At 45.1% G+C, this 227,132-nt stretch overlaps 7 protein-coding genes across 28 annotated transcripts; 3 read left to right on the top strand and 4 right to left on the bottom strand.

Annotated features, from left to right (window-relative positions):
* Positions 1-1,009: 1,009 nt before the first annotated feature.
* LOC147127064 (cadherin-7-like) lies at positions 1,010-139,894 on the bottom strand. 5 transcript variants are annotated; one of them, XM_086020668.1, is made up of 14 exons: positions 139,838-139,894; positions 122,529-122,642; positions 117,912-118,122; positions 91,285-91,874; positions 62,742-63,036; positions 57,618-57,737; positions 46,288-46,455; positions 42,694-42,881; positions 41,698-41,951; positions 40,179-40,315; positions 37,930-38,051; positions 26,203-26,320; positions 17,546-17,794; positions 10,745-12,485 (listed from the first exon to the last, which is right to left on the bottom strand). In XM_086020668.1, the coding sequence occupies exons 4-14, from the start codon at positions 91,531-91,533 to the stop codon at positions 11,902-11,904; spliced, it is 2,484 nt and encodes an 827-aa protein (XP_085876794.1). In that variant the 5' UTR covers positions 91,534-91,874; positions 117,912-118,122; positions 122,529-122,642; positions 139,838-139,894; the 3' UTR covers positions 10,745-11,901. The 5 variants fall into 5 exon arrangements, with proteins under 5 accessions (XP_085876798.1, XP_085876794.1, XP_085876795.1 ...); XM_086020669.1 differs by having other exon boundaries at positions 117,912-118,119; XM_086020672.1 differs by lacking the exons at positions 10,745-12,485; positions 117,912-118,122; positions 122,529-122,642; positions 139,838-139,894 and adding exons at positions 1,010-1,359; positions 97,478-97,720.
* Positions 139,895-145,260: 5,366 nt separating this feature from the next.
* LOC147127063 (inositol monophosphatase 1-like) lies at positions 145,261-159,389 on the bottom strand. 2 transcript variants are annotated; one of them, XM_086020687.1, is made up of 11 exons: positions 158,945-159,389; positions 158,689-158,823; positions 158,491-158,591; positions 148,314-148,391; positions 148,052-148,191; positions 147,680-147,784; positions 146,282-146,327; positions 146,088-146,196; positions 145,894-146,002; positions 145,619-145,770; positions 145,261-145,486 (listed from the first exon to the last, which is right to left on the bottom strand). In XM_086020687.1, exons 2-11 carry the CDS (start codon positions 158,708-158,710, stop codon positions 145,359-145,361), a joined length of 990 nt encoding a protein of 329 aa, XP_085876813.1. In that variant the 5' UTR covers positions 158,711-158,823; positions 158,945-159,389; the 3' UTR covers positions 145,261-145,358. The 2 variants fall into 2 exon arrangements, with proteins under 2 accessions (XP_085876813.1, XP_085876815.1); XM_086020689.1 differs by lacking the exons at positions 158,491-158,591; positions 158,689-158,823; positions 158,945-159,389 and adding an exon at positions 148,707-148,873.
* Positions 153,370-164,351, top strand: LOC147127062 (ADP-ribosyl cyclase/cyclic ADP-ribose hydrolase 1). Of its 12 annotated transcripts, none has more exons than XM_086020695.1 (13): positions 153,370-153,661; positions 154,830-156,192; positions 156,317-156,595; positions 158,231-158,619; positions 160,375-160,752; positions 161,157-161,283; positions 161,460-161,663; positions 162,275-162,387; positions 162,478-162,560; positions 163,184-163,269; positions 163,356-163,448; positions 163,731-163,817; positions 163,884-164,351. In XM_086020695.1, exons 5-13 carry the CDS (start codon positions 160,719-160,721, stop codon positions 163,963-163,965), a joined length of 909 nt encoding a protein of 302 aa, XP_085876821.1. In that variant the 5' UTR covers positions 153,370-153,661; positions 154,830-156,192; positions 156,317-156,595; positions 158,231-158,619; positions 160,375-160,718; the 3' UTR covers positions 163,966-164,351. The 12 variants fall into 12 exon arrangements, 11 of the variants coding, with proteins under 11 accessions (XP_085876821.1, XP_085876818.1, XP_085876822.1 ...); XM_086020692.1 differs by having other exon boundaries at positions 154,830-156,247; XM_086020696.1 differs by lacking the exon at positions 154,830-156,192.
* Positions 164,352-165,123: 772 nt separating this feature from the next.
* LOC147127061 (collectin-12-like) lies at positions 165,124-190,145 on the bottom strand. The gene is made up of 10 exons (XM_086021572.1): positions 190,103-190,145; positions 186,255-186,305; positions 172,930-173,052; positions 170,251-170,337; positions 168,434-169,477; positions 167,554-168,036; positions 167,118-167,254; positions 166,669-166,778; positions 165,592-165,740; positions 165,124-165,507 (listed from the first exon to the last, which is right to left on the bottom strand). The coding sequence occupies exons 1-10, from the start codon at positions 190,143-190,145 to the stop codon at positions 165,494-165,496; spliced, it is 2,241 nt and encodes a 746-aa protein (XP_085877698.1). The 3' UTR covers positions 165,124-165,493.
* A 149-nt stretch (positions 190,146-190,294) lies between these two features.
* Positions 190,295-195,679, top strand: tyms (thymidylate synthetase). Of its 3 annotated transcripts, none has more exons than XM_086020685.1 (8): positions 190,295-190,617; positions 191,242-191,423; positions 192,135-192,208; positions 192,757-192,931; positions 193,374-193,475; positions 194,110-194,357; positions 194,471-194,604; positions 194,680-195,402. In XM_086020685.1, the coding sequence occupies exons 1-8, from the start codon at positions 190,565-190,567 to the stop codon at positions 194,810-194,812; spliced, it is 1,101 nt and encodes a 366-aa protein (XP_085876811.1). In that variant the 5' UTR covers positions 190,295-190,564; the 3' UTR covers positions 194,813-195,402. The 3 variants fall into 3 exon arrangements, 2 of the variants coding, with proteins under 2 accessions (XP_085876811.1, XP_085876812.1); XR_015084239.1 differs by adding an exon at positions 195,641-195,679 and having other exon boundaries at positions 190,299-190,617; positions 194,471-194,785; XM_086020686.1 differs by lacking the exon at positions 190,295-190,617 and having other exon boundaries at positions 190,706-191,423; positions 194,471-194,831.
* On the bottom strand, positions 195,660-208,814 carry LOC147127059 (tyrosine-protein kinase Yes). Of its 2 annotated transcripts, none has more exons than XM_086020680.1 (12): positions 208,360-208,814; positions 203,412-203,718; positions 202,692-202,791; positions 202,502-202,600; positions 201,340-201,443; positions 201,110-201,259; positions 200,818-200,973; positions 199,980-200,159; positions 199,110-199,186; positions 198,297-198,450; positions 197,918-198,049; positions 195,660-196,944 (listed from the first exon to the last, which is right to left on the bottom strand). In XM_086020680.1, the coding sequence occupies exons 2-12, from the start codon at positions 203,704-203,706 to the stop codon at positions 196,736-196,738; spliced, it is 1,656 nt and encodes a 551-aa protein (XP_085876806.1). In that variant the 5' UTR covers positions 203,707-203,718; positions 208,360-208,814; the 3' UTR covers positions 195,660-196,735. The 2 variants fall into 2 exon arrangements, with proteins under 2 accessions (XP_085876806.1, XP_085876807.1); XM_086020681.1 differs by having other exon boundaries at positions 203,412-203,715.
* adcyap1a (adenylate cyclase activating polypeptide 1a) lies at positions 196,920-215,776 on the top strand. 3 transcript variants are annotated; one of them, XM_086020705.1, is made up of 9 exons: positions 196,920-196,979; positions 197,155-197,244; positions 211,023-211,402; positions 211,550-211,654; positions 212,207-212,350; positions 213,159-213,263; positions 213,653-213,787; positions 214,129-214,237; positions 215,353-215,776. In XM_086020705.1, the coding sequence occupies exons 3-9, from the start codon at positions 211,257-211,259 to the stop codon at positions 215,359-215,361; spliced, it is 753 nt and encodes a 250-aa protein (XP_085876831.1). In that variant the 5' UTR covers positions 196,920-196,979; positions 197,155-197,244; positions 211,023-211,256; the 3' UTR covers positions 215,362-215,776. The 3 variants fall into 3 exon arrangements, with proteins under 3 accessions (XP_085876831.1, XP_085876830.1, XP_085876832.1); XM_086020704.1 differs by having other exon boundaries at positions 214,577-215,776; XM_086020706.1 differs by lacking the exon at positions 215,353-215,776 and having other exon boundaries at positions 213,653-214,237.
* The last annotated feature ends 11,356 nt before the right edge of the window (positions 215,777-227,132 follow it).

The raw sequence follows: 227,132 nt of genomic DNA, 5'->3' as shown, positions 1-227,132 counted from the left end.
TGGCCTTTTAGATTCAACGATTCCTCAAAGTGGCCCCCGAAGACGCAGGGGTTCACCTGTAGAGGCGGCCGGCGACTGACACAAAGGCTATTGATTCGGGCCGTGCCGCTTCTCTTCAAGTCCTCCTTCAATCATGCCATCGCCTTCCAAAGTCTTTCGGCTCCCGTTGTCCTCTGAAAGCCTCGGCCCGCGTGAATGCCGCGGCTAATTTCAACCTGCGGACTCTTTTCTTTGTGTAATTATACCCATTACGGCAGCCTTCATCTTGGCACAAAGATCCAAGCGATTCATTTTGAGATCGAAAAAAAAAAATCCTCTTTTAAGCTTGACGCGGCCGACACTTGGACCGGCTTTGACATGTAACAGCAAGAAAATGTCATTCTTTCACCTTGAAATATGATGACTTTACCGTGACCCAAATGAGACAAAAGTGGAGATATTTTTTAAAAATGCCATTCTTATCTGTACAGTATGCGCTAACAGCCGACCTAAAGGCCCATCAGCTTTCAAACATGCCAAAAATGCATTTGTCATTCGTTCGCTCAACATAGATTGTGTTTGTACAACAGTACTTCAGTGGACGCCGAGCTTCTATCACATATCGATCCTTTCACTTCTGCTGGCGAGCCGCGATCGCGTGACCGGAGGCGGGGCGGCCACTTCAGCCCGCGCATGGCAACGGGCGGTCTTCGAGCGCTGGTCCCGATCGCCGACATGGCTCCATAGCGGCCGTGATGACGTCCTCCGGGATCCACGGCGCAACTCCGTGGCTCATTTGGGCAAAGGGCCTTCTCCCGAAGATGAGAAGCGTTTACTTTTGGTCATGCTAATAGCATGCTATTAGCTAGTGAGAACAAGCCAGGGAAGCTGCGATTGACGGCGCCACGGGGCGAGTTGCGTTCAGCTGGTTCGAAGAAGTTAGGCTTGCGGTTGGGGTCTCGGGTTTGTCGGCTAGGCTTGGTCAAAAAGTGTTTTCAGTCGGAGGATCATGGTAGGATTTGGTATTGGATTAGTGAAGAAATTCGCCTTAGTGGCTTAAGTTTGATGGCCGGCCAAGAAGGTGTTTGGGTTCCGTTCGGAGCGCGTGCTCTCCGTGTGACGTCTTATTCGTCTTTGCTTGCTTTGTCGTTGTATGAATGCGCCATTACGTGGCGGCAGAGGCCTCAGGGGCCAGTGTGAAAAATGTCATTGATAAAGAGGACCTTACTCTCGCTGCGCGTCAGCTGCCTGCCGCCACTGAAGGATTGATGCTGCTGCGTGACATCAGTCAAAAAAGGTCATTGAAAAGCTCCGGCGGGACGTCGCGCTCCCGTCTGCTCGCTCGCCGTTTGTCGCTCACTCTTTGTTGTGGGCCTCATCCTTCAAAAAAGAAAATAAAAACGATGACAACTTCCTCCTTCCGCTACTGAAATGAGAAATTACTCGCACGCACTTTAGCTCCTCTTCATTTTCTCTTGCCTTATTACAAGCGCGCGCGCGCGCACACACACACACACTCATGGATGATTAGTGGAGTCTCCTTACTCTAATCTGCAGACTGGAATTTTTTTTTTTTTTTTTGGTTCCGTGTCCACAGCGGGTGACACGGGCTTGATTTAGTCGACTTTGACACTGCAGAGAGCGATGGCCGCCGCGCACCGCTAATTAGCTGTCATTCATAATTGATTCAAGTCCGAATGGAAGTAATGAATGGAAATGGAATTTTATTTGGACGGGCTTGGGTGTAGGGGCGGCGGGCGGGGGTGGTGTCTTGTCAAATACATTTACATGGCGCAGAGAGCGGCTGTAAACACGGCGGCGTCAATGCAAGATAACTTCATTAAATCAAGTTGAGTTAATCAGGAAAAAAGGCCTCAGAGAGATTGTGTGTTTTCGCTGCTTAAGTACTTCCGACCGAGACAAAAATGAGGCGCACTCGCGGAGCAAAAGTACCCCTGCGCGCACCCCCCCCCCCCCCATCTTGACTGGAGCTTTCTGGAATCATGCTTACTTCTGCTGTTAATTGTATCGATATATACTTTTTTTCCGATATATTGCAGCCCTCCCTTCAACCCGATTTTTCAGAGTGAAGTCTTGAAATTGAGTATCAAACTTTGACGACATGTTCCACCTACGTTAGACAGCACACACCAAAAAGAAGTTTGGAATCACCCGTCTGTCTAGAACACCTGCATCCAATTTTGGGCTCATTTGGCTAAATTCCCTAGTTGGAGTTTGTCAAACTCCAAGCGCTGGATTCGCTCAAAATGGCTGCTTCAAAGCAAAATGGCCGACTTCCTGTTGGGATCTTAATAATAAAAATATTCATTCAATTAGGGGTTAGGTTCAGCTACTGGTGGAATTTTTTTCTGAAACATCATAGCTGTAAATTAGAAGACATGGCAAACTCCGTATTTATCGATCAAACTTCAAAACAGAAAATGCAAATGTCTGAAAAAAAAAAAACAGTTGTGGTAGAAAAAACTCAACCTCTTTTTTAAATCAGTGTCAAAAACATGTTGAGGGACACAAAGCCATCTCTGCTTCAAATGTGCCGTCGGACAGTGTTAGTTGCAGCCAATGAAGCGGTTTCCATTGCACAGTGACTATTACCTGTGTGCGCGCATGTGTGTGTGTGCGCGCGCGCGCGCGCGTGTGGCGCGAAGGCGTTTCGCAATGGCGGCCACCCCGGCATTTGTTCATTGGCATCCTGTGAGGCGTGTCGGCGTCATGGATACGGCCAAGTAGCACATCATTAATAACGAAAAGACCTTTGAAGATCGCGCATAAATGTCTAATTAGGTTTGCTAACCTTTAGGAAACACCCGCGCCGGAATGCTAAGCAGGGCCCGGGGACGTGCCGCGCCGACCAGTCAACATGTGGGGGCCGGCGCGTTGACATTGAGCAGCTTTGTTGCCCCCCCCCCCCCCCCACCCGAAATAAACGCTGCACTTTTAAAAGCAGCCCTTGGGAGACAATTTAATCGGCAATTTTGTTACTCGGGCTTATCTGGAATGGAAATTTCGCAGAACAGGATGGCATGGCATCCCAATATGTCATTGTCTGCTGGAGGTGCGCTGAAGCAGCATGTGGCTCATTTTCTAAGCTTATTGTAACTGTCGATAATTGTATGTTTGGGATCACTGGGCGACTTGTGTTGAGTTCATCTTTATTCCCATACAATGATCATATTTTTCCCGTAAACTGCTTTTTTGTCCTTATCATCGAAATCCAACCTTTTTTTTTCTTCTCAGAGAATTACGATTTTCCTTTCTTAAAGGGGGAAGTCAAGCCAAACATATTTTTTTCAAGGATATGTTCTGCGCAGGCCCACTAGTTGAAACACGGCATTCTGAATGAATATGGCGTTCGACCTGCAACCGTGAGTTTAGACTCGTATCTTGAGAAACTCGTAAGTTGGCTCGCTCGTATCTCGAGGCGCGGCTGTGTATGCGCTGCGTCACATGAAGAGAGTGCCGGCATCCTACCACGTGCCCACGGTCGTTTCCTCCGCCGCAGCCAAGCGGTCTGCCTCCATTAACGACCCCTCTGATGTTTGCGACAACTCGTGTGTGTGTGCGTGCGTGCGTGCGTGCGTGCGCATATCATAAATAGGTTGCGGCGCATCTGCCTGCGACGCTCATCTCGGGACGTCGTACGTATTTATTGCTTTGGCGAGGTGAAGCCTTCCTTCTCTGCACAAAAGTCTGTTTAATGCCAGGCAACATTTGTGCTGACGCCTCTTTTTTTTTGTTTTTTTTTTGTTTGTTTCCTCCGTGAGGTCACATTTAGATCTTTTACAACCCCACAGACATTGAAAAAAAAAAAAAAGAAGCATTTCTACATTTAGATGCCGTTGCGGTTGCTGTCGTGAATCATTAGCGTGACAACGCAGGAAACGTCCCGCTTGTCAGCATCTGCCGAGTCGTTCTGAAAGATGACGCACTTGATGCAATTTCCTTTTGCCACTGCGACGACGCACGCGACAATGCTTTCATCTTCGCGGCGATGAAATCATATACAGCCAGTAAATTGGAATTCTACCTGCGATCAGTCGATAACGTCTCGGTGAAGCAGCATGTGGCCGCGTGTGTCATCCAAGGTTGTTCTTGTCAACAATTGACTTTGTTACCACAAGGCAGCGGATAAGAAAAAAAAAAGAAAGTCCGACGCGAGGAGAATTTTAGAGGGGGAAAGTGGCGACAAAGAAAATGTGCAATTGTACAGGAAAATAATTATGCAGTGCGAAAAAAAATGTGAAACATATATTACGAGAAAAAAGGTTCAGTTTTGCAGGAAGAAATGCTGAAATTTAACAAGAAAATTGGTCAATTTTAAAATTAAAATTCAAGACAAAAATGTTTCTACTACAAGAAAAAGGTCTTCTAATTCTAATCTTATGTTTGGAGATAAAACATTTTTAAAAAAGCTGACCAAAAAAATGCAATTTTGCTGAGAAAATTGTTATTTGAGACAAAACTTGTAAAGTATATTTTTGATTTTTGAAGAAAAACTGAATACAAAATTCATTTTAGCAAGTGTATTTAATCTTCCAAGAAAAAAAAGAAATTATTCAGGAAAATAGTATACTTGATCAATATTTGACAATATTTAGTTTTGTTTTAAAAGAAACACGCGCACTTTAAAACATGCAATTCTAAAGGACAAAGAAATGTGAATTTTAGAAGAGCTCAATTGCCTTTTGACTTTGTGTTGTTGTTGCATTTGAAGAGCTGCGTCACTCGTGCCAGTCGATCTGTTTTGTGGTGAAAGTGACGGCTGCCTTTCCTTCCCTCTGAAGTTAAATTTGCCGTCATTGCGGCTATCAGGCACGTCGCGCCATTTAGGCGGGATAAATGCGGCGCTCGTTCGCAATCTGCCAGATGTTTGCTCGCTCGCTCGCTCGCTCATTGGCGAGGACGTGGCAGATGATCGCCGGCCGCGGCGTCTGCTGACCTTCAAAGCGTTTGGTCGGCCTGCAAAGTGTGAAAAATGCAAAGGGGAACGTGAAGACTTGCCGAAGTGCCTGAGATGTTATCTCGACGCGTTTTTGTGTGCGTGTGCGTGTTGCGGCCGATGAGCCAAAAGGAAAAAAAGCGCCCGATGCGCTGTTGTGTCGTAAAAAGCTGCTGATGGATTGACAGCGGCGCGTTAAAGCTCGCAGAAGGACTGAGAGACGATATAGTTGGGCTCATTTGACTACTTCATGCCGACAAGCGAACCTGACCAAAACCGACCGCATTTCAGGCGAGTCTTTGGGGGCAAAAATGGCAAATGCTAAAAGCTATTTTAGATTGATAAACTCATAAGGGGTCAAATCATACAATACATGGGGGAAAAAAAATGAACATTTTGCACCAAAAAAAGTGGGTTTTTTCCCCTCAAATTCCCCTTCAAAATGTATGTACCACAAGGAAAAAGTTGTTTTCTATTTTGCAAGGCAAAAGCAAAGGCGAAGTTTGACAAGTGAAAACATTGCAAATAGGGAGGGCGAAGGAGTCGCGTAAATGATCGGAGAAGCACCGAAGATGCGTTTGTGATGCCGTTGAGCGTCTGCAGGGTCTTCGGGGACCTCCAATTTTCCGTGCGAGCGCGCCGATGATATGTTAATGGCAAACGGCGGCCGACGGGGAGATGTTGTGACGCCTTATGTCGTGATTGCCCCCCAGAGGGCGCTCTTCGCGCAAACGCAAACAACACGTCGCCATGTCCTTTGAGGACAATTAGCCTACGCTCGCATGCAACATAAACTTCACAAAACCTGAAGTCAGAATGATGAGAAGTCCAAAAGTGGAAGCATTTGGAGTCGGCATTTACGAGTCAATGTTTCATGAAAAAAAAGTTCTGATGATATAAAATAAGTCAGCGTGTTATGATGAGGTACAAATAATTCATGTTACAAAAGAAATGCTGTGGACAACATTCTACAAGAATTTTTCATTTAAAAAAAAAAAAAAAAAAAAAAGTGAATTTTTACTTTTTAAAATGTTTTTATTTCATGGGGAAAATCCACTCACCTTAAAAATTGCAATAACTTTTACTCAGCTATTCTTTAATTTACTAATTTAAGAAAAAGTCTAATCGGGTCACTTTTAAGGATTTTTTTTGTTTTTTTAATGAATCCTACAAGAGCTTTTTGGTGATTTTTACCAGAATATTTTTTTGATGTACATGTACAACTATGACTCTTTTATCCCTTAACATGCCAACTTTATTCTCATTGTCTATTCCCTTTGTATCGTGTCCAGCGCATTGCGACTTTTAGCGTTGCGTAGCGGAATGTTTCCCAACATCCACCCCCGCCCGGGGCATGTGCAGCATACGCGGCCGTATGGCCATTGTGATGGAAGGTGAAAGGAAATGACAGGCCATTTGAAGATGTTCTAGTCGCGGCGGCGTCATGAATAATGCAGCGGGTGCGGGCGGGCGGCTTCAAAGTTGAACGTCTGGCCGGGATGGGAGCAAGCCAGAGAGTGGCAGTGGCAGCGCCGCAAGATTAGGCCGACGCAGAGGCGAGACCTGGTCAAATTCAATTAAATGCAAGACGGATCATTTGCTCTTCTCATTGTACTTTTTCTCTTTTTTTGAAAAACAAAAGCCAAGGCCGCGCTCGCAGCGGAATGATTAGGTGGCCGGCGGCGCAGCCGACGACTGGATGTAGAAATATGCAACGGAGATGAGAGGAAGCGTGTGTGTGTGTGTGTGTGTGTGTGTGTGTGTGCGTGTTGTGGCTAATAAGCTCAAACAAATAGCGTGGCGCCGAATGCCAATGCGCTGTGGTGTCGTAAAAGGTCCCCATCAGCTGCTGATGGATTTGCAGCGGCGCGTTAAAGCCCGCTGATGGATTGAATAGGCCCTTTGATAGATGATTTACTCATAGCTTGCATTTCAATGCTTAATCCCTCACAACAGTCCTGACGAATTTCTAGCAATTCCAGCGTTGAAACGTTAACCTGAATCGTTTTGCGACAAAAAAGTTGCCGACTTTACAGGAAAAAAAACCTTACATTTTACGAAGACAGTATGGAATATTCAAGTTTTCTTTCATTTCAGAGTATGAGGTTTGAAAAAAATGGTCATTCTTCACCGAAAAAACAACAACTAAAAGTTGGTGTATCAGGTTGTACTACAAAACAAAAGTAGAATCCCCCAAAAAAAAACAGAATGGGAAGAAAACCAAAATTGGAGTAGAAACATTTCATTGTATATAGAAAAATGTGGTGCCAACAGGATAATTTAAAGCAACTGTAATCGTTTACGAGAAAATGTTTTTTTGTTTTTTTAAAGTTTTTATATTAATACAAATTGACTAACAACACTTTTGAAATGGAAAAAAAAAGAATCTTGGAATTTTGTAAGAAAAGTTTGAAGTTGTATTGCAAGAAAAAAAGTGTGGGGGTGGTTTCACCAAATACCTGATAATAATGATAAGAAAACACGTTAGAAATTGTGTACGATTATGTCGGAAAAGTTGCGTGAATATGATTAAACAAAAAACAATGGTTACAGTTTACAAGAAAATGTCCAAAAAGGAATCTGAACATAACAGAAAACTTTTGAAATGTTCCTTTTTTCTTCATTACTGGAGAAAACGTATTATTACAAAAGTATTCATGTAAAAAAAAAAAAACAGATAACGAGATTAATTAACCAGAGTTTATATTACGAGAAAAACACTGACATTTCAATGAGAACATGTGAAAAGTGTGATTGTAGGAGAACAAATGTGACTGGATATGTTATCATTTGAATGGAACCAAGTTGCAATGAAGCGTTCCTATTTTGCCTAGGCCAACTAGCGTGCGCTGGTGAGTCGAGACTCGGCCCGCCGCTGGCTTTGCTGCTGCCTTTAAACGCCACTTTGCAAGCTGTGCCAATTGGAACCGCGAATGGCGACCAGCCTCCAAACGCAAGCTTCTTGATCCCAGCGAATCTTCAGAGCGTCGATTAGCCCCGCGGGCCCGCCCAGTCTGTTGTGGCGTGTAAGCGTTTAGCATGTCGACATGCGAAACAAACACTTGGTGTCGAGCGCACCATCAATCCCGACTCAGCTAATGATGATGAAAACCTGTTGGGGTACAAAGCGTCGCTAATTAGGCCGCCGTCGATTACGCCTCGTTAGCGCCCGTGTCGTCCTGAGAGGTCGTAGCCCGGCCGCCGCGTGGCCTTCAGTTTCTAAAAAGACTTTGTGACTGCGAGCAGAGAAATTTACAAGGACAAATAACCCCTATTTTGAGAGTAAAGTCAGGTTTTGTTTCGAAAGAATATCATTGTAACATTCTGTATGTGTGTACGTAATGAGAAAACTGTTTTTTTGGGGCTAATGCTGTAAAAAACAAATGTTTAAATTTTATGAGCAAAAAAGCTGGTAAACGTAAATGAGACCAAAAATGTAATAAAAGTCTGAACTTTACAAGGAAAATTGTGCAAAAAGCATGACAATTTTACCCCAAAACTTGCAATATGACAAGATAATGTCGCATGATGGAAAACAGTTCAAATGTTACAAGACTAGTCGTCTCCACACCCGTTGAGGCAGCAAGATGACGATTGCATCCATGTCCCAATATTTACGAAGCTAAAGTGGGGGGGGTCGCGTAGCTGCCATAAATATTGGATGGCGAGAATATATACAGCGTGTACGTGCAAATACGTCGGCGAAGTGTTGCTGGCGTTGCTGCAGGCCGACTGTGAAGAAAATAAAAGCGCAGCCTGACGCCGCGATACTTCTTGGACTTGCGCTTCATCTGCCGCCTTTTCTCTTTCGCTCAGGACCGCCACAGCCCCCGTGACCCCCCTTTTTTCTCTGATGTGTTTTCTGTTTCTCTGATGCCAAAAGAAAAGAACGAGTTTGCTTTGGACTCGTTTGCTGCTGGCTGACCACACAAATGAATATTCAAGTTGACTTGATTCGGGTCACATTGCATTTTGTGCGTGCGCGCGTGTTGTTGTGTGCAAAAATGAACTTTGCCCACTTTGGTTTTCTGGACGAGCTGCAAGTATCGTGGCAGGGCTGTCTCCTTTGAATCCTTGTGCCGTCAACAAAAAGTAGAGGGTTCGAGACTTATATATATATTATATCACCAGAGGAAAAGTTTGAATAGAGGAAAAAGGAAAAATACATTTCTTGAATGTTATGAGAGAAGAATAGATGTTGTACAATAGATGAAACAAACACGTTTTATGAGAGAAAGTTATATGAAGGGAAAACAATTATATAAACACAATTCAAACGCTCTGTAAAAAGAAATGTAGACGACGATGACTAAAAAAAGTTGACATTTTACGAGAACAATCGGTCATATTTTCAGGGAAAATGTGTTTTGAAAGAACAGTAGCAGCGGCAACAAAATCAAAGGCATGCGCTAAAACACAATTCTTCTTCACACTGCGGCTATCAAAAGTCGACAGACCCTCATTCGATAGCCAGGTTTTTGTGATACCCTTTTTTGGGTTTTCAGTTTTGGGCAAAAACCGGAGACCAAGATAATAAGGAGGATCTTATTCCAAAGAGCAGTCGGTGTTTCAAGAGGAAAGAAAAGAAAGCAGAAAATGCTCGGTCTTATTTTTTCACATTAGTGTTGGGAAAGGTTGTGAAAGGATTCCTCTGGATTCCTCTGTCTCATTTTTCACATCACAAAGACCAGGCATTTGACCCGGGGTGTGTAGACTTTTGAAAGCCGCTGCAGATGTCCGTCGCGGCACGGCCGAGCAGACGAGCGCGTCGCACACATCCATCCGGAACTCGTCTCGTCATTTCTCCGTCGGGGCAATTTCGTGCGGCTGATGCTGGCCTACGATAAGAACGGCAGCCGGCTGCGGCGTTCACGCGTGCGGGTAATCAGCGGAGGTCCCGATGTCGGCACCGATCGCAAGTAGCATCGGCTGATTGCCGTTAAGTATCCCCCGCGGCACGCATCTTGTCGGACGGGTCCTCCTGATTTTGATTGACTGCTGTCGATGTCGGCGCCCGCCGCTGTTTATGCTGCTCCACGTTTTGCCGGCGCCTCTCCTACGGAGAGCTGCCACAAGTGTTTGTCTTGCCCTACGTGAACGGCAAAGAGCACAAAGCTGCGGGCTAATTAGCACGTACGCTAAGATTGGTTTATCGTACACTTGCGCTTGTTTGTGTCAGAGACCGAGAGTCATAAATTAGAACTCGGGCCTGAACCGTACGGGATTTTTATGGTAGATGATGATTACGATATTTGGCAGACAGAATTTTTTTTAAAACAACAAGGATACGAATCGCAGGCCAGGATTATAGTAGTTTGGGATTTTTTGATATTGTTAGTTTGGATTTGGATTAAGATTTCGTTTTTTAATTTCCAGGTGCTCTTCACGTGGTGGTCTCTGAATTCACTTTCCAGGGTCTCTTAATTGCCACAGATTTTTCCAGCCATTTGAACTCACTCATGATTCCGTGTCGGTAGTATGGGGAAAAAAGTTGCCAAAATTAAGATGCCATGAAGCAGCCTTAGATTTCATTTTCTCTGTGCTTTGGAGTAGGCTCGGCACAGACAGTGCGATAGTTTGGACAAGTCCCGTAAAGGCCAGATGTAGATGAGCAATTTTTGGGCGGGAGATTATGTGCACACAGCCCAATAACACTCACACTAAATTTGGTTTGTCGCAGTTTGTAGCAGACGTATGTGACAAAGCAATCATTTCGAGAGTGGTTTATCACACACATCGCTTTTGGTTCTCAACGTGCGCCAAGACTTTGAGTCAATACCTGGAAAAAGACACCTAACAACTCTGCAATTTAACTGAATAGCAATTTTATTTCATGGAAAAAAGACAATAAAAAGTCACAATCCTGCCTGCTGAAAATAAATAGCAACACCCATCAGTGGTACGTCAAAGTGTGGGGAAAAAAAGGAAACGACATGATTATCATACAGTGTGTGTGTTCCATGAATAAAGGTGAGCACAGATGCTGGACTACAGAAGCAAAAACCTCAAAGTTGTACCTCGGCGGCGTACGACTGGCACTCTTCTTCTAGCGTCTAAGTGGTGTCAGTGTCACAATCAAGCGTAATAAGAATGGTGTCCGCCAAATACAAACCCACCCCTCCCCCCGACAAAAAAAAAAAAAAAAAAGGAAAAGTCTGTCTCGACCCCGCAAAGCCAAGTAGGATTGCTTTTATCTCGGACCGGAGGCTAGTTAAAAATAATACAAATTTCAACATCGCGAGGTGTGAGACATCAAACTGTCACTCTTTTGATTGGTTCACTTCCTTAGCATGACCCACTATACTTGTTTGAGCTCAGCCCTCGGCCCCCACCCTCGATGTAAAACTAACTTACATTAATCACAAAAAGTTTGGGGATGAACCTCCAGTGCAGGATTATTTCATTTGACCTTCTCTAAACTTTTGAATGCAGGTCCAAATGCACAATTTGTTGCTTGACGAGTCCGAGGTTCGCGAGGTTCATCTGGAAAGGTTGTCAGGCATTCAAGTTTCATCCTAAAATTGCACCTGAAACTGGAAAATTCCAAACTTTTTGGGAGTACAGCGGATGTCCGTGTAAAGTCTCGGTCATCCGGGTCACGGTAACCCACAAAAGTCCAATCGGGGCAACTGGACTCAACCATCGAGGGTCCAGTTGAGTCAACTTTGCGCAAGACAAACTCGGTCAGTTTTTGCCTTGTGATCATCCTTCATCTTTTTAGGTCCCAAAATGATGGCAGCTAGGACCGTTAGCGCCATCGCGCACCCTGTGGAAACACTCCTCCTGCTTGCCATTACGCAGTCAGCATCTGTACCGCAGAGGAGAGAAACCTTTAACGTCGACACGTTTGAAGTCATATCCATCCGAGGAGGTAAACAAACCCCGAAGCTTTTTGAAGAGTCTTTCGCTCGACTTGCTGCGTCCTGCTCCCAGACTAAATGGTCTCACAATAAATCTCTCCTCCGTCAGTGTCCTCCTCCGATGTTCAAAGGCTTCGCGAAGGCAACCCCGCCTCCGCTCGCGCCGCCGCCCACTCCGGCACCGTCTGCGTTGCCATACAGGTCGGCCAGCTTCTTGAAGCGCGGCCCCCAGTTGCTGAGGTAATCGTAGTTCTGGTCCGAGTCGGTGCTGAGCGACTCCAGCGAGCTGAGCGAGTCGGCCACCGAGCCGCTGCCCTCGAAGGCGTACGTCTGCAGGGAGTCGTAAGGCGGCGCCGACGGGTCCACGTCGGCGTCCTTGAGCCGCTCCCAGATGAACTCGCGGAACACCACGTTGTCCGGGAGCGACTTGTAGGCCGGACGGGTCGCCCCGGCCACCGTCGAGCTGTAGTGGAAGAAAGTAGGTGTGTCTGGCGTGACATCGCGCCGCACGCCGGGGTCTCGAATGACGTTGAGGTTGCGCAAGGCGACCATGTCGAAGGCCTCGGTGTCCTCCTCGCCGCCGCCCTCATCGTCGTAGCGGACTATGTTCTCCCGGATGTCCCGCTCCTCCTCCAGGATGAGCGGAACCTTCCGCCGTCGACGCGCGGTCACGATGAGAAGGACCATGACTGCGGAAGACGGCAGGGAGATGATGTCAATATTGAGGGACAAATGGCGCTCTCCAGAAGCCATCCTGCGCCATCAAATTGTGACAGTGCCATTAGGAAAACACTTTAGACCCGTCGGAAATGCAACATTTCTTCTTGACGCTTCGAACAATTAGCGCATGGAGTGAAGTGCGGTAAGAGAAGGCGTAATGGCCGACCTGATGGCTAATTTGTCCAAAGTGATAGCGGTGCAGCTGAAAGACATACTGAAAGAAAATAAGGCACAGTTTGGATGAGTCTCAGGGAACAAAAGCACTTACAAACTCCAGTACTGCCTCGCGTAACCAAGTACAAAATGTACCATTGAAATTCTTCTAAACACAAATGCCGATTCATCGTTCTTTGGAACCGCCACCGAAACGTGAACCCCGTTTTTACGCCATGTGTGAATGTGGCACTTAACACTTAATTGTGGGGACGAAGGGGATCCAAGAATTTCTCTTCCGGTGATGCGTCAGAGGCAAAACTTAGGAGGAAGAGTGGGAGGCAGGGTGCGAAAAAGGATTTGTGCGAAAGGGGCCAGCACCTCTCTGTCTGTAGGGTACAAGCCACCGTGTCTGTTACGTGCTAATATTTCAGAGGCCATTCATTACAAAGGACTATTCGCATCCAAAGAATAATATCACAAACCTGTAATTTGGACGAGCGAATGCCAAAAATCAGCGCAAATGTAACAGTCTTAGTGTCATTACGTTCAAACTGCAACGTCTGTTATAAATACAACTTTATTAAGAGTCCGACCTACTGGGCTAGTCTTGTCTCAAATCATTTTTCTAGTTTGTCAGGCGCATATCCAGAATGATCAAAATGAGCCAAATATCGTCGCATCTAATTATATTCCTTCGAACATTCTGTAAGACGAGCCAAGCGCCCCCTGGCAGAACTCCACGTTATACCTACTGCCATCTCCATTCTGCCTGGTAACCAGGAAGTGTCTGAGATCCAAGCAGCCTGGCTTCTTGCTTGCCATACATCAGCGGCTGAAAATAACTCGACGCTCAAGCAAACTGGCAATTGTCTAATGATCCTCCATCCATCAATGTCAAGCTGCTGCCAGTGAAATATCATTCCATGGGCCCGGGTTTCTTTTTCGGCGGTGGGCGCCAGGAAGAAGATTCCAGCCCACTTCTGAGTCGCTAATCAGGTAGGTAGCAAAAGGGAAGAAATGCGAGGGAGGGATGCGGGAGATGAATGGCCATCGCCCCGTTGTGGACTCGTGGCGCTCCACAACACTCAAAACACTCGCAGTGGCATCTGCGCCAAACATTTTGCACCAGCTCCTTTCTAATTTCTGATTGATTCAGAGCGAGTGACTAGAAGACGTTCTGCGCTTTCCAGGGATCTTCTTGAAGCTTTTATTGCCTGCCGGGCAGCCTGGAAAGCAGCCAATGATCAATCAAAGAAGCGGCGAGAATAAGACAGCTAGAAAATGTCAGGCACCGACGGTCCAGTTCCATAAAAGCTTATATTTTTCCCGTTTCAGTGATCCTCAATTAATAGCGAACAAGGTGACCTCCCAGCATGCATCGCTGCATGTACCTCGAGGTGCCAATGAGCAGATGGTCCACAGGATGTCCAATTACAAGACTTGGTCTTTGCAAGAGACTTGACAGCCAAGACGAGAAAGACCTCACCGTGTGGACCAAAAACCTGGGTACACACACACCGATAATCAGGCTGACTTGCAGCCCAAATTGACCAAAGCCGGCAAAGACACAATTCTTGGATGTCTCTGAACGATTAGGCGGAGGTTCGGGCTGTTTGAAGAGTGATTCTTCCTGCCCGATCCGCTCCAAAAACGGCATGGAAAATCCTACTAGTATTTCCGATGGTCAATCCTTATGATTGTGGTCGGAGGAGCACCCGGTTGTGTTGAGTCTCCCAAGTCATTCGCCACAAAGAAATGACGAGGAGACAAGTTTGCAACCGCCATGTGCGCCACTTCAAGTCCCTTTGCGCTTTTACCAACAGGAAAAGCGTGTCTTGTTCCTTTTCCATGATTTCCTTTCCATATCCTCAAATAACCTCAAAAGCTCTTTTGTAAACTTGTGCCAAACTGTCACTTCAGTCCTCAAACAGGACTTGTTCTTTTTCTTCTACCTTTCGCAAACAATTACGCTCTTTCAACGCCAAAACGCTGTCCGATGAACGCCGTCAAGTCAAAGAGATCACAAGTGGTTGACAGGCAGCGAGGCTTTAGACGAGAACAATTTTAAGTGCTCCATCACGTCCTAATTGGCCCTCCTGGGGATTGAGCACCTACGCGGCTAAATGAAGGTGCCAGATAGTTGTCAGGATGCTTCATTAAAAACCAACGGAAATATTTCAATGAGAACAAAAACAGAAAATAGCCCTCAAGGAGATTTGTGAGGGTGCAGCACTTTTATTTTCCCCCCATCTCACTTCCAATGTGGTGTATTTATTGTATCGTCTGAGTGATTACGTTGAACGTAACGTCCATGAAGAAAATGTCAGTGAGAGAGGAAAGACCTTTTTTAAAAAAAAATAGTCAACATTCAGTATTTGAACTTTTAGCCCCTTATTGATCAATATTTGCTCATTTTACCCGACTGCGCACATTTGACCGCCCCCACGGATCGTAACCTCCCGAACCACATGCTGCTTCACCCACCGAAGACGGACCTTACTGTGTCCTGTACCAGATGGTGGTTTCATCCTCGTACTTGTCCGTCGGACTGGAATAAGAGTTAATCCACCCGTTTTTATCCATCTCTGGGGGTGGCCATTTTGTCACTTCTGTCGACTGAAAATGACATCATAGTTGCTCAGGGTAACCACCAATCAAGACTCACCTGTTTTCTGAAGCTGAGCCACGATTGGTCGTTAACTGAGCCCTGAGCATCTGTGATGTCATATTCAGTTGACAGAAGTGACAAAATGGCTGCTCCTAGAGATGACTAAAAACAGACGGGTTTTGCTGCCTAAGTCATATTCCACAAACGCAATATTTATCAGAATGCCGTCTTTCAACTCGTGGGCCTGCTGGGAACGTATTCTTGAAAAAAATGTGTTTGGGTTGACTTCTCTCTTAATGCTACCTCGCCTCTGATGTCAGTTTGTGCCATTAAACGATATGATAGGAGCACAAGTGCTAAGCATTCGTCTGCGTGCGTCTCTTTGGGCTCGCCGGATGTTAGGTCACGTAGCGACCGTATGGCCAGGCTCATTTCAGCGTTGCTTTAAGCTCGTTTGCGTCCTCCTGAGTTGAATGGCGACTCTTTGCACCTTTGTCGCGTACGAGCACGAGCAAGGTGGCGCTTGGTGGGTTAAGCACTTCGCATTTAAGTGGCTGCGTTTCGCTAACCTGACAAGAAAATGCAGCTGGAAAAAAAATAAATAAAAAGCTGCGGATTTTGCAAGGAAAAATACACTTTTTGCTGGTTGGGCGTTTACATCCGATTTCAATAAATGAACACCCGACAGAGTTGGACAAATGGGGTTAAATGTTGGCTGTGCAGTCAAGGTGAGCGTACAAAAAAAAAAAAAAAACGGTGAAGTGTTGCCAGCAGCAGAAAACGCTCCACAAGCCAGAAAAGCCGAGAAGCAACGTGGACTAATTGATTCGGCTGGCCGGGTTCCAGCGCCGTCGAGCTTGTCAACATGCACACGGTTATTCGGAATGGGCTGACCCGGGTCGCCCGTGTTTACCAGAGTGGAAACTTGGCTTTGGTCTCCGTGTGACCCCTGCGCAAAAACTCATAAAACACGAGGGCTTGCCTTGCGCTGCAATGCTGACCTCCTCCAGCAGCTACAATAAAGTGTGACATTTGCGCTTCGTCAACAACATTTATGTGGATCTTGACTGCAATAAATTCACTCCGCCAGCACTTGTGTTACACTTCCTGACGCTGGTTTGCGTTTCTTCTTCTCCTTCCAATATTCTACACTATTGGGAACGCTGAAATATTCTAGCGCATGTGGCTAAAGGTCCAAACCATAGGTCTTTTTTTTTTTTCTAAATTCTCAGCCTCTTAATAAGTAAATTCATACAGAAACAAAGACTATCTGCATGTCAAGATAAACTGTACATGCATGAACTCTTGAAATGACCATTACAATCAAAAACATTCAATGCCAAGTTTGATAGGTTTTTCATTGGGAGGGATTGATACGGGTCGGATGCTCCGGCCCTTTAAACGTCAGGCACTTGAGGAGTGTTAATGAGCCAGACTGCCAGCAGCAGGTAGCGCTGCAGCATTTTGGATAGAAAATGCCCTCTGTTTGCCAACTGTTTACAGCGGGGCCAAGGCAAGACTTCACTGTGTCAAGGGGCCAGCGCAGTCAACAAACTTTTCGTCGGACAATCTGAAGCATCCATTCCAACATGGGACATACTGTGTACGTATTGCACCAAGTATATGTTATGATGTTTAGCAGAAGTGTGTGTGTGTGTCATGAATGGAAAAAGTGCAACCACGATCTTGCAGATACGACGAGGTGGTCACGTGAACAGCCGCCCTGGTGAGTTGCCGTCACTCGCAGTGCTAGTATGTCACTAACCAGAACAGACCATAGTTTTGCAACCAAAGGCCACTCCTAAATGTTGAAGTAGCGCAGTTGTTAGACTGAAACCACTGTTCATATGTTAGAGGTATCGCGGAAGAAAATATATTAGCATGAAGTCAAACCACAGAATTGATTACACTGAAATGTGTCCATCATGGGGAAATTCCATTTGTAGTCCGCAAGTGAACTTGCTCTTGTGACACATATATGACATTCCTGTTTGAGTGCCAGTGATGTTTTTTTTTGTCTTGCTGCCATTTTTATGACCTTTAAATTACACATTTGAGGCTCATTTTAGGGAGAGGCCATTTTAAGCATGTGCAGTGGGAGGTTGTTGTTGTTGTCTCTCAAGCAGCAAGGAGCAAACGAGGGTTGCGGCCGTAAAGAAGCTGGAAGGCAGACGTATCACCTCAGCGCGCCGACGGCCGTCCTCGGCGTATTCCACCTGCACTCGTCGCGGAAAGAAATGAGCGGCAGTGGCGCAGGATTCTTACCCAGCAGCGTGAGGACGCATCCCAAAATAGCCAAGAGGGCGCCGGTGCTCAGGCCGGTGGCCGTGTAGGCCACGACGCCGCACGACAGGGGCGCACCGCCGCCGTCGCACTCGCACACGCGCACCGACAGCGTGTTGGTGCTGCTCAGGGCCGGGCTGCCGCTGTCCACGATCAGCACAGGCAGCCGGTACGCCGGCTGCTCCCGCCTCCGGAAGCCGCCTCGCTTGGTCAGTATGGAGGCCGTGTTATCTGGTATGACCACACACACGAAAAAACGACGCCAAATGCACTCAGTCCCTGTTGAATCGAAACAGTTTATTGCCACGACCAGTTGAAGTTTACTCCAAAGCCAAAAATAAGATAAGGCACCAGCTGAAAGTCGCAACAACAATCGACTATAGCTTAGGCTTTGGTCCACTAGCTTAATGCTAATGCTAACACATAATGCATATACAGGGTAACCTTTAAAGTAATTACAATTTGGAAGCAAACAATGCTGTGACACCGTCTGACGTTCCGTTTTGTCTGTCTGTCTGTCTTATATTGCCCCCCGGAGGCCAAGGTGGGTTCGTTCTTTAAAATTTCCACTTAAATTTGATCTTAAAACAAAATGCAATTCCTTGACACTAATGACTACTTTGCTATGAGCCAGGCCGTTGGCGCCATCTTTTGACATGTTAGGCGGGCGTTATACATCAAATCAACTTGAGTTGACCGTGAGACTTGATGACACTCAGCAGATGGCGTCATTAGCACGATTCATTAAGTTTTGCCGCTGCCTTGCAGTGACCACCTGTTTCCTCACGACTGTCTGATGGCACAGAGAACCACGGCGGGTGGCTCTGTCCCACAGCCAGAAAGAATGTCAGAATCAATAACGACACAAAAAAGAGAAAAAAAAAAGTGCTAAGAGGAGATGAAAATAGATGTAAAAATCTAAAAATGTGCTTGTGTCAATCATTTGTCTTTAAAAGAAGACGCATGAAACTTTTTTTTTCCACAGTTTAAAACAGCTCAGGTGTCTTGATGACACCAGAGAAAAGTTACAGTAGGCTACTTTTGTTGGCCTCGATGAGATTAGCCTGGTTTGAGGAGGCAGTCCTGTCTTCTTGGGGGCCAATGCCAAGTCGGACTAGTTACTATGACAACCTGGGAGCAGTGCTTGGCGAGCACCAATAGAGTAGGAGCATACATCGTATTTTCCACCCAAGGACGCAGCACTTCATACATATCTAGTTTGTTGTGATACCGTAGTCAGAAAACTTGGTAAGGGTATAGTAAGGCGTTTTTTTTTTTCCGAAAAAGTGGTAAGGGTATAGTAAGGCGTTTTGTTCCAAAAACGCGGTAAGGGTATAGTAAGGCGTGTTTTTCAAGAAAATTGGTAAGGGTATATTAAGGCGTTTTTATTTTTTTTTTTTTTTTTAAAGTGGTAAAGGTAAGGCGTTCCTTTCCCCAAAAATGGTAAGGGTATAGTAAGGCATTTTTTTTTTCAAAAAAAGTGGTAAGGGTATAGTAAAGCGTTTTTTTTTTTTTTTCGAAAAACTTGGTAAGGGTATAGTGAGGCGTTTTTTTTGTTTTTTTAAACATGGTAAGGGTATAGTAAGGCGTTTTTTTTCGAAAAACATGGTAAGGGTATAGTAAGGCGTTTTTTTTGTTTTTTTAAACATGGTAAGGGTATAGTAAGGCGGTTTTTTTTCGAAAAACATGGTAAGGGTATAGTAAGGCGTTTTTTTTCAAAAAACATGGTAAGGGTATAGTAAGGCGTTTTTTTTCCTGAAAAAGTGGTAAGGGTATAGAAAGGCGTTTTTTTTTCGAAAAACATGGTAAGGGTATAGTAAGGCGTTTTTTTTTTTTTTTTTTAAAGTGGTAAGGGTATAGTAAGGCGTTTTTTTAAAAAAAACATGGTAATGGTAGAGTAAGGCGTTTTTTTTTTTTTAAAGTGGTAAGGGTATAGTAAGGCGTTTTTTTCAAAAAACATGGTAAGGGTATAGTAAGGCGTTTTTTTTCCTGAAAAAGTGGTATGGGTATATAGTAAGGCGTTTTTTTTCGAAAAACATGGTAAGGGTATAGTAAGGCGTCCCCCCCCCCCAAAAAAAGTGGTAAGGGTATAGTAAGGCGTTTTTTTCAAAAAACATGGTAATGGTAGAGTAAGGCTTTTTTTTTGTTTTTTTTTTTAAAGTGGTAAGGGTATAGTAAGGCGTTTTTTTTCGAAAAAAACGTGATAAGGATAAGGGTATAGTAAGGCGTTTTTTTTTCGAAAAACGTGATAAGGATAAGGGTATAGTAAGGCGTTTTTTTTCAAAAAACATGGTAAGGGTATAGTAAGGCGTTTTTTTTTGGAAAACATGGTAAGGGTATAGTAAGGTGGTTTTTTTTCCGAAAAAGTGGTAAGGGTATAGTAAGGCGTTTTTTTTTTTTTTTTTAAACATGGTAAGGGTATAGTAAGGTTTTTTTTTTCCCCGCCCCAAAAAAGTGGTAAGGGTATAGTAAGGCGTTTTTTTCAAAAAACATGGTAATGGTAGAGTAAGGCGTTTTTTTTCTAAAAAAGTGGTAAGGGTATAGTAAGGCGTTTTTTTTTCCGAAAAAGTGGTAAGGGTATAGTAAGGTGTTTTTTTCAAAAAACATGGTAAGGGTATAGTAAGGCGTTTTTTTCGTAAAACGTGATAGGGGTATAGTAAGGCATTTTTAAAAAAAAAATTGTAAGGGTATATTAAGGCTTTTTTCAAAAAAAAAAAAATTTCTAACCATCTAGGCATTTTTTTTCATTAAATATGTATGGACAACGAGCAGTCATACTTTCCAGCTCCCTCCTGGCTGAGAGGATACCATCGTGGGATTGAAAATCTGAGGAACTGGGTTCGAATCTCGGCCTTGCCATTATTATATATATGTCAGAATTTTTGGAAAAAAATGGGAAGGGTATATAGTAAGGCGTTTTTTTCAAAAAACATGGTAAGGGTATATATAGTAAGGCGTTTTGTTCCAAAAATGTGGTAAGGGTATAGTAAGGCATTTTTTTTTAAATTGTAAGGGTATATTAAGGCTTTTTTCAAAAAAAAAAAAAATTTCTAACCATCTAGGCATTTTTTTTCATTAAATATGTATGGACAACGAGCAGTCATACTTTCCAGCTCCCTCCTGGCTGAGAGGATACCATCGTGGGATTGAAAATCTGAGGAACTGGGTTCGAATCTCGGCCTTGCCATTATTATATATATGTCAGAATTTTTGGAAAAAAATGGGAAGGGTATATAGTAAGGCGTTTTTTTCAAAAAACATGGTAAGGGTATATATAGTAAGGCGTTTTGTTCCAAAAATGTGGTAAGGGTATAGTAAGGCATTTTTTTTTAAATTGTAAGGGTATATTAAAGCTTTTTTAAAAAAAAAAAAAAAAAATACATTTCTAACCATCCAGGCATTTTTTCTGATTAAATATGTATGGACAACGAGCAGTCATGCTTTCCAGCTCCCTCCTGGCTGAGAGGATACCGTCGTGGGATTGAAAACCTGAGGAACTGGGTTCGAATCTCGGGCATGCCATTTTTATATATATGTCAGAATTTTTGGAAAAAAATGGTAAGAGTATATATAATAAGACGTTTTCTTTAAAAAACATAGTAAGGGTATAGTAAGGCGTTTTTTTTCGAAAACATGGTAAGCGTATAGTAAGGCGTTTTATTTGGAAAACATGGTAAGGGTATAGTAAGGTATTTTTTTTTCCCCCCCCCCAAAAAGTGGTAAGGGTATAGTAAGGCGTTTTTTTCGAAAAGTGGTAAGGGTATATAGTAAGGCGTTTTTTTCAAAAAACATGGTAAGGGTATAGTAAGGCGTTTTTTTGGGAAAACATGGTAAGGGTATAGTAAGGTGTTTTTTTTTTCCGAAAAAGTGGTAAGGGTATAGTAAGGCGTTTTTTTCAAAAAACATGGTAAGGGTATAGTAAGGCGTTTTTTGGGGAAAAAAATGGTAAGGGTATAGTAAGGCGTTTTTGTCGAAAAACGTGATAAGGGTATAGTAAGGCATTTTTTTCAAAAAACATGGTATAGTAAGGCGTTTTTTTCCAAAAACGTGATAAGGGTATAGTGAGGCGTTTTTTTTCGAAAAGTGGAAAGGGTATAGTAAGGTGTTTTTTTCAAAAATCATGGTAAGGGTATAGTAAGGCGTTTTTTTTCCGAAAAAAGTGGTAAGGGTATAGTAAGGCGTTTTTTTCGAAAAACGTGATCAGGGTATAGTAAGGCGTTTTTTTCAAAAAACATGGTAAGGATATAATGAGGCGTTTTTTTTTCGAAAAACGTGATAAGGGTATAGTAAGGCGTGTTTTTCAAGAAAATTGGTAAGGGTATATTAAGGCGTTTTTATTTATTTTTTTTTTTTTAAAGTGGTAAAGGTAAGGCGTTCCTTTCCCCAAAAATGGTAAGGGTATAGTAAGGCATTTTTTTTTTCAAAAAAAGTGGTAAGGGTATAGTAAAGCGTTTTTTTTTTTTTTCGAAAAACTTGGTAAGGGTATAGTGAGGCGTTTTTTTTGTTTTTTTAAACATGGTAAGGGTATAGTAAGGCGTTTTTTTTCGAAAAACATGGTAAGGGTATAGTAAGGCGTTTTTTTTGTTTTTTTAAACATGGTAAGGGTATAGTAAGGCGGTTTTTTTTCGAAAAACATGGTAAGGGTATAGTAAGGCGTTTTTTTCAAAAAACATGGTAAGGGTATAGTAAGGCGTTTTTTTTCCTGAAAAAGTGGTAAGGGTATAGAAAGGCGTTTTTTTTTCGAAAAACATGGTAAGGGTATAGTAAGGCGTTTTTTTTTTTTTTTTTTAAAGTGGTAAGGGTATAGCAAGGCGTTTTTTTCAAAAAACATGGTAAGGGTATAGTAAGGCGTTTTTTTTCCTGAAAAAGTGGCAAGGGTATAGTAAGGCGTTTTTTTTTCGAAAAACATGGTAAGGGTAGAGTAAGGCGTTTTTTTTTTTTTAAAGTGGTAAGGGTATAGTAAGGCGTTTTTTTCAAAAAACATGGTAAGGGTATAGTAAGGCGTTTTTTTTCCTGAAAAAGTGGTATGGGTATATAGTAAGGCGTTTTTTTTCGAAAAACATGGTAAGGGTATAGTAAGGCGTCCCCCCCCCCCAAAAAAAGTGGTAAGGGTATAGTAAGGCGTTTTTTTCAAAAAACATGGTAATGGTAGAGTAAGGCTTTTTTTTGGTTTTTTTTTTTAAAGTGGTAAGGGTATAGTAAGGCGTTTTTTTTCGAAAAAAACGTGATAAGGATAAGGGTATAGTAAGGCGTTTTTTTTTCGAAAAACGTGATAAGGATAAGGGTATAGTAAGGCGTTTTTTTTCAAAAAACATGGTAAGGGTATAGTAAGGCGTTTTTTTTTGGAAAACATGGTAAGGGTATAGTAAGGTGGTTTTTTTTCCGAAAAAGTGGTAAGGGTATAGTAAGGCGTTTTTTTTTTTTTTTTTAAACATGGTAAGGGTATAGTAAGGTTTTTTTTTTCCCCGCCCCAAAAAAGTGGTAAGGGTATAGTAAGGCGTTTTTTTCAAAAAACATGGTAATGGTAGAGTAAGGCGTTTTTTTTCTAAAAAAGTGGTAAGGGTATAGTAAGGCGTTTTTTTTTCCGAAAAAGTGGTAAGGGTATAGTAAGGTGTTTTTTTCAAAAAACATGGTAAGGGTATAGTAAGGCGTTTTTTTCGTAAAACGTGATAGGGGTATAGTAAGGCATTTTTAAAAAAAAAATTGTAAGGGTATATTAAGGCTTTTTTCAAAAAAAAAAAAATTTCTAACCATCTAGGCATTTTTTTTCATTAAATATGTATGGACAACGAGCAGTCATACTTTCCAGCTCCCTCCTGGCTGAGAGGATACCATCGTGGGATTGAAAATCTGAGGAACTGGGTTCGAATCTCGGCCTTGCCATTATTATATATATGTCAGAATTTTTGGAAAAAAATGGGAAGGGTATATAGTAAGGCGTTTTTTTCAAAAAACATGGTAAGGGTATATATAGTAAGGCGTTTTGTTCCAAAAATGTGGTAAGGGTATAGTAAGGCATTTTTTTTTAAATTGTAAGGGTATATTAAGGCTTTTTTCAAAAAAAAAAAAAATTTCTAACCATCTAGGCATTTTTTTTCATTAAATATGTATGGACAACGAGCAGTCATACTTTCCAGCTCCCTCCTGGCTGAGAGGATACCATCGTGGGATTGAAAATCTGAGGAACTGGGTTCGAATCTCGGCCTTGCCATTATTATATATATGTCAGAATTTTTGGAAAAAAATGGGAAGGGTATATAGTAAGGCGTTTTTTTCTAAAAACATGGTAAGGGTATATATAGTAAGGCGTTTTGTTCCAAAAATGTGGTAAGGGTATAGTAAGGCATTTTTTTTTAAATTGTAAGGGTATATTAAAGCTTTTTTAAAAAAAAAAAAAAAAAATACATTTCTAACCATCCAGGCATTTTTTCTGATTAAATATGTATGGACAACGAGCAGTCATGCTTTCCAGCTCCCTCCTGGCTGAGAGGATACCGTCGTGGGATTGAAAACCTGAGGAACTGGGTTCGAATCTCGGCCATGCCGTTTTTATATATATGTCAGAATTTTTGGAAAAAAATGGTAAGAGTATATATAATAAGACGTTTTCTTTAAAAAACATAGTAAGGGTATAGTAAGGCGTTTTTTTTCGAAAACATGGTAAGCGTATAGTAAGGCGTTTTATTTGGAAAACATGGTAAGGGTATAGTAAGGTATTTTTTTTTTCCCCCCCCAAAAAGTGGTAAGGGTATAGTAAGGCGTTTTTTTCGAAAAGTGGTAAGGGTATATAGTAAGGCGTTTTTTTCAAAAAACATGGTAAGGGTATAGTAAGGCATTTTTTTCAAAAAACATGGTATAGTAAGGCGTTTTTTTCCAAAAACGTGATAAGGGTATAGTGAGGCGTTTTTTTTCGAAAAGTGGAAAGGGTATAGTAAGGTGTTTTTTTCAAAAATCATGGTAAGGGTATAGTAAGGCGTTTTTTTTTCCGAAAAAAGTGGTAAGGGTATAGTAAGGCGTTTTTTTCGAAAAACGTGATCAGGGTATAGTAAGGCGTTTTTTTCAAAAAACATGGTAAGGATATAATGAGGCGTTTTTTTTTCGAAAAACGTGATAAGGGTATAGTAAGGTGTTTTTTTTTTCCGAAAAAGTGGTAAGGGTATAGTAAGGCGTTTTTTTCAAAAAACATGGTAAGGGTATAGTAAGGCGTTTTTTGGGGAAAAAAATGGTAAGGGTATAGTAAGGCGTTTTTGTCGAAAAACGTGATAAGGGTATAGTAAGGCATTTTTTTCAAAAAACATGGTATAGTAAGGCGTTTTTTTCCAAAAACGTGATAAGGGTATAGTGAGGCGTTTTTTTTCGAAAAGTGGAAAGGGTATAGTAAGGTGTTTTTTTCAAAAATCATGGTAAGGGTATAGTAAGGCGTTTTTTTTCCGAAAAAAGTGGTAAGGGTATAGTAAGGCGTTTTTTTCGAAAAACGTGATCAGGGTATAGTAAGGCGTTTTTTTCAAAAAACATGGTAAGGATATAATGAGGCGTTTTTTTTTCGAAAAACGTGATAAGGGTATAGTGAGGCGTTTTTTTTCGAAAAGTGGTAAGGGTATAGTGAGGCGTTTTTTTTCGAAAAGTGGAAAGGGTGTAGTAAGGTGTTTTTTTCAAAAAACACGGTAAGGGTATAATAAAGCGTTTTTTTTTTAAAAACGTGATAAGGGTATAGTGAGGCGTTTTTTTTCGAAAAACATGGTAAGGGTATAGTAAGGCGTTTTTTTTCCCTCAAAAAAAGTGGTAAGGGTATATGGTAAGGCGTTTTTTTCAAAAAACATGGTAAGGGTATAATAAGGCTTTTTTTTTTTCGAAAAACGTGATAAGGGTATAGTGAGGCGTTTTTTTTTTTCGAAAAGTGGTAAGGGTATAGCCCTGCGATTGGCTGGCAACCAGTTCAGGGTGTCCCCCGCCTACTGCCCAAAGACAGCTGGGATAGGCTCCAGCACGCCCCGCGACCCTTGTGAGGAGAAGCGGTACAGATAATGGATGGATGGATGGATGGTAAGGGTATAGTAAGGCGTTTTTTACGAAAAACGTGATAGGGGTATAGTAAGGCGTTTTTTTTGGAAAAACATGGTAAGGGTATAGTAAGGCGTTCTTTTCCCCAAAAAGTGGTAAGGGTATAGTAAGGCATTTTTTTTTTTTTCAAAAAAAGTGGTAAGGTTATAGTAAAGAGGTTTTTTTTGAAAAGCTTGGTAAGGGTATAGTAAGGCGTTTTTATTTATTTATTTTTTTTTTCAAAAAAAAGTGGTAAGGGTATAGTAAGGTTTTTTGGGGGAAAACATCGTAAGGGTATAGTAAGGCGTTTTCTTTTTAAAATTTTTTTTTTTTTTAAACTGCTCAGGGTATAGTAAGGCGTTCTTTTCAAAAAAAGTGGTAAGGCTATAGTAAAGCGTGTTTTTCGAAAAACTTGGTAAGCCAGTAAGGCGTTTTTGGGGAAAAACGTGGTAAGGTTATAGTAAGGCGTTTTCTTTTCTCGAAAAATCTTGTAAGGGTATAATAAGACGTGCCACAAGGTGCCACAGACAAATAGGCTGTTCCACCCCCAAGCGGGCGGGCAGGGGGTTGTTTGAGCGCCTTGTTGGCCGCTCGCTCACCTTTGTTGTCCCGCAGGGTGAAGTTGAGATTTGCGGCTACAGCGGCATCCAAGGAGAAGAAGAAGCGGTGGCCGCTCGGAGGCTCGTCCTTGTCCACGCCGCTCACTGTCTGGATCACCTGCCACGGACAACGACGCCAACAATACAGAAAATCTCATCTTTGAAAAACGAGATTCTGACACACAACCTTGCAACTACAGCCAGCCACACATGCCAACCGCAAGATTTAACTTCACAACAATCATTTGGGGAAATGTGGGGGATTTGTTTTTGAAGTTCGAATATCTTTGCAAGAATCGTTTTTTGACATTCATGCAAAGAAATGTGTGATTTTTACAATCGTTAAGGGTTATCATGACCTTAATCAAAAATCACTGAAATATTGCTCAATTTAACAGTACAAACAAACACTTTCACACAGAGCTGGAAAATGGCTGTAATTACAGCAGTCAGTAAGTGCTAGCCTATTGCCCTCCTTCCTGCAGTCGCAAAAGTGCTGGAAAAATGGTGGCACAACATTTGATGGAACATCTTGAGACTAACCAACTGCTGCATCCTCAGGGCTTGCTTTAGCTTCAGACAGAAGAACAACACACAAGCGGCCAACATCTAGCTACTGGAACAGATCAAACGGTCATTGGATGAAGGGAATGTCGTGGCTGCTGTGTTTTTCGACCTCAAGAATGGACTACTGCATTTGTATGAAAAAAAAAATTGCTGGAATTTACATTGCACCCTCTGCAGCTCTAATGTGGTTGAAGTGCTACCTGCAAGGTAGAGAACAATGTGTGTTAACGTGAGACGTCAGGTCTATTCTGCGTTCCAAAAAATCTAGGAATGCCTCAAGGTTCCGTTTTGGGTCCCTTATTGTTCACAATGTACCCTGAAGTCTTGAGGAAAAAAAAAAAATAATAATAAAATAAAATAAAAAAACACCATGGCACAGCAATGACCTTGTGGCAAATAAATTCTCACATTTCCGTTTGCTCTTCATTATTGCACCGATGAAACGGAGTGGCGATAAGAAGCAGCCTTGCGGCTGCGACACCGCCGTTCGGGCAAGCTTCTGCTTGCGCACCGCGCCATCAATAATGCATGGAATTAAGGCTCCAAATACAGCGATTTGTTTGTGCCTGCTGGTATTTGCTTGCGCCCTGATCGTGTTTGCCCATACAAATATTTGCGACGTTCATATCAACTTTTTGCCCCTCCAATAAAAATGACTTCAATCCAAGTAGTCAGACTAAAAGGGTTTTCATTTACACTTTCAAAGACAAACCCTAACAATCAAGCCAGGCCTGAAAGCCTAAAGCCTGAACCTAGATGGAAACCCTATGTTGAAACCCTACCGGTAGTTTGAAACCGTACCCAAACCCCACTTTTAAACCCTATCACTAATTAGAAACCGTACATTGAAACCCTAGATTGAAACCCTTCTTTGAAACCCGGGTGTGAAACACTATGTTGAAAACGCTAGTTTGAAACCCTAATCCTACTTGAAACCATCATTTTGAAACCCTAACCCGGGATCGAAACTCTACGTTGAAAACCTAACCCTAGTTTGAAGCCTTAACCCTTCTTTAAACCCTACTTTGAAACCCTAACCAAAGTTTGAAAACAGACATTGAAACACTAACCCTAGTTTGAAACCCTACTTTTTAACCCTAACGCGAGTTTGAAACCCTAATTTTAGGGCTAATTTTGAAACCCTAAACTTGTTTGAAACCCTAATCATGTCTTTAAACCCTAATTTTAAAACCTTGTCATTGTTTTAAATGTTGATTTGAAACGTTATCCTTGGCTTATAACACGTTCTTGATACTCCAGCCTGGAATAGAAACATTACTTTGAAAACCTGACCTTGGTTTTAAACACTCATTTGAGGAAAAAGCTAATTCAAAATCCTACCTTTGACTTTAAATCCTAATCCAAAACTCGAAACCTTGTTTGAAACGGCGTCGCAGGCTTCAAACCCTCATTTCAATCCCTAACGCAGGCAGCCTTCAACCCCAAATGCGAAACCCTAATTTGGTCTTTAAACACCGATTGAAGATTCAATCTTTAGTTTGAAATTTGTAATCTGAAACTCAAAACCCAAAGGCAGGCTTTAAAACCCTCATCCTTAAATATTAAAACCTGCATTTGAAATGCCACTTTAGCCTTCAAACCCGACTTTAAAACGCTACCGCCGATGATCTCGCAGAGCAAAGTGGTTGGAAAAACATCTGCCTTTGCTCTTCCCAAACGTATTTTCTGTGTTCATTGAAACCACATCGAATGCGAGGATCAGAAAGTCCACCTTGTTCCTCACCCTCGCTGAGATCGCATGATCCCTTTTTTGCGAACCCCCCCGTCTGAATGCCTCGGAATCGTGTTCCCAAAGCCTCGCAAGGCGCTCTCTCAATCGTCACGTATGAAAGCATTTGCGACGGCGTCGTTCACGTTTGTTTATCGGCGACGGCGTCGATGCGGCTCAAGGATTAGCCGAGACCTAAACGGGGCCGGGTGTACCTAATGTTGTGACAGCTCGCCCTAAAGCAGCCATTGAGCGGGCGGATCATGCCGGCTATGTTATGGAAATCGCGATAGCGCGGAACACTGACAACAAGAGCGCGAGGAGGAGGCCCGTACACAATTTGAACCTTTTGATGTCCTTTGAGTGGCGAGGACGGCTCGGCCGGCTTATCTGCGGCGGCGGCGGCGGCGGCGTGGAAAAGCCCCCTGCCTGTAAAGCAAGACTTAAATCAAACACTTTGTAATGTATAATGCCTTTCATTAGCGCGCGCGCCTCTGATGCCAGGCGGGGGCAGGCGGGCCAGGCGAGGCACTTTTTGCCGAGGAATCCTCTAATGGGCCGAGCGGGGAAAGAGGAAAGCCGGTGGATGGTGACGCAAATTTGCCTGAGTGATGAGGCCTGCCAGTCACTGGAATGAAATACTTCGCAAGCGGCAAAAGGAGCGAAGGCCGCCGTGTTTGTGATGCCGTCAAAGACGGACAAACGCTTGTTGGCTTGTTTTTTTTTTTTTTTTAGAAAAGACGACGTCACTGTTGAGCAATCGCAATGATGACCTGGCATTGCGGGAAAACCCGATCCGGCTTGCGCTTGAGCAGCGCTCGCGTTGTTGGTCCGATGAGGCAGCAAGAAACAATCACTAATCCGGGCAGAAGATAGAGCAAGCCATCCAGTCTATTTAAACAACTTTCTATTTGTGGAGGATTGGGACCGGACCGGCCCACAAATAGCCAGAATTTGCGTATCATTGACGCCCATTCAAATACAAACAAAAAACAAAAAAAACAATTCTACCCCCAAAATTCTCCCCAAAAGGCTGCAAAACATCCAATACACTAATTTCAGGCCTTTGAGTTGTTTCAAAGCCTAATCCAGTCTTGCTACCTGAACTTGAAATGATTGAAAGCAAAAGCGTTGTTTGAAGCCCCATTGTGGCTCAGAACTCTAATTTGAAACTCTCTCCCATGCCTGAAACCCTCATTGGAAACATGATGCTGGCTTCAAACTCCACTTGGAAATCATAACCAATACTACCAACCCAAACCTGGCTAGAAACCTGAATTTTAAAGCCTAACCTTTACTTCAAACCAGAATTTGAAACCCCAACCACGGCTTAAAACTGCCAATGGAAAGCCTAACCTTGGCTTCACGCCCTAATTTTAGACTGATCACTCACACCTGAAAGCCTCACCCTTTCTCGGGACTCTAATTTGAAACCCTAACTTTGGTTTGAAACACATGTTTGAAAATCTCACTGGCTGTAAATCATAGCCGATATTACAAACCCTAACGGTGGCTTGAAACCAAATTTGAAACCCTAAACTTGACTCCAAATCATGATAAGAGACCCTCACCCTGACTTAAAACACAAACTTCGGCATGAAACCTTAATTTGAAACCATAACCTTGGCTTCAAACCCTACTTTGAAACCCTAACCGGAATTGAAATCCGAATCCACGATGAATCTGCTTGCCCTCATCTAACATCAGCTTTGCACCAGTACAAAAAAACAGAACCCGCTGGTACCCGCTTTAAGCAGTGGAAAAGCAGCAATAGGGTCAGACAAGCGCCATCAGCTGCAAAAATCAAGTCTTAACATTTTGTTCCCCAACCACCACGGCGTTTACATCATCACGTAGGTGACATTTACAGCAAGGCGGCAAACCAAGTAAACACGATTAATGAACATTTCTGCTTAATTAATCGGCGCGGCTCCATGTCGCCGAGAGAGCGCCTACCAGACAAAAGTGACACTTTGCGTTAATGAGGCGATAAAGTTAAACGCCGCCGCCATTATGGACTTGATGTACGACACCGCAAAAAAGTGCCCGTGCACCCTTCGCGCCCAATTAGGACAAACACTTGCGCTTGCACACCAGAACGCCGCCGCACTTCATTATCGAGTTGCGCCCAACGCACACGTCGAGAATTTCTCAGGTACAGATGTGAGGGCTGTCATCATCAACAACCTCAACATGTCCACTTGAGCGCATACAAACAGAAAGTTGGTGCGCGTCAGCCACTACAGCGGACGGGTGTCATGCCAGCGACGGGCCGGATGTCGTTAGTAGGTGGGGGGGGGGGGGGGGGCGCTCAAAACCAAGCGGGCAGAAAAGGAAAAAAAAATCTCTTTCCACTGGAGTGACCAACGTTGTCGCAGAAGAAGAAGAAAGCAGCTTTTGAAAAACTGTCGAACGCCAAACGTTGCAGCCAGGTTGAAATGTGCAGCAATCGACAACATTGAGCCTTTCAAGTTGTTTTTCACGCCAGCCCAAAGAGTCGTGGAAACACTCGAGGGGGACGTCTGCAGGGTGCTTGTCATCATTCATGCATGAAGGAATTTAAAAAAAAAAAAAAAAAAACGGACCCCTTTAATTAATGAATATTATGCACAGAATATGTCTCAACATTCATAATTCTCCTCCCTACACAGCTTGGAAATGATTTTTGCGGCGAAAGGTGGAGGTTTTCCACAAGGTTGCTTTTGTGGCGGAGCCACGACTCGACTGCGTTTTTTGCCTCACAATTTCCATCTGCGTTCCTTTTCCTCGTGTGATGCGCCCGACTTCCCTTCAAAGAAGGAGCAGCAGCAAAAAACAGTTGAATGCATCAATTCTATATCAAGGGCCCTTTGAAGTAGATTTGATATCTATGATAGAATCTTTGATATGCCTTTTTTGTTTGCTTTTCAGATCATTTGGATTTTTTCCAGCCACTGGCGTTCGTTGGTCAGAAATGTAGTCGGTTTTCTTGATTATACTCAAAACGATGCTACGATGCTTGACGCCGATTGGGTCTCTACGTTAGTCTACGACGGCTTTCCTCCGACAGACTCATTTTGACACAAAATGTGGCTTACGACGCAAATAATTAGGACATTACTGTCTGTTTTTGCAAAGTACAATTTTATACAGATTGAGTTTTCCTCATTAAAATACACATTCAAAAGGTTTGGTGCCTTTATTGGGAAGGCTGGGATGGAATTATTGTCCTGTCCCGTCCTGTCCCGTCCCGTCCCGTCCCGTCATACAGCAGCTCACAATGTGTACGAGCCGCATGGTTGTTGACCTGCTCAGTGTGCAAAGTGCCTTGAGGTAACGTCTGTCGAGATTTGCCGCGTTCCAAATAAAACGGCCTTGACTTGACATTGAGAAGACATGCAAGCCCTTCCGTGGAAATCCCGCCCCCCAAAAAGCCAATTATCTTGCAGCTCGGCTAGTTTAATCAAGCCTAATAAATTGTTTCCCAAAAAGCAGCAAGATTCTTAGCGGGAGCCGACGCACGTTTTGAAGGGTAGCACGAGCATCTAATGTGACAGATAACACGCCCGAGTGCCTCCTTTGACATTAGCAAAGAAAGGAAACACCTCCAGTCTCGTTAGAATATTCCAACGCGTATTATCAGACGCAGCCGAGCGTCTTTGAAGCGAACACAAACTTCACTCGGGCCCGCCTGGCAGTCGAGAAGATCAAGGCGGAGCGTCAAAGTGGAGCAAAGAGTATAAATAAGCGCAGCATCAAAAAGGTGGCACTTATCGCCGCCGCGATGTGACAGCTGTCACCGGGGTTTGCCGACGGAGGACGCGTCGAGGCCCGCGGGGTTTGGCAGCCCTCGCCGCGTCATCCACGCCCTCAACATCAGCCAGATGTGACGCCGCGCGCTGACAGCGCGCCGGCTCCACCGACGGCCTCCTTCCGTGTCTCGTTTGATGCGGATCGCGCCCTCCCGCCCGCCGAGCGCGAACCGGCGAGATGATGTTTGTCTCTTTATAGCGCCTCAACGTGTTTGTGTTCACCTCTCACCTTGTGGACTGAAGTGATAATTTGGACGGTTGCGCAACGGCGTCATCACCTGCGACTGATGAGGAAGTGACGCGGCTTAAATGGAGCGCAAGTGCAAAGTTAAGATGTTATGCTGAGATGTGGAGCAGAGGTGGCAAAATGACTTACACTTTGCACATCGGTCGAAAATAAAAACTAAAAAAAAAAAAATAAAGATTTACATTTAATGCCTTGGCTTGAGTCATAGCAAATGAGTACAGATGTTTTTAAATGCAAAAGTCAACTTGAATTTTTCCTATGGATTGTGCACAAGAACCATTTTGGTAACTTGGCACAACGGGAAAAACACACTTGTGTTAGTTATTGGAAATAGTTGCCTGCCGTTATTAACTTGCCTAGCGCTGCCTTGTAATGAAAAGGGAACAGCTCTCAAAACGTCTTTCCACAGCTTTGCTAGTGTTGTGAAGTGACTAACAAAATAATGTAATCAGATCATGATAACTACAAAAATATTTTCATGAAGCTACATTCTGATCAGACGTGGAATTTTGGAATGCCGGAAGCTGCTGTTATTCGCCACATGCGATACGACATTCTTGGAGCAGACAACATCAAAGCATTCTCTTCATGTTTTGAATATCCTGCTTGTCCTCAACTGTTACATCATCCTCATTAATGCTCTTTGGTTCAAGTTTCTCAATGTCACAAAAAAAGCTCAAGTTCTCAATCCATCAATCAAAACCTCAACTGTGGTTGACTTCACCTCCATCCATTCCGTCATTTTTTTTTACGTCGTGCATGATGATGCACGTAAAAAAAACCTCCGCGGAGGTTGAAAAGGTAACGTGTTGATTTTAACCAAGAAGTTGAAAGTGCAGATTTCTGTTCCTAAACAGGGAGTAAAAATAAACCGCCGTGCAAACAAATACTCATGCAAAGAACAGACACCTGAAGTATTTCATTAAAGAGGAACTCATTACTTATATCTACAAAGTATTCAAAAAAAATATGCTAAATACGCATCTACTCGCTTATGTAGGCCGCTCATAATTAGGTCTTTGCACTCGTGATTTTTCTTGCAAAATTCCCAACAATGAGTCCTATCGGCAGTCGGCAGTTCTCTCACCACGCAACTTCATTTGCCATATCCTGCAACGACAAGCCACACATCGTCTCTGTCGGACGGAATCGTGGCCGACTAGCTGCGCGTGGCCGTTCTCGCATTGATTTGATTCCCAACCTTATGTTGTCGTCAAAGACTGTCGCCGCCAACATTAACACGACACCGTCCCAAAATCACGTTCAAGCTCTAATTCAATAAAATGCTGAAAGAAATCACTCACCATAACACTGTCATTGATGAAAATTGTCAAAGTTTGTTGCTTTTTTGAATTTAGTAAGTGGAGTCAAGAAGTCAGTGACGGTGAGGGATCAAGAGTGCAAGACCACACCAAGGGCGCTCACGGATTCAACGTTCACGGCAAAGCGGTAGTCGCCGCCGTCGTCCCCTCGGTAGCCCCCGTCGGGCCCTGCCCTCATGGCCCCATCACCATAGCAATTAATAAAGTTGGCAGACGGCAGACGCCGCCCATGATCCGTAACAAGTAGCGAGTGTGTCCTGCAGGGAGCCGGTGCCACGAGGTGGCCTTAATTAGGCCTGAACGATGGCAGGTTATTCTCGCGCCAGCCGCACCCTCGCGCCGCGATCCCCACCGGCAAGCCGTATTATTTCATCTTTGGAGCAGCCAGCGGGCGTGACAGCCAGTGGGCGGCCTAAGCGAGGGGACATGGCCATTACCGGCCCGGCGCACACACAAAAGGAGCAGTTCAATTAATTAGAAATCAGGAGTCTGACACGGTGCCAGTCCGCCGGCGGAGGCGGCGGCGGAGGCAGCAGCATTTGGTCCTGGAGCAGGTAGCGGCTCGTTGTAATTCAAACGCTGCTCTCCTATTTAAATGTCAGCTACTCCCACTTCCCCAGCGCCCTGGATGTGTCTCCGCGCTAGCATTTCATCATGAAATCTCTTTTATTGCATGCATCCCCCCAGCACCGCCTTGCCCAAAGCCGAGTGCAACTACCAGGCACAAACGCCTCGTCTCTGTCCGATTCAAATCGTACCGACAAAGAACCTTCCGCCGCGAGTTTCCCTTCATCTTAGCGTGTAGCTGAAAACGCCATAGCTCACATACGTAAGTAAATGAGATGTACGTCTAGGTCATCGTCTCCATGCCATAAAAGCTTCAATAGCAAACGCCTTTCAGGACCCGAATTCACCGATTTTGCCTAACAGCCCCGAGAGAGGACCGAGTTCACTCTGAGACTTTAGAGAAAAGAGCTTTAGGGTGCAAAGAAAGAGGGAAAGGGTATTCTGAATCCCAAGAATAAAGAGCAAATGAAAGGTTTCTGTTCATTTTCACCTCAATAATTTCATACATATTCATCATTCCATTGGTCACATTTTGACTCGCGGTGTTTAATGATGCAAATAAAGTGAAGAACCTGTCTGAAAAGGTCTTGCCTGTTCCACATCCCACACTGGCACATGTCATTTTTTCATCAGTACATGCTAATTCAAAGGCTAACGGCTAGCTTGGCCGGCCGGAGATAATGGAGACCAATTGCCAATGTGGTGATTATTCTTTGACCAATGCTAACATACATTGAATGTCCCAAGTTGGCTGCTGAGTTGTTGGACCTTGGACTCCCTCCAACCTGTTTGGAGTGGAAGTAAATGATGAAAGGACAATTTTCATTTTTAGATAAGCCGATATGACCCAACACAAAGTATCAATCGGGATTCCAGTGGTCATTTACAAATAACGCATTCAGAGATCATTTCAAAATGTCAGCTCAAGACGTGACATTCAGTGTCATGTATTTCAAATATTAGTCCCACCGTGGGGAAACGGGCATCGCTTCAGCAGCAATTGGGGATAGCGGAAATAGAAAAATAGCATGCGTGGAGGACAACAGACGTTGTACTCGTATATGCTCGCACACATTAACATAATGCACATTCACATGTACACGAGGCAGTGATTCTGTATGCATTGGAGTTGAATTTTTATCAGAGAAGGCTTTCGTACAAGAAATCCATTGCACAGAACAAAAACATCAACTATGCCATCCATCCAATCCAATCTATCCAATTTTCCAGTCGTATGCTCTTCCGGACATCAAACTTTCTACGGCCAATAGGGGCGAGCTCGCAGTGGTCTCGAGCGGGCTGCTTTGGCTTCCTCTGACGTGTCTCTAGTGGAAGTAATGTGCCTGATAGACACTTTTCATTGGCTGTTTTGATAGGCAGATTTGACAGTACATGACAGAACTGGCAGAACTCACATTGAGATTTGACATTGTCCTCAATAAACCAAACGACTAACGACTCGTTTTGGGCCCTTTGCATTCGCGTCCAGAAATATTGGAGCCTCGTTGCCGATGGAAACGTGACGCTCATCATCCGAGGTTGTCAGGAGAAAAGTAGCAAGGGGCTTCTGTGTTCTGTGTGAGCGGACTGCTTTGTACGCTCGCTTCACTGTAGCGCAAGTAAGGTGTTGAAAGGACAATTGTCATTGATCAGATAAATCAGTAGCGTCAATACAGTCGACTACCGGGTAAGTGATGATAATTGCTTTTCGAGAGAATACTTTTCCTTGGGGATTTGGTCATCGGCACGCAGATCTCCAGAGACGATGGAGCCGAACAAACTGGGACATTGAGCCAGAACTGAGCCAGACAACAAAAAAACAAAACTATGGCTTCTTAAATGGACATCCATGTTTTTAGCAACAAGGTGAATATTTGCCAGTGGGGATTTGGATGGTCATTTACCCATTAAAGAGCTCAATTGGGACGCGGTTTCCGCTAAGCAAGCAATAAGTCTGCTTGAGCAGGGTAATTACAGTTGGGCCGATGACGCTGTCGCGGCTTTTAGGGTCCTCATTGTGGCCCGGGGCCCGCTCGGATTGTCGGGGAATGACTTTGCTTCGGCGCAGTCACACTCGTGTCAGCCATAAATCACGGCGCCACCGCTGGGGGAGAAATACACAAAGCACGTATCGAACCGGAGCACCGGCGTGAGATTGATGGCTGATAGAAAGCTGCTGCTGCTGCCGCTGCTGTTGTTGTTCAACAATAATCATCGGCGGACAAGTGGAAAGGATGATAATCATCCAGCAGCGGCAGCGGGATGCTTTGTCGATAACGGCGGTGGCTAATGAAGACGCAATGTTTACTCTAATAAATACTCTTCATCCTGAGGGTGACGTGTGGATAAAACAATTTAATTTGAGCTTCAACCGCACTTATCTGCTTTGTTTTTAATGATTTTTAACAGTGGAAGAATTAAACCAAACAACTCGTGGTGCGGCAGGAAAAGATCTCCAAGCCAGAACAGACTGTCTCCTGCATACGAATGAAATCACTGTTTTTTTTCGGGGTTTTTTTTTGTGCCACCCACATCTCGGCGTCAGACAAAGAAGTGCGCGACGCGACGGGTGCGAATAACATATTCAAAAAGGCACTAATGTCCATCTCCGATGCAGCCCGCCACTCTGATCAATTGCACGCCCCCGTCTGATTGCCTTCTCCAAAAGCCGCCAATGGATAAATCAGCACGGCGGACGCATGGGTCATTTAGCAGCAACGAGGACAAATGCTAACACACGGCGGACGATGGCCGACCCCCACAGACGTGGAGTTTGTGTCCCACAGAAAGTATCGAGATACGTTTCACGTACAGGAAGTTAAGGTGGAAGCAAAGCCTAGAAAAGTTTGACCCATCCATCCAAGCATTCATCCATCGAGAAACCTTTCCATCAGTCAAAAAATCCATCCAAAGATGTGTCGAAAGATCTATTTATACTATTCAGCCATCTAAACATCATCCATCCAAATATCCATCTAAATGTCTGTCCTACCACACATCCATCCTTCCAAAGATCTACTATATTCATCCACGAATCCAGCCAAACATCAATTTATCCAAACGTCCAGCCAATGATCCACCTAAGCATCCATCCAGACAAACATTGAAACATCCATTAATCCCAACGTCCATCCATAAAAGTATTTACACATCCATCAAACATCTATTTATCCAAAGATTCAGTCCACTCATTCATCCATCCAAACAGAAATCCATCCGTCCATATCAACATTGAAAACAACAATCCTGACATTAAACTAGACCTCCACCCAATCAATCACCCATCCATCTACCCATCTAGATGAAGTATACGTATGAATATATTTCCATATTTGTATATTCTACTGTGTAGCACTTGCCCCAGAAAAGTAAAGCCTGGCACGAAACCCTGCAGATAATATTCTGTCAAAAACAAAAAAAAAGTCGCTGCCGGCGTTATGGCAAGGACGGGTGCCGCCTGACCCGCAATGATCGCTTGGAGAGGCTTATCGAGGAGGGACGTACCGTGCCCGGCAGCGCGTTTTCACACACGAGGCTGTCGTAGTCGATGGCGAAGACGGGCGCGTTGTCGTTGACGTCCAGCACGTTGATGATGGCCACGCCTTTGCCAATTTGGTTTGGGTCCTCTGAAAGACAAACCAAAGGACCGTCGCTCACATGAGAGCAAAAAAAAGCCACCAATTTGCACAATAGAAATCATGAGAATGACTCAGACCAATACACAAAGTGAAAAGAAAAACAAGTTTGATATAGCGTTAATGAAATTGCTCCTGCCACCAGTCATCCCCAATAAATCATTACTTTGCAGAATAATGATTCAAAGTAAACAAAACTAATTTGATCTCTCATCTCTCCGATAATTGACAACTGCCACCTTGTGCTATTGAAATAAGTCAAAGTAAGTCCCAAAAAAAGAGACCACATGACTGACCCGATGATTAATGAGATAACTCCTCCCTCCAGAAAGAGACACAGCCACTCAAAATAACCCACAAAGTCCAAAAAGTAGCAGCACACGAGCGAGCGCGGCATGGGTCGAACGCCATCGTGGCCCGCATCAAATGCTTCAAAGGGAGGTGACAAACACGCGGCGCGCTTCCAACAAGCCGCAAGTTTGACGGCAGCCCACTCGGGCTGGTTTGCGATTTGGAGCGCCGACGCCTAACCGTCTCCGGCCGGGCGCGCCGGACGATAATCGGGCTTGACGGGGCCGCCCGGCTGGCCTGAGATGACGCGCTGACATTCAGACGGCTGATGCGGCGGCGACGGAAAAAGGACACGCGGCGCCCTAGGGCCGCAGACCGGCTGTGGACGCAAGCGTCTGTGCTCGCATGGAGGCTGGCGGATGGCGGCTCCTCAGAAGCAAGTGTGTCCGAGTGGCACCACGTCGCACTGGGTCATGATAAGAAGCGACACGCTCGCATGGAAAAGTAACATTGTTGCGTACAAACCCGCGCCACCCGTCATGTGTGAAATGACATCTTTTGCGAGCTGAAGACGTGAGCGAGACCTTTCCAATTGATCAGACTGCGTGAGACCTGATCATGTTCATCAAAGGCCATCAAAGCAAAACAAGTCCAGGGCAGGCAACGGATGCGTCATGCCATAGCGCCTCCAGTCGGCTAGTCGTGATGACCGCTCACTTGCGCAATCAACGAGAAAAAAATCCACAAAATAATGACCATCACAAATATCCACAGCATGCCCCAACAGTCAATGTGATTGACATTTTACCATTTTTGTGCAGTGATGGGCCATGGCTCCCTTTTGTAAAAAAATAACTGAACATTATTTTGTAATTCTGGCACAGAAAATAATCATACAATAATTTCCCTCTTGCAGCAGTTGTGTTCCAAAAGAATTCAAACATTTCGTAATCACACAAAGGTGACGCTCTGTCATAGAAAAGTCACGGCTCAGTTGTTGTAATGCAGAATCCCGGCATGGGGGGTGCGGCAGAAGCTACGCAGTGCAGATTCAATCAAGTATCAAACTAGCTGTTGATTAGTCTGATCATAATACATTGGCAATTAATCAATCAATTGGTGCACCTCAACTTTAAGCGTGCAACATGGATGCGGAGTAGTCGAGTCTAATCGTCGGCTAATCGCTTCAACTGGTACTCCAGACAGGAAGTCCAGACCGAGATAGAAATCCCGAACCTGACAACTGTGAGGCAGACGTGCCCATCACAAAGTTGTCGCGCTGCCACAGGCACGTTCACGTAATACAAAGAAAGAAAGAAAAAATGCTGGAATCCCTGATCCTTGCGGCCAAAACAATTTCACAGGCAAGTTAATAAGACACCTGGGAAAGGTTTGATATTGTAGCAAAACAAGTTTCCTTTCAAGCAAGGAGTGACATCAAGGCAAAATGTCTGACATTTGCGTCCTTGGGGCCAGTGGTGACTTGGACGCATTCAAATCATTGAAAGAAAACAACACGCAAGCAAGCAAGCAATCAGCTCTTGGCCACATGAGCGCCGCCAGCCTGAGTCAGCGCGTCGCGTCACTCCCGGACCGAGGTCGCAGTGAGCGTCCTCACGCACAAATTCATATTCACTGACATCCCCAACAAAGCGCGGCGCTACAAAATCTTGATGGAGTGCCGCCGTGGCACATTTGCATGGCCCCGATGCGCTCAATTAGGACTCCGACTCTTTGTAATCGTGACACAAGGAAAGGGATCATCTGAAAGAGGTGTGTGCATGGAAGGCCGCAAGGTGTTTTGCTTTCTTGGCCGCGTCAACTCACGACTTTCGATGGCGAGGATGGTGAGGTTGTGCACCAGGTTGGCCTCGCGGTCCAGCGGCTTGGCCGTGCTGATGACGCCGCTCAGCGCGTCCACGTTGAAGAAGCGCTCCATGTCCGTGTTGCGGTCGATGGAGTACCTGCGCGCACGGAAAGCGCCCAGTTGACGCAGCAAAGGACAAACAAACACAATCAGAGCAACGTCGTGCCTTTTGAGTCCACGTTTTCGATGAGTACACGACAACTTCAATTAGCCTACAGCCATTGGCTATTATGGCAAAAGAATTTGATTGTGGTGGCGCCATTAGTTCAGAAATAATTTACATTTTGACTGAGGTGGGGGAGAAATCTGATCGCAGACGCCGATAATAACCAAGAAAAAAAGGCTCTTTGCAGCTACAATGTGGCAGTAATTTGATTTTCTGATTAGGGTGACTAACAATCATGACAGAGCGTCTACTAAATTCATTCAATTAATGCAGAGCGAGGGGCGGGGGGGGGGGGTATGATGAAGGGGGGGTGCGACACCCGACAGATTGGCAACACGACGTCGCGTTTGGAAGCGAAAAGGCCACCGTGTTAAGCCTCGACCCGACTCAAGGAATGCCTTTTTTTCTGGCGTCAAGATGGCATTTGACTTTTGCAGATGCTGCATCCCCTCATACGCACACGCACGCACGCGCACAGACAGGCGCACTGTGCCATCTGGCAGCGCTCGTGACAGCCACACGGGAACTTTGCAGGGCATTAAGACTGTCGCCTGTGTTTGTTTAAGAACGGCGGAGGCACGCCACTGAGCCCACCGCACTACAAGCTTTGAAATGCACAAGAATTTAGCATCGAAATTGTAACTAACAAAAAATAGATAAAGTGACATTGTGTGAGGAGGGGAAATTTCCCACTGTCTACCTCGGTGGTCCCCGCCCAGCCAGCATTGCGCAGCTCTGCTTCACACAACCTGTTGGGACTTTGGACGCTTGAATGCAGCCCACGTTGACCTTTTCATCTTGAGCTGTCCCAAACGCAACATCGGGACTTTATTTCCGGCTTGGAAGCGCCAACGACTCGACTTCCTTCCTTGGCATGTCCGTGTGAGACGTTAACGTGCTAAAAGATCACCCTTCAAAATGGAAATGCTTGACTTTTATCTTCCAGAATGTCCAGTTGCTTGACGCGTGACTGTTGGTTAACGGGCGAGTTTGACCGCCTTTATCGGTTTTATTACTATGTGTTCACGATTTGTTTTGTCGCATGACCGTGGCTACATTTGGTGTTTGTGATCAACGACTTGCGCCGAGTGGCACTTGTCTGCTATTGTCTTCAGCAGTTGCATTTTTTGCCAACTTTGTTTTGGTAAGTTTTGGTAAGTAACGCATTCAATCTTTGAGTAGTAACTTGAATGAGATCTGGTCAGGCGTTCGATTACTAGGTACTCGCAACGGCCGCCATTATTGAGCAACGTGTTACCGGCATCACTGATAATGTGCAAAGAACGCCACGCCACGCCAGCCTACGTCAGTACCTGATGCCGCTGTTGGAGGTGTCCGGGTCGTGCGCCGACACCCTCCCAATGGACGTGCCCACCCGGGCGTCCTCGGAGACGGACATCCTGCTGAGCGGCGAGGCGAAGACGGGCACCTCGTCCACGTCCGCCACGGTCACCTTGAGCGAAGTGGTGTCGCTGAACGGGCCCAAGTTCAGGAAGTTGGAGTCGATGTTCCTGTTGGTGGCCTCCACCCGCAGAGAGAAGCTGCTCTTGCTTTCAAAGTCCAGAGGCTGACAAGGGGGGTTGAAAAGGGGGGGGGGGGGGTTATCGTAACGGAGAATGTAGTACTGTACTAAGGAGGCATTACAACAAAGTTAGCGCAAAGACTTTGCTGATGGATTCCAGTCATGGTCTGCTGCGAGGGCAAAATTATCGAGCAGCATGCAGGCAAATGGGGCTGGCGGTCACTTAAAAATGAGCGCTGTTGAAAAGATTTTGTCATTTCACTTTGGCGTTATTGAGCCGCTCATTGCGCTGTTTAATAAAGCGCGCCAGAGCATCGATTTGACACTTTCATCGGCCCGTCTGTAAACGTAATTGCCTTTCAACAACAAATCAAAGTAAAAGATCAAATTGGCCGGCGTGACACCACTCGTCGCTGTCCGACCGTCACGTCGGCCTGGAGACAGTTTGGCAGGATTTGGACTTGAGCCGAGGCCGACCAAAACACAGGATCGGGGGGCCAATTGCTTTTCAAATCAAAAGCATCGGTCGCCACGGTTGCACAATGTTATTTACACCGTTAAGTCTGTTTGGAACTGATTACCGTTGGAGCAAACGAGTAAGCAGCTGCTTCAAAGCTTTTAAAACGAAACATTTGAATGCGCATGAATGCGCATCCGGCAACACACCGCAAAGCAAGGACGGCCAAACGCCAATCACACATGACAGCTTTCTTCTTCAACGCAGCTCACAGTAGCAAGAGTGGACTCTGACTTTTATCTCCTGATATCACGGGGGTCCTGCTGGTACCTTTAAAAGGCGGAGGACTCCTTCCTGCGTGTTCTCGTCGGTGGTGATGTTGAAGACGCCGGGCCCGTCGCCGTCCATGATCCTGTAGTCCATCTCGGCGTTGGGGCCAACGTCGGCGTCGGCCGCTTTGATCCGGGCCACCACCGACTGCACTGGAAGCGACTCCAGGACGGTGTACTGGTTGACCTCTGGAAAGAAGGGACACATGCAAGGTAGGAAGCTAGCTTATCCTTGGGCTACCAGGGGCGATGTGGCAGGGCAGCGTATTTTGGGGGAATGAGCGCCCGAGCAAGAGGGAGAGCCTTTGGACTTAAGCCAAGGCCGACGAACAGAGTAATTGGGGACATTTCTTTTATTTATGTAGACGGTAAATGTTAAAAGCATCTTGGTTGCCCTGGCGACAAGACGTTATTTACACGATCAACTCTATGCGGAGGCACAATTTTGGAGCTAAACCACTAATCGGCTACTTCCAAGCTTTGGAAAAACACATTTTCACAAGAATGAACATTCAGTGATACATGACAGAAAGGTGTCCATTTAAAAAAAAAATAAATAAATAAAATTAAGCGCCTGCGCTCAAAAGTTCGCCCACCCCTGCTGCAGCATAATCTACAAGTGCTATTAGAGTAGGATATGTTTTCATTCTTATACACGGCTTTTAAACACGCTCTAATCGTTGCCAACAAATTCAGCAATTTGTCATTAAAATCAATTTCTTGCCTCTATTGCTGTACAAGCAGTGCAGCAGAAAATTCCGTCTCAAGGAGGGCTGCAGGAATGTTGTCACAATTGCCGCTACTTTCATTAATTTCGTAATCACCACTACTACATACTGCTACTCAACAAACAGTACACAAACAGTTTTCAGTGCAAAAGGGAAAAGAAAATCAGTTTACCAAGGAATTTAAGAGCTCTAGATGACCAACTGAATAACTATGCTATTGGCAGGTGCAATCACAGAGTCCAGACAACAAATGTTGATCCCTTCCAAAGCGCGAGCTCCTCATCTCCCATTTCTGCTGTCCTTTCTTCTCTGGACACGACGAGCTCTCATCAGTCCACCAAGTGACTTTGGGCTTCCGCTGCACTCTGCGCTCACTACTTATTAAGGCGTCTTAGCAAATCCTTAACCATGCGGTCGCCTCCTGGTGGTTGGCTGACTACCACCAGGTACTGACTACATTTTAGGGGATCCAAAAATGTGCTCTGCAGGTATAAAAATGTTGTGGCTGAACTCCGTAATTTTTTTTCAGAATGAGTAGCCGTCCCAATTCGTTGGTCCTTAAATGGAAGTCGAACGCCATTGCGTCCTTTGGTCCACTCGGACCCAAGCGTCCACTTCACCAGATTCTATTACTCCACAGCTCTGCATTGTGTCCCCCCAAGCATTTGTCCGACCCTCCCGGATTTAAAGTAGTCTCGCAAGAATAAAGAAGGGAATAATACTTATAATCATAATCTCCCCCCAATCGGCGTGACAGAGCTCATTACGAGACCCTTCTGTGTTCCTGACAGTGTCCCCGTCCGTCGACCGTCTAAATGCTAATCTGCCCCACATTGTTTGCTGCCATGTAATCTGTATAATGGCTTTTTAATTTGCCGTGGAATAGCGGCTCTTTAAAAGGCGAGCGGGCGGGGGAAAAAAATCCATTTGTGCCTCCACCTTTTCCACCTTTGCCCCGGCAAGCAGCCTGTCCAGGTTCCCTCTGAGGACCGCACCGGGTCCCTAATGCTCTCTAATCGACGGTCAGCCTGACCCAGCGTGGAAAATTGAGAAAGAAATTAACCCGACACACCAGTTTCATCGGCGACATGAGCACGCGCAAATCTGTCAAGTCTTGCTAGTCTGCTTCTGAGGACCAATTGTTGGGGCAAATTGAAATGGTGAATAGTTTGCCAAAATGAGCCCTCATCACAGGCAGGTATCCCAGATGCAAAATTGTGAAGCGTTTTTGTCTCAACCACCTGATATGGACAGACCATGGAACCAATTTTTTGTCACTCTGTTTAGTCTTCTTCTTCTAATGAATGAATTTCCTTTGGTGTTCCCAAAAACTCCAAATTGCTTTGCAAGAGTGTGTATCCTCAGGAAAATGGATGGATTTTAGTCATCCCGAACACAACCCAACCCAAAGTCATTCAGGCGCATCCCAGTTTCAAGTCTCAAGGGCTCATGCATGAAACGGCTCAGGAAACGAGCCATTTTGGTTTGAAGCAGCAACTTCTGGGGCAAATCCCAATTAAAAACGTTTGGCCTTTCCACGACGAAGCCGAACCGGGCGAGGTCTACGAGAACGGAACCGGAGAAATTGGCCGAGCGTTTATCAGCACGGAGAGACAAGCCGGGTCTGGGATTTAAGCTGCATTGATAAGTTGCTGTGCAAACTTCAGCATCTGCGTGCACTCGCTTGCCCCGGGAGGCCGCAAATTGACTGGCTCGCGCGCGGCAGTCCATGAGCGCCGAGCAACAGGGCGGTGGGACTGTTGGTGGTAAACTGATTGCTGGCGCTTTGGATTATCACAAGAAGGCCCACACGGCTTTGAATCCTACAGCTGAGCCAGGAAGCCATTAGCACGCCAGGAAATAAACCCACAACAACAACAGCAATGACTAAAAGAAAAAAAAAAAAAAAGGAATCGGATTGATCCCAGTTATCTGGCGCCAAAGCTTTCCGAGGTTCTGATGAGGAATGAAGCAAGGAGATTGCACACCTCGCAGGAAGGCTTTTTAATTTGCTGCTAGTGAAGGCGGGAACAAAGTGAGATGGTTAGCGGTTAGCGGATCGGCCGAGCCAAGTTGAGGTGTGCGACACTAAAGGATTTGGTATTGTACCAAAGAAATACAGGCTACATACTGAAACTACTGTAATATTTTGTAAATAATTCATCAATATTCTCCCCTTCAATGAATTCCTTTATGACTTCAAAAAAGGTGTAAACACAATGACCGAAATGCAAATTACAATACCTCCAACTTGCATACAGGAGAGGAACTAAAACTCAAACTATCAATACCATCCATATTTGGAGTGATCGGCGCACAACTAAGTCTAGAATGTAGCAGATCTGCACCAAGGTTGAAGCTAACAAAAGTGACTGATGCCAACAACACAAAGGAGAGCAAAAAATGTCTTAATCAATAAATCAAACCATATTCTTTATAAGGCCAAATGTATGTCTAGTGAGCCAAGCGTACTTAAAAGTATCCGAAACAAAAGTAGCAATTATGTAAAGTGGCGGTTTAAAGTGTCAGTAAGAGCTTTTGAGTGAATGTCTCTCGCCACTCAGCTTATGTCAATTGCACTTTATCACTTTATTTATTGCACATTATTTCAATCAACATAAAATGTAAAGGGGCAAAAACCAGCTCATGGGCGGTCTTTCCAGCCCTTTCAGCCTGTTTTATGTCCAAAGAGAAATACGTGGTTTTGGGTCAAATCCATAACTGTTTTGTATTGACAGTTAAATGCACCAAAATAATTTCCCATGACGCACGTTTGTAAACAAGAAAATGTGAACGCGACAAATCAATCAGTCGACGTCCCTTTTCAAACTTCCAGTCTTACAGAGCGACACGTAGGTGCGACTTACTGTGAAGGAAGCGAGGCGGGTTGTCGTTGACGTCGGTGAGCGTGACGGTGACGGACGTGGTGCCCGACAGGCCGCCCATCTGGCCCACCATGTCCTTGGCCTGGATAACCAGCACGTACTGGTCCCGGGTCTCGCGGTCCATGTTGGGCAAAGCCGTCCGGATCACACCTGCGGGGACACCAAAAACTCTTTCACTACGGTGACCGCAAAAATTCGTCCGCTACAGACATATTCGAAATGCGGCCCACGGTGGAGTGAATACTCATTCGTTCATTGCGGTCCAAAGGTCTGATGGGGTCTGATGCAGCCCACTTGCGCAACCCACTAAGGTTAAGTGATCAATCAAATTCAACCAAATGTACTTATATAGCACTTTTCACACAAAAAAAAAAAAAATGCAACTCAAAGTGCTGTCCAATAAAAATGTCCAAAACACAACATAAAAGGAAGAGCCGCTCCCGCCCTCCCTCCTAACAAAGCCAAAGACATATATCCGCCAGTACATCAAGTGATGTAAGAAACGGACGGATGGATGCGGGATGGTGACATTATGGGGGGGTGGACAGCTTTTGGATTTTATCAGGCGTTGCGCCACTAAATTAAATTCAAGTACCTAATGAAGTGTCCGCTGCGTGTAATAGGATATTTGCCTGCTTGAGCAAGCAGGAATGTTTGAGCACTGTGATTCTCGGTCAAGTCTGATGTTGGCCGAAATTCCCAAAAGCTTCGCTGGGCCTCTGTGGCGTACACGAGTCATCTCCAGCCAAACAAATGGCCTGAAAACATCACTGCTGACGTTTCTGTTGCTGGTCCTTCCCTTTGGAATGACCTTCCAGTCAATGTTAGGCAAGCCCCCCTCTCTGTCCATTTTTCAAACCCGTTTTCAAGACACATTTTTATTCTTTGGCATTTGATCCGACGCGAGACTGACAGTTTTCTGTTGTTTTGCGGTGTCTATTGTATATAGTCACTTGCGTTTGAATTGATTGCTTTCACTGGTTCTATTGTTGCATTATTGTTATTTTGTTGTTGTAATGTAAAGTGCTTTGTTACAGCTATTGTGAAATAAAGATAAATAAAGTTGTATTGTATTGTATTGTACTTTACTTGAGGAGGTTTTGAGGTATTTGTACTGCAATTGCTCTGGTGACTTTTTACTTGTACTCCTTACATTGAAAAACAGATATCTGCACTTTCTACTATAGGCTTGCTACTTTTTGCAACCTCCGCAGATGACAACAAGATATAAAGACAACAGAAATAGTTCTCATCAAAATAAAATCATTGACAGTGAAAAATCATTCCAGTACATTTCAGAGTTTGGACTTCTCTTACTCATCCTTAAGTAAAGAAGTAGAATCACTAACTCAAACGGGGTCTACTTCTATTCCTATTCATCTTTTTTTTTTCGGTAGCTGTAGTGTCAAACGTAGATTCCTTGGCTGACTTGAGCACTTTTTCCTAGTAACAAGCAGAGGTGGTCACAAAAAACTCACAACTTAAGCACAGCTTGAGAGCTTTTCCTTGCGCTTCCCAGTCAAAAGCAGAGGTGGGCAAAAGGAGTCACAATTCTACTTAAGTGCAAATCGGGACGACTTCTGAGGTGGCAAAATACTCACAATACTTCTACTTCAGTGAAGACTCTTGAGTACATGCACAACTTCTGCGGCGCCGGCGCGAACGTGCGTGCGGGCTGATCTTAATGCAGCCAGCGTTTTGGCCGCCAGGCCGGCCGGGCATTCGCGCTCTGTCCCGGCCGCAGACTGGCATGAGATGAGCGGCATCCGTCTGCACGGCCGCCACACTTAAGAGCCTCCTGCATCATTTTGATGAGCGCCACGCTTTCCGCAATCTAAACGTTATCTCCACAATATTTCCCGATAAATTAGTGGCGGGCGTTTTAAAATGCAGAGGAAGTGCGCTAATCCTTCAAAAGCAATCACAGTTGCTTTCAAAGTTAATGACTTGCCGTTCGCTCATTAAATGACACTTATTAAAGATTCCCGCGGAATGTGGGAGATTACTTTGTCATTTCTCCGCCGCTCGGCGGTTTGATGGAGCAGATCAAAAGGCAAACTTCTCGTAATCGTCAAGCGATGCGACGTGCAAAGCGGGGAGAAAACACTGCTCATTAGACACATCGTTGTGTCAAATACTGTTTTTAGACACACAATTAGCAGTGTCGCTAATGGAATTAAAGAATGAATTGTGAATTAGATAAGCATTGCAAACATGGCATATGTGGAATATGACAACAAGCAAATCTGAATGGATGTGACGAAAACAACGTAATGAGCAGAAACTGCGTTTCCACTCAGGTCTCGGGACGATTGGAGACTGTCAAGCTAGTTAGCAACAAGCCAGTGAACATTTTGTATTTTTTCCATTCTAGTTTGTTGTTTACCCTGACAATGATTAACTTATGTCATAAGACGGAGTGTTTATCATTTCAGTGCTACGACAGCCAGAGATACAAATCAACAAATGTCATTTAAAAGATTGCTTGAGGGTTAGGTCAAGGTACCAAGCTACCAAAGGTAAACAGCACTAGCCCCAATGTCATCCACATTTCCAATTCATATTTCAACAAATAAATGGCCTTTTTGGGGGCTCCAACTTACCAGCGTTTTGGAGACCTCGTATCCTGGTGGAAATGTTAGTTTTGTATTTTTAGCTCAAGCACAACCACGACTCACTCCGTTGTAGTAGTTATAGTCAGAAAGCCCCGGACAACCAGTTTGACTGATTCAAATGAAATTTGGTGGACATGAGGCACAAAAAAGTCTTATGGATCCAGGCCTGAAATTGAACAGGAAGTCGGCCATTTTGCCAATTTGGGGGAATTCTCGAGCTGGTCCTTGACAATTTGACGAAAGGAGCTGCGGTGGGAAGATGGAGTAGCTAAATGACAAGTGTTGTTTTTTTTTCCTCATGTTGGGGAAAAATGATGTCAAATCTGTTTCCCTGTGTTGAACAGCGTTTGAGGTCTTTGTATGCGTGTGACAGCTCTGAATGTTCAAATGTCACCACACAAAAAAAAAAAAAAAAACACACAAGGCGCAAACATTTGCCATCCATAAAATAGAAGTCTGTGCAAGTAGCGAAGCTTAACAATGTGCCAAAGTGACCCCGGAACATTGAAAAGTTCTCTAATGAAAGCTGCAGCGAGGGGTTTTGTTTCTCCAGAAACGAGGCCGACTTGTGAGACGGTGCTCTCGTGACATTTGGGCGCCTGGACCTCTACGACGGCTGTGAAGTGGCCCTTGTAGTCATGAGCTTCAGTGCTGCTGGATGTTTACAGTGAACCTTCATGAAGTCCTTTCTTGTCATGCATCTGCCTGGCTGGAGGAACTAAGACCCTGCATTGCAGTGGCTGTCACCGCTTCATGAATTAACGCTACAGCCATTTAAAAAAAAGAAAAAAGAAGAACAAAAAAAAAAAAACACAGTGTGGCTGTGTGTGTGTGTGAGAAGAAGCCTAATATTATGGCAAGCGTATATATTTTTTTAATGTTTGTAGCCGCAGCTAATGAGGCCACCGTGACAAGGATGATAGCGGCGAGCCAAACTGTCGTTTCAGCAGACTTCCTCTGCTCATTTCTGTTTTTATTTTTCCCTCCTTAAAGTTTATTGCATCAGTTCAAAGTGTGTCGTCAATATTTGCAAAGAAGAGCATTCATTTGTTCAAAACACATGTTTATACAAGGTGCCGTCAGGGTTACCGCCAACACACAAGTGAAATGCTCTCGTACTCACCGCTCATTGATTTGTTTTTTTTCTCGCTCACACAAACACTTGAAATCCTCTCATAAATCATATTGAAAAACACTCAGATATTGAAATACACGTTTCACTGGTGCATGAAAGAGTTTTAGTCGTGTGAGAGAGTGTGTCAGTAGTGGGTATGACAGCATTTCAATAGCGTGTAGGGGTGTAACGGCTTTTGTGTTGGTTCGCTTCACGGTTCGGTGCACGCAGTACCGTTCGCTCCTTTTACCGATTGCAGAAATATTACAATTTCTTCGTCCCACCAAACATACCTCAATTGACCGTCCGCCTCTATTTTTATCTTGTATTTTGTTTGCCGCTATTTTTATGTGACTACAATATATATATATATATACACACGTGTTACCAACGTAGTTTTTCACATTTCTACCACTACAGTATTTTCACCATTCTTGAAAATTCTAAACAAAATCAGGTGGATGGAAAGCCACCTTGTGTGATCAATCAAAATGGCGCACCTACTTTTTAAAAAATACATTTCTTGATCAGGCGTTATGTGGTTAGCCAGGTGTACCTAACGAAGTGGTCAGTGAGCGTTGTGGAAAATGGCTCGGTGTAGCTTGTTAACTCTTTTTCTGGAGAACAATGGCTTGCTTTATTAACTTGTCAAGCTTGCGCGAGTACACGCGCACACACTTTAATGTGCACCCAGATACTGCCTTTGGGCCGGCGCCAACTTGCCTTGCTTCCTCGCTAGCCCAGCACCACTGATTGAGCTTGGCTCGCTTTCCACCCAGCAAAAAGCGGATTGGCTATCGTGACAGCGCCATGCATTATACGAGTGTTAATGCCTTGACTTCTTCTGCTGTTCACCGTAAAAAAAAAAAAGAAGAAGAAAAAAAAGGAAGGATGGGACTGTAAGCTGTCTATCAAGGGGGGCGGCGTCCAGCCCGGAGTTGTTACAAGACTTTTATGGCTTTCCAGAAGTTTCTTTATGATGTTTTAGTTACCGAGGGGAATACTGGGATGTATTGACCTCATCTTCATGGAGTTAACTTCCAACAAAGTTGGCACTACAAGTCTGGTGGAAACTTCTTACCAGCCTACAAAGTAAAAATTGGCCCTTCTTTTTTTTTTTTTTTTTTTTTGCTATTCACTTTGTAATGAAACTGTTAAGCTGGCACTACCAGGCCAGTGGAAACCTCTTACCAGCCTACAGAGAAAATAAACATGCCATTTTTAACCGTTTATGTTGATGAGAAAAGCCAATTTGGCAAGAAAATGTCAGACTAATTAGCCCATGTGTTCATACACCAAAATTTGCAAGTGTGAAACCCAATTAGTGTTGTATTTTTTTTTTCAAGGCAAATCTGCATTTTTGATCACGACGTGGTTAGTTTGGATTTTTGGAGTTCTTTGATCCTTCATGTATTTTCCATAATTATCAGAGAAATTTCACAGGCTTTTGCCTTTGCTATTTTTTCTGCTCGAGACTTCTGACCAGCTGCACCATAAAAATGGTCTTTTGACATTTGGACTTTTTCTCCTATTGCTTGCTCAAGAAAACTCTTGAAAACTTTGGCATGTACGACTAATTAGCCCCCCGTGTTCATAAACCAACAGTTTCACCTTTGTACCACCTATTCCCAATGAGCGTAGCATTCTTTGATTGGGAAATTGTTGCAATCTGTACATTTAACCGGCCTCTGTTTATTTCCATGCACAAGTAGTGTGATTTAAACCTCGCAATTCTTTTGTCTTTGCGAGAAAGCCAACAAGAGCGTACGTGGTAATAAAGGCAAACGCCAGCACGGTGAGCTCCGTTTAGCATCCGCCGACGACACCAATTAGCGCGCCATTTCCACGCCCCATCGAGTCCGCCCGTTACTCTTCTTGCATCACCGTCATGCCGGGCCCCGTCGGTAAAGTCGCAAAGCCTGCGCCGGTGACATGTTCTTTTTGTTAGGCTAAGTCCATTCTTTACCCATACCAGCAGTGGATCGTTGCAAAGTTTTAACGGCCGTAACGAGACTGCGAAGCAATCTTGTCCACGCGGGAGACGGCGGCTAGGTTTTATATTCAGCTATACGCCAGCCTTAAGCCGCTGTACACGCGCACGGTGGGTGGGTGCGATTCCAGCGAGTTGGGAGCCGCGGACCACAGAATGTCAATGACAATGTGACACAGATGTTAGTCACGGACGAGGGTTACCACAGCAACCACAGGCTGGATGACAAAAAGGTCCCGGACGAGGTAATATTTCCAGCGTTGGTCAAAATGGAGTTTCTTGGTCCGTGTTTGGACTTGACTACTAATCTAGTTTTGCTTCCCGTTCTGTCTTGTTTTCTTGTGGTTTGTTTCATGTCTCGAGGTCTTGTGTCCACCTGTTGTCATCAGCCCCGCCTCTTGTGTTGACCAATCAGCCCCCTCGACCACTCATTGTTCAGTGTCTTTCAATCAGATAAGGTGTGAGAAGTGAGTCTCGGATGTTCAATTTCACAAATCCCTGTCCTGGTTCCCGGCTCTACCCTTTCACGCGGCCGCCTCTGATGCCAAGGAATTCATCCAAGAGCCTCGGGTGCTAGCCACCTCGGAAGCCAGGACAGTCGCGGTTCGACGTCAACCCCCGATTCCGTGTTAGGTGCCTTTCACACAGAACGACTCAGGAACGAGCTAGCTTTGACCGGCGGTAAAAAAAAAAAAAAGTCACCAAAGACGCTTATGCGATCCCAATTTCTCAGAGCCACTTGGCGGGCGTATTAGCATGGCACCGTGTATGCTGTCATGTGGCAGCCAGTAATTCATTTCCTTTTTTGGCAGCAGCGGAGCGGTGGCCGTTTCGACAGCAGGCGTGGTTACTTTTCAACAATTTGTCAATAGCAGGCGTCGCCTCACCGAGGGAGCGGGCCTCTGAGTGTTTGCCGGATGAGCGCGACTTCCTAATTAGTCCCATTTGCGGCGCAGGCCCGAGTCAGTGGCGCCGGGTGACTTTGAGAAAATGCCCCCAACCGCAATGCCGCTCACGCAACGAGGTGGCCGAGGGCTAACGGTCAGGGCGGCCCGGCGGGGGGAGGAAGAGGATGAGGAGGCTGTGAAGCTGCCCGCCGCGTTGCATCCCCGGATCGCGTTTTTGCAACAACTCTGCTTTTTTTTTTTTTTTTTTTTTTAATCCCAAATTGAATCTACAAGGTGCCCTTGGGAAGCGCTACTTAATCCTGAAGAGCTGCAGCCACTTCCAAGCAATGCATAATGCGGGCCAAATACATACGTCGCCACGCCTAAAGCGCTTCACTTTTGTAATTTATATTGATCGATTGCTTGTAGTTTAGCTTGAAGGTGAAGGCGCGGAAAGGTGCAAAGGGCCGGGCTTTTAATTGATAGCCGCCTCAAGGGGCTTCGAGCGGCGTGCGTGCACCCTTGACGCTAGCGCGGGTCCTTCAGCTGTAATTATCGGCACACATTAAGGCCCCTCAAGATGCACGCATGCAAAGACGGGAATAACAAGAGCAGAATCCAGTTAACCTGAAACACCGGCTGCCTTAATTACATTCTGAAGGCTATTTAAAGCGGCGACACGACACGACTCGCTCCGCCTTTGCAAAGGAAAAAGGCGTCCACGTGCCGGTGACAGGTGATGGCCGGCTAGACGGCTTTGTCTGCTCTCAGCGGAGAATCTAATTAAAAGGCGGGAGCTCAAACAAAAGAAAAGGCCACGTCCAATCCCGACTGGCCGCCCTCTCACAGTCCGTGTGAAAATGTCAAAAAGGAGACGTCTGCCCGCCGCGATTGTCTTGTGATTGAGATGTTAGCACAGAGACTTTTAGTCTGCGCGTGCGCGCGCGCGCCTGTGTGTGTGTGTGTGTGTGTGTCGCGGCTCTGCACAGGACTCCCGCTGCGGCGGCTGCTCCAAATCGAGAACATTATGGCCCGAGGCATCTCGTAAATCTCGCCGCCTCCTGCTGTTGGCTAATATAGCGGCTTGCCGTGCAATTATTTCCCTCTGATGACAAACAACAAACCAAAACATGCGCGAGTGTGACTAACAGGTCCTGTCAGGAGTTCATTGATGGAGAGTTCAGTGAAAACCGCATACCGACATGGAGCACATTGCTGCTACGCTTCCCTTCAAGAAAGAAAAAAAAAAGCCCAATGAAACAACTTTGCCGTTTGTGACTGCCTGTTTTGGCTTTTTATCCTGGCAAGACTTTTCACTGCAGAATTCCTCGATTGTGTCGAGATTTCAAGGTAGAATCGGGACAGCCTGTGCCTGACTAATAAATATGGCTGCCTGCCGTGCGATTATTTCACTCTGGTGACAAACGGCAAACAAAAACAAGTGCATGCGTGTGACTAAGTGGTTTTGTCAGGTGCCCATTGATGGAGAGTGAAGTGAAACCTACATTTGCACGTGGACCGAATTGTTGGTACGCTGCCGTTCACCGAAGAAAAACCCACCGAAACAACTTGTTCTTTGACATTCTCGGCTGTTTCTGGCCGCTCAAGTGCGTTTGGCGCTGGAAAGCCTCAATACATTGAAAGATTTTCACATAGCGTTTTGGGTTATTTTATCAACCGTTGCGTCTTTTTCTTTCTTCAAGGCAAGCTTGTACATTTTATACTGAAAAAAACAAAACAAAAAAAAAATGCAAGCGTGGTAGCTTGGCCAATATGAATTTCAGCAGCAGCAAAGGCATTAAACATCAATATGAAGTTGAATGGAAAATCCTTTTAGGTGAGACGGTGAAGTGTCAAAGGCAGCGTATGGGTGATACGGACTCTTGACGTGCAACCGGTCCACGGTGCCAAAGAGGTCGGGGGCGGCCGCGTTGAACCATGCGACGTGCGTGGCAATTGTGCCAAGCAGCAGGTGTTGATGTTGTGTTTTTGTTCTTTGGCTACTAACGCGGTCTCGCCGGCGACAGAGCCGCAATATGCTCGGGCATCACACGGCTCCTTTGTATCCGGGCGTCATGCGGCCCCGTTAAGGCGGCTCAACCGCTCCAGAATGGCACCTGGCTGGAGACGCCGCTGCCCAGCTTTTGTGTTACGAGGATCTATTTGGTGTAAAAAGGGCCGCCCGAGGGGCCTCGCAAATCCCATCCGCTCCTCTTCCCCTTTAAGAGCTCATCACCTTCATCAGCGCCTCTCGCAAGGCTGCCCGCCGAGCCACGGGCCTCCTGTGAAGTCTCAACTTTTATTTCCTCCTTCCCAGACAAATGTCAAGTATACGGGTTTAGCGGGCGGGGAGGGGGCAAGCGCTCGCCACCTGTCCGCCGCCAGTGGCGCGGCGACAGCCAGATAAATGCGCTGCAACAAGGCGGCTGGTTAGCACCGGGGGCGGCCAGTCAGAGCGCGGCGCGAGGCCCTGTGCCGCAGTCGGGATTTTAATCATCTCCTCTCCCGGGGAATGACACCGGCACCGCACGGGGTAACAAAGATAGAGAGTGGCGGGGCAGGGGGCGGGGGCATATGGCACCCGGCAGACAAACAACAGCCTCGCCAATGTCGCCGAGTGGATTAGCGGCGTCGCTTGGTGACAACGATGTGCGCTTCCCGGCCAGCAGGGAAAGAAATGTTGCTGCTTTTATGATTTGTATTCCTAGTATTCATGGCATCATTAAAAGCAGCCACTAACTGCAACATGGCAAGATCACATTCATACAGAGGTGGCGAAGGGACTCACATACAGACAGCGTCAACTTCTTTACCTAAGTAAAAGCAACAGTGTGCAGACTGTGCTTGAAAATAGACAACATTTGACAATTTTGATACAATCATTTGGGGGGGAAAACTCTGCACGCAAAACAGTTGCCCTCTGATGAGATGATCCAGTGGTCTGAGATAACGACGAGATTTGAAGAATCCTCAGTTAATCTGCCGTTTGTCGGGCTTTGTGGGGAAGCTGCTAAATCAGCCCGATTATCTTGGTGTGTGAAAAATGGCCAAGAGGGACAGGAGCTAACGTACAAATGAACAGTGTGCTGTAATTGCGCCACAGCAATAAGGTCATTAACAGTGCGACCGGGTAGTGTTCAAGAGCTATGTTTTTATTTGATATGAAAATGAACGATATAGGAGGCCATTATATCAAAATCCCTACGTGGTGATCAGGGAGTAGCGAACGAGTCAACAAGAACCCATTCACTCATTCCCTGCTCCCTCATCACTACACAGGGATCGTTAGAGGACATTTTAGTAAACATATACAGATACCTGCGTAAATACCGAATCCAAGCGCGTGCGCGCGTGCGCTTTCGTCAGGGCATTCATTTGTCTCACTGCGGGCCGCAGCCCGAGTCCTAGTTGCGCGCTCGCCCGTTCATCCATCGCAGGTGTTATTACGATGCGGCCATTATCCGGCCCCAGCTTCGCCTCTCCTTGAGTCAAGTCGGCACCCGCCAAAAGTTTGCCGCTCGTTTGAGTTGTTGAGCCCGGCATTACCGCTGTCTCGCAGCATTGCGGGCTTGATGGAGCCTTTTTCCGATGCAACTCGGTAAACAAGCTTCACAGGTGTGCACCGGCGCCGCTTCTGCTCCTTAATTGGCTAGCGAGATTCACGGTGGAGGTAGACGGCACGGCACACGCGTGCACGGCGGCTGGAGGGAGTGAACACATTGGGCAGAACACGGACTCTCATTTCAGAACAGAAAGGAGTTGAAAAGACACCGTGTATTATTTAGAAAAACGGCATGTTCGGGCCGTACAAAAGAGGCCGATTATTGCTTCATTGACCAACGCTACCCGGCTGCAAAATGAAAAGTCGACAGCTCACACCAATCTCGCCCAGCAGATTTTGTTTTGGACGACTGTATCGACGCTGACGCAGGATGACGGCGGCGGAAAAGTTAACACTTAATGCGATTGTTTACTTTCCAGCGTCACGCTGCAATTGATTATCAGTTTTCTCCATCTCGCCATTCTGGATTGGTTTGTCATCGCTCCTTTGGTGCTGGCTGGAGCTAAAGGGAGCATTTTCGGTGCAACGCTAGCCGCCGCCGAAACGGATCTGAATATAATTCAAGATGCAATGAGCTTTATTTAAGGGGCAGCAGTTTTGCATCGATACAATTCTGCCAGGGGGCCACACGTACTGTATGACTCTTTTTCAGAGCGTGAGCTTCATCAACCACAAGACAAGCTCTAAAGATGGCAAAAAAAACGATCCGACTATGTCCGCTTCAAACCAAAGCGGCAGAGGCGGCAATGTGAGCTTTCACTGAACTCTGAGACTATCCATACACAAGCCGCTATTGTGGCTTTTTTTGTGCGTCTATTCGGGATCCCTGCAAAATGAAGCTAAAACGCCCACTTCAAAGCAGAATGACAGACTTGGGTCAATTTTCCAGCATGGCTTCTTGAGCCATTTTTGTGCTCACGACAACCAAAATTCCTGTGGCTCATTTACACTGGCTCCAGGGGCTGAATTTCCTCGGATATTTGGAGGGTTTTTTTGACTTTTTGCTAGCTCCGGTTCCAACGGCAACCTTTTGATTGGCACACGGCCTTAACGACTGAAACACGGCCGGAGACGCGACCTGTTCCGACCGGCGTCCGCCCACTCTGGCAGTTGGGCGCACAAATCCTGTCTGTCAAACACCCACCTGTCTTGGGCTCCACGGAGAAGTAGGGCTGCCCGTGCACGATGCTGTACACCACCCTGGCGCTGTTCCCGTACGTGGGGTCGTCGGCGTCGGTGGCCGCCACTTGCACCACCATGGTTCCTGCGGGGGCGGACAGGCCTTCATTAGTTACCAGGGCAACCGCCACAAACGTGGCTAATTGCGGAAACGGCGGCGGCGAGCGCGTGACCGATTGCACTTGAGAGCGGAGTAATATCGGAGGGAGAGAAACTTGCGAGGCGGTAAATAATGTCATTAGGTGTAATGCAGTCATTACTTGTCGGTGCTGCTATTTAGCTTTGTAATGGCGTGTTATTTTCATATGTCACGAAGAATAAGCTTTGGCGACACAACATGCGCTAAAACGCCCACTGCCGCCGCGTTTGTTTGCAAGCTCGAGTGTAATTCCGTACGGTTTCAACTGTCGATTGCCCTTGTTTCCATTTCCAGCAGCGTTTTGAGCCCCAACAAAATGCGGTAGCCAGATGGCGAGTGTGACCCATCTGTCCATGTTAACGAGCGAGGACTTAGGCCTTGTTTGTCCAGGATGTTCCGGCGCATTTACACGTCGCAGCTCACGCGATGACGACGAACGCCAGTTGCACGCTTCACTACACCAGAGCGCACGTTATTCTCCAATCACATTAAGGTCTCAAGCCAGGGTTAGGGTTTCAAACAAGGATCGCGGTTTTAAACTAGGATTTCAAGTTAAACACAGGGTATCAAATCAGAGGGTCAAGCAAGGGTTATGGATTCAAACAGAAGTTTCCAGACTGAGTTAGGGCTACAAACAAAACAAAAGTGTTGAGGTTAACTATTTAGGTTTCAAGCCAGAGTTGGGGTTTCCATGTAGGGTCTCAAGTCTGCATTATGTTTTCAAACAGTTCAATTTGCAAGTTAGGGGTTTTAGACAGGGTTTGAAATAACGGTAAGTCTTCTCAATTAGGATTAGAAGCCTTGTTTACGGTTTCAAACAAGAGGTAGAGGTTCTAATTCGGGTTTCAATTCTGGATTCATAGGAGGGTTTCATGTCTGGGTTCGGGATTCAAATGCCAGGTGTGGTTTCAAATATGGGTTTGAAGCCAAGGTTGGGGTTTCACAGTTAAGTCTCAAAACTTGGTTATGGTTCCAAACAAGGCTTGGGATTTCAGTTGTGGGTTTTAAGCCCTGCGTAGAGTTTCAGGCCAAGGTTAGGGTTTCGAATAAAGGTCAGGGTTCCAAAGCAGGGCTTGAAGTCAGCGTTAGGTTTTAAAATCAGGGTTATGGCTCCAAAGCGGGGCTTTAATTTGGGCTTGGAGTCTGTTTTTTTTTTTGCTTTTAAAAAAAGCATGTAAGATGCCTGTTGTGTTAGCTGTAATGCTAACATATTATCGGGCTCCGGTCCACAAGACTGGAGCGCTGATTGAACATTCTCTCCGTCATAAAGCAGCTAATAAAGAGAAAAGTCATCAAGAGGAAAAATTGTGATTTCATCAAGTGGTTGAATTCAACAAACAAGCAGCCACTTTTGCTGTGCGTTTTCACATGCGACGTGCGCCTATTGGTGAAATAACCTTGAAACGCGTCAAAAGCCTCGTTCCCCGCCTGCTTTTTTCAGCAGCCGACCAGCCGAATATTTCACTTGAATGAGGCGCACGTTTATATTGGAGCATATGACAGAAAAGCGCCACCTTTTGGGAACCAAAAGCCGCTTGTAAAAAAAGGCGACGCGAGGCGTGTTTTACGGGCTTTTACAGAATGAAGTGATCATGGAAATTGAAGATTAGAGTCTGCCGTGCGGCTTGTAAAAAAAGCACAATTAACGTGCGCCGTCGTCCCCGTGCGCTCGGCGCCGCCCGAGCGGCCAGGCAGGAGTTATGGGCGCGCCGGCCGGAGAAGGACGCCCGGATTATATCATCACCTCTTAGTCACGACAGCTTCTATTACGGTTGTTGGAAGCGCCAAGGTCAAAAGACCAGCGCGTGAAAGACAAGTCCAGCATGCTGTAAATCTCCATGTTGGCGCCGTATTTAAAAACACTCGTGTGCCAGGATCCTCATCCCACTTGAGAATTTGTGGCAGAGGTGGTGGGGGGGTTGCTGGGGGCTGGTCACCTGAGTTCAACTTTGTTGGGCAGCAAAAACAATTGGTTGAGGAGTGGTAAGGTTTCAAATTTGGGAGTTGAGCCTCGGCCAGGGTTTCAAACAAGGGTAAGAGTGTCAAATTAGTCTTTCAAGCCTGGATTGGCGTTTCAAAGTAGGGTTTTGCAACTGAGTTAGGGCTAAAAGTAGGGTGAGAGTATCAAATTGGGGTTAGAATTCTGAACAACCATTGGGGTTTCAATATGGGGCTTTAAGCAAGGGATAGGGTTTCAGTTACAAGTTATTCAGTTACAAGTTATCATTAGTACAGTTTCAAGACTGGGTTAAGTTTTCAAGATAGCTTTAGGGTTTTAAACAAAGGTTAGGCTGCAAAGTAGGGTTCCAAGCCTGGTTTAAAGGTTTCAAAGCAGGTTTAGAGTTCCAAAATTAGGGTTTCAAGCCTGGATTAGGGTTTAAAACAAGGGTTAGGGTTCAATGTAGGACTTTGAGTCAGAGATAGGGTTTAAAAATACAGTTAGGTAAGTACATTTTTGACCCCGGCTTTGAGTTTCAAAATTGGGTTAGAGTATCAAATTAGGATTTCAAACCTATATTAGGGTTTCAAACAAGGATGAGGGCTTCAATTGAAGAGTTCAAGCTTAGGCTTTCAAGACTAGACTGGTTAAGGTTTCAGGATTTGAAAGCTACAGGTAGGGATTTCAAAGTCGGGTTTCATGTCAGGGTTCGGGTTTCCGAAAGAGTTCCATACGAGGATTAGGGTTTCTAGTCCAGGTTTCAAGTTATGGTTTCAAGGCAGGATTTGGGTTTCAAGAAAGTGTTCGGATTTGAAATGAGGGTTTCCAGCCTGGGACTCCCTTTCAAACAGGGGTTAAATATGGAATGAGGGCTTCAAGCATCTGAGGCAGATGTGAAATTAAAAGGCCCAGGCCTCCATTACATGGGAGGAAATTGAGTGTGCGAGTCATCCACGCCGGATGCGCCGGACGTCCCGACGGCTCACACAGCCAGCCCGTCGCCTTCCTATCTGTACTCCTTCGTGCTAATCCCGAGCTTCCTTAAACTCCTGCTCTGCCGCCTCCCGTCTGTGTAATCCTTCCCGGATCAGCGTTAGACACAAAGCGCTTGCTGCCTGCCTCCCCTTGAAAAAAACATCATTTGCACCACCCTGCCCCCCCCAAACAACAGCACCCCCCGGCGGGACTGCAGTATTTCCATTTGGACTTTAAAGGTATCACCTTTTGTTTTGCGCTAATTTCCATTTGTATGCCAGCACGTGCCTTTGACGTTCCGCCGAGGAAGGAATTTGTTGTTGCCTTTTTTTTTTAATCTGTTTTTGTGAGCGCAGCGCGTGTGTTCGTAAAAGCCCCTCGAGGGTTGCGCTCGCTCCCCACTGGGCAATTTCTTTTCTTTTTTTAAGACAAAAAGCCATGGAAGATTGGCAAATGAGCAAGCGATATATTGGACAGTTATCGTAGCAAGCTTTTTTTGTGCTCATGACCTCGTTTATCTTGTAAAGACAATGAACTCATCTATCTAAATCAATCTTGTTTGAGTATCATATTGGTTAGTTGCTAACTCATCACGCTACTACTGCATATGCTATGGTGTCAAACTAGTTATCAACTTATCTGCTATAACTATTGAGTTATTACACTAATCATCAATCAAGCTAGCAATGTATCAAATTAGTAATCTTATCAAGACAATTAGTATGGATCGACTAACGCCACTGCATTTTCAATCAAGTAAGTTAGCAACATATCAAGTTCAATTTCATTTTCTCTGAAAGTGATCAAGACACTTTGTTTTTGAAGTCAAACTAGTTTGCCTATCTGTTAACTGTCCATGCAATTAACCTTATCAGTTAAATGAACGGATTCGCTGTATTATTAAAACACCAACTCATTAAACGACCTAGCATATTTTGCAAGGTCAAGCTAGTTAGCCAATCCAGCTATCTAAGCATCTACTGTAGCTACTTAGTACATCAATCGGTTTACATGTCTTATGTTAGCTAAGTTATCTAGTGCAGGTAGTTAGCTTGTCAACATTTCTATGGTGAAAGTGGAACGCTGGCGTACAGCGGTAACAATGTGCCGGTGACATCCGGCTTGCACGCCGATGAGATTACCCCTCCCAGCCCGGCCGGCGGCATTTCAAGCTCTCGGCCGGAAGACGCCTGCCACTGCAAGGAGGCCAGATAATGTCGTGATGGACGGAAACTGCTTTGTCCCCGATCACAATGTATCCGTCTCAATCAGAGGGTGGCCACGCAAGTAGCCGTCAATGCGAACTTGGAAAGAAAACACCCTGGAGGCGTTCCGTGCTTGCCGTCTGATTCAGACGTTAGCGTCGCTTGAGTGGCCTCTCGAGCGTGCGTCACTCATCAACAGCCTGCAGGCCGACGCTGGCATTTCAGGTGATGTATGTAAATCAAGCTACAAGGGGCTGACACTCTAACAAGCCCGGCTGGTATTATAAAGACCACAGGCCGCTGACCGAACCAGACGCGTGGAGGCTAACGGCGCAATAGCCACTCTCAGCCTTGCTGTGTTTATCGCGCGTCTGCTCGGTTCACTGGCCTGGGGATGTTGTTGTTTTCGCCTGGATTTACTCGCATTTGCGGCGTGAGCAGTTCGAGGAGATCTTCAAGCAAGCAAGAGGGCGGTTGAGAGAAAGACTTTGCGTTAGGGTAGGGTGAGGGTTAGGGCGACAGGGTTTAGGGGTTTGGGCATAAGGGGGTGCTAGGGTTTAGGGTAAACAGATTTAGGGGGTACGGTGGTTAATAGACACAATATATAGTTGCTAGCCGCGAAGTGGGTGAGGCAATTAGGGGGACAGTGGTGTATGGTGTCTCTTCCCGACATTGTAGAAGGATGCCAGTGCTGCTGGTGGAACACCTAAAAAATGTGGCTGTAGAAGGTTAAAGGTCAAAGGTTATTTCCACTATAACGGACCCAAGTGACGCAAACCACATGCCGCAATTCCAAATCCTAAATAGGATTACAAATCAAAGCAAGCTCACCCAGCGGTGACATCTCCGGCACTCCAGCAAAGTAGGGCCCGTCAAGAAACTTGGGCTCGTTATCATTGATGTCCTGCACTTTGACCACAAACTCGGAGCGGGGTTCGACGGGCAGGTTGCTGAGTCGGTCCACGGCCTGGGCCTGCAGCGTGTAGTAGGCCTGCGCTTCCCGATCCAGCCGCTTGGTGGCGTGGATGTCGCCCGTGTTCTCGTCGATGGTGAAGATGGAGGTGGCGCCCTCGCCCGACAGAACGTACTTCACCTTGCCGTCGCCCTTGTCCACGTCCGAGTGGAGCTGTCGGAAAGAAAAGGGCAACAATGCAAATGTTGCAGACACACTGGGGAGGGTGGAAAACACAAACACCTGCTAGCATGTTTGCATTTGAGCAATTTTTCAGAGAAGGAGTGCCTGAATAGAGAGGATGAAAAGCCCGTCTCAGTTGGCCTTTGTGCTTTTACTTTCTCTGCAGGTTAGCACTTTACATGTAGAATCATTGTTTTTTTTTGTTTTTTTTTTACTTCTGTGACATGATTGAACATATTAAACACACATTTAATTCGATAGTCCAAGGAACAAAAGCCGAGACTACGTTGCAGTCTCAGTACGGAAACACAAGTGTGTCCTATTAAGAGCCCGCTGTATATTTGGCTTGCGCGTACATATTTATGGACCATATGTGATGCAGAAGATGAGCCAGCAGCACAAACAGGAGTCGGTCGGGGCTCTTTCAATTTGTTTCATGCATTTTGGACGCCAAAAGAGAGCATGTTGTCCTCAATGCTGAAAGCATTGTGAGCTTCTCTGACAAATATGTGATTGTAAAGATATTTTCCCTCCTTTATTCTCTCATCACCAGCATGCAGAGTGTAGACTCAAGCATTAAAAAAAAAAAAAAAGAAGAAAAAGGGCTTTGGGATTGCGAGTATCAATAGCGAGAACGTGGGTCATGTTCCCGAGCGGGATAAGTCCCTTTTGATTGCTTCATATGAAATTCCCATGAGGACAAAATGATGATCAAACCTTGTGTAAAAACAAAAAAAAAAAACTTTTCATCTCGCGGAGCCAAACTAGGATGTATTAATAGCAGGAAAGAAAGGTCAAGTACAGATCAGACAGATCAGTGGTGTGTTATTATTTAAAAACCTTTTGCAGACACCAATGCATGACACGTATGAGTACATCACCTCAAAAGACCCGTCGGAAAATTCCCGAGCGGTGTCCATCAACGGTGAACCTGTAACATCTCGAGCTAATGAAGCTGCATCAAACTACCTCAATAAAGAGCGGAAGGGGTGAGTTAAGGCTTTTAACGGCAATGTTTTGAGCTTGCAGATGAAGAGAGTGCAGACGCTGTGATGTAGCACCTTCCAGGCCAGCGTCTTCCATTTGATGCATGTCGGACGGGATGGAGGAGGCAGGGGCTGCGAAGCGGGCGGGGGAGGGAAGGTTTCACTTTGTCGAATGCTGGATTATAAGTGCAATAATGGCTTGCATTTATATTGCACCTTTCTACCTTCAAGGTGCTCAGAGTGCCTCATTCACACTGTAAAAAATGAAGAAAGCTCAGATCATCCGGCCCTGGTGCTCGCTTTTATTTGTGGTTCATAAAAAGCGAGAGCACCCCCCTCTCCAACACCCCCGCCCCCCTAAAAAAGCAGGATGAAACATCACAAATTCAGCACTTAAAAAAATAACGTGGCCATCAAACAGGAACAAGAAAACACAACAGCTGCCTTTTGACTCAACACAAATTTGAACAGGAAACTACAGTCACATACGACATCAACTCCAAAATTGTGTTCCCAAGAATATGTTCGATGTAGCCCCACTAGTCCAAACACAGCATTCAGATTGATATTGCGTTTGTGGAATATGACTGAAGCAGCAAAATGCACCCATTTTGATCCATCTCAGGGGGCGGCCATTTTGCCACTTGCTGCGCGCTGAAAATGACATCAGACTTACTCAGGGCTCAGGTAACGACCAATCGCGGCTCAGTTTTTGAAAACGGGTGAGCCGCGATTGGTCGTTACCTGAGCCCTGAGCAACAGTAAGTGCAAAATGGCCGCCCTCTGCGATGGCTAAAAACGGATGGATTTTGCTGCTTAAAAATGCAGAATTTAGACTAGTGGAGGCGCATAGAACGTATTCCCCTTCCACTTTAAAGCGAACAACGTACACTTTTTGACACCCCGTCTCCGGTACACAATCCAGTTTCCAACCTGCTTTTCGATTCTCAAACAAACACACCAAGTTGGAGCTAGCGAAGATGAGCTTCTTAAGCAATTTAGTTCTCCAATGTATTTTTTTTTTTTTTTCATTTTCATTTATATGAATATGGCTCTAGATTTAAAAGACAATCGTCTTGTCCTTGAATGTGTTATTGCCATGACTTCGTGTCTTGCTCAAGGCTTAACTAGCCTCGCCATTTTTGAGCTGTAAAAGGCATGCCTCCCATACAAGATGGCAGAATCATATCATTGGCAAATGTGTGATGATGTGATAAGGCTCTGGAGGAACAGCCCACCCCGTCTGGATGAATGACACTTGCCGGTGGCAGCGCGTGGAATTCAAACGCATTAACCGCTAACATCGTCTCTCCTTCAACGTGCTATGGCCAGGACACATTTACATTTATAAGTAAATGGCTCATTCGCACACTGGTGGGTTTCAGTTTCTTCCTCAAGGATACTTCAACAGAGACCCAACGAAGCCATCGTCTGGCGCCATGCTCATAATATGACATGCCTGCAAAACAAATGGTGTCACGCCACCCTCAAAGAGTGACGCGGTCCCTCAATGGACTTTCTCTGCGCTCTCTTCAACACAATTGTCTGCCCTCGCTAGCGCTACGCTTGACGTTAACTAAATGGCTCATTCACACACTGCAGTCGGAGGGGTGAGGGACGCGTTGTCTTACTCAGCTCACTTCCGAGATAAGTCGCGACTGCGCAACCTTCGGGTCGCATGTCCATCAGACAGGCGTATAAAACGTGCTTGGATCCAAACATCGTTTCACCGTAGTTGTATTAAGTTCATTTTGTCTTCCTCGTTATCTACATTTTGGTTGGTTTCGGCGTGCACTTCCGCCTTCATCAGACTCTGACTCCGGTGTACACGCCGAAACATGTCAGGTAATGAAGCGACCTAAAACCTCGATTGTCTGTTAAATATGAACCAGCCAAAATATCGTTTTACCGTCCCTCAATGGGCAAGCCTGACGCACACTTTACCAACCTGGAATGCGGCTACTTGAAATGCAAAAAAAACAAAGATCTCTCGCAGTGCCCTGAACTGTGAGCCTTGTCACAATTACAAGACAAGGCCAAGCATTGAAGACCCGATAAACAGCAAAGTGACATTTCCCAAACACAACGGCACGCCGAGCCTTTGTTTTTTTGGTGTGTGCGATCAAATCAAAGCCTTGACGCTTCCGCTAGCCTCCATTGGTAGGACAAATGCAAACCCTGGATCAAGCGTCCGCCACGTGGTCTCGGACTCTTTTGGGCTGCTCGCTGTCCGTGGCCGCTCATGTGAGACGATGCTTCTAATGTGCATGAAACCAAACAACAGAGCTGAATCACATTTATACCATTTTTTTAGTGCTTTATAGGCGTGCATTTCAATTGCAGCCGGAAAAATAACAATTGGCTTCATTCTAATTACTTGTTGTGCTATTGTGTGCAGCAGCAGCGTCTAATTAAGTTTGTGTGTGTTTGTCATACAGCGCAGCGACAGTGGGCCTCTGTAAACATTTTCTTTGCATTAGCGCCGGATTATTGTCGAAAGCCCTCGTTCAGTCTATCGGAAAATGTCAACATGTCGTGAAATAAGCGGTAGTACTGCAAGTTTAGAGGCCGCGGTCAATATTACATTACGGCACAGGAGAAACACGCCAAACGGTGAGGATAGGACGCCAAAGGTTTTGATGAATGGAATCCATCAGCAGGGAGGTTTGCCGCCCAAGTTGCCATTTGGCGTCCTCGAGTGGCTCGACCCTCGCATGTTTGCTCGTCGCGCAATATCAACATTTGATCTGGCGGGGGGGGGGGGGGGGGGGGTGCCGTTTTTTAACGCGGGGCAGTTTGTTCCATGCGAATGCTATCAACCTGGCAACCGCAACGGGCCAAAGTTGAAATGCACGGTGCCATACTTGAGGTCCATTCTGTGGCTCTGCTCTTTGGGCCATGTAGATGGCAACACATTTGCATCACTTTTGGGAACTGTACAATGAGAAAAATGGGAAGACAGAAACATGACATTTCTGTCAGAGGAATGGGAAGGATGAGTCAGAGTTCGTACTTGGAGATCAATGTACTAAAACTGTCATTCCCAACCACTGGATAATCTATATTTATCTATCTATGCCGGCAACATATGATGACAGGCAATACAATCATAAATATCCACTAGATGGCAGAAGGTACAATTAGCCAAAGCAGACCCAAATTACATCCTAATTAAGCACATTTGTGACTTAGATGAGACGAGACCGTCATTCTTTCAGTCGATATCAACTACTTCTTTTTTTTTTTTTTTTTCCACATTTTAGTTCAATAGTGTGGCATGAGATTTTTTTTTTTTCGAATGTAAAGAAATGTCTGTGGCAAAGACTCTAAAGGTGCGTTGTAGTCTTTAGGCGCATCTGGGTGGATTGCGCTATTGTTGCGCTACGTCAGATAATGACTCGTGTTCTATTAAGTCGAGTGTATGGATTTAGTGGAGCGCCAACTCCGAGGAGCAAACAATGAGCCATCTCCAGTTGTTGTCTGTAATGCGGCATCGTAAGTCTCCTTGTCTGCAGCTACTGCTTATTATCGATTTGGATTCGAACACACTACTGTACCGCTTGAAAATTGGTTTGCAGATTAAGTGTGTCTTTTGCGTCAGTTATTCCGAGAAATGAAACCAAAAATTCAATCAAGCTGGCGAAAAAAAAAAAAAAAAAAAAAAAAAGAGGCCATTACATTCAATTGACTCATCACAAGGCCAATAAACACTTTGATTCTTTTGGATGTCAGCCGTGGCATTTTTATTGATGTTCAAACTAATTTCCAATTTCCAATTTCCAACTTCTTAGGAGTCCTTAAAATAACAAAAGTCAATATTTGCCAGTATTAAACTTGGAAATTATTTCTTGCCTTTTTTAATTTCTTGGTGCGTAAAGCTTCAGAAGCCGGAATGTCACACCAAGGTTGTGCAAATGGTCAAAATTGAAATGGCAAAATCCCATTTGACCATGTCGGAACACACATTGGGCTGTCTTTGACTATTCTGTACTTCTTATACTCTTTTTTTGTTCATATTTGTTTTTTTTAGCAAATAACATCTAAGGTAATAGTTGTTTCTTTATTTCTTTCACAGGGGACAAAGCCCGTTTTTGAATGTTGAGACATCTCTACCGCGCGCAGCTCTAATCCGATTGGCTTGTGGTTTGTTGTGCTTAAGTGGGCTCAAAATGATATTTTTGTTCTCTTGATTCCAGATGAAACTTGTACTCCTTGTTCGCTGATAACATTCTAGATTATACACTGACATCACAGGAGAACAATCACGTAAGAACCCATTTGAAAATCTTAGTTGACATCCATTTTGTTGTTCTTTTTTTGACATCCATGTTCCCTTGAATCCAGACAAACGTGTGCACTCATTTTAAGCGAAGAACATTCTAGATCATCGGGCCTTACCAACTTGGTGTACGCCAGTGATGGGCCATTGTAATTTTCAAGGAATGCTGCCGAAGTGAGCATTTGAAAATGTAAACACTTGCGGAGAGGAGTTTTGCGTTTTGCTACTTTTGTTCCGAGATATCATTCGCATGGTCAGTGTTTTCACAATATTAAAAGAAAACACAGTTGATGGAACCCGAGCAAAGAATCAAAGTGGCATGAATGAGTTGTCAAGAAGTTGTCACTTGATGACAAACTGCTCTCGATCGTCAACTGATTTTACAGGTGACAAACTCGCACAATCAACGTTGAAAATCTCTCTCAACGCTCAAGCGATCTGTTGGTCTTTCGCTCCCTTGACCTCATGAGAAAATGTTTACTTCTTTGCTGCTAATAACGACCTACATCAAATCATGGATTCACAAGGTCAGATGTGCAAAAAAATAAAAAAAAAAATAACAATAATAAATTCTTCTGGCTCCTATGACATATTTGTCTGTTGACTTGAACGACAATTTGTACACGTTTGCTGTGAAAGACATCCAAGACCATATATTGATCTCACAGCAGACATACCGAAATCCAAATTTAATATTGGGACACCTCAATCACTGTCAACTCTCCTTTTAGCTAATGCGACTTTTTTTTTCTTTTCCTTTATTGATTTCACAGGTGACAAATGTTGAAGTCTTGGCAGAGCGTTTTTGCACTCTGCGCTATGAGCACTTTACCAGGTGCTCTTGAAAAGTTTTGACTCTTCTGAGCCTTGCAACGATACATACAGAAAAGAAAAAAAAAAAATCTCCCCTGCAGGTAAAGCTCAAAGGCAGTGGGAGGGGGGATTCAGGAAGACAGTGTGATGTTGAACGTGAACTCTGGTTAAATGAGCGGCGTTCATCCCTTTGTGAGCCGTCGGCTCTCCTGGGAGCAGCCCGCGAGCTTTGTGTTGATCTTGTTTATCGTGCTGCCGAGCCAAAAAGCGCAGAAAGACCTGCCGTGAGAAAGCCTGGCACCGGTTTGTTGAAACGACGCCCGATCGCGTGTGGGAGCCTGCCGCGGCACGAGAAGGCTGGCGTTGGAAAGTGCTGCGGCGGGCTGCGAAAAGGTCCGCTCCTGCAGGCCACCTTTGAGCAACGGCACATCACAAAGGAGCTGGAGAGCCTTCAATCAACGGTCGCCCTGCGGATGTTCCACAGAGTACTTTTGGAATTGAGTGCCGCCCGCAGCAAGGCGCTGACGCAGAAGGAAAGAGCCAGTCGGAAAATCAAACATGCAGACGATCCTTCCCCGAGTAAAACTGTCATTAAGGCGCAACACTGTAAGCGGGAGTTATGGTTTGTTTGGTTCGCGGTGGCTTCCTGATACTCTGTCCAACTTGGCTGATATTTTGTTTTCTTTGCATTTCAGAGTCAATCCTGCTTGGCAACAGCCATCCAGTGGTGAGCGGTCAGGGTCGGCGAGGCCTTCCCCGCTAGTTTCAACACTGACCTACATTTACAACCTGAATTCGAATGCAGCATCGCATTGAGATAGCATTTTGGGCAACTTGCTGCCATTTGAGGCCCCCCCCACCGCCCCATTTCATTATGCTCTGCACTTTCTATTTCAGTCCAAACATCATTTCCTGTCTGCGTTTCACTTAATTGGTCATGTATTCATTTTTCTTGTTTGAAAATCAATAACCAAGCAGACGTTTCAATCCGCCAGGCATAATTCATTAAATTCAAGCGGCAAATCATTAAAAAGGAGGCCAAGACGACGAAAAGAAGACGCGTGACTGCGCCGCCGAAAAAAAAAAAAAAAGGTGATATAACGCAAAGAGGGCCTGTGTGCAGCTGGCACGGACATCAGCACTTTTCATCTATTCACTGTGTCCACCGGTCGCCATGGGAGGCGCAACACATGCTCACCATGCTTTAATTTAACAGGAGGTGTGTGTGTGTGCGTGCGTGCCTGCGTGTGTGTTTGTGGCTGTGGGGACAGAGGACCTATTGCAACGAACTGACCACAACATTAGGTACACTAGCAAAATCTCAGTATATGTATAGCCTAATAGGGGTGTAACCTAAATATATAATATCTATTTCAACATGTTTCTTGTGTTCATGAAATAAGTCTGCAAATGAAGTATTTTCATGTATTCATAGTCGTTTTTCTGTTTGGATGAAATTTAGATTCATATTTTGGGGGTGCGAACGAGTGTTGAAAAACGCCCATTTGACTAAATTCCTGACACTAACGAGGGGTGTCACTCAACCCAAGTTTGCTCACCTCCGATTCAAAATGAGCCAAATAGAAGGCAGATGTTCAATCCGCACAAACGAACAATGCTTGACAGCGTGAACAAAGACGGCTGCTTGCGGCGGCTTAACGAGAAAATGCGGCGGGCTGGGTTGCATTTCCAACCTCCGTCGCATGACCGCCGCTCACAAACTCCACGCACGGAAGCCAGAGCTGAGATTCGAACCTCGGAACCATGAGCCAGACGTGCATTCGTGGTAGCGCTCTAGAGTGGTGTCGATCCTATTTGGCAGGCAGGACTTTCTGTGTTAGCTTAGCTCTGTGCCGCTGTCATTTGGCGTTCCGCAGGGTTGAAATTTGGGGCCCCCGACATTCGGACAGATCTACAGTATTCATGCCGCTAGGAAAAAAGAACGCTTTCTCCTTAAGGCCGCTTTTGTCCTGTCTTACAGCACATTTTTACAGTTTGGCTTTCGCTTTTGTCATTGTTTTGTGTGTTCCTGTTTTCATGTTATTAATTTATTGTTTTCACTGACTTACTTGAGGACTTAGTTGGTGTCGGATTTTTTCTTTGGCCTCAAGTATCAGAGGCTGGTAGCCTCCATGAGTACCCAATACCTTAAAATAAGGTTGGTATCAGCCCAATACCGATACCTGGCATCGGTATTTTCCCATCCCTAGTTTTAACAATTAACATTTAAGGGGGGCGTCAATTCCTCACAGGTACATTTTAGTCTTGTGTTGAAGTGTACCAAATAAAGGGGTCATATGATGATAGAGGGGACAAGAGAGCCGCTGCCGCCGCCGCTGCCGCCGCTGCTGCCGGCCCCTCGGCTTGGCCACCATTCGCCCACTGCCACATCAATGGACTTAATCAAAGTGGCAGTCAGGGCAAGCTATTGTATTTATTTCTTTATCTTGTCAATGTGTGTGTGTGTGTGTGCGTGCGTGCTGCCCTCATCATAGGGATGCACTTGAATGGGGGACAGGAATAGGCATCCCTTTCAAATCATTCTGGAGGAGGGAATCAAAGCCCCTTTGTCAGAAAAAAGACGAGTCAGATGCAAAGCGCCGCCGCCACAGCCGCTATTTTGTTGTGTTTTTTTGCTCCCCCGCCCCCGTGCACCGGCAGCAGGAGGCTGCCAGCCGTCTGACGGACACATCTAAATAAAAGTGAACAATGGCAAGCCAACTATATCATACCGCCGTCGCCTGGTGTCAATGCTAGAAATGCGCGAGGCGAACATTGTTATTTGTTTGAGATGGGAGGCGTGCAGGCTGCAGCATGACGGACAGGTGGAAAGCATGCATCAAAATTGTCCTTGGTCCATTTTCCTAGGCTGTAGGTAGGTAGTCAGTTAGTTGGTCAGTTAAGTAGTAGGACTGACATAAGTTGTACGGCCAAAAGTGGGAACCAAGCTCTGTTACGGATCAAGTGCCTTTTGGAGCAACACGCAAAATCCAGTTTCAGATATTCCTTGTAGATCACTTTGCAATCCGGCGTCATTTGTGCAATTCGTTTTTTTTTTGTTTGTGGATAAGCAGGCTCGGATGTTGTAACAACGTTTCAATCCGGAACTGATCGATGTGACACATTTCACGACGATTTACCAGGAAAATCGAACATTTGTTTGTTGCTTATGAAATCGTTTGGGTACATGCAGGATGAGACGCTGTCACGACAAAGCGGGTTTTCATCTGGATTCGACTCAGGCGAAAAAAAAAAAAATGGAATTCAAGGGAAGAATCCCATTTTCAGACTCTTGTATCTACCCGATGGATCGCGTCATGTTAAACCCAATTTCAATCTGGGTGTGATCCGGGCTGCAAATCCACGTTGCGACGCTTGCGCCTCCCTCAAATGTCATCTCATCAGCTTGTCATTTGTTGTGCTTATGTGGGCTCTTAGCGGCTCTCGGAAGGACGTCAACTTTGTCGACATGAAATCCTAGCTGCTAGTCATTGATTTCATGGCTGATAAATGTTGGAGCCTTGGCAGCCTTGCCGGTGTTCTTATTGGAGTTTGCGCATAGACAGGACCAGCCGGCCCCCACTGGCCCAAAATGAAATGAATGTTACCCTAAGTGCTGGAAGAAGCCATGCGTCACCTCAGCCTGAGTCACAGCCCACAAAAACACCATGCGAAGAGCTCCGATAGCGCGCTAATGCCCCTCGATGATTTGTGATAAAGCGCATTTAGAAATGGGTCCCAACACCCTCACGCCCGAAACGGAGTGTTTATTTTAAACAACAACACGCACAAAGTGTTTGTGTGTGGGGTTTTTTTTCTTTTGGTAAGCATGAAGAATACCTATAAATATCTGCCTTCTGAAGGCCCGGCTGGATATTTCCACCTCTGATTCAGGCTCATAAAAGTTACGACCTTGTGAATTCACACACACACGCAAACAGGTTCTCTGACTCCCACTCTCATGGCGGACGGCAAATAATATGATTTGTTCGAGGGGCCGGGAGGGGGTCAAGGTAACGATTTGACACATCTTCTTCTCCGCCAATGTGCCACAATAACAATTTAGTAGTCGCACTGTTGGTTGGCAACACTCGCACTGAATGCCACAAAACCGCCACAAATGGGATTTTATACACCGTCACGTGTTACACTTGTTGGCAGGCAGTTTGATTTTGTTATTATGATCGTTAGCATTACTCCACGCAGTAGTAACAACATCAGCAGCAGTTACTGTATGATGATAATGATGATGATGATAATAATAATGATTACAATAATAATAGTAGTAGAAATAATATTATAATTAACAGTAGAAGTAATATTATAATTATTCCTTTGCTTCACCGGAGTTAAACGATAAACAGAGTGATCTTGATTAAAAGTACTACTACTACTACTACTGCTACTAGAAATAATAATAATAATAATAGTTATTTTAATTTTAATTATGATTAAATAGCTTTGCCATCCAAGTCAAATTTCAGCCGTTTTTTAAAAAATATAACTATTTTGTATTGGCCTGTATCATGAATGTATTACTTTATTTTATATAAGTATATTTCTAATGATTGTTTCCATGATTATATTTCTATTTCTATAAATAGCGAATGAGGGGCAAACACTGATTGCTGCGTCATCTTTGGTGGCCTAATGGCGCATCCAACAACACGGCATCTCACGTGTTCATCGTTGGTTCGAACCTGTATCCAAACAATATTCCAGGACAAGATTGAAGTTGCGGCAGAAAAGTGAAGGAAGCCTTTTGTACTTCCCTCAGATGTGCTAAAAAGTATTTCTTGGCACTTGTTCCAAAGTTGACCGTGGAAAAAAAGTCTCGAAAAGGAGAGACAAGGCTGTTCCGCTTCGCGGGACGACGCAGCGTTCGGAGGACGCTGCCAGTGATGAATGGAATCAAATCCTTGCTTAATGGAAGCGCTGGTGATTTGTGGCAGATTTTACGAGCGGACAGGAACTTTGTTGTATTGTGAAGGTGAGCCATCAAGGTCGGTCTCACTCTCGCGCTCGTGAAAAACAGTTTGCCAAATCCCATTTTGCGGCCATATGATGAAAAAGTGAGCGTCGCGGCCGAGGAGCCATTACGGCGGCGGAGGCTGCCGCTCCGAGGGGAGTTTCTCCAGCGCCGCTCCGTCTTTTCTTTTTCCTTCCCGTCTTGATCTCGAGGGTAATGTGACAAAGCCCTTCACTTTTTTTTTTTCTCCTCCGCTGTCCAATTTGCTCGGCACCTACCGAAAAGCAAAAATTGGCAACTGCGCTCTGCTTTGTGGCCTTTCTAAAGAGACTGCTCTCCATCCGTCTTGCAGCCACTCTGCATTGTCTTGGAAAAAAAAAAGCCCAGATAAAATGTCCTAAAAGTGCTCGTCTGCAGGTAAAATGAGGAAGATTTCCCATTCCTCTGTGTAGCGCCATCCATCATGCCTTTTATATCGCCACCTAATTATGTTGGCCTTCGTCTCTTCCTGTGAAGGCACAATTCATCCAGTGTGATACTTCAAGCTTTTTTTTTTTTCTCGGTGGGGTGTAGCGCACTCCATTTGATCGACAATGGCTGCAACACACCGGTGCAGATGGTTCGGGGTCAATGAGATCGCGCGGGGGGTTCGCGCTGCACTCGTAACACTAATTACAGTCACGATAATTAAACTCCCAAGACTTTCTAGCTTGGTTGGGAAGTATGGGGGGGGGGGTAGGGCGGTCGGGGGGCCATCCTGGCAGACGCTAATCAAAACGGCGGCACTTTAAGGCTTTTGAAGGCTCTCAAACGCAGCGAAACTAGGTTCAAAGATGGGCAGGTAGTCAAGAAGAAAGAGAACAAATTCAATGAAAGCTGCAAAAAGCCACCAACGGGCTCTCAGTGCCAAGGATTGGCCATCAACTGCCTTGCTGACCCCAAATTAGACAAAAGGAAACCTACAAACTCCCAAGTAAGAGTTTATCCAAGTACAAGTGCTGGAGTTCAACCCCAATTTGATGACTTGCTGTTCGAGTTCTGGCATGGAGCCCTTTTTTGTGCATCCTGTTATGATGTCCACTGAATATCTTGTAGTTCAGCCAAACCGGTGTCAGGGGCAATTTTTTTGCTCAAACTTTCTAGGGGACAACATTAGCATCCACCAACATCAGCATACTGCCTCTGAGGCAGCACTTGTTAAGACGAAGCTCCCAAGCACTGCTGCACCTACAATCTCCACTATAATCGACCCCGCAGGGCTAATTACCGGACTCCAAAGTACCCAATAAAGCTACAAGTTGGATCCCAAGCTATAAAAGTCAAACGTCAAGGGTATACAACCCTTGAACATTTCAGGCAACCGCCACAAGTCATCTTGGCCCTCAAGGTACAATCATGTTCAAGTGTGCGGGCTTGGACTGGAGTCATCTAGAAAGTGACTTTTTATGAGCTGTTGCGTATGTCTCGTGTAACTTCAATGCAAAGTGCCACAACATTTGCATTAAAAAAAAAAAAGATCCAAGGTGGATTTCATTGAACGGTGGCCAAAAAACAACAGGGGACTGCATTAGTGAGGCAGTACGCTGTCAAGAACAATGTTCCGTCTCAGGAGTTGAAGAGGGAGATCCACTCGAGGTCTCTTCTTCTTCTCCCGAGAGGCAAATGCGTGTCTTTCATATTTCCTTAATGCGTGCTGAGGCATAATTGCCCATGTTTGTTTACTGCACGCACTCACAGGCTCTTCGCCCGGTTGGTGTTCGACACACATTTGATTAAAAAACTCGCCCGGCCAAGAGCACTCGTGGCCGGCGGCTCTCGGCGGTAAACGAGAGAGACATCGATAATCTCCTCGCGGGGCGCCTAAACCCACAGATTAAGATGGCCGACAAGGACAACGGGCGAGAAACAGCGATGCGGATCAGCGGGTGATGGCCACGCATGATTAGCCATAAATCAGCAGAGTTTCCAGACGGAGATTTGTGAGGACGAGGACGTTTGCCGGGTTCCGGAGCTGGAAGGAGTTCTGCCTGCTTATCGGCCCATCGCTGAGCTCATTAGGACGTTTCAGATACAGAGCAGCAGATTCATTGTTAGCATTAATCCAATTTACAACCAATCCTAAAGTTGTTTTGGTCCAATCCTTTGGATCCGGAAAATATTTTACGATACCGTATGTCAGCTTGACGGTTAAATCTGGTTGAGCTGAGGAATAGGAAAACAACGGCGGGCCTAAGGTGTGACTTGGGTTCAAAGTGCTTCTACCTTCGAGCTGGAAGTAGTACTAATAATCCATAAAAGTCTTCGTTTCACTTTGGTTCCTTACTACTTTCTTCACGTTGAAGGCGGTCCTTTCATTGTTTCAACATGCAGATCCCACGGTCCAGTAAAATCAAATCAAATGTTGAGACACAGAATCGAGAAAAGTCTGCATTTGGCTTCCTAGTTCCTGGTGCTAAAATGTAGGTTTGGGCGTGCTGAGCTCTTCTTTGTTCCTACGTCATTTAGGTGTTCTTCTTCCAGAAGCAAATGTATGGTCGGGATACTTCTGCACCTCCTTCATTTCGAGGATCGGTAAATTGCAATTTTGACACGTTGAGCCCGGGGTAAAACCAAATAGAGGATTTGTTTGATTCCGTTCCATGTCCTTGCGGTTTTTGTTCTTGCTCCATGGTAGTCCAACGATGTATGAGTAAGGTGGTGGCAGACAATGTTTGGATGAGTGGGACTCAAACAGAAAGGGCAGGTCTCCATGGTGCTGCGTGTAAATATTGTCATTGCCGCGGGGAAAAGCATCCAAGTGTTTACTGCTCCGGCTCCTTAAGTGGAACGGCGCAGCAGACGTGCACAGGGACACCACCATGTACAGTAAGAGCGCAGTGGCCCCTCTTTGCCATGGCATCAGAAGTAAAAAAAAAAAAAAATGTTTACCAATGTTTGGAGCCTGACATTTATCAAATGTGGCCTTTAGTAAAAGTCATAGGCGAGGCGTGAAGAGGTTTCCTGATGAGGCCGGTGATGTTTGTCGCTCCTCTGGGCCAGTAAGACAGACGCCGGTGTTTAATAGAGCAATATATCTGCCCCCCCCCCCCACCCCACCCCCATCAGCTCACACTCCAATCACGTTGAAAATGAGTTCGGCCTTGGATTTCCCACCGCCGACTCCATTCCGAGCGCGTGCACAAGCCAAGAAGATGGAGGCTGTTTGCGCCTCATTTTTTAGCTCATAGACACCACTGACATGCGGCAACTTTCCACCGCATTTGGATCCCGCGCTTACCGAGGAAACATATCGGATGCGGCCCAACACGTTCTCAGAGGAGACATATTTCCATCTTTGGCATTTTAAAACCATTTCCAGGTTTTTTTATAACACGTCTGTTGACACACTTTGGCCAAAATTGAGGAGTCCGGCCTGTCTCAGAAAAATGCAAACGAGGACGTATCATACATTTTCCTTTACAAGTGAAATGCTGAAAGTTCCCAACCATTTTGAGCATGTGCGAGACATGCTATTTGTCAAAATACGACGAGACTTCCGCAGCTTGTTTCGAGGGGGCGGTCCCGTCTCGTGAAAATGAGCGACATATTTCACTAATGAAGAATTGCGGCACACAAATGAGTGACATTTTTTTAGAGGGGGCGGTCCTGTCTTTTGATCGGCCCACCAGCCAGTGTCCTTCTAGCGCTGGGCCAATGCCGATTATAGATCTATCATTGAGTCGGAGCTAGGGGGTTGCGACAAAGCAAGCGTCTTCTACATCTCCAATTTTCCATAATGTATCCCGCACAGCAGCTCATTCTGTTAAGGAGGTGGTCTTGACAATGCTCACCTGGCCACTCTACTCAAGTACCATGCTAAGTATCACTTTTCGTTACCACGGCAACTGGGAGCCGAGATGGGGGTGTTATGCCAACTTGACAAGGCAGATCACTTTTCCTCGGATGCCACGTTCTTCTTCTAGAGACGGCAAAGTAGTTGTGAGTGACTCAACAGCGCCTCTGCCGGTCGCGGCAAAGCAAGTGCACTCAGTTTTTCTTCATACCTTCAAGCTGGACACAACAATGGAGCCCACACACAAAAGCTGCTCCGAAAATTGATTATATGCCCAAAGCTCCATCCAACCAATAAAAAAAAGTCTTCATTTGTTGCGTGAAACTTAAATTTCACAGATATATGTGCATGAGGGTGGAAGAAAACAATTATGGTAATGAAGCTGTTATGCATTTTTTTTTTTTTTTTAAGATGATGAATAAATTCCAAGCAAAATTAGCATGTAATATTCAAGCCTCGGGCTGGTCTGCTAAGAAGCGGCAGCGTGTCAACGGGTGGGCTAGCGCCGCCTTTACAACAGACTGTTTCCGTTCGAGAGGATTTACGGTAACAACAGTTTGGTTTTTTTCTCACTCTGGTTGCAGATGAATACAAAATAATGCATCCACGCATGGCTACTATGACAGTTATTTGACGTAGTTCCTGTGAGTTCTCTCGTAATATCACATTTCTCTCATGACTTGTTTTCTGACAGTATTTTACAATTGACACAATTTCCCCCCCAAAATGTTTACATTCTGCTTATATTTGTGCTAATATGAAATAAAGTCTCAGACTTTATTTCAAGCGTCACATCCAGTGATTGCATTAGGGGCGAGGGAGTGTTGCAACGAAATGTCATTGATACTAAACACAGAGCGGGCATTTCAATGACAAAATTCATGTGTATGAATAATGTGGGAAAGGCATTTTATGTGCGCTGAAGTCTGCCTCTGAAGTCTGCCTAGAAACAAGCTTGGTTGAAGTACACGGCTTTGGCTAATACAGTTGGGCAAACATTCTTCAACAACATTTCAAATTGACCCGCATTCAATTTGAGCTCTTTGTGCGTTGTTGTTGGAAAAATCTGCAATTGAATTCTTTGCATGTGGTCTACCTACAGAATGCGATCAACATTTTGATTCCTGCAGAAAATACGCCCCTGGCCATGTCATAGCTTATCGGCAGTTACACATCATTTGGCTTGCGGGTATTTCACAAAAAAGAAAGAAACGCCTTGTACTCGCACATTTGTTGCTTGCCAACCACTGAAAAATGTGATCAAAATGTCTTTGGCTGCCAGCGTGTGAGCGAAAGACTGAGTGTGAGAATAAAAGAAAGTGTGTTTTTCCAACGTGGACATGACTGTGTTTGGCCCAAGCACATGTACTACGAGCTCCTGGCAAGCAAGCGCGACGCTTTATTTGATGTACTCTCATTGATTGACTGACTGCCACGTAAAGCGGATGGGATCCGCCGCGGGAAATGAAACAGTCGCAAATGACCCTTGAAACTATTTACCCAGCTGCATTAGCGTCCGCGGCTAATTATAAGGAAAGGTTCTCATCGCCGGGCAGGAGGCTGCGGGCCCGCACGGGGGGGGGCGGACAATGGCACTTCATCGCCGAGAGCTATTTCTCGGTCCGCTCCTCTCGGCTCAGGTGGCGGCCTATTCATCGGAAAACGCCAGCGAGCGAGCCAGGAGGACCTTTCAATGGGGACTGTTTCAACGTGGCCTTTGCCGCGCACGTCTGCGCTTTATTTGTACGCCGCAAAGATTACTTCCACTAAATCTGTTGAAATTCTGGAGTCCGGACTATGGAAGAAGCTGTTCTATATGAGGATGAACATGAGTCTGGATCAAAGAAATTGCCGATTACCATTCGAAGAACATGTGTTTGCTTGGCTTTTTTTCCCCTTTTTTCCCTTCTTTTGTTGTTGGAGTTGAAGGCAGCTTTCAATATCAGCATGAACGTGTGACTGGTTAAAGGCACGGATTCAAGAACGACGCATTTCAGATTCGGGAGAATTTACTTGGTTCGGTTTGGGTCTCGGGTGGTTTGTTTGACAACGGCTACACAAAAAACAACTTCACTTTGTTTCCGCAAAACTTAACTTAGCGTAACGAAGAAGCCGTTCCATTTTAGCGTGGACATGCCGAAGGCTATCACGTGTTGCTCATTAGGTGGCGACAGCTTTAGTTTGATTATGGCCTGCGGCGCGTCCCCTTGAGTATCTTGAAGAAATCAAATGAAGCGCGCTGATTCATCTTTATGAGCGACCTAAGTCAACGACAGCGCCGCACTGGCGATGGCGGCGGCTATTTGGAGACCAGCTGCACTCCCAAACTGACCGTTGTGGTAAAAATTCATGAAGGGGCCGCGAGTTGGAAGAATCCCCCAAAGTGCCAGAAGACCGACTTTACGACATCCCCTTCAAATGGGCCCAAGCATTTGGGGAACGCGGCCAAGCGCGTCTTCCAGGTAGCCGCAGGATGGAATGCAGCGTTGTTCCAACGCAAGAGGCAGAATGTGACTTTACGATCAGCGCTTTTACCTTTCAATACTCGAAAGTCGATGTTTGCAATTTTTGTTTCAGTGCCAAAAGAGAACTATACGCATCGTCGACACTTTCATACACTGGAAACTATATTTCACCTCCTCATTATCATCAGATAGCACTGTCAATAATATCACACTTCCCACATTTTGCAAATTGCACAAATATTACTGGCCTTATACGAACATGCTACTTTGTGGGCATCTCAGTACCTGCTTCATTTGCTTCCCACTTGACTGGAGTGGCGGAGTATCACGTTTGCTTGTGCACAATTTTCGCTCACAAAGCAAAGCCTATCCATCTCCCTACTCAAAGTGTACCTCTCAACTGATCTATTTCCTGTACCTCCGAACACAAATCCTTGAACGCGCCACACAAGTTGCATTTTAGCTCTCCAGCTTGATTGAAACACTCCCACCACCAAAGTCTGCTGAAAGCAGAACGAAAACACCAGCGTGATGTCTTTTCTTTTTTTTTTTTTTTTTTTTTTTAACAGCAGCAAGTGCAATCCGAGGGGATTACAAACATCTCCACTACTTCAAACAATGAAATGCCTTATTAAACAGCAACATGACAGGGCCCGTTGGACGGGTAGACTTTTGATGTGTACACAATCCTTCCACTGGGCGAATATATTTAGACGAGCCGCTCACATCGCAGCCAAACTCAATAAGTGGCCGCCGGCCGCCATCGCCATCTCGCTCTGAGTCATCCCGCGTCGTCTTTGCGTAGCCTTCGCCCTGCGGCGTCATTTCACACTGTCACAGCGCGAACTCATCCCCTCCATTGAAAACCGACCGGCCCGCTTCCAACAAACGGGGGAGATCGTTGCACAAATCCCTCTTCCTTTTTTTCCCCTCTACCTGTCTTTCTGCCAGCGAGAGTCGCTAATTTATATCTGCAGCCTGGCTTTGTCAAAGTCATTTTAAGTGCAGAAAGAGCCCAAATGGAATGAGATGGAGTCTGAATAGAGGGAACATCATTTGTCTGGAAATCACCAGTTGTCAGGGAAGCGCTTCAATGAGCCGACAAGCATTTTTTTGTGTGTGTGTGTTCTCTGAAATGGACCTTTGCCAGAGATCATAAAACGCTCTTACTTCTCCCAGCCAATCGTGAAATCATCACAATATTGACGGCTGCATAGCCAAAGACAATCAAATGTAATCATAATCTCTGTCAATTTGCAATAACTGCGGCTATTATTATGAGCAAGTACGTCCATGAAAGGAGGCTCTTCATTTCAAAACAATTTTTTTCGCATTGAAAAGAATGGAAAGCGAAAGAGGACGTGACTTTACAGGGCATTCTTAAAGTAACATTGCGCTATTCTTAACTGCCATTTGAGAATAAAATGAAGGAAGCTGCACTTGAAATCAATAAACAAAGGTGAAAGGGACAAATTCTTTGACGCTCTTCTGTAAAAAGAAGTTATCCACTGTCGATATGTATTCATTTATTGGAACTATTACAGTCTACTTTAACTTTTACAACAGGTTTTGTTGCATATGTTGACACAACAAATCCAATTTACACTTTTGAGTGTCTCAGGAGCACGTCTCATTTCGGAAAAAACGCTTACTTTTGTCAAATATAAGAAATAGAAATGATATTTTTCATGCTTTATTTTTTGTATCCTGCTTAATTACTTTACTTTGATTTCATTCTGCATTTCCTGGAGTTATTTCACATTTGGTCTTTAACTCATTCGCTGCCAGGCATTTTCAGACCTTCTTTTACCCTAGCGTTTGAAAAAATGTGGAAAAGATATATAAATAAATTCCTGGGATTGAATGGCCGGACTGTGAAAAGACAAGTTCGTCAGTGGCAGTGAATGAGTTAAGTATAGTATGATAGAATGTTGTTTTGCCTCAATGAAAAAAAATTGCAATTCTTCTTCTTCTTATTTTTTTAATATTCTCTTCTGTAATGCGTGAGTTGAAGCGACTTTAAGCGAGAGTCTACGATCTATTGTCTTTGTGGCCTAAAATGGAGGTTGCGACACAATGAGATGAATATTGAAACATGTTTGCTCACGATTATCATACGGTCAGAATTTGATAGCGGCCCAAGCCTAATTTGCAAGTTTTTTTTGTTGTTATTTTTCTTAACCTATACGCCATTTAATGGTGTCAAAGTCTGATGCCAATTTCAAAGATTTGCCATGAAAAAGTCCACGAGTCGGCGAGGGCCTGCTGATTGCTGCTTGTGGATTTTTATTATTATTATTATTAAAATAAATCATCAGATTTTCATCCCCCTGACCAACTGAGGCGTTCAGGCACGCTTGTGATGAATGGCTTGCTCTTCGCATCATTAGACTTGCATTAAACCGACGCTCGTGATCAGGCATAACTCGCGGTGCTCCAAGATAAATTCAGGAAAGCTATATCCATATTTTCAAATGGAGACATGCTAAGTCGACAAGACTGGCCGCTCAGCGCGCAGAACGCGGCGACATTTTGCTCGCAGGAATCCTTGACCACATCACAAGTCCATGAATCTTTGAAAAGGCGCTACCTGATATGCAAATGAGCTCGCCGCACTTTCAAAGCCACTCGGTGGGTTTGCGCGTGTGTGCCTGTCATGCTTTGTGAGCGCACGCACACGCCAAGGAAGAAAGCTGCGGCGTCCGCAAGCGCCGAGAGCCTCACTAGCACATGTAGGTCATTCCCACTCCCGCTGGAAACGGAGCCCCTTTTAGGATTAGAAGCCATGATTCATTATGACTCCATTTCATTAAAGCGGGAGGTGGCCGCCGTAACCGCACCGACCCTCGCCCGCACCCCCACTTTCAGCGTATTAGGCTCTCCTTCACTGGATGGCAAGCGTGTGTGCGCGCATCCCTCCAGGTGACTTGAGCGCAGCTGCAATTTGGACTTGTTTGCGTGCACTTGTGCACAAATAAAAGCAGATTAGGGGGAGGCTAATCAGGTTAGGAGGAGAAATGCAACTAACTCGGTTATGTCATGTCCACGGCCTCTTCCAGAGAGAAGAAGAAAAAAAAAAAAAGCGAAATAAATAAATAATCAGCTTGAAGCTTGAGCTTTAACTACATTTGTGGATTTTTGAGGTTTTGCTTTTGTGCCCTTGACACTTTTTGGGGACGTTTGGGAATTTTGCAGGGCACTGCTCTGCATCCTTCTCGACCTGAGAAAGGTACAAATACTAGTGCTTCATTAGCATTCACTAGTGCTAAATAAAGCCTTTGAAATATTATAAATATATACTATCAACTGTATTGTTTATAAGTGAAAATAATTAGATGTATTCATAATTTTTGATAACGCTATGATACAAAAACACCCTTAATTACTAAAAAAAATGAAAGCCCTCAAAATACAGGATTTTGCGGTATAGTTAAAACTACAACAACAAAAATCAAATTGAATTTATTTTAAACACTTACAAAAATGCAGCAATTATGCAGTTATTATAAAAAACATACTGCACATATTTACTTTAAAATATCTTGAAAAAGAATGCAATCAAATAAAAAGTAATACAATTTGTAATCATTTAAATACACACATCTCATTTCAAAATGCATAAAAGGGAGTCGCTGTGTTTTAATAATGTCACGGTAGTATCAAATAATCATATCCACTACAAAACGGTGTTCATTCAATGACTTTTTATGTCCTTTTTTCCCCCCTAAAATGATTCTAATGACAGTCTATTGATGTGCGGTTTTAGTGGCAACAAAGGCTGCTTAAGCAGCTGCTTACGTGACCAAATATGGTTCCCGAGCGCTACTGCCCCAATAATGACTCGAATCATCGGTCAAATGTGGACTTTCCCGCCTCATTTGCATTGATCACGATCTCCGGCGCCCATTTTATGTGCGAAGCTTGACGAGGTGATGATTGCGCGGGGATGAAATGGAATATGACTCCAGCTTGTAAAGACAAAAGGATGTGAAATTACCTTGAAAACAGCCCATCGGGCTCATTGGCTTAATAAAAGAGCCGCCGTATATCACAACGTCCGCCGCCCGCCTGCATATAAATCATTAATACTCGCCGTCGTGAAATGGATGATTGCCAAAAGTGGAGCACTGTAAATTCCCCTCCCCTCCCCTCCCGCCAGGCTGCGGTTACACACTTCGTCAAGTGACCCCCAAATGAAATCGACAAAATACCTTGAAATGAAAACTTTTTTTTTTTTTTTTTTTGCTTGAATTCACAGCACTCGCCTACCACAGCAAGCAAGCGGACCGCTGTTGAATTATTCAGCATTCAGACCTGTTGGGGATGACGAAAATCCGATACATCAGCAGTTCACCAGCAGCCGAACCCCCCCCCCCCCCAACCCCCCAAAAAATGAAGACAAAAAAAAAAGGCACATAAAAGGAGGCAGGCGGATAAGTTTGAATAAAACTATTCCATGCACATCCTCCTTCCCGCCCAGCTGCCTTTCGCATTTCATCACGTTAACAAGGCTTGCTCACACAAACGCCAAAGCGGGGAAAGCTGTGCTTTGGAACCAGTCGTCACAGAATGCCCAGCGAGGACCAATGCAAGAAGACCTGGACTACGTCGTCACGGATCGGCGACTGGCGCATCTTAGTACACCCGCTTGCCACTGGGGCTCAATTGGGCAAATGACACTTCCTGTTCAATTTCCAGCACAGCTCCCCGAGACTTTGTTGTAGACGTGTCCATCAAATTTCATGGTCCAGAGCGAAACTCACTTCGGGGGCGCATTTTCAAAAATGAGTGTTGTACTCAAGCTCCCTCTAGGGATAAGCAAAAGAATCACTCAATCAGATGTTCAAACGCTGCATCGTATTACTGTTGGTTTCTTTGTTTTGTTTGTTTTAATCCAGTGAAGTACATTTGTTAAGTATAGTTCATCTGAATTCTACTTTTAAGTGGAAGACATTTGTCTTGAATCTTTTCAAGTTGTCAAACATTTATTTTGGCGCAATTCCTATTTGACCTTTTCATACAATGCATTTCAATCGAATCAGAGGATTTTGATGACAATTTTTGCTGACTATTTTCCAAATTAAAACATAAGACAAAGATAGTGACATTTAAACAAATACATACATGTACATTTACAGTTCAAAATCGTTCTGTAAATGCAGTAAATATCAAACTTTTCAATGTAGGTGCGGCTTATATAAAGGTGTGGCTTATATATCGTGGTTTTTTTTTTCATTACTTTTAAAAAATAGAATGAGTGTAGCTTGTTTAAAGGTGCAGCTTATAGTTCAGAAAATACAGTAATCATATAGTTTTGAAATTACACGGCTGATTAATTTAAAAAATATCCGAATTTTATTCGACCAAATATCGGAATCGGCAGGCCCTAGTTATGACTGACGTGTCTACCGAATTTTGAAAAAGGCTTTTCCCTGACATGCTGCCGCAATCTCACCCTTCCGGGCTCCCTGTGGTACCTTGACTACCGTGCCGCCCCTGTTATCCCGAATCATCACCCTCCTCCTCCTCCTCCTCCTCCTCCTCCTCCTCCTCCTCCTCCTCCTCCTCCTCCTCTTCATCATCTCAGCAGCGTACACTACCGAACGTGACCTTTGCTGCCACGCCACATGCTCGCACTGCGGCGCTAACCCTTTTGACAGCGGACGTCCGCGCAGATGCTAATGAGCGCCGCCGTCGTGTCGCCGAACGGAGCGGAATTAGTGTCGTGCGCGTCACCGGCGTCTGGCTGCCGGGTGGCAAAGTGCGCGTGACTCATCATCGTAAACGTATTTATGGACTTTCCCGTAAATATAATCATCCATCAGGAGGCCCAATCATAAAAAGCGGATTCATGAAGGGGCTCCAAAGGAAAATGTTTTCATAGCCCCGTCACCTTATGGCAAATAACAGCGAAAAGAGCACCACCTTCAAAGGACTGAAGCAGGCTCAGAGCTCAACTTTGATCGCCAGCTGTCATAACGGGACAATGTCCAGACGTTGCTAAATTATCAAGAAAGACGTCAACAACTCACTCTCACTCACAATGTGCTAATTTCATCTGCCTGGGGAACCACACTCCATTCATGTTGCACCACTCTATGACAAAATTCATATTGTAAGGACAAAGTTCGTTGCCGGCTTCCTGATGGACTTTCTGTATTTATTTCTTCCGCAGCCCGCTTAGGCGGCAAATAAATAAACATCACTATCACTGGGGAACCGCGCTCCGGCCAATTTCCAACACTTGTGTAACTATGATATTGCACTAAGTGCAAAGATCACGTCGAAAGGACAGGTAAAATTGTTCTGATGTACAGCATTTCTCAGACTGTCTTCCACTGCAGACTGTTAAGGCGGAAAATATACCAACATCACTAGCACACGGGAATTACACTCCATTCATTTTACACCAGACTATATTGCAGAAAGCACAAAAAAACATATTGGAAGCACACCAATGTTGCCCATACTTGGGCTGTTGATTTCCACTGCAGCCCATTTAGGCGGAAGTTGTGCAAACATCACCAGCAGTGGGCAACCTCACTCCGCTCATTTTACAACACTCTTGAAGCACTGACATTGCAACAAGTTCAAACTTCATATCGGAAGGACAGCCAGTGTTGGCTTCTTCCTGATGCACTTCCTGTATTGTGTTTCTAGTGCAGCCTGTTTAGGCGGGCAAAGTAGTTGGAAACCAACTTGTAGTTGGAAGCCAACTTTGAAAACCCATCAGGTAGCAGGTGCGCTCTGGCAGGCGGTTCAGTCGAGCAGCGGCAAATTTAGCCACAAAGGCCCGCTGGAGAAACACGTGCGCGCGCCATGTGAGCGGTTCCCACTTGGGATCATGTCAGGAACGTCCGGAGGGGACGCACGCTCGCCCGGTACCCTGCGTACACCTTTCAGTCGCAGACACGCGAGCTCGCGCCCCTGTGGCGGCGCGCTGATGCTCGTCACTCACGTCCCCGTGGGAAATGTGTTCCGGCTAAGAGGAGTTCACTACTTCGATTTGGACTCAAGCGTTCCACAGGCTCCCGCGAGGGATGGCCATTCGAATACATTTCCTTGATCAATGGGCGGGAAAATGAACATAATACATCATTTGATGGCAAAAAACAGAGATGAAGAAGCACAGCCTGAGGCTCAGAGCTACACTTTGTCACGTTCAAGTGCTAACTGTCATGAATAAAGTCGAGTCCTTTCATAATGGAAAAAAAAAAAAAAACACTCATAGGCCGCCCAAATTGATGGAATGCTAAAATATTGACACACTAACTTCAAGAGGCTGGGGAACCTCACTCTGCTGACTTTACACCTCATAAAGGAAAAAATTCCCTCTCCGCCTGTGCACTACGACAGCCCATTTAGGTGCCGCGCAAATTTAACTAGCATGGGGGAACCACGCTCCATTCACTTTCCATATGTCTGTCTTGCATTCATTACATAAATGCAAACATTGGCAAAGCTCCGCTGACATCCAGTATTGATTCCAGCAAACGACTCGGCAAACACATTAACGTCACTAGCATTGGGAACCTTACTCCATCAACTTGATGCCACTCTTGAAGCTTTAAACGACACTTCAAGTATAAATACAAAACCGGCCTTCCATCACATCACTTTCTTTGCTGATTACTTCCCATATTGAATTCTACATCCGCCCGTTTAGGCGGCAAAAACATTCACTTCAGTTGCTTGGGGAACCACACTCCATTCACTTTACATCACTCACGTAAAATACAAATCTAAACTTCAAATTACCCAAACCCCAAATGTTGCTCCCCTCCTGACGACTTCCTGTACTGACTCCTAAAGCTGCCCGTTTAGGCTTCAAAAGAAGGGGACCCTAACTTTAATTTGCCTCTCTTCATAAGTACTACCCATATTGATTTGATGAGTGGAAAAATTCTTTACACGTCCTTGTTTTCGACCTTTTTTTGATCGATCAAATTCCAAACGATCGACAAAATTCCGTCCACGGTCGGCCGCCGCTTTAGGCACATGTGCATCGTCACGCTGGAATTTTCCAGTTTACCAGACTCCAATTATTTTCTCTTGACATTCAAAGAATGGACGAGCCAGAGCAGCCTTTTAATTTCTTCCGCCTTTCAATGAGCTTCTTCTGCATTTTCTTTTTTAAAAAAATTTTTTTTTTTTATTAGTCATATGAAAAGAAAAGTCATTTTCGAATGCCCTTGCAAGCACGCAGCGCACTACAAGGTGAGGCGTCTTTTACCGAGCCGCTACCAAGACGTCTTCAAAGGCTGCGAGCGGAAGCTTTTTCACAATAATAAAAAATAAATAAAAAATACCTTCAAATCCTGTCACGTCTTGTCGCTTTCCGGAACCTTCTGAGATGCAATCAAATGCACAATTAACACGGCCGGTGCAAAGAGACATTCAGGCGACCGCCTCGCAGAGAGCGCGCCAATCACGTCATGTTTACCGGCGAGCAGTTCAAGTGGTGCGTCACCACGGCGGAATGATTGCGGTCCAGTGGTCTTACGCGGGGGCGCGGCGCCAAGGCGTAATGAGACATTTGCTGGCCCGATTTGCAATGTGACAGAACGCATTCAAGGCGAGCAGCAGGCTGCGCGGCCGGCCAAAGTCGCGGCTTCCCACTTCCACTGGATCACGTTGACCGACTGCCCGCTGACAGATTGGACACAAAAAGTTTTCGGACGCAGCCAGCAAACGCCTCGCGAGAGGCTGACTGCCTGCAAATCGAAGGAAATTACAAAGGCATACTTGATAAACATTTCAAATCGTGGCCAATAAATGCGTTAAGCACTGAACAGGCACCCGAGCAATTGTTTTGAATACAAAACATACAGTACAGTCGGCGTCAAAGAGGTATCAGCGGATTTGACGTTTTGTTGCCTGACAATGCATCTTTCACCCCGAATTATTTGCAACGCACATGAGGGATCTTAAGCGGCGAGAATCAAAATGAGTTTTGCTGCACACAAAAGGCCACGAAAGCAAAATGACAACCAAGACGGCATTTGAATGCGATCTGACGTGTTGCTGCCCGATCAGGCGCACTTTTTGCACGTCGGAAAGTGAGCGTTGATGCACGTAAGAGCCCGGGAAACTAGGTTACTAAGACAACAGCGATCACCGAGACGATCAAAACGTTTGACCCCCCCCCCCCCGACAAGGCAACTTTTTCTCACATTGTCGGGGAATCGGAAAGTGAAAGGTGCACACAAGGGAAGGGCTAACGCCGACTAAAATGCCACTGGGGGTTTGGGACCATCGTTCCGACGCAAAGGTGTCGCCGTAGAGACCCCGGACGAGACAGGACCTCTAAATGAACCCTTGTCGGGATTGGACGCGCTCCCTCGGCAACCCCGCGGCAAGAAAGAGGAGAAGAATGGGACAGTCAAACGGATCCCGACGGATTCCACTTGGAGCCACTAATCCGGTTCGGAGCCGGCGAGGAAACGGCTTTGCCGGAGAGCGGAGCCGCCAGGCGGAGACGGCGCGCCAACGCCGCTGATCAGCCCGCAGATGAGCGGAAAGAGCCAAAAGTAATTTGATAATAAGACCAGAAAATTCCGGGAGGGATCTGGAGAGCGTTCCATCTGGAGCGCCGGCGCGCCTGCTGCAAAGCCATTTAAGTCCTAACGACTTGACGACGGGCAACAGTCATACAAGCCGCACATGGACGCCTACCACACCACACTAAAAAGGCTGCAAACTGCACATTTTTGCCACATGAAATGCTTTTGAGGATCTAGTTGTAATTCTGCTTCAGCAAACCGGCGTCGGGCCACACTGCAGATTTCCTTACCGAGTGACTCCAGCAATCATTGTAAAGGCATACATCGGAAATGGTCCATTGAGGTTTGCAATTTGGTGCCAATCCAAATCGGCACTGAGGGGCCTTGGTGGAGGTCCACAATCCCGACCACCATTTTGTGGAGTTTGAATAGTCATTTAAAGGCAGGCAATGATTTTATTGAATTTTTATCCGGTGTTTATCTGTCGGACTCCTCAGCAGAACTAAGCGCATCAATAAAGCTCAAATAATTCATACAAATCCAATAAAAGCCGGCTATGTTGTTTTCTCTGTAGGTTGCTGCCTTATTTTTAGAATTCACAATAAACGCAGCTTCTGTACGTCTGGCCACAGAAGTCACGGCCTGATAACATTTCATGCACTACGCTTCCATATTGCTTTTTTCTTTTTTTTTTTTTTTTTCTGAGCCAGTGTGGTTGTTAGGGTTGTCTCCACGGCGACACGCGAACCTTCTGGAGGAGGCCTGGAAACCAGAGTTTCAAGTTTGCCTTTTGTGTGCAAAGTATGTGACGGGATTAACTTTCCCACTTGTCTTTCTTCCACGAGCGTTCACACGGAGCAAAATTATTTGGTTTTGAACTGTAAAAAAATGCCAGCTTCAAACCAAAATGGCAGGCTTACGCCGTCCTTCCATGCATTGCTTTTTGAGACTTTTTTCTAGGTCTGCTTGTGATAGACACGCCTACCAATTTTTATGTTGTTAAAGGAAAAAGGCGGATTTTCCAAAACATTCACCTTTGAACGAGGAGAAAGGACTACAACTGCTGCAGCAAAAGCAAGTGACAGACTTCCTTTTGTTTTTCAGGCTTGAGACTTTGACTGTGAGTCTACTCATGGCAGGTGTCAAATGTATGTGGATAAGGTATGCGAGTAAGAGAAACAAACTAGCCTCAGTGAATTTAAAATCAGAGGTACAATCAAGTGAAAAAAACAGCAAGTATGGAAAAGCCATCAAAATTGATCAAAACAAACAAATGCATCTAAATGTGTACATCTAAGTGAGCCTGGGCCTAACGAACTCTACTAATCAGCGGCTCAAGTCAACACAAATGCAAATCCAAAGCAAAAGCCGAGCGGGTGACGGTTCACTCACCTTTCCGACGTAGAGCGGCTCGTTTCCCGTGAACTCCTCCAGCACGAAGAACTGGTTCCATACCCAGCTGCGCCTGAGTCTGTGCGGGCCCCCCAGGGGGGGTGCAGCTGAGCGCCGGGACTCGTCCCGGTCCCCAGAGCCGCCGCCCCCGTCGGGCCCCGAGCAACCCCCCTGTCGGATGGGAAGCAGGAGGCCCAGGAGCGCCATGAGAGCCAGGGCCGTGCGCACGGCTGAGCGCCGCCGCGCCATCGTCTGCGCCGCCCTCCCCGCGCTCTTCTAAAACTCTTTCAGGCCAGAAGAGGAGCACAAAAATAAATAATAAAAAAAAAAAATTGGAAGGGGAAAAAAAAAAAAAAAAAGCTAAAATGTCAAAACCCCTCAGGGTTTTTATCCACACAGTCCCGAGCTCGTTTCACCAGGGTGCAGTCAAGCTCGGCATTCTGCCGCGCGCGTCCTGCTTTTTTCCCGATTGGAGACTAAAAGCGAGGTAATTCCTTCCACTCGGGCGCCGGGGAGTCGACATTAAAGGTGGCTAACAGGGTCAGTGGCGGCCCAGAAGCTTTTCCGCGGCAGGGTCCGATAATTGGCACCTATCGGAGCGCAGAGGAGACAAAAAAGACAACTTCAACGTCAGCAAAAGTGCCTTTGTAACAGTGGCGAGTAATGTGATTATTGGTGCGCCCGTCATGACATGCTGTCACTAATCATAGAGCAACTCAAAAGACACTCGAGTGGGTCACCGAGCAAAGATGCAGTGTAAAGGGCTGTGTTTTATTTTTTTTTAACGAGAAAAGTTTCAGTGTGCATGAAAATGCATTTGCCGGATGCCACAGCAAAGGACGGCGCTATTTGCATTTCTTTTACATTGTTTGGGGAAAAAAGAAACAACAACTCTTAGCAAACAAGACCGTTGGTAGGAACTTTGACAGGTCTGTGTTTCATCATCAAATTTTGCTCTGCCAACATCAAATGACAAAATGTTCAAATGTTTGGAAATGTTGTGTCATCCATCTGAATCCATCCATATTGAAAATTTGGGGGCAATTGGACTAAATTTCTACGATGCGTCCATCTTTGAGAGGGACCAGGAAATACACCAAATGAGCCTCTAGTCGCAGCTTCAAACCAACATTTCAGCTTCTTCTGTCTTTTCATGCCTGGGTGCTTGAGACTTTTTGTGGGATTGCTCACGACAAATTTGATGTTGCTAAGTGAAACTGGCTCCGGGGGCTGAATTTTCCCAAAATATGTCCCCCCATCCTGGAAAGTGATCCTGAAATGGCTTTAAAGCTAAACTTCAAACCGGCTGTGTCTTTTCAGGCCCGGATTCTTGAGACTTTTTGGTGGGTCTCCTCATGACCAACATCCCGACCAAATGTCATGTTGCTAATCGAAAAAGACTTTGGGAGCTGTCTTTTCGTGACGGACGAAATCCCTCGCAAAGTCAACCTTGTTTAAGTGAAAGCAGCCGCGGGGGACCTGCCACCACCTTGGCAGGGGAAACAACTAGAGGAAGACCTAAGAGGAGCGCGTCCTTGACCTAGCGTCACAACGGATCGTCAAAGGCCGCCATGCTAACGAGCGTCCGGCGTGTGGAACAACAAAGGCCAGTCAGCTGACTCCCAATTATGTGGCTGCACCCCAGCAAGGTCATCGCTGAGCCACGAGTCTCCGCGGCGGGGCGACACTAACGAGTCACGTGATCGACACTCTCGCGGGTAAGATTAAAAATAAATCGGAGGCATCAGCGGCACCTCTGACCTCTGGACGGACGCTCCGCGGCACGCTGGCCTTTGTCTTAGTGCCGTGGCCGCACGCGTGACAGATTACCCAGCATGCTTCAAACGCGGAGGAGGCGGTTGCAACATCTTGACACAAAAGAATCACAGCGGGCCCGCGCAGCCGTGTTGGGAACGCGGCCGGTTAGCCACGTAAGACTTCCGAGGCGGCGCGTGCACTTCCCCTGGCATCCTTGCGGCTAACAAATGCCACGTAAACGGCGGGAGGTCATGTGAGAGGAGACGTTGGCAGAGCTGGACTCGCACGCCACACATGTGTCCTTAAAGCACTCGCTTGCCTGGACCCGGGATGACATGAATGTTACGCTTTGCGCCCCAAAAAGCTTCATGTTGATGCTGAGCATTGAAGGACGCGTGCAAATGGCCAACGCGGCCAGGCCAGGCCTCTTGAGGCTGCTTGTGAGTGACACACCGGCCAAATTCCGTGATGCAACGTCAAACTCTTTCAGACAAGTTGGTCTGGTTGGTAGGAAATGATTATTTTTGTTTTATGAAATGATTTTATTTGCCCTCTTATATCATCGTATATTAATATTGTGATAATATCGCTATCCCATTGGTATCATGATAATTATCCTATTGTGTTGATATCCTATTGCGGTAGTATTGTATGGTGATATCATCGGTGCGTCATCGGTGTCGTAATCATTTCGACCGACATTATAATCAGTTTGATGATAATAACGCTGGGCAACAGCAAATGTTAAGCGTATTTTTGACGCTGATTCAAAAATGTCTTCTTTTTTTTCCCCCAGAGCATCAGGTTTTTAACTGGCCTATAAAAGCTTGTGCATTACGGATTGTCACTTATAGCTACGATGTTTCAGAAAAAAAAAAATCCTAAATACATTAACGATTATTGTTATTATTTCTTTTTCCTTCAATCTTTCAATCTTCAAGTGAAAAAACGAGGGCGGATTCGGAATCGGTGCAAAAAAAAAAATGAGTCTTGCAACTCTGATTCAAAATTGGGTAAAAATGTGTTGAGCGGCGCTCAGCATATTATGGGTATTGTGACAATAGCGTGGTACCGTGGCATGCTCTCATCTGTATCGTGTCGTGCTATCACTGATCTAGTGACAGTCACTCAGCGATTGCTGGCCCTGCCAAATGCACCCAAATGGTCAAGCACACAGTCAGCTAAGCGGCATGGCATTTTGATGGCTGAAGTGGAAAGTGGAGCAGATGTGTCTGCAGGGCAGCGGGAGTGCTGAAGGTACGGCACAGTCTGGAGGTGGAGGATGGGCCACGCCGGGTCAGCCAACGCAAACAATCTCCGCAAGAAACATATGCGGCCTACTCACGTTGAATCATTCAATCCGGGCTGGAAAAAAAGCGTCCCAAAAAATAAAAGCTGCCACTGTGGCAAAGTCGCTATTGTCACTGCTGCTTGCCGGCGTCAACTTATTTGCATGTAGCAGCGCGTACGGCGCCGGAAATGCTCCAATCGGCAAGCTACCCTCCAGGACGACGAGGAAGATTGGGAGTTTGGCTTTTTTGCGGCACCTTTTCGCAAAGGAAACGAACTCACGGTCAACGCAGTCGATGCGCTTGTCATCAAAAGTCCACATTTTCTTGTTTTGCGGCCGTCTTCTTCCTTTGACACTTTTGAGAATGTTAAATTGTGGCTTCAAGGTGACAGTCGGACCCAGAAATGGACTAGTTCACTTATTTCCGATGATCTAATCCCTAATATTCAAATACATTTTGATGTATTTCATTGGCGGGTGAGCTAAATGCCCTCAACGTTACACCTTTGTCGTCTGTTACGTCGTAAATGTAATTGGCAACCTTGCAACAGTTAAAAACGTGACTATGCGACTGAAACAGTTTACGCTGGCGCCTTGAGATATGAGTGACCTGATTTACGAGTTTTTCACATCACAACAAGTTTGGCAAATAGTGAACGATTCTTCAAAAGAGACCTCAAGTTGTTTATTGCCACTGCCGGTGGCAACAACTTTGCCTTGCGCTAGCTCATTGCTAACAGACATGCACAATGACATTGACGGGCTAACTAATAGCATCGATAGTCACGGCGTTACAGCAACAAATATTTAAAAAGTAACAACACCCGAAGACAGACATAACGATACTCAAAGGCATATTTTTTATCCTCTCTGACAAACAACTGATATTTCTCCAGTTGACTGCGTCCCAATTGTAAAACTCTTCTTTGTCTGTCTTCATGACTGCCTTACACTGCTCCCTGGTGGACAAGTGGTGCACACCAGAATGAGTTGACATTGATGAAAATCATGATGCTCAAACGGTTCTATTCTATTTCATTACGGTATGACTATATGTATTATTCATTCAATATTTCAGAGCGCTATTTTTCTTATTGTTGGCTGCAACGGATTCACTGCACTGTGTTTTTCAATGATGAGAAATAGCCCTCTATTGTATTATATTTTTGGAAAAGATACATTTCTGTATCTTTTCCTAAAATATAATACCGTAATGACGTAACTACTCTGAATGTAAGTGTCGAACCGTTGTTGTGACACTTTCTCCTCCGATTGTACACCTCATTGTGGCGTGCACACCTTGGCCACCTGGGGCAGTATAAGAAAGACAGACAGACAGACAGTTTCCATTGCGATGTCTCAACTCCTCAGCTCATCAATACGGCACTAATATCAGTCATGCGTCACAGAGGATAAAGAGTATATGCCTGTCTAATTTGTTAAATGGTCTGTCTACTCAAGCAGATATCCGCTCCTTCAACAAGCGCCGCAGAGATGCTAATTGTTTCCCTGCGTGTCGATGGAGTTTCCCATTGTATGTAGCTGACGCGTGGACTGTTTCCTTTTGGTTATTTCCAACAATTAATGAAGCTTTTTCCAGTTGAATCCAAAAGAACATCTTGTAAATGCGAAGCCCACGCGTCTTTTTCTCTTTCTCTCCAATTCATTCCCAATTTGCGTTTTAGAGACATTATAACCTCCGTGTGGACTTCCCCCCGGGAGGCCGGTGAGGGGTTGTTGGGGGGGGGGGGGGAGAGTTGGTTCAACGTGATGAGTGCGGCGAATGAAGTGGAAATAGGAGATAAAGCAGCCAACGTGCAGCCCCCCCGCCGGTCGTCCCTGGGCCGGCGTTTGGCTTCCACGCAGTTGTTCTAATCCCATTTAGCAGTCCCACAACAGGATTACCAGCACCGCGGGGCCGGCCGACCAATCAGACGCTCGCTGCCATTTCGCGGCCTCCTCCATCATCATGCTCGCTCACAATCTTATTGTCATCGTCACATGTTGACGGGGACGCGAGGTGCCTTGCCCAAGGGCCCCGCTCAGCTCAAAACCTCGGCCGGAGCTCAGAAAATGAGCAGATTTGACAACAAACGCAAAGTCCGGGTGATGTTTCTGAGAGGTCGGACGGAGGACACGAGCTCGTCGGAGCCCGAGGTTGGGGCCACAATGCCGCCCTTTGATTCACGACGCCCCCTTTTGCCCTGGTTCGGATTGGCCACGCGTCCCTCAGGGGAGCCGAGTGACAGCCAGCAGAGCGCGGCGGCAAATTTTTTAGACAGCAAGTCAATGAGGATGGCAAAAATATTCATCACGCAGCTGTTATTTCGAGACGGTAAAGGACATTTCATTAGGCACACCTGCACCAGGGACAACACAAAAATGTGCAAAAAATAATCATTCTCACTCCAGGGCATGACTGAAAAAGGAATTTTCCTCTTACAATGTAGTTGGTCAAAAAAAATAGCAACACTGCAAACAACATTAAATGAATGGCATTTCTCGTTGTCTTCATTGAATGAATTCTGCATGTCATTATCAGCAGTTTATCTTTATCAACAGTGTGCAGTCTGTGGCGTGCCTAATAAAGTGTCCCGCACGTAAAATCCCTTTTGTAAAATCCAGCACATCATTTTTGACTTTGTTTCGGCTTTTTGCTTATAATTTGGATGCTTTTTCATTCATTAAAGAACTGTCAGCAATTCTATCATATCGCCATGCATGTTCCCCAAAAGCAGATTTTGGCAGCGTAAAAGCATAAATTATTGGATCAGAATTTCTTCTATTGAGAAAGGGAGGGGGGGGGGTTATTATCTTATATTGGTACTGGGGTGATACGTCCTCTCTCCCGGCATGCGAGACAACCGCTGGCGGGACACGCATGTTGCACATCTATCGCCGTGCAGCGTCAAGTGCCACGTCAAACACGCACACGCGCACACACACCCAAAAGTTACATACGCCCTCGTCCTCTGCATTGACAAGTGGCGGTAACATCGAAGAAAAAAAAAAAAAGAAAGAAGCGCCGCGGAGGCAGAGCAAATGAGTGCAGAATACTAATGATGCACAACCAGAAAAAGCAGAAGACCAAGAAGCTGAAGATGCAGCCAGCATGCAAGAGAGAGCCCAAGCGGCCACACTCACCCGCCGAAAAAGGTGCGAGAAGTTCCCGCCAACGCGGATGACCAAAGTTGACCAAGCAGGACAACAAGACACCGAGGAAAAGAAGAAGGAGGAGGAGGCGGAGGAGGAGGAGGAGGAGGAGGAGGAGGAGGAGGAGGAGGAGGAGGAGTCGACCGTGTGTCGCCTTGTTGAACAAGTCGTCAATTAGGTCCCGATCGTGTTGATTTGTGTTGCTTGTGTTCACGGAGCTGCTGCACACACTCACCCTGCCTCCACTCAGATGGGACTCATCTCAGGCTCACTCTCTCTCTATCGCTCGCTCGCTCCCTCCCTCGCGCTCGCTCGCTCGCTCTCTCTCCGGCGCAGTGCCGCCTCCTCCTCCTCCTCCTCCTCCTCCTCGTCCTCTTCTGTGCATGGGTGACCAGCTGCAGGCTTCTTCTTCTTCTTCTTCTTCTGCCAGTATGGAGATCTCACCAAGCACTAGACGAAAGGTGTCCAAACTACAGCCCGGGGGCTTTTGCGGACCGCTGTCCATTTTTTGACAGGCCCCTTTTAAAGTTGTTTAAATAAAAATACAGTTGGGAGGGGGCGTCCGGGGAAGTGGGAAAAGTCTGTGTGTCAAGAAAAAAAAAAAAAAAGAAAAGAGTTGTTGGCCACGAGTGCAAAACACCCGACAACTACTACCATGAATAAATTGCTTTTATGCAGAACTTTGCAAAGTGCTTCCAACTAAAATAGTGAGAATATTTCTTTTGAAAATGGTTTGCTCCACCTTCTGCGTGGCGTCAAAGCGCGAATTACAAAGGAACGGTCATCGGCGTGGCCGAAGAGACGGCCCATTAGCCAGCAAGTAAAGTTGAATTCTGCGCACCTGACCTTGTGGAATACGGGGCTAGGCCACCCCACAACCCTGAAAAAGTCCTGACCAAATTGCCTTATCACCTTCATAAACAACGACCGCATGACAATGACATGTACTTGATTGAGGGATTGGCTTTAACGTGTCGAATCAATTCCAAGTCGAAGAATTTCAAAGTGGCCTTTGCGTCCTTCTGATTTTCCTCCATGCGCTCCTTGTAAAAAAAATGTTTGCGCACCCCTGGAATAGACTGACACAAATCACGGAGGTGCGAGCAAGAGAGAAGAGGTGCAGGAGATGATCATAAAAAGGGAGAAGGATGGTGAGAAGGAGGTTTCACACTCACACAAATCATGGAGACAGATGGAAGGGGAGGCATAAGGACAGGCAAGGCGTAGGAGAGGAGAGGGAGGAAAAAAAGGGAGGAGGAAAGAAAGATTGATATGAGGAGGAAGGAGATAGGAATAGAGGAGGGGGTCAAAATTAGAAGAATAGATAGGAGGGAATGGAGATATATGAAGCTGATACACAGCAAAAAGTTGAGTGTTAAAATGACTCCCACAGAGTCAATTTCAACACTTTTTCAGGGTTTATATAGCTCCACACGCTACAGAGTTGAATGAACAGTTTGCAAAGAGTTAACCATTTTACACTGTGCCAGAGTTACTTAACAACATTATAGGAGTGGAGTGGTAACACTGCTGGGTTTTATTTAACAACCTGGTCAGTGTTAGTTTCACTCCCACGAGTGTTAAAAATATAATAACATATAATAACAATTAAACATGAACATAACGTTATTCATAAAAAACAACAGCTACATTTAACTGTAACACTTTGCACGCCCAGAAGTCTTTGCGGCGGAGCAGTCCCAATCGAGTGGGCGAATCTTATAATTAACTCTACGCAGAGTTGGTTAACACTAAATGAATCAACTCTGTCAAATAACTCCAACAACAACTTCCATTTAAACCAGACAGTGTTAAAAAGACACTTTTGGGGTTGAAATAAACTCTGTAACATGAGACCCCAATATTTTAACACTCCAATTTTCGCCGCGAGGAGGTAAAGGCGACAGGGGGAGGAAACACACACAGATAAGGAGGTGATTGACGAGACGGGGAAAAGGAATGAACAAATAGTGAGAAGGAGATGAATGATGAAATGAGAGGACAGCGGAGATGATGTAAGAGGAGATCCAAGAAGAGGAGAAGATAAAGTTGGTAGAGGAGGCCAAGGAGAAGGAGAGCGTTATATAAAAAAAGGATTCAGGATGAGGTGAATGAAATAAAGGAGGTGATAACAGAGAAGAGATGAGCAAGAGCATGAAAAGAATGCGGAGCTGAAGGAAAGACGAGAAGAAAAAGGAGGAGGAGAAGGAAGAGGAGGACATTCTGTGTGGTACAGAAGTGAATTTCGAAAGCTGCCAAGTTGTCATGCATGGGCAGATGGCTTGTGAAGGCAGCGCTCAAACTTTGAAGAACATTGCGGACACCTTGGTGCACTCTCCTTCCTCACACTCGCAAGTCATCCCATTCCAAAAGATTCATATTGATTTATTTTGATATTTAGATGAGATTTCGATATACTTTGACACTTTCCATGTACAAAACCATCAACGCGAGGGGGCGGAATTGCTTGGATTCTTTGTCTGGCCGTGTCACCTGTTGCTAGGCAGACTGTGTGCGAGCGCCAAAAATAAACCGTCACCTCTGCTGCTTCACGTAGCAGAAAAAGGACAAGGGAGATCGGGCATAAAAATACGGGATGTATGTAATGTGTTTTTGATCGGAAAAATAGCACTTTTTAAAAGATACAGTAAAGACAAAGAAATAGAATGTAAAGAGTTGCCATATTTTTTGGCTTCAATTCAATTGACCTTGTGCTGCTCCCTTCTAGTGTGTGCGTGCCTTGGCTGCCTGGGAGCATATGGATATGGATACGGATATGGATACGGACATATGGATGAACAGTACACGAAGGAGTCGGGCCAGCCACAATTGCTCGGTAAGCTGCAGTAATACTTGTCGTTCTTTGGAGAGGATAAAGAATTTCTGCCTACATGTATCGATGCACCATTCGCGTTAAGCGTAACAACACCGCAACACTGACGCTATTGCATTTGGTTAGCATTTAGTTAAATGGACTTCATTCAAGCCAAGTTACGCGATTGAATATCCTGCTTGAAACACCGCAACATAGATGCTGTCTAGATCGAGCACATTAATGGAATTTTGCATTATTTGTTAGCATTAGAAGTAGTTTAGCAAACTCAATTTCATTCAGTGTATTTTAAATACACAGCATGTCTTTGATTTATGTTCAGTTTGACGTGGAAACCTCAACCAGGAGTAGCAATAAACAGTTTAAAGCCTCTTTTCCGATCAATTATTCACTATGTGCCAAAACGTTGTTATGATGACTGATGTTTTTTCACCACGGCGCCCTCTGCTGGACCTTGTGGTCAACACACTGCCAAATCACTACTGATCAAAACCCACACCTTACTTTTGAAATGTTCAGTGAAGCATCTCATCTCCACGAGAGCGAGCATGTTTTCATTTTTTTTCCTTCCGTCTTCACTAATTGAATTTTCAAATGTCACCACGTAATTGTGCTCCTAAAACGCCCCGGTTTTGCATTCCTCCCAATTAGTAGAATGCGCCACAAAACACGCTGCATCTCCACACAGGCAGCAGCTGATTAGCAGCAGATGCGTTGCTCAAATAAATGAGTGGAAAATCCTTGAAATATCACACGCAGTCAGTCGCGCGTCAAGACAAGACTGGCCATAGACAATAGTTACAAAGTATTCCGCAAGTTCCATCCGTCCATTATATACGACGAGTGCAACCGTCTTTTCGCCAGCGAAGAAGCATGCTACACACCCTGGACCGGATGCTAGCAAATCACGGGACAGAATAATCTATCCGTTCATTTTCTGTACCACTTGTCCTCCTTTGTGTCGGGGGTGAGCCGGGGCCACATGTGCAAAGACTTGCCTGGCTTTCATACTCAAATAATGTGCGGCCAAATCCAGAAAACGCTGCACGCGCCAAAATAACCACATGCATGAATCCAAGCACATTCCTTTCATACATCTCAATCAATGCGTAAATGTTGGAGTACCAGAGCCCTCCCTCTCTATGCCCCTTTGTAAATATGCTAATATGTATAAGGTCTTGCAGATGGGAATAATCACTCTACATGATCAAATAATCAGATTATAAAGACATGAGTCAACAACGAAAAAAGAGGAACTTTACAAAATGTAAACTGAAGACGCCGGTAAACCGAGTCCCGAAAAACTCAGTTTTGGCACGCTGTCCTCGGCGGTTAATGCTTTGCACTCCCGAACCGGAGGCATGATGGCGGTATGGGATCAATGTTGGGTGGACGCCGCAAGAGTGAAAACGCCCCCCCTCACCAAACACCTGTCGACGAAAAAAAAAAAAGTTTGCATCACAACCACTACCGCTTGCCTCTGGCATCTGCATGGCAAGCCACTGCCCAGCATCACCTCTACGGCTTGCCAACAGCTCGAAAGCAAGAAAAACATGCATAGGCCGGCCAAGTAGTTAGTGTGAACTATTGCACGGTCATTTCACTCTTTGATACATCTCAAGGTGAGAGCGTAAAGGTGCGTCAGCCACGTTTTTGTGCGGAGGCACCCTTGTACTTGCGGGCCCGGGCGTCCCTCGCAGGGCAAGAGGCGGAGTACAATCTGGACCGGTTGCCAGTCAATCGCAAGAGACCTCTACACAAACGAGCATTCGCATTCATGCCGACAGCTGTTGAGAGGCATGCGTTGCTTTGGGGATGTTGAAGGGAGCCGGAGTAAAGTAAACCCCCTGAAACAAGTCCAAATTCAAATCTGGTACATCCCTACTGTGAGGCTGACGTGCTAACCGCAATACCAGCGCGCTGCCCCATACAAATCTCGAAAATGCATTAAGTGCATTGAGATGGAAAGTTTCAGCTGTAAACATTAAGTTTGCAAAAGTGTCCGGACGTATCACCAGTGCTTGCATTTTTTTCAAATTAAAACAATGGACTTCTCTTTTCGTTTGACTTCACACGCACTTAGTCGCCGGTATTAGTCACCCACCGCTTGCTTCCCTCCTTGTGGGCTTATTTGCATTTTGCAGCCACAGTCCATTGTCTGCCAGGAGAATGGCGAGCGCTGACCCAAACTAATAGAAAGAGCAGCCCCTGTCTGTCACCGGAGGAAGAGCAGTTAGCGTCGCCCGAGACTCAAGTGCAGAGCGGTGCGGGATAATGTTGGGGGAGGCGCGAGAGCAAACGGCAAGTCAAAGGCTGTATGCAGATAGATGAGAGGGATACGGTCGGGGGGGTATTTAATTGGACAGTGACATTGGGAGCTCATCAGCACCTCCCCATCAATCACCAGACGCCCGCAGGCGATGCGGCCGCCTCCCACGTGTCCACCACCCCTCCGTCCCGGCCAGGCATTTAGCGGCCGGCTTCGCCGCTTCAACTCTCCCCCCTCGCAGCCCCCAACCGTCTTCTGTATCATGACTGTGACCTCCGCTCAACTGGCCAACGGTTATCTGCTCCACGGTGACACGCTGCTTGATGGGGCTTTTTGTTCTCGGCTTAACAAGAGAAACAGGGCGGAAGGTTGGTGCGCGGGAGTACAGTGATTAAAATACAACCCGCAAGGACGACGAGAAGGTCGGAGGTGATAGAGGTAGGTGGCTGCTTTGTCCCAACGGACCGGCGCAAATAACCAAAATGCGTTGGGGTGTTGGTAATTAGCGACAGTTATGAGGTTCGTGGATCTGGCAGTCTTGTACGGAGTTTGCCTGCATGAGTTTTCTTTTCAGGTACTCTGGCTTCCTCCCACATTCCAAAAACATGCCTTTGTGCCTCATTGAAGACTCTATTTGTCTTTTTGTGGCCCATCTTTCACCAAAAGTCAGCTGGGATGGATGGATGGTGTTCTGATGACATCATGAGGAACATCCTTTAAGATCCAGATCTATATAATTTTTTGTCATGTAGCTAAGTAGTGTACTGGCCTTTTTAGTCACCCAGTCAACCCAATGACAAGGTCCAAAGATGTACTTGTTAGTAGTCAAACGTCTTAAAAGAGCTGTTCTGCATACACAACGCCCACACAATTGAAAACATTCTCATGTGCCTTTAAGAACATTCCGTCGTTAAAAGGAAAAAGAATTCCACAAGACTTAACATCCACTTTCGTTGAAATCTCTCTGAATCTCTCTGTTACAAAATGCCGATAAGGCTTTCATTACCATGACAACCGACGTTGCCAATTGTATTGCCCATCTTAATGACTCTGCCACAATATTTTGTGGGGTTTTTTCCATATCGTGACTGTCAACCAATTGCTTTTTGTGGAATTACTAAAAACGCTCATCAATATTCAGATCAAGCAACCAGCGACTAATTTAACCCTATCCGCCCATAAAACACTTGACACTTTTAAATCTGTAGCGGTACCTTTCGTGAGAGAGTCCAATCGTCTGCCCAATGGGGTACAAAGTAGTAAAGACTGGCCTTTGACGGACTGAACACAACTGCATCCTGATTATTTCTTTTACAAGCCCAGAGTCCCTTGCTGTGTCTATCTCCTCATGGTCCTAACATTCCACAAAGCACTTAGTGGATTGTCTAAGGAACAAGAGGCAGGTCTGTGACGCTATCGTAACCGCAACAGGGGATGTCAGCAATGTCTTCCAAACCCCCAGAACCACTACAGAACTTGATTATCCGTTGGAGAACTATTTATGATTGTTGGTCTCCCTGGTTATGGTAATCAAGGAAGGTTGAAATTAAAGGGATGTCTTCTTTCGTAAAAAGAAGTTCCATTTCCCAGATTCAACCATTAGAGATTTCATGACAGGGGTTCTGTGTTTTTTGACAGAGTCCTGCTCCTATGGCGTTGATGTAACCTGAATTCGAACAAAAGTCAGAACATGATGTAGTCATACCTGTCAAGTTGTGCACTTTCAGTGTAATTTGTACAGGAGGAAACACCTTTTCAAACATTCAACACAAAACGCTAAAAGGCCAAGAACATAAACTAATCAAAGGAAAAACAAAAGTACGGTGGTAACCGAGCATGCTTTCTTCTGCCACCCGACCACATATCCTTACGACATACGGTAAACTATCTAATTGCGCAACATGTGTAGCCTTCAAACCTCATCTCTCGGTACCGTCATAAAACGAGGACCCTCTGTGTCAAAACTATCACCTCCAAAACGGAACTCTCCAAAAGGGTAAACACAACCTACGGTACAGTCTTTCAAGGAGTTTTTCAAGACCGCTTGGTAAACTGCAGCCTACCTTCCAGTTCCATTTGCTCTACTTACACACCAGCAAGCACCACACAAGCTGATCAGTGAGTACCGCCAGATCAATAACCCCCCAGCAGACAGGTGACAGTATCGTTCCTGTAGCCGCCATTCACCAACCTCGCTGCTCTGTAACACACTGACTGACTCCCAAAGGATTATCGATCCCCCCAGTGGGACTTTCTAAAGGAAACACTTAGGGAGCTGTCATAACATATGACAGCTTTTTAAAGCCTTGGTCAGGAGTCGCGAGCAGTGAGGACGACAGGCTTTTTCAATTCATTTCAAGTTTATGTAAATAGAATTTGCCCCTTCGCTCCTTCTGCTTCTCAAACACTGGAGGAGCAATGACTCAGAGCGTGTGACCTTTTCGTCGCACCGTGACTCTCAACGGCGGGTGGCTGATTTATCATCAAACCGGATTCCGTTTAGCGGCGGATCAAATGCATCTTCGCTCTCTGTAATTGCGCAAAGACATTTCCCACCGAGGAGTCGGGTTGTAATTGTACTTTAATTCCTTCTGCGCACAGTTGTGTTTTCTTTTAATCATCTAGAGCTGCTGTGCGGTCACAGGGCACCTCGACGGAGAGAGACCTTGACGTTCTAGGCCCCCCACGCTCCGCCGTCACCAGACTCCTACGCCGCCATCAAACCACCCAGGCTCATCTTGCTTGCATCAAAACACCCTTTGAGGACTCGTCATCTAGAGGATATTGAGCCATTTTATTTTCCTGGGTCGCAGCCCGAGAGGGTCACGGGAATCAAGTGGACTAAGGCGCGACCTAATCACTGGGTATTGGCCGCATCGATCGCGGCGGTCTTATCATTATTGGCCGTCGAGACGCAGCTGGAGCCGCGGGGGGGCTCCCGTCCCTCACTGACTCAAAGCAGACCATTCAGGTTGCATTCATTGAGCCGCTACTTCCGCTCTCTCCACTCTTCGAGGCCTACATAGATTACCATCTTTCTGACTTGCATTTTATAACTTCCGCTGGATGATTTACTCAAACAGGTTTTTATTGAAAATGTTGGGAGTTAAGGACAAATTTAGGAATAATGGCGGAGGAAGAAAAACAAAAATCTGGATGAGTATGAAGAACAAAAACACACACATTAACCCCCAGGGAGAGAATATGGGGAATGCCTTTTGATACCCCCAGAAGAACTGGGTGTGGTGGCTTGGGAGAGGGAAGTCTGGGCTTCCCTGCTAAAGCCGCTGCCTCGTAACCTGACCCTAAATAAGCGGAAAAAAAGGTGGAAGGATGGATGAATGGATTGGTTGGATGGTTAGAAAATAAATTCATGGATGTCAGAAGATGATTTAAGGTGGTTTGGGCAGACTCTTGAGTGTCACTGGGTGGATCATTAACCTATTAAAGCCTGAAGCCCCTCGTGACACACTCTCTAAAAACCTCCGGTCATCTTTGGAGTCACCCTTGACAACCTGACATTTTTGCCGCCTACAAAATAATATTTCAGCCCCTGAAGCAGATAGAAACATAATTCCAAAGGAATTTGAGATTTTAGACATGTGGCTTTCACACAGGCACGAGTTTACTGTTTCAATCAAAGATAAAATTGAAGCACTATTTTCAATTTTTTTTTAAATCGAGTGGTAATCACCATCCTGTATTCCCTTACAAAGACGTTGAAATCGTCATTGTCTACGAACATATATCTTAACCATACATCACGTTTGGACGGTTTCACGGCTTTAAAGTCCTTGAGCATGTCGTCTATATCACTGCCGTGACTTATACCAGAGCTCCCGCGATCGACTGTGCCGCCATTACTCCTCGAAAAAAATTCAGAATATGCTCCGACAACGCACGACACCGTCACATGCCTATTCTGATGAATTTGATTGACTGAGAGACAGAGAATTGAATGAAAAAAAGAAAACGACGCATAAGCTCTCCCGGCTTTAAACGGAGAGACACGCAACAGCGCTCCAGGCTTTAGTGATAGAAACGCGGTTATGCGCTTCCGTCCTTAATGGGTTAACGGCTAGACTGGTTTCGTCTTCTATTATTTGCCGACCGACTGTGGCCTCTCACAGGTCAATCTGAGTACTCTGTTACAAGACTTTTAGTTTTGGTCGATGATAATGCTAACAGCTGACCTAGATTGTTCTTCTACTACCCCTTCTTTTCCAGCAGTCAGGTCTCTGTGGCCTCTCACAGCTCAATCCAGGCACCTGATTTCAGATTTGGAGGACACTTTTGACTATTGGTGGGTAGATCATAAATCTACCTGTACATTAACTCGAAGCATCTGTCACATCTACATGTAAAACTACATTTCCACTCCCTCAAACAGTAAACAAGCTTGGAGGTCATCCTCGGTTGATGACCCCTGCATGCGTCACAGTGTGTCCCGAAAGGAGAAAATGCAGACAGACTCGTTCATTCATCTGTGAGTTTTTTCGACTGAGGCGGCATCCTGATCCGAATCCTAATGACGCGCCGGCCCGGCTTGCATTCAGCTGCCTGTGTGTCGCACAGCCGCTCAGTCGGGCTTGGATCTGCGCAACTCCTCCCCCTCCACAAAAGAAACTTTGAAGTTTCTTCTTCTCAACACTCTTGCTGCTATTCTGCCTTACACGGTACACCCTCGCTGTAAATGAGTAAGCAAGCTATTAAGTCAGATGGCCATTCTGTACCCATCTAACTGCTTTGAATAACCTTGTCTCAATCGGAGGCAGTGTTCAAATCTTGAACATTGAATTTCAGTATTTCATGGCCAAATGTAAACACTGCTAACTGCGTTAATTGGCAAAATTAAGTGTTGATGCTCTGCGGCACTTAAAGCGAACTCTAACATGCTGTTTTGTACAATGTCCTGAGAATTTCATGTCGGAAGGCCTTGCAGGGTTATATGACTAGCGCAAACAGATATTTGATTGGGCTTTTCTACTACAGAAAATTAATCAAACGTAAAATATTAAATTATTTATCAGACATACAAGAGCCATAGGGTTAGTACTATGGAGCCCAGTGCTTTAGCGCAAATCCACTAATCATTCCCATCTCCCAAAACTCTGAGGGCACTTGCTGAAGTCGCACATCTGGAACTTCAAGGCCCATTTACATTTACACTTCAGAAGTTGGTGCAGATTAAAGAGAGATTATCTCATAGGCGCGGATAGAAGTGCTGCTTGGCTATGATGTGAGATCAGTCAGACTGGAAGAAGTTGGACTTAGTATTTGAATGGTGGTGGTGGATAGTCCACTCCAGATAATAAGGTTTGAGTTCAGGAGCACACCCTTGGGTATTAATTGATCCCATCCCTAACCCCTAACCGTAATCCTTACGAAAACACATATAATAGGTACGAAGACTTGAAACTGTCTTAAATTCATACAAAAAATGTACAAGAGGTTTGCTGAAGAGTAGTCATGCATTGACGACGAGTCTTTGATGTTTACAAAAACAGGTACCGTACGTTAGCCTCATTAAAAACACCCAATTGTCACTGATGTTTTTGAAAATGACAAAAGATGTATATTGGGCATTTGTAAGACTCAAATATACATAATATACCACGTGGAAGACCCCACATTGTAGGCTCAAAATTATCCACAGAATTTACGAAAACAAAAGGAAAATAAATAAGCAATATCCGGCCCGTTGGACACTCTACATGGTATTCATATTCAGTGGTCACAAATGTATATGTTTGCTCTTTTACGGACACAACTGTTGACGTTTGCAAAGACGCACATATTAGCACAGTATGTAACCCTAACCATTCAAACCCTAACCCGCAATCCTAGCCAGCCATTCGGTCGAGGAGCTGGTGTTGTAAAAAAATAAACAAAAGCGTTCTGAGCTTTGAATTGACTTCTTTGTGTGGTGTTTGTACCCTACCTATGACTCAATTGAAATTCCGATGATGGAGTACATGAGGTAGAACGCCGGCGTCCTGACCGTTGAGTGCAGCCGGCAGACGCTAACAAGTGCTTGAGAAGGCTGTCCGAATGCATCAAGCGTATTTAGGCAAAACTATTTGCTTTTGGGGGCTCTGACACAAGCGCAATGAGGCCAACCTATCGCCTCGGGGAAGAGTTGGAAAAGTTTCTGATTGTTTAGGAGACTTCATTCCTTTAACCAGAATTACTTTGAGTCAACTTCTGTGAAGGCGGATGTGACTGAAGCTAACTTTGTGATGCAGCCATTGCGGTCCGCAGGGGGCGAGCGCTTATGCGCATTCCCATAAAAGAAGTCCTCGCGTTTAGACGCACAATCACTTTAAAAGCCTTTTTCATGGTTGCGTGTCTCCTCCCGTCGACATTCAGGTGTCGTTTTTTCATTTGTTGTAACTGCGGAGCGGCGCTTTTCAATTAGGCTTCCCCCACCCCCCCACCCCCGAAAAGGTGGCACATTTTCCCGGGCTTTGGACAGCAAGCCTTGACTGCTTATAACCCGCCCAGATGCTCTTCTTTCCGCTTTCAGGAAAAGAATGTCACCTTGCGTTACGCACAATGAGGAAGGAAGCCGGCAAACAGAGAGCGCAAACAAGCCCAAAATGAGGACAGGACGAGGCACGGTGAAGAGCAGGACCGGGCGGCATGGTAACAAGGAAAAGGCCAAAGCATCGGCTTTGTCATGACATGTCGTCTCCCCCTTGGTGTCAAAGAGGTGTGCTCACACGCTCCAGCAGTCAGGCTGAAAACCGCCGCCTGTTGCATTCACTCCAGCCCAGCAAAGGCACTCACGGTTGCCTGGTTGGCAAAGGGCTTGTTATCTCCAACCTCCCGCCGCCTCTGCCGTCGCTTCATGTGCTCGCCACGTTCCTCTCGCAACAAGATCCGGCATTCTTCCGGCTATGAGCGCCGCGCTGCATTTCCCGGGCCTCGGCGTAACGAGCAAAACAACAAACAGCTGCCCCTTTCGGCTCCCCCGGCGAGACACAGGTGAAGACGAACAGCGAGACCGGCGGGTGCAGGTGTCGTTGGCAGGCTGCGTGATCCTCACATTCAAATGCAAAGCATGTCAAGTGGATGGCGAGGGCTCCCGTTGGCATCCTGAGCCATCCTGCCGGCGACAGGTGAAGCCCCCGAGATTGCAAAAGAACAGACAATCGCGTTTTCTCAGAGAGTTTGCATTTGCTCCTATACTTAACCAGGGACAATTTTGGCTTCTTCCCACAATCCCCAAAACATGCATGTTGAGTTAGCACTCTGATGATCTTTGATGTTTACGAAAAAGATGATCAGATGCATTCAATACCCCAAATTGCCTTTAATCTTAACAGAGACGTGTATGATAGCTTCATTGGATATTCAAATTCGTTCGTTAGGTTCATATATTGTCCCAAAAACGTGTATCTGTATTTAATGCTCTAAACTGTCTTTGGTGTGTAAGAAAACAAAATATTTGATGCTTTCAAGGCTCAAAATTCCTTGAAAGCTTAACAAAAACATGGATGTCAGCATTATTGGAGACATTAAAATGCATTTTGTTATGTACTGTACTAAATTTTCTTAAATGTTTTTACAAAGAAGTATCTTAGTTTTGGTGTTACTTCATCTTTTAAGAAAGCAATTGCCTTATGTCCATTGAAGACTCTAAAATGTCTTAAACATTTACATGAACTGAAGATTGTCTTTGATGTTAACAGAAACACAAACCGTACATTACTTTTGGGAAGGGCTTTACTATGTTACCAATGTATGTTCAAATGTTTATGATTTTTTTCTTTATCCAATCTTGAGGAATCTTTCAACTTCAACTGCAAAAAAAGGATGCGTTGAAGAGTGAATCATCTTCAACATCCCTAACGGTTCATGTAGGTCTCTACATTGTCAGACTAGTGTACTTAACGTTGACCAGACACACAATAAAACAAAGCCTCGCCCGGGTGCTGTTTTGAAAATGATGTTATTCTAACCTTATATTGCAATAAGTCTGACAAATATGAGAGCTCGGGGCTTCGATGCCTTGCTGAAGGATACGAAACAAGGTGAAAAGGTGGCAGCCAATGAGCCACACACCATACGGCTTCATTTCAATGTTTCTCATTAACGTCCGAGAGCCCGTTGAATTTAATCCCGTCCTCGTGAGCCAAAAGCGCCACGTCGAGTCAGTCGTTGGAGGACAAACAGAAGAAAAATAACTTACCAACTTCTTTTTTGTTTTGTTTCCACCCTGCCGCAAGTACTTCTGCAGCAGACAAAAGTGAAAATGTTGGTTTTAAGATAAAAAGTGAACGATAGACTGTGCAGGTTGCGGTGTTGCAGTTTAAAGAAGGGGAAGAACAAGGACAAGTGGCGTTTTCCTGATGCAAATTCAGAGCTAAGTTATGAAAGTAACAAGATGACTGAAAATATCTTTTGCGAGGCTGTAGAATATACGGAGAGGAGTGGCGTGTTGCGAGTGCCATAAATGCAAGGTTTGAGATTAGCTCAAGCTCAAAGCGTCTTGATGAATCCTGATCAGATGCACTGTTGGCTTGCATTGTCTACAACTACAATAGCAAATCAACATGTATCAATAGCAACCACAGTTCATTCGCTTCTCTTTGAATTCACATTAAAGCTGTTTTTTTCCCCCCTTCTCCTTTCTGCTGAGACCGATCGTGTGAAATGAGAAAAAGTTCTTCTCTAGTGCGGCGGAACGAGCTCAAAGCTCAGCCCGCGGTGGCACAACTTGATGGAGCTCATGGCCACAGTGTCGACTCTTTCCAGAAAGACCCAACCCCCCCCCCCCCTCGCCCTGGGTGTTCCGTGGCTGAAGAGCGTGCATGTCCCCGCCACACAAACCCACCTCGCCCCCGACCCACCCCTCTTCATGCTCCTGGCAGCTGCCAAGCATGAGGAGCATTCTCTGAATAGAAGCTTGCTGACAGGACCTGATGTGCTCGCCCATGTCCGTCACAGCTTTCATTTCCTGCGCCGGGCCATTGATTCCCTGGCTGGGTGACATTAGTGACACTTGCTTTTAATCTGTTGTAAGGCTCCATGACCCCGGGTGGCGCGTCCCCTGAGGACGACAGCAAACTTGCTGCCGGGGACTGCAGGGTAACACGTCACTTTTTGGAGGAAACTTTAAGCGCGGTGACACCTCTGAGCCTGGAGGTTGTTTTGCCTTCACATAGGCACCATCCCAGGGGGACAGATAGAGAAACGCAGCTCGGGAAAGAGTCAAAAGTGGGCAAATGGCTGCAGGATTGTTCTCTTGGAGGCAGGAGGGATAAGAAATCATGTCTGATGTCTTTGTAGAACCGCCTATTTTTGCATAATGAGGTCCAAAGCAGGACACCCAAAGACAAAAAAAGACTTTACCCAGATTGAAGTAAATCTTAAATCTTCTTCATCAAAATGCCTGCATTTTCCCCAAACACTTTTGATTGCATGTCACGCTAATGGAATGAACAAATTAGCCATTTGGGGATGGTTTGTAGCATCTACCTTTCGGTTTTGTAACATTTGGGGACGGGTATACCATGTTGTCTATAGGGTAGTGTGTGGGCCACTTGGCTTTTACTAGTTGGAATCAAAGCTTAAATGGTACAAACATTATCTCAGAGTCCGATAACTAAGTCAGGTGGGGTATATTTGTATAGAGTATTCACTGAACAGCCAGAAACATACTTCAATTGCAATCTGTAGTGCTTTTGTAGCAGAGTAACTTTAAAGCCTGCTCATGTCACAAAGCAAAATCACTCTGAGCGGCTCTCAGCATTCAAGTGCAAGCTTGAAAACACATTCAAGAGGGGTCATCTGTATTTATAAAAAACGAATTAGGAAACCATCTGAGTGCAGCGTTGTCCGCCGGACATATCATATTCAAGAGCGACGACAGTTTGAGCAGCCCCGGCTCGCAGTAAACGGTCATCGCCCTTCTCCAATGTTGTCAAGGCTGCTTGACGTATTGTTTGAGGAGTGTGAGAGGAGGCGGCGTGCGCCGCTGTAGACACAAGCCAGTTTCTGGCGAGCGACATTAAAAAAGGTCTCTCTGAGAAAGGGAAAATTAATGTGCGCCATCCATTTCTGCCTTTACACAAAAAAGTGACATATTTCAGGCTGACACATTTTAATTAGGCCATCAATAGCCCGACGACGGCAGCTAATGGTGCGAGAGACGCGGGCGGGACGAGTTGCCGTCGCCTTAACTCGCCTGCGCGGACATTTAAATGGCCCTTTAAAGCGTCGTGTTCAGACTGCTGTTATTTACTTTTCTCCCCCGTGCTTAAATTGGACATGGTTTTCACTCTCGAGATCTGCATCAGCTGTAATTTCTCGAGGGTTGTGTCATACAGATAATAGACGATTTACACCCTATACAAAAAGGGTGGACGATATTTGTGGATTTTCTTTTTTTTTTTATGGTTACGACATTTGACCATTCATGTTAAATTTCATTGATCAAGTTGTAGAGGTATGACTCAGAAGATGGCCACAGTTCATTCAGACTAGATTGCTGTGCAAGGGTCTGTCAAACAGGCACTGCGTGTTGTGTAGCTGCTGACCCCATGCTAATACTAAATAAAAAAAAGGCGAAAGTTTAAAGTTTGTTGAATTTTGAACTCCAAAAATTCTGAACTACAGCAATTTTGAGGTGTGTGGAATAGGTCGCGTGACGTTGACCAATCAGCCAAAACTTGTGTCAATTACCCGGTGGTATGTAATCACTCGCAATTTGGCCACCCACATACGGCAGCACACTTCACTATTTCATCCACCGGTGCTGGGCATGAAATAAGAACTATACTTAATTAAGTATTGTTGTGAAATACAATAAATGTATCGGTGTTGTTTTCGTTTATGATGACAAAATTATTTCGTTAACGCCCCTTTTTTCATGACGATAACAAGACGATGACGAGCTACTAGATCACTGGACACCCAAGCACTAACTGGTCTTTCCTGACTCTGCAATTCACATTAGCGATTAGCGATTAGCATTAGCAGCTCCATCCACTCATATTCTCTGATCTTGTTCGGTGTTGCATGCTTAGCGACCCCTCGTTCGCATTTTGTGATAGTGCTACTGGTTAGAAGTGTATCTTATTTGCCACCACAGAAGCGAGGAATAGTAAAGGGGTGGATCTGCACCGCGCAGCTCCCTCAGACAGTGTACAGAGCAGGTTAGCTTAGCGCCGGGAAAGCAAGGGCTTCCAGGAGGATGGGTGGCGGCGTGATGTGGACGTGACACTTTTTTTTTTAGAGAGCTTAGTGGGTCATAAGAAACATATTTGACGATCACAAAATCTTGTTATCTGAGATTACGATTTTGGTCCCAAAACGCTAAATGGTTCAGTCCTACGATATATACTGTATTGGTGTGGCTCGGCAACGGCTGGCTGGGTCTCGCTTAAAATGTGAAAATGCATTTTTTGTGTGTGCGTCAAAGCTCATGTGCGTTTTGATTGACTGTTATAGCTGCGATGTTGCGATGCCGCAAAACCAGCCGGTGATCGTCGCCCACTGGCGAGAACTAGCTGCCCACGCCCACGCACTGCGTGACAGTTCGGTCGAGTTTAGCTGCAGCGCTCGGTGCGCAAAAGCTATACAAACAGTTGAAGCTAAACTAGAATTTTGTACATCTGGATGCATCTGGCACAAGAAAAAGCAAATATGCCAAGATGCAAGAAACGGATTCCAACTCAAGATAAAGGTTACTCAAGTATGAAAGTGGGAGGAATGAAGCCTTATCCCCGCCAAGCGATGCTCACTCGTCGTGTTTGAGGGATTTTTGGTCAAAACAGAATGTGCTCATTGATGTGCGATTACTTCTACTTTCTATTAATACTCTAATTGCCTCTTTTGTTGGAAAAACAAACGCGTCACAATGGCAGATCTGGGGGGTTTTCTGGAAGAAGAAGCCTCCCCTCCTCACGAGCCGCTCTTCAAACCTTCCTCTCGGCCCCGGGCAGAATAAATAAGATAACGGAGAGCGATGAGCGCGTCCATCATTCAAAGTGGAAAAGGGTAATTTAGCCCGGCCCTCCTGACAGCTTTACAACTTTGCACGCTATTCTATTTTAATTGGCAATCATGAATTAACTGAATGAGAGCGCCGCTCGCCGCCAATGCCGCTTTTAATTGGTTCGACTTGATGAGTTCCTGAGATAAAAGCAGACAATATATTCTCATGATGGGCAACTTGTTTGTTGCCGTGTAATTAGTCGGCAGACAAATCAAGGCGCGACTTGCACCTCCTCGCTCCTTCAGCCGAGATGTCACGCGGGATTTAAGGAGCACCCGCAAAGTGTTTTACGCCGACGCGATTGCGTGCGACGCGACACATCTTGTTGTTCGTTTGTCTCGGGCAATTATTGATCATCCGGGACAAGGTGGCCTGTTCCGGTTGTTCCTGTTTTTCTCAGAAATGAGATCATTTGAGCAAAAAGGGAAATAGTTGATATCCTTGAGTTTGACAATGAACCGGGCACTGAAATAACGAGAATTAACTGGAATGTGAAAGAAGGTCCCTGTGCCGTGACGCTGTTTGGTAGCACAGGTGGATTTCTTGCAGGTTACAATGAAATCTCGCGAGAAAGAAACAAGGCAGCTTTGGTGCAATATATATATATATATATATATATATATATATATATATATATATATATATACATATATTAGTATATACTGTATATGTGTGTATAGTCTTATTACTAGCACGTTAAGTTATGAAGTTAATTCATTGACTATTGTGTGAATGATGCTAACTATTTTGTCCTCGTGTGAAGAGCATTAAGGGTCGTTTTATTACCCCTTTCTCCTTAATGATTAAAGACAATCCCTAAGGCGTTTCAGACTCACCCTACACTTTTTACATATGAGGTCAAATGTTCAAAGCTTTCCTCCGCTCTGCCTCCGTTTTAAAAACAGTGCAGAAAAAAAAGTGGGGGGAATTAAACATTAATGGGCTGATGAATAAATATTTTGTGTCTCCAGAACTCAGCACTTTCTCGCCGTGGCTGCAGCTCGCTTAATGAACTCTTCCTGCAGCCTTTTGTAAATGAACGCATCCCTTTCAGTGTCCTCCCACATTGTCCTCCCCTCCAGCACCCATCGCCCGCCCGCCTCACTTTAATTTGCCGGTCAAAATTAGGAAGACTTTTTTTGTTTTGTTTTTGCTAACACGTCGGTATGCCACACACACACACACACACACACACACACACAGACGGACACATTATTATGATTCGACCTTAAGAGTCTGCATTTTAACTTACAGCGCATATTTTATCTCCTCGGATGAACGTTTGCTTCGGGCAATAACACCCTCGTTCCTGGCAAGTGTTTTTGTATTCACCAAATAGCTCCGAGCGCAAGATTTGGGAGGAAAATTGCAGATCTTTGCTGGGGGGGAAAGCGTTAAGATACAAAATGTCATCACAGCGCTCCCGGTGCCAAAGGAGTTGATAAGATCTTTTCTACCCGCTATTCAATGTACTCGACTTGCATTCTACCGAGGCCGGCCTGATCTGTTGGCAAGTCACTGCATTTTAAAAAGGCTCTAATTCCAATTCCAATTGATGTTTGAAAAAAAAAAAGCAGCTGGTAACTGGTGAGAAGAATTTCGGGAAGTCTTGCATCACTACCTGGGTTGTAACAACTCCTCAGCCATTGATCGCCGTATTGATTTATAGTCCTATCATCCAACTATATCGAGCTCAAGCAGGTTGTCTCACCCTTGAGATGTACATTGATATGAACTGATCGGGACTGGACTTCAAAGTGTTCATTTTGATTACAGCATTAAAATAGAATTCGAAAATAATTCAGTGCATTCTTCACACTTTCCCCGCTTCCTCAGACGTCGTGTTCCTGCTCCCTCCCTCTCGTTCCACGCGCCCCCTTAGAGGGACAACACAAGGGACTGTTTTTGTTCATCGCTTTAGATCATGAAACCGTTTTTTTGCGAGTAAACTGTTGGTCTGTTTACTTCTCGGAAAAAATACGTGAGAGTTTCTACTCTTACGGACCGTGCTTAAAAGTCAAATAAAAATTGAAGCTTCGGGCACCAACTTTTTTTCCTGAGAATCCTTGAAATGCAATTTCCATGAATATGCAAATTTCCCCTTTGTGTGAGTAATAAAGGTTATCTTATCTTATCTTAAAAGATCCTTTAATAACAAGCTCTGCCCCATTAGTGAGCGTAGCTACATTGAACAATTTAGCCTTGCTTTTCTGTCTAGTCTCCGCGCTTCCGATCGGGATTCATTCAGACCCTTGGAGGAAATCGCCAAAGTCCAGGAATTCACACAAAAAGGCTGCTTCAAACTAAAACGGCTGACTTCCTTTTTACTTTTGGGCATGGAATTGCAAGATTTTTTTGCGCATCTGATTAGGATAGACCTGTCACCCGATTTCGCGTTGATTGGTTAAACCCGTGGCAGGACAACTCTCCAGAGAGCATAATTAAGTGTTTTTTGGAGGAGTGAGGGACTTGTGTTCAGAAACCCTAAAATGTATACTTTTTCAAAAATCGATGAGTTGTAGGGCATTTTTGAGACAACCATTCCAAGAATAGAAATAAACAGCGATTCCAAGAACCTCTGGGTCCGTGAGGTCCTAACAAGTATGTGTTCAGGACTCAAAGTGCTGAAGCTGACCAAAGAAAAAACTTGAATCCAGCCAACTTGAATTTCAACAGTCATGCCCTGCGAATATTTTCTGCTGGGAATGCAGCTTGACATCATATTTCAAAACTGTCAAAAAAATGTCACTCATCTGTTGGCGATGGAGCCTGATGGAAACGGGTTAAGTACCAATTTATGTTGAAACTATTTTTGAGGTATTACTTGGTGGAAAAAGTTGGAGAACTTCTGAATTAACCAATAAATTAACAAACACTAAAAAAAAATGAATGAGCACATTTCAACTATCCAATTTTAAGGGGCAAAGGGCAAGAAAAAACACAACAGAAATGAAGTCAGCCCCCAGTGTAAATGAAAGTGAAATCCAGGTTAAAAAATGTTGGTTTTTTTCCCCGTTACCTTTGAGTGGTCTTTTAAACATTGTTAAATCAATTTCAGAGTACGGCCTTTTAGTCATTTTAGAAATCGATTGTATTTCATTACTGTACTTTGAAATGTTTTCCAAGTTTTCTGTGGATGTGTTAAATGTTGTCATTGTACGCTCTCGGTAAATTTTGGTAAGCTACTTTTGTTGTCTGCGCTTTGCTCGTGAATTGAACTGTTGTTTGTAAATGCCTGTGGGTGTCGTGTCTTTGCCTGTGTGACGCACATTGAGTTGCCTTGTGTTTGAAATGTGCAAGAGAAACAAAGTTGCCTTACCTTTGTTTGCGTCTGCAGGCGAGCCATAAAAGTGACGTCGCATCATTAAATGTCGGGTCCTGCCGTGACAGCGGAAAGTCAATGGCGCCGGAGAAGGCTGACGCAAATGGACAGGTCGCCTGCTGGAAGGTTCTCGCGGCGAGCGATCAATGGCTCATCGAACACCCGCCGTGGACGTCGTCAACTCCTTGGCAATGAGGCTGTCCAGCTGCTTCAAAATGAAAACACGCGTGCTCAGAAAAGCCCCCGCAAATCTGCTAACGTACAATGCCGGCCATCACGGTGATTGCACGGATCGGACCCAAACACACGCGTCCATGCGAAGAAGTAAACGGCGGCTTCGACAAAGCACAAGGGGCGCAATCATCTGACAATGGGAGCAGGCCAGTTATGTTTAATGACTGTGCCGCAAGACAACAAAGAACTTGCCTTCCGTCTATGTATAGATCATTTGCGACAATCATGTCTACCACAAACAAAACATAATAACTTGAGCAATGCAACGCGCGATCTTATTTCATTGCGTCCGCCAAAGAGTCCGACGCAAAGAAGGTGAAACACAACAAAGCTGAAGAGCTTTGAGAAGAGTTTGCCGCACATTTCAAGGCGTTTCTCTTTGAGTGTTTCTATTTCATTTTCATCGTTTTATGGAGAGTGCCCGTTGCTGCGTTGAGGACAAATACTCAACAAGGTGGACCATCTGGCTTGCTTCCCGCCTTTATGTGGGGCGAACCGTAACAATGAAACAATAAGTAGCTCAAACGCGGCCATGGACAATTTTGTTTTCCAAATTCAGGTTGGTTAAATCGCTGTCATGATGAACAGATCCCAGTGGACGGTTGGTATTGTATCGCCTTGGATTTGAGATGGGCACAGCTTTTTGGCTGAAGATGAAGATCAATTAAGAAATGTCAAAATGCTGGACGCCAGATCAGTTTCGGCGCGTGACACTCGAACAGAGTATGATGCAAACGGAGTCGGTGTCACGGTTGATAGTCGAAAGTGCGTGTCGCGATTGTGAGAAAAGGTGAGGCAGTTCATGGCGTGGATGAGGAACTCTGTCCAAAAAATGTGAATTGTGACATCAAAAGCCCTTCTTTTCCCCCTTGATCATAAACCGGTGTTTGTGGGTGAAACCAACCAATGTTCTAACTGCTCATTACTAGAGACATTTTTTGCGGTGAAGGACGAGAATCTACACTCTTTTGGTGGGGTCTGCGCGGAGATTGTCACAGAAGAGAATATTCTGTGCGGCTTGGATCAGTCCGAAACGGGCAACTCCGCTTTGAAAGCGGCTACCAGAGCATGAGTTGAGGGGAATTTTGTGTGCTTTAATTGAAGTTTGGGACGCTTTTATCGCTGCTTTTGATCCTCTGACTAAGATAAGCTACATAGCTTTAGCAGTCCAGATTGCACCTGAATGTGTCTAAAACAACTTTTAAGTGAATATCCTCTTGGAAACAAACAACACGTAATAACCGCTAAAACCTTTGCAATCCAAAGCAATATTTTATTTGATCATATCTCGCTCCCAATCTGACGCAAACCACGTGAAACGTGAAGAGTGAAGAAAGTCTGCGTGGATTCACGAGACTTTGTCACACATTCCCAGACAAGTCTCTCGAGTATTTCTTCGCTTTCCAAGTTGGACTGTCGTATCGGTCACGGCGGGTTTTGAACGCCGGCTAAAATCTTCGTTTTGAATATATAGGAGACGCGTTACAGGTTGATCTACTCGCTGTCCGTGCTTATGAATGGAGTGAGCACGGCAGTCCTGGTAGGGCGGCAGCGGCGGCGGCGCTTGCAAACAGAAAAGTGCTTGTGGTGTGTTAACAGTCTGCAGGCTATTGGCAGAGCGACGACTCTCGCCCGGAGGAGCGCAAACAGCCAGACAGGCAGAAGAACAATCGGGATTCATCAGGCGGCCACCTCGCCAACCCCTGGATCGTGACCGACTTAAATGAATTGGTCTATCAGCGGCACACCTGAGAGTCGCTCTCCGGGAGTGTGTCAAGATAAACTCGTAAGGATCCTGCGGCGCGGCGCACTGCAGCAAGGTCATCGTCACCGTTGCATCAAAAGGCGCCGCTGCCGGGCCAGCTTTTTTCTTCTCCTGTGTGAACTTCCATTTGCCAGAGGAAACAATTAAGACTCGTCTGTCAGCAAGGCGCTAACGCGTTCGCTTGCCATTCCGCACAGGAAGCTGCCGCGCCACGCTCATTTGTGCCGCTGTCATTAAGGCCCAATGTCTTTCGGCAAATGTTGCTCCCATATTGCAGGGAGTTTTTTTTGTTTTTTTTAATTTTTTTTCCATTGTTGTTGAGGAGATGATATCTTCAAGTTGCGAATCATCTCAAATCTTTTCCCCGGCTCGAAAATGGTGAAAGGTCCTTTGGAAAGTGTCCCAGTTTGGCAGCGAGCAATCACCGGCTTGCCGCTTGGATGTCGTGACCGTTATCAGATGTGACAGCTCGGGCCCAATAAAGTGGAGGTCTTTAACACGTTGTTGGCTCAGTACAGAAGGTGAAGGCGAGATTCCATCGGCTCGTCCTCAGGCAATTTCTTGCCTCACCTTGCTGCCGCTGATGTTTCTGTCAAAGTTGAAGGTCCAATTCAAAGTTTGTTTGGAAGAAAACTACCCCCCAAAAGGTCTTGGAATGGCAAGGTCAAGTCCTTTGTTTTCGTTGAAGGCATTTGGCTCTCCGATCAAAAGATCAAGTTGAGAATTCCATCTTGCAACTGTAAACGTGACAAGCGACGGGTTGTAGGTCGCAAGCGGAAAAAGTGCTTTGCTCGCCGATTGGTGATTTGCCAACCGGACTTTTGGGAATATCCCTCTGGGCTCTTGCAGGTCCGTTGGAGAGTGCGGCAGCGAGATAAAAGCGAGGCGGCTAATACGTTTACAATGTAGAGAGCGGCCTGCTGTATTGTGCGCTTAAAGACAATACGGACATTTTGACTCAGTCTTAAAATGACGCTTTGACTGCCTGCCTATTGCTTTGATTTCACAAACATCCGCTGGCGAAAAGGGGATCCTTAATCTCCCAAGGGTTTTCTTTCGAATTTCATTGCTGGGACAGAACGCAGATGTGTTTTATTATCATCATTATTATTCGTAGTAGTATTCCTCCAGTGTCGCATTCAACACAACCCGCCCTGCGTCATCAACTCTGTCGTGTGGTGATCACGACGCAACACGAGAGGCTACATTCAAAGTGCTAACTGGCATAACCGAGCACCGAGATGTCATTGGGAGGACGGCTGCAAGATTTCTCAAGAGCAACTAAGAATACGACACTCACCAAGGCCAAGGTTGAAAAATAAAGCCAAACAACGGGCTGCTCCTTTATTAGAGCTATGCAGAGGACTGGAAAACAGCCCAACGCAGACCTTCACCGAGGCCAAACACTTTACAAAAGGAGGGGGGAAAAAAAGGATTTTGTCCATCTGGTTTTTTTTTCGTTCCCGATTTCTAAAAGACATTGTACCAGGCGGATCAGAGAAGTTCTCAGACTGGCACCACAAAACTGGCACCATCCCCCACCATGCCACGGTTCACTTTTTCTGGCCTCACTGCATCGCGGCTTGTACGTAAGATCATTTTTGATTGGGGATGTTTCGCTACGTCGCATTTTGTGCCGATCTATTTCTACAAAGGTTACTACAGACTCGCGTAGAAATAGGCAGGGGGAAAGGGTGTGCAAACACTTTTTTGAAACCGTGAACCAAATTCAAACTGAAAACCATTATGCTAGCTTTAAAATGTCATGTGAACCCCAAAACCTCGTTGAAAACCCTAACGCGCGTTTCGAACTCGAATTTGAATTCCAAAGTCCTGGCCTGAAACGCTAAGCCAGGCTTTAAAGCCTCATTTGAAACCCTAATCCTTGTCTGAGGCTTGAAAGGTGAAAGCATAACCCTGGCTTTAATTACAGCGGAATTTGACTGGTTCTTCCTGCCGAATGTCACTTTTGTGCAGTAAACCACGGAAACAAACCTTATCACCGCGTTTAATTGCGTGTTGGTAGTCCACAAACGTCAAATGTGTGCCAAGCATGCCGCAGGCTTCATGGCTGACCTTATTAACACAAGTCTGCTAGTTCCAGTAAAAGGTGTTCGACTAATCAGATCATCGCCGTTCCTAATTCTAATCTAATGCACACTGAAATGGTGGTATTGATGCTTTGGGGCATGACTGGATTGTGAAAAATTACCCAACCACACACACACACATAAAACAACATCACTGCCAGAGAGGAGGCATCTTGAACGTGTGGAGACCTCACACTGTGCACACGGACGGCAAAGCAGCGAACCACAAGTCGCTCTGAAAGCTCCTCCTCATAAATGCGTTGGAGTGCACTCAAACGCTGTTTATCTCGTCCCACTTTTGCAAAGAAGAAGCTGAACTACTTCATTAAGTGTTTGCCTTCATTTCGTGCTATTCCAGGAAGTTTATTTGTTTGTTTTAAAATAGCGCAAAAACCCACCGGAGGAAAACTATGCGCAGTGCCAGGGGACATTTCAAATATCCAGGACCCATCTCGACTCCAACGTATGTCCCTCACGGGCTTTGAGAAACATTTCAAAGATATCTATGAGGAACGGCAAGCTTACCGATCATCTCGCGGCAGGCCGCAGCAGGACAAAACTTTGCAAACGCTGCCCGTCTGGGCCAAGATGGTAACGGTGGCAGCTGGCCGGCGCCGCCCCGCCACTCGGCTGAGTCACCTTGGAAGAAGACAGAAAAATGGATTTGTTTGTAGCATTTTTCTCCTATTGCTTAACATTATTTTTCTATGGACATGAACACAAACGCATCTTAGCCTTCTTAAGAGTTGCATTCTTCTGATCTTTTGCAAAAGGCCCTTCTACCGCGCTACCGTGCCACTGACGAAAGCCTCATTATGCTGTTGCAACCCACCAGAGGGGTCTTGTGAAAAAAAATACCTTACAATAATTATAAGAGTAAATATGCTATAACCTACGAACAATTATTCTATCAGATCTGTATGCTGAAATGCCACCATGTGGCAGCCATTTTGCTAGCAAACAGGAGCAGACAGCTAAACCGAGGGCGTTTTTTTTTTTCTGCGCTCTGTACCAATTTATGAACGTGTCAGGACAATTGCGTGTCTTTCCTGCGGTGACGATTGTATCAAGCTCATTTGCGCAGCGTTCGAAGGGCAACGTATGTAAATTGTGCAACCCACTCTTTTCTTAACTGTTATACAAGAAGAGCATTTGAGTTAGCCACCACCATTCGCTCTGCTAATGGTTCCGTACACAAATACGTGGCAAAGTTTAAATTGTCATCATTGTTAACAATTTTTCCCACACAAGTTGAAGAAATCTTCCTTTGCAGATAACATCTGCCGTGGACTGCCACGGAATTAGTGTAGGCCTAGTCATCTCTTCATTGTCTTGACTATTGGGGCCGTAAATCAGGAATTTTTGAAAATAGAATTTCAAGCATGGCTGTTTCATCATGGGAGGCGTTTAAGCATATAGAACCCAGGTGCCATTAAAAAAAATACCTAAAAAAATGCTAAATTACAAAAAATAATTTGGCGTCGTGACTGTTATAAATGTCCCGGCTTCAAACTTTACTACAACTCTTTGCTACACAAACTATTTGCTAATAATGAGCGTGTTGCACTCATTGTGTAAGCGTCTGTCAGGTCACTGCAGCAGTTGAGAAAGTTGATCAAATATGAAAACAATGTGAGCGGATGCGTGGCTTTTGTAATGCCAACAATAATCTGCAAAGTAGATGAATTCATGATTGACATAATGCGCCGATTTACAGATAGGACGAGACGGCCCTGAGCTAACGGAGTTGTATGCCGCTGAGACTCATTAACATCGCGGCAACAAGACAAGTGCATGCGTGCCGTATACATTTATATTAGGATCGCGCTCTGGCGACCTTGTTGATTTCCACACAACGGCGGCTATACGTTGCACTTATTCACATTAACGAGATGTATTGTTAGGGAAGGACGGCACCCAGGCTCGGCTTGCTCGCTCGCAATTTATTATTGCCAATTATTTTTACATAATAAAGTTATTTCAGCATTTCTGTTTGTTTGTTTAGGGCTTGCATTTGGAGTTTCTTTGCTCAAATGCAAATTTGAAACTCAACTTGAAACCCTCATTTAGAGCCGTAAACTTATCTCCACATCCGACTTTGAAACCTGAACCCAGGCTTGAAACCCGAACCTCTGCTTGAAACCTTAACATTTGCTGAAAACTATCATTTGAAACCCTAGTTTTTGCTTCAAACGACTTTAAAACCCTAACCTGGGCTTCAAACCCTACTTTGAAACCATCAACCCTGCTTTGAAACCCTAAACCAGGCTTGAGATGATATTTTGAAAGATATCCCTGGTTTTAAACCCTCATTCCAAACCCTAACCCAGATCTTGAATTTGAAACCCTGACCGCTATCTGAAAGCCTTCAAACCCTCCTTGGAAGCAAAACTCAAGTTAATGGAATCACGTTACTCACAATCAATGCGAATCAATCAGAAGTCATTTTTTTTGCCTCCTCATCATCAATCCAACTTCCATCTGCCAGCAGACAATTTACGACTTATGATATGATTAGTACAAGCCATTAGGCTGAATCATCCATCTCTTAACGACGGACGCAATCTCCGCCGACATTCGCCGTTACGAGCCGTCGTTAGCGGGTTCGAGAGCGTTCTTCTAATTCCAACAAATGAGACGTCGCCGTGTTTTCTCGCCACACCGGACGCCGCCGGCGCCATACTCGGAACTGCGACCGTGTCGTCACGCTGCGCTAATGACGTTTGAGGCGGCCGGCCACAACATTCTCCCAAACATTTCTAGAAAATTATCTTAAGGACACAAGTATCGGGACAAGGCTCCTAGGTTTGAAGCTATTGGTTTGGTCGACAGCAGAAGAAAACCCTAGTGGAAAAGCCTTACTTGAAACCCTAACCCTAGCTTGAAACAGAAATATGAAGCCTAACTTAGAATCGAGCTGGACGCCGTACATTAAGTCTCACAGTGGGCTTTTATGCTAATAATATTTGCTTTGGTGACATGCGAAACAGCTGAACAGTCCTTCTCCTCCATACAATACCAACAACAATGACAATGTTGATGGCAAAATCATGTAGTTACAGACATCACCAGTGTAACAATGTTACATTTGACAAACTTTACAAACTACTTGCGCGCCATTTCGTAGTAGTAGTATGTAGTAGTGTGTGTGTGTGCGTCCGTGCATCATGCCATGCATGTCTGTATATGTATGTGCATTACATCATCGCTTCGACTTGTACATTTAAATAATGCCCATCATCTTTTCTCTCTTTTGTGACACTCTTTGTAGCAGGTTAAACCCTCGGATCAATCACAAGCGGCTTGTAATGGTCAAATTTCTGGAGATCCACCAAATTCACAAGCGTCCACATTGGTTTGACACACGGTGATCTTATCCGAGAGACACATTGCTGCCACCTGCTGGCAATAGCCGGTGGGCTTTTTTTTATGCTCGCAGCCCAATAATCAAACCAGAGGTGGCCAAGACTTTTCTCTGCCCATTCTCATAAAAAAAAAAAAAAGTAGTTGACCGCCGTCGCTGGCGCTTCTTGTTAGCATTCCCATTGACAACATTTCACGTACAGTTGCCTAAAATAACTAAAAGGCTAACCTGAGCTTGAAACCCTACTTTGAAAGCACCGGCCTCCTTTAAAACCCTAACCCTTGTTCGACACCACAACGCTAGCTTCAAACCAGACCCAAACCAGCCGTGAAAGCCAGTCTGCACTTTTGCTGGCGTGTCACAGACGACTTGACTTTGGTATGGAAATGAAGGCGCGGCAGCCGGGTAGGCGAGCGCCCCCCCCCCGGAGGTTCCTGCGGTGGCGGCTGTGGACCAAGGTTAAAGGTCAACCCTCTCCAATTAGCCGTGAACACAGTTTGATTTGAGGGTGGCTTCCCTGCGCCCTCATTAAGTCCACGCGGCCTAGCGTAGCTGGCAGGATCTCCCTCATTATGGAAACTTCAACACAAGGAATTTCACTGGCACTCAAAGTGGGGTCCCCGGATCCCCAGCAGCCGTAGCTTCCTGGGATTTTTACAACACATCCTTTAAAAAAAAAAAATTTTTTTTGAAAAGTGCATACCGGTGTAAGTGGTGACATGCCTGCATGAATAAAGTCTTTTTAAATTATGTTTGCCTTGTAAGATTACAACCAAAATATGTCTTTGTTCTTGTAAATACCTTTTCTTGGGGAAAAATATGACAATTTATGTACGATTGTTTTTTTTTCTTTCAAAAAATACTTTGTTCTATTAAGATCGCTTTTACAAATGTACTCTTGTAGGTTACAGTTTCTTTTCAGACAATGGCATCGGTCTTTGTTGAAAAAAATATGACTTTATTCTGGTAAGATTCCGATTTTATTTCTCGACACAATAAATCTCTGTGTTTGTAAACATTACGACTCTTTGACTTTATGACAAATGACATTGTTTTTGTAGATTCTTTCAAGAAATTACCAAAAATATATTCTTCCTATAAGCATATACATCTTGACAAAATTGGGATTCGTCATTGAAAAGTCAACTTTTGGTCTTGAAAAAACAAAAGTTTAATACTCATAACATTGCAACTTTTTCCCTCTAAAAAAACTTGATTTTGTTGGCCGTTTAGGATTACACGCGTTTCTGTTTGACTCGCATCACGATTATGTGGGGGTCCTTGGAAGGGAGGGAGTCTGAGAAAAGCCGCTCTCAAATCCAGATCTGGCGCTTTGTTTGGTGGATGTTCGTCGGGGGAGCGCCTTGTTCTTGTGAAAAGACGCAGTTGCGCCTGCAGCGCGAACGTGCGCACCTGCGGTGAGGACACTCACGTTCGCTTGTACGGCGAGTCTCCTTTTCAACATCAAAAAGTCCTCAGCAATCCTGCGCCTCTGTGAAGGTCACACAGCAGAAACAAGACAAAGGCAAAAAAAGAAAAAAAAAAAGGAATTCCTGTTCTTTGCCATGGGCGTCGGCCCCTCTTCAGGCTAATAGGAATTTTGTCTTTAAAGTATTTCAGAATTCTGAGATAAAGTCAGAATTCCAAAATAAAAGTGAGAATCATGCAAACCTTCATTTTTTCTTCACTGGCCCTAAATTCTTCCATAGAAATGTGCGTTGGTACCCAAAAAAAGTCTTTAGAGCTTTGTATCCTTGAATTTTGAGGAAAGGAAAATTGCTTGAATCTTTGAAAACACAACTTTAAATATAACAATGATTATAAAACGTCAAAAATATTTAATGTATGAACTATAAATGAAATAATTTAGTCAGAAAGTAAAATGAGTCAAAATAAATCTAGTCAAATAATAGCATAAAAACAAATGCCGGCGCTCCGTAAAAGCAGTGAGTGCAGCTCTTCCTGTGGGTAGAGCATAACTCTGCACAATTAGACGGGCGAGCGAGCGGGCGGGCGAGCGGCGCACTTGCGATGAGTGCGTTGTTATGGACGTTAGTTATGGCGAGGACTTTATGACGTTATTTCAAGACCAGCCTCGTAGCCGCAGGGAAGGCAACTGAGACAACGCGCTACGCTACTTGGAGAAATGTACTGGAACTGTATGACACCGAACCTTTACTTGAAACCTCAACCCAGTGTTGAAACCCTAACCCCATTTTGCTTGAATGCCTTACCTGAAACCTCGAACCTGTCTTGTATCCTACATTTCAAACCCAATTTCTTTCTTAAAAGCATCATTTGAAACCTGACTAGGAACCCTTATCTCTGCTTGAGCCCCCAGGCCCATCTTCAAAGCCTCATTTGACACCTTAACCCGCTATTGAAACCATAACACTGGCTCAAACATTCATTCAAAACCCTAGCCATGGCTTGAAACCTTCATCTTGGCTTGAAACCCTCATTTTGAAATGTTCACTTGAAACCCTCATATTGCCTTGAAACCCAATTGGACACAATTGGAAACTCTACGTGGAAACGGCAACACTTACTTTGGAACACTAATTTGAACCGTAATAAGCACCGTTGAATTGTGATAATAAAGAAGCTGTGCCAGAGTGCAATTTTTATTCTGAGGGACGTCAAACCGACGCGCAATGGCCTCGCCTTTGCGTGTGCAGGCGCTTGCAACACACGGTGTTATTTTGCCGCGAACCCCGTTGTGGGCCCGCTAACATTCTATACCTTTTAGCCCAGTAAAAAACCATAAAAATCTGGAACGGCAAAGCTGTGCAGACGGAAGCCGTGCAACTGCACGGGCAAAACATTTGATCACACGTGGCTCTCAGCCAAACGTCGTTTTGTGTGTTTGTTTTGTCGCCGACGAGGACGCGGACGACTTTCACGAGGCTTTGGGTGCTAATGTTATATAGCAGCTGTTGTGGGGGGGGGAAAAAAAAAAAAAAAGTTTTACGGTCATCTGTCAAGGTTAGCGCGCGGATCCGGTTTACCTATAAAGCCACTTTAGTTAAGATCAAGGTTTAAGAAGTGGAGGCCCGCGACAGGCGCAGTAAATTTGCCGTTATTGTCCGACATTGGCAAGTTAGGAAGGAAAGTCGAGTAAAAGTTCTCATTTGTTGAAGCCCCACTTGATATTGCACATGAGCAAATCGTGGTCTACAGTACGTCCGTGCATGGCGCAAGAAGTTTCCATTTGAAAGAAGGGTAAGAAAGGGGCCGCGCTAAGGAGGAAGAACAAAAAAAAAAAAAAAAACATTAATTGTTTCATTTGATGCACATAAGAGAAACCATGTGAGATTTATTCAAAGGAAACGGGGAAGAGTCACAAAGGAATATAGCGCAAATTCAAGACTTGATTTAAATAGATCCTATCTGAAGCACGCTTAGCTATTGACAGGAGAGTTCAACATTTATCTGGCTGTCGTCACCCAGCGACGCAAGCAACACATTTCACCTTTTTAGCCAAACAGCAACAAATAGCGGAAATCCACAATGTAAACACATTTTATGATTTAAATCATCGCTTACATCAGCGGGTCTTCGTTGTTTTACATCAAGTACCACCTAATCAAATATTTTGCTCTCCAAGGGCCACCGTCATGAGCAACATTAAAATACAGGAATATAGTAGGCGCCGGTGTTCATGAAAAACAAAGCGGAGGTTTGCTTCCTAAAAAGTATGTACCTGCAGAATTTGCACACCACAGAGTGTTTTCTCCTGTATGCGGTTTTCCAAATGCCAAGTCGGCGGCATCTCAAGGAACAACTGTACCTCCATTTGGGGGGCCATAAAATTGGCCGTCTTGACTTTGTGACCGACCCGCACGTGTCTGGAAAGAGGCGGTGCCAATCGGAGGGCTGTGTCCAAAAGGTGGCACGTCGATGTCAAGGTTAGCCGTTTTCAATATCTATGAGAGGCCTGCTCCATTTAAGGGATATTGGGTTTTTAGCGGCGGGGCCCATTTGCGTTGCTCATTTGCCGTGATTTAGTGGCGGGCCGTGTGTGCTCTGGCATCTATTCATCTGTGTTTAACATCTCCAGGGCCACGGGTTCACCTGCTTGCCGGCGTTTCCCACCGGAGCTTATTAACCGCCAGTGCAACCGGTAGCGCTCCTTGTTAATTACATAAATGGATATGAACGCGGCGAAATAGAGCACATCCCCCGTTTTATCCCATAAATCAGCCCGCGTAAATCTGCGAGCGTGGCGGACGGGCGGGGGGGTGTTCTTGGGGCGGCGGCGTTTGGCTGGCGGCTTCGATCGCATCGCTCCTGCCGCCTTTTTCAATCTTCACGTTTTCCCGAAGAGTGGACTTTTGTGAGCCGGCCACCGTAAATACTCAAACGCAAATGTCGGGCCGGGCTATAAACGGATACATCAAATAGATAATCTCATTAGGCAAGTAAATAAAGTGTGAAATGAAATGTGGCTTTATACTTTCACCTCCAGCGGGGGTTCAAAAGTCCTTATCGCTAATTAGCTCCTTTTAATGCACTTGTTTACTTACTGCCTTATCGAGCAGCACGATCACTTTTTAAAATGATTTTGTTAATATAATTACATGAAAAGGGCCGAGATGGGGAGAGAGAGAGAGAGAGACAAAGGGAGAGCCCGCGTTGCGCCGTCATGCCGGCTTAGCACCAAAGGCTTTATATTGTCATTTACGCAGCTAGCTAACATTAGCGGATTAGCGAGCTATGTGTGCTAGTGCTATCGCAAATAATTTTTACAATGAAACCATACTAAATTTCTCAAGCTAGTAAACATTTAAAGTTTTTTTTTTTTTTAATCTATTATTGATCTTGGCAACAAAGCAATGATGTCATTAATTCAATGGCCAAGTTGGAACGCGCTGGCAAAAATCAAAATGGTGGCTTAGCACACAAAAAGCTTTATTTTTCACATTTATTCACAATTGATTGACAAGTTGCTTTTACTTTTGTTCTTTGATTGTTCAAGATGAAGATCAAATCAAATGTATTCACAATGCTCATTGTTTTTGTCCTTTCATTCACCGCAAAAAGTCATTTTTTGCCGCATGTTCACAAAGCAACTTGTAGACGCCCAGCTGACCGGCGAGCCGCGTGTTTCCGTCGCAACTTTGCTATTAGCTTATATTGCGCATCCGAATGTTGTATGGCACGTTTCCTCTCGAGTCGAGCGACGCGGACTTGCCGTCAAAGTGCGGAGAAGCTATTTGCCGCGTCTCTTAATTTCAATAATGCCATAAACCGTATTGCGCGTTGATCGCGAGGGACTCTGCGTAACGCTAAGTGATCAATAGAAAGCAGGTTATTAATATTTTCTTTTATGTCGGAGACTTGAGACGTCCCTCTTTCCCCCCGCACCGCCACCAAAACAACAGGATTATGAAAAGGAACCAAAAGGCTTTGATGATGCTTAATAATATATGTTGCTGAGACGCAAAAATAGAAGTCGCAGGAGATGCCAACCGGCAAAAGTCACACTTGCTTTTGAGGTAACAAACTAAAAATACCTCTTTTCATAGCAACAACAACAACAAGACGCGTGTATAAGTGTGTGCTTTTCAAGAGAAGGCAGCTTGGGTAAAGAAAGATTACAGGATGTTTTCTTCAGTACTCCCACTAATGTCGGAAAATGCGAAACAAAAAAAATATAAAGAAATGCTTCCCACTTCTTCCAAATCAACAGCATTAATTGGCCCACTGCTGGGCCCTGTGTAGCTTTCCCCGCGGCTCTTTTTTTTTTTTTTTTTCCCTCGCTAACCTTGAAGGGAAAAATCAATTATTTCCTTTCAGCCCCGGAGGTGCTCCAACAACTCCCTCGCCGCAATCAGCAGCCACATCACAACACATTACCAAAATATACACGTGGATATTTGGCTGTTTTTAGTAGCGCAAGGCACAATCGGCTCCACCAAAACTATTGATCAAAAAGAACAAAAAAAAGTGAATTCCTTCTTTCCTTCTCGGGGTAATGAAGGAGTGGCTCCGAGCCATGTTTTTCTCTTTGCGAGACGTGCTGCCCACTTTCTCTCTCTCACGTGAACCACTTAGCCACGCATGGGAAGCCTTAACTTCATTTCGCTAGTTTGTCTCAGTCACCGGCTGGACGAAAAGCAAATGAATTGGCTACGGTCTCCGCAGTCATCTCGTACACTCTTACAATAGCTCATCTTGAATCTTTCGGGGGGGGAATTTCTGTAAGGATGAATTTCATTTCATTCTGTGATGGACGGTAGCGTTTTTCATTTTATTCCTGGGTTGGTGGGGAAATGTGAAATGTTGCCCTTTTTTGTTGTTTTACTGTATCGACATGGGAATGTAAAACGTTTTTTTTTTTTTAGTTTGACTTTTATTATAGACAGTTACGACCTTTACTTATTTTTGATCATTGCGGCCAGTTACGATTTCTTGCTTTTATTTCTGTTACGGTGCACAGTTCATTTGTGCAATTCTGCCATTTCGGACTGTTTTTTAAGTTGTGCCTCTGCATTGGTGGGGAGTAGCAAAGACTTTCTGTTTTTTTTCTGGTTCTATTTCCATGGTAGTGAAAATGTCTTAGTTTTGCTTCTAGGATGGTGGACAGTTTTTAGTTTTTAGCTGGCTTGAATGCGCGACAACGTCAAGCCAGCTCAGGCGCCACATGAGTGAAATTGTTTCGCCTTCTTCTTTTCCACTTGTATTGAAAATGTGAAAACAAGCTACCGCCATCTACAGGACTGAGGTGTAACAGCAACAACATCGCAGTTGTTTAGGATCGCGTCTGTGTCCGTTTGTCAACCGACGGTCTTCTTGCAGACACTCGTTGCATCTCTTCTACATTCCTCCTATGTGCATAAAACATGAACTATTACCAGCTTGGGAAAACCTCAAATATTGGCAAGCGTTATGAAAACACGGTCGGTTAAAGGAAAATGACAAACATGAATAATTCCGCCTCCGAATTGGATGGATTTTTCTTTGGTTTACCTGGAAAAAAATAAAGAAATAATAATCAGCCTCCAAGTTTTTTGTGCCAGGTGCAGCCAAGAGTCAAAGTAAGCGGGCGAGGACTCAAACGCGCACGGAACACAAACACATCAGCGCCTTGAGGGAGGTAATAATCAAAGGAGTCAAGGTTCCAAGAAGCAAGGCCTGACATAAAGAAACACGGCCGTTGCGTCCAAGGATCCAAGGCACGCATTTCAATTTGGAAGGAATTAACTTGGCGTTGACGGCGGCGGCGTCGACTTCAAGGCGAAAGCGACGCTTTGGAATATTTGAATGTCACACAGTCCACCTTGCGGGAGACGGAGATGACCCGAAGGCGGGCCCAAAGTGGTGTCCCCGACGGAATGGATTGGGGCTTTAAAAAAGGACATTTGTAAGCCTGCCTGTCTCTTTTGCAGAAAAAGAACAACAAAAAAAGAAGGAGAGCCATTGTATGATATCGTAGACCCACCGTGTTTCCCTTTTCTGCCTCATTATGAAGTGCCGATCCCTCATGTCGGTCTGAGGGAGACAAATCAAATGAAAACATCTCCCTTATTGTCTCCGACGCCGAGCGGATCGATGGCTTTCATATGAAGGTGACTTCCGCGCCTTCTTGCCCACCCCCCCTCCCCAAATTCAGTCGGGAAGGAAGCGCCTCAAAATCCTTATCTGATGGAGGCTTTACGGGCCAATATACAGAGGAAATGCGGGCGCCGTTGGCGGCGGCTTCCTTCCTTTGGCCGGTTTTGGGCATTTTGCAGTTAACACCTGAAGGGAGCTAATTAGCACGAGGCCGGCGTGTTTAATCACATTGCGCCGGTTCACCATGGCCGCCTCTACTTTCATTTATTAAAACTATTATGACTTTAAATGAAGCCATCACTCACTGCCATGGCTCAGGCATTTTGTGCACCCAAGGTCTAATCTTTTTACGGGCCTCGTGTGCGCGCGCAACTGTTTCAAATTAGCCGTGCTAAAATATGCAAGGCCAAACTCGTCCCGCCGTACGACATTGCGCGCACTTTCTCACGTTCTCAAGTACTTTTCCTCAAGTCACACACACTTTCAGGGGCCTATTCTTTAAGAGTTAGTTTGCTCATTTAAAAAGAAGAATAATAATAATTCTAGATCCCTTTTTGTTAGCTGACATATTTAATACATGATTAAAGCGAACTGTGGGAACAGATAATAGAAAAAACTGGAGGAGGAGGTCGATGGTAAATCCTCAAAATGGCCCAAGTTTGACGTCAGCCCCCGCCCATATTAGGGGGGTAAAGGAAAAAAACGGGGCGCGTCTGCTTCGGATTCCTGCTCACGAACGCGGCTCACTTGGGCGAGTTTCCGAAGAGGACTTTGCCAGAGCAATTCGACCACAAAGACGTAGATATCGATCGATCGCTCCGATTCAGATGGGTTTTGATTCAGATCGGTTTTGATTCATCCTTTCAAAGCTAACGGTAGCCGCACCGCATCTCAACACTTTGGGGGGCACAATTTGGACATTTCCACGTCGCTTTGTGCGGAGTCCTTTCAAGGGCACGGGACTTTTACACGGCTGCGCAATCACTACACTGACTACTTCACACGGTAGCAAAGTGTCCTTTCTTCCAGTTAGTGCCATGAAAACATGTTTCAAAAAAGCCCTGCACCATTTCATGTCGGTGCGCTCGGGCCGCTACTTTGCTACGCTTACTTTCAAGCGCAACACTTTCACTTTTGATGTGTTTTCGGACTCGTAATTAACGGTGCAAAAACTCATTTGCGGCCATCGGGGCTTTGTTGGCGCGTGACGTCAACGTAGGAGCCGCGTAACGACGCCCTTTGCCATTTCCGGCAGATTGAAGTCGATATATATATGTTCCACGCTGCGCCTGTTAATTACATCCAGCAGAATGCCGCCGTGATTACGTTTGATTAGTCAAAGAGGCCGCTGATTTATTCCCCCACTGCGCCGGCGAGCAGATGTTTAATAATAACACTCCACGTCCAAAGTGCGAGCAACATGCGCAACAGCGGCACGGCTAATGTTGCACCGCGTAAACCGGCGCTTTTAATCCTGCAGGAAGAGGAACATCGACGAGCACAAAATCACTACTCCACCTGAATGAGAAAGCACATTTGCATCTTAAGAGGAAAGAGCCGAGCATATGGTTGTTTAGGGCTCCCTTGATTACGGGTGGATGGCGGCGGAGGAGCCGCGTGCTGATGAAACATTTATAAACAATAGAATACACTAACATACGCTTATCATAATTTAGACGCACGCACGCACGGATGTGCCGGCAAAAGCCGAGGGGAAGTCTGCGCAGGCACCTTTTCCACAAAGACAAAAGTGCTCCATAGAAATGCCCGAGTGCTTTAGTGTCATGCGGCCAGCCGGGCCTCGGCGCCCGTGACGGATGTTTCGTCCCGGTGAGCAAATCCGCCCCCCACCCCCTGTGAAAATTAAAATTACAGGCAAAAACCACCCATCAGGGCAAAGTCCAAGAGAAAGCACAATTTTGAATTTATGGCTTTGGGATGAAAAAAAAGACCAACAAAACTGCCAACGCAGTTGCAGAAATACTGTGGAAGTCACACGCACAAAAATGCAACGTTGGAACTTGGCTACGCTCACACCGCGGGCTACGATGCCCAATTCTATTCGATTAGAGCATTTGGCTTAGAAAAAAAACAACATCTGTGAAGTGAGGCACAAAACACGACATCGCATGGCCAAATGTTGAGGACGTCAATCCGGCCGGCCGGCGCACGCCGAGCTCAGTCTTGGGGGCATTTGCGGCCATTTCAAGGACTTTGGGCTTCCAAGTGACCCGTCCGGCCGCAGTTGTAAAACAACTTCTTTTGACCACTACAAGTCAAATTGTACTCAAGTCGTAAAGTTCCCTTTCAAGAGTGCCAAGTATCCGAACGGTGAAAAAAATTGCACCACAAGCTACAACGGGAGCAGAAGGAGCTGGTACAAGACGAGCTTGAAAATGTTCGTCAAAGGGCATCTCGCTGGACTGGCGACGGCACTTAAGTCCGAAAATGTCAAAGGGGACCAACATTTGACTGTCCCGCCGAGGCACAATCAGGCCAAAGTCAAAGAGCGTCGTTAGCACGAGACGACGGCGTTCCGCTGAAGCGTCGCTTGTACGACGGCGCGCAAAAAGCTTCCCGCGGCGGAGTTCAACTCTATAAGATTGTAAGAGTTGGCAATTTCTTCTTCTTCTTCTTGCTTTAATCAGGCGGAAATTGATGGTGATTAGCGGCGTCGGCGGGAGGCCCTTGGCGGCGCGCTGCCTATTCTTTGATGTTGTTGTTGTGGATGTTGCGCCGCCCCGTCATTTGAATATCACAGAGCGGGAGCGCCGACTCGGCCACTGGCGGCGCCTTTGTTTGCCGTGATTAAAGCAGGTGTCGCGCAGGGTTGGGTGCCTTAATGACACTTTGCATTTAAATAGCTGTCACTCGCCTGTCAACGGGGAGGGGCACCGGCGGGGGCGGGGAGGGGGAAATGTTTGTTTTCCGGGCCCTCCGACGTACTTGAAATGCATCTGCTTTACATAAGCTTAACCTAGCTTTGCAAATGAGCCGGCTAAAGTTTGCAAACCTGGAAAGACATACAACAAACTTGAAAGCTAACCCAGTTGCCGGAGTGGACGGAAAAGTCACACAAAGAGTGGACGGAAAAGTCACACGCGCCATCTAATCACACCTCGGTAGCGGTGCGGCAATTCGCCGATTCGTCGACAAGCAATGGATTCTCAAATCAATCGACTATTTCGCTACTCGATTAATTGTTTGGAGCCATTGTTGAAAGTAAAATTGCACCAAATGCTCAGATGTCGGCCTCTCGGCCGTAAATGAGAGCGGGCTGGTTTATCGTTGGGTTTTACCTCAATAAGAAACATCTGGCTTTTACTTTGGAAAACAGTCATTGGCATTTTCGCCGAATTTCTGATGGATGTTACGGTGGACCAAACCAGTCAGTGAAATTGACAGTCCTAGACTTTCTTTTTTTAGAGTCAGGAAAATGATGCAAGAAAACAAGTAGCCCTCGGTTGCTAACGTCTTGTTCTTTATTTGGTTTTGTTTCATTACTACACAATTATTGCTTTGGCGCCACCTGGTGACAGTTTGGTGCCAGGCAACAGCTTCATTTAGTCAGGCCAAATACTGAAAAAGATGTTGGACTTGCTAAGTGAGGGTTTGAAAATAAATAAATAAATAAAAAGGAACACGTCAAAATTGTGAGTGTGTGTATGTTTGAACGTTTTTTGTTGTTGACTTCATCTTCAATGAAGATGGCCCCTTCGTTTGTTTTAAAAACAGACCAAAAGTTTGCCGAGCTCTTCATTTCGAATTTCTGTCATTGATCACCTTTTGCGCCTTTCGTTTTCAACCAGTCGAAAAAACACGCACGAGTCAGATTGGTGGTGCAAGGCATGCTTGCTGAAGGAGAAAAAAAAAAAGAAAAGCCAGCCAGGCCAAGACAGGCGACAAGCTGCCAGCTGAAAAAAAAAAAAAAAACGACATTTTCTCTGCACGCAGAATGTTTGCACCTTGTTTATGAATCATGTTTTACAAGACAGCCGTGCACATGCAGTCACGCCAAGAAATTGAAAGTTAAGGCAAAAAGTACAGTACTTCTCCCCAACATCTCCTCCCCTGAATTTCTTCCATGGAAATGGAAACATGATAACGATGCCTTTTAAAATATGTATCCAGACTAAATCTCATTTGGCTTGCTCGGGTTGCTCATTACGCTCACCTATCGATCGCTTCATCCTGCGAAAAGGGATATCACCGCAATCAATAATCATCTCCCTAATTGGGGATCAGCAGCCAAAAAGTGGACTCGCTTGTCACGCAGACAAAAGAAGAACAGACAAAAAATATTAAGCGGCAGACGGCTTGGATTGCGGTTTTGGTGTTTTGTTTGCACGCCGGTGTTACAATTTGACGGGTGGGAGTCTACCACCCTTTCCATCTTTACATCCTTGAACAGGGTTGGCGGGGCCCCATTGTAACAAAAACAGCAAAAACACAAAGTACATTTCTAGTTATCTCTAAAAATGACAAGCGCATCATGGTTTGCGTATCAAGTAGACGCATGGGATTCAACCGTTTGGTTTTTGGGGTCGGGGGGAGGCGGGGTTACTGTCTCATTGTGATGGAAACTAAAATAGAAATTGGATTTTTTTAATTAGGGGGGGGGAACACAGCAATACAGCGATTTCTTTGTGGGCCCATTTTGACGATTCGGGGAGACCTACACAACTCATATGACAGCTCTCAAAGAAAAAGTCGGTTGTGCATTTGCTCGGCCGTTGGTCGGTCGTCCTTGTTAGTTAACTAGTTGTAGTTACAGATTTTAGCGCGTCCGTCAGCTTTACTTGTTACAGTTGTGACCGGTTTTAGTTAGTTAGGTAGTTCGACAGCTGTCTACTTTCCGCGTAGGTCATTCGGGTTGCTCGGACTCTGCCATTTGCTTTGTGTAATGCGGCGGGGGGGGGGGGGGGGTCGCAATGTGGTGGTTTGGATTGGGTAATGCCAAAAATGGAATCAAAGTCATAGAAATGATCCGACGAGCAAAGATTCCAACGTCGCAGGAAAGAAGCATCCAGCTTGCCCGCTAATTGTCTGTTGGACTTTATTGAGTGTCGCCAGTCTGGAGTGCCAAGCCAGTCCAAAGTGACAGATGAGCATTTTCGCGCCTCCTCCACTTTGTGTCAACCGTGATGAGAATATTTCACTCGGGAAGCGGCGCCCTCCGATGCGAGTCGCGCTCGTGCATCCCGCGACAAAAACGGGAGCTCGGAAATGGATGCTGCAACTCAAAACTTTGAAGCGGCGTCCCAAAAAGCTACGGCAAAATACGGGAGTCGTTGCAGTCAAGCAAATACGTTCGGCGTCTGCCAAGCAAGCAAGGATCGCAAGAAGCAGAAAAGAGGAAAATGCACCAACAATGAAACGCTGAATGCACGGTGCAGAGTTTGACCAAAAACTCACATTTCAAAAAGACCAAGGACGAAAATGAATAAATGCGAGTGTAAACGTTGAACTGCGCCGGACTGAAAAACTTCATTCATGGCTATTTGCAGTCATTTGGGACGTGACGGTTAACACTTATATACTTATATACTCGTACCTGTGCCTAGACGTGTCATCTCAACATCACTTGGGTTTTTTTTTTGGTTTTTTTTTGTCCAGACCCCGGGAAAGCAGCTCTACCACTCGACTTCATCCACATCCCAGCGGGTCGCCCGTAAACGCGGCACACGGGAGCCCCGAGGCCAATTTGCCCCGAGAGCTGAGCCGCGCCTAATCACCGAGAAGAGCTTCCATCCTGCGGGCGCCCCGCGGCTTTCGCCAACTATGAATGGTGGCGCCTTGTTTGGGAAAAATGGCGAAAGCGCGCATCAAGCTGACGCGCAAATAATGAGCGGCCGAGTCGGGGCCGAGTCGGGGCCGAGTCGGGGCCGCGTCGGAGCCGCGTCGCTTGGCCGGCCCGAAAGACGGCGCCGCGATGTGAGACTACCGCCGACCGGGCTTCCATCAACAAGGCTTTCGGCGGTGTTTGTTTGTTGAAGTTCGGACAACACTTGCGGACGCCTCATCGACTTTAATGCAAATGAAGGTTAGCGCAGGGGACCGCCGGCCTTAATTAAAACCGCCGCGTATCCAAGCAACAGAGTTGAAATCGGGAAGGCTTTTACCACGAGGGCTCCCGTTGGCCGCCGACGACCTCGCCGGCCCCGGACAAAAGCTCTCTACCCATCATGCTTTGCGGGCCGGATAACAACGTGGGGATTGTAGCATCGCGTGGGCGGCGGCGGCGCGCAAGATGATTTAGTCCCATTTAGTTAATTGTCTCACCGTAACGGGAAGGGGAGCAAAAGTGCAGCTCGACGCAAGACCTCCACCAAGGACAACGCGTCCTAATTTGGAGCAGCGCCGTTGTCGATAGATGCCTACGACTTATGCCAAGCGCCTTCATTGGCAGGACACATGAACACATTTAGCTGTTTTTAGAACTTCGTACACTCTACGACCACCAACATTTTTTTCCGAACATTCTTGAATCATTCACTGAAAAATCTCAACAAATATAGTTCAGCACCTTTCGCATAAAGAATCTTTCTTAGCATAAAAATAACTTGAAGGATGCCCCAAGCAACATGAGACAATTGAGAAACATTCAAAGAAAAGCATTCCTATCAGTTCACACACGGGTTTATGTGACAACACGGTTACCGACCTAGAGCACTACATGAAGATTAGAAAAAGGTTTCACTAACCCCAAAAAATGACGAAAAAGCAAAACATGGCTAGCGTTAAATGCATGAGAAAAGACAAAGGCAAATCTAATAGATTCATAAATTTGTCATGGAAAAGAACAGGAAAATATACCATACATACATCATTCTCCCAACCGCTGACGATTCCAACATATTTTTGCAATCAAAAAAGCTACATGAAAAGGAAAAATTATTGGCTACACACTTACCAGTTTGCGTCACACCTTGGCGTCTGTCCGAGTGGAAGATGGCGGCCATGATTTTTTGAATCCATCACTGAAAACGTGAAAAAATGCCAGTAGGTCAGGGAGCGTTATCCTAAAAACTCGGGATTGTCTGCTTCACAAATGAAACAATGGAAAACATGCTCGGGGGAGGTTGAAGCAAGCAATGAAAACTAAGGAAGGCTAAGGGCGGTGTGGTTGTCCAGAATGGGTGGAAGGGGTGTTGGAGTGAATCATGACGCCCCAGTGGCTTGGAAGCACTGTACCCGCATATGCTAATCTTTGTTGTGGTGCGCTACATTATTCAAATGTATGGAAGGAGCCTTTGGGGTTAGCCGCCGCCGCTAGCTATAGCGCCAAAGCGCAGACACGTGGTCAGTCGGCGTACGTAATGGTGCCCTCGCGCTTGTGTCGGGGAAAAAGGTGAGTGCCGTGATGCCCCCTTGACAAGCGCACGCAAAGGTTGTTTTTGACTTAAGAGTCAGCCAACCGTCTAGCTCGGTGGCCAAGTACACTGCTGTCCTGACTTACAAATTGAATTGGTGGCGTGAGCACGCCTGTAACTCAAGACAGTTGTATCCCAAATCATCTTTCACCCCCGGAATGAATTGAAATGCCAGTAATCTGTTACAGCCCTCCCAAAAATTGTCACGTGCTTATTTTTAGTAAGAAAAATAGCTCTCGCTATTGCACGTTATAAAAAGACAATGAAATACAATCGAAAGAATTAAACAGTTCAACTCTTTGCGCATCCACAGTCAAATATAGACGTACGTACATCATGTTCACAATTGTTTGGTCAGCGTAAGCTGCAGTAATATTAGCCGTTTTACGCAGAAGAGTCTGTGAGTATTGTTGTATAAAATACCGCTCGGTGTCCATTTCGGAATTCATCCATATTTCTTTTTTTCCTGCCACTGCTGCTGCAACCAAGAATTTGGGTGATTCTTAATTTTGTAATTTACATCAATTTACAATGTCAGCAGCCTTCCAGCCTTTCCCTTTCAAAGCAAATTTGTGACAAATCAAACATAAGGGACGGAACATCAGAGACACGTGTAAGACGTTCTTGCAATACTCTAGATTATTTTTGATCATCCGCTTTTTGCATTTCATTTTTTAGGAAGGACAAAAGTCAGAAAAGTAAAAAAATAAATGGATCTTGTCATTCCCCCACCGACGATTGAGTTGAAGGCGAGAGGCGCTCGGTGGCTGCCTGCTCAAATTGACATTTAACAGGCAGTTTGATGCCTTGGCCGCTAGTTAAAGCCGCTAACTGCTAATTGCTAACGCATCATATCGATCACGTCTGAAAGAGGCCGAACGACGACGGATGGGCGAGGACGCGGAGCGTCGCATGAGTACAACGTGTTCAGGTGTAATTAACGCCAACGTGCGTGTTTAATGGATCAATAATGACGGACGGTTGGGACGGCCATGAATGGAGCGCTCAGGGAGGAACGAGAGGGGAAGAAAAAAAAAAAAAAAGAAAAACAGGAGCACTTAGGCGGGCAATTAATATGTCAAAGGAAGCGAGGGAAAAAGCCGATATCATAAATGTAAGACCAGCTCAGAGGACCGCTACTTGGGATTATCGTCATCGATTGGCTCCTGATGCCAGCGAGTGACTTTCATGTTAATAACCTCATTGATTCTCCACGCAGAGCAGATTTTGATTGACAAAAAAAAAAAAAAAAAGGAGGTTAAATCCCATCTGTTTCCTCAATCTACTTACTAAGAGCGCGTCGAATCCGTTGGAAACGGAGCGCCGACGTGGAGGATTGGCGGCGTCTCCGACTTTGTGCATCAGTGTGACGGACTAAACAGCAGCGGGGGAGGGAGGGGGGGGGGGGGCGCCGGGTCCGGGTCAATATGGTCGTCAGCCGGGACCAGTCGGTTGCCCTGACGGCTTTTCCAGGTCATTTACATAACACGAGTGACGCTGGAAAAAAGATGCACTTTGACCGTCCCGGACCTTCGCCAAGGACCAACGTTTGACAAAAGGGCGTCAAATACGTGTTTTCGACTTCTGTTGGTGAGCTGACCACTTCCTGCTACTCAAAGAGAATCACTGAAGCATTTTTGACTCGACGACATGTTGGACGCCTCCATCAATAGGTCAAAACGTGGCCTATTCTAACATTTTTGGACTCTGTACTCTGAACTTGAGTACATTTCTTTAAGACGAGTAGAAAAAAAGAAAAAGAAAAAAAAAAGTCACCTTTGTTCATCCACGTCTTAGTCGACTTCCCGGTTCACCAAGGATGATGTCAACAAATGGGAAAATCCCAAGGCTACTTGCCAGTTTGAGAGGACAACGCAAGACGACAAGATCGTAACACCTTTGATTCTGGACATTGTAAACGGTTCCACCGGGCCACAAATCTCAAGAAATAGGAAAAAGTGAAAAAATATATTCTGCTGTGTTTGTTTATCCAAACTGGGTTCGTTAGCAGGCTACTTCCTGGTTCACAGACAATGACTTAAAGTTCACGAGACTGGAGCATATTTGACTCTCAGACAGTGTGAATAGTTTGATTGGGCCTCGAAAAAATGAATAAATCAAATCAATTCCTCAAACACAAGTGAGCAAAATGGTCTTTGTTTGTCCACTTATTTGCCGACTTCCTGGTTTCAATGATGATAAAGTCAAGACAACAGAAAACTCGCATGCTTGGTTCCCAGTTTGTGGGGATGATGTAAGATGACAGATTTGCATGCTTTTAGAGTGCTGGAGGGAGTCGGAGTACCCGCATTGCAAATCCAAAGCACAAGAACTGCGAGTCACACATGCTAACCACGTGCGCGACATGCTGCAGAGATAGACAAAGACGCAGACAGACATTTGGTGGTGTCAAAACGTAGATTTGCTAGCTTCATACAATTTTTACAACTTTTCCACAAAACCAGTGCTTGCTATAACTTGTGAAAGGTAAAAACGAAAGAAAAAGTTTGCTTCACAGCCGCCACCCACCCCGCCAGATGTGCTGTCACTGATACGCGATGTCAACGGCAGAAACAAATGTTTGTATTTCTTTGTTTTTGTTTTGGTTTTTCCATTCCTTCGTGACAAATTTAGCAGATGACCTTGGAAATAGTGGAGCTGTGTATGACTCGTGACTGGAACGAGTCATTAGTGACGTGTTAGTTCCAAGTTGCGGGTTTAGCGGCTAGCCTGCTAGCCTAGCTCTTTGCGCTCCTCCGTAGCAACAAGTAGTCCGGATGATTTTGACAGCTTACAAGTTTCTTTGAAGAGGTTATTTAAAATGGATAAATCCTGCTGTACAAACGTAAAAGCATTTGACTCCCTTCGAGTCACTGCCAAAAGCAAGCCGTATGCAGCCGTGGCATTTAATTGCTGGCCAACCGTGAGCAGTTGTCCACTTAACTCCAGGACTATGCCCTCGTTTCCACCCGTATGCCCTAAATCCTTATTCACGATATAGTCCCGCACTATATAACAGTCCCCTCATTGTGTTTGGCGATAGCCAGCTAACTACTTGCTCCTCGTCGCATATCACGTGACCACCGTACCTGTCAGGCCGCACCGGCGCATTAAGATCTCCGACTATTTACTTTCAGTACAAAAATATTTATTTGAATTAAACTGTATTTTATTCCCTCTGTTGTACATATTTTAAATTAAACAAAAGTCATTATTTTCGTGGTCTATCGTTTCCTCCTCGCAACGTCGATGTCAAGGTGTTGAGTGAACAGCGATGCTTTTGCAAGAGCATTCTGGGTCATTTTAGGTGCCCTACATTCATCACCCCTACCCCTGCAAAATGACGCAACAGTTACATTTGATTGTATCCTGAATACTTAACGCTGTTCCATGTAATCCGTTACCCGCCAAGTGTGGACATAAGACAACTGGAACTGGATTGATCGTTCCACTTTTCAACTTGCCAGTGGTACAGTACCATCGGACCTCAGCTATGAACATGCTAACTAGATGCCTGCCTTTTTCGAACCACATTTTTTCTTCCCTGGGCCAGAGCTAAGCAAACATTTTGATAGCCAGACTCGACAGATTTTCTTTCTGCATATTGTGGGCCTCGTTCATCCACAGCGCATAAAGGTGGCACATAAACACTTTCGGACAAGGCCAAGTAATTGCACTCAGGCAGCGTTGACAGGCCGCCTCGATATTTTCCTCTCATCGCTGATACAATATGCATAATAATACGCATGTCAAGTTCGAATGAAAAAAAAAATGGGAAGTGAAAGTCCACAAGAAGTTGTGGTGCAGATAGAGAGGAAGCAAATGGCTGCAGGTGGGGGCGGTGGGGGTGGGACACAATATGCTGCCCTCATAGCTTCCAATTAATTCCTCATCACTGTTTTGTATGCACACTGAGCAAGTTCCCTCTCAAAATTCCTCTGGTGGCCTCGCACAGACTGCAAGTCCAACACGGGCAAAATGCTTATTATGATGACGCTCCAGTCCTAAATGCTGAAGTCGTGCGTGCGTGCGTGCGTGCGTGCGTGCCGCTCTGACCTTTTTTGGGGCCTTTGGCACACACGAGCACCTTTCTCCTCCTGCAGGCAAAGTCAAAGCACATTTGAAATTGTTGCGCATTGTGTGCCGAGGTCCACAGCCATGTGCTCGCAACTCAGACACGAACCTTCACATCTATTTACATTGCGTTTGCACGGGCAGCAGGCATTCGCTACATTTGGAACAACCTTTCTAGCCAATCAGAAGGCGGAAGGAAGTCACTTCTGGAAAAGACACAATGGTGAACTGAGGCAATCGTACGGAAATATTTGGCCGAATTCTCTCGTAGGAGTTGGTCAACATACAAGCTTGCGAATTCAACCAAAATGTCTGCTTCAAACCAAAACATGCACACTTCCTGTTCGATTCCCGGCACGGGTTCTCGAGACTTTTTGGAGCGTCCACCAAATTTTGTGGCAAGCCCTGAAAGTGGCGGTGGGGCGCACTCACCCAATTAAATTGAAGCTCTCTACCCTGAGTTTCTAAATGTCTCCTTTTCCGTGACCTAAAGGAAGCAAATGCACACACATGTAAGAAAAGCAGGCACGAATGAGCAAGCACCTTCCCTGCACGAGGTGGTAACACGCGCGGTGCTTCCAACTTCTGATGAGCCTGAAATGACTGCGACTCCTCATTGCTGGTGCATTACTGACCTCTGGTGGTCAAGGTGAGCACAAGCAGACAGGAAGCGCACAAAGAGAAACGACGTCATTAGGATCCGTTTGGACAATGTAAACTTACTGCATGGCAACAAAATATTACAACTTAAGTCGCACTGATATATATATATATATATATATACATATATATATATATATATATATATATATATACACACACACACACACACACACACACACACACACATGTATATTTTTTTCCTTAATGAAGATGCCACTAGTAGATGTTGGTTGCATAGCCGTTTTATTGTGGAAAATACAAAAGACAAGGCAGATGGTCTCGTGTGCGTGCGGGCGTGGAAAAACGAGGTGTGCGAGGACCCTCTCACTTCTTGCCGAAATCGGCGTCGTCCCTCTCCACGGGGAATATTTCGATTTCCTTAATGATCCGTTGAGCGATAACGTTGTTGTTTGCCGACACCATCCTCCGGGACATCAAGTCGAATTGCCCCCCTAAATTTTGCCCAGCACAAAGCATCTTTACTATCCAGGTATTTTTTGTTGTTTTCCTCAAAAGAAAGCGCCTTCATGGGGCAGCAAAAAGCATCCCCCCCGACCACCCCCAGCCGCCGCCAGCGTACTCACCGTCCACATCCAGCAGCATTCCGCCGGCTTCTGTCACGATCACCGCGCCCGCCGCGATGTCCCAGCAGTGGATCCCGATCTCAAAGAAGGCCTCCACCGCCCCGCACGCCACCAGGCACATGTTGGTGGCGGCCGTGCCCGAGCCGCGCAGCCTGCGGGCAAAGCGTCAGCGTTAGTGCCGACTGCACGACGGAAGGCGGCGGGGGGAACGAGAACGACAGGACGTGTAATTGCGCCGCCTCGGCAAGGGAGGGCGGCGGCGAGCGCGTACTCACCCGTGCACGGGGATGCGGAGGATCTTTTGCATGGTGGAGAAGATCTTGGTGACCTTTTCGGGGGTCCTGTCGGTGCCGTGCTCGGAGATGATGATGGACTTGTGGATGTCTGGCGAGACAGCGAGCGGGACGGACGCTCAGCGGGCGGGACGGACACTTAGCGGGCGGGCTCGCGAAAGCCGCCGGCGGGTTACCTTTCACGTCCGACACCTGGATGAGCTCGTCGTTGCAGAAAGCTCCTTTGCCCTTCCTGGCTTTGTACATCTTGTCCTCCAAGCAGCTGTACACAACGCCAAATTCCAACTGCGACATTGTCGGGGGGGGGGGAAAGGAAAGGAAACGTTTGAACACAAGCAGCGTGAGGCGTCAATTTCACGTGTGGACTCACCTTCTTTTTGACCGCAAAGGCGATAGACACGGCCACGAATGGGAACCTGCAAACATTTGCCACAAAAGTTGCCAACTTCTATTGTGACCAACAAGTCATGCGTCCAAAAGACAAATCAAAAAGATGATCGAGCGTATCATCGCAGTCACTTTCATCATCTTGAATGCGCAAACTTGTTCAAAGCGTCATGCCGGCAACCTGCCAACCAGGGGCGGAGCCAGAACGTGGCGAATGGGCGGGCCTGGAAAAATCAGGGTGGGCCTGAATATTTCTCTCACTGAGCACAATCCTCCTATCCCGACACATCGAATATTCAAATAAAATGACAAACTGAATAATATGAAGTTCAGACAACCACAATTACGCCATTGGCGATATTCCAAAAACCCAAGCAAACACAGATTCAAAAATAATTTCATAATAATTTAGCCAAAAATTAAAAGTATATATTTTTGGTCATGAATCCCACTGGGTGGGCAGTGTGTCAATCTGGGTGGGCCTGTGCACACCCAGGCCCACCCATAGCTCCGCCCTTGCTGCCAACTTGTTTCCCCGGCTTGGACGTTGACGACGCAAGCGCCAGAGCAGATATGACCTTGACTTGTCTCGACAGCAGAGGGCGATATTGCACAACACGGCGGCCCTTCAGCTGGATGAGAAGGCAACAAGGAAGCCATCCGGCGTTTGCGCTTCATTCCACCAAGACAATACTGTTTAGAAAACAACAGGGTGCATACATGTTTTCCTTTGTTTTTTTTTAAACTGGGTTTATTACCCTTTAATTGACACCATTAATTTGAATAGTACATTTACAGAGCGGTTTGACATTTTTTCATGTATTTAATTGATTCATTACTATCAGGCATGTTGGCCACCTCTTTTTTCAGACCGATATCAGCGCAAGCAGTCACTCTGGAGCACTCGCCGATCCCCGATACCAAGTAACCGACACCACCGGTACTTGAGAAACATAACGTTGCCATCGCCGCAAAGAATTGTCTTTCTTTCGGATGCACGTTGGTTTGCCGACGGCTCACATGGCCGAGCCCGGCGAGGAGGACGACTGCGATGTAAGATCCTTGCGCCTCGAGTAACGGTGGGCGGTATTAGCGGCGTTCGCAAGGACCCGACACCTTTTCATTTTGAAAAGTGGAAACCCAATCTGAGAAAGTTTGACAGGGTCCTGTCTTTCGGGGTAAAATGTCTGCACACAGTTTGGCAAAACTGTGTAGCGGGTGTTGGGCTTGCGAGAAAAAAAAAAGTGGAGTCACCCTTCAGTCCAACACTGATCCTCCTCAGGCGAGGCGGGCACAAATCACTTCGACTCTAAGTGGGCATCCGGCGCAAACGCACGGGCGCGAGACCTTTCAGGCCGAGAGTACAAAGACAAAGCCTTACCCATGGACAAAGTTGGTGGTTCCGTCCACCGGGTCGATGATCCACGTGGGCTTGTCGGTCAAGATGCACGGTTTGCCGTTTGCCACCGACTCCTCGCCGATGAAGCTGCGGCGCAACACACAAGTCAGGACGCCTGAGTCGCTTGCAGCAACCTTGACTACTTTTCACGTCTAAAATGTTCATTTCGCACAATGACCCCCAAAACGTCCATCAAGACTTTTGTTTCCGATGCAGAGCCTTGATAGCGGGAGCGCCAAGCATTCCAAAGCCACTGGTGGCGCAGTCCAAGAGCCCGCTTTAGTTGAAGGCGGCGGCGGCTGTGCTCGCCACCTGCTCAATTACGCCCCCCCCCCCCCCCCCCAGACGGCTCACCTGTAAGTGTCCGGTCCAAACTTGTCTTTGAGCGAGTTGATGATGATCTTCTCCACCCGCTCGTCCGTCTTGGTGACCAGGTCCACCGTGGAGCTTTTTGTCATCACCTTGATTTCGCTCTCGCCGGCTTTACGGATTTCCTGCACGGCGCGCACACAACGACATTGTCTTGCGCGATGACATCACATTTCACTCCTCTTGTTGCAAACACCTGACATTCCCCACCCGCCCCCCGGGTTCTTTTTCACAGGTGCAAACTTACCTCACCAGCTTTCCTCGCCACTTTGACGGCAAAATCGTAGGCCTCCTGCCACGGGTCCTCCATCGCCTGCTGTGCTGTCTTTACACACGCACACGCACACGCACACGCACACACAAAGCAACTTTGTTTCGGTGCGTAAAAGCAACTGCGAGGCACGCAAGCAGCGGCTCGACATTCTGCAAAGGCCCAGGGGGCGGCGGTTTCGCCGTCTTTGGGCCAGACGGAGCCGAGCGCGTGTCACAAAAGAATGACTTATGTAAGCAACATCCCGGGGCAAACTGCCTTCCGTTAGGAGCGGCCAAGCAAACGCAGGACAGGATAACATCAGCGACGGTAGGTTTGTCCTCTTGACTGCGATGCGAGGCAAAAGAACAACAACACGCGGCACCTTACCTTGAGAAGTGATGGGAGCCAGGGACGAGGCGTTGCCGACTTGTGGTGCAGCGTCGTATGAAAAAGCAAAGTTAAAACGCCTAATAGGAGGCTGGGTTGTTCTGTAGCGCTGTCAAAGTAGGAAAAGTACTAGCACCGCCTCACTCACTCGCAAAAGAGAAAAAAAAAAAAAAAAAAAAAAAAAACACGCTCTTCAGGACAACATGCGAGAACATGATGCCACATTTAAATGTAAGCCAGTGGAAAATTTTCCACTGAATCATCAGGCTTAGTGCGCGCAGTTTGGCAGGTTTGGGCCGCAATCTGCACGTGTGTATTCAAATGAAATGGAAAGCAGATGAATCTGGAGGAAAATCAACCTGATGGAGCTTTGCAACGTTTCGTTGTCATCACACCTTACAGGCGTGATTCAAGGCCGGTTCCCTCTGCAGGGAGCACGTCGAAATGTGAAAGTTTGGCGCGCCGCGCCTTCAAACCAGGCTTTTGCCATGCAGGTGTCGCATCAGGTGGGCAGTGTTCTCTTGCTCATTTGGCTGCAATTCCAAATGCTGAAAAACAAGGCAATGGCATCTGTGCAGATGTTTGCAGCCAATCAAAACACCGCCATTATATATATATATATATATATATATATATATACATATATATATACATATATATATATATGATATGTATATGTATATATATATATGATATATATATATATACATCATATATATACACATTATATATATATTATATATATATATACATATATATGTATATATATATATATATCATATATACAGTATATCTATCATGTATATGTGATATATATAATATATATATTATATATATCATATATATGATATTTATATGATATATATATACAGTATATGATATATATACAGTATATGATATATATATATCATATATATATCATATATATATTATATATATCATATATATGATATATATATGTATGATATATATCATATATATGTATGATATATATCATATATATGTATGATATATATCATATATATGTATGATATATATCATATATATATATATCATACATATCATATATATATCATACATATCATACATATATATATATTATCGATTATCTTACCTATACAAAAGGCAAACTATGTTAAACATTAGCGCAATGTGGCTAACTAATCCTGAATAAATGGTTGGGTGGTGTTAGCAAGGATACATACTGCGGTAATCAAATCCCGAGAGTAAGTCGCTCTGGCAACCCCAGATAGGAGGAGCCCAAAGTCACAAACAAACAACCCATTGTTTACCCAATTCAATTCAAGAGAGCATAGCATGGTTCAACTTTTTTTCTTTTTTTTTCTCCAAACAATGAAAAGGCATTCCAGGGGGCTCTAGCCTATGCCCAGCAGCTTTACAAGGCAGTGTGGAACATCAATGAGAGGCTACATTTTTTAAACAATAGAACAAAAAAAGGTCGGATCACTCATCACTGACGAGTCACGCCCGGATTGCTACTTTGAGTCCTCAGACTTGAAGAACACGAGTGATCTAACAAGAGCCATTTTGTCTGACAAGTCTGACAATGGTCCTGGAATTGAACTTGAATGTCAGCACAGTCCCTGCAGGAAGCAGCAACCTTTCCTTTCTCGGACTATTTCTTGGCATACGTAGCTAGTCACTTGAAAAAGAAGTTATTAAAGGCCGGTTGGGGGGGGGGGGGGGGAAAGAAAAAAAAATCATCAGGCTTTTTGCCAGTGAAATTTCCCATGGGAGATGTAAAATTCCAAAAGGGCACAATCATGACGGGCGGAAGGAAGCATTCGATCGATTTGGCAAAGACGTCCAATTGGTTCGTCACGGAGTTCTTTGAAAAACAGTCAAGCAATTTGGAGTCCAAGCAAGCAAAAGTCCAGTCGTAGCCCCCTTCAAACCGCCGCCGCCTTCTTGTGTCGCTCTTCCGTCTGACCGACAGACACCAAAGGGCAGGGGGGTGGGGGAGTCCTCTGGAAAGTTTGACGGATTTTCAGAGGTAGTAGGGAGCAGACGGGAGCAGTAATGTCACGTTTCACACACGAGACTCGAGTCACACGAAGGACTCGATTGTCCCGTCCTGTTGTGTTGAAAGCCTTTGTCGCTGTCATAAAAGCATGCACAGTATTTCACTGAAGTGCGCGCACACCTCACATTTGGAAAAATAGTTGATTCTATCTTTTCATGGGAAATGACACCTTGCTTCAGCTTGTATAACAAAAAAAATAATTGCACACAGCCACATGGGTCCAAACAGCTTACAACAAAAGTGAGCATAAGGCCAAGCCAAAAGTTCGCACCCGCAAATCACGGTACACTCGTTAAAATCATTCAACTTACAGCCTGCAGTAGATTTTTGCGCTGCGCACATCACGGACAAACGGATCGCACACAACTTAGCATGTGCCCACTAAGTTTTAAACGTTAGCATAGTATAGCATTTGACGTCAACGACCACACATTAAAAGGTGTTGGTTTGGTTGTTGGCCACTAGGCTTTTGGACTCCAGAAATGTTGCCAAAATCTGGTGAAAAGTTACGATTTGAAGCATTTGCACAGTCAGCACGGTTTAGTCGCTGAGTGGTAACAGGCCTTTTGGAAATAAAGTTGCTGCCGCTTCCCCACGCGTGGGACAGTGAAGATGTTGGCATTTCAGCTGGAAGCAGAACAATGGTGCGCACTTCCTGGCAGGCGTTGCAGACGCACAGGAACGCACACGCAATAAAATGTTTCTTTTCATCGGCACCACCTTTGAAAATCGCACATGCCCCAACTATGACAGCTACTTTACTTTGTTTGGCAGCGGCAGCCACGCCGAGTCCAAGACAGCGAGGATGGCGTTTGTTTGACGGCCAAGATCCTTTTGCACCTTCACTGAGCATTTTTTTTCTTGCATCATCTTAGCCAAGACAGCGTAGCATGTGTAGTGAGCTTTTTGTGTTGCGATAGCTTTTCTCATGAACGCTTGGGCTAGTTTAGCGTGTCCGGTGGACATGTTTTGCCATGTTGTTAACTGTTAGGCTAGTTTATCGAGCATTTTTTAATCATGTTTTAGCAATGTATGTCAACTCGCAAGAGAGTTTAGCATGCTTTGCCAGCATTTTTTTCCCCCGCATAGCTTAGTGAATTAACTGCGGTTCTAGTTTGGCATGTTTAGTGAACAAGTTTTGTTACAATCAGCATTCTACAACACTCACTGTTAGACTAGTCAAGGATATTAAGCAGGCATTTCTGTCCTGATACCTTAACAAATCATGTTCCAAATCATGTAGCCAATTAACTGTTCTGCTAGTTGAGAGCTTCTTTTTTTTTTTTTTTTTTTTTAATTACGATAGCTTAATGCTACTTTAGCATGTTTGTTGAACATCTTCTTAGTTCTACACCGTTAAGCGCATTTTGCATTTTTTATGACAACAACTTCGCAAACCACATTGACTTTGCAAATGCCTTCTTTTGAATCGCCACAAAGATAGTCAGTCTGTTTTCATAGAGGACTACAGAAGTGGGAGAATGTCACTGTTGATAAGCTGAAATGCTGATGATTTGCACAATTTGAAGTCAAGCAAGGCCTCGGAACGCTCATCATCATCATCATCAATGACCAAAATAGTTGTCCATTTACCAATGAATTGCTGCACCTCTGCCGCTAAGAGGCTAGGTGCTTACAGCAACGTGTTGCCACGGGGGGAAATGTACCAGCGGCTCGCGGCAAGTCTTTTCCGAGAGAGACGTGCAAGGACATGACGGCGGCGGCGGCGGCGGCCGCTCGCTCGCTGCAGGAATGAGCTGACACACCCTGCTAATCGCAGCCACTCAACCGCTGTTATGTAAGGCAACATATCGTTACTATAGCATGCATGATCTGCGTAAGAGGCTCATGTTGACAAGATGACAATGTGGGACCCCATGCCGTGACTGGCCGGGTAGGTCATCGGGTGCACTTTGACAAAAATGCAATTTTCGCTTCAGGATGCGAAACTGGAAGCAATTCTTCCAGCTCGTAAATCGCCACTGACAGCTTGTAGACAACCGCTTCATTTGTCACCACTCCAATCAAGGAGATGTGGCAAAGTCACCGCATCTGCAACCAAAGAAAGCGCGAGCATGCTGGCCAAATGGGCAGCGGAAGCAGTTGAAAAATTGCCCTGAAGTTAGGCAAGCCCCCTCTCTGTCCATTTTGCAAAGCCGTTTGAAGACACATTTCAATTTTGGGGCTTTTGATCTGACGTGAGACCCTTCTGCTGTATTTCGGTGCCTCCTGCATATAGTCATTTGTGTTCTCATTTATTGCTTTCACTTGTTAAAAGCACATTCTTGCCATTTTGTTATGGTCATGTAAAGCGCTTTGTTACAGCTGTAGCTGTTACGAAATACAGTTGTATTGTATTGTTGAGTAGTCTTCATGTTTTATTGATGAAAAACCTGTTACGCAAAAAAAAAAATGGCTGGAATGGATTGAAGGTATTCCAGTTGTCGCAATATTTTGCCCTTTACGAGCAGCGCCTGTGCAGTTAGGGCATCAACACGTGTCGCTATACGTCGCTAGCTCATAATTCAAGCAAACGGCACGCCTGGCTTTGTTTGATTATTTGGCACCTTTGCACGCCAGCATCTCGCAGAGCACATAGCCTTGGGCTTTTTCTTTTTTTTCGGTCCTTCCCCTTTTTTTTTTTTTTTTTCTCTTTTCCTTGGTGAAGGAATGGCGATCGGTCTCCTGATTGCCACGCAAAACATGTAGCGACAAGGGGAGCAGACAGCAGCTTGTGCGCTTTTCGCTTTTGTCCTCAATGCTGCCACTTTGCTGAGGCTGCGTGTGCATCTTCGAGCACGGCCAGACAGTACCTTTCAATTTTGATACGATATCGCCATCGCAGAGAGCCTTCGTTAGGCAAATGGCGTTGCATGGGAAAATCCGGCAAAACGTCTGCAAACGAGGCGAGGTGAGCAGGTCACAACACAGACACCGCGTTTAGGAACCGCCGAAGCACAGATCGTTCACGTCAAAGCAAATTAAAAATGGTAAAATCAATATGTGAATGCCTAGAGCCAATTCAAAGAAAGAAATGTCAGCCCCAAACTAGCCAGGAATCATTCAAATATCTTTGGCACTGGGAAATCAAAAAATATTTGTTGGCCAGTCTTGTCGTCGTCGGCGGCATCTTTGAGCCTTGAGGCCTTAGAGTCGATTGGATGTCGATGGCTTGCTATTATTTGCCACTTGATTTTAGGGGGCAGAAAACAACGATGGCAGGACTGATCATGCGCAACGATGCAGTCGTATGTCGGAGTGTCTCGCATGAACGAGCGGAAGGACGATTGGACGGGAGTGGACGGGCGGAGCGTCAGTGACACGCGTCACGAGTCGACAAGAGCCTGCCAACAATGTGACGATTGCGTAACGTGCCGCCCCTCGTAGCAGCCAGCTGACAAACTCGTGACTAACGCCGGCTCAATTGCACCATATGGAGAAAAGTATTCGCTCACGCCCCCTCCCTCGCTTCAAAGGGACTTTTGTGGGCTCTCCCGAGTGCCCGCCTGCTCATCCGACGTGACTTTTACCGAGCGAGTACGGTACATCTTTCGCTATCTCTTTCTGAGCGGGCGTCTGCGAATGAGCCATTGGGAATCGCGCTGAATTGCGATGTCGCCATTCGACTCGTTTCAATACCCAGCAATGAATTCCTCCGCCCTTGACTCGGCTGGGCAAAGATTTTCAAGCCGCAGGCACAAATTAGTGTTGGCAAAAACGCTAATGATCCGCTCATTTGTTGGCAGCTGCTCTATCTCTTTCAAAGTGTAATTTGGCAAGCCTGGTGATGAAGTGCTGCCTCCTTGGATGAAAATGTCATCAAATCTTAACAGGTGCGCACTTTAGGGGCGGAGGATTATGTTTAAGCAAAGTGCGATTCATTGACAGTCTGGATGAGGCTCTTGAAAAATAGTCACTAGAAGAGTTGGACGCGGCCCTCGCGGCCCGCAAAGGGATGGCTCCGCCCCCGGTCCTCAAACCGCCATTTACGTTGCGACAGAACGACCCAAATGGAGCGATTTCAACCAAAGGGACTTGGAAGCGTTCTGTAATTTCTTTTCCTTTGTGTGTTTTGACAGAAGAATGTTGGAGACCCTTGATTGAGACATCTGGGAACTGTTTAAAATTGTGAAGAAGAAAAAAATTGCTTAATACGCCCGCCTTTAAGCAATACGGATTTGGCTCGGACTTTCAATTCTTCCTCTTTGGGATCGACTCAAGGGGAGAGTGTCGAAAGTTTCGAATGTTGTGAGGGCCACTTTGACATTCTTTACTTTGAATTCATTTCCGATGCCGAAAAGCAATTTGTCATCGGAAGTAAAGATATGCTAAGTTCATCACTGTCATGTGTACTTATTGACAAAAAAAAAAAACAGCTTGCTGGGTAACGCAAAAAGTGCAGAAGGGCAACAGTTGCAGCGGGACACTTAATGAAAGCAAGGAGTGACTTTTCAAAGACTCTTAAAGCTCGTGTTCCATCACCAAGCTGAAAACCTCCAAGACATCTTGGCCTTATCAAACGTCATCTGACAGGAAGCAAAAGCGCAACAACCGGCAAACCAGACGCATCTTGGAAGACAACACGCAAGAGGAGGCAATCATGGGTGGTCAGGGGACTTGGTTTTTTTTCCACAGAAAATCCCCCACTCAAAAAAAGTCAAATAAAGATAAGACGGTGGAAAGTTTTCAAATGAAGATAACTGCTGGCGTTGTCGTCATTTGTGATTGGGAAGGGACCTTTGTTTTTATTTGCCGCCGCTCCCTCGCTTGATTGGCTACATTCCGTCTCACCAAGTCACTCGGCAGGAGCCGGCCTTCCTCGCGCGCATCAAGACGTCTGCTCGGAAAGCCGGCCGATTTCGCCGTTGGTTGGTGGAATCGTCAATACGATGATCAATTTGGAAAAAGACTGGACAGCGGCAGCCCTCCTTCCCGCCACTTTTCCATCCTTTGCGGCTTTTTGGATTAATAAGAGATCCATTTCAAATGCGCTCACGTGGGATTTCAAAGCAGCCGCGCCCCAGCCATCGGCCACACGCAAAGCCACGGCAGGCCTAACAGCAGTGAAATCCCAGCATGCAACGCGGCGCGGAGGAGAAAACATTGGGCCAAATGGAGTGATTTTTAAACAAGAGACCTCTATTGTAAAAGATTACAAAAAAGTGTTGCGAATCCTGCTCTTTCATAAACATTCTGGAAGGCATCTATATGAAGTTATTGTTTTCCCTTTTTCAGCTAATATTCGATATAGGCCCTGAAAGAAGAAAGAACAAAAAAAAAAAAAAAACATACCGCAAAACTGTCCCCATAGTTTTGTCGGCAAAGTGAACTCGACATGTCAGACTGCTTGTTCCGAACAAACATTCCTGCCTGGAGGTCAGAAGAGGAACATGGCCAATAATTCAAAGGAGTGACTGCTGGGCTAATCGACCCCTCGGGCAAGTACGCGGCGCCTTTGGCCCCCTAAGCGACTCAAACTCGCACCTGTTCTGCGCCAGTAAGCACACTTTGTTTTTTTTGTTGAGTTTTAATTTCATTTGATTTTTTTTTTTTTTTTTTTTACGAGATCTGCGCGTCCTCCCTGCCAACGTGGAAGTCTGTGATGCGGCCGGCGAGGCGCCGGGCCACCATCAGCCGGCGGGACATCAGATCAAAGGGCCCACCTGGGCGACACAAGACGACACGATGCACAGCGTCAGCCGTTTGGCTTGCCGGGCGGGGCGCCTCAAGTTGGCAGCATTCGGACTTCCAATTTGAATAAGGCGCCTGGCGTGATGGGTTACGCCGCACGACGCGGTTGACGGCATCCTTGACGCAAACTATTTTAAGGAATCACACACTGAAGGTGGGTCGAAAAAAAAAATTGTCTTCCTACCGGCAGCTCATTCAATCCTGCCAGTGTGCCTAATTTTGTGGCAGCAAGTATCGATGCGACTGGAAAATTTCCTTTTGACGCTTGTCTGCATGAAAGATAAATTACATACCGTAATTTATGCCGGAAAAAAACAAAACATTCAATTTGGGAAATTACTGGTTGAAGCCCATACTGGAAGGGGAAAAAAAAAGAAGCAGTTTTTTTTTTTACTAACATCACACGGAGATGTTAGACAAAGTGGCACCTTTTTTCAAGAGAAAACATTTTTAGGGAAATGGTTGTGGTTTTATTTTTCCATACTTTTAAAGAGCATCGATCTTCTACAATGGGAAAAAGTTATTTGAGGGTAAAAAAAAAAGGAGGTCTTGTCATGTTGTAAGTGATATTGATTTCAATTTTGCATCATTATAGATATTGCAATAACAAATAAAAACACCTTTTCTGCTGCGATTTATCAAGTGCCGTTATAAAAGTGTACCTTGACTGCAGCAGGAGCTTATAATCACGAGCCAACATTTGATGTTGACATGACCAATTCTGAAGCAATGACGACACCACGATTCATGTCCGTCGACGTCAGTTGTGCAAAAAAGGTGCGCGTCGTTTCCTGCGTTCCGCTGCCCGTGTACTTTGAGGACATTGCGCAACAGCACAGGACGTCAATGTTAGCAACCATCCGAGGCCGCATTGCTCAAACATTTCACCACCTCCCAACTTCCCGTCTTGACAAATCCCCCTTTGTCGACGCTTGCCCAAACTCGCCCCTTGAATCAAGTGACGACATGACAGGCCTGCGAGAATCGCTAACTAACAGCAAGAAGAGGCAAAGAAGGCCCCAAACTAAACTCCAGCCATTTTCACTGCGCCCGCAGACGTGTCACACGCTGCTCCACCTGGGTTCATGTAACAGCATCATTTCCGCAACATCTCTGCTCGTTTCCGTGAGCCCGTCTATGGCATTTCGTGTGCTGTGTTAGCATTAAGCTGGCGAACTTTTGTTTTGGTTGAACATTTTGCGCTCCATTTTTAAAATAACCAACGTTGAAGGTGAAGTGTCACTTTTACAGGGAGTGAGACAGAAAGAGAAGCAAATCAAGACAAACGTATGTGCAACTGTCACTTCAGGTGACGACCTGACTTACAGTACAAGACTTCTGCACAATGTCAGCGTCGGCAGTTACGACTCATAACTCCACAAGGTTGTCATTCAAATCTTTTTCAAAGGGTTCCCCAAAAAAGTATTTTAGCGGAAATGTTGAGAAAGCAGCTACATTGTCACTCAAAATCAAATTCTGCTCGTTTGTCAATGAATACATGTTTTATATTCAAATCAGACTTTTGGTTTGTTTTCTTCCTGGGGGGCATTGCAAAAATGTGGCGTGAGAAGACTTCTGTTGATGCTCAGTAAACAGCACACAAGTTGACTTCAAATGTTGCAACCAGCCAAAGGGACGTCAGACGCAAACGAGCCGATGGCGACAATCGAAATATACCACGTCCGCTTTGAAATTCACGAAATGAATGTATAAATCCATTTTGAAATAAACAGTAACTAAAGAAGTTGCATAAACAGACACATTGCTCCACCTTGGGTTTGGTTATCAGTTCGTTCTGGTTGCTGGTGAGCCCCAAACATCCTGATTGTGTCATGCCAAAAACGGACATTGACTACATGCGACTAAAGTCAGGCCAATGTGGATCTGCTTGAAAACGCCAAGCATTCTTCCTTTGCCCTCGCCTCAGCCCTCCCCAAAGTTAAGTACACGGCACTTGAGTGTTTTGTTTTGTTTTGTTTTGTTTTGTTTTTTGGGGGGCACGATCCTGGTTGCTGCCACCCAAGCGGTCGTGAAAGAAAAGGTGATTACCCGTGGACGGGGATGGCGAGGATGCTCCTGTGGTTGGCCATCATGACGTCCAAACGCCGCGGGTCCGTTTTGAAGGGTCAGCGCCAGGCAGCGGCTCAGATCTGTCACAAGTGCACCAGAGAGGAGCAGGTGAGGCCGGCTGTCGAGATGCGGGCGCCACCTGCTGGCCAGACGCGGAAAACGCCAGCCCTCCCTCACCTTTCGAATAGCTGCATTTCATGAACTCGCCTTGCCAGGCCGTTTGGCCACCTCGACACAGGGCTCCATACACTCCTGCCAAGGGTCACTCGTCGCTGACACAGGAAAATGAAGCGAGTCCAGCCGCAAATGCTCCTGAAAGACGAAAAACGAAAAGTGTGTCTCGGCGTCACGTGACGATCAGCTGTGATCAGAACATGTTGGCACGCGCGGGGTGGTTAAGAAAGCATCCGATATTATATCAGAGCCGGCAAACCTGTCGGGTTAGTGGTTGTCACAACACACGATCCGATGCCTGCGGGGATGCATCACGTTGAATGTGAGCCCGGCGGGAACCTCAGCTAAATTAACGTTTGGAGCGTTGAGAGGGGTCGTTTATAATGAACCTCAAGACACTTCCATCTCGCCCCCCGTTTATGTAGTTAAGGACGTCGTTCAAAGTCTAATATTGAAAGTTTTAGAGGAGCTTTATAAAAAATTAAAATAAAAAGTCATTTGGCTATGACACTTTGACAGCTTCCGCGTTAGCCCCCGCGCGTGCTCCGATTGGCCAGCTTCAACGGTTCATAAAATCGGCATTAATCATTATACTAGCTAGCAGAGAGGTAAATGGTTGAATGGGGGACGAAGCAGACGCGTGAAGGCTTTAAAACTAGCACAATAATTACAGCCATTGAATGAATCGCCACATGATACGTTTCTGCGAGTCACTCCTCGGCGAAGCTATGCTTGGTCCGGTTGTGTCACGTGCTTTCGATTATGCGAATTCATTGGATAGGGCGCTGTCAACGGTCCCGTTTGTCATTTTAGTCGTGTTACTTGTATAGAGTATTCACGCCGTAATGTATACACACACACGCACACAAAATCTGCATAAACGTCTTAAAGTGTCACATAGGATTATGAAAGATAATGTTCAGAGTTGTTTCTCAAAAACATTACTACGGCAATTTACTTGCGTCTTTTCGTTCTGATTGGTCAGTTTGTGTCACATGATGTAGCTGAGACATTTTCATAGGCGAGAACGCTGTCAACGTTCCACTTTTTTCCCGTTTTATATCAAATTTAAGTAGTAAGTGTTCCAAAAGGGCATAAACTTTCGCATAAGATTACTTAAAATCATTCTGAATACTTTCTTTTTTCCAATTATACCGCTTCCGCTTGAGATGAGCACTTTGATTGGTCAGTTTGTGTTACGTGAGTTTGATTTGACATTTCCACCGGTTAGAACATTGTCTCAACTTTTTTTCCGTTTGAAGACCGATTGCAAAGTTAGTGAGAGTTCATAGAGCATGCCTTAAAATACTAACAAAAATATATACACTTGTTTTCAATACAAGGCACATTGAGTACAGTGATCAATGTTTTATCATTCGTTACTTTTTCTAGCCGCAAGAGGGCAGCAACACATGGTGGTGTCCAACATGGTTCAAACTGTATTTCTGCACCACAATTGAGTAGATCAAACACTGACTTTATTAAAGTCCCCCATTTGGATTTATACGCTTTATGTAAAGCTGTGCTAATGAAACCCCTTGGATTCCACTAAATAACTTTTTCTCTCTCTCTCTCTCGAATGCTCTTTCTGCGACATACAGTATGAAAAGTCAGTTTATCCAATGACAGCAATGACAAATTCTCTTGCTCGCGCTCGCCCAGCTGACATGCCTCCTTTCAAACAAACAGCCCAGGCGTTGTGTTTGGAAATTGGTCATGCCACCATAATGGGAGTCACGCGGAGGCCCAACATGCAAGCGAGCCTTGGAGGAAAACATCTGTCCTGCGCGCGGGAAAGTTTCTGCAAGAAGACGCTCTTTGGGACCATGCAAGCCGTTGAGCATCCCCAAGTGACGGCATAATAATGGAGAGCATGTGCTTTTCCTCAGCCAATTAGCCCGCGCGCAAAGTATCAGGCAGGCAAAGGCTTGGCGTCACTTGACTTGTGTTTTGTCTTCTTTGTGAAACGGATCATCTTTGGTGGTTGGCGGTTACAAAACGCGATCGCTCGGAGGGCAAAGCAGAGGGTTACCATGGCGACCAACTTCGGAACCAGTTTGGCCGCATGTAAGTTCTTCTGTTGTTGTTTTTTTTAAATATATTTCCATATTTCTACAGCAAAACAAGTGCTACCTTGACCTGACTTGTGCAGCTGTTTTTCCAAATGTTTCATTTGTAATCATGACTGCGTGCTGAGAGGAAAAAGCAGATGATATCCTTTGCATTACAACCTGAAATCACAGGAAAATGTATTTATGAGCAAATGACAACATAAGACAAATATAATCACACACATGCCCCTCCCCCCCCCCCCCCCCAAAAAAAATCGGCCGATTTCTTTTCGATTTTTCCCTTCATGTCTTTATTGTTGTATGCGCTACCTTGAGCAAAATAGCATTCCTTTTGTTCCTGATACATGTTTTGAACGATTGGTCCGTTGCATTTGCTAACTGTCAAGGTGTTGATGTCAGCAGGTGTGCTGGTGCTTTGCATGTGCGCGGCGCCACTGCCAGCCCATTTGGGCACCACGCCCAACATTAAGCACATCGTGATGGGCAGGTGCTTCAATTACATCACACTGGTCAACCCCGACATCAGGTAACCAGCACCCAAACCACCTCCAGCCCTTACAGCAAATTTGCCAATTGTGTCGTCACTTCTCTCTCGACTTGTATTTTGTGGTTATTGTTGTGATCACGTTCGTGGCTGTTCTCATTTGTTTGATTGCTTGCATGTTCATCGCAAGGCGCTAATTTGCGTGCGCGCGCGCGCAGGTCTGACTGCGAGGAGATCTGGCGAGCGTTCGAGGAGGCGGTGTTGCGGCAGGCCTCGTGCCACGCGGCCGCCGAGCACTACCGCCGCATGTTCCGAGCCATGCCGCAAACGGGGGCCTGCGACCGGGTAACCCACAAAAGTCCTCATTCACACAAACGCCACCGGCAACTAACAGACTACAAACACTCGAGTACATTCGTCAGGTATTTGTACTTGGCTTGAGTTTCCCAATTTTCTTTACTCCGTAACTTTGGAGACAGATCTCTTATTACTTTGGCAAAATAGGCTTGTTACTTTTTCAGTCGCAATGTAAAAAAGGCGTAGATAGCAGGCGCTAAGGAACTATGTTGAAGTGAGTTGAACTTGAGGAGGTTTGCTGAGGCTAAAGTAGAGCTTTGCTGCCATTTTGTGGCCTCTTGGCACCAAGGAACTATATTGAGGTGAGTTGACAAGCTTCATTCAGACAAAATTAGTGCTTTGCCGGCATCCTCTAGCCTCTTGGTGTCAGGGAATTATGTCGAACTGAGTTGAGGGTTTTCATTTAGACAAAAGTAATGCTTTCCATCATCTTGCTGAAGAGGAACTATACTGGAGTGAGTTGAGGAGTTTGACCGAGACAAAAGTAGTGCTTTACCCCATGGGGCACCAAGAAATTGTCTTGAAGTGAGTTGAGCACTTTCATTTTGACAAAAGTGGTGCTTTGCTGCCATCTTTATATGTAATTATCAAATATTTATGAATCAAACATCAATATTTTTCCACCTATGAATAATGTGTAAAAATGGCTCCGATTGTTGTTTTTGTTTTTTCTCAGTTCCTGTTGTGGAGCAAGACGAGGACTCTGGTTCAGGACTACGCGGCGGTGGCGCGTCATTTGTGGACGCTGGAGGACACGTTGGCGGGCTACATGTTTAACGACCTCATCTGGTGCGGCCAACAGGAAGACTCGGGTACGCCACTCGTTGTGGCGCCGCCGCCAATCGCAGCGGCGGGCTGTCTCACTGCCAATCGTTTCAGATTTCGATTTCGGATCATGTCCCGAGTGGTCGGCGTGTTTACATCATCCCGTGCACTCCTTGTGGAGGCAAGCCTCCAAAAATGTGAGTTTTGCACCAGCGAGCGAGTTCTGTACCATCCAAAAAATGTCTTGGAGAGAAGTCGTCATCTTCAACCTGATTTTTGGCATTTTTGACGTTTTATCCGTCATCTTGGAAAATAACCAACAACTTTTCTGAGCTGATTTCCCTTTGAAAAAAAATACATTGGCAATCTTTCAAGAATAAAGTCATGTTTTTTTTAATTTTTTTTTTTTTCATAATTTATGAAATTCACAATTTTCAGAGCATGGTTTTTTTTTTTTTTTTTTCCAGAAGTCCAAACAAAGATTTTGTTTTTTCAAAGATTGGTAATTAAATGAGAACAAAATCATAGTTTTGCACCAAAAAGGTCATATTTGTCTGTGGATGTTTATTTTTGGAGTAAACACATGGTAATCTCACAATAATATCATCATAAAAGTGCTTTAGTCCTATGCAAATAAAGTCTTTTTCAAGATTTTTCTCTCTGAGAAAGGATTAGTCATTTTCCGAGACGGGGGTGAGGGCGAAATCGTGAAAAAGTCCCAACGTTGCAAGAGCTGCCGTGCTTCCTCAAGACATTATTTTCCGGCGTATTGTTTTTGTTTTGTTTTCCTGAGAATCTTTGTTGTGCTTTCCTTGTGCCGTTTGTTTGTGAGTTCGCGGAGATGGCGTGCGGCAACGTGACTGTGCTGCTCAACGGCTCCATTGTGAAGGCCTTCAACAGGAACAGGTGCCGCCTTGATTTCAACTCACTTCTCACTCGCGCTTGATTTCCCAGTCGGACTTCTTCTTCTTCTTCTTTTGCCCGTCTTGCAGCATGTTTGGAAGTGTGGAGCTGGACGGTCTGAATCCGCAAAGGGTCCACTATGTCAACATCAAAGTGGTGACCAATCTGGATGGCCCCTTTATGTGAGCAAATTCAAAGCATATTGACGAGACGATTTAATAAGTTCCGTTTTTCTTATGACACGTGTCGGCTTCATGAAGACAAAACACAACTCGTGTATAAACCGGAGTAGCGGAGTACAACAATACTCACAGGCGTTTATTCTTTATCCTCTGCAAAGAACGGCTAATATTACCACTGCACCGAGAAGCCAAGAGAGGAGCTGAACCTCGAGTACAAATGCTGCAAATGTGGAACACCAAGTTCCAGGATTGAAGGCTCTTCTTGCGGTTTTCCGTGCACAGAGAATCCTGCGGCAAGGGCTCCATCGCTGAGTTGATCCACATCCTGCAGACCAGAGGATTCCGCTGGACCTGCTCGGATAACGACCGGTAAGCCAGCGCCACGCTGCTGTGGCTCCGACTTTCCCGGCCTAACTCAGAAAAATGCGTCCGCAGCATCCTGACCACCCTTCAGTGCGTCCACAAGCCGGAACACTCGGCGTGTCGGACCTGCGCCGACAGCCAGCCGCTCAATTGACAAATTTGGGTGCTCTAAGACAAACTTCGGGTCGGTCATAATGACTGTTTCTATGAAAATCTGACAGTAAAGTTTTTTATTTTTTTTTAATTTTACAAAAAAGAATCAGGTTCTGACAATCATCAAGTCGGATGTTTTTTAAAAGATTGAGAATGAAGCTGAATTTTTACAAGGAAAAAGCTGGTGATTTTTCAAAAGTCTTTTGTTTTTTCTGAAAAAAAGTTGTGCTTTTTAAATTTTGCTAAAAGTCATGTTCTGACAATAATAGCAGATGATTTCGAGTATAACGTGGAATAATTGCAACAAAGGTCGCGTTTTAAAAAATCTTTTCTATTCAGAAGAAAAAAGAGAATAAAGTTTTGCAGACTCGTGCTTACAACGATGAAGTTGGATGTTTTGGGTATTTTTTTAGAAAAGATTTTTGAGAATACATTTCAAGTGATTAATTTTAATCAACGAAAATCCACAAAGTAGTAACCAATTTTTTCAAATATGTATTTATTTTATATATTTTTTTAAGCTTCATGCCTATAAATACCAACATATGCATGTGAGGTGCAGGTATTATTTTTGTCCACTTGGTGTCGCCAGCCTCACATTTCATACACTCGTCTCTTTGAACTTGAAGGTGTGCGTGCCTGCTGTGTGCCTTTCAAAGGCGGCCTGTCCTCTTAAGTGATGTGGAAGTGAACGAATGAGGATTTTTTTTTTTTTTTTTTTTTTACAGTTTGCTAGCTGTCAAGGGCCTGAACATTAGCCACTGCACGAGTAACGCGACAGCTCATCTAAGAATGAGTTTCTGTTTACTGCATTTGGTTGTGGTTTGTTAAAAAAAAGAACGAACACCAGAGGCTTTGTCCCTCATGGAGGGATGACAATTTGAGCCATGTTGAATTAGCCAATGATTTTTACTTTCTCGCAGACAGGCAGTTTTGTAACTTGGGCCAGTTGTACTTTGCAATCGGCACATTGCACTTAAGTGGGAAATGATTCCAAACTTTCGGCACTGTCTGTCTTTTACGCACTCTTCTGATTGCTACGAGAGTCCGTCCCTGCGAGAAAATATTCACTGCAAATCCCGTTACAAGTGCGATCCCAAAATCATTTGCAGCACTGAAGTTTCCCACTTTAGATAGCGCTTCATTTGAGGGTAGCAGATTTAGTTTCATCACCTTTTAATCGCATCAAAAATCATTTTTCAAAACTGAATGAAAACATGTACGGTATTTTTCCATACTTCCATACTTACGGAATTGCTCGTTTCCTACACAGTTGCATAGTGAAATATACATTCAGATACTCAGTTGCACGTTAAAATGTAGATCAATCACTTGGTAGATTTGTAAAAAAATATAGAAGATATAAAAAAAAAAAAAAAAAAAAGATTGTCCTCCCTTTGGCTGCTGCTGCTGCTGCTGTATTGCACTCAAGCCGCTCGTGTCCCAAACGCGTGCGTCCCTTTGTGTGTGGACCAGAACTTGCGCGGTGTTCGGTCTAGCTGCCGCCCTAACCTGTCCCACCTTTGCCGCTACGAAATCCCCGCTGAAACACAGAGAGTCCCTTTAATAATAAGAACGAGGAGACGACGATTGAAAAGCATTTGTCAAGAAGACTTGGTGAGCGTACGTGTGGCCGTCTGTGGCTTCTGGCAAATGTAGTTGATGAGATCTTCACAGAAGAAATCGTTCCACAGGCCGTCGTGGATGAGGCCGGCGCAGTTCTCGCCGCTCTCGTGGCCGTGGCCCCAGTTGTCCGGCTGGCCGGGCTTCCACTTCCTGCAGCAAAATACAGAAAACCAGCGTCCATCGCAGGGGTTACTTCAGAATGACGCACAGAAAGAGCCTTTTTACAGCTATTACAGCACTTTTTTTAAGGTCTTTAAACACACTCTTAAAATAATATCAACACACTTAAACACAATATGTTGACAGCGAACAAGGGCAAAAAGACAAGAATACTGTACAAGCTGTGCAAGAGTGTAGCAAGCCCTTTAGGCATTTACAGTCAACAAATCCCATTTTTTGCAACCTAACAAACATATCATCTGACAATATACATCTATAATCATGCCAAAGGTGCGTCTTATAAAATGAACCTACAGTTGTTGCTTTCTGTACGAATATAAAGCAGGATCAAAGAGGATTTCACATTCAATCATCTTTGGCAAAAAAAAAAAAAAGGCTAGCCTTGAATTACTTCCTGTTTTCATTCCTCTTCTTTCAAATTGACACAGTAGCAAACAAATTAGTGTACCGCCCTCTCTTGTCCACAGTGGAATTACACCCAAAATAAACAACAGGCAGAACAAAACAGGCTTATAAATTGCACCCCAGAAAATCTGCGAAATAGCTGGACGGTGAACCTAGCCGGAACCCACAATGGAGGCTGGGGGGAGTTACTCTACGTCCTTGTCACCAGAGATTAGGATGTCAATGTATTCGTAAGCTACAAACGCGTTGTGCTGGTCAAAGTTGGCTGGAACAAGGTTTGCTTTGACCAACCAATCACAGGACAGAAAAATACCGACGTCATCCGAAATCGGATTTGTTCAAGAGACCACAATCCACAATGCAGCCCAGAGAAACGCTACGAAAGAAAGAGAATAAGACTGTTGTGACTACATGGTGTCATGTGTTCCCAGCAACAGAGGCCCCCGCCGTCTGCGGTTGAGTAAATGTGAATTGCCGGCGAGTGAGTACTGACGTGAAAGCCGGTTGGCTGCCGTCCAGCCAGCGCCACACGTTCTCCTCCGCCCGGTCGGTCAGACCCATCCAGAAGTAGCCCTTGCCGCTCGTCTGCTTCTTCAGCCATTCCTGAACACAAAACAAAGAACAATCAAAATGTTTTCATCCCAAAAAGATTGGTGTGTTTTCAGAATCTTGATTGAGATTTCAGAGATGCATTCATGCGCAGAAATGATCATCAAAAGCACTCTAATGCTCTTGCTTTTATTGCTGCCATGTTTGTACTAATCTCAAAACTGCTACAGTGGCCTATTTATAAATGACCAAATAATTTACACACACATACACATATTTCTTGTCTTACGCTCTTTATTCTTTTCTTTTCCCTCATTTTTCTGATGGCATCAATGGGTGAATTCCTACGGCAAACCTTGAGCAAACCAATGTCCGAGACCGAATGTGACTCGCCTGTTGGTCAATGTCGTGAAGGATCAACAACGAAGACGAGCTTCGTTCACAAGTGGCCTTAGCGTCATCAAAGCTGTGCGAGTCCTTGGAGAGCAGGTAGCACTTGGCTCTGTAGTGAAGCCACTCGGGTGGACAACCTGTAGGACAACCGATCATATTGTTGCACCAATCCAACATGGTGAAATTACCGTTCATCCTTCACACCTGCGTTACAGTGCACATTTGTAAGCCATCATTTTGTTCGGAGTTGTTACAGTATCGAGCCAGTCAAGGCCGAATTTAGAGCTGTGCGCCATCAGTGTAGCACCATGTTGTGCCTAAATATGCCAGACATTACTTTCACATGGTACGTTAGATTAATGAGCATTAAGTCCACTCATGCAAAACGGTTCGGTACGATTAATGATGGTGGTATTGTGGGGGGCAGGGGTCGTACCTGGGGCCCCCAGTGAGAGAGCGACCGCCTCATCTTGGAGTGACACCGGGCTCAAGGGGATGGGAACTCCCGATGGTCCAGGTGATCCCGCAGGCCCCGGCGGCCCCACCGGTCCCAGCAGTCCCCTCGGCCCCTGCTCTCCGGCCGGCCCTATCGGACCCCGGATGCCCGGGGGGCCCTGCGCGCCCTGAGGACCAGGCTGGCCGTCTCTACCCGGAAGACCGGCGGTGCCCGGCTCGCCTTTACCTCCGGAAGGTCCAGCCCTTCCCCCGGAGCCCCTGGGGCCCTTGGACCCCGGGTTGCCTGGGACGCCCGGAAGGCCCCTTAAGCCTGGAAGACCTGGCGGGCCTGGAATACCTTGCTCTCCTCTTGGCCCTCGTATCCCCGAGGCACCTTTGTCCCCTTTCTCGCCCTTCTGACCTGAATTACCGGTTGGTCCTGGAGGTCCTTTGTCCCCTCGTGGCCCTCTAGGACCAGGAGGACCTGAAAAATAAATGCAGTCTCAGTAAAGGAACCTTCCCTAAAGTGCTTACCCTCATTAGGGTCATTAGCGTGACCCTGAGCGACAGGTGGTGGACACACTCGACTGGTCACCAGACAATCGCAGAGAGACAAGCATTCACGCTCGCATTCACATCCATGGACAATTTAGAGTCTTCAATGAACTGAACAGTCATGTCTTGGGAATGAAACCAGGAGAAACCCACACAAGCACATGGAGAACATAATAAACTAAACATAGAAAGACCATAACCGACAATCTGACTCCATCCTTGAGAATTGTGAGATGGACGTCTTTGCTCCTACGCCCACGGTACTGCTTGAAAGGGACCTAATAAAATCAAAAATAAAAAAAACCAACAGATATATGACATCTTACCCTGCAGGATCGTGAAGTTCGTGATCAACTGGGAGTGCTTGGTGTCCACCAGCTTCATCTCCTCCATGATGATCGAGAGGCTGGTGACTTCTTTATCCAAGCGCGCCGCCAGGTCCTCCTGCTGGGATCGCAATCCGGACGCATCCGCCCTCATGTCGGCCACGCTGCCGTTGAGGCTCATCAGCAAGTCCGAGTGGCGACCGACCGTTTCGGAGCAACCGCGCAGCGCGTTGAGGTTGAGGTTGATGGCGCCCAGGAGCTGTGTGGCGAAGCTGACGTTGCCCGTCACGCGGTCCAGGCCCTGCTCCGTTTCGTCCAGCCGCACCTCCAGACGCTCGAATTTAGACGATGTGAGATTGCTGAAGTCCCTCTGCTGGTCCAGGATCTCCTTCAGGGACTGGTCATGGGCATCGGCCAAGTTGCTGGTATTCTGCAATTGGCCGGACACGAAGGCCAGCTGTGATCCGACCTCCTCCAGGCTGTCGTTGTTGGCTTTGGAGAGCACAGAGGCATTGGTTGCCAGAACCTGCAAGTTGTACAATTTACTCCGAAGCCACTCGGTATCAGTGAGTGCCTGTCTGGTGGTCTGCTCCAGACTTTGAAAGTCATTGCGCACTTTCTGGATGTTCTGACTGGTGTCGTCCACCGAGCGGTGCAGAGCCTCGATAAGGCTGCGCTGCTGCGCCTGAGTGAGGTTCAGGCCACCGATACTCAGCAAGACCTGATTCTGGAGCTCCACTTGCTGCTGGAGCTCTCCCTGCAGCCGGGCGGTGTCGTCCTGCAGAGCCCCAACGATGCTGCCGTAGGAGTGCAAGGTGCCGTTGACGAAGCGCAAGGCGGCTGTGTGGCTGTCCAGACGACCCCGAATGGAGGACTGACTGCTCTGGATTTCCGATCCGAGGTTTTGCAGCTGGCTCAGCTTGACCTGGTCACCGTGGAGGTGCTCCTCCATGGCGGACAGCTGCCTCTGCAGGGCCAAGACCTTACTCTTGAAGGCATGGATCGCCGTGGTGGCGTTCTCCGACTTTTCCCCACTCTGATCATCTGAAGAGAGACATTTCTTTGATTATGCAGACCGTGGCGGTTTTGTATTGGGAATCAAATAGGTGGATCACCGACCGCTTCTAGCGATTCTCACAAGAAGGTACAGATACATATTGGGCTTCTGGGGGAAATTTCAGGAGGAAATGCACCATGACATTTCCAGGTGAACTTCAACTGACCTTCGTTAAACTGTTTAATGCACAGGTCAAGTGTTCTCATGTTTCAGAACTTTTTGTGCAGCTTGCTGTTCTACAACAAGGAGTTGAAGAGCAAAATTGACGACAGGTGTTTGAACCACGAGTCGACAAATAATTTGCCAAGGACTCCACTTCTATGCTTTTCTGTGACTGTGATCTTCCAGCGTCTCTGTAGCCACCTGCTGATGAAGTTCCCTTTGACAACATACTATTTGCAGCCTCAGAATTGTGAGGTACTGTTGATCAATTGTTAGTTTCATTGTCGCTGTCTTGCTTTCATGATGTCAAAATGTGTACAGCATGATGAAGATGACTGAACTGTGGATGGAAATGTATTGGTTGATTCATGGATCAAACACCTGTGGTGAATTTTGCCTTTCATCCACACAGGAGAAAGAGGACATGGAGAGCAGACTGGAACATGTCAGACAAAGGGAAATTCTAAAATAAAATTAAGATTACTGGAAAACTATAGCATTAGTTTGTAGTAATCAGTAATGTGGCTCATTGCAAAATTGTCACGATACACACCGATTATTCCACTAAATTTTCTCGAGAAACTCTTGAGATACTTACCTAGCTTTTTCAAGTCAGTCTCCACGGCAATAATCTTCCCCCCATAATTGGCAATGCCTTCAGAAACGCTGTCAACTCTTTGCACCACTGCCACAAAACACAAGATCAAGGTTAGAATGGCCTTCGCCTCAGTGTTCTTTACTCAGGAGCCAGAATGGCCTCCAACCACAGACATCATTTATGAAAAAGGATCAGCAGAAACCATTGAACAAATCTCTGCACATTTCTCAGAGACATGCAATAACGGTGGAAGTGATTAGTGTAACTCCCTGGATTAAGTCAAGCAAAGTAAATAACATCATCTTTAATTAGGTTTACTTTTAGAAAGAGACACATAGATCCCGCAAAGATGGCCTGGGGGGTCAGTGACAGAGACTCAGGACGGCGGACCTTCCCCTGGGACAGGAGGTGACCTGGCAGGAGGGGTCTTTCGTAAACAGGGGGGCGGGGGATCAAAGACAACCCAGGGGAGGCAGCCGCTGTGGCAGGGGAGGCTCTTCACGCCCCCACAGGCGACACCGGCGTTCATTTCCTCTGGAATGTGTCTGGGATTTCAAGGAGTCAGACCACCACTAGCATCAGCCCTGCCAGGAGAAGGCGCCCTTAAAACCGGGGACCGCTTTGGGTTTCTCTGCTGGGAAGCGGTGTCAGTTGGGGAGATGAGCGGTTGGCAAACAGGACGAGACAAGCGATTACTCACAGCTAAGCCTGGGAAATGTGGCTAGTTAGCTTAGCTTCACGTTAGCTGATCAAGCTGCCCTGACCTTAGTTTGACATCATGAGAAAATCAGTTGTTGGTGGGGATGAAATGTTACAAACCACAGCAAAAGACAAGCAACACTTTGAATTCTACTACCATGCTAAGATATTTGCTAACTCTACCCATGTACAGGCTTGTTTTCTTGTTTTTTGTCCTTTTGGTCAAAATGTCGCAAAATCAGCCATGAACCGGACAATTTAAAGCTTCAAGAATACAAAAACATTAACGTAGGAGTCAACTAAAAAGTACTGATGAAATGCGGTATGCTGTTTTGTCCCAAGTTTGAATTGTTCTTTGTGGGTCTAACAATCCTAGTGGGACACCTTGCAAAATAAAAATAAGAGGGGGACCAAAAACCTGTGATGTAATGCAGTGTTGCACAACGTAAGCCCACATTTTGAACTCTTTCCTGCACTTGCATGTACAGCACTGCGAAAAGGGTTAGGGATGCAGTTTGGTTATATAACAAATGAGACATGACTAATCACATCGTCACTATATCGCTGCCATAACAATACATCTAGTGGTGGGCTAAGAGCTCACAAAAAAGACAACAATTATCCAAATCACAGGTGAAACTAGGTGAAAATGTGTCCTCTTTGACACTTTCATTTCCGTTTCTGACTGTTTTTAGGGAAAACCAATGGAGCCCCGAGACAGGCTGACCTCATTTAGCACTAGCTTGTGTCAATCCGGTCAGAGAGAGGTCACGTCGAGAGGATGTGGGCAGAGAGTAGTCACAAGAAGTGTCATGGACCACTCCAGGCTACGTGACCATCTGGACCCGCGGCAGTGTACGTCGAGCCGAGGTTCCCTTGACGGGGTTTTGCTCTGGTGCCAGTAAAAACCCAATTTGGATGGAGTTGCGCTGTGTTCGCTCACGGCCCATCTGGGATCGATTAAGTCCGCATGAAAGCGTGTAGAGCAGAGCGCAGGGGGGACGTGGAGACGCAAAGATAACCTCCTGAACGCATTAACGTAACTTCACCTTTTGAAAAAAAACAAAAAGATAACGGGAGGGGGCGGCGGGGTGCATATGGCAATGTTTATGACAATTATGGTCGGAGCATTCAGAGTCCAGTCCCATGAAAGACCAAACCCGAACTGTAAAACATGAAACTAGAAAGTTGAGCTCTTCGACGAGCATGAGATTTGGTTGAATAAATATTCCGCCACAAGCTCCAAGACGTCTTAATCGATGCAACTTGAAAGGTCAGTTCAACTGAACGTGCTTGACTCAATTGAACTTCACTTGCTGGTACTTGAGTGAATAAGATGTGTTGATTGATAAGCTTTGGGAAGACGCAGAGGCTGGCTTTTGTTCCCTTTGGGCTGGGACAAGACTGCTGACTCCAGCTTGACATTTGTACCGCATGGAGATGAGTTTTCCCACCGCTGTATCGTTGTCTTTCAATAAAGCTCAAGAAACAGAGCCAGCGATAGACAAGAATTCTTCTGCCGTCCAAGTACACAAACAGTCTTTAAAAGCAGCGATCCTATTACATGGTAGCATGAGGTGAAACTGAAACACGGCCGGATTCATGTGGCATTTCAATACCTGGTATGCTAAGTGTTTCAAATTGGGTTAATTCAAGGGCTGTTTGGATGATCAAACAAGAAACAAAGGCAACGTCCAGAGGTTATTCGTCATAATGCGCCCTGCGATTGGCCAACGACCAGTCCAGGGAGCACTCCGCCTCTCGCCCAAAGTCACAAGTGCTATGGAACTATTGAATATAACGTAAACAAAAGAGAACTACAGTTTAAGAGTACGCCCTGTGATGTCATACAAAGGCCCTCTAAAGTTTTCCCTTTGGTGTTTCATCTGGAAGGTTCAAAAAATGAAAAAGTCTGTCACATGTGGGCAAATAGACAGAAATGTAATGAATTTTGAATGACCCCCGTGTTCTCCATCTTACCTTTATATCCGAGCACAGCAACGGCGATGGTGAGGAGCGTACACAGCACATAGAGCAAGGCTATGGAGGTCTTCAGCGCCCATTCCTTCTTACACTTGGTGCACTGGGTGCCCTCCTGGATGGCTGTGGGGGGAATTCAAGTCTTTACAATGTGCTTTTATGTCTGGAGAATTAAAGTCAAAAAGCGGGCAATACGGCTAAAGCTTTTTGTCATGACCGGGACTCCCACATCTGGACAAACAGGGGCCTGCCGTCGACATGAAACAGTTCCCTTTGGGCCCCTGGGTGGTGAAGGTGCAAGGGGACACCAAAACAACCTCCTCCCTCGCAAAGTTGTTTACACTTGTGCTTATTCTCTTCCATGTGCACCGCCAGTGAAAGGATGTCAACCAACCTGATGGCGCGAATGAAGTGGACCACAAGTCATGTCATGGAAATGCAAAAGAGAAGCAAGTAGCTCAACCTTGCCATTCTTCTGCTAGAATAAGGAGTGGCTTCAACATCAAGGTTTGGGACTTGTGGAACACGCTTACGGGAACACAGCTGTGGCTCATTTGCAATTCAGGAAGTGTGTGTGCATGTGTGCAAAGAGGGTGAAGTTTTCATACACCTGCAACGAAACTCACTCCACACGTAAACCCTCGCCCCACCTCTTGCCTAACCCGACCTCCCGGTAACTAACCCTAACTCATACCTCCAAGGTCTGCCTCCTAACCACAACCATACCTTCTATCCTCAACCCTAGCTCGTAACCCTAAACGTACTGTAGCCCGAGCCCTAAATCCAACCCGCGCTCTACTCTACCTGTACCTCTTAACCGTTGCCTACTCTACCTAGTAACCCCAGACCTACCGCTTAACCCTTAACCCTAACCCGAACACTACTTTCTAAACCTAACTGTAATCCAAAATCTACCTCTTAACCCTAACTCTACCTCTGAACTGTACTTCCTGCCCCAGACTCTTAATGAGTCACTGTGCCCCACTCCTGCCCTTGCCGTGTTTGCATTTTTGAATCAATTTTTGTCATATTTGCTCAAATGGGCAGAAAACCTGGCAGTAGTACATGAGTGACAGGATCCCTCCTATCTTGTACATACCTCTAATTTCATTTTAAAGAAACCACAGCAAAAACAAACCAACCAATCAGAGACAGAAGGCGTGGCTGACGAGCTGTCAATCTTTTGCAATGCACTCGCAGACACATATGGCGGGGACACCCCTGCAGCCCCGAGCTCTTCAGGAGCTTTGCTGAAGATAAAGCAGATTATTAACCTCAAGGCGGAGAAAAAGTGCCCATCGATCATTTGACAACAACTAGAGAGACTAGCAAGACTAGACGTACGACTTTAACACTGTAAACCCCTCCTCCCCTTTAAACTGCACCTAATCCTTGCTCCTAAACCTAACCCTCACTCGACATGCCAGCTCTAACCTTAAGTCCATCTCCTAACCCTTCCCTAATCCTGCCCCCTAAACCCTAACCCTAGTGGAGTTAGCAAGACACAATTATTGAGTGCCAAAGCTTTCCGCACCGATGCACTTTAATTCCTATCAAAACGTTGCTTCGATTAGCCGGCACCGGCCCGTGCTTGAGTTTGTAGACGTTGGAAGGGCGTTCATCACAGCACATTGCCAACCTGCCAGCCCGGGAGATTTACCGTAAAGACGGAAAAAACAGAGCGAGCAAGAGAAAATGGGGGCGAGTGAAATGTAATACGCTCATGGTTTGGCTTCTTAGCCAACTCAACGCTACGCAGGCCAAGTAAGTGATTTGTCACAAGTCCTTGTCCCCCTGCTCCTCATGTCTGCAAGCCATCAAATTGTTCGACTGATGGGAGATCAGTTTTGCATGCTAGTTCTCATTAAAAACAAATGACTTTGAAACACCTAACTAACAAGTTGAAGGCAACAGGGAAAGCAAAGCTGTAAATCTGTTGAGGCGCTGTGCTATCAGCACTATCAATTGTCTGTGTGGCAACTGAAAAAGTGTCAGAAAGCGACTCAAGTGCACCGTAGCACGCCTACACTAGAGTATTATTGACCGCACAATTTACAGTGACCTCAGCTCTCTAAGCTCCAAAATGTTGGCTGACGTTCAGGTCCAAGGAGTTGTGTAAAATCCCACCACGGCCTCTTGAAATTGTATTAACACATATTTATACTTGCGGTGACGTGCAACGTCGACACATGGTGGTTAACACAGCTGGCTTTGCACCACAAGGGGCGACCGGCCTTAACTTCCTCCCTGGTTCACCTTTCAGCACAGTAGTGATTGTTTTGTTTTCTGAAACAATGCAGAAGACGGCCATCCGTTCATTCTGGTCAAAGCGGGTGAGCAAAGAAACACCCAAACTGAATTTATCGTGTACAGACACTATAAGGATGTTTCCCAGCACACGGAAATTCCAGGATAGCACTCTGAATTCCCAAGTGGCCTCTAAGTGACACCAACAAAATGTTTTTCACCTTTGTCACATTAACAGAACCGAGATGCAAAATTTCACATGAGAGGAGGTTTGCGTCTCGTGATTTTTGGCGTTTCTCAGACTTGTGAGTCACTAAGTGAGGCCTGCTGATGACATTAAAAGAAAACTCCTCTGGAAAAAACATGAACAGGACAAGTTGCATCTTTTTGGGTTGCACAAAAGGGAAAGCCATTCAAAACCAAATCAGAGCTTATTCGACCAACTAAGAAATGATACACAGATAGAATTTGAATTTGAAAACACAATGTTCTCATCAGGCTGAAAGGAAAATGTTCAAATAATGCTAAACAAAACAAATTGGTGTTTTCATCCACGCAAGCCAATTTCATAGATTTGTCCTTGGCCCTTGCCCTCAATGATATTGCGTAGGAATCAAATTGATAGCTAGATTTTCTTTTAGTCAGTATTTGTCCCATGTGGAAGGTTCTCCCACCTAACCTCAACTATCAACTACTGCTTCCAACCCTAACCCAAACTCAACCTCAGAATCCTAACCTTCACTCTGTTCCAAGTCCCACGTCCAAGTCCTAACCCCAATCCTACCTCCAAGCCACACCCTTATATCCTAAACCCAAATCCTAATCCTATTTTGTACTTCAAACCCTTCCCACCTTTACTCTAATCCTACCTCCGTAGCCTACCTTTACAACTCGGGTAACACAAAACAGAAAACACTCACACAACGGAGGTACACGATGAAGGCATTTTGGTCACCATATGCCAAACAAAATGATTTTTTCCCCCTCCACTTACAAGCCCAAATGGAATCTTTCTACGTTCTAGCCATGTTATGAAATATAGTAAGAATCAATTGAGTGGTTCACGTTTCATCACCTACTCAACAAATGTGGCATAAAATACGACCTCCTTGGCAAGTTGTTCTGGTCGGGATTTGCCGCAGAATGCGAAAAAAAGAGGCCTCACTTATTAAATCGCGACGCGTATTCACTGTAAATAGCTGTCAGGGCTTCCGTGGTAACAAATGGAAACGCAAAGTGATGAGGTCACACGCTCGCGGCCTCCCCTTTTGGGGGCGTCCTCGACAGACTTCCAGGAACCACAGATGGACTCCAAAAGGACAAATCAATGAATTAAGGCCGGCATCACAATGAAAAGTAACTCAATTAGCTAGTAAACGTCCAATCCAGCTTGATGCAACCTCAAACTGGAACAAGGAAAAAAAAAAAACAGGACATTGCGGAACATTTCTGATAGACTTCAATCTGCTGCCAAGTTTGTGGGACGAGGGGGGGGGGTGACAGAGGCCCCCGTGACTCATCCACGTCTCGGTTTTCGCACCCACATGCCTGCGCTGCCACACAATGGCACGTCCGTGTTTGCGTGTGTGCTCGTCGACTCGAATCGGTGACGTTCAGTGACCTTGAAGTGCAGCCTCTCCTGAAAAACAAGCTGCAAATAAAGAGGATTTCCACGTGGATCTTGTCGAGTTGAAAATAAGCTGACATTGACGGTCTCCGGGAGCGTGTTTTCCAGCCAGATTTCAGTCAGGAATTGGTTTAGCATCTCTGCCTTACAGTTTCTGAGGCTCTGGCTCTGAATCTCCCGGCTGGACTTGATGTCAATTAAGCAGAATCAACCAATTGAGATCTTTTTGCAGAGTAATGATGAATTACAGGGCAGCACAATACGTGAGTGGTTAACATGTCTGCCACACACTTGTGAGGTTGGCAGTTCCAATCTCTTCCTGTCTTGATCTGTGTTTTTGAGGACTTTGTTTCGATGAGATTTAACCTTGTTTCATGTTTTTTTCTGTGTCTCGTGCTCTTGTCTTGTCAGCTGGTTCAAGGTTTTTTTGTGTCCATCCGTCAACCAATCAGCCCCCTCCAGCCACTTTTGTCTTTCCCAGATGTGCCTCGTTGTCTCGTCCCTTTGCTTCTATTCAGTTTCCTGCTCCTTTTCAATCAGTGTTGTTTCATAGTTGTTGCTGTCACATGACACACACTCTTTGTTGTCATGCTTTCCCCCATAGTATAAAGTGTTGAGAGTTTTGTTTCTCTTGTGTTTCTTTTGCGACCAAATCCACCGCGCAATGCTCCCTATCTGACACTTCCTGTGTGTGATTTGCATGCTGTCCCTTGGCTTGCGTGGGCACTCCGGTTCCCTCGTATATTCCCAAAACATGCAGGTTAGTTTCACTGAAGACTCCATGGTTGTAGATACGAGTGTAAGTGGCTGTGTCACCATGTGTCCTGTGATTGGCTGGCGACCAGTGCAGGGTGCACCCCAGCTCTCACCCAAACTCTGCTAGGATAAGCTCCACCTCACCTGCAGCTCAAGCAGTATAGAGAATAGATGGATAGATGTCATTCCCAAACCTTGTAATGGAGGTCTCATTTACAATTTTTCCCCCCAACTTTTGACCTATCCCCAAAAAACTGTTGAAACGATATTGCAAAAACACAAGGTTCTCTCCCAGGATTCTCAGTTTCTCCTCCCAATGTTGGTGTGCGCAATTAACACATTTCTTTCGACCTGCCAATGATGCAATGAGAGGAAGTGCGGAATTAGGGCCAAAATTCCTTCGAGTTCATGGAATGGCTCTGGGGCCCTGGCAAAAAAAACAAAAAAAAACACAACTTCATGTGTGGCTTCGTCTTTTTTATGAAGCGTGATGGAAACCAAATGCCTCCATCACGCGGGCTTGCGGTTGCGAGAGAGCCTCACTAAAAGACCGCCAGAGAGCGGGGATTTAAGGAAGGCTTCTTTTTTCTTAATCTCTGGAAGGTGAGAAATAAGAGCGATGTGATGGATGAGCTGTTGAAGCCTTTTCTATTTATCCACAAGTCGCTCCAAGATTGACATCATCCAGTTGAGAAACGAAGAAGACAAGAACAAGGCCTTTTTGATGGGCTAAAAAAAATCCAAATCCAAATCAATGCAGTGACACAGAGAGAGTAACAGAGCGCTGACTAAATTGGCACAATATTCTGCAAAAAATGCGACAGCCGATGTACAATTGGGTGTATTAACTTCATTTCCGTGCAAATCTGGTCAGAAGTATCAGATTTCTTTCCACTTCACGTCACCAAGGGGATGGCTTCTTGACTACCAACTAATTGCACAAATGTTAAGGACATGAATAGATGAGGAAAACACTTGGAGGAGAAATGTTTGAAAATACTACTGTATGTGTTTACAATCGTGTTTTTTATAAATGAGCCACTTCGACAGCCAGTATGACAAAACTAGTCGATCGGTGCAAAGCTTATTATCAAAATGATGAGTTGTTTGTAAACGTTCTTTGTTTTTTTTAACCACAGATGAGGTCCGAAGTTGAAGATGGAGTTTCGCTCATACCGTGGCGACCTCACCTGAATTGACCTGAATCTGTCGCTAACTCAACTCTCTCTCCTTATAGGAAAATTTAACAACAACCACAGCCGTAGTTAAGTGCTGTACATAAGATAGAGCATAGAACATAAACCACAATATCGCAGCAGTAAAGTAAAAATTACAGACAATATTTGTACCAAAAGCACATCTCGGGCCCTAACCTCGAAATCTTGTATGCTGGGACCATCATAAACTGAGGACACCCGAATAGTCAAGCAAATGTTGTCTCATTTAAGGGTGAGCTCGGGCTCAATCAGCTTCGATCCAAAGATCGATTTAATATCTGCCAATAAAATGGCAAGTTGATTTGAGTTGCGGCAGCATCCATGGACCATCGAGGCCCCGTCCCCCCAGCCCCCCATCCAGTCTGCCACCTCCCTCGGGCCAGGAGGCCTCGTTGGGCTCTGCAAAGATTCAGAAAGACAAACAGGCCGACTTTCCAAAGAACTACATCAACAGTGGAGTTGGGATAGGGAATGGACTTACTCAGCGGAGGGGATTTGGGGGGGCCTGCCGAGTGACTTGGGGTTCGGTTACAAAGCAAAACATGGGAGTTGAAACACTCCAAACGTTGCAGCTCTGCGTGTGCGTGTGAGTGTGTGTGTGTGCGTGTGTGGCCTACTGGCTAATGACCGCCTCATTAGCATCTAGAAACGATAGTAATGAATGCAAGGTGATAGCAGCGAAAAGAGGTAAGCATAAAAGCGCAATAAGGAAGATTTAATCCTCTAAAAACAACACAATTCAAAAGCCGCCGTTCTTCCGACAGCTCACACACAAACTTTGATAAAGAAGAAGTGTTGCACTTTCAGCTGCAGGAGCCTGGAAAAAATGTTCTTCCTCCAAAAGGCAACTTACACCATCTAAAAGGCAATGTTCCCAATCCAAATGTGAAAAATCTCCCAACGCAGTCAACGCCAAGGCAAGTGCTTCAAAGTAAAATAAACAGCTACATCTCACTAGATGGAGTAATGCTGAAATAAAATAAATAACATCTTCCCTCTGATGAGCAGCTGGGATAATAAACCCCTACCTCCTCCCCACCAAAAAACGGAATTCACGGCATGTCTTTCTCTGCCTGGCCTGGCTCTTGGAAATATTTTGGGCTAAAGGAGAACATTTGTTCTTCTGGTGCTATTGAGAAGGTAGAAGCTTCTTGACTCAGACTGAACTACACAAGCGGAGCCTTCACTACAGGACTCCTACTCTATGCTGATTTCTGACCGCCGAGAACTGCTTGGTATTCAAGATACGGTGATAAAATAGCTGACTCGCATCTTGGCTCTTCGTGTTCTTTCACCAAAACGTAAACATGCCAAGCTACAGTTCCTTCCCTACTGCGAAATCCAGGAAGTCATAAAAGCGTCACGCAGAGTCCTGTCAGATTGAATCGGATGTAACGCACCGCAGACAGTTTGGATCCGCTTGTTGTAGTGCCAGACGCATCAATACATTTTTCCATGGCAGATGAAGAAAAAGATATGTGAGAATTTAAGGTAATGTGGAGTAGGACACGACTGGAACAGAAAAACACCGACCAAACCGTTTATCCAAGGTGGTAGCATAATTGTCATGTTAAGATGAAGAATTAAGATCTATGGGGCGCGAAGGTCGACGCCAACCACCGATTGACTTGATTAAGACTCAAGTCCCAAATCTGTCAACTTGTACAAAAGGAAGGGACCGAGGGCCAGAGAATTTGTGAATGGAAACAGCACGATCACTGGTGTGTATGCCTCACAACAATAACTCAGACTGAAGAGTGACAGTAAACCACATGCAGAACATTCAATTACACGGTGAAACTTCCAAAAGCAACACGAGCGTCAACACAAAGACGCGCAGGAGCCCGTTGACCAGCCACCACTCTCCCGGGTGGGCAACAATGGAAAAGTTAAGCGGCATCGTGGGTGCTGAAGTTCCTTCTGGGTGGCCCGGCTTGTCTGCGGTCGGAGAGTGAACGAGAGGGCGTGGCCTTCACAATCGGAACGACGGCAAGCGAGCTGGAGCTGTGTCGTGCTACCTATGGTGTTCAAGACAAAAGTGCAAGACAGCAGGCTGGAAGATCCATTAGCACAAAGAGGAGATGTCTGACATCTGTGTGATGAATACTAATCAACGCCAGACCGCAGCTCTGCTTGTTTAAGATCATCTGGAGGAAACGGCGCCGCGTGAATCAACGTTATCAGACTGAGTGTTTTACCGTTATCTGGTAACCGAAGCACAATTTATGGCTAATTATGGTTTTTAACGTCTACTGCAAGGGTGCGCTTTGAGACACTAAATCGAAAGCATTTTCATTAGCAGCATCGGCAATTTCAGCCAAGGCAGATGGTGAGAAAATGTTGCTGAGTAACGCTCCCCAAAATGTTTCAAAAATCCATCCCCCAGAACCAGTTCTGTGTAGCAACATGAAATCTGGTACGCATGTCAATCATGAGTAAATCCGCAAAGAAAGTTTAAGATCCCATGACCATGATCTGACCATTTTAGGGTAGAAGTATTTTGGTTTCTTTTTTTAAATGTGTTTTATCGCCGGACTCAGTGGCAGCGCCCGGACTTTTTCAAAGTTTGTGACCATAAAACACATTTTGAAAACCGGGGATCATAGCTGGACCATACGTCTTTGAGGGGTGATGAAGGCCTCATCCCGAAGTTTCGTAGTCCCCGATTGACAAGAGTGTGTTTAGCCGTTGGGGTGGGAATTAAATCATCTAGATGGACTGGATCTTGGTTAACAAATTAAAATGCGCAGTTTAGTACCACAGAGTGCTACTACTTAAACTTGGGCCATCCCTTGTTTGCAAGTGCAAGCTTGCCATGTTAACTGTGATAGTCATTATATTTCTGTTAGAAATCTTCAGCTTCCAAACCAGAAAGCTGAGCGTTGATCTTGGCATCACGATTTTTGTAACAACCTTCCTTATTTCAGTCAGATGTGGAAGGTTCTTCCAGTTGATACTAAAATGGGGAGGGGGCGAGAGGGTAACAGGAATCCCCAAATACATTGTTAAAGTGCGTTTGTGTGTTCTGCTGCTGGGAAGTGTTTGGGATTTTAGTGCTTGACGGACGCCGGAGACTTGCAAATATAAAGCCGTTACGTCGGGTGAGAAACCGTTGTAGAAAGCGCTCTAACACACGAGCACAGCACAGAAGAGTCACAGCTCGCCAACACTGAACCATTTTATCGATTTTCATAGGAGACGCTAAAAGAACACAGGTGCCTTGGATTGCTTCCTGGTGTATGTTGAATTACCAAATCAATGAGTCAGACCTCATATCGAAGCCCATTAAAAAAAAAAGGCCCGGCGAACTCCAGCAACAGCTCCCCTGACATCTGCATGTGGCTCACGTCAAGGACACCGGGGTTATTACGCTGTACATCGCAGAGATGGACGGGTGGAGGGTTTTGCCAGGAGTGGTGGGACTGCGGGGACAGCTCTGCTTTTCATCACTGCCAAAAAAGGTGCGTCACGAAAGCCTGTGACAGATCCATAATAAAAGTCATAACTAGCAGCTCTTGTGTCTTGTGTCTTTCTATATGGCAGATCTCTTTGCATCTCATGGACTTAACAGTTGTTTTGTGTCGTCTCATGACTGAGTGATGCCAGACAGGAAATTTACAGTGAGCTGCTGCTAAAACTGCGTCACATTGGAGTCTTGACTCCAACAAGGTAGTAGTACCCTGCCAGGAACATAAGTGTACCTCTTTGACTAAAACCAATTATTTTGGAGTCGATAAACAGCACTATGAGCTGTTGTGGTAGGTAGTAAGGGTCCATTTTTGATCCTCTGATCAGAAATGGACTCTTACTGCCAATTTCTAACTGTGTGCATGTATTTGGGATTCAAAATCAGCAATCAACAAATCAGTTTTTTGTAATCTCCACTGATCGAGATTGACAAGACTCTGTCCATCTGGGTCGTTTAGGTACCCTACTAACTGTTGTCGGCATCCCAAATGAAAGGGTGCAAAAAAAGTCTTGGGCAAAGTAAGGATGATGTACTTTTGCATCCTTCACACGTTTTGGGAGTTGAACCTCAATAAATGAGCATATCGAAATCACCGTTTCAGCCATTGACATTCTATCATTAGTTGTAGTAAGTGTAGTCTTTTTTTCCATATTCTACGTACAGTTTTCTCTCGACATAACCCACCTAAACCATCTCACTGAGGCAGATCGTCAGTTTTGGTTCTGCCCAAGGTTTCTTCCTGTTTAAGAGTTTTTCCTTCCACTGTGTTTCCACGCATCGGGGCTCTCTTTGTACTTCGTATGTACAAATGCTCCTCGCTCGCTCCAGCTGACTCTTTTAACGTCAAATCTCTTATCTCCTAACCCAGGAGCCCGTCAGTCGTCTTCCTGTTCTTCCCTCCAACACCGGCTGCATCTCTTCCACCTTCTCCCACTTCCCTCTTCACTCCCTTCCCAACTCCCCAGGATGAAATATCCCCTTGTCGGATTCCTATCTCGCCTCCCGACTGTCTGGCGGTACATCATCTCATTTTTTGTTTACGCGCTCTCTGTTACATTCACGCTGAATATTATACACAAGACATGTGGCTAACATCGAACGTGATTTGTTTCTGTGACCTCCTTTATGGTTATTTGCTGTACAGCAAATACAGAAGCAGGAAGGTCTGACGGTGACTGTATGAAACCTTTCTCTGAAAAATGTCTAAACAACCATTAAGGCAGAACTAAAGCAGACCACAACGAAACACTGTCTGTTATAAAAGAGGCCACGAAACCACTGCAAAGAGAATCCCAAATTCCTGGCGCTGGATCAGACACAGAGCAAAGCATCACATGGCGGTATGTGTTAAACTCACCATGCTGCCGAGTAATGGGAACAAGACTACACTACGTTTGACTCTGTTCACCAGGAGGGATGTGTTGTTGGTTTTTTGGCATTGGCACGAATGAAACAATTTGTGACGTGTTGACACATGCGGTTGCAAGCGTGAGACACCCCGACATCCAATTGTGGCTTCAGGAGTGCTCTGAGCCTGAGGTGGTGAAACCATCACCAGTACAGAATGTATATTAGTACACTTTGGCTTGAGTGACGTCCCCTTGCCTTGTCACATGTTTTGGAATGGGAAGAGAAAGACTCATTTCCAGACTTGAGTCGACTTCCTAGGAAATACTGCTCCTCATTTTAACAAAGACTATCCCCCATGGACAAGCATTCATCCTGCCGTGCCCACCCTGATCTTGCTTTGTCAAAAGCCAAGAGGTAACGACGCAAGTCCTTATTCACTTTCACCCTAAAAGCTCTCCTAGGCTGAGAAGCTTGAAGGCACCTGCCCTCACCACCACAATTAACATTTGGCGCTTTTGGAGAACGTTGATTGTGTCGACTTCAGGGACAATTGCCTAATTTCATGGGGGGGGCCATGCTCAACGTATGACCTTACACCTGTGACCTTTGGAAAGTCTAGTCACTGCAGAATGGACGACAGTAACCTGCATGTGCTGTACCTAGAACCAAAAGCACAAAGTAGAGGGTGGTGCGTACGATGCCTTTCCACCAAGCGGTACAGCCAGGAATGGTTTATCCTGATCTGGCTTAAGCTTCCATTGCACCTGTAGGCATGATCTGCATTGCGTCACACACGGCGTTGCCGGTACCCCACAACAACGGGTGCTAAGAACTAAAATCCAAGCAAAATCCAAGTCTCCTCACATCCGTACTGCTCTTTCCAACATTTGTTTCAATGTTTTGTGCTTTCAAGTTGACTCCCACGCGTAGCAGCTCGACAGCATGTGTGACGTCAAGAAAAGGCTCAGTCAGGCGGACCGCTTTTTAACTCTGACGGCCATTTTACATCAGCGCCCCCTACGGAGAATAACAAACATGTTTCAACCGTGAGTACTGTGGCAGGCATCCGAGCCTGCCATATGAATTCACTCAGTGCATGTACGTGTGGGTTTCATCAGCCATGCGCGTCATACAAATATCTTTTTGTGCATTTGCGTAGACATACGTCGTGTGCGCATACCTACTGGGTGATGTTTGCGTAAGACAGAGAATGAGAAACGAGTGCGCCCACGTTCGTTCCGTCCCAAAAAGCCGACTCATGCAACACTTTTTTTCAAGGCACTCCAAGGGTCAACCAAGTGTGGTGTTAGCAGTGGTCTTTAATGAGAGTCATGCACACTGGCTTGCACCTCAGCGCGATGATGTCATGGAGCTAATCGTCGATTACGGAGGCTAAAGCGTGTGGAGGAGGAGGAACCACAGCAAAGCAATCTTGACTTTCTTCTCTTCAAACAAAGCCAAGAGTTCATCGGAATAAAAGACTTCCCCGCGCTGCTCAATGCTTTCTAATCTAAGCCACGGGTCGGACTCTGGCTGGCAAAAACAAACAGGATGCTCCTGCTCGGGCGACTCGGATGACAGGGAATGCGTTTGAACACAGTTTGAGGGCTCCTCTGCTCTGCCGACACGGGGGCTGAAAACCTCCCCCAAAATACGCAAATCTGTGAATGACGAGCGTGTTTTACGACGTGCCAAAAAGTGCAATGAAGCATCGCAGCGAGCAGTTATGGATCCCAAAATACAAACTGCGTGTAGAGTGGAGTTATCGGGACAGGAAATCTGGGCCAGAGGGGTTCTATTCATCCAAATGATGCTGGCTATGGTAGATAAAAATGGATTCTTTGCTTTGCAGATCATCTGTACGAAGCTCAGTTCCCATTTAGTTAGCCATATACAGTACAGTACATAGATTTCCTCACATAGCTCGCCATGCTGCAATAAAAGATTGAGTCTGTTGCACCTCAAACGGTACTGGTGAAAAATGCTACATTAGTGGCATCTGTAAAGCTGACGGTTGGGTTGGAAAAGCAAAAGTTGTCAAATATTTGCATTACAGATTTCAACAAATACCGGATCCTATTAAATATCATTTTAAAAATGCCGGACAGATGCATTCTATTCACTCATATTATATGGGGTATGGAAGAAAAACCGTTTTTTTTTTTTTTTGTGGACATGTTACTGGATTGCTGTAACGTTTGCCAAGCTTATACAAATACATTTGACCTAATGGCAATTTTTTACTCCAAATCATTCATGTCATTGTAGCTTGTGCGCAAACTTTTTTTCCCCTTGAAGTGGCCAAAGCATTTCCTTTATTTTCCTCTCTCTTTATTTTCATCAAGCCAATGACCGAGCTGAAAATGCAATAGTGCAAATCTCTCCAGTGGTTCATATTGCATAACGTTGCATAGTTGCGGTCTCCACCATGTTTGCGTGTTTTCGGGTGGGGGGGAAGTGGTGGATTTCTTTGGATAAAAGCAACAAATGATTCGAGGAAAGTTCTTGACCCCACCGAGGTTTGGACATTTTGCATTAACCCACATTTCCCTGCCAGGATTTAAACATGCTAATGATCCTTAGCATGGGGAGGGAGGAAGAGAGGTTCTGTCTTAATTAGGAAAAAATAATAGCGTAACAGGCGTCATTTATCACTCACCAAAGCGCTTGTATCCAAAAGACTGTACATCCTCCTCGTCTGCAAAGTCGTCTGCGTGACATAATCAGAAACACATGACATAAATAGCTTGCACTACGAGCAAAAGTCAAGCCTAAAAACCGACTGGCAATGTTCATTATCAGCCACTGTGATGAATTTGCGGGCTGCTCTGAGTTCTTAAAGAGGAGGTCAACCCAAGCATATTTTTTTCAAGAATATGTTCTATGCAAAGCCCACTAGTTGAAACAAAGGCATTCGGAGAAATATTGCGTTTGTGGAATAAGAGTTAATCCACCCAGATTTAGCCCTCTCTTGGGGCGGCCATTTTGTCACTTCTGCCGAATGAAAATGACAGCACAACTGCTCAGGGCTGTGCTAACCACCAATCACAGCTCAGCTTCAGAAAACAGGTCAGCTGTGATTGGTCCTTACCTGAGCCCTGAGATGTCGTGATGTCATTTTCAGTCGGCAGGAGTGACAAAATGGCCGCCCCCGGAGAGGTCTAAAACTGGGTGGATTAACTCTTATTCCACAAACGCAACATTCATCAGAATGCCGTGTTTCAACTCGTGGGCCTGCTGGGAACATATTCTAGAAAAAAAAAAATGTGTTAGGTTTGATTTCCGCTTTAAGACCTTTTCCACACTGTACCTATCAATGACAAACCCATTCATTGTGGACGGGCTACGAGGTTAGCGCTGCATAAAATCCGTTAGACGCTGAATGCCACGTGACCTAACCTGGAGAACAGGTGAGCGGACTTCCTGCGCATTGCGCACTAACTACTAGCATAAGGCATAATATCGGCGCATCATATCCAGTGGTGTTTGTTCTTCTTGGTTTTTGTTCAAAAACTTCGCTCACACATAAATACCCGCTCGGAGGACTTTATCGGTGGTGGAACACAATTTTAATGTGTGCGCTCTTCTGTGTTGAGATTATTGGAGCACGCCACACACGATACCACCAAAACTGTTAAAGCCCTGATTTATTTTTCTCTTTTTAATCTTCATGCGTGGGCTGTGTAACAAACAATCTTTAAGATTGTAAAAATCCTGATGTGTGTAGCCGACCTTGGGTTCCCCGAGACCAGGAGCATAACACTCCACTCCACTGAAGAACATCAAGGTTTAATGGTAAACAGATGGGGCTAACTGAGGGGGGGGCACAAGGGGAAGGGACTGATGAGATGTTTCGGTGAGGGAGGGGTCACGTTACGATTAAACAAGTGGGGATGCTTGACGCTCGCTTGGCAAAGACAAAAACAATGCTAATCACCATCCATTTTTTTTCAATCAACATCGAGTTCGTGGTTCTCAAACTTTTTGACACCATGTAGCCCCTCTAAGAAAGAACTTGGCTCTCCAAGTACCACCAGCGTCTTCAACATTGAAAAGTAGTAACACAGTAGCACTGAGTGTTCACTGAAAACGACGCAGGTTTTATTCTTAAAAGCTTGTATATTTCTTTTTCAAAGTCACTGGAACATTATGCACAATTTGGAGATTAATGCTTCCCTGAAAGGAAAAAGTGAGTTTTCTCCGGGTACTCCAATTTCCTCCCACATTCCAAAAACACGCATGCTAGGTTCATTGGACACTCGAAATTGCCACTTGGTGTGATTGCGAGTGTGAATGTTTGTTTGTCTCTGTGTGCCCTGCGATTGGCTGGCAAGAAGTTCAGGGTGTACCCCGCCTGCTGCCCGAAGATGGCTGGGATGGGCTCAAGCATGCCCGCGACCCTTGTGAGGATAAGTGGATTGCATAATGGATGGATGTGCAGTGTACATGCTCCATTCTAATGTGTTTGATTGTATTGCATGGATTAAATGTTGCAGCTTGTATTGGAATATCATTAAGTGTTTTTTTCCCCATGTACCACTAGAGAGCCCTCGTATCACACTTTGATATCGCCAAACAACAGTCACTTGAACACTTGTGGACAATGACGCAAACGTGCAAGCTTTGGGAAGGTGGGAGCAAGCCCGAGATTCAAACCCAGAACATCGCAACTGTGAGGCAGATCATCAAACCACTAGGGAAGCATGCTTCCAATTTATATTGACGATTTTTCTTTACTCTGCTTTCTTTTCTGTTTCCTCATCCATCCATCTTGTAGTTCTCATTAGGCCGGCGTAGGACATTCGCGCATGAAACCTCAGAACTGTGAAGCTGACCTGCACGCTATCACGAGTCCACTGTGCTGCCCTGAAGCTTCTCATGAAACTACAAAAGTATGACAGTTCCGCAGCGTGACGGATGAAGTATAATGATGATAACAATGATTGATACCTTTCATTGCGTTTTGATAGGTCGCCGGGGACAGAAGAAGACACAAGGATCGCTGTCTGTCACTTTGTGCGCATCTCAGCATCCGGCACAAAGTGGAACAAAAGTAGAAGATTTCCGAGTTCGCGAACGACCAATGCTTGAAAAAATATCTGAGGAAATCTCAAACTACACTTGTCGTTGGATTCCCATCGTTCTCGTGCTTCCTTTAAGCGGGACTGATGTGCTGTTTCTGTTTCTGTCTCCTCTTCTCTCGCTGGCTCTTGACTGCGCGATGTCAAGCTCGATCTTTTGATTTCCGGTTGTTAACTTCAAAATTGAAGTCGTAAAAGATCATCGAATCAGAATCATCATTTCGTTCAATTCTATCGATCAACTGATGTGACTTTATCAATTACAATCCATTAGTCTCCTATTTATTGAGTTTGACGGGAAGCGTATTGTTTTAGAGAAACTCTTATTGCGAAGCCCAAACCAAATGCGAATCGTCAACACTGTTAACCATCGCTAACTTTAAAGGCCCACCGCAGCGGCATTTGTTTTAATTAAAAAGTGTATTTCCATAACGTTGGCTAATTAAAATGATTTATTTTCATTTTAACTCTTTAACGAAATTATTTTATTACTCCAAATTAAATGCTATATATCAGTAAAATATGTTTTACCCATACAGTATATTTAACTTTTTTATTCATCTTAAATGTGCCTAATTCATTTTAATTTAAACTTTAACGTTTGAAAACATAAACATGAATTTTAATTTATATGTACAGATATGCATTTGTATTCTTAATTATTTTACTATCAAAGTACTGAATTTTAGACATTTTTATTGTCATATTAACTTTAACATTTTGAATTTTTCCAGGACTCCACAAATGAACTGGCCCATCCGTCAATTTTAAAAATAAAAAAAAGTAACTCGAGGACAAAAGTTTGCCCACCCCTGGACTCTCTTGTCCTGACTGAGGTGACCCATCCAGCGTCACCCTCCTGCCAGGTGCTTTCATCCCCACACCCCTTGGGGGCACCTGCCCTGAATCAGCATGAGATGAGATTAGGTTACCAGGCGGTGATGGCATTCACGTCCCACCTCCCTCCCGAAAATCTGATGCCCATTACTGATAATCCCTTAAAAGGCTTCACTGAACACTGGTCAAGATGCAATTATTTTCTTGCCCACTTCCAGTGTTATTAACACATTTAATTTTCCTTTGGCTTTCGTTTACACATTCCAAACTTTTTTTTTAATGTAATTCATGTTCAAAAATACACATACATTATACATTATGAGGCTTTGAATGCATTGAGACTTGTATATTACCATACAGCAGGTGTGTCAAACTCATTTTAGTTCAGGGGCCACATTCACCTCCTAATAAGATATAAATAATGACAATTCAGAATTCCGCCGACCCACTCCTCCGCTTTTTTAAGAGAAACCACTGACTGACATTTTGCAATATTGAGCATCTTTAAACATTTCTACAAAAGGTATTCATTCATGTTCACAGAACGGTAGTGCTAGGTGGCACAGCATTTGATCTGAAGAATACTTACTTTGCTCTTGAATCTTGGCAACTTTTAACCTACACAAGTGCATCAATATCAGGGGTCAAATCCTGAGTAACAGCCAATTTCATCATGTCATTTATCAAGTGGTCATTTGAGTGTTCGTCAGAGCGACCTCCGGTGGACAAAGTGATCAACAACAGTTGCTTTTATTTAAACCGCTTAATATCAAGCCTGCGGACGCGCGTCGCCGATCAAAGCGGTACGAGTAACTGCCGAGAAATTGGGTCTGGTGGCGCTTCTATCTCCACAATACGAGAAAGTTTTAAGATAATACTTAAGCTAAATACAAGCGCGGCGGCTGTAAAGTCAGAGAAATGCAGTAGAACCATTACGGTCTAAAACATTCGCAAGAGGAAACCAAGTGAGAAAACCAACGTCTTCACGCGAAACTGTGGACAACATTGCCATCTATAGGCGACAAAGCGCAAATGCGGCCTGGAACGCAAAATGAATGAACGAGAGCGCGACCGTGGAGCCTTTCAATACTTCAACATCATCAGGTGGCCTTCATTTTGTATTGCTTGGAATGGATCTAACTTGCGGAACGGTAACATCTTGTATCAGCTTTAGCGAAAACGTCTACTTTCAGTCCGTTAAAGGAAGACGATTCACGAACATAACATTACAATTAATGTCCATTAACTCCTGGACGTGAAAAAGCTGTCTTTAGATTGACCACATGGTGACGGTAGAAGACCGCGCAGTACGGTATTATGCACGTTTTTGATGGCCCATTTTATGTGACACACCCGGGCGGAGGACTGTTAAAAAAAGATGCTTTTAAGAACCCAAATAGGCGTTATTATTAAATGAAATAAGATTTTAGTCGTGTTTCACAAGTTGTCACTTAATTACCGTCCATTACAACGTTCAATTGTAAGTGCGGAGTTTAAATAAAGTTGTTTAAAAAAATAATTAAACCGGCGCCATTTTTAGCTCTCGCGAGACTTCGTCAATAACAAGGAAGTGCTCCTCGTTCTGCTATTGGCTGGTCTCCGAGATTTTCATATCACGTGTGACGTTAGGACTGACATATTCCAGAACACAAGTGTCATTAGTGACATTTTTTTTTACAATTTCTTAACATTTGTACTCAAAATGCCCTCCGTGTCGGACCAAACAAGCGGGGAACGTGGCGCTAATAAACCGGAGGAGGAGAAGAAGAGCTCGCCGGGTTTGTTTTGCGACGAGCGCGGCTATCTGAGCCAGGTGGAGTTCATCCTGGAGCATGGCCGCAAGAAGGGAGACCGAACTGGGACCGGCGTAATCTCGGTGTTCGGCGCCCAGGCCCGATACAGCCTCCGCGGTAAGTCTCGCTCGAACGCAAGTCTCTCTTTCAACTCTTAGGCTTGGCGAAAAATTAGGAAAGTGCTCCTGGACACTCAAAGACACTTTAGAATGGATACATTATTCATGCTCTCACACATTGACGCTCCGGTGGTGGTAAACTACGTAATTAGCCACAGCTGCCCTGGGGCAGGCTGACGTAAGCGTGGCTGCCAGTGTGGGCTCCTCCGTCTACCACCGAACATTCATTCCAGCACACCAGTGAGTGGACTAAAGCAGCAATCAATCGAGTCATCTTTTGATCATGTATACAACCACCATTCCACACCCCCGTCTAGTTGCTAGTCTACGAGCAACGTGTACTTGTTTGAACCAGTCCGTGGAGTAAAAACGGTTGGGGACCACTGCCATGGGGGAAACTCAGGTAAATTGTATCTTCTGCCATCTTGTGGAAGAGCAGTGAATTGTTCTGCCTGTCACTGACGTCACCGACATAGCTAGATGAATAATGTTATTTAATGAATAATTTTCACGCCAATTCAATGGCGTTTGATGATGGGACTTGAACCACGAGCATAGAGTGCAGCTCTACAACCACAGTAGAAAACATGTGTAGCCATTTTAATGTGGGTCTCACTATTGAGTGCCTCAAATGAGTTCAAGAAGTATCTTTTTAATAGCTAGAGCATTTGGGTTTGATGCTAACTTGCTCCACTCTTTTGCTTTGTAGATCAATTTCCCTTGCTGACAACCAAGAAAGTATTTTGGAAAGGAATCCTTGAAGAGTTGCTTTGGTTTATCAAGGTGAGTCGATAAGAGGACGTAAGATCATTTTTATTTAAGGTAGAGGTGGCCATGACATTCAAAAATGGTCAGTGTTGTGTTTTTTTTGTGTTTTTTTTTCATATAACAGTAATCTTGAGCGAGTAATGGGTGGCCCACGGCCAAAGTGTTGCCTTTATTAATAGTTGAAATCCTACCTGTACAACAAACAATGACCTCAAAACACTAGAATACCATTTCAAACTTATCTGACAATAGTAGCCATTTCAAGATAGGTGTTTTCCATGATGATTTGGGGGAAAATGGGAACTGATGATGCTGGCGAGTCTGTCGCCACTACACAACCTGCAAAAACACAAATTGCAACTTTCCTCTGAGCTATATTATCTTGTGTGTACATAGATGTTTTTTTCTCATTTTAGTTACGATTTACAGTAAAAAAAAAAATTGAGAGTAGGTGAGGTGAGAGTCAGTCCACAAATCAGCAAGTGTTTATTGAATCGTATGGTTTCACCTGATTTAATAAGTCATTATTAACCGTGGGATATTCTGTTGGTTTGTGTCGCCAGGGGTCGACCAATTCCAAGGAGCTGTCGGAGAAAGGCGTGAAGATTTGGGACGCCAATGGCTCGCGCAGCTTCCTGGACAAGTGCGGCTTCACCGAGCGCGAGGAGGGTGACCTGGGCCCCGTGTATGGTTTCCAGTGGCGCCACTTTGGCGCCGAGTACACCGACATGCACGCCGGTACCGCTTCCGTCCATAGTTGTTGAAATTCTTCTTAGCCTCCCACCGATTTTATGCAGGCAGCTCTGCTCCGCAGTTCTCAGGTCTGGGGTTTGAATCTGGGCTCTGGGCTCTGGCATTTCCCTTGTGGAGTTCTCCCCATGCTTGTGTGGGCGCACCGGCTTTGTCCCCCATTCCAAAACAAGATTTCTGGACTTTTGCTGGCTCTGCGCAAACACCTGCTCAAGGACTTCAGTGTTTCCATCAGTGGTTGAACTAGCAGTTGAAATTAGAAGATAAAGTGAAATACAAGAGAAATACATCATGACACATTTGGGTGTTTATCTATTTTGGCACTTTTGATCATCCAGATGCTGATGGCCTCATGTGTGAAAATGGAAATTTAAAGTAACTTTTGGGGCATCCTGTGTGGCCTTCATTTGGTCTTTTTTTCATCCCTCAGATTACACGGGGCAAGGCGTGGACCAGCTCCAGAAAGTCATCGACACCATTAAGAGTAATCCAGAGGACAGACGCATTATCATGTGTGCGTGGAACCCAAAAGGTGCAGACAAAAGCAACAGTTACAAATCTGAAAGCTGTGCTTGCCTCAGGGCCTCCAATTTGGTTTTTGGATTAGCCTAAAAGTGACATAAAAGTCACACATTTTGTCCCCAAGAAATGTCCCATTGAAAAAGCCCTAGATCAGGGATGTCCAGATTCCGTCCTCGAGGGTCGGTATCATGCGTGTTTGAGATGTTTTCCTCCTCCAACACACCTGACTCAAATGATTAGCTTTGCAGAAGTATACCTAGAAATATACCTAATGTACACATTTAAAATATTAACTTGTCTGGTAGCCTTAACATTCAACAAAAATGGTGTGATATTGTAACAGTCCATTTTTTTTAATAAAACCAAATGTTTTTTTCTGTTCCAATGTAAACAGTGAAATAGAAAATTGTGGTGATCTTTATATTTTTAGCTTTACAAAAAAGTGCTCATTTATCAGCTTATTGAGTGTTAGTTTTTGGGGGGAGGGGAAAGTAATGAAAATAGTGTAATCTCTTCTAAGAGTCAACATTTATCATTATTTTTAATTATTAAAAAAAAACAGTATGACATCTTGTCACATTCAACTCATGCAACTTTTTCTTGCTGGCTCTCATTTGTTGCCTTTTCATTTTGTGATTTGCCAGACCTGCCTCTGATGGCACTGCCGCCCTGCCACGCCCTATGCCAGTTCTACGTGTGCGACGGCGAGCTTTCGTGCCAGCTGTACCAGCGCTCGGGCGACATGGGCCTGGGCGTGCCCTTCAACATCGCCAGCTACGCCCTCCTCACGTACATGATCGCACACATCACGGGACTCCGGCCCGGCGACTTTGTCCACACGTTGGGCGACGCGCACGTCTACGTCAACCACGTGGAACCGTTGAAAGTGCAGGTAGGCAGGTGCCTTTCGAAAGCAGAACCTCCGCCAAGGCCAAACAATCTCGCATGTGCCCGAATTCTCCTCATTTACACCCGCTGAACATTTTACCTTCGCTTGATTGGCAGCTGCAGAGGGAAGTCCGTCCCTTCCCCAAAATGAAGATCCTGCGAAAAGTGGAGCGCATTGACGATTTCCGTGCCGACGACTTTGAGATTGTGGACTACAACCCGCACCCAGCCATCAAGATGGAGATGGCCGTGTGAGGCCTGTTGCTTTTTTTCACTCATAAAATGTCAAAATGGGTGACAAAAAACTCATAAGTTACATGTCACAGCAGAGACATGCAGTCATGCAGACACAAGCGAAGAAGTAAGTTACATGTCACAGCAGAGACATGCAGTCATGCAGACACAAGCGAAGAAGACTTCTACTACTACTCAGTAAGTTGTTGTAATATTTTTTTGTAGAGGATAAAGAATACATACCTGGGAATATTGTCTGCAAGTATCCGTTGTTTAAGAAGTTGGAAAAATTGTGACCATTGTCACTGACTTTATCAGGTCAATGGAATTTGAATGGGAGTTTCCATTCATATTAGCATTAAGCTAGCAGGGGGTGTTCTTAAGGCAATGTAATTTGAATTGAATTTACTGCCGCCATGCAGCGCCATTATCACAAGTAAAAGCGAAAAAATTAAAAAAAAAAATTTTTTCATAGAGCTTGAAATTGGCGGTCCTTCAGCTAGCCTGGCATCCAAGTCGTGCGGAGGAACTTGATACGCTTGAGCTTATGTAAACTAAATTAAAGACAGTTTGGTAATTGGGCAGCTAACAAAATATTTACTGTTTTGATGAACTCCATCGGGTCTGCACAGACGCAACTATTTGTACACAAGCTGTTCAAAAGCCAATTTCCAAAATATCTCTTTCAAAGATGCCTTTAGAAAAAAAAATAAAGCAGTTAAGCTCATGTTCCTTTGTACTCATGTTTATAAATGGGTTGTGTGTTGAAAATGTTATTTTATTTAAATAAAGAGCATATGGTGGGCTTGAATTTGCATACGTGTCTTCTTATTAACGTCTTTGAAAAGCGGGAGTGTCTATAAATAGCAACCAAGCCATGGGACTCACAATACATGTAAGGAATTAACTTGAGAGATACTTGCCTGGCTAATGTTTTGGTTTATGTCAAAATATTAGAAACTGCTTATCCAACCATAAGAAATAAAAACTGTAAATATCTATCCATCCTCGTGCTGCAGTCATGCACGTGTGTGTGTGTTCGTTTTCTTCTAGGTGGCAGTATGGCCCAGACCACGACCAACTCAGTCCTTTATTGTACAAATCCCCATGGTGAGTTCTCCCCATTCAGAATGATCAGTTAACTTATATAAAAAATGTCCCATCATATACAAAGCTTAATAATGTTATTCCCATGAGGGGAATGGGTACATAAACAAGTTAGCGTATATTGCTATGCTGCTTGACGTACATACTGCCGATAGCTGCAGGCTTCAGTCACATTTTTAAGAGGTTTAGTTCACACTCCAGACAGAATGTTCAGTCTATGTTTAAAAAAAAAAAAAAGTCATACAAATCAATGCAAAAGTTGCAATTGTGAGCATGTCCAACAGAGAAACGCATGGATTCGAAAGGCCTTTGAATGCACAGTTGTTATGAAAACAACCACCTGATATGGATCACGTGTTATGACAGAAGGCCGTCGATCCCGGCGGGACTCTCCATTGTAGCTTTATTCATAATTAATACTTTCTATGCATAATTCACCCACCTACCTTGTAAAACACGCCAGCAAATTGAGGCACATCTTCAATTTGCAGCTATAGCTTCTCTGCAGGCTGACATAACGCCAACAACGATGGACACTTAAGTAGGTACACCCGCACAATATCAAAAATCATTCTTTCATCCGTATCACCGAGCATTTACATGAACAAGGGGTCCAGTAATATTTGTTGCATTCAATTGACTTTTTTTTTTTTTACCACCTGAAATTGGTTAACTTAAATGTATTTGTTTTTTTTTCATGAATTTATCTCATTCAATAATTGATTTATTGTAAATCATAAACTAAAACATTTGTATATCAAAAGACCGATTTCACTTTTTCAATCAAACCGATGAAACTCTTTTCTACAGCATTCTTATTGATGGTGCCTCCATAATAGCTATATTTGTTAATACAGTATTTCTACGTTGTTGTATTTGTAAAGTTTTGGTTACAGCTCTAATATTGGATCGTATTAGATTGCCCGGGTGTACCTATTGATGTGACCAGAAGAGTCGATTGCTGAGTGAATGACGCAACTCGTCGCCTAGGTTAACAGTCAACTTTTTTTTTTTTTTTTCTTCCCTTCCCCCCGTGGTGAGCTATAGGTTCTCCCCAGGCTGGTACTGGGGCTCCGTGGCAGTGAAATAGTCCTCCAGGAAAGACTGGATGTACTCGAAGGTGGGCCGCTCATCGGCCTCCTTCTTCCAGCACAGCTTCATCATGTCGTGGAGCGACTCGGGGCAGCCCTGCGGGCACGGCATGCGGTAGCCGCGCTCCACCTGCTCCAGAACTTCGCGGTTCACCATGCCTGCAAGAAAACCGAGCCCTTCAGTCACCCGAGTGGTGAGTTTAGAAGAACATCATTCATTTTGCTTCTCACAGAAATAAAATTTCCCAAAAATATACACGCCTGTTTCCGGTTGTGAATAGCATTCCGTAATTTGGCACTTTAATGGAAAAAGTAAAACTGTTTTTGGCACACACTATCAAATGACTGGCCATCGTGCTGCTCTTTCAGGTTGTGCCTGCCTTGGCTACGTCACACAGACACTGTCATCAGTGCAGCACTACTTTGTCATTCTTCGCAGAGGACAAAGAATATATGACCGTGAGTACTGTTATATTGTCTTGACGCATGTGTTGCTGTACTGTTTGTGTTCAATTGGTTGTTTAAAGGTTTATAAGCACAAGGTATAATAATCATAATATATGTAAAATATCTAATGATGTATTAGTTATACTTGTGAATACATTTTTTAAATCGCAGTTAAAAAATTATACATACCTTTCTTTACCTTAAATATACACAAATGTAAATACTAAAATACTAAGTTGCATTTTAGGGTAAGAGACAAGCTAATAAGGGGTTTTCCAAATATGATTTATCTCTTTGAAATGTGGGAATCCCCCTGCTTCGTTGGTGATTATTTATCAGGGTCAAAGCATGAGCCTGATTATTTCCATGAATTGTGGGCTGATAAATGGTGCGTCGCGTGTGTTGCGTATGCTTCGGACACAAGCAAACAACACTGCCGGCTTGACTCAGCGCATACACACCCACACACACCACCACACACACCCACACGCACACGCACACCCCCATACACACACACACACACACTTTGGGGCAATATGAGTGTGACAGCTGGTAAGAAACAAGAGCACTGGTCAGTCTTCCACCAGATGGGCTCACCGGGGGTCCGTGGGCGACTGCATCAGCCTTTGTCAGTGTGTGTGTGTGTGTGTGTGTGTGTGCGTGTGTCATTTTGGGGCGCTCTCACCCGGGTAGGGCACTCTGCCTTTGGTGACAAGCTCAGTGATCAAGATGCCAAAGGACCACACGTCCGACTTGATGGTGAAGCGTCCATAGAGCGCCGCCTCCGGTGCCGTCCACTTGATTGGGAATTTGGCTCCTGGACGCAACATAACGGACTAATTAACTCCACTGGAGGGCACCCAACTGTCTTCTTCTGGAGCCTCTTCTCTATGAGGCCCTTTCACTTCTGTCTAAAGGACATACTGAATTTTTTTCCCGTCCATATTAAAAGTAGCAAAATGTGACTTTAGAAACATCGACCAGGTGAGAAAGGTCTTCACCAAACGTTTATTGTTGGTGGTGTGTTTCAGAGGGCAAACGGGTGCACTTTGTATTTCCCCCACCTTGCCTCGCCGTGTACTCGTTGTCCTCTATCAACCTGGCCAGGCCAAAGTCTGCGATCTTGCACACCAGGTTGTCGCCCACCAGGATGTTGGCGGCGCGCAGGTCCCGGTGGATGTAGTTCATCCTCTCGATGAACGCCATGCCGTCAGCGATCTGAGGAAAAAAACAAATCAGCAATGACTCTTAAAAAGAATTCTTGAAGGGGGCGTGTCATAGGAACTTTACTTTTTAGTTGCTTGTATACAAAGTACAGTCGCAACACAACTGTTAACCGTCAAATGAAACAACCAAGTAAAACTTTTGCTACCCATTTGTAAATATGTGTCTGAGTGAGACATTCCAACTTTCCGCACCAGTTGCATAACAAGTTTGCATAATCCCAGCCATGACTTGAAAGACAGGCTGGGTTAAGATCCGCTACTCACAACACTGTCTATAACCCGAGGTGATGTCACCTAATGACATATTACTTGAGTTTTCGGCCAAGTTGTCAACATGGGGGGTGGGTGTTATTTGTGTTTGCTCATGTGTCCTCTGCAACGCAACACATACATGGATCCACTACACTAATTGGGAAAAGTGGAATTAAGTGTCTTGGTGATGAAGCGCTGCATTCATCAGTGGAAATACACTCAAATCACTTTGATTTGGAGTCAGGAAGGGTATCCGTCCTTAAAACCTCCGCCAGACTTTTTATGGAAATGATCTTGCAGAGCGCTAGAAATAGACGAAAATAGCGCCTTGAGCAGGAACATGAAATGATGAAACCATCCAGAGGTTACAGCGATAATATTGACAATACTTCATCTCACCTGTGCAGCCATGTCCACCAGCAGCGGAAGCTTCAGGAACTTTCCGTCACCTTCTTTGAGGAAGTCCAGCAAGCTGCCTGTTAATTAAAAAAAAAAAAAAGTCCCAAGCCAGCCGCAAGGATGCACACTGAATGCATACAAATGTGCCACCAGTATGCATGTCTTTTATTTGCATCTAATAAATAGTCACTTAATTGTCACTACCTCTTTATCAAAAGTATTCATCAGAATGGACTATCACCATGTCATAAAACGCACGTGAAACCATGCAAAACCGTTTTCTTAGACATTGCTGCTGCGCTGGGAAAGAAAAAAAAAAGCAGAGTGGGTGGGTTGACGTCTTGAACGTGTAAGGCTCGGACTTAATGCGTTTATAAATAGACCAGGAGAAAGGCAATCGTGTGCTATATGCTCTCACGGGATATCAGTTGAGCTCCCCACTCGAAACGGAGAAGCCCCCTCCCCAACAGGCAGCATAAGATTACAGATTGAATAGCCATTAAATTGCCCAAGACTGGTTGAATTGGTCAGGATGCTTTTGACAACTGCTGTCCAACATTATACGCAATAAAACAACCAAAGAAAAAGCAAAAAAAAAAATTTCTATTCCAGGGGTAGTGATACAAAAAAGTTGATTTTCTCCACCACTGGGTTAAACCCTAACCCAATTAAGGCACGGCATGGTCCGTAGCTCGTTTTTGGGGATGCCGCTTTCGGTACGTGATGAAGAGAAGAACTTTTTGTTCCAAGCTTCTCTGCAGTAAGACGACGCGACATTGAGGGCAGCTCTTCTACAAATTCCATCACCTACTTCCTTTGACTTTGTGTGACTTTTCCAGTCTCGATCAAGCTAAAATTGCGCGTGCGTACCTTTGGCCATGTACTCTGTGACTATGTAGATGGGCTCCTCGGAGACGACGGCGTAGAGCGGCACCAGTTTGTCGTGCCGCAGCTTCTTCATGATCTGCGCCTCCTGCAGGAAGGCCTCGGGCGACATGGTGCCCGGCTTCAGCGTCTTGATGGCCACTTTGGTGGTGCCGTTCCACGTGCCTAGTGAGGGGCGGACAACGGCGTTCGGTGTTAGCGCTCATTACGGTGCCATCCGTCCTTCCTTCCTTGCAGAAATGTCCCAAGGAAGATGGTGTCACGACACAGGCTGCGCAATTAACGCACGAAGACGATTTCTACTTTTCGACTAATCCGTTAGCTCTTGGTAAAATTAAAACTCGTTTATATTTGATTTAAGAAAAAAATATTTATTCTGTCGCGTTCAGCGGTTCCCGCACAGTGTTAAAAAGTAGTCCAATAAAATTACCGATGTTTTCCCTAACTTGAGGAGTATTTGTGATTAGAATATTGATGAAAAATAATGATGACTAACATTTTGGCCCTGCTCCTGAGTGAGCTCATCTCCAGAGATAAAACAACAACAACAAACAGAGGAAGCCACTGCAGGAAATGGACAGAAATAGATGCAAGCGTCTGCTCCATTTAGCCATGAAAACATCTGTATTTCCGCACACAGTTTTACCTCTGCCGAGGACCTTGTGTAGGTGTTGAAAATGAGCTCTGTTTAGTCCAACGTTTGTCGAACACTGGTCTAGTGGTGCAGATAGCTGACGCCGGTGGCAAACAGTTTGAGAAATACTGGTGTAGTGGTTCACACCGTTCATGTCGGTTGAAGTTTGCGGTCCGTGTGCCAACGTACCCATCCAGACCTCTCCAAAGCAGCCCTGGCCCAGCTTGAGCTCCAGTCTGAGGGACTCTCGGGGGATCTCCCAGGCGTCCTTGGCAAGACCTTGCGTCTGAGGTTTGACCGTGGGGCAAACGCTGGTGAGCTTGTGGCAGAGGCCGTCGGCATGCTCTGAAACATCCAGCGAGAAGACTTCCGTCATTATTGCACACGCGTGCATTGCATTAAGCGCGGTCCACTGAGGTGACGTCTAAACTACGGGCGACGTGTCTCACTAGATTTGCGGCTATAGTGCATCATGACATACCCGTGTAGTGTTTGACAAGTTTCTGCAAGGTGTCAAACTGCGCTCGCGTGGTGATGTAGTACCCGCCGCTGTCCAGCTTGCGGATCTTGTAGTGCTTCACGTTGTCGCCTCTGCTTTCGTCCCAGTCACGGATGGAGAGAGAAAAAGCACCTGGACACCAAGACCAGCAGGACACCGTTAACGTGAAAAGATATTTGCACATAGCAGAAAGTGGACCGTGAAGTGCTCACCTTTGGTGGTTTCACTTTCTCGCGCCAGGAACGTCCCTCGATGATTCCCTGGATTCAGCAGCAGCCTCTCCGCGTCCTTCCGGCCCATTTTACCAAAGTACCACCTGGGAAGACCAACAAGAATTAGCCTAACGTTTTGAGCCTTCTTATAAAGATGGACAAATGAGCTTTTTTGCGGGGAGCAACTGGTAGCGTCCTAGCTAATGGTGGATGGTAGTAATTCATATAGCTGACTTTGGCGGAACAGGGGTTCTACCGCAGCAGTGATCTGCTGGTGAAGTGGTGAAGAGTCGATAAATATGACAATACTTTAGCCAGTCTAAAAAAAATTTTTTTTAAAAGTCTGAGAAATGGTGGCGTCGTGGTTCACATTGTTTACTGCAGAGTAGGGGGCCTACTGATGTCGTTAAGTCAACTATATGAACCATTTCACCACGTTTTTCAGACTGGTGTTGTTGTTGAGGAGGGGGGGAAGGTCTCGGTATAGTTGACCACATTATGGTTCCCGAAATAGTGATGTTAGTGTCCTAGATGACTCTGGTAGTGTAGTAGTCTACTGATTTTGCAGAATTAGCAATGTTAACCACAACACCCATATAAAAATGTTTGAGAAAAACAGGTGTCATGGTGCCCTTGTGAGGATAAGCGGTATCGATAATGGATGGATGGATGGAGGTGTCGTGGTTCGCATATCTGACTCTGGAGAAAGGGCGGTCTAACTGCGGAGTCATCTGTGAACCACTATTTTAGACTAGCGTCGTGGTGCGCCAACTCCTCACTGCACCAAATGTTATGTGAACCCCTACACCAATGTTCCTCAAACCTTTTACTGCAGCCTGGCGTGGTGGTTCACAGACCTGAATGCTGTGCGATGGTACAACCCTGCTCCTCCAGTGTCCGCTACGGGAACCACTACATCAGTGTTTTGCAAAATGTTCAGAGTCCACTACACCAGTATGCACCCCTCCTCTAAAGTCAGCTATGTGAAGCACTTCAGCAGTCAATAACATCTGCGAGTAGTTGCCGTGGTTGTCGACCCGTCCAGATGTACTCCACTTCAGCTTGGATGGGTTCCGGGCCAGCTCTCCCGCAACCTTTTTGATGACATAGCAAATGGATGGATGGACGGTGTAGTGGTTCACTCACGCAGAGTCTTACTTACTCTTCAGCCTGTATGGAGTCTGCAGGGGCCACGTAGTTGCTGGGGATGTAACCTTTTTTCCCACTGGTGATGGAGCGAGCTTCCCACCAGTCTCCTTCCCTGCGGAGGGAATTAGCTGTGACTCAAGCACTGCGCTTGGGTTCAGGTAGCCACACTGCTGTTTGTAATCGTTACGGGGGACAAACCGTACGTATTGTTGATGATCTGGAAGCGATCGCCTTTCTTGAACGACAGGTCGTCCGACGTTCTGGCTTCGTAGTCGTACAGCGCCACAAAGAAAGTCACGCCACCTGGAACGCACAAAGGGATGCTACACTACAAAAGTGTTGAGACACACAGCCTAAATCATTTAGTGAAGATGCCGTCCTGTATAACAACTTGCTCACGACGTTCGTCCGTAATCCTGTTATCTCCCAGAGAAAAGCAAACGTTACAAAGACGTTTTAAACGTTAGGGTAAGAGAGGGTCTGAAAATGTCTGTCTCAATGTGTGTTTTGCTCCACAGTTTGTTTTCAAAATCGCGACTGTTGATGCTGTTAGCATGTAAATGGAGTTTTCCTCTATACTGTATGTTAGCATTAGGCTAATCAGGCTATAGTAATGCAATTGTTCAATATACACCATGTGTAATTTTCTTTGTTTTATATTTAGTTCCGGAGTAAACTTTGCCAGGGAGTGGCATTAATCCACTTGAGGCCTCGTTCTTGAGTAATTGTTCACTATTTTCCAAATTGATGCTTGTTGTGAAGTGAGTTGAATTGAGTTCACTGCCACCATGCCGTGTGCGTGGCTCAAGGTGGCGATCGCAAGCCATAGCAAAAAACTAGTTTGAATGACGGCAATGACATATCTGGAAGAACACGGGTCACTCGGATGTCAAGGCACTACTGTACTTGACTTTTTGACCTACTTGGGACGGAACCGGAGAAGGAGTTGGACGCGGGGCCGGTGAAGGAGGACGCCCCCCCGAAAGGGGTCATCCCGGTTGAAGAGCCCCCAAAGGGCGTGAAGGCAGAGTTGAAGTTGGCGGCACTGGAGCAGGAGGAGGCGGAGGGTGCTAGACTGGGCTGGAGCTGGGTGGGATCAGGCCCATAATGGCCCACGTGGGGTGTTGCCGCGGCGGCGTTGGGGTCGGACAGCGAAGGGTTCTCCGGGCCGTACTTGATGGCGGGGCCTTTGTCCTCTTTGCTCTTGACGCAGCCCATCGCGGCGCCCTGCTGTGACAGACACAACAGCTCGTAGCGGCGGAGGATTAAAGCGCAGCCTTCGTGACATGTAGGGCTTGAACGCGTTGCAACGTGTCCTCAAATCAAATGTCATGCATGTCCTAACATTATCTCCTAAATCACTGTTGTTGTCGCTAAGACGATAAGCTGTGCGGCAACTGGGACATATGGGTAATAAATCCGCTTTCAACCAGTCCGGCCACCAACTGCTTAGAAAGGCTGCATACTGGGGAAAAAAAAAAAGCGTCAGTATTTCTCAATTACGCTCCAGTTTCTCTTTTTACCCAAGTCATTTGCATTTTACTATACAACTTCTGAAATGAAATCTCAACCCTTTTGAAATGGGAATAGAATTTTCGGGTGTCAGCTGCTTGGAAAGGCTGCAAACCAATAAAACAAAGCCAAAACTACAACAATGTTATTTATCCCACAGCGAACTAAAATTGTATTACAAAAGAGGGGAAAAAAACTGTTGCTGCCGGGCTACTGTCTGATTAGATAGGCTGCGAAGCAGACCAAAGCGACAGTGCGCTCAGTTGCAGCCCACTTTGTCTCCCTATGAAAATCATTGGCAATTTATTATTAAACTTAATAACTGGAATCATTTAAAATCAGCGCTTTATATGCAAACTAAGCGTGGGCCGCCAACTGCTTAGAAAGCCTGCAAAACTGTAAAACATCTGTACGCTTTGTCACATCTCATGATTCTCTTTTTACAGTTACATTGGATATTGCACAGATACTAAAAACATTGGAAATGTATCATTATGAGAAAGAGAGAAAAAATGCTCTGGGACCAACTGCTTGAATAAGTTGTATACCAGGCAGAACTTTTGTAATTTCATGATGACCGATGACAATGCTAAAACTCACACAGAAAATGAAAAAATACTGGCAATTTATTCTAAAACTTTATAACAAAAAAGATGTGGATATACAACTAATTGCGGTGAGGTGCACCAGCTGCTTAGAGAGGCTACAAATCACAAAAAGTGCAGTATCCGAACTACAAAAAATTTTTACAATTTATGAAACTATAAACTCAAATAATATTTTAACCAACTCAATACAACAGTTTTATATCTGGACGGAGGTGCTCAACTGCCTAGATGGGCTGCATACCAGAAAATACTGGAAAATAGCATGCCTGCTTGAGCATGACTCAAATAGTATTCGTAAAATATCGCAACACTTCAGACAAATTCAGTCGACGTCAAAATAGATATATTTTTCTTGGTCACGCCGGCACGGTCACTTGTTGCCAGGCAGAATTCATCCGCCGATGAAAAATGTGGAATATGACACTTCCCACCGTTTTTTGTACTGAAAGTGACATTACTCAATGGAGGCTCTGTATTAAATATCAAACTGAAGCTACTGTGAAACGTTGCAGTGTTTTTTGCTGCGGTCGCCTCGGAGGCCCCGTGCCTGACCGCACTGCGAGATTGGAAACATCAGCGCAGCTTTCATTCCTCCTTCTGGCATCAGCGGCATTCTTATCCGACACGCTCGTAAAGAAGGCCTAAAGCGGGGGTGGGGGGTCAGCTCGGATCGATTAGCCAAGCTGGGCCGCGGAGGGTTAATTGGCATGCGGCACGCTCATTTTTGATTCCGAGATCAATGTGATGTGCAGAGGGGGATATTCGCCAAGTGGTGGTTTCGGGGAGAGTCGCGAGGGGGAGTTCACGGGGTTCTCGTAGCTGTACTGCAATGGAAACCATCGGAATCAGAAACAAAAAACAACAACAACAACTGTAGATTCTGACGTGTTTCGAGGGGAAACAGCAGGACGGGCCGATGATGATGGCGGTCGGTTGGCTGACGGAAAACGTGCCAACGTCACCAGATGGAATGAGAAGGAAGATTACCAGAATTGAGGATTTGCTTTAAGAGGATCATCATAAAAAAATAAATAAAGAAAGAAGAAGCTGAGCTCATATTTATCATGACACAATGAGTTTCAATCTAATGACCCATTTTTTGGGCCACCCGACAGTGGGACTCAAAAACAATGAAATCTAGAATTTCACGTCCCAAAATCAGATCAATTTCCCGTCATTGACACTAAATAAGGCATGAAAGAATACCATTATGTGGCCATATGCAAGGGGGCGTGATCGTGGTTAGCAAAATTAACACATCAATTGTTTTAATTTGTCGCTTTTTGCAAAAATGTGCATACACTCTTTGAAATAATAAACAGCAAACCAAAGTCTATAGTCTTAATTAAATTGGAAATATTTAGCTCTGAGCTTCAGGTTGAGTCCTTTCCTAAACTTTTTTTTTTCCCCTTTGGAAGGCCCTTTTTGACCAAGTTTATTTTGAAATAAAAATGCAGTAAATCCTCAATAAACACATGCTGGTGGAAAGTGATCATAGCCCGGTTCAATTAGCCCATCAATATCAAAATAGCAATGTGTACTCCCCCTGCAGGTTCTTTAATTTAAAAATCCAGTCAATTCCGTCAAAGAGCATGCGTAGCCGCGGGACCACAAGGAAAACCCGCCTAGTTCTAATTATTGGAACGCATTCTCATTACCGACAACATCCCGTTAGCCCGAGGGAACGCGACCTACTATCCTGCTTTTCATGCAAACGCACCACAAAAGACACAATAGCAGAGGAAGTTGAGGAGTTGATGAGAAAGGAAGTATTCGTGTAATCAAACACAACAATATTGTACGGTACATGTTAGCTCCTTCCTTTATTTGGATGTTGTATTGTATTAGAGCTAACACGGATGCGTGCCGGTTTAAAATGAGGCCACTCTCTACTCAGGCTGCATAAGTAGCATGAATGTTGCTACGGGAGGTGGGGGGTTGTTTGAGAGGGCTACAGTACATACTGTATTTCCTGCTGAAACGCAGAAGCTAACTTTAAACAAAGTAAATAGTAGCACTACGAAAGCAAAAGCAGCTCATTGGCCAAAGGCTCATTTTGCTAGCCTGGGGAACCTCACTCCTTTCCCTTCTCAGCGGTTTTGGTCGTGGCTGTTCAATTGCTCTCTGTGGTGTATTAGTTGTAAATATGAAACATTGTTTTAAGAGGAAGAGGAAGGAAAACGACCAGGTGAGCAGGTGGAAGAGAAAAAAAGCGTAGCCTGAAGCTCAGAGCTAAATATACCCTGAAGTCTGTTCTCCGAAACTTCAGCGGAAATGGAACATCAACAAAAAGCGGACACATTTCGAGGTGCATAAACAAAGCTTCCGCCATGCGCTGCGCGGGAATAACATTGGATAAAGCTCATGAAAGCTAAAATTGACGTTATTTTATCAGACACCTGCTTTCCTACACTGCAGCCGCAGCATGAGAAATTGGACACAGATTTAACATCCTGTTCAAGCGGCCAACTTAATGGTTGGCATTTGTCTGAGGAAAACCACAAATAAGGTCACAGCATCCATGCTGGCCTGCTACGTCTTCTAATGCCAGCTATTGGAAACCTGCACATAATCTGCCTCTTGTTCTCGTTTTGATTTCCACAGCAACCCGTTCAGGCGACTAGCGGGTAAGACTGCTTACAAAGATGAAAACAAGGTCACACTGTTGATGCTAGCATGCTGTGTTTGCTAATATTTGTCAAATGAAGGCCTGCACTCAAGCCTCGCTTTTTTCCTGTTTCAATTAATGCGGCAACCCGTTTAGGCAGCCAATTTAGCGGTAGGCAATTGTCTGGGCAAACAAAAACAGTGTCCCAACCTCCATGCTAGCATGCTACATTCACTAATTAGTTAGCGATTGATGGCAAAGTACTGCCACCGAACGGCAGCCCGTTTAGGCAGCTAACTTAGGCGTTTGACATTTGTTCCAATAAGTGCTACTGCTCTGATAAGTTGGCGGCGTTAGTGTCTTTTTGAACAGCTGTTAGCAGCTGACGCTCCAAGGGTGGCTGTTTGCTGGCCAACAGATGCTGCGTCGTCGCAGCTCCTTCCGCCGCATTCTTGCGATGCCGCCGTGGCTCCGGAGGAATTTCGTCCCGGGCGGCGCACGTCAAAGACCGTCCCCCAAATGTTTCAAGACAGCTGATCCCCATATTTGCAACCACAAGATCCACTTTCATTCTACTAGCAGATGTATTTTGCGAGCTACCTATAATCAACTTACTACAAATTGAACGTGTGTTATCCGTCATCCGTCTGCAGCGTGGGTACCCTTCCGTGGTCTGTCATTGGCCTTTTTTCCCGGGGGTAGGAAGAAAAAAAAATACTATACTGCAAGTCGGTCCGCCTGTAATTTTAAAAGAGCGTCCGTCGGCGATTCCGACTAAACTTTCACTAGCACACCCCGACTCTTTAGCAGCCATATTTATTTTTGAATATTTGTATAAAATCATTTATATAGGCAACCCTGTCAGGTTGTTGGCTTCAAATGTTGCTTGACTTGAACAATAATGCACTTGAATTGGTGACACCTTAAAAAAAAAAAAAAAAATGCACCCGAGCCACAGTTTGGGAATCCTAAAAAGAGAGCTTAGCATTGCATGGAATTGTCCCAAATGCCTTCAGATGAGTGATGAATTCAAGATGTGTGCGTGTCCCAATACTTTAGTCACATGTGCCGCATACTGATGACTTCTTTGTTGATGCCAGGCCCACCCTCACGTGACAAAGACCACTTTGCATTTGTCCTTACCTTCCTTCCTTTTCGATGCCTCTTTGTGCTGCCTTTCTTCTTGTCAGTCACTCACACAAATGGAAAAAGAAAAAAAAAGGAGAGAGAGAAGAGCTATTCCAAGCGGAAGCGATCCGCCTTCATCGTGCGTGCGTGCACCACTGCTGTTCAGTAGAAAGCAATGTGCTGATGAGGTGCAAGCATGCTCCAGCAGCTCAAGACAGCTCAAGTCAGCTCGTGCTCGTGTCCCCTCTGGACACTGACGCGCTCGCGCGGCCCCGGCATGTCCCGACCGACGTGGGCCTCTCTTGGGCCGGCGTAGACGAGCAGAGGCGCCGATGTGACGGCTGGGATTTGTAGCCAGGGCCCGCTGCCGCCGCTGCTGCCGCTGCTGCTGCTGCTGCTGGAGGACACGACATGCACAATGAAGGAGGAGGAGCACGCACACACGCACGTACACGCACACAAAAGAGAGACAGACAGAGGGAAGGAGGGAGGGAGGGAGTTAAGGTGGTCTCAATGTGTGAAGGACTTTGCTTGTGTCTAAAGCTTTGGCGACCTCAGGTGGAGGTTCACAGCCAGCACAAGTGCGAGAAATGAGCCGGATTTTCAAATCTCGAATAATAGTTTGTTCAACTCTTGTTCAAGTTACTGTAATAAGATACATAACAAGAAAATGCTTGCAATATCTCAGCATCATTATTTATTGCATTTGACAATTTGAAATGTTGCTACTGATGAAGCGTCGTGGAAGTTGACATGCTTGGTTTGCTGCCGGCCACATCCGGCCCACGGGCCGCTAGTTTGTTTTAGAACGTTTTTGAAAACAACCCCTTCAATCTCCCAATTTAAATTATTTATTAGTGCTGCATGTTTTTAATAATGGACTTTTGCTTTGTTTTGTTTTGTTTTAGCCAGGTAGCTGTTTATTTTGATGTGAAATTTGTAAACAATATAAAAATGTTAGAACGCCTGTTAAAACATGTCATTTATAAAGAAAAATAACACTTAAAAAATGTTGATATTTAAACAGCCGATAATTCATATTTTATTTGTTTTGACACATTGTTTTCCCCATTTTTTCCTTTATTATTAGTATTAAACAATCCGTTGACACGTTATTTTCAACCACCACACTTACCAGAACATTTCATTTTAATTTGACAGCATTTTGAACGTTTTATTTTTTTACACGAGCATTTTTTTCATGTTCAACCCTCGCCTGTTTTCATAGACAATCTCCACACGGCTAAGTGGCCTAATCATGAGCGGATTTGAACATTCCGAGTCACGAGGCTTCAATGAAGACTTTGAGAGCGGCAGCGGCGGCCACGACTTCTATAAATAGCGTCACTACTAAAATTAGAATTCTGAAATCTGAAATCATCACTTCCACACAATAGATGTATTTTTGGTCCTGCCAACTAACTGATTTGAATGACTCATTCTCATTTTAGTGGACGCCATTGTTGATTGATTGTGATTGACTTGTGCTTTCATTCATATAAACGCCATCACGCTGACGTTTCATGTGAAATTGAACGGAGAGCCCTCCTTTGGCACAGTCTCATGGGAGACGACGCGTGGATGTGAATGGGCCTGGTGCACCTCATCTTTGGGCCGTACAGTGCACTTTCCTCCTCGAGCCACTTGGAGGCAGTGTTCCTCCACAATGAATTTTTCCACTTGACTGCAGCATTGCAAAAATAATGCATTGCACATACGGTCTAATAAAAAAAACAAATACTCTAATGTTTTCAAAAATAATCAGTTCTTAAACATGAAAGGCAATGTGTTGAACTTTAAAGTTCAATACAACTGAACTGTACTGGGGCAGTGATTCTTTCTTGTACCACTAGAGGGAGCCAGTGTACCACTCATGTGGCTAGTTGTACGCTTTTAGAACTGCGGTAATCTCCTGTTATATATATTCACTTAATTCAGCAATTTTGCTTTTACGGTTTGTTTCTTTTGATGTTTCAAAACGCCGACACTCGTGGAGGGGAAAAAAGTATATCTTTTTAGAGGTTGAATGGTTTACGTGTCGATATAAGTGTAACATGGCTTCCACCATACTAACTTGTCGTCGTCTTTGGTGGCGTTCTGTAATTTATGATCTAAGCCTTTGTAGTCAACTATCCCCAACTAATGACGTAACTACTTCAGTGCCGATCAAATCATTTTAATCATCCATTCATGAAGTATGTTTGCTGGTATTGAAAAGGAAGCTTGCGTTTAGGCATATTAGGGCGTTGGCATTTCAACCAACCAAATACCATTGCATGTGTTAATAATAGTTTAAGAAGGGAGCCTGAAATAACACGAATATTAGTAATCACATGTGACTGTTGCATTCAGTATACCAAAAACTAACAGACTTTTAGATGAAATCATTTCTCTCTGGATAGCCTCAAATGTTAAATCAGCCACTTTTTGAAAAAAGGACTTCAAGCATAGCAGACATTTACACACAAAACCAAGGCGGCATGAAAAAAAAATTCTCAAAATAAGAAGGAAAAAAAAAAACCCGACCCCAAAACATCCTTCACGACTATTACATAAAGGAATCCATCTCCAACAAGGCCACCCAAACTCTACTTGTAAATGATTAATAACCACATTATGAATATCCTTAAAAAAATGTGATGACTCATATCCTAACACGGGACTCTTTTGCATTTCAGCACTCCTCTTATTAGCCAGCTTCCAAAGAAATCGAGGCGCGCTGGACCGACGCGGGCCGGCCGGACGGACGGATGGACGAACTCCAGCGGGACTTGATGACGTGGGCGCCTCCCTCCCGACGCCTCCCGTCCGCCCTCCCACCTTGGCCACCAGTGAAGGCGGCATAAAAAGCAGCCAGAAGCCAGAGCAGACCGAGGGACACGCACGCTCCCCAAAAGTTGCCTGCCACGCAAATGTTTGCAGGAGGACACGGCGACGCCACGGAGGACGCCAGACACCCACAACAACAAGAAGACGAAGAAGGAGGAGAGGAAGAGGAGGAGGAAAGAGGAAGAGGCGCTTGCATCTCACTCTTGCACGCACGGGGGCTCTTCCACCGGTAAGTGCAAAACAAGACACACTTTTTCCCGTTTGATTTTTTTTTTTTTTTTTTTTTTTCTCCTTCCCCCCCCCTTTCAACCCGTTTGAAGATGGGTCAGCTGAGAAAAAGTCTGCTTGAGCGCGTGTCACCGTTTTGCTTCCGCAGCAAAATGTCCAGCAAAGCCACGCTGGCCTTGCTCATCTACGGCATCTTCATGCGGCACGGCGCCGGCAGCGGATCGCACCTGGGGCTCGCCTTTCCACATGTCACGTACGTGGAAAATACTTGGGCAAAACTCTCAATCACAATCTAACATTTCTGAAAACAACCACCAAATTCCACCTTTTCTTTGAACATTTTAAAACATCTTCATTGATTATTTTCCTTTCAGCGTTGTTGCTTGTAACGTGCATCTTATCATTTTCACTCTGTTCTAACTTTACTTTTAGCTTCATCCCGTTTTTTTTTTTTTTTTTCGCCTTGTGTTTAATGTCTTTGTCTTTTTGCTTGATGTGATTGGGCAGCAAATCCATACTCAATGGCCACCAAACATCCACCAGGGACAGCCAGCGACAGTAATGGGATTTACATTTACAGTACATGTATGCCAGACCGCTGGATGGCTAGCCCACCGCTACAAAACAAACAAATAAAACCCCGGTCCTTTTCTTTTTCATCGATCATCCCATTTTCATCTTTGCCCAGGCAGGTGTTCCTAATAGAGCGGGCACATGTTATGTAAGCCAAAGAAAAGATGGATTTGAGTTTGAATTTGGGATGTTTTTCTTTTGTTTTTGTTTCTGTCCTGCTGTTGCTTTGCAGACTTGAGGGCGAGTTGTACGACGAGGACGGGAACTCGCTGTCGCCTTTGGATTACGATGGCCAGCAGCTGCAGGTGAGAAGTCCACCCATGGGGACGCCAGACCACGACGTCTACCCTTTATTCTACCCGCCGCCCGACAAAAGGTACGTGCCACTGACAAAAATCCGCTTTTATTTCAATTAGTTTACTTTTTTAGCATATTTTTAGTCTTGTCGTCTTGATTTTGTTTTAGTTTTTTAGGGGGGGTATTCTATTTTATTTAGATAGTTTGCTTTTTTTATATTTGTTTTTATTTTTTATGTACTGTTTTTTTAAGTTTATGTCACTTGGAATTGTTTTTGGTTTTTTTTATTAGATTTTCCTTTTGACTCTGTTCCCTTGTTTTGGCCTTTTTATTGTTTAGTTTATTTAGTTATTTATTTCTTACATTTATTGTCATTTATGCACATTTGATTTCTTTCCATTTTTATTTCATTTCATGTTATTAAACAAATGTATATTTTATATATGTCTGTGTCCCTTTAATTTAATTTTATTTTTTTTCTCACTTTTTTTCACATTTTTAAGTTTATTTTAAGTTAATATTCTTTAGGCATTTTATTTACATGTAATTTATTTACATTTACACGATTATTTTTGTTTTTATATTTTAAGACAATTTTATTTAGGGCTTGTATTTGTATTTATTTATTCATTTTTATTTGACATTATATTTAGGACTGTATCCCTTTATTTTTTCTATTTTTCTCTTTATTTTTTGAACAAATGGGGTAATATCACAAAATTCTATGTACAAGATGTCCAATTTTGTCAAAATCAATAAAAATATGTGTATTGTTTCGGAGGGTTAGGGTATAACATCATAATGTAAATGTCAAACAGATAGTTGCGTTCAAGATCTGTGGTAATTGTCAGTTGTCTTGTCTTGTCTTGCGTGTGCGTGACGCCCAGGACAGAACGGCACGCGGACGGCATGTTCAACAAAGCGTACAGGAAAGCGTTGGGTCAGTTGTCAGCTCGGAAGTATCTTCATTCTCTCATGGCCAAGCGGGTCGGGTAAGTCCACAATGGCGTGCGCGCCTTACTGTCACTTTGCACTTTTGCACTCTGCTTGTGTGTGTGTGTGATTTGATTATGTGCCAACATGCTGCTCAATCTGTCCTGTCATCAATATCCTCCCTCGACAGTGTCATCTGTCTGTCAGACAGTTCTTAATTAGTTAGCCAACCAACCAACGGCCAAATCTAATGAATTGACATCAATGTTGATAATCGATTAATCGTTTATAGACCTTGTTTAACTTGAAATAGTTCTTGAGAGGGAAACATCAACACCAAAAACAGGTTGACTCAGTGAGTTTGCTTTGGAGGGAATATTCCATCATAGTTTTCTCTCTCTCTCTCCTTCTCTCTCTCTCTCTCTTTTTCTCTCTTTTTTCGCCATAGCGGCGGCAATGCGCTGGAGGACAACGGCGAGCCGCTGTCCAAGCGCCACTCGGACGGCATCTTCACGGACAGCTACAGCCGCTACCGCAAGCAGATGGCGGTCAAGAAGTACCTGGCCGCCGTGCTGGGCAAAAGGTACAGACAGAGAGTTAGGAACAACAAAGGACGCCGGCTGACTTACTTGTAGCATCGCACCCACCCCCGCCCACTCACACCCCCTTCCCCCCGCTGACAACAACTTAAACATGTCAAGCGCTTTTGTGTTTCTTTATGTATGAAGGAAGCCATTAAAAGGAATATTTTGATAATAATACTGTTTTATTGACTACTTGCAAAGCACCGAGCGTGTTGCGTACTTCGGGCAGGGCCATTTTTTGTTTATCTTTGAAACGTTTGCAAGGGGGGAATAAATGCTTGAAAAGACAATCACTGTGCGTACATTAAGTTGCTGTAGTTGTGTCGTTTATCCACAACAGACTTGAGGACGTAGATTTGAGCAGCGTCGACTTTGACGCCCTCCTGGACGGGGAGGACTTTGAGGCTTTTGGGGGGGGCTGGCTCAAACGGCTCCCTCCGAAATTCCTGGTGAGTCTTTTTTTTTTTTTGGGGGGGGGGGGGCCTTGGGTCCCGTGCCCCCTCCCTGTCTCCTCGTACTCTGTCCTTTCCTGAAATGTCTTCATCTACCCCAAATGTGAGGATCTCTTGAGTATGTTTGGGGTCTTTGGGGTCCTTTTCATCTTTCACAAGTGAGCTTCAACCTTCTACTCTTGTCAAGTGCCAATCTGGTGTTTATGTGTGGAAACCAAACAAAACAAAAAGTCATGTTCTTGTGGTTTTAAGCCCGTCTCTCTCTGACCATATAATAAGTATCTTTCTGCCGATACTAACTTGCTTTCATTTTATTTTTTTAAACTGTAAACGCAGTTGCACTCCAGCCCTGCAAGCAGATTGGAATGACTAAAAGTGAAATTCTGCACCCTGAACCGGATCTGCTGCAAAATGTTTTAAATGGGGCTCCTGGGCTCCAATTCCGCCATCCTACAAAATTTCTCAAAAATATTGTTTCAACGTGCTTTTGTCATCTTAGCAATGGACATTCAAACAGCATTCAAGAGAGAACTTTTCTCAAGTCTCATCTCTGACGCAACTTCGTTTTCAAACTGCTGATGCAAAATTTGGCAAACGTTTCCTCAATGCTCTACAAAGGCTCTCAATAATCTTTTAATGTTGTTTTTTGTTTCACCCTTCAAACAAACTAACAATCAGCTTTCAAAACATAGCCCGGAAAAAAAAAAAAGAAATCAAAAGATACTTGTTACATGGTTGTTCTTAGCGAGAGAAACATGAAGTTTGCACCTTCTGGCTCCGCTCCTGTGCTTCCTTTTCTCATCTTTTGACCACAGAAAATGTGTGCAAAAATAGAAACAGTGAAGAAATTCAAATGCATGATTAAAATGAAAAAATGTGCTTGGTCAATGCAACAAACAAACCCAGACACACATCTGGCATCTCCTGACTGCGCGGTCACATGAATGTAAAACGGCCGACCGAGAGGCTCTTAATGTCCTGATTGACATTTTGACTTCATTTGATTTTTATGATGGTGTATGGAGACAAATTGTGGAGGAAAAGCAGCGAGACAAGGTGGAAATGTTGCGGTGGGATGTTTTTGGTGTTGACTGCTGTGCACTCTCCTCTAGGCTTTGTGACGCAGGAAGCGGTTTTAGTGGCTGCGCGCTACCTTGCATCGATGTTTTTTTATTTTTTTTTTATAAATAGCCCTGAATGACAGATGGCTATTTAAGAGGCCCTACAATGCTGCACATCAGCTCACATTTCAAGCCCCCCCTCCATCAACCCTTTTTTGTTTGTTTCTTGCTTCTTTGCCCTTCATGCAGCATTTTTCCCCTTCTTTTTTTTTGGGGGGGGGGGGTTTAAGTGGAGTCAAGGAAAATATCCCACATGTCCGACACGAGCCAATAGCCTTACAAAAATGATGCTCAAAGATATATTTAGTGTTCTATTTACTGTGCAGAACGTGATTATTGCGATCGTTAGCGATCGTTATTATTAGAGGATCTGGTTGAGTGTTGTAAAATTTGTTGGAATAAATTTTTGTAAACAACAAAACAATGCTCTGATCTTTGAACGTTTTTATTTTATTGTGGAACACAGTTGAGTTCAAGTGAATGAGTTAAGTCCTAAAAGCCCGGTTTCCATGGTAACGTTGACACCAGTTGGTCTGCTGTGAGTGCAGACCCCAAACACCCCCCACCCCTCAGTGGTGGGACAGCATGGGGGTGGGGAGGTCGCCACACTTTTTCAACCTCATATCAAGAACGCTGGCGACACCAAAGTACATGTTGAAAAAAAAAGAAAAAAAAAAAGCGCTTCCAATGAGAAAGTGGACATTTTGGAGCTCTGCGGCCAGACTTGCTTTAAAATGTAGCAAATTCCTCCTTTGCCCACATGCCAGCGCTCTCACAAATCGTTTTCCCGTAACCCTCCAAACCAAGCAACAAATGGCTTTGGGAGCATTGCTTTGTTGGACATTTTCTTGTGCCGCTCGACCTAATCGAAACACGTCTATTTCAAAAAAGAAAAAAGGCAGATGCAGTTCCACTCCAGCCCTGCAGGTGGCTGTCATTTAGATTATAAAGTGGGATTCTTTGCTACGTGCACAAAAATCTGCTGCACCTGGAAGGCTCCAGGTGGCCCCAGTGCAAGCAGACCGTAACGCCTGCACCTTGTGCCAGATCTGCTTCCAAATTGAACAAGAGATTTCTTCGTCCGCACTGCAGCGCATTGTAAAGTTTCCAAACACTCTTTTTTTGACAAACAAACGACATTCAAAACAGAATCTGCCGCACAACGACTATACATCGCGTGCCAGCGGCGAGCCACATGCTGCGTCGGCGCAATGTCTGATTGCAAGCGGCAGCTTGTTGTGGGAGCTGATCAAAATCAAGATGTCCTCTTACTGCTGATGTGAGCGGCAGGAGGGGGGTCCCCGCACGCCTGTGGAGACCCCCGGGGACTCCCCCACCCGGGTGAGCATGTGAGTGGCATTTGGAAAAATGACCTCCCCCCAACGAGTGACACTTTGTCCCCCTTTAAGTGTCAGTCCGAATTACAGCTCATGATGCTATGAAACAAGAAAAAGAAAAAAAAAAGGCCCCGGTAGACAGCCAAAGCCGACTCGGGCAAGCTTGGATCGGGCGGGCCGTGCGCGGACTCGGCTCGGGCCGGATCCCAAGCCCCTCCCCCGTAACCCAATCAGCCAGCGTTGCCTAGCGACCGCTCCCAAGTAGGATGCGACGACCAAAGGCCACGTTGGATAGATTTCAGTCGGACGGCTTCTCGTCTAGGCGGCGTTGAGTGCGATGTTGTATTACGTGCCAAAAGAAGGAGGGGATGCTCTTGCAACGCGCCACCAGGTGATAAAAGAAATCATAAAGCAGAGGGAACGCGCATTCAACTTTTTCTTTTCAGAACAGAATAGAAAAAAAATCTTTTCTTTGTCCCACACTGGACAAATGACAATTTTACAGCAACAAAGTGGACAGTAGAAGCACACAAGAATAAAAAACAAGGCAAAATGGCAGACTTCTTGTGTCTTTTTGTGGGTCTGCTCATGATAAGAAAAGCAGACAAACTTCATGTTGCAAAGTGACGCTAGCTTTGGGGGAAGAATTTGATTACAGCACAAAAGTTTGACTGCTTAATTCAAATGCTCTTGTTGGTCTTCGTGAGCGGCTTCCCGGGACTAGCGTCTCTGCTAACTCGCGCACGCATGCACGCAGGTGATGACCTGAAGTGCTAATCGGAGATGAAATATTCCCAGCGTTACTCTCGGGAGAAATTAATTTCCTGTCACATGTGGTTAGACACGCCGGCTGCAGTGGGAATAGTAGACAATGTGAGCAGAGGTATTGGGACACACATTGGGATAAAACTTAGCATGGCTAACAATCACATTCCGACACTTTGCTTCAGCTGCCCGCAGTCTCCTCTCAGATCAAATTTGTCTCCTTGCCGTGCGTAAATGCACATGCTTGCCCACAATCTCCACTTTGCTGCAGCTGCCCTCAGTCTCCCTGCAGACGAAAGTCACCTTGGCCAGCATTCAAACACCGAGATTAAAATACAGGAGGCTCTCATTTTCCTTCATTGTTGTCATTGGTTTGCAAGTATTGTACTCCAGAGTCTCCACATTGGTGCAGCTGCCCCCGGTCTCCTCTCGGGTAAAATTCACCATGGCCAAAGTCTGGTTTCTCTAAGAAGTAAATACAGGAAGAGAACCAGCTAGAAATGGCACAAATAACACCAATATGAAAGTTTGCTTGACCACAACCTCTGCCCTCAGTCTCCTCTCGGATTATAACATCTCCAAACAGACAGCCTCCTGTCAAGATGTAAATACAGGAGATTCACCCTCCTCCACCGTTCTTGTTTATTTGAATTGTATTTTAATCCGCAGTCTCTACTTTGCTGCAGCTGCCCACAGTCTCCTCTTGGATAAAGTACGTCTCCTTAGTGTGGCCAAACAGTCAAAACAGGAGGAGACCTTACTAGAAATGGCCAACATTTCATATGACAATCTCAGCCTGTAGTCTCCTCTTGGATTAAAAAAAAAAAAAAATGGTCTACTTAGAGATAGCCGCGTGGAGAAGTAAACGGCAGGAGCCCCTCGCACTCCCCAATTTTGTTGTTCATGGGCGTTCTGACTGATTTGCTGAAATGCGGTGCTGTTCTGGCAGTTTCACGCACTACATGGCAGCGGAAATGAACGATGGCGCCGTCATTGGTTGCTAATGGATCTTTCATCGCTGCTCCAAAATAGAGCGGCTATCTTTAGCCACTCGCACTTCATCTTTGCCGACTGATCCCGAAATAAAAACTCACTTTTTCCCCCCAACCGTCCCTGCGGATGAAACGCCGCCGCTGTTGAGGAATGGGAAGGCAACTGCCAAATTACACCGACGTGATATACAGCAAAGGAACCGGACGCTGTGAAAACAAACAAATAATAATAGCAAAAATGTATTTTGGGGCCATCGAAGTTGGAAAAACTTTCAAATGTAACTTATGATATTTATGGCAATAATGGGAATTAAGCGTTGTTTTCCTCGCGTCCGCTCGTGTGGTGTTGTTTTCAAGCAAGGTTGCAGACAAGACAAGGTTGTGCTGGCACCCAAAAGGCTTCGCTTGTGAAAGAAACACAGAAAAATGTTGATGGACGACATGCCTTGTTGTTTTTTGAGACATTTTTCAAGGGAGGAAAAAAAGTGTCAAAGAAAGCTCACAATGCAAACAGAAAGCAACATTTGCAGGAATCTGCTTTGATGTTTTTGCTGACTTTTGGGGATTTTGAGAGACGGCCCTACTTGCTACCTACTTGCGATGCTGGGAAGGGACTGCGAAAGATGGATAAGATTAAGGGGAGGGGGTTGGGGGGTTTCTTGTAATCGGATGGTGTCCATTAATCAGCTTCATTAAAGTTGGAGTGGCAGGCGACACATGCTCGCCACCTGATTCATTCCGTCAGTCACGCTGGCTTCGATTAGTTCCGCCGAGCCCATCGCATTTATTTCACTTGCGTTGGGAAATGGCGGTGCCTTTTCAAAAGGTCAACACTTAATACGTTCTCCAAAAACATTCAATATTTAAAATCGTTATACAGTAAATAAATGTCATTCAATAAAAGTTCAAAATATTATTTATTGAATACATTGACAAATTTTCCGGTATTTGAATTTATTTCATGACTCTTTTGTGCATTTAACAGCTAATACAAAAATGTGAAGCTCATTGAGTTTGCTTGTGTATGAAGATTGGCAATACCGGTAATCGCCTTACCTACAAAAGTCGTATTACATAGGCTGCATGCCGTACATATAACCGTATGAAATAGATTGCAAAAAAATCCTAAACAATCCATTAAATAACTCAAATAAAGCAACAACGAATCAAATACATGATTTGTTGTTGTTTTTTCTCCTCTTTACATGCAGGTGAGGCGCTTTGTCCCCTGCCTCCCCTGCCCGCGCAACCCTTGGCACAGTCCTAAAGGAAAAACATTTGAAAAGAAGTGCTACAATTATTTTGCCCTGTGTAAAAGAAAAGCCATTTTGTTGGCGTTTGATTGGAATGAAAGCTCAGCGGGTGAACGAGTGCCCAAGCGATGACGGCCCGCGGGAGGCTAATTGCGCTTTGGCATCGCACGCGTTGACGATGGCGACGCTCGCCAGCTCGCTGGCTTTCTCCTGCGCGTTCACCTGCGGGCGGCCTATCGTGTTGACAAGCGACAGTAGTTTGGATGAAATACCTTTGTTTTGGAATACATTTGAAAAAATACACTATAATTACAATTTTATTATTAAATCCATCCCACCGTAATAATGTCATTCAAATAAAAAATGGATCACATCTAATAAATGCGCCTATCTCTATCTCCAGGAGAGAATTCAGTGAGGGAAAACGCGATGGCAGGAGACGTGTGGCACGCTCGCACCCCGTCGGGCGGGGCCGCGAGGGCACGCTGACACGCTTGCCGCACGGCGCCATCGCACAATGGCTGCCTTTAATCTCGCCTTCTGTCAGCTTCAAAGACCCACTCGGGTCCTGTCCCACCTTGTCCTTCGCAGTGGTCCACATCCACACCTTTGTTGTCCACTTGAGCAGTATTCTACAGTACCGCCTCTACTTACGAGCGACCCCGCTGACGAGTTTTTGAGGTCGGCCAGCTGATTTTTTTGGGGGTGGGGACTGGGGGGGGGGGGGGGGGGGGGGTTGTTATTGTCTCGTGTTGCAGGCAAAAATTTGAACAATTGGCAGTGGCAAAACCAGCCCGTGAGGTGGTCCAGCCAGTTCGGCCCGTGGCCATAGAACACAATTCTTCAAGCCAAGCCACTGTTGTTGGCAATTTTGTCCACTGGAGGGCGCACTGTTAATCAACCACTTAAATGACTCTGAAATTGGATGATTCTCAGGATTGGACACCTGATTATTTCATGAAGTTTTGTTATCAGTAGTAGTTTATCATTTCTTGGTGTCTGCGAGAATTTGATATGTTACGATGTAATGTGAAAATATATTTTTTTTATTTAGAAAGGATACATAAGCACACGTTCATATACACAAAGACAAGTTGTTTCGAGTCGATATTTGAATTGGAAGGAGAAAGCGGGACAAGATCAACTTTTGCTTGATTCGGCACTCCCTCCAATTTTGTAATCTGCCGTCGACCCAAATTGACGTCCGAGTGCCCTCGGGTCCGCGTTGCGACCATCGCGTGACCACACCCAGAAAACGGGTGCGCCGCGGCGTTCGCAAAACGAGCCCGAGAGCACGCTGACATCACATTCGGCCGACAGCGGACGGCGATACAGGCGCTGAAATTCTCACAGTCAACAGTGCAGTCCATACATCATTGGGAAAGTCATGCAAAAATGCATCAAAGACCATTTGAATTTGACCGAAATCCATTCTAAAGTCAACTGAAATATGCAAAAAGATGCCACCGCCTTTCTTCGCTTTTACTCAGCCTTCAACCGTTCAGTCGATAGTTGTTGTTTTTTTATCCAAAACACAAAGAAAAAAGTCCTTGAAAACGGAAAGAAAAAGTTGAGTGTCGACACTCAACTAGGAGAGAAAAAAGTAACACAATGTCTCCTCTTCCTTCCTCGCCTCTCGAGTGTCAAGAGCCTCGTTTGTGTTTTCTCCTTTCTGCCGTCGCCATGACAACGGCGGCGGGGTTGTCATGTATGCCGACTTTGTGACACGCTCAAACTTGTCCAAACTGGACAAGAAGGTCTTTCAAAAAAAAAAAAAAAAAAAAAAAGCAAATATGTTCATTGTTGAGTGTTAACGGCAGCAAATATGAAAGAAAACTTCAGGCCGAGCTTTCAGGTATTGACATGTTTCCGTGGCAACAGCATTCTGCCATTTGGGTGAAAGCATTTCAATGCGCACACAAATATGAACTAATAACAAAGGTTCAAGGCCAGAGACTGCGGGATAAAAAAAAGAAAAAGTAAGGCACGTATGCATGCTTGCTGGAGTTATGCGCGATTAGTTACCCGGTGACCCGAAGCCAAAATGAATGCTGAGCAATGCGCACTGCTGTTGAAGCTATGCACTCAGACGCATACTTTCAACTTGACTACTTTATTCAGCGTGCACTGCAAAAAAATGTTGGGTCAATTATGGGTCAAAAAGGACCAACCTCACTTGGGTGAATTCATCCCAGCTTTTTGGGCTATTCATTTGACCCCAAAAGTTGCTTCAAATGAATAACTCCAATAATAAGCCAATAAACCCCGTATATATATATATATGTATATGTATATGTATGTATGTACGTATGTATGTATATATGTATGTATGTATATATATGTGTATGTATATATACATATATATGTGTGTATATATATATATATATATATATATATATACACACATATATACATATATATATATATATATATATATACGGGGTTTATTGGCTGAGTTATTCATTTGAAGCAACTTTTGGGGTAAAATGAATAGCCCAAAAAGCTGGGATGAATTCACCCAAGTGAGGTTGGTCCTTTTTGACCCATAATTGACCCAACATTTTTTTGCAGTGCACGCTGAATATATATATATTATATATATATATATATATATATATGTGTGTGTACGTATATACGTGTATATATATATATGTATATGTGTGTGTGTGCGTATATATATGAGTATATGTATATGGGAGTCAGGTGTGATCTTAACCCTAACCTCTCCAACGTCTGCGGAGTCAACTCTTTTACCTTGACGCACGTTCTTACGGCAGCAGCAGCTTCCGCCTCCCACAGCTCCGCTAATTGGCCTTGGTATAATTTTGATCTAGTTCCTAGCAGACATGAGCAGGCGTGTGGAAATGACTTTTCACTGCGACTGTAATGAAGCCCGAAAGGTTAAGGAGTGGTGCGCCGGCCGCCATTAATGACGTCCAGCGTGTCCATCTGTGGCTTGTAGCAGCAGTCGCGCTTGACACGGGGAAATGCTAGCCATCCGTCTCCAGATAATTGAGCTTTTCTCTGTGGCTTTGCATCAACGACGGCTTTAGCGCACACGTTTTCCTAACTCTTACTCATTTTGTAAAATTGAGGCAACAAGAACCAGCCTGAACGGTGCTAAGCTACAACGCTCTTGCCTATGCAGCAATTCTTTCGTCAAATTTTGTAAAAAAGTACTCGTTTGTCATGAGGTATGGGTAAAAGACGCAAAATTGGGGGAATAAAGTAATATTAAAAGTAAATGTTACGGGAAGGAACTTGTCATATTATTGCAAGAATAAAACAGTAATATTCTTTTATATTGTTATTATAAAAAATAGCAAAATTACGGGAATAAAAGTTGTAATATTTTGAGGGAAGAGGAGCATCAAATTTCAACAAAATAATTGTAAGTACAAAATATGAAAATAAAGTTGAACTCTCACAAGAAAAAGTTGAAATGCTATGTGAATAAATCAAAATATTCACACAAAAATATATTGTATTCATCATTTTTCCGAGGAAGAATACGTAGTTTCAAGTTAAGGAAAGGTACTAAGAGATTGCTCTTGCCTATGCCGTAATTTTGTCGGCAAATTTGGGGAAACATTTGTCAAAATTTGAACAGAAAAAGTTTGTAATTTTACGATTGTAATATTGCAAGACTTGTATGGCAAAATTGTTGTAAGAAAGTTGTAAAATGAAGAGAAAAATAAGACTTCTTTAAAAAAAAAAATGTTTAAATGAAATAAAATTATGAGAATAAACTTGTCATATTATTACCAGAATAAAGGCACAATAGTCAAAGGGGAAAAAAAGCAAGCAAATTGACAACTTGGAAACTGTCACAATCAGGCAAAAGATATGAAAATGAAGTTGTACTATTACAAGAAAAAATTGAAGCGCTATGTGGAAAGAGTCAAAATAATCCTATTCAAAAACATTCATCATATCTTGTAGTGATAGACAAGAGGTTTGTCTTAAAGTTGTGATTTCATTGTTTGCATGACTTTATTCTCCTAACTTGTCACAATGGGATTAAGATAGAATTCTCTTGCCGATGCTGGGATGTTGTCGGATTATGTTGCAATTATTCTTCTGTCAAATTTTTACGCAAATACATTTTATGATTGGAATATTTCAAGAAGAAAATTGTAGAAAGAACTTTGTAATATTCCCATTTGTATTTATTTATTTTTTTAAAAAAGAAAGATCCGGCAAAAGACTCAAATGCAGGAAATGACTTGTTTTCATCGGTTGGGCTAGCGAGTTGAATTCCCGCGATGAGCGAAGACCAAACCACAGCGAGACGCAAACTTGAAGGTTTTGTTTTCTTGCGTGAACTAACAAGACGTTTGCGTAGCCACGGGTCGGCGGCGACTCGCTAATTAAACGTTTGCTCTCCGTGTCGCCGGAGTCGCCGCTGGCATTTTGGATGAGATGAAAGAAATGTCAGCCGTTACTACTTTTGACTTTTTCTTTTTTTTTTCATCTCTGACCACCGAGTAGCGGGCCGCCAACTCTCCCGGGTAAAACGTGCCACCAAATTAGCAAGTTGATTTCCATATCAAAAGAGCGCGTCGTTCCGGCAGGGGGGCCGGTGCACCTCCGGCTAACATCATGGCTGTTACGTAAGTGTCACCGCTCATTCGTCTGCAAAGCGCAATTATTTGGGGCTCGCTGTTGTCATCGGGAGGAGAAATTGTATTGAAGGGATGCACGGAATGCAGCCTTTTTTGGACTAGCGCAGCAGCTGCCGTAATGTTCTTTAATTTTATATTGCACAAAGTGAGCAAATGTGTGTATTCGTGCTATTCATTGTTATAATATATGCGTATGTTTTTCAGTCTTTAATGTATTTTTCTATGAATAGCCATCAGATTTTCTACAATTCACAAATCTGTAACATCCGCAATCTACCAGCGTTCAAATAATCGGGCATACGTGGTAACTACCCTTTTGTTGGGTTTAGTGCAAGTGTGCCTAATGAAGTGTCCCGGGAGTGTGGCCTCCTGAGCGTCATTTCTTCCCAGCAGACAAAGGAGGAGGAGACGCATAATCAATATTGACTCAATGTGGACTCAATACTGCCGATAAAGGATGGCGGACGATAAAGGATGTCGGTGGGTAGGAAGGGGCACCAGCGCATAAAGTGAGATGACGGTGCGGTTCATTAAAGCCTTTTGAATACTTAATACGTGCGGCTTATCGAGCCGCTTATTTACCACACGTCATAAAAGATCAGCATCACTTTAATCGTCTTGTTGTCGTGAAGACGGCAAAGAGAGATTTTTAATGTCTTTAATTGCATGCGCACTCCGGTCAACATAATAACCAAATTATATATACAAGGCGGGCCAAAAGTCGGTCGGCGCTTTTCAAATGAACAGATTTCGGTCTTTATTTCTGTACCGTAAATAATAATAAGAGCATATAAAACCCTTATTGCCTCATGCAGCCAAGAAAGGAGGGAAGGCAAAAGAGTAGTTTGAAGCAGAGGGAGGAAGGCATGAAGCCATGAAAAAGTTGGTCTGAGGGTAGGAAGGCCGAAAGGAAAGCAGAAGGGAAGGAAATAGAAAACATTAAGAGTGGGAGTAGTGTGCCTCGGGGCTCCTGCCTCAGGAATAACAGCAAATTGGTTAATTGCACACTGAAATCGGTGACGCTCAATTCCTTTTTTGAGGTGACATGGAGAAAGCCGTCGCTTCGCTCAGATATCTGGCGTGAAGGCGACATTATTTAATCAGTTTTCTCAGGTTCTGCCGTGGGACGGTTTGCGTGACACGACCGAGGCGGCGCACCCCCGAGCGAGCGCTCCAGCCCATCAGCGTTTCTTTCTCTGAAATGTAAGAGAAGCTTTTCTTTTTTCCTGCAGGGGAAAGGTGAACTATTTCCCGAAAGCAGCCTGTGTACCATCACCTCTCAGAAAAGCTTTTTATCTCCGTGAGATATGAGATCTTTTTCCAATTCTGCAGCCTCCCTGATGATAGTGATAATAACACTTTCCTACTTTTAGGCTCTGACGAGCCAACGCGGCAATCCCGCACTATTGATTCTCCTAGCAAGCCACTTTTATCGGTGTTGTCATGCAAACCCTTTGGATGAAAAGCGGCTCGAAAGAAGCCGGGGTGTGGTTCCACAAAAGGAGTCATTAATTGTGACATTTGAGGTGCAAAATGGGGAAACTGCGCTGCTTCAACAAAAGGAGCAGCTGGAGAAATGAAGGTCCATATTATTCAAATCCATACGCCGATTATTCGGAGGGGCAGGGCTAAGCTTCCCCCGGCCAGGAGCGAGCGGTAGACGGTGAGCCGTAAAACAATTAGCTAAAGGTCATACATCACAAACGAGCACATTGGGGAAGAGCGGCGGAGAAGATCGCCCGGAATAACATCTTGAAGGCTAAAGACATAAAAGACGAGGAAATGACCAAAAAAAAAGGGCAACGTGAAACGGGGGAAATAAGTTCAACTGACAGCACACAATGCCATTAATTACACAATTCAATCCGTCAAGTGGGAAGGCGTAAGAAAACGTTTGACACATGGGTTTGATGTGCCACAGGGCGTCTATCTAAGTCCACTACATTATTTATGCTAACAATGAAATCGTGCATATCTAAAGTGACACAAACCAAAAGGAACGCTGAGAATATAACCACCAGGAATAACATCCATTTTCAGTACTACTACAGTAGGAACCGGAGCCTGACCCAGCTGATTTAGGGCAGAAGCTAACCCTAACCCCAAGTGCAGGACAAACAAGTTTTCACTCTCAAATTCACAATTTTTGCTTCAGGGCTCCTACCTAAGGAATAACAAATTAGTTAATTCGACATTCAAATCCGTGACTCTCACTCTTAAATGGCTTTTTGACAGCCTTATACCAACAGGAGACTCATACACTTAGAAGTGGTGTGACACAGGGCTCCGATCCATGTCCCCTAAGTTTGTATGCTAACAATGGAGTCAGATATTTCTAAAGTGACACGAATTAAAAGGAACACAGAGAATACAAACAGCAGAAATAACAAATTGATTAATTGTCAACATTTAGGCAGGGGAAATGACCTTAAAGTAAATGACCTTAAGTAAAAGTTAGAAATGAGACGTTCCTACAATGATGGATACATTTAAATTTGCACACCGGGTTTTTCTAAATCAGCAACTGATAAGATTTTCTGTCACGTTATTCTCATTGTCCATCTTTAAAGGTTGCGTTATTTATGATAGCAAGTTAATCATTTCACATCCTCCCCAAGCTACACAGACTTTGTTGACTCAACAGTGTTTTTTTTTCCCCATCTCATTTGTTTTCTGATCCAGTTGTACGTCACGGCTACATTTTTTTTCTGCGTCTACATTGGCGCCATCTGTTTGCATCCCTGCTGGATTTGTCTTGGTTGCCTTTAATAGTGGTGATCATTTGAGGTTTTGCTATTT

The sequence above is a fragment of the Filicampus tigris genome, chromosome 21 (assembly GCF_054856515.1).
Source record: "Filicampus tigris isolate MCC_2025a chromosome 21, RoL_Ftig_1.0, whole genome shotgun sequence".
Lineage (NCBI taxonomy): Eukaryota > Metazoa > Chordata > Actinopteri > Syngnathiformes > Syngnathidae > Filicampus > Filicampus tigris.
Note: the sequence above shows the minus strand (reverse complement) of the source record. Positions and strands in the feature narration are given on the sequence as shown.

Coding starts and splice junctions, on each gene's coding strand:
- LOC147127064 (XM_086020668.1), bottom strand. CDS start 91,533: ATGGCGCGGCGGCGCTCAGCCGTGCGCACGGCCCTGGCTCTCATGGCG. Junction 46,456..57,617: donor CTCCGTGGAGCCCAAGACAG/GTGGGTGTTTGA, acceptor GTGTCCCCGCAG/GTGTGATCCGGACGGCTTTG. Junction 40,316..41,697: donor ACCTCCAACAGCGGCATCAG/GTACTGACGTAG, acceptor CCGTGCGCGCAG/GTACTCCATCGACCGCAACA.
- LOC147127062 (XM_086020696.1), top strand. CDS start 160,719: ATGGCGACCAACTTCGGAACCAGTTTGGCCGCAT. Junction 161,284..161,459: donor CTGGTCAACCCCGACATCAG/GTAACCAGCACC, acceptor GCGCGCGCGCAG/GTCTGACTGCGAGGAGATCT. Junction 163,449..163,730: donor AATCTGGATGGCCCCTTTAT/GTGAGCAAATTC, acceptor TTCCGTGCACAG/AGAATCCTGCGGCAAGGGCT.
- tyms (XM_086020685.1), top strand. CDS start 190,565: ATGAATGAACGAGAGCGCGACCGTGGAGCCTTTCAATACTTCAACATC. Junction 193,476..194,109: donor GTGTGCGTGGAACCCAAAAG/GTGCAGACAAAA, acceptor GTGATTTGCCAG/ACCTGCCTCTGATGGCACTG. Junction 194,605..194,679: donor ATCAAGATGGAGATGGCCGT/GTGAGGCCTGTT, acceptor TACATGTCACAG/CAGAGACATGCAGTCATGCA.
- LOC147127059 (XM_086020680.1), bottom strand. CDS start 203,706: ATGGGCTGCGTCAAGAGCAAAGAGGACAAAGGCCCCGCCATCAAGTAC. Junction 202,792..203,411: donor CTTCTCCGGTTCCGTCCCAA/GTAGGTCAAAAA, acceptor TGTGCGTTCCAG/GTGGCGTGACTTTCTTTGTG. Junction 200,160..200,817: donor CTTTGGAGAGGTCTGGATGG/GTACGTTGGCAC, acceptor GCCCCTCACTAG/GCACGTGGAACGGCACCACC.
- LOC147127061 (XM_086021572.1), bottom strand. CDS start 190,145: ATGCACTTGTGTAGGTTAAAAGTTGCCAAGATTCAAGAGCAAA. Junction 173,053..186,254: donor TTTTGGATACAAGCGCTTTG/GTGAGTGATAAA, acceptor TTCCCCCCACAG/CCATCCAGGAGGGCACCCAG. Junction 169,478..170,250: donor GACTGACTTGAAAAAGCTAG/GTAAGTATCTCA, acceptor GTCTCTCTTCAG/ATGATCAGAGTGGGGAAAAG.
- LOC147127063 (XM_086020687.1), bottom strand. CDS start 158,710: ATGAAATGCAGCTATTCGAAAG. Junction 148,192..148,313: donor TGGCGAGGAAAGCTGGTGAG/GTAAGTTTGCAC, acceptor CGCGCCGTGCAG/GAAATCCGTAAAGCCGGCGA. Junction 145,487..145,618: donor AATGCTGCTGGATGTGGACG/GTGAGTACGCTG, acceptor GGCAAAATTTAG/GGGGGCAATTCGACTTGATG.
- adcyap1a (XM_086020704.1), top strand. CDS start 211,257: ATGTTTGCAGGAGGACACGGCGACGCCACGGAGGACGCCAGACACCCA. Junction 212,351..213,158: donor TACCCGCCGCCCGACAAAAG/GTACGTGCCACT, acceptor CGTGACGCCCAG/GACAGAACGGCACGCGGACG. Junction 213,788..214,128: donor GCCGCCGTGCTGGGCAAAAG/GTACAGACAGAG, acceptor TATCCACAACAG/ACTTGAGGACGTAGATTTGA.